The sequence below is a fragment of the Diaporthe batatas genome, assembly GCF_019321695.1.
Source record: "Diaporthe batatas strain CRI 302-4 chromosome Unknown Contig00006, whole genome shotgun sequence".
Lineage (NCBI taxonomy): Eukaryota > Fungi > Ascomycota > Sordariomycetes > Diaporthales > Diaporthaceae > Diaporthe > Diaporthe batatas.
In genome coordinates, this window is record NW_025408553.1 from 2,430,859 (window position 1) to 2,701,991 (window position 271,133).

The 271,133-nt window shown below is 48.5% G+C and overlaps 62 protein-coding genes across 62 annotated transcripts; 33 read left to right on the forward strand and 29 right to left on the reverse strand.

The window, feature by feature from the left end:
- The first annotated feature begins 10,995 nt into the window (after nt 1-10,995).
- Nucleotides 10,996-14,651, forward strand: KVR01_005895 (uncharacterized protein). Its single transcript, XM_044781728.1, has 2 exons — nt 10,996-11,742; nt 11,814-14,651. Exons 1-2 carry the CDS (start codon nt 11,237-11,239, stop codon nt 14,635-14,637), a joined length of 3,330 nt encoding a protein of 1,109 aa, XP_044644698.1. The 5' UTR covers nt 10,996-11,236; the 3' UTR covers nt 14,638-14,651.
- Nucleotides 14,652-16,603: 1,952 nt separating this feature from the next.
- Nucleotides 16,604-17,372, reverse strand: KVR01_006103 (uncharacterized protein; the record flags this gene model as incomplete). The annotated part of the gene is made up of 2 exons (XM_044786413.1): nt 16,604-16,682; nt 16,786-17,372. The coding sequence occupies 2 exons, from the start codon at nt 17,370-17,372 to the stop codon at nt 16,604-16,606; spliced, it is 666 nt and encodes a 221-aa protein (XP_044644906.1).
- An 898-nt stretch (nt 17,373-18,270) lies between these two features.
- Nucleotides 18,271-19,680, forward strand: KVR01_006057 (uncharacterized protein). Its single transcript, XM_044788926.1, has 3 exons — nt 18,271-18,740; nt 18,829-19,096; nt 19,183-19,680. Exons 1-3 carry the CDS (start codon nt 18,334-18,336, stop codon nt 19,456-19,458), a joined length of 951 nt encoding a protein of 316 aa, XP_044644860.1. The 5' UTR covers nt 18,271-18,333; the 3' UTR covers nt 19,459-19,680.
- A 738-nt stretch (nt 19,681-20,418) lies between these two features.
- On the reverse strand, nt 20,419-21,081 carry KVR01_005776 (uncharacterized protein). Its single transcript, XM_044781937.1, has 3 exons — nt 20,956-21,081; nt 20,550-20,896; nt 20,419-20,492 (listed from the first exon to the last, which is right to left on the reverse strand). The coding sequence occupies exons 1-3, from the start codon at nt 21,053-21,055 to the stop codon at nt 20,478-20,480; spliced, it is 462 nt and encodes a 153-aa protein (XP_044644579.1). The 5' UTR covers nt 21,056-21,081; the 3' UTR covers nt 20,419-20,477.
- A 4,810-nt stretch (nt 21,082-25,891) lies between these two features.
- KVR01_006127 (uncharacterized protein) lies at nt 25,892-27,119 on the forward strand (the record flags this gene model as incomplete). The annotated part of the gene is made up of 2 exons (XM_044785948.1): nt 25,892-26,563; nt 26,612-27,119. The coding sequence occupies exons 1-2, from the start codon at nt 26,058-26,060 to the stop codon at nt 27,117-27,119; spliced, it is 1,014 nt and encodes a 337-aa protein (XP_044644930.1). The 5' UTR covers nt 25,892-26,057.
- A 2,493-nt stretch (nt 27,120-29,612) lies between these two features.
- On the reverse strand, nt 29,613-30,465 carry KVR01_005773 (uncharacterized protein; the record flags this gene model as incomplete). The annotated part of the gene is made up of 1 exon (XM_044789808.1): nt 29,613-30,465. One exon carries the CDS (start codon nt 30,463-30,465, stop codon nt 29,674-29,676), a length of 792 nt encoding a protein of 263 aa, XP_044644576.1. The 3' UTR covers nt 29,613-29,673.
- A 1,243-nt stretch (nt 30,466-31,708) lies between these two features.
- On the forward strand, nt 31,709-32,590 carry KVR01_005937 (uncharacterized protein; the record flags this gene model as incomplete). Its single annotated transcript, XM_044786862.1, has 1 exon — nt 31,709-32,590. One exon carries the CDS (start codon nt 31,709-31,711, stop codon nt 32,588-32,590), a length of 882 nt encoding a protein of 293 aa, XP_044644740.1.
- A 1,890-nt stretch (nt 32,591-34,480) lies between these two features.
- Nucleotides 34,481-36,974, reverse strand: KVR01_006426 (uncharacterized protein). Its single transcript, XM_044790417.1, has one exon. The coding sequence runs from the start codon at nt 36,884-36,886 to the stop codon at nt 35,240-35,242; it is 1,647 nt and encodes a 548-aa protein (XP_044645229.1). The 5' UTR covers nt 36,887-36,974; the 3' UTR covers nt 34,481-35,239.
- Nucleotides 36,975-37,159: 185 nt separating this feature from the next.
- Nucleotides 37,160-39,337, reverse strand: KVR01_006300 (uncharacterized protein). Its single transcript, XM_044793002.1, has one exon. The coding sequence runs from the start codon at nt 39,174-39,176 to the stop codon at nt 38,106-38,108; it is 1,071 nt and encodes a 356-aa protein (XP_044645103.1). The 5' UTR covers nt 39,177-39,337; the 3' UTR covers nt 37,160-38,105.
- Nucleotides 39,338-41,921: 2,584 nt separating this feature from the next.
- Nucleotides 41,922-42,721, forward strand: KVR01_006439 (uncharacterized protein; the record flags this gene model as incomplete). Its single annotated transcript, XM_044785392.1, has 3 exons — nt 41,922-42,221; nt 42,279-42,447; nt 42,510-42,721. 3 exons carry the CDS (start codon nt 41,922-41,924, stop codon nt 42,719-42,721), a joined length of 681 nt encoding a protein of 226 aa, XP_044645242.1.
- A 2,709-nt stretch (nt 42,722-45,430) lies between these two features.
- Nucleotides 45,431-47,492, reverse strand: KVR01_006020 (uncharacterized protein). Its single transcript, XM_044785430.1, has 5 exons — nt 47,343-47,492; nt 47,011-47,257; nt 46,425-46,919; nt 46,114-46,267; nt 45,431-45,947 (listed from the first exon to the last, which is right to left on the reverse strand). The coding sequence occupies exons 2-5, from the start codon at nt 47,057-47,059 to the stop codon at nt 45,545-45,547; spliced, it is 1,101 nt and encodes a 366-aa protein (XP_044644823.1). The 5' UTR covers nt 47,060-47,257; nt 47,343-47,492; the 3' UTR covers nt 45,431-45,544.
- Nucleotides 47,493-47,746: 254 nt separating this feature from the next.
- On the reverse strand, nt 47,747-48,756 carry KVR01_006109 (uncharacterized protein; the record flags this gene model as incomplete). Its single annotated transcript, XM_044795054.1, has 5 exons — nt 48,666-48,756; nt 48,498-48,613; nt 48,310-48,430; nt 48,164-48,240; nt 47,747-48,112 (listed from the first exon to the last, which is right to left on the reverse strand). The coding sequence occupies exons 1-5, from the start codon at nt 48,706-48,708 to the stop codon at nt 47,747-47,749; spliced, it is 723 nt and encodes a 240-aa protein (XP_044644912.1). The 5' UTR covers nt 48,709-48,756.
- A 1,538-nt stretch (nt 48,757-50,294) lies between these two features.
- On the forward strand, nt 50,295-50,774 carry KVR01_006341 (uncharacterized protein; the record flags this gene model as incomplete). The annotated part of the gene is made up of 1 exon (XM_044781912.1): nt 50,295-50,774. The coding sequence occupies one exon, from the start codon at nt 50,295-50,297 to the stop codon at nt 50,772-50,774; it is 480 nt and encodes a 159-aa protein (XP_044645144.1).
- Nucleotides 50,775-51,022: 248 nt separating this feature from the next.
- Nucleotides 51,023-52,638, reverse strand: KVR01_006370 (uncharacterized protein). The gene has a single exon (XM_044794486.1). It carries the CDS (start codon nt 52,409-52,411, stop codon nt 51,146-51,148), a length of 1,266 nt encoding a protein of 421 aa, XP_044645173.1. The 5' UTR covers nt 52,412-52,638; the 3' UTR covers nt 51,023-51,145.
- Nucleotides 52,639-55,087: 2,449 nt separating this feature from the next.
- KVR01_006328 (uncharacterized protein) lies at nt 55,088-57,298 on the reverse strand (the record flags this gene model as incomplete). Its single annotated transcript, XM_044792956.1, has 1 exon — nt 55,088-57,298. The coding sequence occupies one exon, from the start codon at nt 57,296-57,298 to the stop codon at nt 55,088-55,090; it is 2,211 nt and encodes a 736-aa protein (XP_044645131.1).
- A 3,222-nt stretch (nt 57,299-60,520) lies between these two features.
- Nucleotides 60,521-61,281, reverse strand: KVR01_006471 (uncharacterized protein; the record flags this gene model as incomplete). Its single annotated transcript, XM_044794524.1, has 2 exons — nt 60,521-60,812; nt 60,899-61,281. The coding sequence occupies 2 exons, from the start codon at nt 61,279-61,281 to the stop codon at nt 60,521-60,523; spliced, it is 675 nt and encodes a 224-aa protein (XP_044645274.1).
- A 4,226-nt stretch (nt 61,282-65,507) lies between these two features.
- KVR01_006373 (uncharacterized protein) lies at nt 65,508-68,052 on the forward strand. The gene is made up of 2 exons (XM_044792258.1): nt 65,508-66,577; nt 66,645-68,052. The coding sequence occupies exons 1-2, from the start codon at nt 65,672-65,674 to the stop codon at nt 67,794-67,796; spliced, it is 2,058 nt and encodes a 685-aa protein (XP_044645176.1). The 5' UTR covers nt 65,508-65,671; the 3' UTR covers nt 67,797-68,052.
- Nucleotides 68,021-70,024, reverse strand: KVR01_006128 (uncharacterized protein; the record flags this gene model as incomplete). The annotated part of the gene is made up of 2 exons (XM_044793681.1): nt 69,576-70,024; nt 68,021-69,512 (listed from the first exon to the last, which is right to left on the reverse strand). The coding sequence occupies exons 1-2, from the start codon at nt 69,791-69,793 to the stop codon at nt 68,021-68,023; spliced, it is 1,710 nt and encodes a 569-aa protein (XP_044644931.1). The 5' UTR covers nt 69,794-70,024.
- Nucleotides 70,025-74,143: 4,119 nt separating this feature from the next.
- Nucleotides 74,144-77,149, forward strand: KVR01_006227 (uncharacterized protein; the record flags this gene model as incomplete). The annotated part of the gene is made up of 3 exons (XM_044789323.1): nt 74,144-74,224; nt 74,421-75,652; nt 75,739-77,149. 3 exons carry the CDS (start codon nt 74,144-74,146, stop codon nt 77,147-77,149), a joined length of 2,724 nt encoding a protein of 907 aa, XP_044645030.1.
- Nucleotides 77,150-77,818: 669 nt separating this feature from the next.
- Nucleotides 77,819-78,622, forward strand: KVR01_006342 (uncharacterized protein; the record flags this gene model as incomplete). Its single annotated transcript, XM_044786199.1, has 1 exon — nt 77,819-78,622. One exon carries the CDS (start codon nt 77,819-77,821, stop codon nt 78,620-78,622), a length of 804 nt encoding a protein of 267 aa, XP_044645145.1.
- Nucleotides 78,623-79,052: 430 nt separating this feature from the next.
- On the forward strand, nt 79,053-80,524 carry KVR01_005885 (uncharacterized protein; the record flags this gene model as incomplete). The annotated part of the gene is made up of 4 exons (XM_044791239.1): nt 79,053-79,342; nt 79,374-79,999; nt 80,087-80,157; nt 80,210-80,524. The coding sequence occupies 4 exons, from the start codon at nt 79,053-79,055 to the stop codon at nt 80,522-80,524; spliced, it is 1,302 nt and encodes a 433-aa protein (XP_044644688.1).
- A 2,926-nt stretch (nt 80,525-83,450) lies between these two features.
- Nucleotides 83,451-86,068, reverse strand: KVR01_006413 (uncharacterized protein). The gene is made up of 4 exons (XM_044785148.1): nt 85,247-86,068; nt 84,803-85,188; nt 84,089-84,744; nt 83,451-84,025 (listed from the first exon to the last, which is right to left on the reverse strand). The coding sequence occupies exons 1-4, from the start codon at nt 85,662-85,664 to the stop codon at nt 83,548-83,550; spliced, it is 1,938 nt and encodes a 645-aa protein (XP_044645216.1). The 5' UTR covers nt 85,665-86,068; the 3' UTR covers nt 83,451-83,547.
- A 731-nt stretch (nt 86,069-86,799) lies between these two features.
- KVR01_005754 (uncharacterized protein) lies at nt 86,800-89,112 on the forward strand. Its single transcript, XM_044794420.1, has 5 exons — nt 86,800-87,351; nt 87,419-87,538; nt 87,598-88,164; nt 88,231-88,566; nt 88,625-89,112. Exons 1-5 carry the CDS (start codon nt 87,225-87,227, stop codon nt 89,029-89,031), a joined length of 1,557 nt encoding a protein of 518 aa, XP_044644557.1. The 5' UTR covers nt 86,800-87,224; the 3' UTR covers nt 89,032-89,112.
- A 2,191-nt stretch (nt 89,113-91,303) lies between these two features.
- KVR01_006269 (uncharacterized protein) lies at nt 91,304-93,298 on the forward strand. The gene is made up of 3 exons (XM_044786921.1): nt 91,304-91,808; nt 91,916-92,291; nt 92,407-93,298. The coding sequence occupies exons 1-3, from the start codon at nt 91,592-91,594 to the stop codon at nt 93,158-93,160; spliced, it is 1,347 nt and encodes a 448-aa protein (XP_044645072.1). The 5' UTR covers nt 91,304-91,591; the 3' UTR covers nt 93,161-93,298.
- Nucleotides 93,299-97,102: 3,804 nt separating this feature from the next.
- On the forward strand, nt 97,103-99,744 carry KVR01_005874 (uncharacterized protein; the record flags this gene model as incomplete). The annotated part of the gene is made up of 4 exons (XM_044793926.1): nt 97,103-97,199; nt 97,503-97,733; nt 97,890-98,027; nt 98,116-99,552. Exons 2-4 carry the CDS (start codon nt 97,668-97,670, stop codon nt 99,550-99,552), a joined length of 1,641 nt encoding a protein of 546 aa, XP_044644677.1. The 5' UTR covers nt 97,103-97,199; nt 97,503-97,667.
- A 776-nt stretch (nt 99,745-100,520) lies between these two features.
- On the forward strand, nt 100,521-101,675 carry KVR01_005829 (uncharacterized protein; the record flags this gene model as incomplete). Its single annotated transcript, XM_044789146.1, has 2 exons — nt 100,521-100,690; nt 100,898-101,675. 2 exons carry the CDS (start codon nt 100,521-100,523, stop codon nt 101,673-101,675), a joined length of 948 nt encoding a protein of 315 aa, XP_044644632.1.
- Nucleotides 101,676-102,608: 933 nt separating this feature from the next.
- Nucleotides 102,609-104,053, forward strand: KVR01_006166 (uncharacterized protein; the record flags this gene model as incomplete). Its single annotated transcript, XM_044783561.1, has 2 exons — nt 102,609-103,821; nt 103,898-104,053. The coding sequence occupies exons 1-2, from the start codon at nt 102,715-102,717 to the stop codon at nt 104,051-104,053; spliced, it is 1,263 nt and encodes a 420-aa protein (XP_044644969.1). The 5' UTR covers nt 102,609-102,714.
- A 1,981-nt stretch (nt 104,054-106,034) lies between these two features.
- KVR01_006004 (uncharacterized protein) lies at nt 106,035-107,577 on the forward strand (the record flags this gene model as incomplete). The annotated part of the gene is made up of 6 exons (XM_044783180.1): nt 106,035-106,490; nt 106,615-106,986; nt 107,067-107,141; nt 107,223-107,249; nt 107,467-107,503; nt 107,558-107,577. The coding sequence occupies 6 exons, from the start codon at nt 106,035-106,037 to the stop codon at nt 107,575-107,577; spliced, it is 987 nt and encodes a 328-aa protein (XP_044644807.1).
- Nucleotides 106,534-109,503, reverse strand: KVR01_006375 (uncharacterized protein). The gene is made up of 3 exons (XM_044784170.1): nt 109,164-109,503; nt 108,691-109,067; nt 106,534-108,576 (listed from the first exon to the last, which is right to left on the reverse strand). The coding sequence occupies exons 1-3, from the start codon at nt 109,431-109,433 to the stop codon at nt 107,931-107,933; spliced, it is 1,293 nt and encodes a 430-aa protein (XP_044645178.1). The 5' UTR covers nt 109,434-109,503; the 3' UTR covers nt 106,534-107,930.
- Nucleotides 109,504-110,777: 1,274 nt separating this feature from the next.
- On the reverse strand, nt 110,778-111,566 carry KVR01_005887 (uncharacterized protein; the record flags this gene model as incomplete). The annotated part of the gene is made up of 2 exons (XM_044793351.1): nt 110,778-111,161; nt 111,294-111,566. The coding sequence occupies 2 exons, from the start codon at nt 111,564-111,566 to the stop codon at nt 110,778-110,780; spliced, it is 657 nt and encodes a 218-aa protein (XP_044644690.1).
- A 674-nt stretch (nt 111,567-112,240) lies between these two features.
- On the reverse strand, nt 112,241-113,914 carry KVR01_006071 (uncharacterized protein; the record flags this gene model as incomplete). The annotated part of the gene is made up of 2 exons (XM_044792805.1): nt 112,241-112,358; nt 112,440-113,914. The coding sequence occupies 2 exons, from the start codon at nt 113,912-113,914 to the stop codon at nt 112,241-112,243; spliced, it is 1,593 nt and encodes a 530-aa protein (XP_044644874.1).
- A 2,114-nt stretch (nt 113,915-116,028) lies between these two features.
- Nucleotides 116,029-116,736, forward strand: KVR01_006229 (uncharacterized protein; the record flags this gene model as incomplete). The annotated part of the gene is made up of 1 exon (XM_044783621.1): nt 116,029-116,736. The coding sequence occupies one exon, from the start codon at nt 116,029-116,031 to the stop codon at nt 116,734-116,736; it is 708 nt and encodes a 235-aa protein (XP_044645032.1).
- Nucleotides 116,737-117,351: 615 nt separating this feature from the next.
- On the forward strand, nt 117,352-117,909 carry KVR01_006481 (uncharacterized protein; the record flags this gene model as incomplete). Its single annotated transcript, XM_044794673.1, has 1 exon — nt 117,352-117,909. One exon carries the CDS (start codon nt 117,352-117,354, stop codon nt 117,907-117,909), a length of 558 nt encoding a protein of 185 aa, XP_044645284.1.
- A 495-nt stretch (nt 117,910-118,404) lies between these two features.
- Nucleotides 118,405-119,198, reverse strand: KVR01_006012 (uncharacterized protein; the record flags this gene model as incomplete). Its single annotated transcript, XM_044784265.1, has 2 exons — nt 118,405-118,819; nt 118,900-119,198. The coding sequence occupies 2 exons, from the start codon at nt 119,196-119,198 to the stop codon at nt 118,405-118,407; spliced, it is 714 nt and encodes a 237-aa protein (XP_044644815.1).
- Nucleotides 119,199-119,806: 608 nt separating this feature from the next.
- KVR01_006256 (uncharacterized protein) lies at nt 119,807-121,454 on the reverse strand (the record flags this gene model as incomplete). The annotated part of the gene is made up of 7 exons (XM_044794083.1): nt 119,807-120,266; nt 120,318-120,413; nt 120,471-120,847; nt 120,926-120,999; nt 121,058-121,091; nt 121,145-121,164; nt 121,259-121,454. The coding sequence occupies 7 exons, from the start codon at nt 121,452-121,454 to the stop codon at nt 119,807-119,809; spliced, it is 1,257 nt and encodes a 418-aa protein (XP_044645059.1).
- A 2,625-nt stretch (nt 121,455-124,079) lies between these two features.
- KVR01_006340 (uncharacterized protein) lies at nt 124,080-126,043 on the forward strand (the record flags this gene model as incomplete). Its single annotated transcript, XM_044792471.1, has 3 exons — nt 124,080-124,202; nt 124,405-124,672; nt 124,848-126,043. The coding sequence occupies 3 exons, from the start codon at nt 124,080-124,082 to the stop codon at nt 126,041-126,043; spliced, it is 1,587 nt and encodes a 528-aa protein (XP_044645143.1).
- Nucleotides 126,044-133,265: 7,222 nt separating this feature from the next.
- Nucleotides 133,266-135,385, reverse strand: KVR01_005902 (uncharacterized protein). The gene is made up of 2 exons (XM_044784009.1): nt 134,879-135,385; nt 133,266-134,815 (listed from the first exon to the last, which is right to left on the reverse strand). The coding sequence occupies exons 1-2, from the start codon at nt 135,237-135,239 to the stop codon at nt 133,647-133,649; spliced, it is 1,530 nt and encodes a 509-aa protein (XP_044644705.1). The 5' UTR covers nt 135,240-135,385; the 3' UTR covers nt 133,266-133,646.
- Nucleotides 135,386-142,730: 7,345 nt separating this feature from the next.
- Nucleotides 142,731-149,152, reverse strand: KVR01_006007 (uncharacterized protein). The gene is made up of 8 exons (XM_044791193.1): nt 148,636-149,152; nt 148,343-148,577; nt 148,224-148,286; nt 148,050-148,163; nt 147,564-147,975; nt 146,754-147,480; nt 143,088-146,649; nt 142,731-143,018 (listed from the first exon to the last, which is right to left on the reverse strand). The coding sequence occupies exons 1-8, from the start codon at nt 148,956-148,958 to the stop codon at nt 142,752-142,754; spliced, it is 5,703 nt and encodes a 1,900-aa protein (XP_044644810.1). The 5' UTR covers nt 148,959-149,152; the 3' UTR covers nt 142,731-142,751.
- Nucleotides 149,153-149,497: 345 nt separating this feature from the next.
- KVR01_006079 (uncharacterized protein) lies at nt 149,498-150,772 on the reverse strand. Its single transcript, XM_044784872.1, has one exon. The coding sequence runs from the start codon at nt 150,455-150,457 to the stop codon at nt 149,552-149,554; it is 906 nt and encodes a 301-aa protein (XP_044644882.1). The 5' UTR covers nt 150,458-150,772; the 3' UTR covers nt 149,498-149,551.
- A 190-nt stretch (nt 150,773-150,962) lies between these two features.
- Nucleotides 150,963-155,128, forward strand: KVR01_005865 (uncharacterized protein). The gene is made up of 6 exons (XM_044788558.1): nt 150,963-152,705; nt 152,759-153,106; nt 153,164-153,378; nt 153,505-154,123; nt 154,203-154,270; nt 154,373-155,128. Exons 1-6 carry the CDS (start codon nt 151,127-151,129, stop codon nt 155,051-155,053), a joined length of 3,510 nt encoding a protein of 1,169 aa, XP_044644668.1. The 5' UTR covers nt 150,963-151,126; the 3' UTR covers nt 155,054-155,128.
- Nucleotides 155,129-160,565: 5,437 nt separating this feature from the next.
- On the forward strand, nt 160,566-160,874 carry KVR01_006015 (uncharacterized protein; the record flags this gene model as incomplete). The annotated part of the gene is made up of 1 exon (XM_044787650.1): nt 160,566-160,874. One exon carries the CDS (start codon nt 160,566-160,568, stop codon nt 160,872-160,874), a length of 309 nt encoding a protein of 102 aa, XP_044644818.1.
- A 954-nt stretch (nt 160,875-161,828) lies between these two features.
- On the reverse strand, nt 161,829-164,099 carry KVR01_006258 (uncharacterized protein; the record flags this gene model as incomplete). Its single annotated transcript, XM_044784328.1, has 4 exons — nt 163,250-164,099; nt 162,722-163,123; nt 162,291-162,599; nt 161,829-162,200 (listed from the first exon to the last, which is right to left on the reverse strand). The coding sequence occupies exons 1-4, from the start codon at nt 163,784-163,786 to the stop codon at nt 161,829-161,831; spliced, it is 1,620 nt and encodes a 539-aa protein (XP_044645061.1). The 5' UTR covers nt 163,787-164,099.
- A 3,499-nt stretch (nt 164,100-167,598) lies between these two features.
- Nucleotides 167,599-168,579, forward strand: KVR01_006030 (uncharacterized protein). The gene is made up of 2 exons (XM_044793525.1): nt 167,599-168,294; nt 168,354-168,579. The coding sequence occupies exons 1-2, from the start codon at nt 167,625-167,627 to the stop codon at nt 168,572-168,574; spliced, it is 891 nt and encodes a 296-aa protein (XP_044644833.1). The 5' UTR covers nt 167,599-167,624; the 3' UTR covers nt 168,575-168,579.
- A 989-nt stretch (nt 168,580-169,568) lies between these two features.
- Nucleotides 169,569-170,540, forward strand: KVR01_006081 (uncharacterized protein; the record flags this gene model as incomplete). Its single annotated transcript, XM_044784956.1, has 2 exons — nt 169,569-169,965; nt 170,035-170,540. 2 exons carry the CDS (start codon nt 169,569-169,571, stop codon nt 170,538-170,540), a joined length of 903 nt encoding a protein of 300 aa, XP_044644884.1.
- A 199-nt stretch (nt 170,541-170,739) lies between these two features.
- KVR01_006270 (uncharacterized protein) lies at nt 170,740-172,388 on the reverse strand (the record flags this gene model as incomplete). Its single annotated transcript, XM_044793110.1, has 5 exons — nt 170,740-171,527; nt 171,584-171,650; nt 171,734-172,029; nt 172,100-172,140; nt 172,249-172,388. The coding sequence occupies 5 exons, from the start codon at nt 172,386-172,388 to the stop codon at nt 170,740-170,742; spliced, it is 1,332 nt and encodes a 443-aa protein (XP_044645073.1).
- Nucleotides 172,389-173,707: 1,319 nt separating this feature from the next.
- Nucleotides 173,708-175,248, reverse strand: KVR01_005767 (uncharacterized protein). Its single transcript, XM_044788550.1, has 3 exons — nt 174,967-175,248; nt 174,823-174,907; nt 173,708-174,755 (listed from the first exon to the last, which is right to left on the reverse strand). Exons 1-3 carry the CDS (start codon nt 175,170-175,172, stop codon nt 173,793-173,795), a joined length of 1,254 nt encoding a protein of 417 aa, XP_044644570.1. The 5' UTR covers nt 175,173-175,248; the 3' UTR covers nt 173,708-173,792.
- A 3,223-nt stretch (nt 175,249-178,471) lies between these two features.
- On the forward strand, nt 178,472-179,479 carry KVR01_006464 (uncharacterized protein; the record flags this gene model as incomplete). Its single annotated transcript, XM_044786762.1, has 3 exons — nt 178,472-178,636; nt 178,696-178,881; nt 178,952-179,479. 3 exons carry the CDS (start codon nt 178,472-178,474, stop codon nt 179,477-179,479), a joined length of 879 nt encoding a protein of 292 aa, XP_044645267.1.
- A 4,803-nt stretch (nt 179,480-184,282) lies between these two features.
- On the reverse strand, nt 184,283-184,791 carry KVR01_006173 (uncharacterized protein; the record flags this gene model as incomplete). The annotated part of the gene is given in 2 exon segments (XM_044781683.1): nt 184,283-184,307; nt 184,322-184,791. The coding sequence occupies 2 exon segments, from the start codon at nt 184,789-184,791 to the stop codon at nt 184,283-184,285; spliced, it is 495 nt and encodes a 164-aa protein (XP_044644976.1).
- Nucleotides 184,792-186,579: 1,788 nt separating this feature from the next.
- KVR01_005883 (uncharacterized protein) lies at nt 186,580-187,841 on the forward strand. The gene is made up of 4 exons (XM_044789490.1): nt 186,580-186,745; nt 186,890-187,153; nt 187,229-187,284; nt 187,353-187,841. Exons 1-4 carry the CDS (start codon nt 186,632-186,634, stop codon nt 187,465-187,467), a joined length of 549 nt encoding a protein of 182 aa, XP_044644686.1. The 5' UTR covers nt 186,580-186,631; the 3' UTR covers nt 187,468-187,841.
- Nucleotides 187,842-190,817: 2,976 nt separating this feature from the next.
- Nucleotides 190,818-191,887, reverse strand: KVR01_006259 (uncharacterized protein; the record flags this gene model as incomplete). The annotated part of the gene is made up of 2 exons (XM_044788123.1): nt 190,818-191,246; nt 191,381-191,887. The coding sequence occupies 2 exons, from the start codon at nt 191,885-191,887 to the stop codon at nt 190,818-190,820; spliced, it is 936 nt and encodes a 311-aa protein (XP_044645062.1).
- Nucleotides 191,888-203,410: 11,523 nt separating this feature from the next.
- On the forward strand, nt 203,411-205,108 carry KVR01_005841 (uncharacterized protein; the record flags this gene model as incomplete). The annotated part of the gene is made up of 1 exon (XM_044793305.1): nt 203,411-205,108. Exon 1 carries the CDS (start codon nt 204,035-204,037, stop codon nt 205,106-205,108), a length of 1,074 nt encoding a protein of 357 aa, XP_044644644.1. The 5' UTR covers nt 203,411-204,034.
- A 3,970-nt stretch (nt 205,109-209,078) lies between these two features.
- KVR01_006297 (uncharacterized protein) lies at nt 209,079-212,180 on the reverse strand. The gene is made up of 2 exons (XM_044782233.1): nt 211,956-212,180; nt 209,079-211,853 (listed from the first exon to the last, which is right to left on the reverse strand). The coding sequence occupies exon 2, from the start codon at nt 211,462-211,464 to the stop codon at nt 210,994-210,996; it is 471 nt and encodes a 156-aa protein (XP_044645100.1). The 5' UTR covers nt 211,465-211,853; nt 211,956-212,180; the 3' UTR covers nt 209,079-210,993.
- Nucleotides 212,181-218,800: 6,620 nt separating this feature from the next.
- KVR01_005780 (uncharacterized protein) lies at nt 218,801-226,618 on the reverse strand. The gene is made up of 3 exons (XM_044783759.1): nt 223,897-226,618; nt 222,131-223,807; nt 218,801-222,031 (listed from the first exon to the last, which is right to left on the reverse strand). The coding sequence occupies exon 3, from the start codon at nt 220,819-220,821 to the stop codon at nt 220,174-220,176; it is 648 nt and encodes a 215-aa protein (XP_044644583.1). The 5' UTR covers nt 220,822-222,031; nt 222,131-223,807; nt 223,897-226,618; the 3' UTR covers nt 218,801-220,173.
- A 1,909-nt stretch (nt 226,619-228,527) lies between these two features.
- Nucleotides 228,528-232,394, forward strand: KVR01_006135 (uncharacterized protein). Its single transcript, XM_044794502.1, has 4 exons — nt 228,528-229,502; nt 229,581-230,132; nt 230,211-231,293; nt 231,370-232,394. The coding sequence occupies exons 2-4, from the start codon at nt 229,705-229,707 to the stop codon at nt 231,824-231,826; spliced, it is 1,968 nt and encodes a 655-aa protein (XP_044644938.1). The 5' UTR covers nt 228,528-229,502; nt 229,581-229,704; the 3' UTR covers nt 231,827-232,394.
- Nucleotides 232,395-237,434: 5,040 nt separating this feature from the next.
- On the forward strand, nt 237,435-241,122 carry KVR01_006149 (uncharacterized protein). The gene has a single exon (XM_044793971.1). The coding sequence runs from the start codon at nt 237,798-237,800 to the stop codon at nt 239,679-239,681; it is 1,884 nt and encodes a 627-aa protein (XP_044644952.1). The 5' UTR covers nt 237,435-237,797; the 3' UTR covers nt 239,682-241,122.
- A 5,909-nt stretch (nt 241,123-247,031) lies between these two features.
- KVR01_006376 (uncharacterized protein) lies at nt 247,032-248,090 on the forward strand (the record flags this gene model as incomplete). The annotated part of the gene is made up of 3 exons (XM_044791030.1): nt 247,032-247,363; nt 247,407-247,602; nt 247,833-248,090. 3 exons carry the CDS (start codon nt 247,032-247,034, stop codon nt 248,088-248,090), a joined length of 786 nt encoding a protein of 261 aa, XP_044645179.1.
- A 434-nt stretch (nt 248,091-248,524) lies between these two features.
- On the forward strand, nt 248,525-250,758 carry KVR01_006280 (uncharacterized protein; the record flags this gene model as incomplete). Its single annotated transcript, XM_044792759.1, has 5 exons — nt 248,525-248,543; nt 248,566-248,651; nt 248,741-248,854; nt 248,912-249,262; nt 249,340-250,758. 5 exons carry the CDS (start codon nt 248,525-248,527, stop codon nt 250,756-250,758), a joined length of 1,989 nt encoding a protein of 662 aa, XP_044645083.1.
- A 3,564-nt stretch (nt 250,759-254,322) lies between these two features.
- Nucleotides 254,323-256,130, forward strand: KVR01_005781 (uncharacterized protein). The gene has a single exon (XM_044789939.1). The coding sequence runs from the start codon at nt 254,544-254,546 to the stop codon at nt 255,909-255,911; it is 1,368 nt and encodes a 455-aa protein (XP_044644584.1). The 5' UTR covers nt 254,323-254,543; the 3' UTR covers nt 255,912-256,130.
- A 1,352-nt stretch (nt 256,131-257,482) lies between these two features.
- On the reverse strand, nt 257,483-259,757 carry KVR01_006176 (uncharacterized protein). Its single transcript, XM_044787960.1, has 2 exons — nt 258,693-259,757; nt 257,483-258,586 (listed from the first exon to the last, which is right to left on the reverse strand). The coding sequence occupies exons 1-2, from the start codon at nt 258,741-258,743 to the stop codon at nt 257,891-257,893; spliced, it is 747 nt and encodes a 248-aa protein (XP_044644979.1). The 5' UTR covers nt 258,744-259,757; the 3' UTR covers nt 257,483-257,890.
- A 4,749-nt stretch (nt 259,758-264,506) lies between these two features.
- On the forward strand, nt 264,507-265,187 carry KVR01_006361 (uncharacterized protein; the record flags this gene model as incomplete). The annotated part of the gene is made up of 1 exon (XM_044789535.1): nt 264,507-265,187. The coding sequence occupies one exon, from the start codon at nt 264,507-264,509 to the stop codon at nt 265,185-265,187; it is 681 nt and encodes a 226-aa protein (XP_044645164.1).
- A 569-nt stretch (nt 265,188-265,756) lies between these two features.
- Nucleotides 265,757-268,429, reverse strand: KVR01_006304 (uncharacterized protein). The gene is made up of 3 exons (XM_044789151.1): nt 268,171-268,429; nt 267,680-268,096; nt 265,757-267,585 (listed from the first exon to the last, which is right to left on the reverse strand). The coding sequence occupies exons 1-3, from the start codon at nt 268,250-268,252 to the stop codon at nt 266,570-266,572; spliced, it is 1,515 nt and encodes a 504-aa protein (XP_044645107.1). The 5' UTR covers nt 268,253-268,429; the 3' UTR covers nt 265,757-266,569.
- A 158-nt stretch (nt 268,430-268,587) lies between these two features.
- Nucleotides 268,588-269,929, forward strand: KVR01_006355 (uncharacterized protein). Its single transcript, XM_044784069.1, has 3 exons — nt 268,588-268,968; nt 269,053-269,682; nt 269,733-269,929. Exons 1-3 carry the CDS (start codon nt 268,646-268,648, stop codon nt 269,845-269,847), a joined length of 1,068 nt encoding a protein of 355 aa, XP_044645158.1. The 5' UTR covers nt 268,588-268,645; the 3' UTR covers nt 269,848-269,929.
- The last annotated feature ends 1,204 nt before the right edge of the window (nt 269,930-271,133 follow it).

Here is a 271,133-nt window from a genome sequence, read left to right on the forward strand (position 1 = left end):
AATTAATAACCTAATAAATTCCTAATAAATTCACTAGGCATTCCTATATAGTAAATCCACTATAAATTTATAATAGATTAGTAAGCACTATAAATTCACTATAAATTCATAATAGAATAGTGAATTCACTATAAATTTATAGTGGGATGCATTAAATATATTATATAAAAATATTAAAGGGATTAATATTAATAATAATTATAATAAGTAATTAAGAAAATAAGTTAATATAAGTATTTAATTTAAATAATATAAATATATTATAATAATAAAAAAGATTTATTATTAAAGTTATTATTATTATTTTATTATTATTACTCTACTATTATTATTATAATATATTAATATAATTTTTATAAATTATTATATATAGAGGGTATTTATTACTTAATTAATTATATTAAAAGGGAAGAAAGAAAAAGAGAAAGAAAATAAAGGTATAAAGGTTTAAATATAAAATAAGAGGGTACTTTATTTATATTATAATAATAAAGTTATTTAAAATAATAAATACTTTAAATAATATAGTTTATTATTTAAAATAATAAAAAATAATAATTATAAAATAAAGAAGGATTCTTTAAAAATTATAACTATTTTATTTCTTTATAATACTATTATTATACTAATTTAACCTTATTAAAACCTTTATATTAATAATACCCTTTAATTATTATTATATTACTTTAAAATATAATATATTATAACTTAACTCTTTTATTTTTAATTAATTTTAACTATATTATAATAATATTATAATACTATATTATTATTACTTTTAAAAATAAAATATAAAAAAGGGTAGTTTATTAAAGATATTTATTATAATAAATTAATATTAATAAAGCTTTAATATAATATTAATAAAGAATATTAATATTAACATTCTAAAAATATAAATACTTTATTATATAAATATAATATTAATTATAAAAAGATAGAAAAAACTTAAAGTTTAAAAAAAGAAAAGTAATAATTAATAACCTACTACTACTTAATATACTACTTCTCCTTTATATTTACTCTATACCTACACTATATATACCTATTCACTCTATTTATAACTCTTCACCTTAATATTAAATAAGTATTTATTTAAGTAAAGTTAAAACTTATATATATCTTTTAAAGGAATAATAGCTTTATTTTCACGTATTTTAATTAACTTACTTAAGTTATATAGTAAATTTAATATTTATATATAGTACTTACTAAGATTAAACTAAGTAACCTATAGTTTATAATAACTTTAACCTTTAATAAACTAATAATATTAACTTAAACTAATTAAATATAGTTTAATATATTAATATAAAAGGTATCTTTTAATAATAAATAGTATTATAAATATAGTAAATTATAAAGTTATTATAAAAGTTTTATATAATAAATTTAATTAAATTAATCTTTAAAAGATATATTATATTTTATTCTTTTAAAACTTTAACTATTTATTTTTAACTTAATAATAAAATTAAAAATATATATAGTTTATATAATTTTTAAAACTTTATAATTATATATTTTATAGTTTTTAAAATATTAAATAAAAATTTATAATTATAAAATTTTAATTAATTTTTATTTTATTATTTTATTATATTATAATTTAATTTAATTTTTAACTTTAATTATAACTTTTTTAAATTTATTTAATATTTATTTTAAATAAATTAAATTTATATTTAAAATATTTATAAATTTTATTTTATTTTAAATTAAATTTATAATCTTTTAATTTTTTAAAACATATTAATTATTTTATATAATAATTAATCTTTTAAATAAAATATATTTTTATATAATTTAAAATTTAATTATTAATAATTATATTTTAAATTTATAAATAATTTAAATTATAATAAAAGCTAATATATTTATATAATAATATTTATTAATATTAATTTAACTTATAATTTATAATAATTTTAATTTTTATTAAATAAATAATATTTATTTAAATAAAATTAAAATCTTTAAAAAATAATAACTTTATTTATATTTATTTTAATTAATTTATATTTATATATAATTTAAATTATATAAATTATATATATTTTTAATTTTATTTTTAAGTTAAAATAAATAGTTAAAGTTTTAAAGAAATAAAATATAATATATCTTTTAAAGATTAATTTAATTAAATTTATTATATAAAACCTTTTATAATAACTTTATAATTTATATTTATAATATTATTTATTATTAAAAGATATTTATTTATATTAATATATTAAGTTATATTTAATTAGTTTAGGTTAATATTATTAATTTATTAAAGGTTAAAACTATTATAAACTATAGGTTATTTAATTTAATATTAATAAGTATTATATATAAGTATTAAATTTATTATATAATTTAAGTATAAGTTAGTTAAAATAAGTAAAGATAAAGCTACTATTTCTTAACTAAAGATATATATAGGTTTTAACTTTATTTAAATAAACACCTATTTAATAAACTAATTTAAATTATATAATAAAATTAATATTTTTATATAATAATATTTATTTATATTAAATTAATTTATAATTTATAATAGTTTTTTATTAAATAAATATTATTAATTTAAATTAATATAATTTAATATATTAATATAAAAATATTTTATAATAATAAATAATATTATAAATATAAATTATAAAGTTATTATAAAAATATTTTATAATAAATTTAATTATATTAACTTTTTAAAATATATTATAATTTATTATTTTAAAACTTTAATTATTTACTTTAAATTTAATAATAAAATTAAAAATAAAAATAATATATATATTATTTTTAAAAATAGTTTTAAATCCTATAACTTCTTAAAAATTAAAATAATAATAACTTAAAAATTTAACTAAAAAATATTAAATATTTAAATTATTAAAAAGATAATATTAAAATATAACTTAAACTTTTATAGATTTAATAGTTATATTTTTATATTTTTTAAACTTTAATTAATTAAGAAATTAAAGGTATAAATTAAGGTTTTTAAGAACTTTACCTCTCTAATAAATATATAGGAGGAATACTTTTAATTTAAGTTAAAACTTCCCTTTTTAAAACCTTTAATTAATTAAGACTACTTTCTCTAATTTCCCTATATAACTAATTAAGCCTTTTAACTAATATAAGCCCTAGTTAATCCTTAACTTTTAATTAGCTCGTCTAGATTTAGAGTAGTAGCACACCACTAAAACGAGCAAGTGGAGTAAGTAAGCAAGGGTAAACTATCACTATACTTCTAACTAATTATAGCCTAATATTTACTAAAAAAAGGTTACTAAGGGGCCTATAGCTAACTACTAGCTGTAAACTAACTATAACTATTAAAGGGTAGTAATAGTCTTATATAAAGTATAGTAGCAGTCTTATATAAGGTACGGTAATAATCCTACATAAAGTATAATAATAGTCTTACATTTTAGCTAATTATAAGTAAATATTTACTAATTAATTACTTAAAAGAATAACCTTTATAAGCTTTAAAGAAGCTATCTATATAATATATATTATATAATTTTATATTCAAAGAATTTAATATTAAATAAATAATTTAAAATAAAATAAATAATATTCTTTTAAAATATTATATTTTTATAATTTAAATTTAAAATATAATTATAAAATATTTAATAATTTAAAATTAATTTTATTAATTAAATTATATTTTATTATTAATTTAAAAGATTTTAAATTTTAAATTTTAAATTTAATTTAATATTTTAAAATAATTTAAAATAAAATAATATAAATAAAAGGTTTATAATTAAATTAATAATTATTTTTAATAATATTTATATAATATATTAATTATAATTATTAATTTTTATAGAATATATTAATTATAATTATTAATTTTTATTATTAAATATAATTATTAATTAATTAAATTAATATATAATAAATGGTTAAATAATATATATTAATATTCGTTAAAGTTTATTTAATTAAATAATAAAATATTTAATTAAGTTAATTAAACTTATTAATTAAATAAAATAGTTTATATATAAATATAAATTTATTAATTTTATTTAATTACTTATAATAATTAATCTATTAGAATTAACTATTGTTATAATAATATATATATATATATATATATAATATTTTTAATATAAAATGTAAGAATTTTAAATTATAATTATTTTTAAAAGGTTTTATTTAATTATTTAATTATATTATAATTTAATTTAATTTAATTTTAATCTTTTAAAACTTTTAATCTTTTAATTTTAAAGAAATTAAAACTTTATATTTTTAAATTTAAATATAAAGCTTTTATAAATTTTAATTTACTTTAAATTATATTTATTATTTCAAATAATAATATTTTTAATATAGAAATCTTTTATATAATTATAAATTTAATTATTAATAATTTAATTTTTATTTATTTATAATAAATATATTTAAATTATAAATTTGTAATAATAATAAAATATAATTAATTTATTTTAATATCATATTTTAATTTATTAATATTAATTAAATATATTTAGTTATAATTTATATTTCTTTTAAGTAACTTTATATTTTTATTTTAAACTTCTTTATAATACTAGTAGTTTAAAAGTCTCTCCCTAAGGGGATAATAAAATGAATTACCTAGGATCAGCCTGACCACCCACATGTGTTCCTGAACCAGCGGGCAGACTCTATAATCGACAAATATGAGTCAGGATTAATTCTCTTATATTGACCTAGGTTGGAAGATGTGGTCCTTGAAGCCGACTTACCTCTTTCAGAATCATCTCGAGGCCATGGACATTTTTTGTCCAGGCAAGGAAAGTAATGGTAGTCCACCCAGCTCCCGACACGGATCCAGTTGGGCATATCGCAGAAGTCATGAACGTTAAGTTCGAGGATCGGCAAATCCTTGACAACGTTGGCTTTCTCAATCATGCATTCTTTCTGTGGTAAGGGCAGGTGGAGAGTTAGCATCCGTAATGAATGATAAGAACAAGGGACATCTTAGGTATAAAGTTCTCCTACGTAGCACTCTGGCAATCCATCCATATTCTGGCCGATGATGTAATGGTCTGGAAGCCTTCTTTCGGTGAGGCGGCCTGGTGCTGCCATTGCCATAATTGAGGCCATCAGGCATAGAGCAGATGAAAGCTTCATTTTGATTTCGATTTTATGAACCTGATATTGTTTCCCCAGAGGACACGTAATTTCTGAAATCTCGAAACTCTAAGATATTGTTCAAATCCGAAGTGGGTTGGAAGACAGAAAGGTAAGTAAGAGACGTGGGGGAGGAAGGGTATGAATTTATGTGCATCTGCATCACTAAAGATTAAGTGCTTTGCTATTGAGTCATGTCTGTTGGGCTCTGGGCCAACCAAAATAGCTTGCGAAACGGAGCAACGTAGAGGTTCGAGCATCCTATAATCATCGTGAAAGTGCAGCACTAACAAAGCACTATCTCGAACGAACCACATACTAATTAGAAGTTCATCGCCATAGATCGCAGCTAGAAGCCAGTCCGCAGATAGGGTGGTGCTGATCATGTGGCCTTGCTAGGTCTTGCTGATCACACTAAGTTCAATTAGTCGTTACAATTCTTCAACTCTCATCACGCAGTGAAGTATCGTATTATAGCTATAGTTATCGACACTATGTGCTTTTGAAGCGCTGGGTCTTGAGCGCTTAACACCGTATGAAGGCGCCATGTATGTCCTCGGACATATACGGAATAGAAGCGAAACCACCTACGGTGCAGGAAGCTACGACGAACCTCGCCGGAATCATGGCTCTGAGATCCCTGATCGGAGGATTTGAAGCGGGTCGGGACTTCTGCCCGCAGTAGTACTTACCTTACTACTGTACCACCGGGGGTAGCTCTGACCTTGACGTGGGTGACGCACAACCACGGCTTGGCTTCTAAGCGGGGTGCCGGCCTCACTATATTCAGCATGGTCGGGCAGTGCGGGCCGATCCTGGGGGCGCGCTTGTTCGCTCAGACGGACCAGCTCCGGTACTCCAGAAGCATGTGGATTTGCGCAGAAATACTGTCCGCTTCGGCTGGCCTAGAGCCTACATCCTAGTACTCAGCCTGTCGTTGAGGTATCAAAACAGGAACCGTGATGAAGCGTGATAAAAGGTTTGGCAAGAGTGAGTTACTCGGCGTGAACTGGTACCTCCCGAGGTTTCGGAAAAGCGTCACGACCTTCCCTTTTACTGCGACGTGCTTTGACCGAGATGATGTGACGCGTGAGCACTGCATGAAGTCCCTGCGTGACCAGGGGCTTATCAGTCAACCGGCAATGCGGGTGGTATGGCCATGAAGCATCTGCGATTATTACCTGTAATGCGTCTTCATAAACTTCACGCTTTCATTGAAATATAACACTTGAATACAGTCCCAAATATTCTAAACCTCAGTTCATGTTCGAGACAGAGAGACTAGGGTGAGGTTGAGTAGAAAAGTGGCAGAGTGCCACAGCTGCTCATGAGGCTACGCCTTGGCATCCTTTGCGCGATCACATCGGCTGGGACCTAAATAAAAATGGATACATTAGCGTAGTATTTATCCGGGCCTGGGGTCAGGCCTAGTCTCTAGTGTGGTTTGCGAGTGCTGTTATTTGTCGGATTGGGGCTGTTGGCTGCAGTTGCATCCTTCGATGTCATCGTCGAAATGTCTCGCACGGCCACGAACCGAATGGGTGGCCGGGACGAAGGATTGGCACTGTGACTATTGCCCGGAACCCCCGACTGGTACGATGTATGAGTTCATACAGCGAGCATTACATTAGTATGGGATGTTTTTTCGTGGAATGTTGCCTCAGCAAACCGAGCATTACATATTGCAGCCGAACCCGCCTCCTCAAGCAGTCCTTCGCAATCAAGACTTATTTCTGTGTCCCAAAAGAACACCAACATTCTTCATACCAAAGACAATGTTGCCAGTTCCTCGAGAAATTGTGCATTGTCGTACCGAGCAACAAGTGGCTGGCGCACAAGAAGCAGCCCGAACCGGTGATGCTGAACAGCTGCGTGCTCATGTGGCCGGCATCACGTCGATCAATAGATGCGGAACTTTGCCCGCTCTCGACATGACCACCGACCGCCACGGGAACACTCTCCTCCATCTTGCCGCACTGCACGGCCATATCCAATGCATGCACGAGATCAACGGATACTTTGCCAACTCACACGGCCGACTTAGAGGAAGGAAGCAGCAATTTGCAGTCCAATCCAATAACGAGGGCAACACCTGTCTCCACCTGGCCGCTCGGCACGAAGACCTAAACATTCTCCGCGCCGTGTACCGACTTTTCTGCTTCGACTGGCTACCCGGGGAGGAAGGCGATGGCTTGGAGCCAGCGGAGGATGCCACGGACCGACTTGGCGAAGAGGAATTTGGGCCACCACTTGTATTTCTGAAAACCAAGAACGCAGTCGGGCGTGATGCAGCTGCTGAGGCTCGTGCACTTGGGAGGGAAGCCAATGCTAGGTGGTGCGAGGAGGTCGTCTCCCGCCTTGACCCGGAAGCAAAGCACCAATCTCCCGAGGAACTTAAGAGACTGTCTGCATACGTATTTAAGTAAAGGTGCCACTTAGAGCCATCAGGCCATAAGAATGCGACCATCATGAGAAGAAAATTCTACGTCTTCAAATTAAACACACGACACTCATGGGCTGATTGAATGGACTTGGTCGTCAACCTCAGGGACATATCTAGCATTCTTGCAATATCTGGCGTCATTGTACGGGCGGATCGAGACGTCGTCGTATGCGAAATATGGAGTGAGCCCCCAGTAGAGACCCCACAGAGCCTCCCGCAATCATGTTGGGATGTAGATGCCAGAGGACCGCCAGATTCCATTGCGCATTTCCATACGACGATTCCGCAGATATTAATGAAACCTTTACCACCACATGGCTTGATTTGTGCCTCATGTGAGGACCGTGCTTTATGGCGCTCACCTTTCTCGCCAATATGCTCCTACTCTTAAGCCGTCAAGTGCCAAAGTTTCGGAAAAAGCTCCGCCACCCTCCCCCCCCCGGGCATTTAAGGCGGATGAACACGTCAGCAATATAGTTTAGTAGTGACGGCGCCGCAGGTCCAGTTACGGGGATGAGCTCCACGTCGGTCACGGCAACACTCCCAGGTCATGTTCCAGACGTGATCTATGGGGTAGCCTCGAGATCGGAATCCTCGTCTCCCCAGAAGGCACGCCGAAATGGATTTGCCAACTTCAGATGCAAATTCAGCAAGGTAAGGTCCCCACGTAAGATGGGGATCGACTTGTTTCCATCGGATTCCGACGGTCCGGTGAAGGCTGCGAAAGTCCAACGCTCGCATTCCGCACCTGGAAGCTTCGATCCGGAAACCTGGCCGCCAACAAGAGCAAGTTGCTGCCGTGTCCATTACCTCGGTTGCACAGCCCGATCCGGAGCTGGTGGACACGCCATTCACAGAAACTACGTCCTCTCGAAGCCAAGGCCAGTTGAACGACCGAAGTCAGTCAGCTTTAAATGCTCATAATGCAGACTTAGACGGCTCCATCTGGATCTAGGTCATCCTGGGCGAGTACAGGACAATCAGAGAAAATGGCTCAACGAATGGCTCCCATACTGGCTGGCTCCAGGAGAATATCGTCACAGCAACTGGTCAGGGAGACGACCCGGGGATAACGCACTTGGAGATATTGCAGTCCCAGTACAACCCTGATGGTTGAGGGGACGAACTTTGCGTATGCTAAAGCTTGGATTTCTGACGGTATCCAGCCTGACAGGGAGGCTTCATGGGGTTGTTACTGGCGGTGTGTCTGTATTCGATTGTTCTAGGAAGCAGCTTGGGCTACGCAAGGTTGCGGATCCAGACGTCGCGGCGAACATGATTTGCGTTGGACACTGGCTACATATCTCAGGTATATAACATCTGTATCGGATGCAGTTTAACACCGGCGGTGCGCAGACATTTTAGTTGTCCACGGGTGATATCTGCCCTCAGGTGGATGCCTCTATGTATTCCAAGGAGAGAAATAATCTTCTAATCATTTAGACTTGAGCATGGCATGATGGTAAAGGGGGTGAGATCTCAAAAGAAATCAAAACCAACCAGGCGTTACTTAGTCTTGCGGGCACGGAAACCACAACAACGGTCAGGATGGGTTTCTCCCCGATGTTGCCCATTATTAGCGCAGGGCACTTCAATGCGAGATGCCGAAAGCGTGGCAACGTCAACTGCCCAGGTGGATACCCAGGGGTCAGACCTTCGGTTGCCCCCTACACCTACCGGCGTAGGGGGTGCCAAAACCCCCACACGGCCAAAACCCCCACACACTTAAAAAAAATAAAACACTATACTTAACTTAATCTAACTTACTTAAATAAAAATCGTATAAAGTAAAAAAAGTAGTTTTATAAACCTTATTTTTTTAAGGAATTTAAATAAAATAAATATAAAATTCTAGAGTTAGGGTTTAACTAGATTTTATTACTTTTTTATATTTATATTATTATAAATCTTAATTTTAAATACTTTTATATTAATATAAAAAATATATTATTATAATCCTTAAAATATATAAATTATTTATAAAATAAAATAGAAAACCTAAAGTTAAAGTCTTATATCTTATATAAAATATATAAAATATATAAAATATATAAAATATATAAAATATATAAAATATATAAAATATATAAAATATATAAAATATATAAAATATATAAAATATATAAAATATATAAAATATATAAAATATATAAAATATATAAAATATATAAAATATATAAAATAAATAAAATAATAATTTTATTTATTAATTTATTTAATAATTTTAATATTAATATTTTCTTTTATTATTTTAATTTTAAATAATAATATAATTTATAAAATAAAGTTTTATTATATTTATTTAATGAATACTTTTAATTTTATATATAATAAATATATAATTTATTTATTTATTTATTTATTTATTTATTTATTTATTTATTTATTTATTTATTTATTTATTTATTTATTTATTTATTTATTTATTTATTTATTTATTTATTTATTTATTTATTTATTTATTTATTTAATTATTTATTTATTTATTAAATAAATAAACTATATATTAATTATATATAAAATTAAAATATTTATTAAATAAATATAATAAAACTTTATTTTATAAATTATTTTATAATTTTAATTATAAATAAATATTTTAATTAATTAAATAAAGTTAATTATATATATATATCTATATATATTATACTTTTATAAATATAATATTACTTTTATATTTATATTAATTATTTAAAATTTATTTTATTAATTAAAATTATAAAATATAATAAATTAATATTTTAAAATTAAATAAATTAATAAATATATTTAAAATTAATATAATTATTTATTAAAATTATATTATAAGTTATATAATAAACTTTAATTTAAATAAAGTTTATTTTTAAATATTTATTTTAATTTAATATTAAATAATAAATAAGAAAAATATATAAAATAATATATTATTTTTAAAAAATTTACTATTAAACTTTAACTTTAAATTCTTTTATATTATTTTATAAATATTATTAATATTATAAAGATTATAATAATATATCTTTTATATTAATATAAAATTATTTAAAATTAATTTTTATAATAATATAAATATAAAAAAGTAATAAAATCTAGTTAAACCCTAACCCTAGAATTTTATACTTATTTTATTTAAATTCCTTAAAAAATAAGGTTTATAAAACTATTTTTTTTACTTTATACTATTCTTATTTAAGTAAGTTAGACTAAGTTAAGTATAGTGTTTTATTTTTCTTAAGTGTGTAGGGGTTTTGGCCGTGCGGGGGTTTTGGCACCCACTGCGCCAGCAGTGGGTTCCTCGGAGCGAGAGCGAACCCACGGGTATTCGGAAAAGTTACCTGCAGCCACCGGGATTATCTAGGTACCTAGGTGCTTATTCCCGCCGCCTTCCACGCACCAGGAACCGAAGTCGGCCCGCGCGATCAATTCAACCGCAGACGTGGGATGCAAAAACGATCACGATTCTACGACGGGCTGCTCTTTTGTCGACCAAAGTTAGAAGCAGCCAAAAGGGTAAGAGGGACTGCAGCATTAGAGAGAACGGAGCTGCGAACCCTTCCAGACGGTACACATCAGAAGCGATTCCGAGTTTGTCCGCACTCGAGCTCCTGACCTTGTCCATTGCATTGTACTGTACCATCGCATCGTTCCCGTATACCCCACCTACAATCAAATCTCGCATTGAGAATGGCGGCGAACACTCCAGACAAAGTAGAAGAGTTCACCATCCTAACGCCAAATGCTATGCTTGGCTATGGCTACGACTCAAATCACTTTTGGTATGGCATAACCAAATACAAGCCGGCTGCTATCATAGTCGACAGCGGATCAACGGATGGCGGTCCGTATAAGCTTGGGATGGGCAAGATGACCTGCGGTCGTGGCTCATACGTGCGAGACTTGGAACCGATCCTCGCGGCTTGCTTCCACCACAAAGTGCGGGTCCTCATTGGCTCCGCCGGTGGGGACGGGAGCAACAAGCATGTCGCCGAGATGCTTGAATTGGTGAGGGAAATTACTGAGCGCAACGGCTACTCCTTCAAGGTCGCCACGATCCAGGCCGGCATGGACCGTGAATGGATCAAGTCGAGAATATCACAGAACCGGGTTGGGCCATGCGGGCCCGTGGAGCCGTTGGAGGCGAGCGTGGTTGATGGAGCTGTGGATGTTGTTGCTCAAATGGGTGCAGAGCCGTGAGTGAAGATATGGTTTCTATTCTGTCTTTGCTTCAGATCGTTGATCACTGACTAGCGTTTCCCTGAAGATACTTTGAGGCCCTCAAAGATGACCCAGATATCATCATCGGCGGGAGGTCTTACGACCCGGCACCTTTTGCGGCTTTCTCTATCGCCCGTGGGGTTCTGCCCGACGTGGCCTGGCATATGGGCAAAATCATGGAATGTGGTGGTATTTGTGCTGTGCCGAAGGGCCGGTCAATGATCGCCACAATGCGGAAAGATTCCTTCGATCTCACGCCGCTGTCACCAGCAGAACGGTGCACTCCTTTGTCGGTAGCAGCACATACGCTATATGAGAAGACGAGACCGGACCGTCTCCCAGGCCCTGGCGGTGTTCTAAACCTTAAAGACGCCAAGTATGAGCAGGTAACTCCCAAGACCTGTCGCATTGCGGGTGCCAAATTCGAGAAGACTCCGTATCAGGTGAAACTGGAGGGCGTCACCCACCTCGGGTACCGTACCATATTTATCGGCGGCATCCGGGACCCGATCCTCATCCACCAAATCGATGACTTTCTCGAAAGAGTGCGCGAGTATTCACAGACACTGTTCCCGGAGCTTGATAAAACAGAGCAGTGCCGTTTGCTGTACCACGTCTATGGCAAGAATGGGGTGATGGGTCCACTGGAGCCGTCTCAGGCATCCCCCCACGAGATAGCTGTCCTTGGAGAGGTTATCGCCCCATCATCGGAGCTCTCCCATACTATTGCTAATAACGTGCGGGCTTCTATCCTGCATTTTGCCTACCCCGATCAAGTTGCAACGACGGGCAACTTTGCCAGCCCCCTTTCACCCCACGAACAGGACGCTGGAGCGGTATTCAAGTTCAGCATATATCACCTGGTCGACTTGGAAAAAGGCGAAGAGCTCTCCACCTTCCCAATCCATACATACAATATTGGTCACGGATCTTCGAAGGCAGCACAGGTTCCGTTGCCACCGGCTTTTGACGAAGCATACAAGGCAATCGAGAACGGAGAGCTGACACCGCTAAGCACGAAGACTGTGCCACCGGGAGAGGCTCCACTAAACCAAGTCGCTCGTATCATACGGTCAAAGAATTCAGGACCATTCGAGTTGACTTTTGATGTCATGTTCGATGACGAGGCTGTGTACAAGCGCGTCAAGGGAGCTGACATCTTCACAAATGAGACCATCAAGAGTCTCTACCGTGTGACCGACGACGACATATTAACTAATATGTACTTCGACCCAGCGCTAGCATGGAAATGCACCATCAAGAGGCCATGGGCCCAGGGAAGTGTCGGCGAGCGTGACACCCTCGGCACTCAGCAACATGCACCCCTATTGGGGATCCGTGTTCCGGCAGCGAAACCCGAGACGAATGTCATTCACAACGACCAGAATAAACTGTCGCATGTGTCCAATTGGGCTCCCAAGTCCATATCTCGCGAATCCTCTTCAGCCCAGGATATTGTGACTGAGATCTGGGACGGACTTGGCTTGCCAGCCGAGGCTTTGAATGCCATTTCGCTCGCAAGACACCACAAACCGATGCTGCCATCATCCTTCAAGATTGGCCATCTTGCCCAAAGCTCGATTGCATTGGTTGCTCTTGCAGCTGCCCAGATCCATGCCCTGCGCAATGGAGTTTCCACGTTGCCTAAGGTGGATGTCCCGTTGGAACATGCAACTATCGAATTCAAGTCAGAGAGGTTCTACACCTTTGATGGCAAGCCAGCCCCCTCTCCATGGGGTTCCATCGCAGGTCTACACGAGACATCGGACGGCCACGTTCGCGTGCACGATTCATTTCCTAATCACGCAAACGGAATCCGTGAGCTGGCCGGACTCCCCGTCGGATCGACAAGGGAGCAGCTGTCAAAGAGGCTCGCTGAGTGGTCAGCAGTTGACCTAGAGACCACAGCCACGGTCGAGGGCAAGCTTGCCGTATATGCCTTACGGTCATACAGCCAGTGGGACAAGCTTGCCCAGTCCAAGGCTATCAGCAGCTTCCCCATCGACGTCAACCAGATTTCCTCCGTTGGGCCCAAGGGTCTACCTCCGCGGCTAACAGGCGGCAACAGTAAGGCGCTCCAAGGCCTCCGTGTTGTGGAGATGAGCCGAGTCATTGCCGCCCCCCTGTGCGGTAAGACCCTCGCTGCCTACGGCGCGGAAGTAATATGGGTGACGTCCCCCAACCTACCAGATCTACCTACGATAGATCGCGAATTTGGTCGCGGAAAATACACCGTGCAACTAGACATCCACACTCCCAAAGATAAGGCGCGTCTACTCGAGCTACTCAGAACGGCCGACATCTTCGTCCAGGGATTCCGCCCAGGCAGCCTCGCCGCGTACGGCCTGGGGCCCGACGACCTGCTAAAGCTCAACCCGTCCCTGATCATCGCCAACATGTCGGCGTTCGGGCCCCGCGGCCCGTGGGCAGGCCGCCGCGGCTTCGACTCCCTCGTGCAGACGTGCTCCGGGATGAACGTCTCCGAGGCAGACCACGCGGGCAAGGGCGAGGTCGCGCGGTCGACGCCGTGCCAGGCGCTTGACCATGCTGGTGGCTACTGGTTGGCCACTGGGGTTTTGGCCGCTCTGTACAAGCGAGCGGCGGACGGTGGTGCGTGGAGGGTCGACGTCTCACTTGCTGGGGTGATGAAGTACCTGCGGAGTCTTGGGCAGTACCCCGGTGCGAGTGGCTTCGACGGGGTCAGGGACTACAACAAGCCGGGAGACGTCCCTGAGGAGTTCTTTGAGACGAGAGAGACTGGGTTCGGCGTTATGAAGGCAATCAAGCACAGTGCACGAATTGAGGGCGTCGAGGTCGGCTGGGATGTCATGCCCAAGCCGTTGGGGTCCGATACGCCGGAGTGGCGATGAGGGCTTAATCGTTTTTCATGGGTGATGCTGAAATTTCCTCAGTATCCTAGTTCACAGGTATTTCAGATGGTCCAAGTCGACAGAGGTTTAACGTACCGTTTCCAAGATTGTGAAGCTTCACATACTTTCTATAGTGTAATGGTACCGCGATGCTGGGTACCTTACGAGCTTTACACCAGAGCAAAATAGTACGAATATGTGGTCAGTAGCCTTAGATACCGGATCTTGATGTTCCTGGGGGGCATCTTGATCATGCCTGCAGTCATACTATTCGGCAACTGCACTTTCAACATGCAGGCGCTTGTGAGCGCTGCTTGCATTATTTTGAACATCATTTGCTGGTCCGTAGGTCTCATCCCGAATACTTAAGTACCATAATAATTTGCATCATGCAGAACTGCATATTTGGTGCGACCAGCAAGTAATTCAAACTCGCCCCCTAAGTCATGATAGGAGGTACTCTGGCGGAGGCGAGCTGCGACGGTATTCACAAAGAGTTTTATTGCAAGGTTTCTACCATATTACCTGCCAGTCTTTCCAATGTCCTACCTAATTACGACCCTCGCGGAGTTCCTTTCCCTTCTTACATTTCCACCCACATGCCATCACCCATTTAGTATTTATCCCAATTGTGTCATATCATCTTCCGCTACTCAAAAACAAAAACCCGCAAAATACGAACTGTGCGCCGAAACGAGGCTCCCAAACCAATCTTGAACACATCCAGCACCTTCAAAAAGCAATCATAGGAATACAGATACACCAAACACTCAGTGTTTTAGTTCAGAGATCTTCAATGTCTTTCAAAATTCTCCCAGGGTTGGTCCTGGGAAACATTCCGCGTCGGTAAACTGCGCGACTTCTTGACCCCACGAATTGGCTCCTGCTGTAAGAAGTCCGGGCGGGGATCCGAGAAAGTCTGTCTCAGTAGTTCCGTGTTTACGAGTTTCTCAGTTTCCGACATCAGTGGTCGTTGCTGTGCCTGCTGGGACAGCGTTGGTAGTCGAGAGGATGACGATGAAGGGCCCCCTGCCTGCTTGATTACCGACCCGCTGCTTGTGGAGGCCTTGTGTCCTGAGGCTTTCTTCGGGCTCGGTTTTGGAATCGAGGTCGGGCTCTGTGTCAGCTGAGGCTTCTTCGTATCATCTCGCCGAGTCGAACTGCGCGTTTTCACGTTGGCAGTGCGCACTGGCAGGCGCGTGGTTCCACTGGAGGACTGGCTAGTTTTTGGCCCACTTCCAGATGCAGCATTGTCTTTTGGCGCTGCACCCGGGTGATCTGAAATTAATGATCCCGCTTTCAGGTGCAGCATGAGGCCTATTAGCCGCCGTATGAATGCGTCCATGTGTTGAGCGTTCCCGGTGAGAAATGGTCCGAATCGGTGCATAAACAAGAACTCATCAGCGGCCGGAAGGTTTGGGTCAGGCGTCTTCGCGATGACTCGAGCAGATTTCGTAACCACGCGCGGGGGCCTCTCTACCGTAATCACACCTTTGTCTTTCAGTTGATTGTTATAGCCGGCTGAGCCAGCCCTCTCCTCATCAGTCGCCCCTTGTCTGCTCGCTGCGTTCTGTTGCTGAGCCCCTTTCCCCTTAGCAGATCGCCCATCCGACACTGGTCGAATGTAGTCCTCGTATTTTGAACCGTATTCTCCAATTATAATGAAGATCTCGTGTCGGTCTTGAGAGATGAGAAGACGCCTGCTCGTTATGACGATGGTCAGCCACTTGCCATTGGGAGACGGGAAGATGTGGATAGGGGGCCATGAACCTTTTCCTGCCACTGGCGGAGGATCGAAGTAATCCTGTATCATCTCTGCATTGGTTGATCCAGCATGCCATCTCCGCGCTCTCCTGCCGCTGAATTTGTGTGAGTGCACTGTTTCGTACAAATGGCTTCGCCTCACAGATTGCCAGGGGAAGCTGGTTCATCTGTCCGCTTGAATCCCTTTTGCACAGGTATCCATCTACTTGTGCTTGAAGCAATTGGATGGTCTCCTTGGAATCCCTGCCGAGCCCTGGAGGGTGTATGACAATATGATTGAGCTTTAGGGGGATCCGAGGCGCCAGCCAATCCATGTCTGAGAACAAACCACCCACACTGAAGGTCAATGCCTGCAATAACAGTAGTAGCGCTGTGTTTGGGTACTCTTCATCTGCTGATGGAGTGTTGGCTGTGTTGCCGGTGCCCATCGCGTAATTTGTCACCATTGGCGACCTTCCGAGGGCAGCTTGAGGGGTGCCGAGTGACTTGTTATGCGAACTCGGCTGAGTGCCCTGACACGTCCGCACCTTAGAAGCCCTTGTGATCTGATCGAGTGAGGGCTCTTTAACGTTCTTGGTGTGCTTCATGGTCAGAATCTGATAGTATCTGGCAGCCCTCCAGTCGCGGCAGTCTCGTGCAGGCCGAAGACTTTCTGTCCCGGATGCGATGTCATCCAAATAGGCCTTCCAGTAAGCCTTGCTTGAGTCATAGACCTTGTTTGCGAGGTTGAGATTTTGTGGTGAGACATATCCTCGATATGGGCTGTCCAGGTCGGGGCTGTCTTTTATCATGTGGCCCAGGTCGTTTGTATTTTGGTAATACTTCCATATGACACGGAGGTGAAGGAACTCGCTACCCGAGATTTCGGACCCAGATTTGTATGCAGTATCAGTGACGGAGAGGCCTCGTTCTTGCCCCTCGGATGTGAATTGCGGTGTCTCGTCTTCTATGCTGCGGTCTTCTCTGACCATGGTGGCCCATTGTTCAATCGAGTTTGGTATTGTAACAGCGCTCTGTGAGGAAGACATTGATCTAGTACCGACGAGTTTGAAAGCAGTTTGAGAGATATAATAAAAAGAAATCTATGTTGCAAGCCTCTGGGATTGTCGTGAGTGAACGTACAAGAGAGGACAATTTGAAAATAATAGAAAACACGGGGGTTTATATAATAAGTATTACACATCCTGCGGCTCTGGGGACGAACGAAGCTGTTGCGAAGTTTGAAAGAGTGATATAGAAGCCAACACAGCCAGACCAAAATTTCTCGACATCGATGCTGGTCAGTCCATTCTTCTAACACTACTGAAGCATTTTAATCCCTCGGATTATGCGACCTTGACGAAGACCGCCTACACCATTCGAGGCTGTGCCGCGCGATCTTTTGTCCCTAGATACATAGGTAACGAAACATGACCTGAGATTCGACAGCCTGAAGAGGATGGCGAACAGACTGATGCTTCTCTAGAGCTCAAGTTGATGACTTCGCGTGCGATCACACTGATCCATGTTTTTGTGACAACGACTTTGTAGATCTTTGAATCGTGTGATCAGGAATTCCTTAATCTTTCCGGCTGGCCACTTTGGACTTAGATGGTCGACACTGCTCGGTACTTACTAAAAGTACTTAAGTACTTAAGTAAGTACTTAGTAGGTTTGAGGTCTTGGCGACCCCTTGGAGAGGGGGTCTTTGGCTGTTGGTCAGAAAGGAAACACATCGACAAGGGTGTGGTCGTTGCACAAACGGTGCAGTTTGCTGCCTGGCGCATATTCTGGGCAACCAATCAAATGCCTAGCTCGGCCCGCCGACGTAATCAAAACACGACAGTCGGGCCCGGTCCACGTTGAATTGTCTTCCGCACGCCTTCTCCATCACTGTCCGCATCTCATCACCAACGCCGATTGCAGGACCTCTTGTACCCCACTTTCGACCTCATGGAGCATCCAGCCCCGGCACAAGATGAGCTCGATGAGGAAAGGCAGGAGCAAGACTCTGTGCGGCTCTCAAGACTGTGTCGCGCTCTCAAGGAGCTTCTTGCCGATGTCTCTGGGCCATTGACACCACAGTCCTTCTTGGATGACATATCATCATTCGTCACATACTTGCCTCTCAACATCGATGGAACAAACTCCGGCCCGCTGTATTTCCTTCCTCGGACTGAGCTTGACCAGGAGATCAAAGATGCCCTAGCCTCGACATGGCATAAACTCGACGACGGGAACGCCGACTGGGTTTATCCTGACTGGAGATCTGGGTGGTTCATCAGGGGCTGGGGCTATGTTATTGATGACGATCATGACTGGGCGTATGATGCAGCAAGTAAGGATTGGTATTTCTGCTCGTAAGTGCAAATCAGTCTCCGGCGTGGTGTTGCCGAACTTCAGCTTTTTCCCTTCCTGCTTATACCTAATGGCCTCGGCTATCTACAGTCGCAGAAATGAGGTGTTGGCAGACTATGGTCTTGACCTTCCCTGTTACAGTCACCCTCCCAACAGGGTCCCTAAGTGGGAGTACATGTCAGACTTTGCGTTTCTTCCAAGAAAGGACGACGTACCTCATTTGGCATGCGTTCTGTCAGATACAAATGGTATGCAGCCTTCACAGCCCAACGTCACTCTTGGCGAGATGCATGCCATTCTCGCACTTCTCGCCCATCCATTTGCATGTGGCAAATATAGTGAACATTCAATAAAGCCCGTAAGTTTCATTTGGAGGATGAGGATGCCACGGAGCTTATCAACGTGAACCCCAGTGACACCAATGCTTACCTTTCAACGTTTCAGGCAATGATCTTCGCATTTCAACATGATCGGTACGCCCGAATCACGCAAGCGCACTTTGACTGCGACAGGGAACGTGTGGTCATCCGACAGTCCAGGGCCATTGATCTCCGGGATGAGACTGCGCCAGAGGACGCCTTCATTCTCCTGCGCTGGATGCTGAGCACCCCTACCGGAGACACTAAATACAAGAAAGTGGAAGAGAACCATAAGAGTCCTGAGACAGAGCCTCCTCCTGATGCCGACCAGCCACTGTCAAATGCGATCGAGGTGCGATAGACTTTGTGGAGGTGGTTTCGCTTCTATTCTGTATACGTCCGAGGACATACATGGCGCCTTCATAACGTAGTAAGCGCTCAAGCCCCAGCGCTTGAAAAAGATACGGTATCAATAACTATAGTCAAGATACGATGGGTGCTTGTGGCCTTAGCCATGCGACGCACAGACAAGGCTAAGGGGCACAGTCTTAGGCTAGTCATTAATTTACCACAATTGATGCCATCCACGTAAAACACGTGATAATAAGCAAGATGTCCCACGTTCCCCATGCCGCAAATTGGATGCTCTTTCCGCGGAGGTAGAGGTCTCTTGGAGACTTCAATTCCGCTGCGAGACTTTCACAAGGTCTACATGATGCTATACGGCAAATGCGTTTCAACAACCCGGGGAAAGAAAAGACAGTACAAAGGGTTTCAGAAGAGAAGGAAAGCTGAGAGGTGACGACAGCGTGGTCTGGCATCTGGAATGCGTACAATGGTTAAAACGAAAGTTAGCTCGGCGTTAAAGACGGAAAGCGGATGTTAGTGGACATGTTAGACAGAGGTATGAACGCACACAATCAACACTATCAACATTTCGAGCGACGCCATAGCAGCTCAGCGCTACCATTTGTTCAATGCCATTATTGTATATAGGAAAGCAAATTTGAACATGTCCACATAAGTCGGGCGATTGGTTTAGGGGTATAATGTTCGCTTTGCATTCAGTCAGTCGCATGCGAAAGGTCGCCGGTTCGATTCCGGCATCGTCCATTTCACATTTTGTAAATTTTTGCATTGGTCTCAACTACTTCCACGTGTTTTACATCGATGTTAATTGAGCATTGAAATACAAATCTTAACATGAGCTCACTTAAAGGTATCAATTTCTTCAAGAATCCTTGTTAGCACTGAATTTGTTGGAAGGTTTACTTCCCAATCAATGAATGGCCTGCGCAGGACCTGCATGCCCAGGTGGTGCCCGAGACCCACTTCCAGTAAAAGCTGGACGGCAAAGTCCTCAACAGTGCCCCTCTTACATCAACACTCATCACTCTGGACAAATCAGCAAGATCTTCGAAATATTTGATACAACGGGCTGGCGATACTTACACAGGTGAATTTAGTGATTTGAATCGGGTCCTCACACGCCCCCTCAGCTAATTCCAGATACGGCGTGCCGGAACATGAGTCCTGGCTACTGAAGAACTGGCAACACCCACTGACCATCAGGGCAGCGCCTCTGCCGATCTCGCGCTCACAATTCTCGGTCGCGGTGATGACTCCACCATTGTAAATGTCGTCGTGACACGTCGTGGCGGTGGAAGAGTAGTTGGCCCCACCGGACGGATTGCAGGCGGCTGCGTTCCCGTCGCACTGTCCTTCCCAGACCCTGACCGTAAAGTTGGTGAAGCTGTCATAGACCTGGCAGTTGATGTTTATGCCGGCATCCCACTGCACTATTGTATCGAAGTCAGCTGAGAATGAAGCGAAGACAGGGCACGTGTGAGGAACTTGCGCTTCCAGCCGCTGACGGCCGTGACCAGAAATGCAAGAGCGGTAATCTGTATTGGCTTCATCTCAGCGGTATTTGGAGTGAATCTTGCTCCAGAAGTCATAAAGGGTTTCCAGAACTGGTCGAAAAGAGCTATACAAGACCTGGGGTAGGAGAGGACTTGGCTCGGTTGAGATACCCTCGGGGGGCGTTTGACTATGTATTTGCCCACCCAACGGCATGAAGTGGTTTCGTTTTTAATCCCCATACATGTAAAATGTACGTGGCGCCTTCATACAGTGGTAAACGCTCAATTTGTGGACCCGTGCTCAATGGTCCGAGACATTGCGGTTGTACAAAATGATACGGAGGAAGAAGGAACCACGACATGACGCAATGTGCTTATTGGGACAAGGATTAGCTGCGCCATTTCAACAGAGCTGAGACAGCAACACGCGGATGAAAGCATTTCTCGCAAATTCTGCCCGTTCCCAAAAGGGTTCAGTGTCTACGATACCCTTCGTACCACTTGAGCTAGTAGGCTCCCAAAGGATCACGCGACAATAGAAATCGGCACTATCTAGCGGGTCATACCACAACATGTGGTGTTTTCTTTTGATCTCAAGCTCACAAATGTACGACGTCGGTTTCCAGCGGAGGGAATTTTATACACTTCGACTCTCACTTCGGTATTCGGCGATGTCCTAATCAACCTAAGCACTACTATAGGCTGACACTTAGAGAGAGGTGGATTTATTTTTTAATACCTATATATATATAATATATATAGTGTCTTAATATAGTAGTAAAGACTTAAAACTTAATATTTAAAGAAATATAGTATTAATAATAGTAGAAAGAGAATATAGTATATTTATAGGTATATAATAGAGCCTTATATTATATATACTTAGAGAGAAAGAGTAGAAGTTAGATATAGGGGTACTAAGTTTCTATCACTAGGGACTGTAATACATAAAGTCTACACATGAGGGACTCTGTGCTGTGGTATTTCGTAACCCCAGCTGGTGTCAACTTGTCCCCCTGAGAGGTTTCAGTCCTATAGATATCCCCTCCCATTCAGCTGCTAAGGCTAGAGCCCGGAGTAGGTTCTAGTAGCAATAACGATCACGAGCTAGGATATCCTAATGCTCTATAAGAATGAAGACGGTGATTTCTAGCCTTATAATTAGCTTAGTAACGGTAAGTCTCTTTACACTCTTATTATTTATAAGTATTTTATATTAGTAGAAGAATTAGAAAAAATAGAGTGTAAAGTAATACTTTAACTTTATTTAAATAATTAATTATTAGGTTAATTATATTATATAACTACTTAAAAATAATTATTAAACTTAATTTAAAAAAACTTTTAAATAAATAAAAAGTTTATATTATTATTTATAAATTAAAATTTATAGATTTAATAATTATAAAAATAGTTATAAATATATTTTATAAATATAATAAGTAAGTTTTATTATTATATAAACTTTATTTTTAAGAAGTTAAATATTTATATAACTTTTTTAAATCTTTATATAATTAATTTAATTAATTATATTACTTTTATTTCCTATTATATCCTTATTAATAAAGTAGAATTATATATAAATAACTTATATAATAACTTAAGTTAATAATATTTTAAGTGTAATTTATATTTAACTATATAATTACCTTAATCTTTAGTTATATACTCTTATTATTATTAACACTATTAATGTTTATTAGATGTAGTGTGAAAGTAGAAAAATATTAACTTAGGTATTAAAAATAAGGTTAAATAAAGTTCTCTAATTAATTATAGCTTTAATTAATTAAATTAGTTATATAAGGATTTAAATAAAGTTATATGAATATCTAACTTTATTTTTAAAGTTAAAAATAATAAAAGGATACTTTCTTTATTTAAATAAATTAAATATTATATAAAGACGTTATATATACTTTTAAAAATATATAAAATAAAAATAAAAATACATTTATTTTATATTAATAAAAGTTTATTATATTAAAATAATAATCTATAATAATTATAAAAATAAAGATTATAATTATATTTATAATATATACTTTTATAAAACTTATAAGAATAAAATAATAAAGTTTTAATATAATTAAATATAATATAATTATATATAATTAAATTAAATATAATTAAATTAATATTTTTAAATAAAATTTTATATAACTTTATATATAAACTATTTAATTATAAGTTATTTAATTATAAAATAATAATAATATTTTACTTTATTAAATATTTAATTATATATAAACTTTTATAAATATAATTATATTTAAATATAAGAGTTATTTTAATAATATAATATAAAAATAAAAATAAAAATTAATATAAAAATAGTTAATATATAAGTATAAATACGTTTAATATATTAACTTTAAGTAATATTACTTATTTATTATATAAAATTAAAACTTATATTTATTAACTATATATATTCTTATAACTTTTAATTTCTAATCTTTTATTATTTATTTTAAATTTAATATTTTACTACTTTTTTATTATTATTTTAATTTTTATAATTAAATTTTAACTTATAATAATGAATTAATAATTTTATAAATTTATATATAAAGTTTTAATAAAGATATTTTATATAATAAATAAAAGAACATTAATAAATTTATATAAAAGTATAAAATATATTATATAAATAGTATATATATAATTAGAAATTATTAAATAAAGCTTTAATTAATTATAACTTTAAAGAAATATTATACTTAAATTAATAAACTAATTTATATATAATTTTATTAATATATATGATTTTTAAATATATATTATATTATTATTAATTATATATAAATTTTAAAAATTTTATGAAATATATAATATTTATTTATATAAATTATATATAATAAACTAAAAATTATTTTATAAATATTAATATCTCTTTTAAGTTTAAAGCTAAAGACTTATAATTATAATTTTTAATTAATTTTATTTAATTATTTTATTATATTATAACTTAATCTAATCTTTAACTTTATTTAAACTTCCTTTTAAACTCTATAAAAGCTTTTATCTTTATAAGTATAAACTTTAATTTAAAACCTTTAAGTTTAAATTTAAAATTTTTATAAATTTTAATATATTTTAAATTAAGTTTATAATCCTTTAACTTTTAGAAATATATTAATTATTTTAAATAATAATAACTTTTTTAAAAAAGAGGTTTATTTTATATAATTATAAATTTAATTATTAATCGCTATTTCTTTTTTTATTTATAATAGAGTTATCAAAACTATAAACTTAGATAATAAAGTATAATTACTTTATTTAATTATCTTTTAGTTTAATAGTATAGTAGGCTAAATAACTACTTTTAAATAGTTTTATTTAATAGGTGTTTGCTTATAGAGTAGAGTTAGAACCCTAGTTAAGGGAATAGTAGCTTTTATTTTTATTTATTTTAGTTAACTTAGAAGGCTTAAGTTATATAGCGACCTTATATATAGTGCTTAATAGCATTAAGACTAGCCTATAGTCTATAATAGCTTTAACCTTTAATATATTAACTTAAACTAACTAAATATAACTTAATATATTAGTGTAGGAAGATATCTTTTAATAATAGATAGTATTATAAATAATTATAAAGTTATTATAAAAAGTTCTATATAGTAAACTTAACTAAGTTAATCTTTAAAAGATATATTATATTTCATCCTTTTAAAACTCTAATTATTTACTTTTAACTTAATAGTAGAACTAAAAATATAAATAGTCTATAAATATTAATATTAATAATAATAAATTAAATTATATAAAATTTATAATTTAACTTATAAATAAATATATAAAAATACTTTATTTAAATCTTAATATTTTATTAAATATTATTTATATAAAAAAGTTAATATTTTAAAAAATTATTTAATATTAGAAATTCTTTTTAACGTTTTTTATTAAAAACAATATTTTTATAAACATTAATTATTATAAATAATTATTTATTAATAATATATATTATATAATATATATATAAAATTTATTAATAATATAAAATTAAGATTTAAAATATTTTTATTTATATAAAATTAATTAAATTAATTATAAAATATTTAAAAAAGTAAAGTAAATTCTTTTACTTTTTTACTCTAATTTTATAAATCTTTAATATTTAATTCTAATAGATTTCTAGAAATTAAAATAATTAAAATATTAATAAATATTATAATAATATATATTCTTAAATTAAAACTTATTAATTATTTTATTTAATTAAAATAAAAGTAAAATTTAATATTTTAATTAATTTCTTAATTAACTATTAATTATTTAATTAAAATAGAAAATATTAAGGTTTAATAATTTATTTCTAATTTATAATAATATTTATTAATTATTTAAATTTCTTTTATTATAAATATAATATAATATATTTAATAATAGTAAATATATTATAATAAAACTTTATAATATTAAATAAAGTAAATTAAAAATTAATCTTTTTAATATAAAATATATATATATTAATAGAAATATATATAAATTAATCTACTAACTTATCTACTATTTATTTATTCCTATATAAATATTCATTCTCTAGAAATAAATATTATTATAAAGAAGTTTATATATAGAGAAATATTAATTCTCTATTTATTACTGCTATAGTGCTGCCCTCTCCCAGAGCACTGCTCTCCTATATGAAGACCATTCTGACCAGGGTATTACAGCTTTTCATCTGTCCCCACTTCAGGTAACAACAACTTGTTGCTACGGGGTTGAATGCCAAATGGCACAGCAGAACTGTCTACAACCAACATCATTCTATTTTTGGCCCCTCCTCAGGTGACACGGACAGCATCTGAAGCAGATCCGCCTGTTGCCATAGCAACAGTCATGGTGCCTTAAGTTCTTTCCAGCTTGATGACAATACTAGCTTTACCAAAGCATCACAAGACTTGTCTAACTGCTGCACAATAGAGTTCATCCGATTCCACCCAAGTGCTTGGATTGATCAATTGGTTTGTTATCATCACTGTTTTCTTTGCCCCAGAACCACGTCGTCTCATCACATCGGCTCAGCCTCTATGAGACTGCTTTGCTGGCTCAGAGCCACTGCGTCAACTGTTTCTACCAAATGTATCAACAGTGGGAGCCACTGCCAGATCCAGACAAACCTAACTGCCCGTATATCCCGGGCTTTGAAGTGGATATCAGAAATCACGTCCCTCCACCACCCTTTGGCAACCGTCTCTACCCCTCGGAACCGCGACCGCCCATAAATGACGAGTGGTTACGATCCGCCACGCAGACCAAGCAAGTCTTGACGTATCCGCCGCTCGAGACACCTCCGCCATTACAATATGAAGTTGCGCGGCTGACTGTAACGAAAGCGCTGGCCAGTGGAGATTCTCGAGGCGCCCAGGTACTGGTCTGCTCAATTCAGAAACCAAATGCAGACCCTTTCACAGCTGTTGCCAAGATTTTCGACCCACTTTACTATTCATCTGTAACCGACATTGCCTGCTGCCCTATCGAAGTTGTTGATCTTGCCGATGGACATTACAGTCGAGAAGCAGCTGCATATGAGTTTCTCCAAAAACTTGGCCAAACTGGATCCTTTGCGCCCGAATATTTCGGCTCGTGGACTTTCATCCTTCCTATATCTTACGAGGGGCAAGAACGGCAAAGGCCTATCCGGCTTATTCTCATCGAGCATCTTGCGGGCGCGTGTCTGAGAGATTTGTTTGTTGAAAACAGACCTGCTCAAATTGATGCTTCACACCTTAGTGTGCAGTATCGCTTGCGGGCTCTAGCAATGCTGCTGGATGGCGTTGTTAGGCAGCATCACGCAGGTCTCAGCCAGCGAGACCTTGCACCACGAAACGTGATCATCCTGCCTCATCCTGATGAGTGTTTAGATGATACGAGCCCAAAGCGAGTGGTACTTATAGATTATAACATCTCGCTCATCTGGGAACTATCAACATATGGGAAACTACCTTTTCAGCTTGCCAAGCTGCCCCAGAACCCAATGCAGCAGAACTGGAAAAATCCACTAATTGACTTTGGAGGCTGGACTCCGCCAGAATGGTGCCATAACCTCCGGCTTCATCAAGAGTGGTTGGTTCAGGAATATGGAGGGGAGAAAGCCGTTTTGTACGAGCCTGTCGAGGAACAGCTTGAGTTTTCAGAGTAGCTAGATATTACCTAAAAAATTATCTTGTACTCCCTATGCCTCGCCAATATCGGTCTCGTTGGGCTCCATGGTGACATTGTCCTGCTAGCGACTTCAGAGCGACAGATGTACTAGTAGCCAGCAATGGTGACAGCCGCGGCATAAAGTGCGGTTCCCAGATATACCTCTTGCCAGGCATCTTAAAGTCCTGGGAGAACTATTGTCGGCCGGGAGGTCAAGCTGCTACGCTTCTTACAGTGGGTTCCTGGGGGTTCCGTGAGCTTGTCAGGCCATTGCCTCGGCCACACAAGTACGGAGTACCCCTGCGCAACGACCCCGCTAGTGCTTATTCTCCACAGATTGTTTGGAATTCACCGCTGCAATTGGGGCTTTTCTTCCCAGCCTCTTTGGGCCACGAACCCAACTCATTCCACCTCGCTATTGTCCTTTCCCTTCATACCCAGAGGCGCAGCACGTCTAGGCACTGCCGGCATGGCGACTGCAGCGGATCCACATGCATTCCAGCACAATCCTCTTGAGGATGCAAAAACTCACATCAGACTGCTCAAAGTTGTCAGTGTGGAAGAGACCACCCCTATTCCCGTTCGCTGCGAGCTGACCGCCTTTGCTATTGCGGAGGCGCCGCCGTACCGTGCAATATCGTACACCTGGGGGAATTCGGCCCCTCTCACCTCCATTCACGTCAATGGAAGAAAGATGGACGTGCGCTTGAACTGTGAACACGCGTTGAAGCAAGCGAGCCGGGACGAAGGTGGCGGGCTTGGGGACAGCTTCCTTTGGGTCGATTCAATATGTATCAATCAGACTGATCCCGGCGAGAAGAGTGCGCAAGTGGCTATGATGGGGGACATTTTTAAGAGGGCATCGCGGGTGCTCGCCTGCGTCGGGGCTCATGGCGGGGATAGTGAATTTCTCTACGACTTCATGCTCGGAGAAGGGGCCAGGATCAGATCCCTTCTCCAGGCAGATGCACCTCGATACTCAGGTGGGACATCGGATTTGAACTTCATGCATAATTCGATCTCTTTCCGCAGGGTAAAGGTCGCGTGGAGGATGAAGCATCCGCGATCTGACCTCATTCGACTGTGCGAAGCGGTTACGGACTTCCTTTCTCGCCCCTATTTCCACCGGGTCTGGATCTACCAAGAGCTTTTCCTCGGCAGAGACACGAGCATTTATTGTGGTAATAGCAAGGTACCAATATCCTGGCTCTGGGTGACAAGTTCCATCATTCGCTCCTGGATGTACCATCGCACCCACTATTTTCTGTTCATGGACCTCGGTCTGAGGATCAGGCTGCGCCCGAGTATCAGGGAGGCCATGCCATTGCTACAAGCTGGCTCAAACGAACTCTCTCTTACGCCGTTTATTAAAGCCATGACACAGGTCTTATCACTCTTGTGCGAGGATCCCCGAGACAGAGTTTACGGCATTCTGTCAATAACCACACCGATCGGGGCCGAACACTTCCAGCCAGATTATACGAAAGACAGGATGGATCTGGCGCTGGAGATTCTGGAAAAGGCAGCAACTGAACTCTTCGCCGACGATGGTGACTTCTCGGACTTAATAGACTTTGCACAGACTGTTGGTCTCAACCTCAACTTGAGAGACGATCCATCCGAGAAGCTTGTTTGTGCCATGGAGTCTCGTCGCTCATATACAAAGCTGCAAGAAGCCGAGGCTTCAGAGTTGGACAAAAGATATGAAATAAACGACACCCAATGTTGGCCCTTCCTTGGATGCCGGGTACTTTGTCAACAGGACAAGTGGGTTTTTCAAGATCAGCATCAATGGTTTCAGGGACACGGTTCAAAATCCCAAACCCCGAAGATGACAAGGTGCCGGCCAGGCGACAAGTTTTCCGACTCGTCCGGGGACATACACCTTCCTCCGGAAGCACAGCACGGCGATTGGCTACTGTCCTCTGGTTGGCTGATGAGCTCAACCTATTCCTTTGACAGCAGAGTTGCCTTTCTAGCGAGGCATGGTGAAGATGGAAGATTCGAAATTGTTGGCAAGGTCCTTATCTCAAAATGGTTGTCAACATGGGCCAAAGCCTTTGAGATAGGTGGCTCAAAGTTCCGATTCTACTTCGATCATGAGGACCTCCTGGCGTTGCTTGCTCTCTGCGACTGGCAGAGTCTCGACTGGATTACAAAGTGGCAAGATTCTGAACCATCTGATTCGTTCTTCCAAATGAAAGTCTGTGGGCAAAGGTTTTCTTCTTACGCGATCAGAACAGAGCCTTGACTTGACATCGCGTTGGGCACGGGCTGACGGGCCTGTCTAATCTACGAATATCAACGTTCTGGGGGGTATCAACTGCCGTCGACGCCCGTGCAGTGACAGTGGAGACCTACATTTGGCCTCCCGGAACACGCTTCTATAGCGGCTTACTTGCGAATCACCTGCTGTACTCGCATGAGCAGCACTGGTGCCAGAATAGATTTCGATGAAACCACATGAGACGTATCATGCAATCTCGTAGCATTCCGCAGCCTTAACATTGTCAAATATTATTCCAACTAGAAGGCGAATCATGAAGCGGGTCCTACAGTTTCTGTGAAACAATGACAAAATTCGGGGGCTGCTCCAGCAACTCATCCCACCAGCTCTCCACGTCATTCATCGTCTCTCCACGGCCAATCCCTTCTGGGACATGCTCCGTCGTAGGTGCGTAGTAAGTCATGTCACCCATTCCAGACTCCTTCGCCTGTGACTCCAGAATCTCTTTCTTGAATCTAAATCCATCGATCTCAATCTTCGGTTGCGTCTGAAACTCGATGTGCACGCTCCACCCCAGCCCGCTCTCAAGCTCCGTAACGTCGCTCTCCCTGGCGCCGTACTTGAAGCCCTGCACCCCAGCCGGGTGCACGATGTCGTGGTTCTCAATGATACCCACGAATCTGCCCCCAGGCCTGAGGTACGTCGCAATGTTGGTCCACATCCCGCCCAACTCCGCGGCCGAGGGGCACTGGTTGAGCAGCCAGATGCCGAGCACGACGTCGAAGCTCCCCGGCTCCAGGCCCAGCTGCCCCAGAGGCCTGCTGCAGTCCGCCGTGTGGAACTCGGCACCGGGGGTGGTCGCCTTGGCTATCTCAAGCATCTGCGGCGAGATGTCGACGCCTACGAGCCTCGAGGCACCGGCGGCGCGGACGAGGCGCAGACCGATCCCTGTGCCGGTTGCGAGGTCTAGGACAGACGCGCCGGTCAGAGGGCCGATGGAGCTGATTATGGATTCCAGGAGCGGGAGGAGGGGGGCTACGGCGGGGACCGTCCAGACGAGGTCGTAGGATGTCGCGAAGTCATCGTATTGGGGCTGTGCGTGTTGTATGCCTGCCATGGCGGAACTTGTTTGTGATGATTCTGACGATGTGGCAGTGATTGGCTGCGTTCGGACCTTCAGATTACTTTCATTTGCTGTGAAAATGGTGTTCTAGGCTCCCTTAGAAGAATGAGGGGCTATTTTGGTGGCTAGATTGCTGCAAATGCGACGATACATGGCTGAACCATATGTCTGGGCATGATGTGGCTAATAAGCGCTTGCGCCTTATCTTTCCCGATCGGTGTTAGCAGGCGCAAGACAGGACGTAGCACTATTGAAATATCATTCAATTCTGTAAACCAGGCGACATTGTGCACATATGGCACGGAGCTCGTGAACGTAAGGATTTTATTTACCCCTCAACCTTAGTCTCATTGCATCACACTGTTGAACTTCCTGTCAGATATGGTAATTGTCGTAGGAATAGACTATTTGTATTCTTCGATTTCCTTCGCTGTGCTAGAACAGCAACGGATATTTCATGAGGATGCTTAGAACGCAGAAAAGAATTCCTAAAGAGGTACCTAGATGCAATGAGTTTTGCTACACATATGGTTTCGTTTTTAATCCCCATACATATAAAATATATATAGCACCTTTATATAGTGGTAAACACTTAAGACCTAGCGTTTGAAGGAATATAGTGCTAATAATAGTGGAAAGAGAATACAGTATGTCTGTGGGCACGTGGCTGAGCCTCGTACCGCACAGACAAGGCTGGAAGGCATCGCTCCCGACGGCGCCGCACTGTTTTGCTACACAAAGCTTTTGACGGTGACATTCCAGCCCATTGCTGCGGGCCGGTGTTCTCGTAGAGGCTAACCATTTCGCACTATAAGTCTTAGTATTTGGCCGTATGTGCCTAGGTATTCGCGCCAGTGCTACTTTTTGAAGACATTGGAATAGTCGGTACTTTTTTGACCAAAATTGCTTTGCCATTCCACCCTTGCACTATTAGCTTTCAACTTAGGCCCCCTGCATTACTATTGTTCAAGAGACTAGAGGGCTTATTCAGTGGGCTAGCGGCTGACTTGTCCAGGCGCTTCGCATATTTTCCAATTTTGTTGTTAAGCAATATTGCCCAATTTTGCTCACATGCACACTCTAGAGGTATTTAACAGCATCGGCTCTGCTATTGGGTAAACCAGAATTGTTTCCCTTTACCAAGTACCAAATCTCTGGTTGACACGCACACCGCAGAACGAAGGCCAGAAAACCCCAAGAACAAGATCAGATAAATAAAACACAGCAATCTTCCACAATGTCTATCCAACAGCCAGACTACTATACCGCTCTAGGTATCAACCCCTACTCAACTTTTAGAGAAATCCAAAAGGCCTTCTTTAGGCTATCTCTTTCCTATCACCCCGACAAGCATACCAAATACAAACCCGAAGAAGCTCATAAACAATTCGTCATTATATCTGCTGCAAATAACGTACTCAAAGACCCCGTATCCAGGCGCAAGTACGAAGACGCCCAGAAGTGGGCGTACAACGAAGACGACGATGGTGAAGATACGTCGGAGCATCCGGCATCCCATCATCCTCTGTTTCACGGAACTCGGGCTGAGCGAGAAGCTCGCCGACGTGAACGCCAGCAGACCCGGTATGCCAACCGGGCATCATCGAAGAATTGGGGAACTGAAGAGGGTCCATCTGATTGGGGTCATGGCTTCTATCCCGAGTCGGATGACACAGACGAGGCCAAGCCGTCTCAGCCGCAGGAGGACCTGTCTGCCGAGGAGGGGGCGTGGCTGAGGTACCGTAACGCCAAGAATAATCTCCAAGGCCTCTCTTTCAGCCTCAAAGACGCTCTATACAGCGTCCTGGAGCTGATCCGATCTCTCCGGGCTGATGATAATATCAAAAAGCGGGCAGCCAAGGCCAGAGTCCAACTACGTTCAATCGAGGTCTTTTTCCATAGCGTTCAGGAGGAGATGGACGCTGTACTCTGGCCAACCTGCTTGACGGAAACGACTGTCCTTCGCATCAACAAGATGATGAATCTGGAAAGCAATATCCAAGAATTTCTCATCATGCTCAATTCTCGGCCTGGGGACACTTCCCCGGAGCAAGAAGCTACAGAGACTAGCAAGCTTTTGCTGAAGGCTATGGGCAAGTGGGCCCAGCTCTGTCGTTGAGCTGTTGTTAGCCAGCAATAGGGAAAACGAATGCGGGGAAGTGCGCTACTGTTCACGACTGGTGTTTTGTCTTGGTTTCCCTAGATTCGAAATTTGGATATATTGGAAAGTGGCAGGATCGTTGAGGTTGAAGCTTTAATTACCAATAAATTGACCTTGATTCTCATTATCGTGTGATCTTTTCGCTACTCAACATCCAAGATGGTCCATGAACGCATCCATTTGCCTAGTGAAACTCTGCTGCCTCTCAAGTGTAATAAAAAAATGCAACAACTTGAAATCTCTTTGGAGTCTCGCATAAGCAGTCCAGGTGCGGGCTTAATCTTCGACTTTCGAGAATAAGTAATCCTACCCAGTAATAACTACATCTGATGACATTTACATCGACATTGCTACATACTTAGTGGCTGGACATCCTCTGTGCCCAAGATATGCAATCCTTAGTCGTCGGCAACGCTCTACTTGTCCTTTATTCTACCATATTCTGCTCGAGCCCTTTAACATTGGTCCTTTAGAAGATACAAAATCTATGCCCACTTTCGTGAAGTAATTTGGGGTACGCGGCTTAGAAAGGCAAGTCACCCTATGATCCGCGGGGTGGGCATCTGAACCCAGCTGTAAGTCGAGAGGGGGCCGCGTCCGCATTAGCCCTCCACCAAACGCTTGTGCTCATTCTTATATGACTGCCCATTATCGCTCCATTGTATCTCTCTACCACCAGAGCTGCGAGAAAACTCTTGATGCCCCGCTTCGATAGCCATGGCGCTACGAAACACCCAGGTGCCACCCATATAGTTGCAACCATGCTGCAGGCAAGGGCAATCTGCCGTGCCACTTTATTTGGACGCTGCACTCGGAACCAGGTGTGAAGCATGGCTCCCCGCCAGACCCGATACCAGCTCAATATGGGTGCCAGCATTCCTGCCATCGCCTTTGGCACTTTCCAATACCCAGAAGGTCAGGAGGACGCGGTGGACAGGGCTCTGTAGACGGGCACGCGTCTGGTTGATACGGCACGCGTCTACGTCGAGAAGCGGATCGGCATCAAGAGGAGCGACATCTCCTGCGAGGAGATATTTCCTGGCACGAAGTTATGGTGCATCAGATACCATCCCGACGATGTTGAAAGTACCCTTGATGAGTCCCTCGCAGAAGTCGATACTCCATACGTCGATCTGTTCCTGATGCATCACCACTGCACTTTTGCCAGGGAGGAAGATCGGTTCCCTCGAGACAGCAATCGGAAGATGATTCTGAGGAAGACAAACTCTGTCGACACTTGGCGCGCCATGGAGAAGCTTGCCAAGACAGGAAAAGCAAAGGCCATTGGGGTATCCAACTTTAGTATGGTGGAAGGAAACCTTAATAGAGCTTACTGCAACTGTGAGCCCTCTTATCAAGAAATCAAAACTTGGTGTGGCGACTTGCAAAGGGTCACCAGCTCACCATGCCTGTCAACATGGAAGTGGACCCCTACTTACAGCAATCCACTATGAAGTTTGCAAGGGACAAGCTACGAACCCAGGCAATGAGAAGTGGGGGAACATGGTGACTTTTCTGTCTCTTTCCAGCATGGACCAACCGGGAAACATCCCCAGCCCCCGTTATTGGCTCCTCTGGCCAGGGGTGATGATCAGGATTTGCTACTCGTTTGCAGAGATGCTTGGTCATCGGAGGGTGATTTGGATTGGTGTACGATACATTTGGGTAAATGTGAAGGTATTTGGTGAGATAGTTCAGAGTTGTTGGGACACATATTCGAGTGTGCATCACCGGCCGGCGAAAGTATCCACAGTCCGGACTATTCGGAGAAAGAAAAATTACTCGGATCTCGGCGAGCAGACAAGCACATGGATTTGGGGCACAGGATGCCTCTTTATTCTACGTGAGCTGCGTAATTTTTGAACTTCAATTCGAAATCAGCTGGGGTGAGTGACGTGAGAAGGTCCCACCTCCAAGAAAGTGACTAATTCATCATAGGCCTCGCGATTTTGTCGTCCTTCTTAGGAATACTGTTCTCCTGTCTATGCAGTGCATCCATAGCAACGGCATGACTGATATCAAACCCACGACTGCTGCCGCCAAAGCTTCTCAACTGGTCTCTGGCGGCGTCACCTCAGCCCAGGGACTTCCAGCCAACAGCGCCTTGTCTGCTAATATCATCACCGGAGCTATGGCTGCAGGCGCTTTATACATTTCCAATACGATCATCAGTAACTATAGTATAGGGTTCCTGCTTAAAACTCCACTCAAGCCTCAGTTCTAGGCTTAGGCGGCTAGCGCTATCGTGTTTGTTTTCCTGGTCCCATGTATATTCATGCTCTTTATGTAAGCCTACCTAGGTAGGTAACTAGAAATGTACCCACCTAAATAAGCACTGGATGATAGTGCGGGTCTGGAAAACGCTTGTTGATGGATGAGTCTGGAACAATTCACTCTCAACTGGCACACACTTGAATCGGACATGCCTGTCGAACAGATTTGGACAGTAAGGCAAAACCGCAACGCAAACGGTGATTTTATCACGTGGATCCTGTACTTTGGATCAAGAACGCCAATAGTTCTCCCGCCGATATCATGACACGTACCCTGCGTTCAAAATTCCCAGGCTAAATCCCAACCGTCACTCCAAAAGCCCTTTTAAATACATCAGAAGCTATTCCTCCTTTTGGGCGGCTCCGAAACAAACACGTGCCGCCCGTCCCGAAGTGCGGCACGCAAATCAGCTTCCAACTGCCGCAGCGCCCCGCGTACATCAGATCCGGCGTACGAGAACTCCGCCTGGCCGTTATATGAGTTGTCCCCGACGATCTTGAGCACCTTGAAGTGCACCGAGTCCGGCGTCGCGTCGATCTCATCGGCAAACTTGTTCAGGTGCCAGGCGCCGAGGCCGCCGAAGCCGACGAAGGTGACCTCGCGCAGCTCGTCGATCGGCATGGCCGCGATCCTGCCCACGAGCTCGATCCACCGGTTCACCTCGGCCACGACCCGGTCGACCTCGTCTTCGCTGTCGTCCATCCTTACGGCCCGGTAGCGCAGGTTCAGGTCGCATAGGTTTAGCCTTACCAGGGTGGGGGACACCTTGTTGAGGAGGCGCGTCAGGTTTGCGGGGAGGATGTCTTGGCTGTCGAGGTACAGTTCCTGTAGGTGTGGGAGGGAGATTGGAGGCGGCGATAGCAGGGTGTTTGCGGCGTTTGTGGGTGTCCTTTCCCACTGCGGCTGCCGGTTCTCTTCATCATCGCTTTCGCTTTCGTCGTCGTTGGGGAGCGCGTTGCCCTTCCCTTTGGGGCTCCAACCCAGCCACTGCCAGAACTGACCCCTTTCCTCCGGGCTGTCAAACGACGTCATATGACCCGTGAGATGGGCGATCCGCAGTCTCTTTAGTTTCTTAGGCAGGCCAAGGAATCGGCGGAGGTGGCACGTCCTGCATGTTGCAGGGTCACTGGGGTTGGGATAGAGAATCCTGTTGTTCACCTCGAGAATAAGCTCCTCCAGTTCCTCGATGACCGGCACCAAGGTCTGTTCCAGGAATGTGGGGATAACAAAGGCGTCGTCATCCACGCCCCAGGTGTGACCCCCCATGTAAGACCCGTTCGCGCTCCCTGTTACGCTGAACCCCTTGGGGCGAGCACCCGACTTTGCCACGGCGCCCAGCAGCGTCTGCACGGCCGTGACACATTGTGATTCCGACGATGGCTGGCGTGGCGGCCTTCCGTCCTCGTATCCTAGGCTCCTAAGGACGGTTTTCAGGCCGTAGCCTCCATCTATGATCGACTGGTGCCCGTCTTCAGGATCCCAGATCTCGCTGTCGTCAAAAGACTCGACGCCGACGGACTTGAGGTTGGGAAGATTCCGAAATGCGTCGATGAGTGTGTCGCGGTCCCACCCGCAGGCTAGCATGCTCGACTGTTCGGCGTATGCCCTGTAGCACGCCTCCATGGAGACATTCGGGGCGTCCGTCGGCGGGCTGGACTCTAACAGCTCAGTGCTGAGGATGACGGTTTCCAGAAAGGGGCCCAGGCGGGACTCGGAAATGGAGAGTAATGTTCTGAGGCTCAGGTGGCCGCGGTAGAATTTCCGGCGGTCGAAGAACTTCTTCGCGAAGTATGGGAATGTGTAATCGTGCACCTGTCTGTTGGCCAGGCGGAGGTTGCCGTAGTCCTCGATGTCCAGGTCATCGGCGATGCACGCCAGGATCTCCGCCGGGACCTCGAGTAGCTTGGACGTCATGTTTGCCGACTTCGTATGGGCTTTTGGGGACTTCAACTTACGCCGGAGCTTCTTGCACCACTTCATTTGATGGAGGGCCTCTTGATATATCCAGCGAGGGGTCGCAGGATCCTGGTTAAGAGGCCCTGCGGGTCTGGCTGAGGTGACGTTGTCCGAAAAATCGGTCGGGGTCTGGCCGGGGGGTGGCTCGCTGATGGTTCTCATAGGACAAAGCCACATTCTGCCTGCATGAGGCAGCCCGCCAACCGACCGCAGCCCGCCTCGGTGCCTATAAGCCGCAGGGCGATGCGCCCACCTGCAGATCTGACCAACATCCAACGTCCAGTCAGCGAAAGAGGTGTGAGAACCCTGTGACTCGGCCACAATGAACGGATGTTCCGATGGCGCTGAGGCCAACAATTCATGCGATAAGCTTTCTATTTTCTTCGAGGCACACCACAGCGTCAACGTTATGTGTGATACACAAAACCCAGTTGGCCATCCGTAATCCGGCCAGAGCTTAGGCACGGGGGCCGTTGTAATGGCCGGCCCCGCTTTCGCCAAGGTGCTGGCGGTGGAATAACTGGCCACGGCCGTCAACATGTGCCAGGATAGCCTTCTGAGTTCTGACTAAGGACAGCTTCCCACTAGCTCACCTACAACAGTCACCGGTGGTACATCTTCTGATGACATCCTCTCCTGTGGCATACCAGTCTGTCCTGCGGGAAACAGTACCACGAGGCATCGTCTTTTCACCGACCAGATGGTTCCAACCCCACGATCATTCGCCCGAAGCATTCCGGGTCGTTCAACCTGTTGTAGTGGAGGTCGTCCACATGAGGGCTGTCCTGCTTGACTGGTTTGGCTTCTATTCCGCATACGTCCGTGGACATACACGACGCGTTCATACAGTGGTAAACGCTCAAGACCCAGCGTTTACAAATGATACAATGCAATGCCAATGACGCTCCGTCACTCGTGCAGAGCAGCCAATCGATCCGCAACATTGTTGTTCGGTAATGGACATCGTTGGCCTTTGCACGACAGGCACTTGCAGGCATACCTAGGTATGCTTGATATTTCGACCAACCTCGGGATGGGGCTAGCCTCAGCAAAAAGTTCCACCTTAATAGAGGAACCTAATGGGTGTGAATACTAATGGTCCATATTCTTCAAATTCAACTCGCTCAATAATTTATTTTACTTTCGAGGTATGCTCATCCATTTGTCGCTTGTTCTGCCACCCCGTAATTTTTCAGTGCTTTCCTTTGATTGCGTGCTTGGAGTATTTGGAGCATACGCAAGATTAAGCATCAAAAGGGCGGATGATGACCTTCTCCCCCGAGACTCCCTTCTTGTTCTTGGAGAGCGCCTCCTCGATGTTGGCCAAGCCACCGCTGATGACAAGAGGCCTATTTGGCACAAAACGGCCCTTAGCAATGTACCCATCCTCACCGCCGAGGTGCTTGCACATCGGCTCAGACAGATGGCGCAGGTGGGGCGCGCTCCCGAGGCCCATGACCTGCTTGACGGCGGCCTTTGGCTCCAGCGACTGGCCCAGCTCCGAAGCCTCGGCGTTGACGCCCTGCACGGTGACGACGTGGCTGCCCTCCGTCTTGGTGGCGGCGAGGATCTTGACGCCCAGGACCTGGGTGTCCTTCTCGGAGATGGCGTCGAACACGAACGCGAGGGGCACGCCGCCCAGCGCGGCCTTGAAGTCCTCCTCGCTGTTCTGGGCCGAGCGGTCGAGCACGACGTCGGCGCCCAGGGCCTTGACGTGGTCCAGGTGCCTGGCGCTGGCGTTGGTCACGACCCTGTCGAACCCGGAGATCTTGGCCAGCTGCACCGCGTACTGGCCGACCGAGGAGCTGCCGCCCAGGATCACGACGCCCTTGCCCTTGCCGGCCTGCTCGCCGCCCTCGGCCCAGGGGGCGGTCAGCCCGTGGCCGCTCTTGTCGTAGAAGCCGGTCACGACGGCGACGGTGGCGAGCGAGACGCCGCCGGCCTGGTCGTCCGAGATGCTCTTGGGCGTCTTGGCGACGAGCTCGGCGGGCATCTTGACGTACTGCTGGAAGGTGGCGGAGTCATATCTGCCGATAATACCCTGGAAGAAGACGCGGTCGCCCTCCTTGAAGTCGGTCACGCCCGAGCCCACGGCGGCGATCTCGCCTGCTGCGTCGCTGCCCAGGACGGCGGGGTAGTCCTTGATGAAGACCTTATAGTCGCGGATCTTCCAGTCAACGGGGTTGATCGCGGTGGCTGTGACCTTGATGGCGACCTCGCCGGCCTCCAGTGCGGGCAGGGAGCGGTCCGCGACGACGTGCTGGGCGCCGGGCTCCGGCACGACGGCAGCTTTGAAGGTTTCAGGGACACCCATTGTGTTGAGTAGTGAGTAAAGACTTGTCAGAGGAGGTAAATTATCTAGAATCTATGGTGTGGTGGTTTGGCTGTCATGTATAAGGGGGGCGCTATAGTAGGTGGCTGAACTAGCCGGTGAAGGTTTTATACTCGACTCATGCGACGATTTGTCATCTTGGAGACCTTACAAATTAGAGTTTCTGCCATTGCCCACTAAGAACATGACGTCAGAGAGGCCTGACGATGTGCAATCCCGAGGTCTGCGCTGCCAGCGTGTTGTCGCACAACTGCACGACTATCGTGAGGCTCAATGTTTTGCACGTGCGTAAGCCTTGGGTGAGTTTTGGGCTGCATTGAACCAGAAGCCAACCGCCAAAATAAGCGTATGACAGACACGGCCTTATCCGGCCACTAAAACAGCCGTTGACTGAGCGCTAAGCTTCTGACCAACGCCCACTCCTGCACAGCACGAAAAACACCGGAAACCTCCGGACTGAGACCGGCCATGAAGGTGTGAAAGCCCACAGCCATGATCCTTCTAGAACGCCCGCATAAGTTTGACTAGACCATGTTGGGTAAAGCAAATAGCAAGCATGGATCATATCCAGGTGGGTTCTCTGCTCCACTGTTGACGTTCCAAGGTTGTTGCCCTTCTCAGCATCAAAGTGTAGAGCAGCCTCTCACACCCAATTCAAATGGAATTCGCAGCGAGTGTGGCGATTATGCTTGGAATAACCCAGTTGGAGGCATTGCACGGAGTAAAAAAACACCGAAATAGAAACAAGCGTCTTGGCTGGCTGCCGGCCCGTTACTATTAGTAGCTGGCCACTGACACTTCAGGTTTAGACCACAGCGGGAGATCAGAATTTTCAGCTGACACCCGCAGAGTCCTTCATCATATCATGCTACAGAAGACAAGGGTCAGCGGAGATACCGAGCAGAACGCAAGATTGGGTCAACTGTAATAGGAGCACTCCTCATGGTAACAACTGTGTGCGAACAAAGTGACGATGTGCAGGCGACGGGCGAATACGCTTGAATCGGCCCGACCAATACAGTAACAGGCCCAGATATTCCATCTTAGGTATGCCATGCAGCAGGGCCCGGCAGTGTCAAGAAGTGCCCTCAAAGCCGAGCTTTTCTCTCTCCCTGCACTCACTAGTGATCGGAGAAGACGCCATACGTACTGTTGGTCTTTTCCGGTACACCCTCTTCAGCGACTTTGTTCTCTAGCTGACACAAATATACAGACGAGAAGATCATAACGCCAATGTGTTCAGCAACTCGAGCGCTCAAAGAAGTTACATCGGCCTTGTCCTGCAGAGACGGATCCGCTAATTAATGCCTCGTGTAGCTCAGTTATACCCATTGCAGCACATCATCGTCAGAAGCCAGGTGTCGCACTGGTCCACAAGACAGACGCCCTGAAAGATCTCCATGACATCGGGACTCTTTTGCAGCAATATTAAATAATAGCTCATCCCGGCTGCCGAGGCACAGCTAGCTGCCAACATGATGCTTTACATGTATGATATGAGTTAGAGATCTGTCATGGAAGCAGTGGACCTCATTGAAGAGCTTGCTAGGTTTTTGATGAACAAGGACCTGTTCACTTATGATCACACCTGACCGGTGCAAAGGCCATTTTGAGCAATATGAGCCGGGTTCAGTGAGAGTATCCGGTGTCCCAACTTCTGATTGCGTGGCTGCTGTTTATTACGTTCTTTCGCAAACCTTTCTTGAGCTACACACGATGAACCGGATGTAAGAGGGCGCTCAAACCCGTCGACGACTTTCGTGAGTGGGGCACAATCGCACATGAGAGCCCAAGTTGCTAACATATAGAAAACATCGTAAGCCTTCTTAGCTGCTCCGCAAATGTTTTGAGAAGACCTGTTCCATAAAGAAAATACGTACAAAGATTCCTGACGCAAATCCTGAGGAAAAAATACTCGATGAGAATTTCGAACAACGCAGCAATGACTTGCCTTGGAACAGAAGTTGCAAAATGCACAGCAGCAGCTGAGGCCTGATGAAGTCGCTATGTCTCCAGGCGAGCAAGTTAGAACCGTACAAGTGAATGAAGAACCGTATCGTTTGAAGAGCCTTTTGAATTTCCAGCGGGCTGTCCCGGATACCCGTGATGAGGTGCGCAGGGCTACCTGCGCTAGGCATTTGCGACGTTGCATGAGGTCCCACTTGAGTGGCTACGGGGCCATGGCCGGTCTTCATGGTCACTTGTGAGTCACTTGCGGATGAGGAGCGCCTTTATATCCTCGCAACTCTCGACCGGATGGAAAAGGTCCGAAATGCGGGCAATTTCCGCGTCATGCCCACCATTTTGGAGACAACTTGGGAGCAGCGGGATCTGCAGAAAACTTCCGACAGGATCGAGAAGTGGCAGTGGTGGGCTTGCACCGAGAGCGGCATTGTGGTCCCTTGGCTTGTGTGACGCGAAGACGCGTGAGTGAGTCACTGGAGAAGCACATGATAGTCGATCGCGCCCTCTTGTCGTTGACCGAGGCCGTGTGCGGCCAAGAAACCGGCACCGGCCGGTGTTGCGGGTGAATGGGAACACAGATGACAGATCCAACCTCTGCCAACGATGAATACCGGCATTGTCCTCCATAAAAAATGTGGAGGTACTGCAGTATAAGTAGTGCCCAAGGGCGCCGAGCATGATCATGGCCCCAGATTATCACTCTTCTCATTCAAACCAAAGTCAGCCGTCGCCTCAACAGTTTGGAATATCCAAGGCCGCACAATGTCTTCTCCCTCACCCATCAATGATGTCCCACAGCACATCCAGAAGCTTCTCTCAGAGCTTCACGCCAAGTCCATAGAGCAGGAGGCCGCCATCTCCAAGACCGGAAAGGTGTTCTCCTCCGATGTCCTCGACTACCTGGAGGACCAGCACCAATCCGTGGCCGACCCGGCGGGCGAGTTCGACAAGCTCATGCTGGATAAATTCATCGCCCTTGACGAGGACAAGTGTCACTTCGTGTACCAGCTCATCACCGCCATGGGCGCCACCAACGTCGTCGAGGCCGGCACGAGCTTCGGCGTCAGCACTATCTACCTTGCCCTCGCCGTTGGAAAGGCCAAGGCCGTCAGCGGTAAGTCTGGAGTCGTCATTGCGACCGAGAAGGAGGCCCAGAAGGCGGAGGTTGCGCGCGGGTACTGGAGGCAGTGTGGGGCGGCTGTCGAGGGCGAGATTGATTTGCGTGTTGGGGACCTGCTCGAGACGCTGAAGGAGGGACTGCCGCAGGTTGACCTGCTGCTGCTCGACAGTGAGTGTTGCATTTCCTATCGAGATTCTAGACTGGTGCCCATTCTCTAATATGTGAACAAGTCTGGGCTCCCCTGGCCTTGCCGACACTCAAAGTTGTTCTTCCTCGTCTGCGGAAGGGCGCGGTCATCCTGGCCGACAACACCATATCTGGTGCCGAGGGGTACAAGGACCTGCTCGCCTTCTTGAGGGAACCACAGAACGGATTTCAGAACATGACTCTCCCGTTCACGAATGGACTGGAGATGTGCGTTTACTTGCCAGGATCAGGATAAACACAAGTCACATCTTACTCTATAAGATAACATCCCTAGCCTACATTCTAACAGTCCCCTAAATCCAACTATCTCCTCCTTTAACTACCTCTTTATCTTAACTCTATCTATATTACTATTATAATTTTATCCTCTTTAATAATTAAAGTCTTTAATTAATTATTTTTATTACTTTTTTTAAATATTTATTTAATTTTAATTTAAATTTATTAAATTATTTTAATATTTATAAATAATTTATTTAAATTAAATAAAACCTTTTTTAAATTATTTCATTAATTTTTAATTAATATTTTAGTTTTTAAATTTCTTTTATAAATATTATTAACCTTTTTAAGTATAAGGTTAAAAACTTATAATTATAATTTTCTAATTAATTTTTATTTAACTATTTTATTATATTATAACTTAATTTAGTTTTTAACTTTATTTAAGCTTTTTTAAGCTTTATAAAAGTTTTTATTTTTATAAGTATAAATTTTAGTTTAGAATTTTTAAGTTTAAGTTTAAGATTCTTATAGATTTTAATATATTTTAAATTAAACTTATAATCTCTTAGTTTTTCTAAAAATATATTAATTATTTTAGATAATAATAACTTTTTTTTAAAGTAGAGGTTTACTTTTATATAGTTATAGACTTAATTATTAATAGTTATTTCTTTTTCTATTTATAGTAGAGTTATTAGAATTATAAACTTAAAGTAGTAATGGAGTATAGTTACCTTATCTAGTTGTCTTTTAGTTTAGTTAAGTGACTACTTTTAAGTAGTTTTACTTATAATATAGTAGAGCTAATAGATAGATATTTACTTAAATAGAGTTAGAACCTTAATTAAAAGAATGATAGTTTTTATCTTTATCTATTTTAACCAACTTATATTTATACCTAAATTATATAGTAACCTTATATATAGTGCTTAATAGTATTAAGACTAGCCTATAGTTTATAATAACTTTAACTTTTAATAGGCTAATAGCGCTAGTTTAAACTAATTAAATATAGTTTAATATATTAATATAAGAAGGTATCTTTTAATAATAAATAGTATTATAAATAATTATAAAATTATTATAAAAGTTCTATATAATAAATTTAATTAAGTTAATTTTTAAAAGATATATTATATCTTATCCGTTTAAAATCCTAATTATTTACTTTTAGTTTAGTAATAGAATTAAAAAAATATAAATAGTCTATAAATATTATTAAATTAATATTTTTTAATTTTAACTTTTAAAATTTTATAGAAAAAGTTATTATATAAGATTTAAATACTTATTATAAATATATTTAATTATTATATTATATAATTTTTATAATTATTTAAAGGTTTTAAAATAATTTTTAAGGTTAATAAAATATTATTTAATATAAAAATATATATTATTTTATTTAATAATAGTTTTTTATTTTTTTATTTTAATAATTTATTAATTTTTAATAAAGTATATATTAAAAACTTTATATTTAAAAGTAATTATAAATCAATTATTTATTATTTAAATTAAATATTTAATTTTATAAAAGTTTTAATATATATTTTATAATAATAATAAAAACCTTTTATAATTATTAATGAAGAATTATAATTATTTTAATATTATAAATATTTTTAAAAATAGTTTTAAATAAATTAAAAATTAATATATTAAATAATTAAAATATATATAAATTAATAATTAATAAAAAATAATATAAATATTATTTAAAAATATTTTTATATAAAGTTAATTATAATATATATATAATATTTATTAATTATAAAAGATATTATTTAAATAAATTTTTAATATAATTTAAAAAAGATTTTTTTAATTATTTAATTATAATAAATTCTTTTATTTAAGTTTTTATTATTATAAATTATTAATTTATATAATTTTTAAAGATTATAAAAACTATTATTATTATATATTTAATTTTTAAAAATAATAAAAGGGTTTAAAATTTATTTATAATAAATATATATTTTATAAAAAGGTTTATATATATAAATTAAAGTTTTTAAAATAATTTATTATTTTTAAATAATTAATTATAAATATTATTTTAAATTTTTCTTTTATTAATCTTTTTATTAATATTTTTATAATTATTTAATTTAATAACCTTTATAATAAATAATTATATTAAATTAAATTATATAAATATATTCTTTTATTATTATTTTTAATTGTTTTATTTTAATTTATTAATATTTATAACTTTTAAAAATAAAGTAATAAATTAGAAAGCTTTTAACTACTTTTTCTTAATAGAGGAATATTAAAAGGAGGCTATTTAGTTTATTAAAGTTTATATTTTTAATAAATTAAAATATAATTTGAATTATTTTAATTAATTAAAAATAATATTAATTAATCCTTTTAAATATTAAAAAGTTAATAGAATTTATAAATAATAAATTTACTTTATATATTAAAAAAATAATTTTATAATATAATATATAAAATATATTAAATTTTAAAGATTTTCTATATATTTTTTTTTAATTATTATAAATAAATTATAGATCTTTTTTTTTATACTTTTTTATAATAATTAAGATAATATTTAAAGAAAGTTTAATAATTAAAAAAAATTCCTTATAAAGTTATAAAGGGGTATAAATAGAATAGAGATAGATATATATATATATAAATATAAGTATAGGGTAGTTGGATTTAGGGGACTATTGGAATGTGGGCTGGGGATGTTATATAGAGGCTGTGGGAAAAGTACTAGATTATTTAGCTGTCCCCCTATAGAAAGATCGAGTGGGGGTTAAGATCTGGAACAAGCAAATCTTCACCCCCACACACATTCTCTCCTCACACCCTCTCATGCTTTGGCCAACGCCGCCTCCACCCTCGCCTTGCTGCGTTCCTCGGCGCTAACAAAGAACTCCAATGCGTCCTTCAGCCGCGTAACACTGATCGGGTCCCGCCTGATGGCCTCCTCCAGCTCCTTTCCCCCGTTCGCGAGGTAGTCGACGTCAGTGCTGGCCAGCTTCCCGTCCCAGTCAGCCGCCGCGAGCGGGTCGACGGTGGACAGCTTGCGCAGCCGCTCGGGGGTGGGGCCCGCCTGTGCGTAGTACGACACGGGCTTGGGTGTGGAGCCCTCGCCGGGCTGCTCGGCGCGGTCGTACCTGAGCTTTGCGAGCTGGTCCAGCACGGTGTGGGAGATGGTGGCCGAGTGGCAGCCCAGCTCGCCGGCTGCCATGGCCTCCTTGGCGGTGAGGAAGCTGCGTTGTTCTCTCGTTAGCCTTTCGTGGGGGACGACACGCTGCTTCACCGAGGGCGTGCTCTAAAGGGGCTCCCCTTTTGCATTGCCTCCTAGAAGACAAACCAGTGCGTATGGAAAGTCTGTTCGGTATTTCAAGCCCATACTAGGGCTTATGTTTTCCTTACCTTGCGTTCTTAAGGAGAGGTTGCTGCTTGCCCGTCTCCTTGTAGAGTCTCTTGTACGTCTCCAGAATCTGCACGATACGCGCGCTCATGGGATGTTGCGTCGCGGGATCTTCGACGTCGGGCACTAGGCTCAAATCACTGTGCGCTCGTATTTCTGCCATGAAGAATGAGTTCAGACCTCTTTACAAACATTCCAATAATTTGGGAAACCACTTATTCGGGAGTGAAAGAAGATCGAACTCTCATCACCCAGTAGAAACCAGTCGAAGCCCCCTCATGAGATTCATGTGATTTATAGGTCTTTTACTCACCATTAAAGTATGGGCTGATATAAAGCATCCCAGCCTGACTGCACGCAATAGCCTGCGCAAGACCAAACACAGCCGTCCCCAGCGTAGGGATGCCCTCGGCCGAGAGCACCTTTGCCGCGCTCAGCGCTGGGCCCGTCGCGGGGATCTTGATACAGTAGCGGTCCCGACCGATGCCGGCGCGTGCAAACTCGGCGTCGTACAGCCGCGCGTGGGCAATGGTGGCGGCCGTGTCGTAGGCATCAGACGGGAGCGTCTGGAGGAGCACGCGGCCACGGATGTGTGGGATATTCTCCTTGCACATCAGGACGGCCGCGCGCGTGTAGATGGCCAGCCAGCCCTCGTCCTTGAGCTCCCTGGCCGTCTGCTCCAGCAGCTCAGCGTTCGACTCGCGCCCGAGCTGTATGTCGACCAGGTGCTGGTTGCTGGTCTGGTCGTGTGGCTTGAAGGGCATGTTTTTCACGTACTCTGGGTCCATCCAGTCCACGTCGACATTGACTTGACTCCGAGAGGCGGGCCATTTGTTAGTTATAGGTGTCAGGTAAAGGGCTGCTGGGACTGGCTTTGCTGAGATCTTGATGCAACTCACGCTGTTCTTCCAGCTTCTCCAGCCATGTGATCTCAGAACGGCTGCCCATTGTGGAGCTTTTGTGTGTTTTGCCTGGTTATGCGCGGACTGTGCAACAACTGTACAGACTTTCGTTCCTCGCTCAATAAATTGTAGTGTGGTGATTTAGTATTTTTGAGTAGAGAATGGGCAAACTCCCCCATTTAAACCATATACAAATCATGTTGGTCTCAGTCACATGCATTGAAATAATGCAGAGTGGAGCCGGCTAGCCAATGAGTCAATGAAGCGCCAAACACCACCGCAAAGCGGCTGCTGCAACGCATGACACGTGCTTTTGTTGGGAGCCATACCGTCGTCTAACAGGCTGGCCCACTCAGGGCAGAACCAACAAGGAAACACCCCGACCCTTCCCCGCAAACATCGTGGGTCAGGAAAGAGGGGAACCCCTCACCGTCGACACTGGTTCCCATATCTGTGCAGTGGGGCGCGAGGCAAAGTTCTTGATGAAGATCGCATTGCATTTGTCGAAAACAGAGGACGGCGTCTCAGACAGCCGGGGGTAAGCTTGGGTGGTGTAAGAGATATGCCAGATGTCACGGCCCACACGATGGGATGCTTGGCGGCAAAATGCTGGGCTTCAAATTTGAAGTAAAAGAAAGCTGCTGATGACGCACTTCAACTTTTAGCTTGAGAATGAGCACATGAGTATTTCATCGTCTCCGGTTTCGGGCGATCCATCTACAGTGGCATGCCTTTACCACGGGATGGTCTCCCCGTTCCACTTGAGAAACGAACCCAACATGTCCGGCGTCATACGTTCGACAATGTCCACCATGCCATTGCAAGACTCCACAATGTCTTGGTGGCCTTTCCACCTCGTCAGCCGAGTCTTGATGAATCCTGGCTCGAAGGCCAGAGTGCTGATTGGGATTTCAGCCTTTTTGAAGTCGATAGACAGTGTTCTCATCTGCTGATTCTCAGCCGACTTTGTCATCCGGTAGCCAATCGCATCTCCATCGTTGGCGCCAACACTGGCGTCCGAAGAAGTCATGTATGCAATTTTGCCGGTTCCGTCTTTGTTTATGAGAGGCAGGAAGTGCTTGACAGTCAACAGTGGACCCTGGACAGGATTAGTCTTCTGGCAATTGTCTCCCGGTGGATCAGGACGCACCACCACCATGACCTCGAACCGTTCCATGAGATCTTCCTTCTCGTGCGCCTGCCATTCCAGTGGATAGACCCCGATTCCTGAAAATTTCAAGTATTAACATTGATGAATCTCGTACTTTGTTCAGGATTGGACAGGTTCAAGCCTACCGGCACTGAGGAACAACACGTCGATCGTCACGTTCTTTTCCACCAGTGATTGTGCAGTTTCCTTGATGGTCTGTTCAGACTTCAGATCAAGCTCAACGACATCAGAGCCTGTAGCTTTGAGCTTGTTTTCGGAATTTTCTTGATTTAGTTGAGTGTTTGCCAAATGAAGTCATCTTGGGTTTGCTTACGTCTTCAATGGACGGATCATTTGATGCCAAAGTATCGGGTCTCACGGATCCGATCGTGTGCCAGCCGCGCTCTTTGAAGGTCTTGATGAGCTGGAGACCGATGCCACGGTTTGCGCCTGCAAGGTGGATCAGAAATGTCGTACTTCGAGACAGGTGCGATTTGCTTACCGATCACCAAAGCCGTCTTGCCTGAAGCCATCAAACTCATCATGCAATCTTGTGTGCGTGAGACACAACCAACAAAGAGTATCAGAGCGACCAGTGGATTCGAAAACATGAACGGAGAAGACTTGGGGAGCCAACCTGAACAGTTCGCTTGAGTTGGCTTTGGGCCAACCGGGGAGGGGAGTTGAACGACGATTGCAAGTCCACGTGACTCACATGGCGTTCATTCCAGGCGTGTAACTTGGTAGGTACCTAGGTACGAAGTATTTTCGAGGTAAAGCCCTGTACGGAGGTACATGTAAAAAAGACATCACCAAAGAGCAGGGGCTACATACTGGTATGGCAACGGGGTGGGAGCATAACCCTTAGAATCCCCCATCTAGGAGGGTGACACAGGGGGGGTGCTCAAGGGCTAGACCCTGAACACCCCCTCTGCCACCCTACCTAAGGAGGGTACCATGGTAATAACCCTGCTCTTCACATTTGAGAAGCAGTTTCCCAACTTTCAAGATTGATAGATCTCCTGGTCACAAGGAAGCTCGTGTCTTGCGGGACATGGCCGACTTCTCCATCTCTAATCTCACTCATTCACGGGAGTTGCTCAACTCATGCCCAACATCCAGACGAAAAACTTCCATTCCTGCGGAAACTGGAGCACATGAAATGACCATGCGACCGTTCCAAATAGCACCAGATTAGGCGAAACTACAGGAGCCTCCTGTGACTCAGCAATAGAAGACTTTGCGGTGCTATTGTACTCATGCTGACCTTTTTTTACCAAATCTCTGGAAGCCGTCAGCCTCTTGACGTACGACGCCATGCTTTCCGAGGCCCAAAAACCAATGCAGCAGGGCGCCGGAGACGAAAACGTTGATCTTGTTAGCACTTTTGTAACAGCCACTATCTCTGACAACATCATCCTTCGGGATGAACTTCAAAGAGTTTGGTCAAGGGCCTTTAACTGTTTGGATGGACAGGAGGCTTGGCGAGTATACCCGAAAATGCTATAATATCAGAGATAATATGCTGGTTTTGCGCTGCTTTTTACTACACCGTCACCGTATGAAGGCGCCGTGTATGGCTTCGGACCTATGCCGAAAGGAAGCAAAACCATTTATTTACTCACTGTATTGGCCAAGGAAGGCAAAGACTTATGTCCCCTCGGTTTCCCATCCTCGGGGACCGCTGACTGGAATGCATCCATGGATGCCACCATCGCCCCCAGGACCAGAGCGTATGGCGGCCTTACCCCCAATATTCTGGGGCGATATAACTATAGCAGGGGAAGGCAACAGGGTCCCTTGACGGCCGGGATGACCCTGGCCAACCTTGCGGGCTCTGATTTGCAGAGGTCTCAAGGCCGGCAATAAGCTTGCCCAAGGGTGCCTCTCGCCAATGCTACAACGGGTATAGACCTAGGTAAGAAAATAGTTCAAAAAGCGACCTGATAATCCTAATCCTTCCCGGGGGCTTCATGGCAGGCAGCCTTTCCTGACTCTTTTAATCGGCTCGTCATCACGCTGGATCTCGTCCGGCCACGTTCAGGTTACGTCCAGACCTACGAGCAGCTAGCAATCCCCATTTCCAGCGATACCGTCGTCCCACAAACGGCCCACTACCTCTGTCACCAAGATGGTCAAGCCAAGCGACCTCTACACCGCAATGGCGGCCACCATCAACACCTTCTTCGCCGACTACAACCGGGCGCCAGACGACGGGCCCTCGATGCTCTCCAACACGCTCACGCCGGACTGCCGGCGCTACCTGCGCCCCTACACCTTCACCGACGCGCTCGGGTTCCCGCGGGATTTCTACTTCAACAACACGGCGTACGAGACCGGGATAGCCAGCGAGCTGACCGTCACGCAGACGGCCAACTGGACCGTGCTCTTCACGTCGATCGACGTGCATGCCCTCAAGGCGTCTGCGTTCTCGGAGTACCGGGTCAGCCTGTGCGGGACGGACGAGTACCTGATTGAGGCGTCGTGGTTCTGGGACTTAACGGAGGATGGGACCAAGATTCGGAATATTATTGAGGTGCTTGAGCCGATCACTACCCTCAACTATTCCGCTAAGGCTGTGGAGATAGCAGCGACGGGGGAGACTTGTTAGACCTGCCCGTGACATATGGAAGGATGACCAGTGATGCACTGATGTTGTGCGACACATCACAGCAGACTTAGAGAGGCTTTGAGGCCTTTAATTGTTAATATGTGTTAACTTTCATCTCCTGTAACCCTGCTGTGGCGAAATTCCCTGCGAATGCAACACATCAATTCCGAGCCGTTCATGGAATTTGTCTTAATACAGCCACACGGATGAATCAGGGTGATCAACTTTTGAAGGATAGGAGCCATGGATGTCTTAAGAGGTATCATATTAATGCAATAAACTACGCTTTTGTTAAATAGTAAGGAAAAATAGTGCTAGAAAAGCCGTCATCACTGTCCATCTCCCCCCTCAACCGCCGACCCCCTAAGCAATCATGCCCCAATCATTGGCGCAACAACCAGCACACTGTCCTTCTTCCCATCCTGAGCCGGACCACGGGTCACCGCAGCACTCTTCCGCGCCTCGTGGTGCTCCTTGGCCTTGTCGATGAGGTTGCTGACGCGCTGGCCCAGCGCCTTGCGGGCGTGGGTGAGCCCGCCGTGCGCAAAGTCCGACGAGGGGATCGCGACCGCCGCGCCGACCGCGGTGGCGGAAGTCGCCGCTGCGCCGGGGATGTATGTCATCTTCGAGTATGAAGAGGATGAGGAGTGGCCCTTGGGCGACTGGCTCCGCCTCGGCGGTGGGGGGAAGGCGCCCGGCATCATCTGGGCGGCTGTGTCTGGCTGGGGGCTTGTGGAGGCGGATGCTGCTGGGCGAGGGGGCAGGGGTGGCGGTGAGTCTGTGTCGGCTGGGCTGGCGGGCTGACTTTCTTGCTGGGGCTGCTGTGCTGGCGTGGCCTCCGATTCCTCGGTCTTTTCCTCGGTGTCTGGCTTCGCCTCCTCCACCGTGTCCTTGGCCGCGGCCTCGTCGGTGTCGACACCCGCAACCGAGCCACCGACCTTCGTGGCGGACATGGCAGCACTGCCAGCGAGGGTAGGACTTCTTGCGGCCTCCTCAGACTCGGACTCCTGAGACTCGGACTCCTGGGTCCCTGTGGCAGTTGGCTTCTCTGGTGGTGCCTGCACGCACTCGGACTCGTCGTATGCAGGAGGCTGGTCCGAGTCAGACTCATCGTCTTGCACGTTTGCCTCAGGCTCAGACAGTGAAGAGAGCTCGGCAGGAGGAGAGAGCTGCTGTGGCTCCTCGAGCTTGACCTTCGGTGGGAGCGGTGGGGAGGCGCATCGCTGGATATCTGGTGATGCTCTTCCGGAGCCGGTGGTGGATGGGCTGGAGATGGTGTCCTGCTTCTTGATCTGGAGGGGCTGGATGTCGAGCGCCGTGAAGAAGTCCTCAATTTCACCTGCTACTACCGAGGCACGAGGGTCCTGTGGTGTTGCTGGGGGCGAATATGCTTTGTATGTGGGCTGTGGCGTTGCGGAAGGACTCCTCTGGTGGTGCTGGGCTGGTGTATTTGGCGTCTCCGAGCTTGATTTGCGGGCATGGTTCTTGCCAGCGCCGGGCCTGAGTACGGTTGGGTGTCGTAAGGGCGATGCATGCCCACCGGGAATCAATGTCGAGGGGTGGCGTTCGGGCACTTTGTGAGTAGAGGATACGGTGCAGAAGAGTTCCGAGTCAGGGTTTGCGGTGGTGGAAACCATGATGGCGGAATTAAGGAACACGATGAGAGAATGCGGTGATGTTTTGGTATCCCTTGTAGTAACTTGTATAAGTCGATCTTGAAAGTATCAGGTGGTGATGTGTGAGAGTTACAAAGTCAAAGTCGGATATCATGCAGCAACTCGTGGGTGGCTAAATAATGCGGATGAGCAACACAGAAGATGTGTTCAATCCCAGCTGAAGGACCACTGAAGATCCACTATGATAGGACCGGCTCCAGGGATCGTCAAACGGATGCTGGTTGCCTCAATGTAACGCTGTTGAGAGGCCACAGAAGCCCCTGGGATTTGACGGTGAGCGGAAAAGAGAGGGGCGCCCAGGGGTAAAGTGGGTCGAGTCCGGGGTGACGAGAAGCAACACAGCCACGAGAGGCGCAGCCACCTCTCGAAAACGACTGCAGGAGACCTCCCAATTGCACGTGATAGCGCGTAATGACGATTGCTTCATTGCTTCGATCACACGGTCTATCAGATACATGAAAATTTGATATTGAGTCCATGATCTCGGCCGTTGTGAGTTCAACTACAAAGCCGCCAGTGGCATCTTCGGAAGAGCTGCGGGACATTCGGGGCTTGCAACCACACCGCCAAGTTGTTCGTCTCCAAAACGAGGTGCTCAAATCCGCAACACTGGCTGGCAGTGGTGGCCTCTCAATCCTGACCTCAATAGGTCCCCGTCAATACATACATCAAGACGAACGACCCACACTTCACGGGCTTCGCTGATAATAATAGCACATCATTGACGTGCTGGCATGTATCTGCCACACTATTGGAGGCCCAGATATGAGCTAATCACTCATGACTTGTTCGCCTGTAGGGACGCGGCAAATTTCTACTTTTGTTCTCGAAACAATATATTGACGCCCTAGCTTTCTTCTCTCCCTCTGCTGTTTCTGTTTCTGCGCCTATGACTTCTCCAGGTGATACAACGAACAAAAGAAATCCTTTTTCCTATTCAATCCAGCCAACATCTTCAGGGCCGTTGCATTCTAGCTGCAAATCTACTAGAAAAGCTTGGAGTCAGGCAGGGTGCCCACCAGACGTGCTGCAGCTGCGATAATTTTGGCTACAACACGAATTTCTTCCCCGCTTAGAGGCGTATAGACGATGGCCGATGCCCACGACACAGGCGTGCTTCTCCTAAGGATCTTGTGATAGACAAATCGCCCAACAGAGCTCTTATCTATCGCACTGAGAGGATGCCTCTGCCCCCACCCGCACCTGATAACCTCACGAACATCGGCTGGATGCAGGGTAACAACCGTAGCTCCACATAGGCGAACGTGTGCAATCTCGTCATCCCACTCCCGTATTGTGCCAATTTTCTCTGTGCGAGCCAGCTCTGGCAGCTTTCTCTTGAGGCAAGGGAGGGTAGTATTAGGAATAGTACCAACCTGGAAGTCGCCTGATAATTTGACGGCCATTTTAAAACCCACCAATATCTCTGCCGCGGCCCAGGGGTGATTCCCGCTGTCTTGGTTTATGGAATCGACTCCGATGATTTTCGGACGTGGGCGCTTGCGCTTAGGCAAGGGTTCTCGTAGGTGTCCGTTGTATGGCTGGTCCCAACGGTGACTGGACGGGTCCGACAGGACATCGAACCGCATGACGTGAAGGATGAAGAATTTCAGGAATGCGTGTCTAAGGAAGCCTAGAATGGTTGGATCTTGGCGACCCCTGTCGAGTATCAAGAACTTTTCAAAAGCCTTCAGGAAGCGGTGGGCGGCATAACACAGAAAGAGATAACAGGCCGCCCAGAAAAGTGGAGAGACAAAGGGATAGTCCTCTACAAACCACTCGAGAAGGATTTGGCAGTCTTCCATAAACCACAGCGGATGATACCAAGGGTTGGCGATCTCAAAGTTCTCCACAAGCCACTGCTTTGTGTGCGTTAGTACATCTGTAGCTATGGGGGGTAGAAATTTAAACACCTTTAACTCGACGACTTTATCGAGCATGTTGATGTTGGTCGCTGAAAGATCCGGCGAGAGAGTTTTTGAGTTTTGATGCTGTGCTTCCTGGAGAGTTTGCGTGCAATTCTTGCAATGCCTAGAAGTGTTTGCGATTGATGCAGAAGGATTCAATTTCGAAGTTTCACAATCCAAGGAGCACTTGAGTCTACTTTTATAACAAACCGCTTCCTTTCAGTCTCGCAAAGATACACGGCAGCCTGAGGCGTATCCTGTGCCTCTATCTGTCGATTCACACGCCTTACAGTACTGTACGGTGCTGATCCCCATGGTTGACTGGTACAGCCACATTCTGTTCTTTCCGACTGTGTCTCAGTCAGTGCAGCAGACTTGACGATAAGCTAAAAGTCTATCATTTACACCGCGCTCAATGTATAACGCTTCTTCTAACCACTGAAGCTCGATCTCAGTAGCGGCTTTGACACTGTCAATTTCTGTTTGCTCAGATTATCTTTGAGTATTACAGACCTGGACTCATACTCCTGAAATTCAAAATGTCATCAAATGCAAAGGATATCTTCGCCCGGCAGCCCCCATTCCTGCTACCATTATCTGGGGCTGTCTCATAAGACGATTCGTTGTCTCGCATTGCGTGCTTAACATCAAATTAAGTTGTAATTGTCGATCCTGCTAATGCACTATGCACAAAGCATCAAGGTCTATATACAATGGGTAATGAACGGGATTACAAAGTGATTTGCAATGTCTTGGCTACACTGGGAACACCGCTGGCAGACAAAGCAAACAGGTAGTAAAACCCAGGGAGCAGCACCCCATAGTCATCCGGCAAGACAGCCGTGTACTCGGTGCCGACTGGCCTTGCGTTAACCAGGCTTCCGTCCGCGGCGACCTCTCCGGCCATCTGTGTCCCCGTGACAGTCACGTCGACGAGCGGCACGCGGCGCTGGTCGGTGTTGACGGAGTGGGTCACGGACCCGAGGCGGACGAGGACCAGCGACGAGTTGCCCGCGGCCTCCTCGTTCTGCACGACGACCTTGATCGTGGCGCCAGCGGTGGCATTGGTCGCGGACAGCGTGTCGATGGTCGGCCGGGTGGCCGCGGACCCGTCCTCGTTGAACAGGTACGGCGGGCTGAAGATCTGGCCGTCCGGGTGGTCCACGGTGCGGTCACACGCGGAGTCGTCGGCGGTCATGGACTTGACATAGCAGAGACCGCCGCCGCCGCTGAAGACGGTGGCGTCGGGCAGCAGGATGGAGATGGAGTGGTAGTTGCGGGGCACGGCCTCCGGCGCCATCTGGGCCCAGGTCTGCGTCGCTGGGTCGAAGAGCTCGGGGTACACGATGCCGTCTGTGTCCGTGAAGACGACGGACCGCTTCTGGCCCCCTGTCACGAGGATGGTGCCGTCGGGCAGCACGGCGGCGTTGGCGAATCCGCGAGGGTAGGCCGGGTCCGGCATCCTCTCGACCGTGGATGGCTCCCACGGCTCGCCGATGGTGGTGATGTGTGCGCGGTTGTTGGCGTCGCTGTCGGTGTAGTCAGGCGCGCCGACCGCCGAGAATATCTTCCCGGCGACGGCGTCGTACATGGCCCACACACCACACATGGCATCGTCATCGTCACGGACACCAGCATCGAGTACGGAGCCATTGCCTTCTGTGCCGTACCAGTGCTGCGCCTTGGAGGGGCCAGCTTGGAAGACAGTCCCGTTCTTCCAGCCAAGCAGCCATCCGTGGTTGTCGGTCCTCCAGATACCGCCCACGTCGTTGGTCAGCATGTCCTCGACGGCCGCGTCGGGCAGGTAGGTCCACTCGTTGCTGTCTGCGTCGTAGACCTCGCCGTTCTTGCCGCCCCTGGCGCCCGAGTATGACCCGCCGATGGTGAAGATGCGGCCGTCGGAGAGCGTGCAGGATGATTGATAGCCACGTGCAACGGTCATGTTGGGCCCGCGGATGAACTCGTTGGTCTCTGGGTTGTAGATGCTGACGGCCTCGGCATCTGAACCGCCCTGAATCACTATTCGGCCGTCCTCGAGCGACGAGATGGCAGGGCAGAACATGTCATGGCGGGTGTTGGCGACCTCACGCTTGGACACCTCGCCTGTGCCGAGGTTGAGGTCCCCGAACTGCGTCTTGCCTGTTGCTCCCGTGAAGTCGAACTCCCTGAAAGACGAGAAGAAGAGCATGCGCTCGGGGGCTGGGAATGCGGGCACGATGTAGGCGGCGACTGGAATGAGGGGAAGGCGGATCAGGTCGGACCACTTGCCCTGAATAGCAGGGTTGTAGACTGTCTTGCGCTTGATGGTGGTGTATCTCTTGTTGGTATGCCATATTAATGTGTTCTGATTCTGGTCATCGGGCCCCTTGATGTGGCAGACATTGTCAACCGTATCAAAGACAGCTTTGGCACAAGTCTCGATGGCCGAGCATTGCCTGGCGCAGTCGGTTGCATTGTCAACGTCTTCGATTTCCCGCAGGCTGTTACCACGGAGGTCGGTCCCCGGGCAGATGAAGTAGTCGATCCCCGACTCTGGTGCGAAAGCTGTTTGGTTGTAGGGGCATGTGGCAATGTCCGTCAACTCAGGCAATTCGTTGTTGATGTAGATGACATCGAGATTCTTGTCGTCCGTCCAGGTCAGGTCGTCATTGTTCGATTTGATGTGACATACTTTCCCGGCGGAGTCGTAGACTGCCTTCAAGCATCGGCCATTTCCTGCACACAATGAAGCACACTCCTCTAGCGTGTTGATCTTTTTTATTTGTTGCGATGATCGCCCGACGTAGTCCGTGCCGCGGCAGATGTTATAGTTGATACCGCTGGTGGCGCTGAAGTTGGTTTCAGTAGTCGGACACGCCTCGAGGGCCGCTATTCCCGCGGCAAGGGACAGCCGTAGTTGGCATGCTATGGCGAGTGCCACGGCACCTGTGAGATATGTCATGGTTGTTCAAAGCCTGGTTGTCTTCAGTGTTTGTGCACAATGTTGATTTCGAGTGAGCGATGGAGCGAATAGTCGGCCAGTGGGAATTGGTTACGCTGGAGACTTTGAAAGGAAAGTATTATTGCATCGACATGCGGATTGGTATAGATCTAAGGAGGGAAGGTGTACTAGCGGAGCTAGGAAAAGAGTGGCAAGACCAAAGTCAAGATCAGCAGCGAGTGTTGGCCGGACAGAGAGAAAAGGCTGTGGGATGACGATAAAAGAAGAGCCAGCGGACAATACGTCAAGGAGCTTGTCACTCTTATCCCTTCCATGTCTAGAGCCAAGAAAGAACACGGGCGCCGGGAGCGGGACGGGGGAAATTGTGGACTTGGCTTGAATCGACCCCCGGGGACCTCAGGAGATGGAATGAACCGGATCACCTGGGCAGTGTTCGGGATACGGTGGCCCTGCTGTCAGCCGGGCTCACACCTGCCGACCCGGCCGAGTGCGACGCATGATACGCATTTACAATGATTTCCTATTCTCGTCACTATTATCCACGAAAAACACAGAGTTTAGCACTGGACGATAGAGATACGCGAAGGCGCATTGACTATGCTAGTGGAGTGTTGACGATCATCATCATCGACAGTCGATGCCGTATAGTTATGCACCTCCATAAAAGATGTTCTTGCGGTTACGCTACAAAGGTTTTTCAACTTGTTCGCCGAGAATAGGGTTCATAAGCCAAGGATTGACCTAGTGCATTTTGCAGCCAGTGACTTATTTTAAGTATCACAGATCGCTTCAGGGATTCAGGTTTGGGTCCTTCATACACACGTTGTGATAAGGCTGAGTCATTATGTACCGAGATTGCCAGGGATTAGAGCCTCTCTGGAGATTTGAGGCTCGGGGAATTGTGGGCACAGCCCACTCCAACCAACTCTTGACGACGAAGACCAGTGCCATAGCGCGAACAACATCCTTTTGAGCGACTCAAGCGGGAGCCTTGGCACACTGAAGCGAATGACATTCGAGCACCAACGCTAGACAGAACAAAGCATTGGTCTCATAGTGCACCTCACTTCGGCAGGACCCGGAGCGCGTGTTGTTGACCGCAGCGCCGCTTGTGCCCGCTAGCTACCAGTACTCGCACAAGAAGTCGCCCATTGAAAATAGACTATATTGGGGTCGGACATCAAGTCTGCTTGGCGCTACTCCCATATGTTCCTTGACGATTGCACCACCCCGAGCACGCGGAAGATGATATGGCCGAACATGCCCAACCGGTGAGAGACAAAATCGCCCGAAACAGGAATTATCTAAAGCGCCCAGCAGCTGAGGGTGTTTCCTTGCTACGGTCGATGGGGGAAGCAGATCGAGAGACGTGGGTGAACCAGCCATGGATATTCCATTTCCTTCCGAAAAGGTCTGAAAAAAGCATAGCAAATACTGAAATAATACAAAGCTGAAGATTTGCCAAGTTTTATTTCATGCAACAAGAGGTATCATCGAAATATAAGTGTATGAAATGTTGTTCCTCTCTGCTTGCTCTTCCTAACAACTAAGTTAGAAAGACATCAGGGCAGCTTTATTTCGACCATCATATCCATCCGTGAAGCAGGACTTGTGCAATAATATTTGGGTGTAATGAGAAGGAATGGTATGTATTCCGGCGTCAGATGTGGGAACAACAGTGATCCAGGTCCCACAGGAACTTGATCATCAACCACCAGGATGGTCTGGCATTATCGACAGCAACGACAGCGGCAACGAGTGGTGCACCCATACAAACTCTTTGTGTTCGAGATCTCTCTGAAGTCACTGGCTTTTCAACTGGGTCTAAGATCCTGACAGATAGCCTTGGAATGCGGCCACTGAGAGCAACCATGAGAAATCTTGTAGGTTGACTTTGCCTCGTCAGCTCAGCCACAATGTCTCCTTCAATATCGATGCCGGAAGACGTCTAAATAACGGAGACAAGATACAATGATGCAGTTTGATGTAATGGGAGTTTGAAAAAAAGAATAGTACATTTCACACACAAATCACACTTCCACAAGCGGAGAACAGATGCTCCTCTGTCACCGCTGTACACAGACGAGTCCCAGAGGCACACTGCCTGTTCATTAATGGTACACAGAGGGGCAAAAAACAAAAAGACCCCAGGAGTTGAACTCGGAACCTGCGCCAGTCCGTTCCAGCCGACCCCTCTGCACAACCTTACAGCGGGCCTCCGACTAGCGGTACGCGGTCTATGGAACCTTGAAATGTTCAACTACACCAGGCGGCGTTAGGAAAGTTACTGTGGCTCAGTCCTATGTGGAAAGTCATCGCATGTTGTGGCTCGTTTGCAAGTTTGCCGTTGTCCAAGTAGTTACTTTACAGCCGAAGCTCCCAGTCCAACCCCCCCCCTGCCACTCTCCCCAAGCCCACCTGGGCACCTGGGCAAGTAGCAGCAGGCAGTGGTCGAGGGCTGTCAGTGAGGCTATGCAACTCGTCTGATCCCCTCCAATTTGCCAGAAGATACAGGTTTCTGATGATGTCATGTTCCCTTGAAGAACCATCGTGACAACCCTTTACAACGCCCTGACCTCCAATGACTCCCGTCGACTTGCTGCTGCCCACGCACTCGTACCCGTGGACGCACTTTAATACGAGGTTTTTAGCTCAAACTGAGAGATTAGGATGCAATCCCCGTAGGCGCCTGAGACACATTTCAGGAATCTGAAGTTCATCAATCGACCCCATGATGATCGACTCGACAGTCCGAGTCGCCTAACCTTGATTCGTAATGCCACCTCGAGGCTCCTGCTGCATCCACTGCTGCAGATCTGCTCTACCTAGGTATTCTACCCTACCGAGTTTCAATGACTGCAATACGTCCCTAGGAAGTCAAGTTCTCATTCTGTGTCAGAAGCATCGACGAACCCAAACCCAACCCTCCCCCCCCAAAACCCCCTGCCCCGCGCTTTAGCCACCTCTAGCAACGTCCAAACATCGCCTTCAATTTAAATACCTAGGTAGGTTAGTTTCTCAGGTTTAGTCTGCCAAACGAAGCCATTTCTCATTTACGTGTGTATTTCACCTTTCGTCCACCCCTAATGATGCTGCCATCACATCCCTGCGCCCCCCGAACTTGCTGCCTCTTTGGCGGACGTTGGAAGGACCCAGGCAACAGTTAAATCGGGAACACAGGATCTAGTCCTTTACCTGCCCGGAGGTGACTCGAGAGGAATCTCATTCTTTCCACGCATCTGGTTTCGCCCTGGCGTCTCCGCCCGGCATGTCCCAGCCTGGCTGGAAGACCTTCATCTGGGGGTCCATTCCACCCAGACCTGGCATCGCGCAGGCGTGTTGTTGTGTTCCCTTCAGAGTGTCTAAGCCGGTCTCACCCGCGGTGTTGTTGATCGCCTCCTCTTTCATGTTCGATATCTTGGCCCTCTTCATCGGCCTCTTGGAATCTTCATCCTCTTCGACCTTGCCCTTCACGGCGTCAACGGTGGCAGGCCCACGAGACGAGACGAGGTGGCTGCTCTAGTGCTGTTCATCGCTGGTGTGTCGAGGTTGTTGCCTCGCTTCTTCGTAGGAGGGGGAGCCGCGGGCAAGGGCACACACTTGGGCGTGAGCGTTGGCACCTGGGAGCCGTCTGCGGAGGAGGCGGTCGCCACGCCCTCCGCAGCCAGCCGCCGGGCTTTCCGCCTCTCCCGTCTCATCGACTTCTTGCTCATCGGCGTGGATCCCGCTGGGGGTGCCCTAAATCTGTCGCTCGTCGTTGGGGGATCGTCAGCAGTAGAGTGTTCTGAAACCAGCATCTCAATCTCAAGCACCATGTCCGACTTGATCGTCTCGCTCCAGAGCTCCCCATCGGCGTTGGAGTAGCCGAGGCGGTTGCGCCTCGCTTGGTAGGCAATTTCGTCGGCGGCCTGCAGCCGTGGGACCTCGTTGCGAGGGCACCAGTGAAGCTCGACCGTGACCCTGATCCCATGGCCGTGAAGCATCTGTGTGGTTTCGCTTTTAATCCCCATACCTATAAAATGTACGTGGCGCCTCCATACAGTGGCAAACGCTCAGTGAAGCATCTGTATCTCATCTTTGATCCTGTCGATCAGTCTTGTTGGTACCACCGCCACGGCCGTGTGATTTCGGTCCGCGATTTGGCGCAGGATCTCGCGGCTGTCAGTTGTGCTCTTGACCGCTGTCATGCTCCTTCAGCACCAGAAGATCACGCGCAATCGTCCTGTTTGCTGCGTGAAGGCTCTCCAGCGTGCCGACGCCCTCCATCACGTTGTTGCCGATAGCGCTCGTTCATGACCAAGCTTGCTTGAGAAAGTCGCCGTTCGGATGAGTGCCCGTTTGGTCTGAAGTCCACCCATTGGGAAGCCACTGCCTTCTGTTCACCACAGCTACGCCGCCTCGCGCACTTCTGTGACAGTGGCTAGCGTCGCTGAAAGGGCAGAATTGGACATCGTTGGTGCTCGAGATGTCGAACGCAGCGTTTGTTGCTGCCTGGATTGCTGTGGCGGCTCCTGGGTGGAAGATCACCATCGCGACCTCGAGCCCGTCGACGAGGACCGGGACTTCCTCCGCATGCATCTTGTCTAACTCGAGCGGTCGCGTTGATGTTTGAGTTCGACTGAATTGCCGTGGACACGGGGCCGACGCATCGGTTGGTGAGGTGGTCGACGTTTGAGGGTGGTAGATGTTGGACTTGGTTTCGATGTTTGTGCGATGTTCCCAGGACGCGGGGTGGTGTGCAGACTGCTTGTTTTCAGATGCAGGACAGTACCACTTTTCCGGATTCACCTTGACGTGTTCACCTTTTCGTTTGTTCACCACCTGTGGCCTGATAAAATCTGAAGGTGTGGCGTTTGCATGCTGCGAGCCCGCGCGATGCTTTCGATGAGACCCCTGCCGTCCACCCCAACAACCTAGCCAGCAAGCATGTGGTTCCCTGAAGGAGGCCCTGAGTTTCCACTAGAATGTTTGAAGCTTGAGGTGGCCTTGTTCTCGAATCGACGGCATGCCCGATCATCGCGACCGCTCACATCATCACACAGCTGGCGGTCCCTTCGGTAGTTTTGTTTCGAGCTTCTTGACATGAAAGAGGCAGGTAGCTCTCTGCTTGCGGCCGTGTGATGCCTTCTGAGAATTCCTGTTCATGCTGTGCAAAGTTGGATGAAGAAAGCGTCAGCGATTAGGTTTGAATCAAAAGGAAACTCAGTGTTAGATGTTAGTTGACCCTATGTCGAAGTCCACGCTGCCGAATGCCATGGATATGTGTGTAAAAATAATAGTATTTCAAAGAAATGGCAAATTCAAGCGTGTGTTCTCTTCAAATCGCGGGGGCGTAGATGATTGGCGAGCGCCAGTCAGTCTTGAGCATGGTCAAGTTGGCGATGCTCTCGAGGCCAAACGGGGACCAGCGGGGGCACTGGGCCCGACGCAAGGCCCTGTACAGAGAAGGCCAGAAAGGAAGAGAAACAAAAAACGAAGCACCACGCCAGGGAGACGACACTATAGTGGCTCGAACCTGAAGCTCCTGCAACCTGTATCTAAGACGCTAGTACGGTGGAATTTGTCCGTGCTTCACGTTTCGTAGAAATGCAGCCGTGTTTACTTACACTACATGGGCTTTTGGCTTTTGGTTTGCTTGCCTTTGGTTTTTCGAAACCTACAAGGGGGGAACACGGTGTTCAGGGCCTTGGGTTCGAGCCCGCCCTTGGGTAAAGGTGCCGATGCAGTGAATGGTGCCCAACAGCAGGAAGTCCCCTCCCCTCCTCCTCCCCTGCCTCCCCTGCCTAGCCCACCCAGCACCGTCGACAAACCCAAAATGGGGACCAGCGGGTCTGTGGCCGACGCAATACACAGCAGAGAGAATGGCAAAAGAAAGGAAAAAGAAGACAAAAAAAAAGAAGAAGCACGCTGCCAGGGAGACGACACTACAGTGGCTCGAACCTGAAGTGTCCGCAACTCTGTTCCTTACGCTAGTTCGGTGGCATTTTGTCCGAGCTCGACGCCTCGCAGAGTGCGGCCGTGTTTACTTACACCACTTGTGCTTGAAATTCCCCTTTCTTTTCATTCCTATAAGGAGGCATGGGTTCGAGGCATGGTCTTCGAGGCCTTGGGTTCGATCCCAGTCTCTGGCAGCAAAGGTGCCGCTGTAGTGAAGGATGCCCAGCAGTAACTGGAAGCCCCCCAGGCGCCCCCCTGCCTCTTCCACCCACCTAGCTCTGCCGACCACCCCTCTGCCTGTATTTCTCCTTGCCATCGTACCCAGGTACTGTTTGGCTCTCTCGCTCCCCATCGTGTCGACCTGTTGCCTGCCAGCCCTCCGTTTGCATATCTCCCACCCTCTCTTTTCCTACCCTCTCTTTTCCTACCCTCTCTTTTCCTACCCTCTCTTTTCCTACCCTCCCACTTCCCACCCCCCCAACCTCCCACCCCCCAACCTCTCACCTTCCACCCTCTCACCTTCCACCCTCTCACCTTCCACCCTCTCACCTCCCCCACCAAACCCAATCCATCGTTCCAGCAGTACCAATGCGATAATGAGATGGCGGGTGAAAAGGTTGACGACTGCCAAATCATGGCGAATGGTTGCGCCGTGGCCAGGGCGATCACCAATCACAATCGCAGTGAAGCGGTGAAGGCTGCGTGGGCAGCGGCATCGCATGGTCCGTACAATCCTCTTTCCTCCTGCGGGAATTCCCTAACGCAGCAACAGTGTCTACCCCCAACAACATCCAAATCTGCACCTTCAGCGACGGAAGTCATAGTCGAGACAAACACCACGGTGGTGTTGGAATGACGTACAGACGGCGATGGCTGCCACCGGGGTGGACAACTGACACCGATGACCCCGCCAAAGGCTGCGGGGACATGGTCGAGCTGGCCTGGTCGTATGGGTTCACGAGTGGCTCCCAGGTGATGGAGGCTGTCGGCGTCCTGGAATCCCTCTGCGCCGTCGACAAAGAGATCAACCAGCATCTCGCCATACTAAAGAAACACGACAGTACCGTCCAAGTGAGGATCACAACCGATTGCCAAACAATTCTGGAACAGATTACAAGAAAAACGAAAATGTCAAAGAATAAGGCGATGTCCATGCCGCCAGAGCTCATCAAACGAATGAAAGAGATGATTGTAACACTACAAGGCCACGGGATCAAGGTGGTCGTAGAGGTGCACTGGTGCCCACGCAACGTAGTGCCGCAGATGGAGAAAGCCGACGAGCTGGCAGGCAGGGCAATGAGAAGCGGCCTGGGATACTGCGCAGAGAACTCGTGGTCCGAGCCCAAGGAGTCTGCGATCATGCAGGAGCTGACGCCGGCTCTCTTGGGGGCTGTTGTCTTCGCTCGAAGCGCCACAGTCCCCACCGACGAAGTCGCAAGGGCGCCGAGGGAGGGGAGGCGGAGGAAGAGGAACCGCGAGCGAAATGCAAATGCAGACGACGACGAGACGGAAGACCGCAGACCCACCAAGAAAGCGAAGACGTCGCATCAACCGCAGGCGATGCCGGTCTCGTGGGGCCTGGATCCGGAGACCAAGGTGTACGTCTGGGATCCCAACCGAGAGGAAATGGAGGAGAAACCGGTTGTAAGCTGTCCCTTTGTCCGGACGGTAGAGGTATCTACGATGGAGACAGGCGAGAAGAATGTCTTTGTCAACGATGGAGTGAGTGGCTTCTCCATGGCTTGGCCAACGGAACTGGTAAACACAAGACGGGCGTTGACTTTCTGATTCGCCGTGTCGAAAGAGGGTGTACATATGGGTCATGTGCGATGGGACATCATCTCACTGGTGATGATGGCACTGGGAGGGCCGCGTAGCTGTCACAGCGAGCTTGCGCACGCGATATAGGAGAGAGGAAGGATGTCCACTGTCTATTTGAAGAGAGAAGGTGCCAGAAAAGAAACCAGAGGGTTTCTGTGGCCGTATTTGTCCAACGATGTATAGAAAAATCAATGCTAATGCCGATGATGAACAAGAGGCATTCGATGAATTGGGATGTTGTGATGGCATGAAGTTGAAAAGCGGCACTGCGCCACATAACGCCCCGCTGTGGCGCTGCCCCACATGCTTATCGGAGATAAAGCTCCGCGTAGGGGGGCCAGGATCACAATGCCGTCACTGCGACGCTGAACCCTGCAAAGCAAGGCGGACCGAGGCTAGACGTCATCAGCCTGGCTGGCAGGCTGGTCAGGCAGGCACATGCAGTCAGTCAGTCAGTCACTTGCATGTTCGCGGGCCAACCAAGGCATAAAAGAAAACCTTAAATCTCACTCACATGAACCTCAACCCGAACGCACGCACAGACAAGACCCCCCACGCAAAGAAACAGCACCAGAAACAAGAAAGAGAAAACCATGGATCTTGGCCGATAGCACGATGCCCTCAACAACGTCTCTCCTTCTCATCCTCCTCGTCTGCCTGGTCCTCGCCAGCCCGGCCGCAGCGTTTGGCGCCGGCGAGGTGCCCCCGGGCAGCGAGTTCAAGGGCTATGTCTGGCGGCACGGCGACCTGGCCGAGGTGCTCAAGTTCCTGCCGACGAGCTTCGTCACGGGCTACAGGTTCACCAAGCTGCAGCGCAAGCAGATATACTTTGGCAACTGGCTGCGCGACTTCTCCCAGGTCATCGACACCACCTGCCTCGAGAACGTGCCCGAGCCCATCCTTCGCGCCATCGTCAGTGTGATGGCCTTTATGGAGTTTGGCTTCGCCACAGACGAGTTCGACGTCACCCGCGAGCGCCTCGGCTGCTACACCCATGTCGAGCACATCGACAACCCCTGTGGCTACGCCGAGGACGCCAAGAAGATCGACGCGCGCCTGCGCGGGCCCGTCGACCCCCGCGAGCTGGAGATCGACCCCGAGACGGGCATGAAGAACTACATCGCCAACTCGGGCAACGGGTACGCCACGTCGGCTGACTACCTCCGTGAGCAGCTTCTCGAGTGCATCGAGCTCGGGCGGAAGGGGCGCGCTCCGCATGAGACGGATGCGAGGAAGGACTCGTTCCGCCGGCTCGGCGCTGCGTTGCACACGCTGGAGGACTTCGCTGCGCATAGCAACTTTGTCGAGCTGTGCCTGCATGAGCTTGGCGAGAAGGACATCTTCGCCTTTGTCGGGGACGAGTGCCGGGTCACAGTGCCCGATGGCGCCAGGGCAGGAAAGGTGGTTGCGCCTCTCACCACGGGCACTTTCGGCATGCTGGACATTTTCCACTCATTGCTTGGAGAGGCCGATGACAAGGCAGTTCTGCAGTCCAAGGGCTCCCTAGGAGAGCTGGCAAGCGTGAGTAGACCCCAGCCAGTTTGCCCCACCAGACAATTTGTACACATTGCTTACGATGACGACGTAGAAACTCAACCGAGGAGGTCTGGCATTCGACCAGCTGTTCCAGCTTATTAAGACTGGCATTGGAAGACTGAGCAAGATCCGCCCAGAGATCGACCCACTATTACGGCAGCTGCAGACCGTGCAGGAGATCTTCAAGAGGTATGCACCAAATGACAAGTCGCCATCATTAGTGAGCGACCTGCCCGACGCCAACCTCCTATGGAAGACGATCGAGCCAGTCATCTATCTCCACGACGCCATCTCCAAGTACCTACAGGCCGGCCAGGAAGACGAGGAGGAGTCAACACAGGACTACTCTCACGGCCAGCTGGGCGAGTACACCAACCAGCTAGTCTTCCGCTACCTCTCGGTGATGATAGAATCCTCGGTCATGGAACTGCGCAATGCAGTGAGGGCTGCAAGGGACCGAGTAGACGAGGAGGCCGCCAAGTGCGAGTCCGCAAAGGTCTTCAACGACGGCAGCGCCGCCTCGGACCCGAGCCACTCGGACCTGTCCAAGGACCACTTCGGCAACATCCTGAACCAGCCGGCCGGCCTCGTGGCGACGGTCACGACGAACTGGGCCACGCAGCAGGTCGTGAAGTGCTGGGACGACCCGGACATCGACGCCGAGCTCGTCATCGACAAGATCCTGTCCATCCTGCACCACCCGTCCTTCCCCGACAGCAAGACCCCGATCCAGCAGTACATGTTCGACACGATCAAGGCCTGGTGGGAGACGACGCCGGCGGGGGAGCAGGCCCGCATCCGGGGGAAGCTCACAAAGGAGAGCGTGCGCGAGCGCCAGCACGAGGACCACACGCTGACCCTGGTCGACTTTGAGGGCAAGCACAAGGGCCCCGCCGACTTCCCCGGCGCATGGCCCGAGGTGAGGCAGCCGCCCCGCAAGGCGTCGCTCATCCAGGCGGGCGTCAACGACGCCATCGCCGACTTCAACTGGGCGCTGGCCGTCACCCAGAAGGCGCGCACTGACCCCCGGGGCGCGGGGCGGGACGTCTGGAACGCGTCGGGTTATTTCGTTCATAATGTCGTTCTTCTTTGGCTGGCTGTCATCTATCGGATCCTGGGTGTGTTTATGTGGGTGTTTGGCAAGCTCATGTGGCCCTTTGGGTGGGGCCGGGAATCGAACTCGGAATCAGGATCGGACTCGTAGAAAGACTACACAACTTCCATCGTTTATACAGAGGTAGAGACTCGGAGATGGGCGTACGGGTATGGTCTGCATTGGACAAGGCACGGCGCGGTGCTTGGATTCAGAAGGTCTGATTACACATTAGATCTATTTACAGGAACTGCTTTTGATAGCCACCACATAAATCATATACCCCCACCTAAACCCCCTCGTCACCACCACCTCCACCCTGCCACGCCCTCGCCTCAAAACAGAGAGACACCCCGCCGCTCCCCAGTCGTCATCAACAACGAAACGCTCCTCCGCTTCCGCGCGGCCGCATAGCAGTTGTCATAGATAGGGATGCACCGCGCCGCCCCGCCCGCGGCGCACGCCGTGCCCACGAGGCACGCCTCGCCCGCGGCGCACTGCGCGTCGGACGTGCACGTCGCGGTGCTGGTGCCGCACCGCCCGCAGGAGCTGCAGACCGCCGTGCCGTTGACGTCCTTGTGGCACGCGCTCCAGCGCGTCGCCGAGTCCGGGTTGCACCCGTTGAAGGCGTCGGCGGACTGCGGGACCGCGACGTCGTAGGGCTTTAGGTCGACGCCGCAGACGTGGCCTGGGGTGGTTGGGGTCTGGGTTGGGAGGGTGGTTGGGAGGGTGGAGAGGGTGCTGGACGAGAGGGAGGAGATTGTGCTGGAGGAGAGGGGGGAGATCGTGCTGGAGGATAGGGTGCTTGAGGGGGGGGCTGTGGAGGTGGAGAGGACGGCCGATGATAGGCTGGACTGGGTGGATGACAGGCTTGGGGCACTCGAGGCGGAGCTGGACACGACGGATGAAGACAGGGAGGATGAAAGGCCGGACTGTGTGGACGACAGGCTGGGAACACTCGAGGACAGGCTTGGAACACTCGAGGACAGGCTAGGAACGCTGGACGACAGGCTGGAAACGACGGAGGAGGCCAACGAGCTCACGCTGCTGGCTGACGACAGCGCCGACGAGGTGATGCTGGCGGCCGAGAGAGATGACGAGGACACGCCGCTGCTGGACACCTGAGACGAGCTGACCACAGCCGAGCTCGCAGCCCCGGATGACGAGATCAGAGCAGTGCCCGAGCTGGAAACGGCAACGGACGGGGCGGCAGAGGAGCTGATGGCCGAGGAGATGCTGGACATGATGGACGACATGACGGAGCTGATGCTGGACAGCTCCGCGCTGTTGGTGAGGGTGGTGACGGGCACGAACGACGAGCTCACGCTGTGGACCGACGTGATGACGGACGACGAGGCCGGGGCCGTGGGCTGTGTGGTGCCCGGCGTGGTGGCGGCGGCAGGCGGCGTGCTCGTCGAGGAGCTGGTCGGGGTGGTGGTAGTGGCGACCACGAGCCCCCTGCTGGTCGACGTCACGGTGGCCCCCCTCACGGTCACGATGGTGGGCAGCGTGGCCCTGGCCGAGGACACGGTCACCGTCGTCTTGCCCTGGACGGTGGCCGTCACCGTGGGCGCCGTCCACGACGACGAGAAGCACGAGCACGCGGCCGACACGGCCGGGACGGCGAGGCCGACCCGGGCCGCCTGGGCGAAGACCGCGAAGTCGACGAGGGCCCGGTCCTCGAGGGTGGCGCGCCCGTCCAGCAGCTCGCGCCTGACGTGTTCGCTGCGGTAGTGGAGGACCTCGCGCTTCCCCGGGACGAAGACGGTGGTTGTCTGGGCCTTGTCTGTGACGTAGACTGTGGAATATGCGGTTGCTGCGACGGTGCTGTGATAAAAGGTTGTCAGTTTGTGGTTCGGGTATCATCAGCCGAGCAAGCTGGGTACTTACACGGTAGGCGCGACTGTGATGGTGGCAGTTGGGGTCTTGGGCGAGATGTTGACCGCAGCCTTGCAGAATGGGGCGCCGTAGGCCGGCAGGGCCAGCATGAGCCGGTAGAGGAGATCATTTGCGCAGGTCACTGCCCGGGTGTCCACTCCGGCGGCGGCTGAGTTGCCCAGCCCTGCGAGGACGGAGGCAACGAGTGCCAGGGTCGCCTTGGTATGCATTGTTGCTGGAAGAAGGGTTTTTTTTTTCTTCCTTTTTTTTCTTTCTTTCTCTTTTTCTTCTTATGTTTAGAAGCTTGTCTGGTGGTAGCGAGGGACCGGGTGCTCAAAGCGAGTGGAGCACGAAACGAAAGACGCAGAGCAAACAACGAATGGAATTGCTGGCCGTGGCAGCGCGTGGTGCATGTGGTTGAGTGCCCAGAAAAGCACGACGATAGTAATGATCGACAGCGGCCATGTTCTTTATACCCACCCATCCTGTCGGGATGGTCCGCATCTTCTCCGCTCAAGCACGACCGTCAATGATCACATTACGGAAATGTGGGCGTAGCTGAAGCGCAGCTAGTTGGCAGAGAGCAGCCCTGGAGCGCATGAAGCTGAATTCAGGACCAGGCTATGATGACCCGAGTGTGTGGATGAGACTGGCCGACTATCGTGTTCCTGCATTAGCCCCAACAAGGTTAACAAGCCACCCCTATACAATCAAGGCCCGTGGGCACAGCTTCCTCGACAAAAATAGGATGCCCCTCTCGTATCTAATCTTTAGCCGCGTCCGAGCTGAAGGTCATTTTCCCCCATGGGGACGGGCTAGCTGGCGCCTCGGTCCTCGTGGGCCTGGATGCTCGGATGACATGGCAACGCGCTAGAACAGAGCTTGAAACGCCACTAGGTCGGTCATCGCTGAGTGGCTACGGAGTATTGCTGCTGTCCAGCCGCGGCTAGCCCTCTGCCAAGACCATTGTTATATGAATTGCTGAAAAGCTCTGCAGCGGAACTGGGCTGGTTTACTGGGCTGTGTCGGTATCCGATGCTTATTCGATGAGTTCCGACGACGGCCGTGCACAACTAGCTACCAGCCCAGTAGTTAAGACTCGGAATTTCCACAATGTGTAATCAACTAGATCCAGGGGCTGAATGGCCATTGGCAATTGCACATTCAAACACGGTCCTGTATTGACACCTCGCACCATTGTTACTGCGTCCAGGTGCTATACCGGTTGATCGTTGTTCCATTTTTGATCCATGTACATGCGCAGGCCTATGTGTTCCCTCCGTACAATAGGAAGTGCTCAAAGATCTGTAATCGAGGGTCGATGGATATAGAACTATCATTAGAAGGTACCCAGGTAAGAGGCTTTGGTTGCCTGTCTGCTGGAATTGCTAGGGGCGCCTTCCATTTGTACTGTTTTCCGGTACGTGGTTATAGCAGGGTGAGACACATCCCTGCGCAAATTTTGAGAATTTTTGTGGCGGCTGGGCCTCACACAGTTCCTCTGGTTGACAGGCCACCTTAACATCTTGTCTGACAACCGCATGGTTCGATGGATACAACACAAAGCAAGCAAGATTGCATGCCATGATTAAGTGGTTATGGTCCTCGCGTTCTTTGAATATAGTGCCATGATTATACACCCGGTCCTTCGATATTTCAGTCGAACACCTCTCCCATTCTCCAGTAAGCCGCGACTCGTCGCTCAGGACCGTCTCGTAATGGCATCATCCCCGGTATAGGATCCAAATCATCCGGGGTGGGTCGCCCCCTTTCCCGGCTTCATCATTGTCGTAAATCCATGCCAATACTTGCCCTTAGGATCCTCAAGCCGACTTAGACTCGGGACGGCCTCTCCGGTCTTCCTCACCATCGCCGTGTTCACAAAAACTGAGACGGTCTCGATCCTGAAGTTATGCCTCATCCCAAGGTCTCCGAAGTGGAATTTCCATTCAGTTCGGAGCAATAGATGGTAATGATAAAACGGAAAACGAATGTGCCAACAACTTGGCTGGCGCTATTATGACGGGATGGGACCTCAAAGTGCGAGGCGGTGGGGAACAGTGCATCCCACTGACAAATGAATCTAGAACGCTGCCAACAAAGTCTGTCACAAACAAGGCCGACCTAAACAACCACAAAGATAGCCCGATTAGTTCGAGTTATAGCCTCTAAGGTATGCGTTCTCCAGGCAGAACATAGAGTTAATGGAGGAGTCTCTTATACGTGGGGACTTTGTTCCCTGTCCACTGCTTATGTATGATGCTGGAGTTGAGGACCTGCACAAAGTCACCCTGCCGGAGGCCTTATCGAAACAGATGAACCGAAAAAGGACCCGCTATCTCAGGCGTAGTATTAGCCATCTCGCCAAGACAACCACCGCCCACGGGGTCTCAACTGTTCTGGCTGCATGTGGCCGTGCGCTAATGAAGCCTCCTTGCGCAGAAGATCAAGTTGAATTGGTGTTCATTGAGGGGGGCCGTCCCGTTTGCTTGATGTCTCCCCGCAACAGGTGGCAGTACCTAGGTACCTAGGTACTGTAGCAATCCATCGGGTCCGTGCACTGAACTTACACACCTTATCTTATCAGGACAACTGCCCACGACTTTAAACACGGTCAACGGAGCTGCTCCTTCCATTCTCTTCCTCAGGCAAGCCACCTTGTGCTTTCGTTTGCCAGTGCAGATCCAGACGCTGTGAGATCGTCCCAGCTGGTTGGTGGCGGCGGATTGAAACGACCTCCCGACACATCCGCATCAACTTTGGCTGACAAGCCTCGCTCAACAAACCCCTCCCTTCTTGTCTCATCTGAAACGCCAACAACAAACCCAAAAGCCAAAACTCCCAACACACCACAGTCGGCCACGATGCCTCGCGGCTACTATCTTGCCCAGGGACTGATCCCGCTCGGCTACCACAGCAGCGACGACGAGGAGGGCCCCTGCGAGCTGCCCAATGGCCGCCTCGTCTGTGGCCCGCACGGCCTGGTCGTCTGCGGCAGGTGCTGCACCGACTACAGCTTCATGGAGGACGTCCTGAGGGACGACGACGACGAAGACGACGACGAAGACGACTATGAGTCCGATTTCGAGTCCTCGGATGGGGAGGAACTGACGCCCGAGGACATTCTGCGCCATCTTCTCGAGGGGGCCCCCGAGATGGTGAGGGGCACCGGCAAGGTGTTCCCGACAAAGTTTGTCCCGTCCGACGGCAACAAGGCGCCGCTGGATGAGTTCCCCAACCACCGCATACACAGGATGATGCTTCGGTGAGCGGCGTCGCTCGCTAACCTCTCTCTGCCCTCGCGCCCTATACTAACCCCATCGCCGCAGACGTACCCACTCCAATGACAAGACCAAGCTCCTCATCATGACCGACGGGGCGTGCCTCAACAACGGCCAGCCCAACCCGAGGGCGGGATGGGCATTCTACGAGGGCGACAAGACCACCCGCGGCGGCGGGGGGCCGTCGGTGGTCACCGGCCGCCTCGAGAACCAAGGGCCCTGGGGCGACCAGGCCGGCCAGACGAGCAACCGCGCCGAGCTGCGCGCCGTGGCCGCGGCCCTGCGGTTCAGCTGCTGGGGCGGCGCGGGCTTCAGGACGCTCGTCGTCGCCACCGACTCGGCGTACGTCGTCGACGGCGCGACGCGGTGGGCCAGGACCTGGGTCCGGAACGGGTGGAGGACCAAGGGCGCGAGCGGCGGCGGGGACGTCAAGAACAGGGACCTGTGGGAGCTGCTGCTGGGCGAGTGCGAGAGGGTCCGCGAGGACGGCCTCGCCGTGCAGTTCTGGCTCATCCCGCGCGCGTGGAACACCCTGGCCGACGAGGGCGCCCGGAAGGGTGCTGCTGGGGGGGAGGCTGCTGATAAGTTCCAGGACCGGTTCTGAAAAGCCTGAGACTCGTGCTTTCGACCAGCCTGAGGTGGGACATATCCAGGATTGGGGCATTCCCAAGTGGCTAATGCCGGATTCTTTTTGGACGTCTTGAGACCGAATACGGTGCTTCTACGTGTCTCTCTTTTGGCGCTCCTCTCCGGGGCAACCTTGGAAGCTTGTACGAGCTGTTAGATAAGCGATCACTTTGTTTACGAATGGTTGACGGACAGAAAGCCAGACAGACAGATAGGTATGCAGAGTGGGGAAAATGCATCAGTAGGGCTGCTGGTGTTGCCGCAAGACCGAGTGGTTGACACCAGCGATGTGCGTGTAGCTCGGCTTGTTTATTATTAACAAGCTCGACATCAAATCATCAATTGCGTGGGTATCTGCACGGTGAGTTCTTTTAAGGTCAACGCTAATGAGTATATCAACATACGATAGGAACAGACAGAGCAAGGTCGAGTCAAGTGGTGCCGCGCCCCTGATATGCCCGTCGGGAACCCGGCTTTAAGAGGGTAGCATTCTTGGCGAAGCGAGGCTGAATACGGCAACTCGACAACTCAATCACACGGGGGAGCTCGTATTGACCCTGACAAGTGGGACTGCCGGAACGGTATCCACTCTGGCACTTTGCGCCCATGATATGACGATCGGTTCATATAAATAAATCCAACCGTCGCAGCCACAAGGGAAAGCCGTCGAAGATGATGCATGTCATTTTCTCAGGCTCTGCGAAGAAGAACCGGCCGACAGGATGCTCCCACGACTGGCTGGATGTGCCCTGGGTGCGCTGCTTCTCGGCGCATCCACCGCCAAGCCCACTCCTGTGAAGACCGAGGACGCGGTGGTCCCGGGCGCGTACATGATCGAGTTTACGGACGACCATGCAAGTCTACCAGCCCCGTCCGCAGACACTAGATGCTGAACCGTCTCATCGGGACACTGCAAAAGATATTCAAATGCTGACCGGCCCGCACACAGGATGCAGAAAGCTTCTACGCCGGCCTGGCCGAGCGGGAGCTGTCGGTCACGGGGAGGATGAACATGTCCTTCTCCCTGTTCCGGGGCGCCTCGTTCCATCTAAAGGACGTGCCCGACGAGCTGGCACAGGGCCGCCTCATGAAGATTCCCGGGGTCAAGAACCTCTGGCCGATCCAGTCGATCCCGCCACCCGACGACGAGGTGCTCTGGACAGGCGACAACAACAGCCACAGCACCGCGCCGCCCGTCCTGAAGCGACGCCAGGCATCATCACCCGCAGCAGCAGAAGCAGCCGACACGTACGTCCCCCACGTCATGACGCAGGTCGACCAGCTGCGCGCCGAGGGCTTCACGGGCAAGGGCGTGCGGATCGGCATCATCGACGACGGCGTCGACTACACGCACCCGGCGCTGGGCGGGTGCTTCGGGGAAGGGTGCCTGGTGGCGTACGGCTACGACCTGGTCGGCGACGCCTACGCCGGCGCGGGCGACACGCCGCGGCCGGACGGGGACCCGATGACCTCGTGCGGCGGGCACGGCACGCACGTCGCGGGCATCATCGCGGCGCGGGACGCGGGGATGGGCTTCACGGGCGCGGCGCCGGGCGCCTCCCTCGGCATGTACAGGGTGTTTGGGTGCGGCGGCGGCAGCGACACGGACGTGGCGGTGGCGGCGCTGAACCGCGCGTTCGAGGACGGCAGCCACGTCATCTCGATGAGCATCTCGCGGACGTCCGGGTGGAGCGAGGACCCCGTCGCCGTCGCGGCGCAGCGCATCGTCGAGGCCGGGGTCCCCTGCGTCCTCAGCGGCGGCAACAGCGGGTCCGGCGGGCTGTTCCTCGCCGGCACCGGGGCCACGGGCAAGGGCGTCACGTCGGTCGGGTCGGTCGACTCGGCCGAGCTGGGGCTCGTGCTGCTGCGCGCGTCCTTCTCCACTACTGCTGCTGCGCAGGAATCGAGCAGCAATGCGTCCGGGCCTGCTGCTGCGCCCGAGCCGTTTGGGTGGCAGCCTGGCACGCCGGCGTTTGGGAACGTGTCGCTGCCGCTGTACGCCGTCAGCAACAGCACGGGCGTCGAGGATGATGCCTGCAGCCCGCTCCCTGACGGTACCCCTGACCTTTCTGGCTATGTCGCGCTCGTCCGCCAGGGGTATTGCAGCGACTTTGTCAAGGCGCAGAACGTTGCTGCCAAGGGGGCGCGGTACATGTTGGAGTATTCGTATTACGAGGACGCGTGAGTAGAAGAATTCTCTGGTTGGGGTTGGAACTGCTGGTTCCGTAACACTGCATCTGTGGCAGTGGCTGATGTTGCATTTCTAGGGAGTCTCTGAGCGGACCGTGGGTGGACGATGAAGAGCCCCGGATCGTTGGGACTGGAACAGTCACCGCGGCCCAAGGGGCAGAGTGGGTTGACTCCCTCAACCAGGGCAGCGTCGTGACGGTTGATATCGTGGCCTCGGCCCAGGCGGGCAGCCTCGTCGAGTGGAGCCCCAACACCAGGAGCGGGGGCGCCATGAGCCTCTTCTCGTCGTGGGGCCCAACGTGGGAGATGGACCTGAAGCCGACCTTCTCCGCGCCCGGCGGCTTCATCGTGTCTACCTGGCCGCTCGCCCTCGGCGGCTACGCGATCCAGTCCGGCACGTCCATGTCCACGCCCCTGATCTCGGCCATCTTCGCCCTCATCGGCCAGGCCCGCCAGGACTTTGACCCCAGGACCCTCAACAGCCTGGTCTCGGCGACAGCAGCGCGGGTCGGCTGGTACGACGGCAACGCCATATCGAGCGACGTGCTGGCCCCGCCGACGCAGCAGGGTGGCGGCATGGCGCAGGCACACCGCGCCGCGCACGCGACGACGCTGCTCAGCGCCTCGGGCATCTCCTTCAACGACACGGCCAACTTCATCCCCGGCGTCAGCTTCACCATCACCAACCGGGGCGCCGGGCCCGCGACGTACAGCCTCGGGACACTCGAGGCAGAGACCATGTACACCTTCAACCCGGGGAACGACTACCCAGCCTACTTCCCCAACCCCACCGCGAACAGAACCGCCAGGCTGAGCTTCTCGGCGCCGCAGGTCACCGTCCCCGCCGGGGGGTCCGCCGAGGTCACCGTGTCGTGCGAGCCGCCCGCCGGCGCGGACGGGGCCCGGCTGGCCGTGTACAGCGGCTACGTCACGGTCACCACGGCGGCGGGAGACGGGGGCGAGGATGAGAATGAGGTATTCTCGATCCCCTACGTCGGCGCCGTCGGCAGCCTGCGCGCCGCCAAGGTCCTCGACGACGACTACGTGTACCTCACGCGCTGGGACGACGGGTCCCTGACGCCGTCCGCGGGCAACGAGACGTTCGTGGTGCCGCGGCCCAACGCCACGACGCCCGCCTCGGGCGGCGGCCCCGCGGTCGGATACCCCGCCACCGTCATCCAGCTCAACGTCGGCTCGGCGCTGCTGCGGTGCGATCTGGTGCCTGCCTCCGGCCCCGGTGGCGGCGGCAACGCGACGGCGGCAGGGGGAGTAGAGCCGCTGGGCACGTTTGGGATCTTCCCCATGGAGTATGTGCCGCGGGCGTATTTTATCAATGCCTTCACTGGGATGCTGACCGACGGGACCGTCGTCCCTGAGGGCACGTATGCTTTTGTTGTGCGGGCGCTTAAGATCTTTGGGGATCGGGAGGTCGCTGAGGATAGCGAGGTGGTTCGGACGGTGCCTTTCACTCTGAAATATGAGTCTTGATCTTTTTTATGAGGTGTGTATATGAGTGATTTTATTCTTGGTGTAGATAATGAATCAGATATTGGATATTCTTCTTCAATTTGTTCCGTTAAAGCATACCTAGGTAGGACACCTGCACTGTACATGATTCCGAGGCATGGTGCTCTGGAATTATGAATACTAGGGAACCATCAAGTTGAAGGACTGCTGGGCTGAGGTCACTGCCAACTCCAAGGCAATGCTCATTCGACGAGAGATCCCGTTCGGCCCCGCCATCGCCACGGAACGGGATGGATGTCAACGGCTGAACCGCCCTTAATTTCTGTGATCCGCCAGTAAAAGGCCTGCCGTGGAATCTCACCAAGTCAGAGGCGGGAGGTTCGATCCAGAACCCGTCTTCACACCCGGACCGGGTCTTGGCAGCCGGGTCACGGTCAAGGTGAAAGGAGGATGTGACGAGCCGCGTCGGGCGGGCGAGCGTCGAGCCTTTTGGCTTTCTTTGACAGCCCATCTGTCTTATTTCTTGAACTTGCCCATCCAAGGCAGCCCTCCGTCCACACAAACTTGGAAGCTGCCCTCCAAGCCCCTATAATATCATCACACTCGCTTCACCGACTTGGACCATCAGACCTTGTCTGTTCACACAGAGACACCAACGACGCCGCGGGAAAACAAAAACCATCAGCAACGATGCCGCACCCAACCCCCAAGCTCACCCGCACCTGCACCATCCTCGCCCTCCTCGCCCTCCTCTCGCCCCTCCCCGCCCTCGCGAGGACAGACCTCGCCGGCTGCGCCTCCTTCACCAGCATGGTGACGGTCGACCCCACGGCCCACGGCTACGGCAACGTCTACCCCTCCGTCGTGTACTACGTCCCCGACACCCTCGAGATCTGCGCCGCCCCGGACTGCGGCGGCGGCCGCGCGCCCCCCAAGACCGGCGTGCCGGGGTGCCCGCTGTACTCGGGCACCGCGGCGCCGGGGACCAGCTTCCTCGCGGCCGACCCGCTGGCCCCGGCGCCGACCCTGGGCGCTGCTGAGGCCCAGGCCCCTTCGCATGCAGACGGGGTCAGCCCTGGGACTGTGACTGCTGCTGCTGCTGCTGAGACGACGGGTGGCGTCCACGCTGCCGGCGCTACGGGGTCGGGGGAGGAGGAGGAGGCGCATGTGGCGGTGCCCGAGGTGTCCGAGTCTGAGTCCGAGGCCGAGGCTGGCTCGAGCACGGTCACGGTGCGTGTGGCGACGGTCACGTCTACCCTGGGGCCGGTGAGCGTCAGCCCTGTTGGGACCCCCGCCGGGCCAGGACTCGGAGGAGTCCCGCATACAAATGGGACGGGGTCGACGGGTGTGAAGGGGAACGGGACTGGGGGTGTGGCTGGGAATGGAACGGGGCCGCCTGGCAAGCCGCTTGATACTACTGCGTCTGGGAATGTGTTGGGGGTTACCATGGCTGGGCTGTCTTTGGCCCTCGCTGCGGCTGCTTTTGTTTTGTGAGATTGGGACGGGATCCATGGATGTTTGGTGTGTATTTGTGTTTGTGTGATGAGTTAGTGAGTGACTAAGTCGATATTCTGTTCTATCTACTTCAGTACATATGCATGACTTCCATGGTCTTGGCTGTCACATTTGAATAACTACTACCAGCCTATGGCCAGTTTAGTGTCACGTTTTGCACGTATAGTGCGGTGCTATTATTCGTGACACCAGCCAACTTATAGAAGCAATTAATGCTGTACCACGCCTATTGCGGAGTACTAGTGCTGACTCCGAGATGCTCGCAACGCGAATGTCTCCTAACATGTGAACAATATATTGGTCATATGTCGGTCAAAGCCGCCATCGAATTATCAAAACCCCAGCACCACGCCACCACGCAACATCACCTGGCAGATACTCATTCAGGAATTCTATCGACTGGGGAACAATGTATTCTCCATACCTTCTTGGGTATCTCCCAGATACTACATGGTCCAAGGCACTCTCCACCGCGGCACTCGTGCTAGCCACCTACCTCCTCGCCGTCCTGCTCCACGCCCAGCTGCTCCACCCGCTGCGCAAGTACCCAGGCCCCCTGTACGCGCGCTTCACGCGCATCCCCTTCTGGACCGCCAGCCTCCGCGGCCACGGCCACACCTTCCTCCACGCCCTCCACGAGAGACACGGGCTCGTGGTGCGCTACAGCCCCAGCGCCGTCTCCTACACCGAGCCACAGGCGTGGAGGGACATATGCGGCCACGCTGACAAGAGCGGCCGGCCGGCGCGAGAACCCCAAGGCATCCTGGTTCCAGCTGCCAGCGTACAATGGCGTCCCCAGCATCTTTGCGGTCCCCGACGGCGGCGGGCACGCCAGGGTGCGCCGGGCGTTCGCGCCTGCGTTCTCGGAGCGCAGCCTCAAGGCGCAGGAGGGCCTCTTCCGGCGGTATGCCGACCTCCTCGTCGCCAGGGTGCGGGAGCAGGCCGGCGAGGATGAGCGGGTCGAGATGGTCAGGATGCTGAACTACACGGCCTTCGACATCATGGCCGAGCTGTGCTTCGGCGAGCCCCTCGGGCTCCTGGGGATGATGGACTACAGCCCCTGGGTGGCGTCTGTCTTTGCCGCGGTCAGGATGCTGCCGTTCCTGCAGATCTGTGCGTATTACCCCGTGCTGGGGCGTCTGTTGCACTGGCTCGAGCCGGGCTGGGCGAGGGAGATGAGGGGCGCCCACTTCAGGCACTCGGCGGACCGCGTGGACCGCCGGCTTGCGGACGGGAGCGACAAACCTGACATTTGGAACCTGCTGTTGTCGGAGGACGGCAAGGGGCACCGGCTCACGCTGGACGAGATGCACTCGAACGCCGAGGGCTTCATGCTGGCGGGCACGGAAACGACGGGTAAGATATTGATATTCCTACCCTTCCAGTGGCATGATTTAGCCTCAGACATGTGTTAAAAACTAACTAACTGGCCTCAAACCGCAGCCACGCTGATGAGCGGCCTCCTGTACCACCTCCTCACGAACCCGGACAAGCTCGCCCTCCTCCGCGCCGAGGTCCGCACCTCCTTCACCTCGAGCGACGAGATCACCATGGAGCGTCCACCAGGTGGCGGCGTACCGCTCGCCGGCCAACTTCATGCGCCCGGGCCGCTTCGCGCCCGAGAAGTGGCTGGGCGATGCCGAGTACGCCGCGGACAGGAGGGACGCCCTCCAGCCCTTCTCGTTTGGGCCCCGCAACTGCGTCGGGGTGAGCTTTGCCTGGCACGAGGTGAGGCTTGTCGTCGGCAGGCTCGTCTTCAGCTTTGACTTTGAGCTTTGTGAGGAGAGTCGTGATTGGGCGAGGCAGAGGGTCTTTGTCCTCTGGGAGAAGAATCCTTTGTATCTACGTGTCAAACCTTTTGGTGAGGTGAGGGCCCAGTAGAGCGATGCTCCTTACCGACTTCCTAGGTAGCCTTTTGGGTCTGGCCTGCATTCTTCTTAAGGATCTGCTCGCTATATGTACCCTTGGCCATGGTTATCTATTTGAACAGGCCTGCCAGCAGTCTTGGAGTGTATGTGGCTGTGCTTTAATATTCACTATGATGGCCATTGAATGAGATTACAGACCGAATCTTGTGAAAGGTAAGGGAAAAAGCAAACTCAATACTGGGCCACCCATAATGGCTGCTGATATGAACACCGACAGTAAGCGTGGTTTTGTTTTTAATCCCCATACATATAAAATGTACCTGGCGCCTTCATACAGTGGTAAACGCTCAAGACCTAGCGTTTTTTTTTTTTTAAAAAAAAAGCACAGTGCCAGTAACAGTGGAAAGAGAATACAGTACGTGTTACGGAACCCAACCATGGGATTTGTGAGACGTCCAACACCGCATCGAACATCGTGACGGCATTTTCAGAAGTATCCGAGGCGACATTCGAGACGCCAGTCGAAGTGCCGATCAATACAACTCGCGTCGCAAATCCAGACATGGAAGATATCGGAAATCAGGGGACAAGTACAAGGAGAAGGACAATTCGAGGAACAACTACAAGTCAGCGAGCAAGCCGGATCGCAAGCGTTTGATCTCCTCGGACTTGGACATGCTGTCCCCGCCAAAGCGACAGCACCGGCAGGCCGAAGTATTTCCGGATGACCAAGCCGGAGTCCCATTCGAGTGGCAAAGTTCCATGTTTTGTGGAAAAAGAATAGGTCCCCAAGGGCTCGCAGGCGGACCGAAATACAATATCTGGTCAAAGGGTACTGGTTCCGCGGTGCCTGGATATTGCTTGTATTGCTTGTTGACAGGGAATGGTCAAGCCGCAATGATTGCCACAATGGAAATTCCAGTCCGGTCTTTGAATTGTGTTTGTCGCGGTTGAGTTGAAATCCGCAACATACTGGTAGTGCTGTTTGACGGCTTTCATGCCAGGTTAGGCATGTCCGTCAGACCTTCGGGCTATTTAAGCCGACTTCGGCTTCGATGACATCAAAGCATTCCAGCCAAAGCTCTCAGGCCTTGTATAGAACGAGCTGTGCCTGAAAATTCTGGCATTTACATATCGCAAACAGTTGGTATCACTCACAAGCATGCCCGGCCAGGCAAGGTACTTAGCTTAGTAGGCCCCCCTATACCGGCGTTAGGTCTGTTCCAAAGAATTAGACCATGCTTGCCCAAAGGATCGGTGGTGACATCCTCTGCATACGCCTCTGGCGTGGCAAACTTTACGGCGCCGTTTCATGAACGCGCGATCCAACACTTGAGCCCTGCACTGGCAGGGCGGGTACATGCTGCCGGGTGGCATCTTGTTGCCCCTCGATATGTTTGACGATACAGCCCCTATTCTAGTATGAACGATCGTATTATTAACGCCGAATGGAACAATAAGCTCGGTTCGAATCCTCTTAGAGGAAGACTCCAATGGCCGCCTTGCTAGTGTTTTAGGACACCTGGTGTCAAGCAGCACGAGGCTGAGGCCACGTGCCCACACACTGTATTCTCTCCATACTGTTATTACATATCTAGCATTGTACTTTTTTAAACGCTGGTCTAGCGCGTTTACCACCATATGAAGGCGTTATATGTTCTATATATATGGGGGTTAGAAATAAAACCATATTTTCATGGACACGTAATTCTCGACTTGAGCCCTGCATGGCGAGTGCTATTACATGTTTCCGGGTGGCATCTTGTCGCCTGGGTGCTCCGCCCTCGATATGTTTGACGATACAGCCCCTGTTCTAGTGTGAACGACCGTATCAGCATCAGCGAATGGGGTAACAAGCTCGGTTCGAACCTTCTCCGAGAAAGCCCCAACGGCCGCCTTGCTGGCATTGTAGGACGCCTGGAATGGAGGCAAAAAAGGCCTCATTCACAGATCCCGTGGCCGCGAGTGTTCCACTTGTCCTGGAAGAGGAGCGGCAAAGGCGCCTGGGTCACAAAATGCCGCCGACATTCCCGAGGTGGCCTCGAAGACACGGCGGAGGCCGTCAACGGCGCAGTCCGCGGGCTGACGACATTGGACGCAGGCGTTGTCGCCGAGTATCTCCAGACCGCAACCGTCGGTGGCCTCTCGGCGCTCGGATGGTTCGGCCGCCCATGGCCATAGCACTTGGCCAGGGCACTCCGAGTCAGTGGCGTCCAGGGTGAAGCCGCGGGTGGCGTCGATGTCGTGCATAGGGAGAGACGGGTCTTGACTCGGCGCCTCGCGCACCCCGTCCCCCCCCCCCCCCCACCCCGTTCGAGCCGTTGTGCGCTAGACCGGGCTTTTAAGAATAGCGAAACCTAATTCGACCCGGCCCCTTGTCTGCTGCGGCAAGGGGCAGGGGGAGGCTGGGCTGCCGGATTTAGAGTTCATCTGAATCGTCATCCGCCTCGCGCGGCGATAAAGTTTCGGGAACTTCCGGCCTGGCGCATGGGGGAGGGTAGTCGTGGGTGCGTGGCTCGGTAGTGAATCGATACGCGAGAGGTTCTTGTTTCGACGACATTCTGGGGAGGTGATGTGGGTCTTTGGGGGAGGGGGGGGGCGGGGGATGACCAAGTGAGGTCAAGCACCCGCGGGCGTGTGACGCGGCTCTTCTCTGGGCTTGACGAGGTGCGTATTGTGGATATCACGCGTGAACACCACGTTAAAGAGGAAAGTGGTTCTGGACACATGACGCCTGATCGTCTTGGCATGATAATGAGGAAAACTACATCGCCAAACAGAATGGTAGGTGTTGCCGGAATTCAACTCAGTGCCATTCGATCTTGTCACGTCAACAAGCGCAAATGGAGGGGTAACAGGGGAATAAATGCTCCCAACGAAATGAAGACAATCAATACTACTGCAAAGGCACATAGAAAACTTCAATAGAACTCGAAATATCTCAAAAAGTTAAAAATCCAATTCCGCTGAATGCACATGCTACCTAGGTATCTTTTATCTACAATCTGTTTTACACCCGACAGGAACACCAAGACCTCAGTCAAAGTGGATACGCCACAGCTCCCGATCACAGCCGGCAGTGAAGTCGCTCCGGGTGTGCATCATCAGGATGTTGTCCGAGATGACCAGGTCCCCCTTCTCCCACGAGTGCCAGTACGCCACGCGGCGGTCGTGCAGCAGGCTGTCGATGGCGGCGCACAGGGCGTCGTTGTTCTCGACGGGCCCGTTCTCGTCCTCGATGGTCACGTAGGTCGGGTCGAAGGCCGTCTTGGTCTGCGGCCACGGCTCGTGGTACCGCAGGCACGGCTTGCCCGTCGTCGGGTGGTCGATGACCAGCGGCAGGCCGCGCAGCTTGGTCGCGTCGAAGGACGAGGTGCTCACGCCCCAGGTCAGCTTGCGCAGGTAGTCGAGGTCGACGTCCTCCGGGAGGTACTTGAAGACCAGGGTGGAGCTGGAGAAGAGGGTGTAGCCGGTCGTCTTGGGGGAGCTTGTCACGCCCGTGAAGAATTGGAATCTGGTGGGGTCGTTGTTAGCATTTGCCAGATGTAATGAGACGTCGGGGCAGTAGTAGGCTTACTGAGGTGGGACAGAAACCAACTCCTCTGTTCCGTCCTCCTTGGTTCGCTTCTCAGTCTTGAACAGGCCGTCGTAGTGGAAGGGCATCCACTCGGCAGAGAGGACATTGTTGAGACCCCTCGTGTCTGCGCCGCGGTCCTTCACCTCCAGCACGAGACCGAACTTCCACGGCAGAGGCGTGCCAAGCTCTTGTGATTTCGCAACAAACAGGTCTCGGTCTGTGGTCTGGGAGAAGCCGCGCATGACTATGGGGGAGTTAATCTCTGAAAGCGCCCGGACCTTTGCTGAGTCGACGTCGTGGATGGACAGCTTCCCGTGGCCGAGAGCAGGCCGGATCATGAAACCAGATGGGTAGATTGGCTCGCAGGTGATGCCGCCCTTCTCCTCCGCCCAAGAGAGCAGCTCTGACTTCTCGCGGAAGTAGCTCGGTCGACCATTCTCGTAGACCAGCTCCATCTTCGGGTCGTTCTCAAAGTCGGCTCGGAGGCCGCTGGTAACGGTACCGTCGAGCCTGAAAGCTACCGTGCTGTGCCATGGTGTGGTGTAGAATGTATCGGTTGGCAGTGGGCTGACCGAGATCTTTGTTTCACCGGTGGAGGGGTGAATTGAAAGTCGGATGTGGTCGGAGAAGGTTTCTCTGACGGCACGTGCGAAAGCCTAATTTGTGGTCAGCCCCGGGGATCGAGCGCCAAGAAGTAATCCAGGGGTCACTTACATCTCCACGGAACAGCATTTGCTTGGCAATGTACCCAAGTCCCTTCTTGTACTTCTTCCTTGACCTCTCCTCGTTGATTGGGTAAACAGTCTGCAGATCGGTCTCCAGGAACTTCAGATATCCTCGATAAGTCAGGCAAGTGTCCTCGTGGTCGGCGATCTTCAGGTCGACGTCGTAGTCACGCTTGCTGAATGAGTTCAGCAGGGCCAGACGAAAGTTCGTAGCGTTTGTGACATATGTGATGTCGTCCATCTCATCTGGCACATCGACGTGCACCAGGTCCTTGAGGCGGTTGAACTTGATGTTGTTGAACTCCTTGGCTACGCTCATGGCACGGAGTGCCTCACCATACGCCCAGACATTTCGATCTGGGACGCCGAGAAGATCTGGATGCAACACTGTCAGTATGCGCAAGCTAAGCAGTAAAGACCACGGGTTTCTTACCATTATATACAAGGCCATCGGAGATGATGGTGAGCTCGGCGCCGGGAGGGTAGATGTTCTTGATGCCGTTGCACAAGCCGTTGAGGTGAGCGAGGGCAACCTCTTCTGCCTTGTCCGGAAGGTGACCAAGAACCTTTGTAGTTGAGTTGGGCGACTTGAAAGGGAATGCGGGCAGGCACATGTTAATCACCCGACCCGCCCTAACCTTGCTGTAAATCTGGGCCAGGAACTTCAAGTCTCCCTCGTTGGATTTTGGGGTCTGCTTGTGGCTCAGTCGATAGCGAGAGATAATGTCAAGTATCTTAGAGGCGGTCTCCAAAGCTTGCTCATCCAGCTTGGTGGGCTGGAGAAGGAGGGGCGGCGTCATCTTGCCTGTAGGGGCCGGTGAGGGCACCTCGACTGCGATTGCTGAAGGCATGGCTGAGTTATGATTAAGTTTGACGTTAACAAAAGTAAAAGATGGGCTAAGCCCGCTCTGATCTCAGAGACTAAGTAGTGGTGGTGTAGGTTGGTGTGAACCAGTCTGCAGACTAACAGAACCCACGTGACCGTAATGGCAATGCTGTTTGCCTATGTGCAGAAAGAAACTTCCGGGGAAGATGTCCGGGAAGAGAAATGGCAGGCTACCCAGAAGATAGAGATAGACCTGTTAGGTGACCCGAGTTGTAACGAGGGCGAGGTAGACTGGATCACTTGAAGTGTGTGAGAGAGGAAATGTAGGCTGACAACATCAAGTGCCGTGGAGGACAAGATTAACCGTATATTTAATCTCGACCGATCAATCAGACCCTGGCGTGGCTGCTCAGGCGACCTTGATTTTGGTAGCCCCCCGAGTCGGGTTCTTTACTAATGGAGCTGTTGCCAGATCTGATGAGCGACATTAGCCGATATCACCATACCTCCCGAACCCAGGCCCGGGTATCCCCATCAGGAAGCAGAAAAATGTTTCCAGTTTGTTGGTCTCGGACTCGAGCATGCTACGCCCCAGTGGCGCCCGCATGGTTTCTGACCATGTGGGACAATCATCAGCGAACATGTCTCAATCTCAACGGCCCAGACTTCCAATCGGCGATCGCGTCCCCACAATATCGCAGTGTTTGCCATATTGCAGTCCAAATTCAGGTGTCAGAGTGGAGATTGCTTGGCAGGTTGACGCAGCCTGCATAGTCCATGTGCTGCCATCTTTGGCCGCTGCGGCCGAGGTACTCAACTCAGCCTTGCAAAGGGGAAGCAGATCCTTGCCCTGGATATTGCATGTACAGACTACATTGTGCGGTACTGTGGTACATGGCACAAGGATCTGCAGAGCACGGGCGAGATGGACCCATCTTGTCATGAACCCGCATAGACGCGCGCGGATGTTGTCGGCGCCTTACTCGAAATTGATGCAGGGCCGTGGCTAGTCAACGTCGTATCAACCTTGACTGCCAAGACAGTCCCCCATCCAGTGCCAGGCCTATGCTGGCGGCATGTTTCCGAGGTGGTACCACAACTGGCAACATTTGAAATGTAACATACAAGACGGAGTACCCTAGGGTAGGAAAAACATTCTGGCACATAAACCAGGTTTTTTTAAGATCTTACGATATTCAGGTGAACCAGATGCCTAAGCTCCCTGTATCAGGGGCCCGCAAGCATCCAGCCACTTCCCTGCCCCCATAAGGCTCCTCCCCCTCGGGCGATCTTTGAAAATAACATTGTGGAGCCCCTGGACGATCGCCACATATCCACCGGATCACGGCTCACACAGCAACCGTTCGTTGTATTTTCATCACAGCAGCCGGCGACATCCGGATCTTAGCCAGAAACTGAGTCGCCGACACAGTCCCGTCCTCTGAATATTCACACTTAAGCCACTTGACACGGCGCCGATCAGGGTTCAAACGGGAAAGCAATCAGGTCTCGCCGTCTACTACGCCAAACAGCAAGCAACTTCACAGGCTTCATATCATTCCTTTCAGTTCTTATCACCTACACAATGGGAGAATATCTTGCAACATCCCAGATGGAAGAACACGTTGACCTCGTGGTCGTTGGTGGCGGGCCAACTGGCCTCTTATCAGCTCTCTTGGCCCGCCGTCTTGGTCTCACTGTCAGCATAGTCGGTGAGTGAACAGTTGTGATACCAATCATTTCGCGTGCATGGTTGGCGGCTGACGGTCTCATATCCAGACGCAAAATCTGGCCCGCTGGACTTGGGAAGGGCAGATGCCCTCAACGCTCGGACCCAACAATATTTCGAGGTTGTCGGCATCCTGGATGAGCTTATCCCCGATGGCCTGAAGTGCAACAGTGAGTCTGAAACCCCTGCCGCGGCAATGCAAGTTTTCAAATGCTCAACGAGATCACAGCCAGCTCAACGTACGGCCAGGGAGAGTGGAAGTCGCGCCAGAACAAGTGGTGGGTAGGCCTCGAGCACTGCCTGCACAAGAACTTCCTCATGATCGGCCAGCCCGTGATCGAGAGCATCTTGACGCAGCGGCTGAAGGAGGTCGGCACGAGCGTGCACTACAGCGAGAACGTGAGCGGCATCGAGGAGTCGGACGACAGCGTCTCAGTGTCAACCGACCTCGGCCGCAAGATCTACGCAAAGTACGCCGTCGCAGCCGATGGGGCCCGCTCCACCATCCGCAGCGCCCTCGGCATCAGCTTCACCGGCACCAAGCCCGAGATGCTGTGGGCGGTCCTCGACACCTTTATCGAGACCGACTTCCCGGTCTCTCCCGAGATCGTGACGTTCGAGCTGAACGGTGAGGCACGCGTCTCCTGGATCCCCAGGGAGCGCGGCATGGCCCGGTTCTATGTTCTCCTGAAGGGCGGCGAGGTCACCCAGGAGAGGGCGGAAGCCAGCATCCGGGAGCATCTCGCGCCGCACAAGGTGGAGTTCAAGAAGACGGAGTGGTTTAGCACATTTGACGGTAAGTTCCTATTAGTCAGTCACATTTCCTCATAAGGATGGTGGGTCTAACGGCGGCTCAAAACAGTCAAGGAGAGGATAGCGGGCACCTTCGTCACAAAAGAGGGCAGGGGCCGCATCCTTCTGGCGGGAGACGCCGCGCATGTGCATTCTGTCAACGGCGGACAGGGGTTGAATACCGGCGTCGCAGATGCATTCGCCCTCAGCTGGCGGGTCGCCACGGCGGTCAAAAATCAGAGGCTGACACCGGATGGCGCGCTTAAGCTCATCCGCAGCTACGACACGGAGAGGAGGACGGTTGCGCAGAACGTCATTGACGTGGCAGCCGCCCTGGTCAGGGACACCGTCAGGACTGCTACAAAGTATGTCTCGACGATTGAGAAGAACGCGGGTTACATTACGGGTATGTCTTACCTCGGGGTCCGAACCGTGCGGGGATCTCACTGATTAACTTTTGCTAGGGATGGGAGTCTCCTACGACGAGGTCGGGTCAGAGCTTATCCAGAACTCCAGCAGCGGGCTCTGGATAGCCGGCAAGCGGTGCCCTGACATTGAGCTCACGCCGGTGGCCTCCGAGTCGAAACAGGCCACTCGGCTTTACTCGATCGTTGAGTACGGAAAGTTTCTTGTTCTGTCAATCGGCGGATCCCCTGAAGAGGGAAGTACATCCAGCTTCGAGGACGTCGCCAGGGTCCTGACTTTGCTCCCCGAAGGCGCCGCTGCGTCACCGTCGACCGGGGAGGCCTTCAGCTCGGGCCTGATCGGGTCGGGCGAGTCATTCACTGTCGTCATCCGTCCCGACATGTATATCGGGTATGTGGGGACTGGAAGCGGCTGGAGGGACTACTTGGGCACGGTCTTTGCATAATTCTGGGAACAGGATGGAATAGAAATTGTATCATCATTAGACTACCATGTTTTGTAATTCGCAACTCACGATTTGTGTAAATAAATGTGTACCCGCGTGTGTATACGGATAAGCGCTTAGATACCCCTGCCTAGGTGCCAGATGACCATGCGGAATTCTGTACAAGATAGGCAGGTAGCTGTATGCTTGGGTGGAATATTGAATCCTTTCTGAGGTCTTCCAGGGGCACTACTACTAGGTGCTTGGGGTCGTGTTCATCCCATCTGGCCAGAAGGTCAACTGGTCTGGTTCTGACGTGGGTGCCCAGGCGATAAGATCTTGTTAACATACTTAGTGTTTCCCCACAAAAGCCGCTCTGGGATGCCCTGACCCTGTTTGCAGGTGTCAGAAGGTGTCATCTCTGAGGGCATTGCCCCTTTTGGCAGTGAAACAGAGAATGCCACCCTGCCATTCTATACTGTAGTACCTAGGTAGCCTGGTAGCTCGCCGGGCCCTACCACGGTACTGTGCCCCCCACATGGCTCATTCGGCCCCAGATCTGCACTGCCGGGGGCTAAGCCGTGGCAGCCAAACTGCCACAATACCAAGGTGTTCGAGAGCCGACGGTTTTAGCAAACATGCATAATAATTTAAACAGCGCACCGGGAATTCCGATGTCACGTATTTGCACAACGATTCAGGGACCTTGGACCAACTGACTGACGCCGTCATCCATGACAGACTCCTCTCTGTGGGTATTTCGAGTCTGCTCACGTTTGCCAACAAAAATATTATTAGCACATCACAAGAGGCCCAGCATGAGCTCAGCCGCCTTAACATCCTTCCTCTCTGGGCTGGCGATATCTATGGCAGGGGTTCGTGGCCCTGGGGGTGCGGCCCGGATCAGATTCCCATGTTTGTTCCGAGGAACCAGAAAATCGGAACCCGCCAATGCAGGATTTTTCACTTGTACCTGGTACACCTGGTACATGCCCAGGTGCCAACAAGCTACTATAGTATCCCAGAGGATTAAGTAAAATGGACCAGCAAGGAATAATCCCCATCAGCAGATGCCTGTAACCCGCCCAGATCGTGCCACGACTATAGTTAGGGTATTATCAAGCATTGGAAATCATGGCCAGACTCAGAAAACTAGGACTGTGGGTGGTGTAAGTGCCTGCTCAGCTAATAGCGAACGGGCCGTCGTGGATATCTGATCCGCAAGGGGGGCCTCGGGAGTCGGGTCTTCGATGCCGCGGTCGGGTGGACCCGCCGTACGAGAATTGAAAGATGACAAGTTGACCTGGGCAGGTTGTGATCTTGGGTGTTGTGGCACATGGGCGTGAGGTGGGACTGTGGAGGCGTGGCTTGCGTGGCAGCTGTGGGGATGGGCTGGAAGATGCCCCATCCACCCCATCTACAACTGAACTTGGCGCTCGCAACGCGGGCGGGCGCGAGCGAGATCCATGCGGTGAATCTTGGACCCGGTTTTACGACAAGCTGCGGTGCACGCTGGGGTCCCGCATGGGATAATCGACAGATCAAAACTTACCATACCACGGGGAATTCCATGTGATATCTGCAACGCCTGGGCCTGCTGGGCCTGCTAGGCAGGGGGCAGAATCCGAGTCTGGCATTGCCACCGATAGGAAAGACTCTTTTGGGTCTATGATACTATCACACGGCCACGGTGCTACACGATCAAACATTCTCCACTATACCCATCACTTGTCTCAAGTTCGCAGCGTGGCATTCTCACCAACTCAATTTTGGCAGCCGTATTAGCAACTTTTGCCTCGCATGGCGCACGTCATCTTCTAGTGCCGAGGAACATAGGCGCGGCGCCGACGCCCAGCCACCATGGATCGATAGGGTACTTACATAGGGCGAGTGGGGCGTCGAATGATGGGCGATGCTACCCGGCGCGGGTTTGCTACGTTGGTACGCCGCAGATCAAAGAGGAAGAAAAGAGCCTACGGATCATTGCCAGATTGCCTTCCTCGGCGTTTATCTGACACGTCGTATTTCTGGTACCTCCTTCCAGAAAAGGAGACTACCTTACTGGTGTGGTATGACAGGGAATTATTCCGCGTCCTGGGGGCTACCTGGGCCCGGTGAATATACCCAGATTGATCAATGTGTGGAGCCGGCGCTGCGGCGGGTCCGCATCTGCCCAGGTGCCGGACAAACTGCGGACAAAAGCGGCCCAGGAAATAGGGGACCAGAACATAACCTTGGAACATCATGATCTGATAGGTGAAATCTTTTCTTCCTAGTCTGGTACGATAATACTGTAGCATTTGCTCACTGTCTACCACGCACGCATGCATGCAGGATTCTGCATTCCACAGTACTCGTCATATTCGATAGTTCGGTTCGCCTGCACGCCCCTTGCCACATGATCAATAGACAGCTTAAGACAAGCGCGTTTACCAAGGTCCGATACCTTACCGTCGGTCCGGTGGATTACCCTCAAGTGGGTGCCGCAACGACTGCAGAAACCAGACAACAAAATTGGCGAGTTGCGAGATAGGCAAATCGTTGCGGGTCTAACCATTTGTTGTTATCACAAGCTGCTGTCATGTCTGCCTCAACAGAGCGAGATGCCGAGAGCCTGGCGTCGCCGGTCTCAACCACATACGATGCCATGGAGAAGCACTGGCAGACGCCAGACAAGATCATCGAGTCGTCGTCCCCAGCACCACCCGAGGTCAAGCCGCCGCGCACGATACCCAATGGCGGACTGCAAGCATGGCTTCAGGTCGTCGGGGCCTTCTTTCTGTACTTCAACACATGGGGTGAGTGAGCCCCAGGTGCATTAGCCGCAGCCAGACCCGACCGGTGGCCCACGCCGGCCGGGGAGGATCACGAACGCACGCTGACGAGCCCAACCAAACCCGACCAGGCCTCCTCTCCAGCTACGGCACCTTCCAGGCGTACTACGAGACGGACCTGCTGAGGGACTACACCGCCTTCGAGATCTCGACCATCGGCTCCGTGCAGAGCTTCCTGCTCGTCTTCCTCGGCTTCGTGACGGGGCCCATCTACGATGCGGGCTACTACCGCTACCTGCTGGCCGCGGGCTCGCTGCTCGTCGTCTTCGGCACCCTGATGCAGAGCATCTGCTCCGAGTTCTGGCAGCTCCTCCTCGCGCAGGGCTTCTGCATCGGCATCGGCTGCGGGTGCCTCTCCATCATGTCGGTCGCCATCACGGCGTACTGGTTTAGCACCAGGCTCCCCATCGCGAACGGCATTGCTGCCTGCGGGAGCGGCGTCGGAGGGTCAGTGAAACCACCTTGTGCAACGCACATGTCTCTCTCTCTCTCTCTCACCGCCGATCTACCTATCTGCGGATTCGTTCCAAAAAAATGCTCTAACTCGAATGTGTACTTACAGTGTCGTCTTCCCAATCGTCGTCAAGAACCTCCTACCGACCATCGGCTTCGGGTGGACCGTCCGCGCCGTCGCCCTGATCGTCCTGGTCACGCTGGTCATCTGCAACGCCGTCCTGCGCGGGCCGGGCGCGTCGGCCAAGCGCCGGGCCTTTGTGCACCGGGAGTCGCTCACCGACTGGCCCTACGTGGCGCTCATCTTTGCGTACCTAACCGTCTTCCTGGGCCTGTACACGCCCTTCTTCTACGTCGAGAGCTTCGCGGCGGGCACGGGCATCGCGTCCGAGACCACGGCGTTCTACCTGCTGGCGGTCGTGAACCTGGCCTCCATATTCGGCCGCATCATCCCCAACATCCACCTGGCCGGCATGATGGGGCCGATGAACATGATCATCCTGACCACCGCGATCCTCTGCGTGACGGCCCTGGGCTTCATCGGCGTCAAGGACGTGGCTGGCGTCTTTGTCGTGGCGATCGTGTACGGTTTCTTTACTGGGACGTTCTTTGCCCTGCAGCCCACGATCTTTGTGCGGCTGACGGAAGATATGAGCGTTATGGGGACGCGGTTCGGCATGGCCTTCTCGATCATGTCGTTTGGGCTGCTGATTGGCAGTCCGATCAGTGGGGTGCTGCAGCGATCGTTTGGGTCGTACAATGCCAGTTGGGTCTGGGCGGCAATTACTGTGGCTTGCGGGTCAGTCCTGCTCACCTTCTCGAGGACGCTCAAGGTTGGACCACGGTTGGCCATTAAGATATGATATGATGCCCAAGTGCCTTAGCATAGATTGTAAATTTGGAGTTTGGTTGCACAGAATTTATTTATGACTATACCTCTGCACTGCAGGCTTCAAAGTGATCAGTGCTATTAGATCTCAACATTCAAAGTCATTCTCTCGCCCTGACACTCGGCCCGGCTCTCACCCACACGTGCACCTCAATTAAGTACCCTTAATGTATAGTCACACTAACGTATGCTGTGATCACTGATGGGTGTCACAAGAGGCAGCAGTGCCCTGCAACTTATTACTTCTCGGTACATCTGCATTAGTGGAGCTTCCAATCAATTGATGTCTTGGCTCGGCTCAAGGAAGAACAATAGCCTGAAATCCTGAGTGCCTATGTGTGCGTCCACACTAGTAATCAAGCTGGATTGAACAACGCCTCGACTAGTAGGACGGACTATGCAGCTGAGACGGTCTCCGCCTGACGTCGTTCAACATACTTGGACTCTAAAAGTGAAGTTGCTATGGTTCCTTTGAAATATGTAGGTACGTTGTGATCGCACAAACTACGTGGCCTCAATATTGGCAACATCAAAGATCCAGTACGGTACCGTCTGATAATGGCAGAAGCAGCTGGGTCGGACCCGGGAATCTAGTCGTTCACCCGTGATGATTTGTTTTTCTACATAGATTCCGCGCGGAAATCCCGCCGTCCTTGTAAGATCGTAGAAACCAAGCTCGACGCTAAGAAACCCCTACAGGAGCAGGTTCGGATGGTCAGCCGGGATGGCGTCTGGGTCACGATCCGCAATTGGACGACCGTATGGCCTTCCAGACCATCCTTCGGGTTCTAAGAAATATGAACCAGCTTCGAGCACTCCAGCATCCTAAACTCCCGCTACGCACTTGAGACTGTTGAGATGCCAGCACGTTCCGACAACGTACGACATGTGCCGGGTGACTCGGAAGACGGCGGACCAGACCGTTTACAACACGTTCTCAATAATATCAAGGCATCTATCAGCGGTGCTAGCCGCCAAGGATCCATCATACGATGCGAAGCCTTTCTAAGGACGTCGCATCAACAAACTTGGACGATCTTGGCGAATCACTTCGACCTGGGCAGTGAATTTATTCAATTATGGGCTTGGGGGAAGGGGTGTGGTGTAAGGAAACACGTCTGAGCGCAGGACGAAACTAACGACCTTCTAAGACAATAGATAGGACACGTCATCCGTTCCACAAGGCAGACTTCTTTTGGGCTCTGGGATCGCAGTCACAGAAAAGCATGGAAGTCTTGTCAAGAGTCTTATTACACTCGATTATCGGATTGGATCCAGAGATGGTAGGGTGGTTTCGTTTCTAACCCCCCACAGGTGAAAAGTGTATACAGTACTTCCATGTAATAGTAAACACCTAAGACCTAATATTTCAAAAAAACTATCGAACTAATAATTGTAGAGAGATGACATAGCATGTAGGTATAAAGCCTTGGCCCAATATTGTATGGATAAGGTTAGCAGGTATTGCTCCGCATGGTACTGGTGACTCGAAAGCTAGCCAAGTAGTTGGGTTTCATTCGGGCTGGTCCCAATTAGGATGCCCGAGGTATTGCGCCGGACGGTACTGCTGACTCGAAAGCTGGTAAAGCAGTTGGATTTTGTTCGGGCTGGTCCCAATTAGGATGCCCGAGGTTTGCGGAACCGCTATAACTATAGTAAGACTATTATAGTCTTTTGGGATAGCCCCTATAAGAAGAAGAGTCCTATAAAGCGGACCTTAGCTAAGAAACTTGGCCCTTCCCTGTTGACATACTTACTAGCGACATCCTATGTTTCTCGTATGTTTTTCAAGCGGTGGGTCTTGAGCGTTTGCCACCGTATGAAGGCGCCATGTATGTCCTCGGACGTATACGGATTAGAAGCGAAACCAGATAGCTACCTAAATCTACCCTCGCTAGGTGAGCCAGGACTACCATGGTCATCTGGACCTCGAGTGTAATTACGTTCGAAACGTATGTCATACCTAGGCAGCTGGGGCTTGACGAGATTAGGATGTGACCAAACTACAGAGGCCGTACGTAATAGCAGTGATCATGCCGGTTGTCCTGTTACGCTATGAAGAGGTGTTGTGTGAGCCAGACGTCTCGTCCTCCTCGCACTCTGCAGCTTCACGTTCCTCTCTCCCCATCTCCTCCTCCAAGATCTGCATGCCCTTGTCGACAGGCACCGCGCCACCCGAGCAGCCCTCTGGACAGTCGAATAGCCCAGAGTCAGCAAACGCACGGGCTCTTGTGCACGTACAACCCCCCCCCCCCATGCGTTTACTCACCCAAGAAGGGGGGTGCTTCGCCAGATTTTCTACATGAGTCATGTTCTTTGCCCGTTTCGAATGCCTCCTTAAAGAGGGTTGCTGTGTCCTCCTCTGCACCGGGCGGGTTTCTGTGCTGTTGAAGGCTCCGCCACAGAAGGACTCTCGCGGGCGCCGTCGGAGGCCACTTTGGTCTTGACAGAATGCATATCGGTAGACAGAAAGGGCCAACCAGATGGCTTTCGGGTTTCAAGCGGTTGATGTGTGATGGGGACCTCTTTGACTTGGAGGGCGACGAGGGGAAGTAAATGGGACGCCTGGGGGAGATGTAGATTCTAGGAGGTGGACTTTTAGCGTATAGATTAATTGGTTAGCTGAGGCGCAGAACTACTAGGTTGCTGCCTGAGCCTGGCGGTCTGGTCCCATGGGATAATCTCCTATGTGGTAACATCTAACATCCTTTGGGGGGACTTCGGCTCGAACGGTCTCCCACAAGATAGCCTCAGACAGGACAGTCTCCCGTGGGGCAGTATTCTATATGATAAAAGGGTGAAGTGAGTCACCGTATATGGCGCACAAATTTATTCTGGCTTACCCTAACTGAATCACGACGCTGTTCCGCCAAAAGGCGATGTGTTACTGTCAGCCGGTACGAGGCTGAGCCACGTGCCCAGGTATTGTATTCTCTTTCCACTATTATTGGCACTGTATTTCTTTAAACGCTAGGTCTTGATCGTTTATTACTACTGCCCATAATATCTTCCCGTGCGGCATCAGACCAGCGCCAGATGTCGCCTTCTTCCTACTTGACACGAACGTCTTCTTGTTTCACCGTTCTACAGCCCCTCAAATGTTGGGAGTCGGTGGGAAATACTTGCTAACAAATTATCACTCGCTCAGAAGCTGGCCGAAGGGAACACAAGGTGACCCACTTGCGACGATAAAGCCGAGTTTTCGATTTTGCGGTGGGCCGGCCGGATTTTTCAGGCCAGTGAAATATCTTTGCGATGAACGTACGCGGCTTCTCTGACAGCATCTGTTTTTTCCCCGAATGACAGGGCCTGTTGGATCGTAGAAGCCTGGTAAATCGCAATGAGCACTGAATGAAGGCTTGCGAGCTGCGAGGAACGGCGCGTGATATGCACACCTGGGGGAGCATACATATATAGTGCAAGGCAACACCCCAATTATGTCTTCCAAAAGAACATCCAACGCTTGAATGTTGCCCAGGACAATTTTCCTGGAATTATCCTACCGGGGGGAGGGGGGGTCCCTAATATAGGCGTGTAATTATATCAAAATTTAACATTTAAACAAAATCTAGACATTACAACTAAATACTAATAAAAGGCTAACAAAATACTGTCACAAATAAAATCTATCAAGGGGTTAATTATATGTCAGATTTTGACATCATGTCAACGCATATTAAAAATCCCTAAAATCTATAAATCCGCCAGTATTAAATTTTATAAGTCAGCCTAGCAAATTAGAATTCGTATTTCCGTATTTCCATAGCTTCTAATAGATCATATATAGTTAAGCCGAATAATAGCCGATAAATAGTTGGGTTGGGGACGAGTTAAAAAAAGAAAAAAAAAACTTAATTCCAGCGAGAATCAAACCCCCTTTTTTGCCCGCATATCAGGCCCCTAACAGCATGTCAGGGCTTAACAGCATATCAAACTAAAAAGCGTCATACAATTTACACAGGACGAAATAATTTCAATACTATAAAATGCTTACAAAAGCCTTTTAATAGTATGTAGGTATTATGTTTTGCTTATGTCAGAAAACCCCCCTCCCCCTGGTAGGATTGTCTGCAGAGTGGCCCGAATGTTATGCTAGAGGAGGGAATCTCATGCGAGGTCATCACATCCATGGACTGGGGGTTATTACACTGGCATAGGACATGACCTCACATGAGGCTGGGCCTTGCTGAGTCGCCTGTTGCCTGGTTGCCCAGGTGTCCAACGCGTGGGTGGGTTGGTCGCGTCAACTGATACCACACCGTACCAGTTGTTTGTGAGCCAGATGCGGGAGGTGCTTACTTGTGATGTCGTCCCAGATCACACCTGCCCACATCTCAGCGAGCCTCGTCGACCGATGGAACACGCCTTGCTGCCACTGTTCATATGGATGTTGCAGCTGCAGACAAAGCTGATCCAACATTGAAGTGCACAATTGAACTGAGCACCGACATCCCCAACGCCCAGCGTGGCTGCAATCGACCATGGCGCAAACAAACCAACGAGGCGACAAACAGCTCAACGTGCTGGCCCAGCCCTGGTTCCCCAGCGTATGTCACCTCCCATCTCTGCACTTCCCACCACAATTTTTCCTCCATCGACACACACAAATCAATCAACATCGTCTTCTCACCCCCTTCAGGAAGACCACCCCCGAAGCTGTGCCCAAGATGATGTCCGATCGCGTTGCTTACGATGTCCTCCAGATGACCATGGCGCGCCAACGCGTCACGGTCTACGACCTCTACGGCCTGCTGGGCGTGTCGCCCAACGTCGACGAGGACGGGCTTCGTGCTGCATATGACGCCATCACCGAGAAGCACCAGCAAGTCCCCAGCGACGTGGTATGTTGCAGCACGTCTGAAACCCTCCAGATGTCTGCCCAAGACAGACACACAACACGTAGGACACACACTGACCGGCCATACCCAGATCAACGCCGCCTACTCGGTCCTCACCAACCCCTTCAAGCGCGCCCAGTACGACCGCGACCGCCTGGAGTACCTGTACAAGCAGTTCAGCAGCCACGAGGCCTTCCCCCCCACGACCAGCGTCCCAACCGCCAACATCAAGGGCCGCGACGACCAGATCCAGGTCTACGCGTCGACGCTGGCCGAGCGCGTCAGGGACCCCGCCGAGGACAAGAGGCGCGCCATCAGCCGCCGCATCGAGGCCGTCCGCGCCGAGCTCGACGAGTTCAACGAGCGGTCGGGCCGCCAGCGCCAGGACTGGGCCACCAGCGCCAACCGCGTGCTGCGCATGGCGGGCAACGCCCTGTGCGAGGTGGTCGTGTGCGCCGAGGAGGACCTGCGCATGCTCGAGGACGAGCTGGGCCGCGCCGACGGCAGGCTGCCGCCGCGCGACGGGCCCGACGGCCCCAGCGGGCGCGTCACCAGCGCCGGGTGCTACGGCAGCGACATCATGGCCATGCCCACGGGGACCATGGCCGCCGCCGCCCCCCACCCGCAGCCGCGCGTGCTCGCGGGCCAGGACCACGAGGCCACCCGCATCCCGCGCAGCCCCACCGTGCGCTTCCTGCCCCGGTCCGCCAGCAAGCTGGGCATCGGCGTCGACGGCGCCGCGGCCGCCGAGTACACGCCGTCCAGCGAGGGCAGCCAGGCGGCGCGCGAGGCGCAGGCCAACACCCGCGTCGCCGACTTCCTCCTGCTCGACAAGGGGCCGCCAGACCGCCGCCGCTGGCCCAGCGCCGCGAGCCTCACCGTCAAGGACGCCGCACAGCCCCTCGGCCCGACGCTGATCGAGACGCTGAGACACCCCGAGGGCCTCAACCTCGAGCGCGTCGGCGTGGACCACCCGGACAACGCCAGCAGGCAGCCGCGTGCCGGCGGGGCGATGGGCCTCGTCGCGTGGCAGCGCATCAACAACAACAACAACAACAACAACAAGCCGAGCACCCCAGAGCTGGAGCAGGCGCAGCAGAGCCCCGTCTCCCCGCCCGGGACCAACAGGCGCAGCAACAGCCACCCCGTCCCGACCGCGACGGCCACCGACCTCTCGGCCTACAACAGGCCCTACGACCCGGCCCGCAACCGCACGCGCTCCGCCGACGACCCGCCGACGAGCCAGCCCCGGGGGTACGAGGTTTCCACGAGGCGCCCCGACCACGAGGAGCGGATGGGCGACACGAGGGTGCCTCAGTACTGGCCCGCCTGGCGCCACAGCATGGGCGCCACTGCCGCGGCGGCGGGCGGCGGGCTGGTCGCCAGGGCGCGTGCTGCTGCTCTTGCGGGGGCGCCTGGGGGGCGGGCTGGGCGGTGGGTTGTTGGCGGTGAGGGGCTTACGAACCATGGTGGTGACCGTCGAGGTGATGGTGGGAAGGGGGGGCGTGCTGAGGATCCTTTTGCCTGAGTGGTGGGTGGATGGATGGATGGATGGATCAGCAGTTGTCTATCTGCTCGGCTTTTGGTGTTTTCTGTCGCCTGGATGGAAGATGTTGATGCTGGGTTTGACCGGACTGGACGGTCTCCTGGCGCCTGTCAGCGTCGTGCTCGGGCTGCCTGTGGCGGCTGGCTTGGTAATGGGCACATGGCTTGACTTGATGATGACGGCACTGGTACTGGAAATGAACCTGATGGGTTGGTTGATGGATTATGGACTCGGCAATATTGGACCTCTTCCAGCTCTAGAGTTGAGTCGATGCCTCCATGGGCGGACGAAGTCTCATGATACAGATGAATCAATGATTAGTATGACTAGACTTTGGAAGTTCTATGATTCTTCTAGTGTCAAAAGCCTCAGTGGCATCCTGTAGCCTGCGCCCAAGTGCTTGTTTGGTGCCCAGGCGAATGCTGGTGGGTTGTCAACCAGGTCACGCCGGCTTCGATCCGGCGCCCTCGAGTGCTCCTAGTACCCAGATCCCGCGCACAAGGTTGATTTCCAAAACCGTAAGCTGCCTCCAGAATCCTTACTCTGCGGACTAGAAAACTGCTAGCCACAATGTGTGCCAGCACATTCAGGTTTGCCCAGAAACACTGTCGACCCATCGCACACTAGCCACCGCCTAGGCAGCCTTGGGTGAATCGTTAAAGAAGCCGGGCCAGGATCAAGGAGAGTATCAGGGTAGACTATAATGGCGACAAAGATATTGACAGAAATTGTGCTCAAAAAATGGCCCGCCTCTTTGATGCGAACTTAGAATCGCATTATTCTTCCCTTTGGCCAACATACCCAAGTCGCCTTGAACGCATCTCATTGTCCCCTACACAGCGGCGTTGAGGACATTGTTCTATTGTTCAACACGCCGTCGACTCACCGACAAACTGCCCAGGTGTTTAATTAATTACCACCCAGCAGCCCGATATCCTATCCACCCCACGATGTCGACTTCCAATCCTCAGTCACCCGCCCCCAGCAAGACAGACCGGAAGTGGCAGTGGTCAAACGACCCGTTCTTCCCGCTGAAACTGATCCTGCTCCCCTTCATCCTGCCCCCGGTGCTGCTCGTCCTCATATGCCTGGAACTCGCACCGAGAGAAGGAAAACCCAAGTCCCACCGGGAGCCACGCCTCCCACCCGAGACTGAGACACCCCAAGAGTCGCGATCTGCACCACCACCAGCGGCGGCGGCCCACGACCCGACCACGCCTCCTGACCCAACAACCCGCTGCTGCCCCAGGCGCCACGGCCCAGCACCAGACGAGCCGACACCAAGGCCCCCGAGAGGAGCATCAGCGCCGCCGTCCCGCTCGTACAGGTCAAGAACAAACCCAGCAGGCGCCGGGCCCGCGCCACACCCGGCCGACACGTCTCCCTTGGGCGGCGCCGAGGGATCCCACCACGCGCCGGAAGAAGCCGAGGCCGGCCCAGCAAACACCAACAGCCCGAGCACCATGGGAGCAGCAGCAGCCACCACCACCCCCGCCGCCGGCTCGGACGTCGCCCCCCAGACGCGCCCTGCCACCCCCGGCCTGACGAGCGGGCAGACGCCCGACAGCAGCAGGGCCGAGGCCTGCACCCCCACCAGCAGCAGCGGCGAGGAAGAGAGGCGCGCCAGGCGCCGCGACGTCACGACGCGCGAGGACGGCCTCCGCATGCCCGTCGTGGGCGCCCCGGCGCGCATCCCCAGCACTCTCATCACCGATCCCATCGACGGCTCCTCGTCGCCCTCGGGCCCGCCCACGCCCTCCTCGTCGTCGTCGTCCGGCTCGCCCCTTCCCACCCCGACCCCGGGGCAGGAGGAGGTCCCCCCCGTCCTGCCGGCCAGCGGCGCCGGCGACGCCGCCGCGGGGCCGGCGCTCTCCCAGCTCCGCGAGAAGCTGCTCGCCGTCCCCGCCGACGCGGTCAGCCGGCGGTGTCTGGTCGACGGGCGGGCGATCCTGAGGAGGAGGGCGCGCACGCCGCGGAGTCATGCTTCTTCTTCGGGCGGTGGGGGGGTCAGCCGCCAGGGCCTGGGCCATGGCCAGGCTGGGTCTGCCGCCCGGAGTCGTGGTGGGGAGTCGAGCGATGGGTATCCTAGTGAGATGATGGAGTGATTGCTTTTCCTTACCTTTATCTCGGGGGTGTGATTGTGGGGAGGTTGCTTGGAGAGAATGGTTGGTTGATGTGGAACTTTTCTCTTTTGTTACTTGGAGAACGAGTGTGGCGTTCTGGCGTGGCTGGCCTTTGCATGGGGCATTGATCTTGTTGAAAGGGCTCTAGGGTTCGCTCAAGTTTACCTTCCTATGTTTCTGTGATCTGCTAGAGATTGGAGACTTGGGATATAAAAATAGGAAATGAAATATTGTCGATTTTCATCATGGTATAAATGTGTCTTCGTCTTCCCCGTGTCCCTTTTCCCGCTGGTATCTATGCCACATGAGAGTCAGTATCTGGCTTGGTCCAAGAGTACGTTTACCTACTTAGGTACTGATGGTTGTCGCTTCCTGAAGTCATTCATCTCATCCGGGGATATCTCCTATAACTGGCTGTGTGCGATCGGCCTGACTGCAAGGCATTCAAAGGTACGACCATCACCATGCACTTGAAAAATGTGGCGTGTCCCTTTGTCTCCAAGCAAGCAGTTCGTCGTCATGTAAGTGCCTAGGTGATGACAAAGAAAACCCCGACATCCTCCCGGGGCTGGCCGAGGCTTGCATCCGTCGTGCCGTCCCAGTTCCCGCTGAGCAAGTGCCCGGTGCAAGTGCCCACCCAGAATCATCCCATATGCCGCGGCTGGCGAGATGATCGCTGCAAGGTACCATGAACTCAACCCGTGGGGCCCATGCCAGGCGAGCAGGTGATTGGCGTCCCCGCATCATGAGCTCATCGTGCGGTGGTATCGCTTAGGAAACTAGCACAGATCGCCGGATCGTGGCTGCGGCTCGCCCTCGCTCCCCGCTGACGAGTGTGTCCAGGACTGCCGGTTACAACGTCACGACTTTTTGTGTTCCTTGCTGCATCCCACGGTGTATTAATAAGAATCTGTGATCGCTTGGGCCATGTTTATGTGATTTAAAGGCGGCTCTGCCCCCCGGGCTCGGCTCGGCTCCTTCAGTGAATCGTGGTATCCCACTTGGTTTAAGATTGATCAAGATGACTTACTTCAGGTTGGCAGCATTCACGGCCCTGGCCGGCCTCCAGCTGACCCGAGCCCAAGACCTCATCTCGGACCCGGGCCGGGCCGGTCCAGAACTAGAGGTGGTCCATCTCTACAACGACCAGTGGCCCACCGGAATAGCAGTCTCGTCCAAGGGCCGCAGGTTCTCCAACTACCCAGGCGGGCTCGACCCGAACAACACGAACGACGGCAGCAACGGAAAATACACGGTGGCCGAGCTCTTCGACGGGAGCACCGAGAGGCCGTACCCGAGCGCCGAGATGAACAGCCCCCCCGGCGGCGCCATCAACCGCACCACGGCGCCCCCGACGGGCGCCAACTACCACGACTACCTGATCGGCGTGCAGAGCGTGGTGGTCGACAGCGCGGACCGGCTGTGGATCCTCGACACGGGCCGCGCCCAGACGCGCGAGGGCGTGCTCGTGCCCGCCAGCCCCGGCGGCCCAAAGCTGGTCGGCGTGGACCTCGCGACCGACAGCGTCATAAAGACCATCACGTTCCCCGGCACGGTCGCCTACCCGGAGACGTACCTCAACGACGTGCGCCTCGACCTCGACCCGGCGCTGACGCCCAGCGGCGCGGGCGTCGCCTACATCACCGACTCGTCCAGCGAGGGCCGCACGGGGCTCATCGTCGTCGACCTCGGGTCCGGCGAGTCGTGGCGCCACCTGGACGGGAGCCCCTATGTGCAGGGGGACCGGCAGTTCCTCGCCTCCGTGTGGGGCCGCGCGCTCTACGCCGCGCAGCCGGGGGCGCGGCCCGCGTCGTTTCTTACCTTTGGCGCCGACGGTATTGCTCTTGGTGCCGACGGGAAGGACCTCTACTTTGGCGGTGTGGGAACCCGCTACCTGTACAGCATCCCCACGGAGCGCCTAAGGGACCGCGGCCCCACGTCCGAGATCATGGCGCAGGCGGCCGTCGTCACGCGCGGGCAAAAGGGGCTCGCCGATGGGTTCGAGACGGACAGCAATGGGCTGGTGTACCATGGGAACATGGAGGCCAACGCGGTCAACTTCTTCAGCCCCGAGAATGGGACGGACCAGGTCTTCCTGCGGGACCCGAGGATCAACTGGGCCGATACGGTGAGCTGCAGGCCGGATGAACCCCCTGGATTTCTCTCACTTGGTTGTTAAGATACTAACCCAATGGTGCGCGCAGTTCTCTGTGGCCACGGATGGCTACCTCTATTTCACCAACAACCAGCTGGCCTTTGGCCCTGCCATCTACCCCGGCCCGGACACAAGACAGCGGCCGTTCAGCCTTTTAAGGGCCAAGCTTCCAAATGGGGGCACCAAGGTTGGCGGGGGTTCATGATCTGGCCCTGAGTCTCGGAACACCCATAGTCGCTGGCATGTTTGAGCAGTTCATATATCTACTTCTCATGAGACACTTATTCCGTCGATAAAATTAATAGTCTGACCTATCATCCTTCAATATTCGATTCCAATGCGCTAATTCATTTTTATTGTGTATCTATTAACTGCCATTAGGTTCAAGGTTCGAGGTTAATCTTGAATTTTCTTTAAACTTATATACTAAAAGGGCGTGCTTCGCCGGCCCCCTTGGGCTACTTATATCCATGTGCATATTCAGTGGCGCCGTCAAGGGCAATGCCTCCTGGCCTTGTCTGTACGGTGCGAGGCCAAGGCCACTAATTACCTAGTCTTCTCCAGCATTATTGGCATTATGCTATTCCTTTTTCACATGCTGGGTCTGGAGCGTTTACGCCCGTATGAAGGCGCCATGTATGTCCTCAGATGTATACGGAACAGAAGCGAAACCAGGCAGTCACAAAGGTCTTTGCCTTATAGGCCGGATTGCCAGCCCCGACAATCACATGCGACCATATCTACAAGAAAATATGGGATCCCGTCCGCTCTCCCTTAATCAAGCTTGTAAGAGCTGGAGTAGTAGTTGGGTCGGTGACGACCAGCGAATGCCCGGTGTTGCATGTTTTCTTTTTGTCAATCTGATCTCCTCATCATTTTTCTACCGTGGAGCTCGGACTCGGTATACATCTTGCCATTCCGGTGGAATCGTACTGCTTGACGTCTCGAGAGTAACGTCGTCGGCCGACGGGCGCGGGAGTGCGTCTCAGCTCCCCGTGCGTCGCATGCATGCCGGCGCCAAGCTCTCGAGCTTCATGTGCAAACGCGATCTGGTCATTTGATAGCTGAAAGCGCAGAGTGCGAGAAGTGCGAGAGGCGGCAGTGAGGCTATTTCATAGTAGGCCGTTCTGCAGATGATTGCTCTCCAGGCATATGTGCTAATGTGTGTTGTTGACCATGAGAATCCCGAAAGATGGGAATTGAGCATTGCACATGTGGATCATTACTACTAGTTAAGTAGATTGGTGTGCCGGCCCAAAGTCTTCATAAAACCAAGAAAGCCTCCTTGAGGCTGTAATGTCATCGCATGCAGTTACCATGGTATGGCTCGCTCGTTTTCTTTCAATGAGGACTTGTCTGCAGGCACCGTTTTCATCAGTCGAGTCTGCATTGTCACTTCCTGTTCCTCGACAGGATTCAGTAAACGAAACTCGGTGTTGTGCGAGCTACCTACGCTGTGAAAAGCTTCAAAGGGCATGCTAGGATTGATGCATGTGAAGCGTTTCCCTTGAGCCTGCCAACATTGAAGAAATGCCTGTCAACATGCGCCGTCCCAGATTTGAGCACCTGGGTATTAGTACCTAGCTGGCGTGGACCGACGTGCAAGCCACCAGCAGCATTACCACCTTGTCAAAGTATTGACGAGAATTTGACATTGAATGGCATGTATAGCAACCTGTGATTGGAGGGAAGCATGCCACTGCCATGTGGACTAGGCGGTCGAGCCCCAGCCTAGGTCGCAATGCTTGCACCGCACGGTGGTGGCATCTCCGGCCAAGCGATGCGATATGGGCAATTCAACGCCACGGCACTACAAAGGGGGGGGACTAGTAAGACGCGAACTGGAAAGGCTGCAACTGCGATGAGAGGAGAAATGAGCCAGATAAATGTCGGGCTCGTGCGAATACAAACGGGAACCACATCCGACCAGGAGCACTTGAGGCTTGGCGATGCAACGAGGTTGGTTCGGGAACGGAGTATTACAATCCGTCTGGCCGTTCAGAGAAAATGGCGTTACAAACTCGGGGCAACGCCCCTTCGCAGTAGCAGGTTCTCGACGCGATCCATCAGCGGTAGTTCGACCCCACGAATAAATAAGGAGCAGCCATGGTCCCCTCCCAACATGGCCATTCCCCAGGTACGCACGCACACCCGCCCACCCAACCCACCATCCATAATAACCCACCATGACGAACCTGCTAACCCTCGCCAGCCTCTGGGCCCTGGCCCTCGTCTCCCTCGCCCGAGGCGCGGAGCCCGTGCCCCGCTCAACCTTCACCGAGGTGACAGACTACGGCTCCAACCCCACGGGGACGCGAATGTGGCTCTACGTGCCCAAGAGCCTCGCGCCCAGCCCGGCCGTCGTGGTCGGCGTCCACTGGTGCAGCGGGTCGGCGCAGGCGTTCTACCAGGGGAGCCAGTGGGCGCGGTACAGCGAGACCTACGGATACGTGGTCATCTACCCGCAGACGCCCTACACGCGGGACAACTGCTGGGATGTGGCGAGCAAGATGACGCTTACCCATGGGGGAGGGGGCGCGAGCAATTCCATTGCGAATATGGTGGACTTTGTGGCGAGGCAGTATGCGGCTGACCGGAAGAGAGTTTACGTTACTGGGGTCTCTTCTGGGGCCATGATGACGGTATGTTGCCCTCCGGGGCTGGTTTACTTTTCTTTCCCTTCCTATTGGCTATCTGTGCTATGAATGGTATTTTGTAGAATCTTCAATGCCATATGAGGCGCTTAGCAATATTGACAGTTTCCAGAACGTCTTAGCAGCGACATACCCAGACGTCTTCGCAGCAGGCATCGCCTACGCCGGCGTTCCGGCAGGCTGCTTCATGAGCGCTGATGATATCCCGGACTTTTGGAACTCGACCTGCTCCACGGGACAGTCTATCGCGACGCAGCAGCAGTGGACCAACGTCGTCAAGGACATGTACCCGGGTTATACTGGAGCTCGGCCCAAGATGCAGATTTATCACGGTAGTGTCGACGAGACGCTTAATGTTCAGAACTACTATGAGACGATCAAGCAGTGGACGGGCGTGTTTGGGTACTCGGAGAATGCTGTGTCGACCACGGCGAATTATCCGCGGAGCCCGTACACTAGGTATGTGTTTGGTGATAAGTTTCAGGTGAGTGTGGCTCGCTCCCAGTCTGTTTCCGTGACTTTCTTCGAGATGAGGGAATATCTTTGCTAACCATAGTGGCATAGGCTTTCCTGGGCTCTGGCGTCTCTCACTCCATTGACGTGTTCCCGGAGGAAGATCTCAAGTGGTTCGGCTTCACCGTAAGTTTCGCATTTCCTCCCACTATACATGCTGATGAAAATGTGTGAATGAATAGTACTGACCATGGGTACTCTCAACAGAGCGCGGTGAGCCCGACCTCGACTCCGGCTACATCCACGTCTACCATTCGGACGTCCACCACGACCTCCTCAGCCAGCGCGACGACGACTGCTGCCGGGGGCTCGGGGGCCGCTCCGCAGTGGGCTCAGTGTGGCGGTAATGGCTGGACGGGGGCGACAGCGGTATGCTATTTTTTGTCCCTTGAATATTTGGGCGGAACGTGATGACGATTTGTGCTGGGCGCTGACTTTGGGTTTGCTGCAGTGCGCGAGTCCGTATACCTGTGTTAAGGTGAACGACTGTAAGTCATTCCAGCCTTGAGCTGTCTACTTGTGATGCTGACTTCTGTTTCAAGGGTACTTCCAGTGCCAGTAGACGAAAGCATGGCTTGGGGTTGACAGGGCCGGGGCAGGGACGAAGAAGCGATGTCGTAGATAATAATTCTGGGTGTCATCTCAAGCCGTCAACTCGAGATCTCTCGATGTCACATGAACTAACTTTCACGGGGACTAAGAAATTGACAGCCCTTGTAATGAAGCCCTTTTTCTCTCATGCCGGCACAGCCCCGAGCGAGCCTGAACTCTCCTGAGGATCAGGCCTGTTGTTGGAAGGCCACGTATGCGATTCCCACCAACTCTTCAGCTCGACTCTAGTTTCCATTCCGGCTATGCTGCCTCCTACTGGCAACATTTTCACGCATCCCTCGGGAATCAGTCCGACGTCATCGGTCAAGAAGTTCTCCACGAGGGGCCAACCTGGACTACGTCCCATCTTCCATAAATATAGACCAGCTGCCCGCCCGGGCACTCCGAGTCGCTAGCTACGGCTGGAGCATGCCGCAAGCTGTGCGGGGCGGTTGGGTTGAGGGGCGGCCTCGGAGGCCGCTGGGGGTTCCCTACCGCGATATATGTCTGGGGTCTGTGAGGTTGTCGTGCCTCCTGACTTGCAATTGACCACCTCCTGCCTCTGTCCCTATCCGTTTGCGACATCGCGCCCTCGTCTGCTCCGTCTCCAGGTGGGCGGTCTGGACCCTGGTTATATCTGGCCGTGTCACTGGCATGTACTGGCCATCCCTCGGTTCGGTCCTCACCAGTTCGCGACGTGGATCCTTCGTCAATGTTTTGAAAAGTCCCCGTCGCCCTATTCCGCATCGTACTTGGCCCCATAATGTCCATGATACCACCACAACACCGCCGCCGTCGTCTGACAAACATCCTTTTCAGTGAACCCCACAATGAGGGTGATGCGCAACAAATGATCCCGGCCATGCAGCCCGAAGCGGAGAGCAGCGACAAATAGCTCTGAGAATAAGTAAAATCTGGGGACACAGCCTTCTGCAGAGAAGCCATACGGAGGCCGGTGACAACAAGCACGCTAATAAAGAAGCATCTTGTCAGTTTCCATTCTAGAGTGTCCTCTAATAGTCGCGAACCCCGAGCAAGCATTTCGACGCCTCTGTTCCAAGGCTCCCCTCGAAACACGACTTACACGGCACCAATGTTGAATACAAAAGCAAGCTGTATTCTCTTCTCCAGCGGCATTTGAAGACCACTTATCATGACAGTGGGGACCATGAGTATCCCGAGGTCAAGGACCAGTCCGGCAGCCTCCAGAGCCATGAACGATGCGACCTGGTCGCCGCAGGCGCCCAAGACGCGCGGATCCCACTGTGCGGCGAATGGCTTGCAGATCAGGAATATCTGTATGCTTGACGCGGCAGCGAGTCCGGCGCTCATTGCGATGATTGTGGAGGTAGTACGGCGTGCGAATTTTGAGACTGAGAAAATACGATAAGCCATCAGACAGGCGGCGATGCGGAGCAGCCCCGTCACCATTGTCCACAGGGCCTCGGCGACGAGCAGAGACTGTAATATCGCCCCCGGGAGTCAGCGTGGTCGAGCTGGCAGCGGAAACCAGTGTAGTATATGAAGGACATGGTTGATGCCGGACTTGGGGCTCACCTTGGCCGCACGTTCAAGGTGGGAATCAGAGACGTTCTGTTGATGTTCCGCCTGGCCTTCATCGAGTATTCCCCAGGTGGACAGCGAGACGAGCACTAGTCCGATGATGAAAGAAATAAGAAGAAGGATATCATCGGGCCGGACTGAGACGAACAGCCCTCCCGCAGGGAGCCGATGACAATACACGACAACGACGGCAATGGAGGCTATTAGGGTCAACGTCCAGTTGACGACCAACGTGCAAAGGGCAAGTGAGGTGTATATACGCATAGTCACTTATAGTGCCATGTGTAAAGGCGTAGTAGCAAGCACAGCAAGGGAACAGTGAACGGGATGCGATCCCTTTATCTTGGGGTGCACAAACCAATACATAAAATGCAAGGCCCCCTAAAACGAGGCGGTCTTCGTAAGCATACTCGCAGCGACTTGCCCGTGTAAGCGTGCGGGTGTCTGCTAAGCCCCGGGGCCAGGTGCATGCGGTTGTGGCTTTCGCATTGCATTAGCGAAGTGTCGCGGGTGAGGCTCTTTGGCGGTGCTTGGCAACATTGGTCAAGATCTGCCTGGGTGACAACGCATACTGCAGCGTCCGGTATTGGTATACAGATGTACATGTACTTGTACCGACAGCCGAGGTGGCAGCGCAGGGCCAATGATGTAGCGAGTATTTCATCATTCAAAGAACTCATACTTGCCGTATACATAATGCATCTCGGCATCTCAGCCTTGACGAGGAATGGTTGGGCGCCTAGCATGCGGCCACCGGGCACTGCCCGCTACCAGGGTGGTTTCGTTTCTAATCCCTATACATATAAAACGTCAACTGGTACACAGCGCCCTCAGAAAGTAGTGAACATCCAAGACCCAGAATTTAAAGGAAAATAGTGTCAATAACAGTCCAGACAGAATGCAGTACCGTCAATAGGCTCGTAACCTCAGCCTTATGCCGCACAAACTGCTCACTACCGATCGGTCAAGGCTGCTATAGCCGGTCGCCTTGGGGGGCTTATGGTAGGCCTTCTCCAGAACGCTATTCTACACATCCTCTTCCTCGCCACCTGCAAGTTGAGGTAGTACATCTTCATCATGAATAACGGCCGACGTGTCGTGCGCCGGCCGCCAACCATCCCCAACCACACCCATCTCTCCCCCCGATCCTTTCTCCACGTCCCGCTCGTCGTCCTCTGCCTCTCCCCTTTTTCGTCCTGGCTGGTGCTCCATACTAACAACAGTGCCTATGACAGCAGGTCTGGATATAACACGAGTCCCCGATTCCGCCCCTCGCGCGTTACGTTTCCGCCTGGTAGTGATAACCAGGCCGCCATCAGACACCCCCGTCGCGATCCTCGAGACAGCCGGCGACGCGCAGTAGATCACGCCGGCCATGCAGCCCGCCGACGACAGGAGGGCGAGGTAGCTCTGGGAGTAGGTGAAGTCGGGCGAGGCCGCGTCGCGCAGGGCCGCCATCCGGAGCCCGGTGACGACGAGGACACTACGTAGCAAAACACTCCGTTAGGACATACCGTTTCATGGATGCCTAGGGGTGTTGATTCCCCGCCAGTCAGGGCAGTTGCACCCAGGAACAAAAGCACCTAGGACTAAGTACCCCAGGCTCACTTACACGGCACCTATATTGGCAATCAAGGCCGATGCGACCCTCGTGCCGACCGGAAGCCGCAGCTTCACAATCACAACACACGGGACGGCCAACACCCCGATGTCGAGGAGCAGCCCCAGCGCCTCGAGCACAAGGAACGAGACCGCCTGGTCGCCGCACGCGCCCCGCACGCGCGGGTCCCACTGCGCCGCGAGCGGGCGGCAGATGGCGAAGACCTGCACGACGGAGGCGGCCGCCAGCGCGGCGCTGAGGACCATGACGGCCACGGTGAGGCGCCGGGCCAGGGGGGCGGCGGGGCGGAAGACGCGGCGTGTGAAGAGGCCTGCTGCGATGCGGAGGAGGGCTGTGGTGAGGGTCCACAGGGCCTCGGAGACGAGGACGGACTGTGTGGTGGGCATAACGAACATGATTAGTTGATGAGTTCCGGCGTATTCGGAGGTCTCTTGTCCGCGCCACCTGTGGAAAGTCCGTGAAGGGCACCACCTATGTACAGACACACACACACACACACGCACCTTCGCAGCAGCCTCAACCCGCGGCGCAGCCACATCCCGCTGGTGCCGGCCCAGGCCCTCGTCGACAAGCGCCCACGTCGACAGGGCCACGAGGACGAGGCCGACCAGGAACGCGGCGACGACAAGGATATCATCCAGCCCGGGCCTCCTGGGAGGGAGCTCGAACCCAACCCAGCAGATGGCGACCACGGCCAGGAGGGCCAGGAGGGCCAGGAGGGCCAGGGTCCAGTTGACCGCGAGGGTGCACACGGCGAGCGATGTGTACCCGTGCATCGTGTGTTGTTGGGGGGTCCCCGGTGGATCTCGACGAGTGAGTTCAGGCGCGATGCTAGGGGGGGACTTGCCACGGTAGCTAGCTAGCTGACCTTTTTTATCAATATAACTGGGAAGAGAACATCCTGCCCGAGTGGCCTACCCCGTTTGCAAGGGCGTACAGATAGCCACACCAGCAATCATCGTCCTCCGCGCGTAGAGATCGAGCATACCAAAGGATGGATCCGCTAACATGGAAGGCCACGGGGTAGGGACTAGGTGTTTGCGGCTGACATCAAGCCTCGATCTTGCATTGGCGGATCCTATAGTTCGGCGGGCTCGATGGACATTGGTAGTAATCTTGCAGCCAGCGAATCGAAACTTGCGCACGCTTACGGTTCCTTCGAAGCTGGACAGCCATATCGACTAGACTAGACTAGTACCTGTTCCTGGCCACAGCACACGACGTTACATTACCGTCTCCGAGAGGTGGTACGTCAAGAAAACCTCCCTCTAGCCAAACATGATTCTCGAGATTTAGGCATTACATGACAACGCGAAGTGCTCGCGCTCAAGCGGGAGCAGTATTAATCAGCATCTCTGTCACGACTCGTCGCCGTCTGTGTCGGCCGTCTCAAATCATTCGTCACAGGGTATCTCGATCCTTCCGTCATTTGGAGCAAGGCGGTCTCTACCTACAACGAAGGACCCTCCCAGTTCTCCCTCCTCAACCGCCCAAACCACGACTGCTTGTGGGGGAACGTGACCTCCTTCTCCTTGATGAAACCGCCGCCTTGGAGGAGCTGTATGAATCTGCAAACGATATATATGTGAGTGGGTTTCTTGGGCGTGGACGGACTCAATATAAATGAGATGGATGCATCCGAGACTCACCTCTCATTATCGACCCTCGGCTCAATACACACGCTCCGCGTCCTGTAGTCGGCGCAGAATATCCAGTGCACGAGGGAGCTAAGCCACGACTGGACGATGCCGCGCGCCCACTCCTCGCCGATAAAGACGTGGATGCCCCGGTCCCAGTCGTCGACGTCAACGTGCCGGCCCAGCGCGTCCTCCTTGACCCAGTAGATCTCAAAGTAGCCGAAGGGCACGCCGTCCCACATGCCGATGGCGGGGAAGCTGTGCCGGCTGGCGAGGGCGTTGGTCAGGAAGTTGGGGACGTACCCGCCCCAGAACTTTGACACGCGCGGGTTGTTGAGCCACATCTGGACCAGGACTATGTCGCACATGGTCTTGAGGTGGTGTTCCTCGCTGGGCGGGGAGGAGACGGGGCCGAGGTAGGGGACCGGCTTTGGCGAGGACGAGGCGACGCGCAGGGACAGGTACTTGCCCACGCTGGGGACAAAGCGGGTGTAAAAGACCTCGCCCATGCGTGGGGGCTTGGGGCGCACCGGGTGGCGGATGTTGTTGGTGAAGGTATAGTGGAGGGGCCCCGGTGGGTAGTAGGTGGGCAGGTGTGAGGACGAGAAGAAGGGGCCGATCGGGAAGCTGGGGACACTGACGATGGTCTGTGGCGGCGGCGCACCTGGGAGGTCGGCGTTGAGGTGGAAGCTGGGGGAGAGCGGCTGCTGTGGGCTCGTGGGCCTCTCGTTGCGGACGGGGCTGGTCGGCCTGGAGGGGATCGGCGACCCCGGGTGGGAGCTGGCGTGGCGATGCGTGGGCTGGAGGGTGAAGAGGAACAGGCGGCCGGGGATCTGCCAGAACATCCTCTGTGACACGAACATGTTGGCCCACTCCTGGCTGGTGTCGTCCATGGACGACCCCACCGCCGAGTCGAGGGTGGCGATCAGGCCCATCCTCTCGAGCTTGGGGATCAGGTTGCGGCCCCTCAGGACGCCATCCCTCTTGATGTTGATGCGCCAGTCCCCCCTGGGCCTCCCTTGTGCCGGAGTCTGTTTCGAATTCTCGTCTGGCGGGAGGGTCTTGCCCGGGGCGGGCTGGTGGAAGTACCAGTAGAGGGTGATCCACAGCATCATTGCGATCTGGCGGGTGGGCGAGGCGGCGGGCTTGAAGTCGGCCGAGGAGGGGTTCGATATGGACGAGATGTAGAGGCTGTCGTTCTGCAGGGTCGGGCTGGTAAAGGAGTGGATGTGGGATCGGCGGGCGACGCCGTTCTCGTGCTTGTCGCCGCGGTTAACCACCATGGCGTCGTCGTCGGCGTCGTTGTTGTCGTTGTTGTCATTGCTGGGCCTGCCATCGTCCTCGGTGTGGATGACAATGGTCCAGCCTATTGGGAAGGGAGACTGGTGGTTCTTGTTGAGCTCATGGCTCTTGAAGAAGAGCCCCGCAAAGACTGGCTGGACCGTGAATGTTTGGCCGTCGGGCAGTCGCACGGTCGAGGAGGGCATCCTGTCGATGGTCACCGTCGGACTGTTATTGCTGAAGCGACAGGAGCCCTGTTCTCCAACACGCCTGGTGTGGAGTGGGCGGTTTGGCGGGGTGGGCGGTTGCTCCCAGCTGTTGTGAGCAAAGGCGGGGTAGCTAAGTACCTAGGTGTGTACCCTGTCAACGACAGCTGACACAACCGGTTGTGGCCACTTGTGTGTGTGTGTGTGTGTATGACAAAAGTAGACAGGCCACAATGGGAATGAAGCGATCGTGAGCCTGAGCGTGGACGTGGGGCCTGGGGGAGCTCTGTCGTCAGGGACAGAGGGTTTGACCATGCGGCTCGGGAAGGTGGCTGACATGGGAAAGGGAGATGGGGTTTATACATACATGGGCAGTCACGCATCCTGCTTGCTGCACCTGCAGCCTGCAACCTGCGACCTGCGACCTGCGACCTGCAACCTGCAACCCGTGCAGGGAAGCAGCAGCTCTCCCCGCACGGCACCAGCATTCGGAGCCGCAGCAGGAGCAACCATCCAGCCATCCAGCCATCAAACAAGAGACCCAGCCCGCCAGCCCAGACGCGATGAGGGGCAGAATGCGCCGACCATGACGCAGAGGCCACCCCGCCTGCCCAATCTGAACCCAATCTGGGCTGCTCAGAGCTTGCATCCCTGCGGGCCACGGCCGAAGCTTGTAAGGCGGGTCCGCCCGCCTGCCCACCCCTGCGTGGATCTCCCAGCAGCCGGGACGAACCCAGTCACGGCCCCTCTAATGGTCAGCACATGCCACCGCCGCCGCCAACCTGCCCGTTGTGGTGTCTCATCACAATTGTGCCGCCTCGGATTGGTTCTCTGGGCCTTGGGAGGCTCCGTCAAAATCATACAGTGACATACTGCGGCAACAAGAAAAATAGTAGCTGGTGTTAATGGTCATATGCTTGATTTATTCGTGGGGGTCTTGATTTCCAAGTCACCCCCTCGGCAGTAATTACACACAAGAGGATGACTACAACCCATCAAGGCGAGGCATTCGGCTCCATTGCCCAAGAGATCTCGCATACGTTAATAAGACCAGTATCACGAGATAGAAAGAATAACTTGAACTGCATACTCTGGGACCACCCTTCGGAACCTGGCCGCCAAGGTACGTTGCCTTGTATGACACTATTGAGGCACCCCCCCCCCCCAATATGCTGCCGTCTTTTCTCCCTTTACTTCCATCCGTATTTGGTGTTTTCAAGACAGCCAACAATAAATCTCTGCCTAAGTCAGCCAGTGTTCTTTTTTGAATGGAATTCCCCTCCGGAATATGGCTACCCGGGAGCTCGCCTCCTTGTACCATGGCTCCAAGGTGGCGTCTCTCCCGTGCAATAGAATTGCGTAGTAACACCTGTGTGACATTTAGCCACTCAGGTCATAGTGGGGCAACTCGAACTTCCAGGGACAGACATCATCATATTGCCACGTTGTAGCCTTGTAGAGCTCCTCGGGAATAGGAAGAACGACAAATGTGCCTGCTGAGATCATCAGAGGCTTGTTGATGCTACGTTCACACGGTAATTCCACAGCAATGTCTCCCAAGTTCCAATCACAGTAGGACTTTCCAAGTGCCACTATGGCCGTTTTACAAGGCACCCACTCTTGACAACCTTGGAAGATAATGGGCCCCGATGGCAACACACAATCTCTATCTTTACATTCACACATCCCAGAACGATCATTCCTTAGCATGTGGTCAAATCAGATCGAAGATGATCTTGGGAGGTAGGGCGTGGCTTCCAGAAAAGCCTATTGTGACTTCGTCCCGAGGTCAGTGGCCCACATCCACCGTGAGTAGTACTGGCAGCTCAAACACCAGGTCACTCGAACCTCCCTGGAAGTGGTTCACCATTCGCTCCTCCCCTATGATCTCGTCCGATGTCCGCAGGACAGCCACCTGGGTGTCATTTCTGCCTTAATCTTCAACACCCAAAAAGCCAGACAAAGCACCCAAGCCCCAAGACAACATCGCATTAAAACCTCACAACACACCAGCCGTCACAACAGGCCCCCAAGAGCAGCAGGAGGACTCTCGCGGCCTCGGGGCTGCGTTTCACCATAACCACCACTTTAAATTCAAATATTGGCTTTCAATCATGTGTACCGAGAAATTTTTCGACGTCATGTGCTTCCAAGAAAACTGCAGCAACATCGTCGTGTACAACCTCAGATCGCTGGTACCCTGCGACGATGTCGAGGACTCAGAGGGGAAGCTAGCGTTCGGCGGCTGTGGGAAACGCGAGCACCTAAAGGCCCCCAAGATGAAAGCAGTCCAGGAAGGGATGAAATGCCCCGACTGCAGGCCCCAGCACGGGCAGGAGCTCGAGAGAGAGGCACGGAACCACGCACAGCAGCTCTACGAGCAAGTCGGGGAGCGGATCGCCGAGGAGAGGAGCCACCAGCAGATCCGCGACCATGTGCGGCGTCTCGGGAGGGAGGTGAATGAGATGCGGAGGTCGCTGGAGGAGACGAGACCCCTCGACTTCGGCCGCTCGACGCCTGCGCCCCCGGACCCCCCCTCGGGCTCGGGGGCTGGAAAGGGTAAATCTCCCGACCGTGGCGGTCGTGATAACCAGCGTCCAGTGCCTGGGGAGCAGGACCAGGTGGTGTCCGGCGCTGGGGACTGGTCTGATGGTCGCGGGGGTCATGATGGCCATGCTCGTGGGCCCTCTGCGGTGGACGAGCACTCATTTGAGAATTTCGATATGTTATTGGAGACGATCGATGTAGCCCAGGGACGGAAACGCCGGGAGGACAGCCCTGGTGAGGGATCCAGTCGTGGCTCTGGTCAGGGTTCCAGTTAAGGCTCTCGCGGAAGGGGGAGCCATCGTCAGGTGGCGATCGGAGGCAAAGATGGTGAGACGGTCACAATTTCGTCCTTTGTCTTGTATAAAATCAGCAGCAAGCATCATCAGGCCAGCAGCGTCGTCTTTAAAGGCCGATAGCGAGCGAGGTAGAATTCCATGCCAACGCAGAATCTCCGTCACTCCTTTACATCCTTTGTATATGGCTACTCTGGAGGGGAATGTTACACCGGATGATAGATGAGGAACGGCGACATGTCCACAACATGGTGTCACTTGGCTAGAGTCGATGGCCGACGACGTGTAGCATCCCCAATAGACCGTCACTCGAGCTGCTCTCCATGTGATTCACGGTTTGCTCCCGGCTTCCTCCCCTATAAAAATGGCCACCGAGACAACAGCTTAATTTATTGCTTGCCTTTCCGTTCCGCTATTCAAAGCAATCATACCGGCAGACCCGGAGAGACCATCGCGCGAGCATCGTACAAGATCATCAAGCATCTCCACGTGTTGCCAAGGGCAGTGTGAATTTTATCCAACCACGAGGAACCGCAGGGGACGCACATCTCCCTCCATGCGTACCAACAAAGTCTCCGCCAAGCCAGTGTATCCAACATGTGCCAGCAAGAGGTAGCAGACCTCCTCTGCTCCGAGCCGGAGTGCAACAACGTCCTCGCCTGCAAGAGGCTCGTCCCGGGGACCCAGGAGCGGTGCGAGGCGGTCAAGAACGCCGCCAGGGACGCGCCCCAGCCACCACAGCACGACCACCCGACGGACTACGACATACCGAGGTCCCAGCAGCCGGTGCCGGTGTACGCCCAGCCGCGCGACTGGTGCCGCGACATACGGAGCATCCCGGGCGCCGCCCGCAAGGCGAGGACGGAGATGTGCCGCGCCTGCCGGGTGAAGCCCGTGGAGGAGCAGAACGAGATGTACGCCGACTACGGCGAGGTCCTGGCCGAGAGCAGGGGGGAGCAGCTGGCGCGCGACGAGGAGCGGCGGGCCAGGTCGAGGGGGGAGGGCCCTGCGGCGGGCGGGTATTTCCAGGCGGGGGTCGGTGGGACTCCGCCGGGATCCGGTTCCGGTGCGCATCTGAAGACTGACCACGGCCGGGGCGGCCGTGGTGGGGGTTCTGGTCGTGGCCATCATAAGGGACAGGGCCGTGGCAGCTAGCCGGGACCGAGTAGGCAGCAGGCCTTTTTTGGCGGCTCACGATGTCAAGGAATGGCGAGGTTGGAGGGCGTTCTGGTCTAGTAGAAAAGAATCTTGTTTGATTTTGGGACTGGCATGCTCGGGGGAAGGTGGATGGCTTAATGTGTATGAGCGGAACTAGATGCCGAATTCCACAGATTCATCCAGCGCAGGTGAGCCATGCAAGGCAAGTTAGAGGAATGACAATGGTGCATCCGTGATTGCAACACTGGCAAGCCGTCGAACACTAGAACATCTCCCTGGAGGAGAGAAGGACAGTTCTGGCAAGGCAACGAACTCTTTTCTCTTTCGATCATACCAACAAAACCGAGGGACCTTTATCCAAACCAGTACGTCTCGGTGATTCATCTAATCTATATAGATGCGACGCTAGTCGTATAGTTGATTCGATCACCTTTGGACACATTTTCTACGGTTATCCCTCCCGTCCCGGATCCTAAAATTCGGGGTCTCGAACTACCATGCTACTCGCCAGCGGGACTCAACTGCCAAAGACGGCTCAAAAAGTTCCATATCTTCCCTCAGACTTTCCGGGGGGAGAACCCCATAACCCTCGGGATGGCGAAAATTTTCCGCCCTCACGGTGACGCCCGAGTCTCGTTCGCGGATGAGTGCTGTGATCTTTGTCGTGGTGCTGGGGCGTGGATACCACGGCGGCGGCCCAAAGAACTTTAGCGCCAGGCTCTTGTCGAACGACGCAGCTGGCGCACGTGGTGTGCGCCTGCAGAGGCAGACGCGCTCGCCTCTGAACACGCAGATCCAGGTCTTTTCCACCCCGCATGGGCACCAGGGCTCCGCTTTCTGCCTGAGTGTGACGTAGACATCGTGGAGGCTGTAACGACGTGCGCCGACTGCCAGCGCGCAGCGGATTCTGGGTATTGTTTAGGTTAGCTGAGGACTTTTGAAGTTTTTGATATGGTCGGTGTCATCCTGGGCCCCGAGGTCACTGACATATGCGGTGCCCGGCGAACCACCTCTTTGTACTCAAAGGTTGAGTCGACCGTGTGCATGGCCCGCTTTGACACACGACGGAATGTGGTCAGCGACGGGATGTCCAGGTGCTTGAGTATGATTTCCACCAGCTCGAATGGGAACTGCCCAAGCCAGCCTAGGTCTGGGCTGTCCGGCTGGATGCCGAAGTCATGCCTGCCGTTGTCAAGCCGGCAGTAGCCCTTTAGGATTTCCGGTGGGATATATCTCGCGTCCATGGAAGTTCGCAGCTGGAAGACGGGGTGAATATCTTCTGACATCTCCGGAATAGAGGCGAAACCAGTTACTTGCGGTCGATCAGTTGAAACTGTGAAGTTATGCGAGGTGTGGTGGGACGTGGGAAGTATTTTGGTGGATTTGTTCGAAAACTGATCATTCTTGGCCCACGGGGATGAAATTTGCACCCACTTCCTCGTCGGGAGACACTTGCTGGAGAAATAGTGCGGAATGAAAATTTGGTTTCAGTAGTCCGAGTCCTAGCCGGTCTTGAGACAAATCGTACCAACCAGTACTGGCAGCCTTAGGCAAATTGATACCAGACTTCAGTTCGTGACGTACCGGTACCTGGCCCAAAGACCCTAGAAGGCGGCCTGACAGGAACTTGAAGTACTTGAGATGTCGGGTAGTCAACATCACTATCAGCGCTGATTAAAAATATTTCAAGTTTCTGCTAACATTTCAACACAACGCTACCACTACCCTTGGGCAGTGTCCGGTGTTATTCGAGGCAGTAGTTCGTTGCAAAAGACCAACTAAGTATGTACAAGCTGCCGAGATTTTCCTGCCATAGAAATCAAGCGCCCCGAGCAACACCAGTGCGCGCTAAGAAATAAAGCAACACTAAGTAAACAAGACGACGCCACGCTTATTAGAAGGCCCTTCCGGTCTCATAAGACACCTCAATCTTAGTGGTAGTCCGGATCCCCTGGACCGTCCCGCCCATGACCGGCAGCTGACTCTCCATACTACCCGGCGTGCCCAGCGGCCTCCCGCCGTCGTCCCAGTCGTCGGCACGATCCCCAGCGACAACCGTCGCCCGCACCTCGCTCTTCTTCAGGCCGTCCTTCGCGGCCCCCCGCATGTTCTCCATGGCGTAGTCGTCGCTGCCGTAGCCGAATTTTGCGTAGCCGTCGCGGTGGCGGGACCGGCCTTTTGATGGGCTCGAGCCATACGTTACGAGACCCGACCGGCCCAGCGTCTTTGGGGTCATGCCGCTCTTGCTGCGGCCGTAGGTGCTTCCGTCGATGAGTCTTGGCGCGACCGAGAGGATGAATTTTCGGAGGGTCGGGAGCATGCCGCACACGATGATCAGGTTCGCCTCGATTACTCTGTCTTGGTGTCAGCTTGTGCGGGGCGGGTCCCGAGACCATTCGACGTACATGAGCAGACTCGCATACGCCACGTCCCACGTTGGGTCAGTTGACGTTAAAAGTGTTGGAAGTATAGCTGATCTTAGGACCGAAGTGACGATCGTTCTGTGACATCTTAGAATTCCCGCGTGTTCCTCGCCGTAGCTTGATATATCGACTTACATGGAACCAATACCAAAGATGAAGAAAAGACCGATCTTCTGCTTGAGGGGCACCTGGAGCTTCACAACCATCGGAATCGGCAGGATGAACAGTATCACATCAGAGATGATATTCGCGGACGCAGTTGCGATGTAGAGGGCTGCCGAGTTTATACACGACCCGGTCGTGATGGTGACATCGAAGCTTCTCTCAATCGGGTCGCACGCAAATATTAGACTGAAGAATATGCCGACGGTGTAGCCCACGATGAGAGCGAGCGTCGCAAAGACTGAATAGCGGAACCACCGCTGAGGTGAAAGTCGCAGGTAGAAGACGAGAAGTGCTATTTTAGCAAAGCTCCCGCTCAATATGTAGATCCATGACGCGATATATACGACCTGAATTCCGTCCGATTTAGTTGAATCCGTTGGCTGAGTGCCTTGCGCCCCGTCATGGCCTCGGATTGGTGAACTCACGAGCAGATACCGGTTGAACTTCACAAGTGATATTTCCCAAGCGTGTACTCCACCTATGCCCGAGGCGAACATGTCTGTGTAAGGGGGCTCATCAGGCCATGTTTCACACATGTGCATCGGGATAATGCTCACACAAGACTAAGAATTGTGTCACTATCGAGGTGACCTGTTCGTGTCAGACTCAATCGTTCAAAGCATAAGTTGGTTAAAAGAGCTTACCCAGGCAAAGAAGAGCAATACTAGTCAGGCAAGATGTCAGCAAAAAGGTCGATAGCAGTCAATTGACTCGTGAGCCGATCATCCTGTCAGGGTAACAATGTCACAAATACGTACAATCATCAAGTTGGAACTTCCTCATAACAACTGACTTCACGTAGACCCTTTGGGCTGTGAACAGCATTGCAAAGATGAGCCCGAAGGCAGCCAGCCAGTAGGTCGGAACATCAGCTCTCCGCTGAGGGTTATCAAAGTCGACCACATATCCAGGTGGAGGTGGTACGAGGACCAGGACCCCGTCGACGACAGACATGATGAAAGTCTCGAGGCCTGGGCTTTACTAGTCGACGGGACGGTAATTAAGTCCGCCTCATAGACTTGGTCGATGATAAAGAGATCTTTGAACAACAAGCAAAGACGATAGACAGGGCCACCTAAAGCAATGGGATGTATGGTGCGAAGGTCGGGTGTTCGGCTCCAGGGAAATGTTGTGGACCTGCGGGCTCAGCTCTCTCTTGTTTATCTGTGACGGAGACGTGGTAAGGCTGTGCCGAGAGCTGGGGAATCGTCAAACTGCAACAGAAGCTCGGCAACCTTTGCAAGGTAGCTGACACGCGCGCTTAAGATTTCGGTGCTTGTGAACCGTTGCACGTCTCAGAACAACTACGAGCAGCTAGAGGTTCATGAGCTGGGATCAAGTAATTGGGAGAAAATGGGTCTAGTAAAGGGTCCAAATGTCTCTTTATCCGGTAGGGCCTAAGGGTACGGCCAGCACCTGCATGACGAAATCGTCCCGCCTGCAAGGATCAGCCACGCCCTCGTGCATCTTTGCGTTCACGAGCGTGAGGGATAAGTGCACTATCTGTCGCCTGGTGGAGGAACAGGCCAAGGGACTGTCTCGGTGGACTCAGTAACGATCGCACGACTAAACCTTAACAAGTCTCGGTCAGCCCTAGTCTGTTCGCACGACATGATAGATGACGGCCAGGATGCCTACGGCAGACGTATTCGAACTGCTTGGTTCCTGGATTTCTGAAACCAAATCATGCTCTACAGACGATTGTTCATACTGCAGACAAATACTACAAGTATCCCGGGCCTTGACATGAGGGCATTTCTTCTGTAAGATAATTACCACGTGCGTTCACTCGGAGGGAGCCTTCCGTCGATACACATTGCTTGCCGTCTCATTGAGGCGGGATCGGCGCTGCGAAACCTTCTCATCATGATCGCGTCTGTCTTCTCGATCTTTCCTGCAATTTGGTTTTTGTGTCAAAAACGTGGGAATATCCCTGATGAACCGCCCAGCCCAGCCAAGCACTACTAGTACGTGCCATGTCCATTGATAATGAAAGAGCTGGCGATATCAAAATTGGTGGAGCGACAAGTCCGTGCCCAAAAGGCAGCGGGGATCACCATTCAAGCTCCATGTGCAGCCGTGGTACCCATCTGCTTCGACCGTGCGTTTAAGGTTTCGACCGTCGCCGTTCCCGACCAGCACGAGCAGCACTGCACGCCACGCGGGGGCTTCTAGGCTAGTTCCAGAAGACCTGGGCGCCACCGATAGGCTCAAAAGGTGAAGAGGAGAAACTCCGAACGCGTGATGTTCTGATACGCATGACGCTTCCAAGGTTTGGAGGGAATATCCCGCCTGTCGGATTCCTCCGTTCGTGGGCGGAGGAGGGGAGCGCGGGGCGGCAGTTCATCGTCCACCTTCTAATGTCGATCCCCATCTGGCAGCGGCTGTCCGCTGGTGGAGACGCGGGGCCGGAGATCAGAGGCCGGCACCTGGGATTTCACGGCCTCGTCCCGAGTGTGGTGGGGACTGGTGTGCGACCCATAAGGCTAATCGGACTTACTCCGTGCGTACACTTGGCTGGGCAGGCTTTCAAATGTTGTAGGTGGTGTTCTCGGCGATGTGTTGAGCAAGCACCTTCAAGGGGAGTCCCTTAAACTCGATACACGTTGTCATTGAGGGCCTAATAACGGCAGAGGCGTTCAGCACGTGCGAGCGCATCCGACCATCTCAACCCAAAGCCTCCCTGGAGCCGGCGTCCTTGGGATGGCGCGCGGAGCGGGTCGGGCAATGCGAGCTAAGGCGGATAGAGTTTGGATAAAACACGTCCCTTAGTCACTCAGTCTTTATCTCATTGGATATTGGGCTACAGCACAGGGGCTCCCGGCTAGAGTCCCCATATCCTGGACTGGTCTACTGAAGACCAAGAGACTAACGATCCTTCGGAGTGGGACTAGCTTTAACGGCATCGACAATCGTTCCAACTCTGTGCGTTCGTTCATAATGCGTGGGTTATCACTCGAACTATTGGGTCTTGCTCCGTCTCCGCCGAGTCCTTGAACAGTCTCATCTTTGGACGGCAACCCAACTTGCCAGTTCGCAAACCATTAGGCGCCATTGATATAGCTCCCCGAGTCTCGAAGGTGGTACCAGGCCGTGCCATAAGCCTGCCTCATTTCCAGGTCATTCGTCCCCCTGCACAGTCTAATCATGCAATGCGAGGGCGGGTGCAAAGGGTCTCAGTACTTCTGTCTACTACCTACCAGTTGACCTACCCCTAGGCAATGACTCGACCAGGGCCACGTTCTACTCACACAGCCAGCTCTCTTGTCCCTCGGCAAGTTACGCGCTCCCACCCCGGATAGACGTGCCGGCCTCTTCCAGATCGACAGAGACTCCTCTTCTTTACACCATCACTCTCCGGTGGGGCAGCCTACAGCAGCACCTCCAGTCAGACTAACGATTTCGAGGCATGCCCTCCGGATGGGTCCATCAACGTGGGTTTGAGGTTGACAAGACATAACTGAGCGCGCCGCCCATGGGCCAGCGTGTAGCTCAAGAGGCCGTTTCCAAAGGTACCCAGCCGTCTCCTTTGAGCGTCAACCACTCGTTCTTGGCAAAATCGTGCGTTCTTACGCGATCATGGCTTCTTTACAGCCAGATGCCGTGGGCCGCACCACGAAGAAGATGGCAGCCACGTGTGGTGCCTTGACTCTGGCATCGCTGGTGTCACCAGTCTGCGCCACTTCTCGTGCTGGGACTTGTGTAAGTGCACTCATTCGCTCTGTCATCCCATCTCACCCTGCTTATCACTCTCCATCGATCTTGAGCCTGCTACCGCACCACGATCTGCTGCTAAGACGCAGGATGCTTAGCATTTGACTTTGCTTTCTCACCACACCATTACCACCACCACCCAATATGTTTCGCACAGACTCCTCCACTAACAATGCCACCACGTGGATAGTGCTCGGCACTTTCCTCCCAGCCGGTCCTGCAGGCCAAGACCTACTATCCCAACACCACACTCTACTCGGACCGTATGTCGACATACTGGTCAGTAAGCGCGGCCTTGGACCCATGGTGTGTAGCCCAGCCGGAGACGGCTGAAGACGTCTCGTCTATCATCAAAACTCTTACTGCCAACGACTGCCCCTTTGGAATCCGCGGTGGTGGTCATGGCTTCTTCGCACTGTCCAACAGTGTGGCCGACGGCGTGACGATCGATCTAGGCTGTAAGTGAGCTTCACGAATATGAATCCAGATCGAGGACCCTGCCAGGATAGCATCGGCCTGGTATCTTGAATTCGAGAATCATGTAGTCACGATTCAGCATGCCAATGTTCCCACGATGTGTCGTTTTACGAATCGAACGTGTGTCCAGCTACTGACTCTCTCACCCCCGAACAGACCTCAACACAACCACATACGACGCCAGCACCAAGATAGCATCTGTACAGCCTGGCAGCCACTGGCAGCAGGTCTACGATGCCCTCTCGCCTCAGGGTGTCACCGTCGCCGGCGGCCGCGCCGGCACGGTCGGCGTGGGCGGGTTCCTCAGCGGCGGCGGCAACAGCTTCTACGCCGCCTCTCACGGCATGGGCTGCGACACGGTGGCCAACTTCGAAGTTGTGCTGGGAGACGGTTGCATCGTCAACGCCAACGCGGACGAGAATTCGGACCTCTTCCGCGCGCTCAAGGGCGGCTCAGGGAACCTGGGCGTGATCACCAGGTTCGACATGTACGCTATCGAGTTCCCCAACGCCACGGACCCGTCTATCTGGGGCGGCATCTTGATCTACGACCTGAGCGCGGGGGATGCGCTCATCGATGCCATGGTGAGCTTCACCGAGGCCGCGGCGGACGACCGCAACACCAGCTCCATCATGTACTGGGCGTATCTGCCGGCGCTGGGGGGCATGATCCTCAACGCGGCGCTGGAGAACACCCTGGGCATCGAGAACCCGCCCGCGGCGGAGGTGTACCTCAACGTCAGCGGCATCACGTCCAACACGATGCGGCGCGCCGACCTGGCGGTCATCACGGACGAGCTGGGCGCGGGCCAGCCGGCCGGGTTCCGCAACAACTGGCGCACGCTGGGGTTCCAGAACGACGCGCGCGTGATGCGCTTCGCGGTCGCGGCGCACGAGCACGCCGTGGCCCAGCTCAACGCGACCATGACGCCCGACAGCGGCTTCAACACGCTGTGCATGTTCCAGCCGCTCAACAACGTCATCGCGCGGCACGGCGCCGACAAGGGCGGCAACGTCATGGGCCTCGACTACTGGATGCGGGGCGGCGACGGCATCATGTTCCTCGCGACGCTGGCTGTCAACGGCGTCGAGAACGAGGCCAACGCCGCGCCTATCATGAAGAACTGGACCGACTCTGTCGCTGCGTATGCGGACGGGCTTGGCCTGGGCTGGGGGTGGCATTATCTCAACTATGCGTCGCCTGATCAGGACCCGCTTGCTGCTGTCGGGCCAGAGAATATCGCCAGTCTGCAGGCTGCCTCGGCCAAGTATGACCCTCATGGTGTCTTCCAGAGGCTGAGGACGTCGGGCTTTAAGATCCCGGAAGGGGTAGAGTGGCTGGGTTCGGAGTAATGGTTTTGGGCTAGGACCAGTGCCGTTGAAAGCTTAATAGTTCATGTACACGATTTATAGAAAACAGCTATTCATCCATTTACACTTGTGACAGCTGACGACTATTATCAATCTACATTGTGCCTTGATCATCACGTTCTGAACTTTGGAATGGCGAGTGTTACAATATTGGATTAGACCCATTAATGGAGTTGGCATCCGCAAGCGAAAAGTCACTGGTCAATTGTGACACAAATCCAATGTAGGTTCGGATGTGCTCTTACACTTGGGTATTCCCCGGCCCAGACAGTAACCACCCTCTGTGTATGTCGTGCCACAGACTTGGAACCAGTGCCCGGAATGCAGTCCGGAAGGTACCTCAGCAACGGGATTACATCGACGAGGCATGCCCCAGGGACGGTGAATGGAGCAAATATTCCTACCAGTCGGTGGTTGATTTAGATCAGAGAGTTTCAAGGCGGGTTGCCTGAGTAAGGTGGCCGTATATAATTTTGAGGAGCATCGAACCGGTCACAGTATTACCAGCATTAGTTATCTGCTATTACTGAATAATGGGCAGTCAAGTTCTTGCGTAACTGGTCCGAGTCTCGGAGAGAAATTTTCGCATCTTGTGCCATTTTCCACTCTTGGAAGATTGGCAACGTGCTTTACTCATCTTCGCCGTGTATGTCGGTGTACGAACAGCATAATCAACTCCAGAAGTCCCATAGTATCATAATATTTATTATAATACAAGCGACTTGAATTTGATTGCGAAGAAACCTGGCTGCGAGATCTGCTTCTTGGTTGTGGCAAGTCGTCACGGCTAGGTACCGACTTTTCAGCGACGGTCTTCGGATATGTTGAGTGAGCATAACCCCATTAAGACTTTTATACCCGGTTCTATGTAATCAATGCACTAAAATGTAAAGGAATTGAATAGAATAGTAAAATTCATATAGAAAGAAGGCAAACTAGCCTAGGTAGGCTTACACTAAATCTACCTGTCTTCTAGTCCAATTCCACCCCTGCCAGAAATGGTTCCTCATTACTACCACCCCTAATCTCTGAAAGCTCTGGGAATTGTTGTCTACTTGATGTAGAACAAGCACGCAAGGCTTAGAAGGCTCATACCTGAAGTCATCCACACGTGGGCGACCCAACAACAAAACATCGGGCTTCTCAAATATTGACTCGTCGAGGATACGATCTGCATTAATACTGACAAAAAATTCGGACATTATCGAAACTCCGTATCTTAAAGATTCTTGCTCCTCCTCATACTCACATGATATATCTGAGAGTTGATCAGCATCACACGCTCGGACAAGCTTTGCAGGAAGAATGTCTCCTTCGACAGTGAGGACAGCATTTTTGACATCTCCCAGGTAGGCGTTTTTCCCCTTGTCATTGTAGACAGCGTGGTAGCTTTTGAACTCAACTGACATTTCGCATGCACTGAATTCTATTAGAGTCGAAATGGAGGCCCAACTCCATGTAGGCAGGTTTTCCGAACGAGGCTCTGGGGAGGGACTCATTGCGGCCCACGCAATGTTCTGAGAGATATCCTCTTGCCACAGACCACACATGTAAGTCCATTGTCTCTCTTTGCCGAATACTTCAGCGATTCCAGCCAGTGCAGCTAGTCGGTCCTTCGGATATGTGAATTTCAGTTGGTTATAGTCTTCGAGGATATTGGGCCAACTTCGAGAGGAAATTTGTCGCTGTATTCTGCGAGAAACGTAGTATGTTTCGGTACTACCCTTCTCCTTCGAAATGTTCTTATCGATGTCATTACTATCGTCCTCGTCGTATCGTGCGCACTGACAGACTGCGTGATCCTGGCACCGCCACATGATTTCACGATTCAGAAAGAATAGGGTCCGAGGAGAGAGAAGAACTTCCTGATAGACCCAGCCCCGGCCAAGCAGGCCTTCGGTGTTGACGAATTCCTGACGGTAGGGTCCATCTAGAGTGGAGCTATAAAGGAAGGGGTGCTCTGGTGGCTCCTCGATGCGTGCAGTGTAGCCTCCAGGTAATGTTCCTAGAAGTGCACCCCGGGCAGTCTTGGTTGGATCGCTGAATAAGCTATCATAGCTGCCTTGACTTTTGGTCGCTGAGATCGTAAATGCGGCATTCTTATATATTGATGCCATAGATCCGGCTTCACGATCCCAGTCCGTATTATCACCTTGGATGATACATAAGCAATCAATCCACAGGTACTTGATGTGGAACCGACTGAGAACATATATCGTATCCTGCACTGTATCCTCTTTTAGAAGCTGTTATTGGCGGCAACGAGATCCATATCTCCACAAAAAGCTAAGTGCTAGGGGTTTGAAGGCGAACTTACTGAGGCGCGGCAACTTAGCGGCAAGAATCCCCCTTTCCGTCCTTTGATGCATGTTTGATGAGGAAAGTGAGATCTCTTCAGTTTCTTTACTCCATCGGTGGCTCAGTGTGACATATTGTACAGGCTCAGTCACCGTTACCAGCCACACAACTGTGCCATTGGACTTGTGCTCAAGGCGAAGGAGACGAGTTGGTTTATAAGAGCACCTTACTGGTTGGCAATTGTGGTTACGAACACACGTCTCCCACCAAAGTTTCGCCTGGTCAAGTACATGGTCATCCGCAGTTGACTTCATTTTGATGGTTCCAAGTCCTCTGCAGACGCGATTCCTCAAAGCTCTAGGAAAAATAGGGCCCTTGGTCAAGTCTTCGTATGAAAAGGTCAAGGGTACAACGAAAATGAAGCGTGAGGATGTTCCATCAGACTTGGTAACCTCGAGATCTCGGCTTTGGCCGCCCGCGAGTTGCCTTATGCGCCCATTGATCGCTCCATAGGAACGTGCAAATTTGAGTATGTTGCGGCAAAATATGCAATCGCGGTTGGAGGATGCTTCAATTGCCTTCAGTCCGGGTGCATCGAAGTAAGGCCAATTTTGTTGATCGGCATCGAAATTTGAGGGCCGGGCGCCACTCCCCAATGGGAAGAGACAAACGCCGCAATCGGGATTGCCAGCATGACGAGATGGTCCGTCGCGGCGTTCGTCAGAGTACGTTAAAGACCAGATATCCACAGGCTCCCGGTGCGTTGGTAGAATTGACAAGACTCGGCGCTTTAGTCGATAATAGAGTTCTCTCGGCATTGTGAATGGATTGATTGCCCAGGTGGAGTGTTGATGTTGTAGCTCGTACATAGCGTGTTGGTAAGGTGAAAAAGCAGCTCAACTTGAAACGTGCATGCAGGTAGATGTTGGTTTGCCACAGGGTGGAGATAACTCAAGGCAGCTTTATAGATTATATAAGGAAGTAGGTAAAGTTTTACTTATATAATATATATTTTTAAAAAGATATAATATAAATTTACTTCTATTTTATATCTATTTAAGAATATATATAATACTTTTATATAATATTAGATATTAAAAATTTAATATTTAAAAAGAATATAATATTAATAATAATAATTATAATATAATAAATATTTATAATCTTAACTCTATAATATATAAATAAAATTAAAAGTATTACTTTTATAATAATATTAATATTATAAAGAAATTATAGTAAAATTAATATTTTAAAATAATTATTATATAAATAAATTATATTAAAAGAATTTAATTAAAAGTTATTTTTATATATATATTTTATAATAAAACTTTTATTAAATAAACTTTATATTTTTATTTAAATATATAATTAACTTTAAAATAATTTAAAATAAAAATAATTTATAATATAATACTTTTAAAATTTTAATAATAAAATATTAAAACTTTTAAAAATAATTTTAAAAATAATTTATAAAAAATAAAAGAAAGTATAATAAAGTTATTTTTCTTTAAGTTTATATTTTTATTATTAATAATTATTAACTTTTTAAAAGCTAATATCTATCTATTTAGCTTTAATATCTACCTACCTAATAATTTCTATAGACCTACCTAATACTAACTTTTTATATATAGGGTCTATATAAAACTATATATTTAATTAAAATTCTCTAAATTTTTAATACTTTAAGTATAAACCCCTTTTAATATACCTTTTAATATACCTTTTAGTATACCTTTTAATATACCTTTTAGTATACCTTTTAAACTACCTTTTAAGCTATATATATTTAGGTATTAATTAAGTATTTAAATATTAACTAAATATTAAAAGGTTAGAAGTTTAGAAGGTAAAAGTAAAAACTATACTCTTTCTAGCCTTTTAACACCCCTTTTAATTCTCTAATATTTTAAACTTCTAACCTTTTAATATTTAATTAATATCTAAATACTTAATTAATACCTAAATATATATAGCTTAGAAGGTGAAGGTATAGATAAAGGTGTAGGTAAAGGTATAATAAAAGAGGCTTATATTTAAAGTATTGAAAATTAAAGAAGGAAATTATATTATAAAGTTTTTTAATGCTAACTTAAAAAGTATTTATAAATATAAGAAAGTTATTAAAAAAAATAAGTATTAGGTAGGTTTAAGTAAATTATTAAATAGATAATTATAGAAGTTAAGTAGGTAGATATTAACTTACTTTTAATAATATAAAAAGTATAATAAAAAAAGAAACTTTAAAATTCCTTTATAAAAGAATTATAAAAATATATATAAAATAATTAAAACTATATATATAAACTTTAAATTAAAAGATTAAATAATTAAATAAAAATAATTATATAATATAAAAGAAAAATATAATATAATTAAAGTTAAAAATATAATATTTTAATTTAAATTAAAATCTTTTATAAATCTTTTAATCTTTATAATATTATAAATTTAATTAATATTAATTAATTTTAAAGTATTAATAGTAAAATATAATAAATTAATTAATTAAATAATATATAAACTATTTATATGTTTTTAATTTTATTATTAAATTAAAAATAAATAGTTAAAGTTTTAAAAGATAAAATATAATATTTCTTTTAAAGCTTAATTTAATTAAGTTTATTATATAAAACTTTTATAATAACTTTATAATTATTTATAATATTATTTATTATTAAAAATACCTTTTATATTAATATATTAAATTATATTAATTTAAATTAATATTATTAATTTATTAAAAATTAAAGTTATTATAAATTATAAGCTATTTAATTTTAATATTATTAAATACTATATATACGGTTATTATATAATTTAAATCTTTTAAGTTAGTTAAAATAAATAAAAATAAAGCTATTATTCTCTTAAAAGTTTTAACTCTATTTAAATAAATATCTATTTAATAAACTTAAAAGACTATTAACTCTACTATATTATAAGTAAAACTACTTAAAAGTAGTTATTTAACTTACTATATTATTAAATTAAAAGATAATTAAATAAGGTAATTATACTCTATTATTTAAGTTTATAATTTTAATAACTCTATTATAAAAATACCTATTAATAATTAAATCTATAATTATATAAAAATAAACTCTACTTTAAAAGAAGTTATTAATATTTTAAATAATTAATATATTTTTAAAAAGTTAAAACTATAAGTTTAATTTAAAGGAAATTAAAATTTATAAAATCTTAAACTTAACTTTAAATTTAAAGGTTTTAATTTAAAGTTTATATTTATAAAAATAAAAACTTTTATTTAATTTAAAAAAGTTTAAATTAAATTAAAAATTAAATTAAATTATAATAAAAGAAATTAATTAAATAAAAATTAATTAGAAAATTATAATTATAAATCTTTTAACTTTATATTAAAAAGAGAAATAAAATTATATATATATATATAAAGCTAGTGTCTACCTATCTAGTTTTTATAGCTACCTACCTAGTAATTTATTTAGATCTATTTAATACCTATTTTTCTTAGTAACTCCCTTATATTTATAAGTACTTTCTAAGTTAGCGCTAAAAGACCCTATAATATAATTTCCTTCTCTAATTTTCAGTACTTTAGGTATAAGCCCCTTTAGCACCCCTTTGGTATACCTTTTAGCACGCCTTCTAGCACGCCTTTTAGCACGCCTTTTGGCACGCCTTTTAGTATACCTTTTAGGGTATATGTATTTAGGTATTAACTAAGTATTTAAATGCTAACTAAATATTAAAAGGCTAAAAGTTTAAAGTACTAAAGGGTTAAAAGGGGTGCTAAAAGGTTAAAAAGAATATAATCTTTACCTTTACCTTTTTAGCCTCTAGCCTTCTAGTATTTAGTTGGTATTTAAATACTTAATTAGTACTTAAATATATATAGCCTAAAAGGTATGCTAGAAGGTGTGCTAGAAGGTGTGCTAAAAGGTATGCTAGAAGGTATATTAAAAGGGGTTTAAAAGGGGCTTATACCTAAAATACTAAAAATTTGAAAAATCCTAGTTAGGTATATAGTTTTATATAGGCCCTTTATATAAAAAGTTGGTATTAGGTAGGTTTATAAAAATTACTAGATAGGTAGCTATAAAAGCTAGGTAGATAAATGCTAGCTTATATATATATATATATATATAAATTATTCTTTTTATTTTTAAATTTTATTTAATTAAAATTATTATATAAAGCTTTTATAATAATTATATAATTTATTATATTAATACTTTTAATTATATTTTTAATTAAATATTATAATATAAATTAATATTAAAGTTATTTTAAGTTATAAAACTTAATTTAATAATAATAAATATAATATAAAAATATTTAATTTATAATATACTTTAAATATATACTATTTAATTAAAATAAATAAATATAAAACTATTCTTACTTTAAAAGTTTTAATTTAATTTTAAAATAAATATTTAATAAAACTACTTATTAATAATAATTTAATTAATTTATTAAATTAAAATATAACTTTTAAATTAAGTAAAACTATTATATTATTATATATAATTCTAAATTTATAAATTTAATAACTTTATTAATATTTTAATAAAAGTTATAAACTTTTAAAATAAATATTTATTAATTCCTTTTAAAACTTTAATTATTTACTTTTAATTTAATAATAAAATTAAAGAAATATAAATAGTTTATATATTTATTAATATATTTTATTATTCTTTAATATTAAATAAAATTATTTTAAATTTTTAATAAAATAAATAAATTTTATTATAATTTTAAAAATATATAAATAATAAAATATTATATTTTATTTATTAAAAATATTATAATTTAAAAAATAATAATTAAAATTAATATTTATATAATTATATTATAATATTTACTAATATTTAAATAAATATATTTTTATATTATTATTAAATATATTATTTATAAAATTAATTATTTCTTTTAAATATTAAACTATAATTAGGGTAGGCACAAATGGGTGCAAGCAAGTAATTGGGCGCAGCTGGCGCCCCGGGCGCCCCACAGGTCGACCTACGGAGTACCTAAGGCTTCGCCTATACAACCACTTAGCAGTTAGCTTTCCTAGCAACCAACCACCATACAGACTTCGATACAACCTCGTTGCCCCATCAGCTCTTCCACAGTAATACTAATGGAGGACGAGTTGCGCGAAAATCATTGAACGTCTCCCTTCTATCATATGCTGAAACAAGGGTATCACTGACACCACCTCTCTATTGCACGTGGTGTCCCACGAAATTCCATCGCCGACCTGTAGACCCTCAACCTGTGATCACTCGCTCTTCTTACCATCGCGCCCACCACCACCGCCCCTGCCGCCCCTCACCATCTCGCTCTTGACCCTCTCCTCCTCGGCGTCCAAGTCCTCCTCGTCGCCCTCGTCATTGTCACGGGTGTTACCGCGCTTCTGCTTCTCCTTCTCGAGGGCCTTCTTGACGCGCTTCGAGTACGAGAGGTCCTTCATCTCGTCCCAGTCGACGTCGTACTCGGCGGCGATGGTCTTGATCTCCCTGCGCAGGCCGTTGGCCTCGCTGACAAGCTGCTCCCAGCGGTGCATGTCGAAGCCCTTTGTCTCGTACAGGGCGTTCTGCCGCTTGCTGACGGTGACGTTCATGGCGGCCTTGTAGGACAGGTCGCGGCTGATGTACATGAACCACAGGTAGCCGCCCATGATGGTGGACAGGCCGACGAGGTAGGTGACGGGCTCGACCAGGTCCCAGCCCCACTCGGTCTGGAAGGTGACGTAGTAGACGACGCCCCACCAGCCGGCGAGGGCGGCGAACCCCCCCTGGGCCAGGCGGTGGGCGGAGCGGTGGGCGACCTCGTCGCACTCGCGCTTGATGCCGGCCAGCTCCTCGATCTGGCGCGACATGCGCCGCAGCCGCATGCGCATGTAGTAGGTGCGGTCGTTGAAGCTGGGGACCGACACGTGCATCTCGAGGTTGTAGCCCTCGACCTCGATGGCGAACTCGCGGCCCCTCGCCGCGTCGCGGATGAAGTCGCCCATCTCGGTGCTGCTGCTCCACCGCACCCACGCCTTGTCCTTGTCGGCGGGCGTGTCCTCGGCCTCGTGGCCCAGCCCGGAGTAGGACGCCACGTGCGGGTTCTTGGGGCTGTCGTCCTGCCCGTCATCCTTGGCCCGGGCCTCCTTGCGGGTGGTCGGGCGGTTGTCAGATGCGGCTGAGTCTTCTGCGCGGAAGTAGATGTTGGGGATCTTCTCCTTGCCGTCCTCGACCACGGGAGGCAGCTCGGCCTGGATCAATCGCTCGACGTAGGAGAGGGGCTGCTGAGGGTGGATGAGGAGGGCGAGTGGTTGGATGCTGTCGTTAACAGATATGGCGCGGCCGTAGTCTTTGGTATTATTCTCCTTGTCCTTCTCGACACGTAGGGGTAGGGGGACGATGAGTTTGAGGAGTCGGGTCGGCGTGGTCAAGAGTTTGCCTGTAGATCGCGTGGCCTGTCAGTGCCATGTGAATGCGAGCTGTGCTCGATCACAGATCTCACCTTTTGTGTTAGAATTGAGGTCTGGGACCTGTTCAGCCGGGGGCTTGTCTGCGTCTTCTCGTAGCCATGGCCGTTTGACCTGCTTCTCCTTCACCCTGACCTCCTGCTCGTCTGGATCCAGACCTTTCGGGTCCGAGGAGTGTGGTGCTTCGGCGGATACATCTCTTTGTGCAAACGAGGAGTGAGTGAAGAGCCTGCTGCCGTTGAGGCTAGTGTGACATGACGATATCCTTGTCGATCTTCTCGTGGCGCGAATGGAGGCAGCAGAGATGTAGGGCGAGGACGAGAGCCAGGTTGTCGAGGTCGCGAATGGTTTCGACGATGCGAGCGTGCACGGCAGTCGGCGGAATGCAGAGGCCATGTCGGGCTCAAAGACCACGTTGTCGCAGTCACTTAAGCCTGGAGGATGCCTTCATCATGGGAGGTCGGCGCTCAATAACAATCAGAGGACCAAGGGCTCGGCTGGCGTTGTATAGGTCGCACGCTTTCCAAGCTTTGGGAGCTGCTGTTCCGGGGCAGCAATCGAGGTTACGGTGACGTCACCCTCGCGTACCCTGGTGGCACCAGGCCGCCTAACAAAGCCTCACCCAAACAGGATGTCAGCTGCTCCACTCCGTCATCTAATCTTAGCACCCCTTTCATGACTAAAAGCTGTATTCATGACCTTGAGGAGCAAGGCAGAAAAGCGACCTACTATAGGTTGGTTCAAGACCCTTTTCTTTGTCTGTTATTTCCTCTCGAATTATTATCTAGGCAAGCTTACATTAGAGTGGAGTACCCTAGTGTAGTCCCCTAAATTCCTTGTAGTGGCTCACCTAGGTATTCATGTAAATGTATAAGCTAGCTATTTTCTAACTTTTATGCTTTTATTACTTTCTCTATATTTAATTATTAAATAGTACTTAAAGAATAAACTAATATTTAAACTATAATTTATTAGATTCTTTTTATTATAGAAACTATTTATTTTATATAAATTATAATAGTATAAAAATTTAAATAAATAAGTTTAAATTTTTCTAAATATTAAAAATATTTAAAATAATAATTATATTTTTAAATTATTAAATTAATTATTTTATTATTATTAAACTTTTAAATAAAAGAATAAAAGAATAAAAGAATAAAAGAATAAAAGAATAAAAGAATAAAAGAATGAAAGAATAAAAGAATAAAAGAATAAAAGAATAAAAGAATAAAAGAATAAAAGAATAAAAGAATAAAAGAATAAAAGAATAAAAGAATAAAAGAATAAAAGAATAAAAGAATAAAAGAATAAAAGAATAAAAGAATAAAAGAATAAAAGAATAAAAGAATAAAAGAATAAAAGAATAAAAGAATATTATTTATTTATAAAAATAAATACTTTTATAATATATATAATAATTAAATTTAAAATTCTTAATAATTATAATATTAAAATTAAATATTAAAGATTTATAAAGTAAAAAAATATTATAAAGTAATTTTTCAATAAAATAAAGGTTTATACTTAATATAATTTATTTAATATATTATTAAAATTATTATTAAACTATTTTATAATAATTATTATTATTTATTATATATATATAATATTTCTTTATAATATTAATTTATTAATATAAACTTTATATATTAATAGATTTTAAAATAATAAAAGTATTATATTTAAATCTTTTTTTATTTTTATTATAATTTTAAAAGCTTTAATTAAAAGTTAATAAATATTTTATAATATAATATAAAAATATATTTTATTTTATATAATTATTTTAAAATAAATATTATAATATTTAATTAATTTTAAAATATTATAAAAGTAAATATATAAATTATTTATATTTTTAATTTTATTATTAAAATAAAAATAAATAATTAAAGTTTTAAAAGAATAAAATATAATATACCTTTTAAAAATTAATTTAATTAAATTTATTATATAAAACTTTTATAATAACTTTATAACTATTTATAATACTATTTATTATTAAAAGATATTCTTTTATATTAATATATTAAATTATATTTAATTTATTAAAAGTTAAAACTATTATAAATTATAAGCTATTTAAGTTTAATATTATTAAGTATTATATATAAAGTTATTATATAATTTAAGTCTTTTAAGTTAATTAAAATAAGTAAAAATAAAAGCTATTATTCCCTTAAAGGTTCTAGCTCTACTAAAGTAAATACCTATCTATTAGCTTTATAAGTAAAACTACTTAAAATTATACTTTATTATTTAAGTTTATAAATTTAATAACCCTATAAAAGAAGAAATAATTATTAATAATTAAGGTTATAATTATATAAAAATAGACTTTTATTTTAAAGAAAAGTTATTAATATTTAAAATAATTAATATATTTTTAAAAACTTTAGAGATTATAAACGTAATTTAAAGGAAATTAAAATTTATAAATATCTTTAACTTAAATTTAAAGGCTCTTTTAAATTTAACTTCTTTAAAAAATATTAAAAGGTTTTAAAAAAGTTTAAATAAAGTTAAATAAGATTATAATAATATAATATAATTAAATAAAAATTAATTATAAAATTATAATTATAAGTTTTTAATCTTATATTTAAAAGAGATTAAAGAATATATAAATAATTTTTAATAATTAAATTATTTAAATATATTATTTATTAAATAATAATAAATAATATAAAAGTTTTTAAAAGATATATTTATATATATTATTTGTAATATATATATATATTAAAAGTTTATTTATATTTCTTTTTTATTTTATAAACTTTTAATTTTTAAAATTATTTTTATTATTAATATTTTTAATATTTAATCTTTTAATTATAATATAAATTTTTATATTATAATTATTTTTAATTTAAAAGTAATTTTAAATTTTTTTTAAATGAATTAATATTTATAAAGAATAGAGATTTATAGAGTAAAAAATAGAGAGAATAGAGTAATATATACCCTTAGTATACTAACTATAATTTATACTATTAATTTACTATATAAAATAATAATATATTGTTATTAACTCTATATCTATTACCCTATATAAATACTACTTTTATTACTTCTACTTACCTCTATTACTTTTACTTACCCCTATCGCTTCTACTTACCCCTATTGCTTCTACTTGCCCCTATTACTTCTTTTACTTTAGTGGTTTGCTACTACTTTCCTTATTGTCGCTTAGGGTGCTTTAATGAGTCCTTAAATATTTAAATCTCCTCTTAAGTCTCCTTTTTATAGATGAGTAGGTCTATAGGCTAGGGTGTAAAAAGTACTTAGTTAGGGTGGTGTAGGTAGTGAGGTAAGGTTGAATAAAGCCTTCTAATTAACTAGCGGTACTTCTTACCCTATACCCTTTATTTTTTATTCTATGAATCTCTATTCTCTATTTATATATTTTATAAATTCATTTATATATTTAATATTTTCTTTTATATATTTAATATTTTTTTTATAATTCTTTTATATTTATAATTAATTTTTAAATTAATATTAAATAATTTTATAATATAAACTATTTTTTAAATTTTTAATATTTTAAGTAAAAACTTTTTTTAATACTTTTTTAATACTCTTTTTAATACTCTTTTAATACTTTTTAATTTATAAATATTTAAATAGAAATTAAATATCAATATATTTATTAAATATTAAAAGATAGAAAGTAAGAAAGTAAAGATAAAAATTAATATCTTTTAATTTTTAATATTATTTTTAATTTTTAATTTTTAAACCTTTCACTTTTTAATATTTAATTAATATTTAAATATTTAATTAATATTTAAATATATATAAATTAAAAGAGTCTTAGAAAGAGTGTATATTAAAAGGTATTAAAAAGTATTAGAAAGTAAAAGTAAAAAGTATTAAAAAGTAAAAGTAAAGAGTATTAAAAGTTTAAAAGAGGTTTATATTTTAAGTATTAAAAATTTCAAGAATTTTAATTAAATATATAATCTTTTATAAACTTTATATATAAAAGTAAGTATTAAATATATAAAAAGAAAATATTGAATATATAAATTAATTTATTAAATATATAAATATTAACTTTTTTAAATATAAAATTTTAAATATTTATTATTAAATTAAAATTTACCTATCTAACTTTTATATCCACCTAGTTAATAATTTTTATAAACTTATTTAATATTACTTTTTTATATATAAAGTTTATATAAAACTATATACCTAATTAAAATTCTTTAAACTTTTAAAACTTTAAATATAAACCTCTTTTAAACTCCTTTTAACACTCCTTTTAACACTCCTTTTAGCACCTCTTCTAATATTCCTTCTAGTACCCCTTTTAGCACCCCTTTTAACACACTTTCTAGTATACCTTTTAGGTTATATATATTTAAGTACTAACTAAGTATTTAAATATTAACTCACACTTTTTAACACCCTTTTTAACTTTTTAATACTTTAAATTTTTAGTTTTCTAATATTTAATTAGTGTTTAAATACTTAATTAATATTTAAATATATATAGTTTAGAAGTATATAATTTAGAAAGTATATTAAAAAGAGTGTTAAAAGGGTTTATATTAAAAGTATTAATAATTAAAGAATGAAATTATATTATAGAGTCTTTTAATATTAACTTAGAAAGTATTTATAAATATAAAGTTATTAAAAAATATTAAATAAGTTTAAGGAAATTATGAAATAGATAGTTATAAAAACTATATAAATAAATACTAGTTTTTATTATTATATAAAAGTATTATATATATTTTTAATTATATATAAAATAAAAGTTAAATTAAGTAGAATAAATTTTATTAAATTTATATAGTTTTAAAAGTATTAATAATTAAGTATAATAATTATAATATATAAAATTATAAATTTAATTTTAATCTTTTATAAATTAAAAATAAATATTTAAAATCTTTATAAAATAAAATATAATATATTTCTTAAAATTAATTTAATTAAATTTATTATATAAAATTCTTTTAATAACTTTATAATTATTTATAATATTATTTATTATTAAAAGTAGTTTTATATTAATATATTAAATTATATTTAGTTTATTTAAATAAATATTATTAATTTTAATATAAATTATTTTATTAAAATTTAAATTATTATTAATTTTAAATTATTTAATTTTAATATTATTAAATATTATATATAAAATTATTATAAAATTTAAACTTTTAATTAATTAAAATAAATAAAAATAAAATTATTATTTTTAAAAACTTTAATTTTTAAATAAATATTAATTATATAAAATTATTTAAAAATAATTATTTAATTTATTATATTTTATTAAATTAAGAATAGTTTTTAAATAAAATAATTATATTTTATTATTTAAATTTATTATTTTAATAATTTTATTAAATTAAACCTAATTATTAATAATTAAATTTATAATTATATAAAAATTATAAGTTTAATTTAAAATAAATAGTGTATAATATATAATAATTTTAAATTTAAGTTTAAAAACCTTTTAAAATTTAACTTTTTTAAAGAAAATATTAAATAAATTTAAGAAAATATTTAAATAAAATTTAATTAAATTATAAATTATAAAGTATTTATACTCTTTTAAATATAAGGTTGAAAAACTTATAATTATAAAATTTTAATTAAGTTTTATTTAATTATTTTATTATGTTATAATTTTATTTAATTTTTAATTTAGTTTAAACTTTTCTTTAAATTCCTTTAGTTTTTATTTTTAAAAGAGTTAAAGCTTTATATTCCTTAAGTTTAAGTTTAAGATTTTTATAAATTTTAATTTATTTAAAATTAATTTTAATAATTTTTACTTTTTAAAAATATATTAATTATTTTAAATAATAATATATTCTTTTAAAATAAAAATCTATCTTTATATAGTTATAAATTTAATTATTAATAACTTTTTATTTTTATAATAGAGTTATTAGAATTATAAATTTAAATAATAAAATATAGTGACTTTATTTAATTATCTCTTAGTTTAATTAAATAATTACTTTTAAGTAGTTTTACTTTTAATATAGTGGAGTTAATAGATAGGTATTTATTTAAATAAAGTTAAAACTGATTAATCTATAGTCTATAATAACTTTAACCTTTAATAGATTAATAATATTAATTTTAAATTAATATAACTTAATATATTAATATAAAAGATATATTTTAATAATAAATAATATTATAAATAATTATAAAGTTATTATAAAAGTTTTATATAATAAATTTAATTAAATTAATTTTTAAAAATATGTTATATTTAATTCTTTTAAGATTTTAATTATTTACTTTTAATTTAATAATAGAATTAAAAAATATAAATAGTTTATAATTTATAAATTATTTATGTTTTTAATTTTATTATTAAATTAAAAGTAAATAATTAAAATTTTAAAAAATAAAATATAATATACTTTTTAAAAATTAATTTAATTATATTTATTATATAAAACTTTAATAATAATTTTAATTATTTATAATATTATTTATTATTAAAAATATTTTTATATTAATATATTAAGTTATATTTAATTAATTTAAATTAATATTATTAATTTATTAAAAGTTAAAGTTATTATAAATTATAAATTATTTAGTTTAATATTAAAAATATTATATATAAATATTAAAAATATTATATAATTTAAATATAAATATAATTTAATTAAAATATATAGAAATAAAACTATTATTTCTTTAATTAAAAGTTTAACTTTACTTTATAAATAAATACCTATTAAATAAAATTATTTAAAAATAATTACTTAACTTATTATATAAACTAAAAGATAATTAAATAAAATAACTATATTTTATTATTTAAGTTTATAATTTTAATAACTTTATTATAAATAAAAGAAGAAATAGTTATTAATAATTAAATTTATAATTATATAAAGATAAATCTTTATTTTAAAAGAAGTTATTAATATTTAAGATAATTAATATATTTTAAAAGAATTAAAGAATTATAAATTTAATTTAAAATATATTAAGATTAATAAAAATTTTAAACTTAAAGTTAAAGGTTTTAATTAAATATTTATAAAGTTTAAAAGTTTAAATTAAATTTAATTAAATTATAATATAATAAAATAATTAAATTCAAATTAATTAAAAATTATAATTATATATTTTTAACTTTATATTTAAAAGAATTAAATTAAATTATAATAATATAAATAAATTAAATAAAAATAATTAAAAAATATCATTATAAACTTTTAATTATATATTATAAAAACATTTTAATTATATAAAATAAAATAAAAATTAAATTTATATTATTATATATTAATTTTAATAATAAATTCTTAAATATTTTAAATTAAATTCTTATATAAAAATATTCCATTTTATTTTTAAAATTTTAAATAATCTTTCTAATTTAATTAAAATAATTTAATTAAAATTAATAAATTATATTTTAATATTAATTAAAGTTTATAAATAAATTAATTCTAACTAATTTTAACTTTATTAATATACTTAACTTTATTTACTAGGTGTAATATATCTTATTAATTAAAGGTATTGTGTATATTAAACTCTTATATTGTTTAAAGCCTTAAATAGCTGTGTAATTCTTATCTCTAGAAGGCGAGAATCTGACCGAGACAGTTACGGGGCCTATGTTCTAGGCGCTCCGCTCTGGACAGGATAGTATGGATCATCTAGTTCCACCAGCCAGGGCTCGGGACGGAACCATCTAGGGTATCATTTTAAGGCAAAGTATAAAATTCACAGATTCATATTCTTTGTTTCGTACCTAGAGATGCCCTCGATCGTCTTTCAGCTGTTTCACAGGCTGACCCCACGCATCGCTGCATCGACTGATCAAGAGGCATTGAGGGCTACGATAACGTTTCTTATTCACAACTATAGTGGCTCTAGAAGTACATAAGCTTGATCTACTCACTATCCTCTTCCTCTTCCTCCTCATCTTCGGTTTCGCTTTCGGTCTCCTCTTCCTCAGTCTCGGTCTCTACCCCGGATTCACTTTCATGGACAAATGGTTCAGCATCCAGATCAGATCCTTCGTCGGCATAAAAGGGTTCGTAAGGATCAATCATTGTGTGCCTCTGGTCATGCATTTCTCCGGCGTGGGGACTACACTTGAAGCACAAATAGAGGTTGCATTGACGGCACATCAAAGTTGGGCCACAACGTGTACACTCCTATTCAACTTCGAAGTCAGTAATTTACCGAGTCCACAAGGCATGTAAGAAATGAGTGCTGTTTCATACCGTCCGGCAATAGTGACATGTAGGATAAACATGATTATCATCATCGTTAACCAAAGGAGATTCGGGCTCGCGATCGCGCTCGATGAGGCTTTGCTCAACACCCTGAGTCTCACAACACTTTGCCATATCATCGATATACTCTAACGCATGATCGACTCTGTAACAACTGAGCTCTCTGAGGTTTGATGAGAGCAGTTTGAGCGCCGACCACTGCCCATCTTTGCTCCGGATACGCGCGTCGGCTTTGTAATCGTTGATGAGACCCAGGCCAAAGCGATAGAAATAGCTGCGGTGTGTCTTGCATGCCCACATCAGTGGTGTCCAACCATCTACATCGACAATGTTGATGATGTCAACATCCTTGGGGACCCTTTCGACGATGTAAGCTATGATTTCGGTGTTCTCCTCAACAGCCGCAAAGTGTATTGGTGTGCGGCCGAACATGTCGGGCTTTGAAAAGTCGGCCCCAAATTTGCCGAGAATCTTCAATGCATCGAAGTCCGAGCACATGACCGCCCAGTGAGAGGCTGTGCGGCCGAAACTGTCGGATTGGTCCGGATCGGCCCCATGCCGGAGGAGGTATTTCATCAGAGCACTTCCCTTCTGCTTCCGGTCGACCAACGCTAGGTGTAGAGGACGACCCACGCTTCCCCCAAAGGCATTGACATCAACTCCAAGTTCCTCTACGAGATACCGAACGATCTTCCAACGTTCGGTCTCGTCTATATTTTCAATCGCGGAGTAGAGCACGGACGCGGATTTCTTGTACCCGGGGTCCACGACACTGGGTTCCGCGCCTGTTCTGACAAGCTGTTTTACCATCTCCAGAGTCGTAGTCTCGGCAGCGATGTGCAAGATGCTTCCACACGTGGGATGACAGATGTCACTTCGCACGCCCTTCACTGTTGTCAGGTATCGGGCAACTCTCCAATTCCCTCTTCGCAATGCAATTGCGAGGGGCGTCTCACCGCAGTCGTTGACTGTGTTGACCGGTGCACCTTCTTCTACCAGGCGCATTACTGCTGGTAGTTGCGTGGCACTGTCGATGCCGTGTAGAATCGTGCACTGTCTGTCTGTTACCTGATCAAGTTTTGCACCTCGCTTGAGCATCATCGCCACATCATCCTCGCGAAGTCCCTCATGAGAAGCAAAGAGAATCATGAGCGGGGACATGCCATCACTCCTTGTGTGGTTGATATCGGCACCGGCGTCAAGGAGAAGTTCCCGAATAGCTGCATCGTCTCCCTCGCAGGCAACGCAAAGTGCTGTTTTCCGAAACGAGTCCGTGCTAGCTAATTCGAGGTCTACCTTCGAGTCAGTCTGTTCCAAAAGCAATTGGACACTCTCTTTCGACTGTTCCTTCACGGCCATGTGCAATACGGAAAGCCCTTCCGTAGACATAGCAGCCCACCCTTCCCGGCGAGCTGATCTCCAATTGACGTTTGCGCCGTGGTCGATGAGTGTCTTCATGAAGCGGGTATCGCGGCGGTCATGAGCCGCAACAAACAGTGGCGAACATGTCTCCAATAACCAAACTGTACCTTGTCCTTCAGGCACTGGGTTCGGGTTCGCGTCTCGCTTCAGAAGTAATTCCATGATCTCGTACTGATCATTGTGAACGGCACAAGCAAGGGCGTTGCGCGGGAACCCCCCGTCCCCTACAATCATCTGGGCCCCATAATCAAGTAGCACCTCAACGAGTAACTTGTTCCCAATTTTGATGGCTCGTGTCAACATCGTATCCTCTGGTTCAAGATCCAAGTATTCAGGGCTTGTTTCCTTGTCCGGGAGATATTCGGGGCTTGCTCCCTTGTCCAGGAGACTGCGGCAAATCTCAATATGCGGCCCAGAAACTATTGCATGCCACAAAGCACTTCCACTTTCGGTGACAGCGTTAGGATCGACGCCATTGTCCAGAAGGATGCGAGTGCATTGGCTGAAACCGAGTTTGGCAGCCTGCGATAGAGCGGTAGATGAGATACCAGTGGAGGAGTCGTGAATACTGTGCGTAAGGAGATGAGATGAATAGACTTTGGCCGCAATGAGCATCTCCAGGGCCTTGTAGTTCCCATATGAAATGGTATTGTAGAGCAATGCCTGAATATCTCTGGGATCCTGAGTGGCGAGATCGGCTCCCGCATCTAGCAGTTGTCGTATCGATGCGGCAGTGCCCAATTTGGTCGCCAGTACCAGGGCCGACTGCCCACTACTGTCTTCGAGTCCGAGGTCCACGCGACCGGTTTCCAGTAAAATCTTCAGTAACCTGTCCTGGCCGAACTCTATTGCGAGGTGAACAGCGCGCCAGTCCCTTTTGCTGTGCTCTTCATCCAAAGGGTAGTCGTAACCGGCTTCATCCAGATCATGACCAGCCTGCGCCAGAGCTGACACAAGATTCTCAAGTCCGGCGGTCACGGCGTGGGCAAGGATTCCTCGCGGCCAGCTGAAACATTCTAGCTGCTGCGCTCTGGATATCAGGATATCCAGTGCCTCCCCTTCACCGTATCGGGCTGCACAAGTTAAGGCTTCTCCTAGGCCAGCTGCGTCGGTATCGGTGTGATCGAGGAGTAGAGCCACTGTCGACCCGTGCCCATTCAATGCCGCTTCTGCAATTGCCAGCCAATGGTCATAGTTCCGACTATTGCGGGCTTCCTCGTTCTCAATATGACTGCGAACAAGGTCGTCAAGCCCGAACATGGCCATGTATGGAAGCGAGGACACGTATTCTCTTTCCATCCTAGTAAATGGATTTGACGCAACGTAAAGTGCTTCTGCCCAAGCGGCTTTTTTGAGCCCGTTTTGAAGAAGTTCCGATGCCAGCTGAGTTGGCCGATAGTCACCGGCTGCTCGGTAGTGGAATGTCCAGAATCGCAGCGCGTATGAGACTAGGCTATGCCGAGGAAGTGTTACCAGTGACCAGCCCAGATCCCCCATGCCCTGTTTCTCCACTGAGAGAGAAGTGAGCATTCCCTGCCCTTCTGTACCCAAGAGGTAATGCAAACACGTTGCGGCCATGCTTGCATGGGAACGGTGTGCCTGATCCCGCTCAGCGTCGACTTCAGTGCTCGCTGACACGTTATAGAAGGCGTCATCTGAGAATTTGAAGTCATGACCATCTCGTAAGATGATTCCTCCCATGACTCTCTCCAAAAAGCTGCTGAAATCCCCGTAGTTCCACATTTGTTTTAGTTGTGCCATCTCCCTCGGCAACGTGTACTTGACGGACTCGACCAGAATTTCCAATGTGAGAGGTTCTGCGGCATATTTTATCCAGCCATAGATGTGCATCGCAATGCGTTGTTCCGTGGTCGGAAGCTGGTTCACGATGCCGCTCCAGAGCTCCTGGTGAGGACTGCATGCTCTCTTCCGGATCTTGTCGGTGATTTCGGCGAGGGAATCACATTGGTAGTTTGAAAACCCGTCTAGCATTGTTTCTTGTAGGGTGGGTACTGCCCCTAACTTGCTGAAAATTTGGTACAGCTCCAGACCAAATTGGGTGAGTTCCGGCCGTCTGGCCAGCAGACATTTGATTCTGTCCTCGGTGACGAGCGGACCTGGACAAGTACTGATCAATGTTAACTGCATGTCCTGTACCATTGTAAGGAGGCTCTGCTCCAGTGCGCAAATTGGTGATACAGGTGGCTATTTAGGAGACACGTTGGAACATACAGGTAATCCTCCACTGAGAGCGGACAGTCTTCCAGGTTGATGATGTTTGCTGGTGGCAAATGGTCACACAGAAAGTCGTCTGGTTCCCTCGTCGTTATGATGAGGTTAAATGGTATCTCGCTGCGGTCTTGGCGATCCAGCACGGCCTGAGTAAAAGCGAATCGCTCCTTCTCTTCACAATTGTCAAGTCCACCAAGTATTACTGTAATCGCTTGCATGGCGGGGGCTTTCTGCACATCCAGGAACACGTTGATCAGATGCCTCGTTGACCATGATCTGAAACGCCGCATGTAAGCAGCTGATGACACCAGGTAGCTATCAGCCGACTTGGACCAGAAACGTCCCGCAAAGATGATCAAGAAGGACACGATCATATCTTTGATGCTAGCCCGCCTGATATCATGCTTATCGAACTCGAAATAGAAACAGCCAATTTCTGGTCGATACACAGAATTGGGGTCTTTCTGAATATCATACGCAGTGTATAGCTGCTGAGACATCAGTTTCATATTGATGGCCTGACCAGCGATCCGTCCAGCATGAAGATACACAATTCTCGAATCATGCTGCCGGGCGAGCTGTCTGACGATAGGATCTTGCTCAAGTATCCACGACAGGGCGGGGCCATGGCTTGGATCTTCGTATTCGTATTTGTAGACTCGCGTCGGGGGCGAGAGGTACAACAGTGAACTCTGATATGCAAAATGAGCGTGGCGTCTCTTGATGTCTACATTTAGTGCTGGGTTAGCAAATACAAAATGTACTCTTGAAAAGATATGGAGCATCATTATGTCCGTTTATCAGACTTACTGAATCCAGGCGTTTGGTTAAATAGCTGGGACAAATTAAAGATCCAGCCGGACCATAACAAAGTAGAAGAACCCATCACAAGCGACAGGTGGTCTGTCCCTGTCAGCACTATGCTGCTTCGATACGCGAGATTGTTCTGCAGTTCGCTCACTAGTGGTGAGAAAATATGAGTTGACGTTTCAGGCACCGCAGTTATATCTTCTGCGTCCGCTGTGCCGATGTTCACGATCACAGCGTGATCCAAAACTTTTGTCTCCAAAAACTCAAGGTCAATGGCTTCGATTTGTCGAGATAGATTGGCAACCTTATTTTGTATCTGCGTTCTAATTGGAACGCCTGGCAAATTCAGCAAGGTGAACAGTTGATCTTTCAACTCTTCGGACTTGTTGCCTTGTGGGCACGCCAGGAAAATCTTCTTCAGTCAATAACAAGATCGAGTGTTTGAGAAGGAGAGACTTAAGTGATTCGTTAGAGATGAATGCTTACGATTGATGATGTGAGCAATGGTAGCCTCCTGTATATAGTTCGAATATGCAGAGAATGTACGGGACCATCTTGTGATCCAGGTTCTGGTTCGTTGTGTATTGCGTTGATGAGAGCCTTGGTCAAAAACACTGATCAGTGATCCGCAATTTCTAACAGACTCTTGAAGAGATGCACCTTTTTCACAATGCTGCCTCCCAAGTCGTGGCATATCCATATGATAGGACGGTGGGCTTCGGTCTGCCATTTGAATCTTAGTACGATACGAACACAAGATTGCATGATAGGAAGCGTACAAATCCGAGCTGAGCTCTGTCTTGTGCCAGGCTTTTCAGCAAATCATTCGCCTCAGTAGAAATGCCGTCTGCGCTTGGGTCATAGATGCGAGCAGAGTTGCCTGTACCGTAGACATAGTCCAACTGTCTAATCGAAAGGTCTCGGAACAATACGCGTTCAATCCAACTCGAGCCATCCTGCTTGTTTGTCCATACAGTTTGATGATCATCTCGAACACCATGTACAGTGATCACACTGCATGGTGGAAAGATTAGCAATGAGTGCAAATACAGTGTTGCCGGGAAATACCTACTCGTAGTCAACGAAGTCTGACCAACCATTCCTCCGAGAAAGTCCCAGTGTTTGCAATGGAGCTGGAGGGTATTGCCAAGGTTGCACATTGACTGATGATGCTTTGTCCGAACATCGAGTACCGTTGCTCTCATTGTCCCCCGCTTTCTCACTCGGTACTGGCAACGCATCATTTGCATCGTTTGTGCTCTCATCGTGCACTTCCACGGCCTCGTTGAAATTTGACTTCTGTTTGAGCTCGTATTCACGAAACAGTGCACGTTGGTACTCCCGATCGGAAAGATTCTCCCAGTCCACGGAATCTTGGTCTCCATCTGCAGACATTTCCAATTATGTCAGTTATCAAGAGGTCAGATTAAGCTTGGCTTTCCAAGTGAGGCTTGTTTCATTCCCATCAACGCGCTTTGAAACTTGCTATGCTTCTCCCTGTATGGAGGCGTCGTGGATATCTTCGGACGTATACGGGATAGAAGCAAAACCAGGTATGCTTCACAAAGGGAACTGGCATTCGTGTGTGGAAATCTGGAGGGCAACGGAATTGATCATGGACGGGCGGGTTTGTAGTATCCACAAATATGTACCTCTCGTATCATTTACGCGCGCTGGAAACCAGACCTCGACCCTGATTCAGCCGCGCACGGCTTGAAGTCCACCGAGGGGTGAGTCATTTTTTCCCCTCCACGACAGGGGTTCGATCATCAAGCGAGGTTGATGAGTACTTAGACGCACTGTGTAGCTAAGATGGGAGCACACGCTTGCAGCTCGCATCCAGAGTTCAGTTGACAGCCACTGAAGAGCTGCGTTGGCCACCTAGGGCGTTGCATCAAAAATGGCACATCATCTCCAATACATACTGCAGAAACTAAAGTCAAATAGCCACTATGATTGACCAAATTCACTACCGGTAGGCGCAGCTACTATACGGCCTCCTCTTGTTCTTGCTCGGAATCTCGTATCAAGGTTGTGGGAACGATATTTCCGAGAGCTTGCAGATCAATGGCTCCAATGTTGTCCGTGTCGTACACCATGAGCCTGTTGGTCGGCTTCTGCTCCGGGTTCAAAAGCACGGGGTCATCCTCTGGGACCTTGCCAAAAAAGCTCTCGATGGACGTCCACTTGTCTGCCTTGCACCGGATCGTGGGCGTGCACGTGAAAATCTCCTCATCCTGTCGCTGGATGCGCACCGCGACCTGCAACAAAGCGGGAATCCCGGTCTTGAGGGTCTTGTTCTCAAGGAGTGTCCACTTGGCAATGCGGTTCGGGGGAATGTTGTCGACCACAAATCTTCCTCCGCTCACAGTTGTCTTGTCCGAAGTCTCCCGAGTCACGGTCTTCTCCCACTTGGCCGTGCCGCTAGCAGTGAGTATCTGAGTAGCTCCCAGAGTTCCTGAGCCCCCGACGGTCGTGGACTCGCTTTGCTTGCTTGGCAAAAGACTGTAGTGGCCATCGAATGATATGGCTTCGACCTCGGGGAGTTCATTTTCCGGGTCTGCCAAGTCAAAGAGCAGCTCCAATGATGCCTCAGTGATACGACGCATCCTTTTCTGAGGGTCGAACCGAAACTGGAGGACCATGAGAGTTGCCCAGTAGTCGCTCTCTGGACTCATGACACCGTGGGCCACGTCCAATATGGAACAGCGGATGTCGATAGCACCTGTCCGTTGTATAACCTCCCGTCGTTGGTACGGATCCTTGGGATTGTTTTTGGTGTGGAATCCGCTACCCGCGCTTCCAGATTCGAACATTGCAACGTCGAAGACGTCCATTCCCTCATCAAGCTCCATTCCTTCAATGGTCAGATCCTTGTTGATCTCGTTGGACATGATCTGCGTTGGCGGTAGACTGGCGAGAACTCAGTGCTGCTGATGGCTAAGCTGTATCGATTGGGGCTTTTGTTGAAGCCACCTGGGCATGAGAACTTAGCTGTCTGGGGACAAGAGTATTTGGGAAATGTTCTCCCACCATCGGCATGCACAGTCGCCAAGCAGACGGGACACACTGTACTCCGTACGGGCGGGCCGACTCATTTGGCGAAAGCGGATAAAACAACCGGCTCGTCTGCAAGTCAACCAACAGCTCATGGTTCTCAAGGGCTGATTCGCAGAAATCGACTGCAAAGCTGCGCCACGGCATCCGCGGCATCACAATATTAGTGGAGTGCAGAAAAGCGATGTGACATTGTTGCCTGAGAGTTGCAAAATCTTTCCTGTATTGTTGGCTGTTGGTTGGGTTACGAGCGGGCCGACTGTTTTATCGGCGCCAACCTCGCATCGCGATTTGTACTGGTGGCATGACAAATCGCGAGAACAGAAACGCAGGCGGTGCAGAGCGAGGTCCCCTCTCATGCGAGTCGATCTGAGAAGTTGTTAGACTCAATGCATTTTTGACAATTTGCTTTCACAGAAGTACACTGCTCACAAAAGTACACTACATTGTGACGACAACACATACACCCCCCCCCCAGCACCCCTCCACACGCACAAGGCGGAAAAATGTCCGACTCCGAAGAACGAGACGACAGCGACATGACTGAAGATGAGGATGATGAACTCTTCGAAGTCAGTGATCGCAGGCAAAGGCTGACAGCTGCGCTAAAATGGATCACGACCGCCATCGAGAAACGGCCCGTGGAGAAAATTCGAGCCGCAGGATCGTCGAAGAAAGCCAAAGCCAAAATCACAGAAGAAGACGTGGATCAATTTTTCCAGATATACTCGGACCTCACGGACAACAACAACGAAGATACACCAACAATACTCAATGAAGTCGTCAACCTCGTGCTTTCCAACATGGAGGCAAGCATCGACCAAGGCTCGGTCAAAGCACTGGTGCAAAGGCTCGCCAAGCAGTGTACGCATTTCTTGTGCATTCGCAATGATGAGCAACAGAACCCACTCTATTTGGCCATCGTGAAAAAGAAGAAATATCTGGTGGATTACATGGTAATGAGCTGCCCAGAGGACGACAGAGGAACAAAGTGTCTGGTCGAAGCCCTTGAGGACACTCGGGCCAACGAAAAACGCAAAAATTGTCTGCATTTGGCCTTGGAGATGGACATGAAGCCTGCCACACTCCTGAAAATGGTTAACGTCGCCAGCACCAAGGCACTAGAAGCCGTGGACACGACGGGCAGACGCCCCATGCATTACGCAGTCCAGTACAAGAACTGCAACGTGGACGTCATTCGCAGATTCATCGATAGAGATCAACAGCTGGTCATGGATCAAGGGTCAACTTTTCCAAGTCCACCAACCAGTACCTTCCTGGACATGAATGAAAAGACCAAGGCCTCGGTCTATCAGCAGCATATTTCATCGGCGGCAGCGCACATCGACGAACGAAACTCCAATCAAGATATACCAGACCACCACCACACGAAACGAGGAGGTTTGTCGACGGTGGGGGACGGCAGAGGCAACCGAGCTCCAAGAGATGAGGCAGCTCGAGGAATTGAGCCCATCACGAAGAGAAAAGCTACACCCAAGGTGGAATCTAAGCCCAACAATCAGGCAGCCCACCCTGCACTGGCCAACCCTGTTGCTGCGTCTCGCGATTCCAAGGGTGTATCAACTCGGACGGGGAGGCCGAGGGACCGAGATTGGGATAGAAGAATGAGCGATGATGATGATACACAGGATCAGCTAGAGCTAGTCCGCGAATTGCTGAAACAACAGGAAGCGGAAGCCAGAAGAGAAGCGCTGGAACAGAACGCAGGTATTAGAGACGCAAGCAAAGATCGACGAATGCTAGACCACGGGGTTATCCGGGACGCTCTTCGCATCCAGACAGCTTTTCCCTCCGGGTTTGTGGAAAATCCGAGTAATGAAGTTGCAGCCAACACCCCAAAGCCGCTCAGACGAGTGCCAACGATGCGGGTGGGGATTACGGATAGCAGGTCAGGCTCGAAGACGAGACGAGCTCCTGCCGTCACCAAGAAGCCCCCGAAACCTGTGGACCATGAGGCTGCGGCTCGCAATTCAAAAACTGTGCTTCGAATGCTAAAGTTGCATTACATGAGGACGAGGAGCATCGAGGTAGCCACATCGTGGCTATACGGCACGAACCCACAAGGTAAGATACGACAGCTAGTCCATATAGAGACGACCGTTAACATGTCACTACAGATGTACAAACATGCTTCGAACAACCCAGGCTTCCCATTGAGCTTAAAGCCGCTATGTTCGAAAAAGCCTTTCAAAACACTAAATTTGACGACGTCCTCAAATTTGTACACTTTCCGAATGTCAAGGTCATTCCACAGAAGACTGCCAAGTCCAAATCCCAGCAGCCCTGTGATGGAATCGGCCGGTTGGACATGAAGTTCTTCTTCAACTTTTTGTACGGCAAGGGAGTTCGTTCCATCTTAAAGGTGTTTGTTGAAGAAGGTGGACAGGCTGTTCACTCTGATGCAGCCATCAAGCATGCCCTGAGCCGATTTTCAGTGGAACATCTGGACTGGCAGAAGATCGACTGTGGGCATCGCCACCCTCGAAAGCTTTTGTGTATTGTGCTAACATGGAAGAGTACAGTGGATCCTGAAATCATCCGTGGTATCGGCGGCGAGGCAGAATACAGTCTGGAAAAGACCAAAACCGGGGAATTCAGTTTCAGAAATCAACTGAGGACTTTGGACTTGCACTGGAGTGGAACTAGCGCAGTCTTGCGAGCATGGAGTGAGCCTGAAGGGCTACCATCCCTTCCTCACCTTAGTACTGTCAATATCATCATACCTGACTCCGTTGTTGTAAGTAATACACCTGTCCCCGGGCAAGGGCTCTCCATTTATCCCTCCCTTCAAGAGTGTGCGTTATTCGTCTCCATTGTTGCCATGGTCACTCTCATGCATAAAGACTGATACTGACTTTGGTAGCTGTACGACTCCACCGAATACATCCAGGCCAGGGTGGATGAATTTGAGGAGCGCCTGAATAAACACACCGTTTCCAGGAGAACTCGAGAGGAACTTCCTCCATTGGCCTCGACGACAAATCAAGGCAAGATCATTGTCAATTTGGACGGTCTGAAACTAGCTTCGGTGAACAAAGGATTCTCGAGGTTGCCTCAGTCCGGGACAACACAAGGTCGAACAGCCAAATCAGTGATAGAGAAAGTGATCAACACGCACGAGTGGCTGACCACTATCGACGCGTTCGCAACGAGTATCAACGAAATTTGGAAGTCGACGCGAGACGCCTACTTCATCAGCATCGGCGTGCCTCCCGACAAGATTGCTGATCACATTCACTCAACGACTGCTCATACTCACAGGCCAGGAAGGCTTTCCTGTCCTGAGGATGAAGTTGTTGTGGCACTCATAGATGACGGTGTTTCACTATTAGATCAGCAGTTTGTTGGTCGAGTCCTGGAAGGTAAGAGTTTTGACTACGACAACGGGGTCATTGGGCAACCATACAACTCAGCACGTGGCCACGGGACTGAAATGGCGAGGAATATCCTCAGGGTGTGTCCGATGGCCAGGATTTATCCGAGTAAGTGCTTTGTTTTGTTATCCTGGAGGAACAGGGGTGTTTCGGAAACTAAGTTTGGAGGGCTAACACACATCTATAGTTCGTTTGAAAGTACAGGATTCGGTCGACCGGACAAAGACCGAAATCAATCTGAGATCAGCTGCAATGGTGAGTCCACCCAGATGGCAACATTGCTGGTTTCCTTTTCTTGGGAATTTGCCTCTCAGCCCATGTACTAGATCCTGCTAACGAAACTCTCCTTCCCACAAGGCAATTTATGCTGCTTTGGAAAAGAATGCCACCATAATATCCATGTCTTGGACAATTCCAATTCCCAGGGACCCCGACCCAGCGCAAAAGCTGTTTGAGGATGCAGTTCGCGAGGCTTGCAGGCGAAATGTTCTCATGTTTTGCAGCTCGCCGGATGGGGGCCAGTTTGTAAACATCATGGATTACCCATCCGCGGTGCAGCGTGACAAGATGTTTCGCATCGGTGCAGCACATGACTACGGCTCGGCATCTGAGAGCACAGACAGGGGTGTGGATTACATCCTTCCGGGTGTAAATGTGAATACCAACACCACCACCCCCGCCACGGGATCGAGCGTCGCAACAGCGTTGGCTGCGGGGCTGGCTGCGACCATCATCTATTGCTTCAAAATCAGCGCGCTGGCGGCTAAGACGCAAACTCACACGATGACTTCAGAGGATATCGCGCGCCGGAACGACAGGGAACAACGGCTCCAGAAGATCTCCAATCATGCAGAGATGAAGAATGCTTTCAATTCCATTGGCACGGTTACTCCCTCAAAGTTCATTCAAGTATGGGAGGTATTGGACACAGTGGTGGAAAACATTGAGAGTTCTCAGAGTGAAGCGCACAAGGATGCGAAGGTCCAAGCTATTAATGACCTCTGTATAAAGATGATGTGGGCTCCTAGTCGTGTCTAGTATTCCTATTGTCTCAATGGCCGTTAGTACCAGCCCTAGATACAAATTATAATAATAAGTACCTCTCCCTTAAAACCCTTTTAATATAATTTATCCTTTCTTATTATTATTTAATTAATATTTTAAAATAATTATATTATTTATTTTTCCCTCCTAAGTATGAGGCTAAAAGACCTATAATTGTGAAATTCCAACTGATTTTTATTTGACTGTTTTATTATGCTGCAACTTAGTCTAGTTGAAGCGGAGGTCTGCCTTTATGCGGTTATAGACCTAGTCGTTAATAGCCATTTCTTCTTCTATTTATAGCAGAGCTATCAGAACCACAAACCTAGATAATAGAGTGTGGTTACCTTATTTAGAGGTTATCTCTTAGTTTAGTGGAAGTATAGTAGGCTAAGTGATTACTTTTAAGTGGTTTTATTTATAGAGTTAATAACCTTTTAGGTTTACTAGATATGTATTTATTTAAGTAGAGTTAGAACCTATATATATTCTTTAAGGGAATAATAATTTTTATTTTTATCTATTTTAATTAATTTATATTTATTTAAGTTATATAGTAAATTTAATATTTATATATAGTATTAATTAATATTAAATTAACTTATAATTTATAATAATTTTAATTTTTAATAGGTTAATAATATTAGTTTAAATTAACTAAATATAGTTTAATATATTAATATAAAAGGTATTTTTATAATAGATAGTATTATAAATAATTATAAAATAATAATAAAAATTCTATATAATAAATTTAATTAAATTAATTTTTAAAAATATATTATATTTTATTCTTTTAAAATTATAACTATTTATTTTTAGCTTAATAATAAAATTAAAAAATATAAATAATTTATAATTTATATTATTTATTTTATTTATTTATTTTAAATAAATTATTATTTATAAAATAAGTAAATAAAAGTTTTAATTTTAAATTTATTAATATTATTATATATAATATATATTCTTTTAATCTAAAATTAAAGAATTTATAATTATAAAATTTTAATTAATTTTTATTTAATTATTTTATTATATAATAATTTAATTTAATGTAATTTAATTTAATTTAAACTTTTAAAAACTTTTATTTTTCATTTTTAAAAAATTAAAATAGTATATTTTTAAATTTAAATTTAAAATTTTTATATTTTTAGTTTTTTAAAATATATTAATTATTTTAAATATTAATAAATCTTTTAAAATAAAATTTATTTTTATATAATTATAAATTTAATTATTAATAATTATTTTTTATTTATAAATTATTAAATTTATAAATTTAAATAATAATATATAATTATTTTATTTAATTATATTTTAATTAAATTTTAATTTAATAATATAATAAATTAAATAATTATTTTTAAATGGTTTTATTTATAAAATAATAATCTTTTAAATTTATTAAATAAATATTTACTTAAATAAAATTAAAACTTATATATATTTTTAAAAATAATAATTTTATTTTATTTTATTTTAATTAATTTATATTAATATATAATTTAAATTATATAATACTTTTATATATAATATTAAATAATATTAAAATTAAATAATTTATAATTTATAATAATTTTAATTTTTAATATATTAATTTAAATAAATATAATTTAATATATTAATATAAAAATATCTTTTAATAATAAATAATATTATAAATAATTATAAAATTATTATAAAAGTTTTATATAATAAATTTAATTAAATTTATTTTTAAAAAATATTATATTTTATTTTTAAAGTTCTAATTATTTTATTTTAATTTAATAATAAAATTAAAAAATACAAATAATTTATAATTTAAAAGAATTTAAAAGGTTATAACTTTATTTTAAAATAATTTAAAATTTATAAAATTTTAAATCTAAATTTAAAGGTTTTAATTTAAATTTAATTTATTAAATAAAAATATTAAATAAATTTAAATAAAATTAAAATAAAATTAAAAATTAAATTAAAATAAAATTAAAAATTAAATTAAAATATAATATAATAAAATAATTAAATAAAATTTAATTAAAATTTTATAATTATAAATTTTAATTTAATATTTAAAATAAATTAAATATATTATATAAAATATTTTATAATAATTTTATAATTTATTATATTAATAAAAGTATTTATTTTAAAAATAATTTTTATATAAATATATTAAATTATATTTAATTAATTAAAATAAATATTATTAATTTTAATATAAATTAATTTATTATATATTAAAATTATTATAAATTATAAATTATTTAATATAATATTAATAAATATTATATATAAATATTAATTAATTAAAATAAATAAAAATAAAGTTATTATTAAATTAAAAATAATTTTTAAATAGAATAATTATATTTTATTATTTAGATTTATAATTTTAATAATTTTATAAAAGTTCTATATAATAAACTTAATTAAATTAACTTTTAAAAGATATATTATATCTTATTTTTAAGGATTATAATTATTTACTTTTAGCTTTATAATAGAATTAAAAATATAAATAGTCTATATATATATATATATTAAACTTTTAAATATAAAATTAAAAATTTATAATTATAAAATTCTAATTAATATTTATTTAATTATTTTATTTTATTATAATTTAATTTAATTTTTAATTTAATTTAAATCTTTTAAGTTTTTTTAATTTTATTATTTTTAAAAATTTAAAATTTTATATTCTTTAATTTTAAATTTAAAGTTTTTATAAATTTTAATATACTTTAAATTAAATTTATAATCTTTTATTTTTTAAAATATATTAATTATTTTAAATATTAATAATTTTTTTAAAAATAAAATCTATCTTTAAATAATTATAAACTTAATTATTAATTATTATTCTTTTTATAAAGTTATTAAAATTATAAACTTAAATATTATATATAAAAATAAAGTATAATTACTTTATTTAAAGATTATATTTTAATTTAATAATAATATAATAAATTAAATAATTATTTTTAAATAGTTTTATTTAATAAATATTTATTTAAATAAAGTTAAAACTTTAATTAAAAATAATAATTTTATTTTATTTATTTTAATTAATTTATATTTATTTAAGTTATATAATAAATTTAATATTTATATATAATATTTATTAATATTAAATTAATTTATAATAAATTAATAATATTAATTTAAATTAATTAAATATAATTTAATATATTAATATAAAAATATCTTTTAATAATATATACTATTATAAATAATTATAAAGTTATTATAATAAATTTTATATAATATATTTAATTAAATTAATTTTTAAAAATATATTTTATTTTATTTTAATTTAATAATAAAATTAAAAAATATAAATAATTTATATATATATTAAATTTAATATAATTAATAAAGTTTAATTAATTTAATTAAATAAAGTTATTAATTAATATTAAAATATATTATTTTAATTATTATAATTTATATGTAAATTAATTGCTTAATATTTAATTTAATTTATTAAAATTATTTAAAATAAAATAAACTATAATTATATAATTAATAATATATTTTAAGTAATATTAAATCTTTTAAAAGTTTAAATATAATTATTAATATATTAAAATTTGAAATATTTTAAATTAAATTTAAAAGAATTATAAATTAAAATGATTTATAATAAATAAATAATTTTAAAACTTTAATTTTAATAACTTTATTAAGTAAAAGTTTGAATTTATAAAAATATAATTATTTTAAAATTAATTAAAATTAATTAAATTTTTAAATATTTTATTATTATTATTTATTTATTTTAAAAATTTAATTTTTAAAAATTAAAGTTATATAAACTAATAAAAGAAATATATTAAAGAAAATATATATAAATTATTTTTATTTTTTAGTTTTATTATTAAATTAAAAATAAATAATTAAAATTTTAAAAATAAAATATAATATATTTTTAAAATTAATTTAATTATATTTATTATATAAAGCTTTTATAATAATTTTATAGTTATTTATAATATTATTTATTATTAAAAATATTTTTATATTAATATATTAAATTATATTTAATTAATTTAAATTAATATTATTAATTTTAATATAAATTAATTTATTAAAATTAAAACTATTATAAATTATAAGTTATTTAATTTTAATATTATTAAATATTATATATAAAATTATTATATAACTTAAATATAAATTAATTAAAATAAGTAAAAATAAAGTTATTATTCTTTAATTAAAGTTTTAATTTTATTTTATAAATAAATATCTATTTATTAACTTTATAAATACAATTATTTAAAAATAGTTATTTAATTTATTATATTATTAAATTAAAAGATAATTAAATAAGATAATTATACTTTATTATTTAAATTTATAATTTTAATAACTTTATAAAAAATAATTATTAATAATTAAATTTATAATTATATAAAAATAAACCTTCATTTTAAAAAATTTAGTATTATTTAAAATAATTAATATATTTTAAAAAGTTAAAAATTATAAATTTAATTTAAAGTAAATTAAAATTTATAAAAATTTTAAATTTAAGTTTAAAATATTTAAACTTTTAATTTTATTAAAAGAAAATATTAAATAGATTTAAAAAAAGTTTTAAAAAAAGTTAAATAAAATTATAATAATATAATATAATTAAATAAAAATTAATTATAAAATTATAATTATAAGTTTTTTAATTTTATATTTAAAAAAGAAAGAAAATATATATAAAATATAGATTTAAGGTTTTATTATAAAAAAATATTTAATCTACTTTATTATAGAGTACTTATTAGTCCTATATGTAATTAGCTTAGGGTCCTTATAGTTAGTAGAGTTAGTTGTTTGGCTAGTGTTGAGAGCTTGAATTCTTTAGGCCACACCACGGCCCCCACACCCACCTGTAGGTGGAGACCGTGCGCGGCCTGCCATCGGGCCTGTAACAACAGTCGCTTGCTTTGCCCCTTCCTTACGTACTTAGTTGGGTAGATTCTGGTCAGCATTCTGGTCAGCATCCCGGCCACGACCGTCTAAATATAGACGTGAAGCAGAAGCGGCGTTCAAAATGGCCAAATGGGCACCGTGTTGGCCCAAATGGATCACCGATGGCAACATTGGGGCAACGAGGGCCAGCAGATATGAGAATTGAGCAGGTCTCAAGGTCAGGTCGGTGTGCAGCCCACCGCGAACAGGTTTCCATCATCTCCTGGGCGTGGCCTTTTCTGCAACCACCTTAATGCGGTCCACGCTTATAATCTCATTAACCTCCGGCCACTGTGGATTGCACTATATAAGAGCCGTTGGCTGTTTTCCTATTGTCTTCAGAAGACGACATGTGCGCTTCGCTATACCATGTGACCAAGTCCCAGTTCGTTTCAAATCATCCATTCAATCCGGACAGCTTACTTCTTTTGAGCTGAACGATACCTTTCAAAATACACTTTTCTTTTAACTCAACCTCTCACCACCACACAGTCTCCAGAAACTCTACTGTCAAATGGCTGTAGCAGCGAAAAATGTCCCGCCGATGAGTGTAGAACTCGCCGTGACCAGGGCGCTCCAAAACTACTTCAACCGGACAAAAGACCAAAAGAGCGATGAGGAGGATGACAAAGCTTCCTACCAAAATTTCAAACACATAGTAGCAACACTCACCTTGGAGCAAGTTTCGCCCCTACTTGCCAAATGCAACCAGATTGCAAACACGGACGAGCGCGTCAGAAGGCACTTCTTGAACCAGTGGGAAAAAAAGTATCCGGAAAAGGCCAGGAAGGCCAGTTCCACGCTCGAAAAACGACACAAAACTTTGGCAAAGGCTTTACAATTGCCGTTATAGTCGGTCTAAAGTGCAAAGGGAGGCCAGGAATGTACTGAGACATTTGGGTGGGGTCTTTGAATGGTGTACCATTTGATGAGGCTTCCATCATCGAACATAGTTAATATCAATTAGACATCAATGATGGCAAGGTGCTTAATATCGTAGGGCAATGATTGCGTGAAGGGTTACTGTGTCAAGTCCTGTTCCTGTGTCACCACGTAGGAACCGGGCAAACAGCAAGGACTGCAAAAGCAAGTTGCGGACCTGCTCACGAGTCCTTTGAATGTATATCGATGCCACTACCCATAGGTTTTGATCAGACGGTTATCAGAATCCAATCTAATGATGATTCTTTGAAGTCCACAAATATGGCATTCACATCAGATGCAACTCGAACGTAACCGCGGTGGCAACACTTCTTCACACTGATACTGATGTATACGGCCCCTCGATCTCATTTCGCGGTGGAAATACTAGTAGTGTCACATGAGTCCTCTCGGCTCTCCAGCGTTGCGAGTATGCCAGTGATCAGCTCGCAGTCTAATTAGGATACGACATGCGGATTCTCTTATCCGCTCCTGAGACACGGAAGCTGAGACCATAGCACGTCGTCTTTTGAGGAGCTTCAGATGATGGTTTCGTTTCTCATCCACGTACATACAAAACGTACCTAAAGCCTTCATATAGTGGTAAACGGTCAAAACCCAGCGTATGAAAAGGGAATCGAACATTGAAGCACGGCCGGTCGTGGGGCCCTCGACGGGTAGCACATGAAGCTACCTAAGTATTTTAAATCGAGCCTTCCTTAACATGTTGATTTGTGTATCACTGGGGATCAAATCCACCGAGGCTTTATGCGATAGGTCTATGCACAAATGATTAAGGTGCTGTATTCTAGAAATGTTTGCGTGCCTCTATGCCTCTATATTCTATGTCTACACAAAAGCCTCCTTATTGAAAATGCCTTGTCACTCATGGGCTGCTATCCTCCGACTCGGACCCTCCACTGCCGTTCTCCTTGTGGATGACCCGCCCCTTAACGTCCGTGCGAAACCGCTCCTCCTCCCGCGCCAGCTCCTCCTTGAGCGTCTCGTTCGCCTTCCAGATCGGCTTGATCTCGAACAGGCGCTCCATCTTCTCGAGCGGGATGCCGGTGGTCTCGGGGATGAGGAAGAAGGCGTAGAAGAAGGCGAAGAAGGACAGCGTCGCGAAGAAGAAGTAGACGCCGTAGCCCATGGCGGCGAACATCTGCTCGGTGAAGCGCGACACGAGGAAGTTGAACAGCCAGTTGCTGGCGGTGGTGGAGGCCTGGGCGATGGAGCGGAAGTTGGGGTCGAAGAATTCCTGGGGGGGCGTGCCGTGTTAGCGTGACTGGCTGGACGGGGCGCTGGTCATGTGTCATGAGCAGGGAGGGGTTGGTGGTGTTGCACTTACCGAGTTGATGACCCATGGGGTGCCGTTCCAGGTCGGGGTGTAGACGGCGGTCCAGAGGTAGAAGAAGACGACGGCGGCGATGCCGCCGCCGGTGAGGTGGTCGCTGGGGTTCTCGGTGGGCTTCGCGACGCAGATGTAGGCGCCTATGACCCACATGCAGATGGAGCCGCAGATGGCGCCGAGGAGCAGGAGCTTCCTCCGCCCGAGCTGGTCGATCAGGAAGAGCAGCCAGAAAAATGTCATGATGGCCTTGATGACACCGAAAATTCCGGTCATCAGGTTCACCGTGGTGGACTCGATGCCAAGGCTCTGCAGGAGGCGTTAGTCTGCAGTCCAACAAACATAAGGGGCTCGGGGGGGGGCCGCTGGGATCCATGGGGTGGGTGGAGGGAGAGAATTGGTGCAGATAAAGATGGCTTCGTGAGACTGACCCTGAAAATAGTGGGTGAGTAGTAGTTGATGGCATTGATACCGCTGCCATTCTGCCAGAAGAACAGCATGCATCCCAAAAACAGCCGCCACTGCATGCTACGATCCTTGCTGATGGCCTTGAACGGCTGCCACAGGCCGACGCCGACGACGGTTCTCTGCGACTCGACGGCGGCGTCGATGCCGGCGACCTCCTCTATGATGTACATCTCGCCGGCGTCGAGCTGGCGGATCCAGCAGAGGTTCTCCATGGCCTGCTTGGGGCGGTTGTGGAAGAACAGCCACCGAGGCGACTCGCGGATCCACAGGGAGCCGATGAAGAGGAGGCCCGAGGGGATCAACTGGACTGCGAATGGGATCATCCATTGCGTGCGGCTCGGCTTCATGTGTTGCTCAATGCCATACTGATATCCGACGATTAATCAGCACAAGAGTCAGCCAGCCTGCAAACCCTGAGGGTCAGGGGCAGGACGAGGAGGGAGGAGGAAGGAGGAGGGTGGTAAACAAAAATCTGAGGGCACATGACTCACGTTTATCCAGAAGCCGATCAAGCCACCGATCTGCCAGCCAAGCTCGTACAGGCCAACGAGCCGGCCTCGGATAGCGGGCGGCGCCAGTTCCGATAGGTAGATCGGGATAATGTTTGAGGCGACGCCAGTGCCCAGCCCTGACAAGACCCGGCCCGCATACAAGATGCCCAGCCCGCGGGACGAGTTCGCGCCGCACTGCAGGCCCGATCCTAGCGCGAACGTGGCGGACGCGATGGCCAGGCAGTACTTGCGCCCGACCCAGTGGCTGAGGACGTAGGTCAGGAGGGCGCCGAAGAAGGCGCCGGCGATGAAGAGCGAGACGATGTTCTCGCTGATGAGGCTCCTCTCCTTGGCCGTCATGACGTCCAGCCCGAACTCGGCCTTGAAGGACGCGAGCGTCACCGTCGTGCCGATGAAGGCGCTCGTGTAGCCGATCATGTTGGAGCCGCACGATGCGATGACGGCGAGGACGTACACCCGCCAGTTGTAGACCGAGGGTGGCGTGGGCCGGTCCTCGACCAGCGTGAGTAGACCCATGGCTGCTGCTGTTTTTCTCTGGTTGGGGGGTTGAAGGTCAGGAGAGGACAGGAACAGCAGAGGGACGGGGTGCTCGAAGAGACTGCGTTTGTCGAGGGAGTCGGCCTTTTTGGACGATGCAAGATATCAGCGGGCGAGCGAGGTCGGGAGCGGCATTTGCGAGCGAAAAAAAAAATCCTGTGGATTTTTGATTTGATTTGCCCCTTACACGACTCTTTCTGCAGCCTGCTAGAAGGGTGAATGAGTGGGCCTGGCCAAACGCGTGGATCTCGTTGTCACTCCAGCGTGCGCCATTCCCCATGGTCTACGTCGCCCTCCCCGTATCCTATCATCTCCTATCCGGGGAAGTATGGGGGTTCTAGAGTGAGGCTGAGGGCATTTCCAGGGTGATAATCTAGTCCCCGAGGTCTCTCCGCGCCTTTTTCTGCGTGCGTGGGGGCCAACGGGGTGGAATCCCCATCCGAAGCCATCCGGGGTAGTGTTTTCCCCCAGTGTGGAGGGAACGTTCAGCCGGGGAAGACGAATGGGCGCCAGCATATATGTAACAATGCAATTCCACTTTTTCGCCTGGTTGGATTCGTGTCCATTGATGTGTCTTTGCGGCCAGTACGTAGAACGGCATCTGGCTCTGGTCGGCGGTGGGTGTCACCCTGCATAAAACCTTGAGGCGATGATGTCACATCCATGGATTGATTCGTGGCTCCCCGGCAAAGCTTGCTTCCATTCGAGAATGCCGTGTCGGAGCAGCACTCTGTTACTTGCCACACACATAAAATTTACAGGTAATATGAGAAAGGCGCAATGATTAAGGGAAACAGCGCTGCACATCATCTTCGGATCTACAGAAACGGCCAGGTCAGGTATGAAACTACCTGACGGGGAGTGTCACTCGGAGTGACTCACACTTGTTGACACTTGAAATCAGCTCGTGAATGCCAATGGCTCAATTGGATGGGAATAATGATCTATATCATGTGAATGGATCGGGTATGATGGATGTCCAGACTCCAGAACATATATCCCTCGGCTTCGCCGGAGATGTCAGCGGAGAGCAAACCGAGCTTGCAGGTTAGTTCAAAAGCCGCGCGTGCGGGATGGCGACACGACTCCCGATGTGCATTTTTTGGTTCACCAACACGGGCGTCCGGGGTGCTCGTAATGCAAGGGAAATGGGTCACAGGCCCACGGGTGAACCCTTAGCCTGGCGCCTCGCGGCGGAGCACGGAAGTTGGCCGAGGTCGGTCCGGAGCCAAGTATAAGAACCATCAACTTGATATCTGGCACCTCGAGGGCGGTGAAATCACTTTCGGAGCTGTGATTGCCTCGATCAACGGGCAGTGTTGGAAGTAAACATCGTGGGAACCAAGTGTTTGCAGCGCTGCCTGTCTTGTCGTTCCATTGGAAGTTATCCTGCCGACTTCAGATATTGCCGCGGTCTCCCTCAGGAGGCTACGCCCAAAAAGAAATTTGCTACATTGCTGCTACCAGGCGTGACTTATCTAGGAGACTGGGGTGTACTGTGTAGATGCCGTGCCCGTGTGGCGAACACTCGAGCGAAGCTCAACACAACACGGTGTGTTGCAGTGCCTACGGCAGAATGTGCTGCAGTGAAGGTATCAACTTCGCTGTATCCTCCATTCTTTCGAGGTGCATGAGGCCGTAGATATGAATGCAAAAACTCGTTGGCTTGGCTAACAATCTTTGCGCGGCGCGTAAACAATCTTGCGACCTTGTTTGGACGTCGCCACTGGATTGAAGTGCTGCTCTTAACGTGAGGACACGAGCTTTGGTTTCCCTCCATCCTTTATGCCCATGGACTCTCAATTTCGATGATGTTGACTTTGATTCTTGAATCAGAACGTCAAAATGCTGGGCAATAACAGCCATGGGGGAGGCATCTCGGCCCATGCCAGACCACAGGAAGGCAACAACTGGCCAAGATTTGCATCATAAGAGCCTCAACATACTGCATAATGAGAAAGATCCCCGTGCCTCCCAGGGAAAGGGCGTAGGTCATGTCCGCTTCCTGTTCAGGCCCATCCACTGCGCCGGGCTGATCTGCAGAGGCTCCAGATGAAGTGTCTCACCAGTGTACATTGAATTTGGTGCCATATCCACCAGTGTTTTTGCTGGGTTTCGCCAGTCACGATAGGAGAGGTCCCTATCAGGGGCCATTCAGGCCACGTGTGACCCAGACGGCCGGGTTCATTCACACTCTCTCCATGACCAACATCTGGGGCCTAGAATTTGGACCCCAACACATCTCATCACCTCAATTTTCCAATAAGCCAAGCAGATCTGGAGAGCTAGTAACAGCTGATTGATTTTACGACAGCCTTATGGCAGCGGGCAGTGCCGAGCAGTGGTCGATACTGATCAGTGACAGCATGCCCCTTGCCTGAACCTTCCAAGGTTGGCTCTGACTCTCAGCAGCCTCACGACACACCGGTAGACACCGACCACCACATTCGACTTTAGCAACAAAGCGCAACACATCTGGCTGGCCAAGATATGCTGAATCCTCGACGGGATCAGCACATCCTCAGAGCGTGGACGATATTTCATGCCACAGCAGTGACCGTCGTCGCTACAAGCCACTGGCAGTGTACCGACGGAAATTGACGACCGTCTCTTTGTTTTTGTAGTTCTCAAGCCTTGCCTCGTTGCCTATTACTTTGTTCTCTGTCATTGCAGAGAAACCAAAACGTTTTGCCAGATACTCCTCGGGAGATTTCACTTATTAGAGTACCCTACTAGTAGGGTAGGATTGATTCCATCTCGGCCAGGCATCCACATAAGTTTGTCCTTGTCTCCGTTCTTCACCACTGGACGCTGCGTCGTCGTTCCGCCTCTCCCCTCTTACTGCGGCTTTTTTCACCAACCATCTACCTGGTAAAATATCCGTCCCGCACTTCTGAAATGACACCGTCGTCAGCCTAGCGGGAGCTCCTGTGGGTGAGGAGAACACAGCACCTGTGCAGCGCCTGGTCAGGATCGACTCAGCCATCCATCTTTGAGGGCTTATGGGGTTATTCGATGCGGACAATCCGGATGACCGCCACAATGAAGACTGACTCTTGAGCTGCCCCAGTGTGCCCTCGGCGGGCGCGTCATTGAGTCGGTTGCCGTCACCGCGCCATGGATGGCATCACGGGAGGGTCAACTGCCTTCTAGCAACATCATCAAGGGCATCCTGACAAGTTTCACGAATCAACCCCTCCATGCGTCGTTTCAAATGTTCAGCTTGCGCTTTGTTTCCATCTCAATCCGTAGGAAAATCATTTCAGTGCCATCGACACCAGAACTGGGCTCGACAAATTAGAAGGGTCGGAATCTCCAACAGACTCCTATGAATCGCTTCTCGGATGTCTTCTAGAGCAGGGTGCTGTACACGCACGGAGGCATCCTGAATACTCTGACCTGCCGTTCCTAGTGCTTGTTACCAGTGAGCCAAGGCTCCGGTATGATTTTACAGTGCACGACAGGGGTGACTTTTTAGAAATCTAGCTTTACTACTTTTTATTTACCATCAAGTTAACCTTAGAAGAGATAAAAGAGTCTTATTTTATTGTTTTTAAAGAAGGGTTCTTACTTATTTTGGTTCAGTTTTAGAACCTTAAGAAATTGAAAGTCCTCTACGTACCTCATTCTAAGAAGTGGTTTAAGGTCAGAAGGGGTTTTTGGAAAGTTGCCCCTGTCGCGCACCATAGATTAGGTAAACAGGATCCCGGCCGAGAACAGTTGCAACGCGCCACCTGGGCTCCCGCTGGACACTCATCTCCCGTGACCGCGCCAAGGCCTCAGGGTGGGCTCTCGTTTCACCACATCACCAACAACCATGAGCTCCTCACGAGCGCAGCCACCGCCCGGCGTCGACCCCACCAAGTTCGCCCAGCGCGCCATTGGCCGTACCCCAGAGGAACATGCGGCACTGGAGAGGGTCCTGGCCGCGCGCCGACGGCGCCGCGGGGACGGAAACGGTGCCAGGGCGAGAAGCCGCTCGCCCGAGCCGGGTCCGAGCCGGGAACGTGCAGACCTGGCACAGCAGCGCCGGGACCTAGAAAGACGGGAGAGGTTGCTGGCACAGCAGCGGGAGGATCTGAGGATTCGGCGCCTTGAGCAGGAGCATGAGCTGAGGCAGCGCAGAGTCAGACAGGAACAGCAGCTTGCCGAGCAGGAGCGCCGGATTGCGGCCCAGGCCCATGCACAGGCACAGGCACAGGCTCAACAGGTTGCTGACGACGGTCTGTCTGAAGACGATGCTGAGAGACAGCATCTTCTATCCTTGTCCGTCGCACAGCGTCGCACCGCGCTGCTGACCCCCTTCGGGTTCACTGGCACCAGGCGCCGGGCCAAGGGGAAGAGCAAGGGCTCGGGCTGGCATAAGCGTGGATATCGGGACTCGGGCGGATACATGTGGATCAACGTCAAAATTGGCGAGGAGAACACCCAAGGGCAGGATGTTTGGGAAGGCGAGACTCTTGCCGGGTTTGTGAGCCACGTGTCAAGTAAGTACAGACGTTGCTGGCTTGTGTCCACACGTTGCTGACTCGACGGCACATTGAAGGTATGCGAGAAGATTCCGACTACGGTTTCCAGGCGCGAAATGGTACTATGGACTGGGACCTGCTCTTCCGGAAGAAATCTCTTCGTAAGCTCCTCGTGAGCCTCGAAGAAGCTGGGCTGGAAGACAGTGATGTCCTCGTTCGTGATTTATTCGACGGTGGAGAAACAGTTTATTATCGACTCTATAATGGTGACGGAGACTATGTGAAGCATGTATGGTAAGCGGGTCCTTGCAGAGGAGTGTCCAAGACCAGTTGCTGGCGGGGAGGTTTGTCTGACTGTGTGGGTGCGTTCTCATCAACTCGACTTCAACTTTATGCCATATCACTGCCTCGTGGATCTTAGTAGGGTTCTGCCTAAGAATTATATCTTGCCAGCCAGTAAACGACGTAACGATCTAGCTGTTTGGCCCTCTCTGAGACCGTGTAGCCACACACCGATGGGCGGACAACGTATCTCTTCTTGCTGTTCGAGATTTATCTGTACGGATTAAGTCCTCTCAATGGCAATATACCTAGGCATAGTAATTCCAATAATGTACATAATCGAACATTACTGTCTGGCTGCAAAGAAGTGGTCGGAAAGTTCTTTGTATTCAGTTGCATGTACAGGCCGTGATGAGGCATGTTGTATGAATCCTGGGATTTGCATAACAACCAGAAGCCTGCAGCCTGGGCAGGAGGATCTGTTTCTGGAAGACATACACAAGGTCGATCGATCTGCAGAAGGTGAGGAGAATTCAGCAGCAGGCAGCGAACGTACCTAGGTAGGATTATCCGCGGGCGTGAGTTCTTCAGGCTACCCTAGCTATGATCATGCAAGCCTCCAGATGCATATCGAAGCCATTGCAGTGATAATGCGTGTGATTGGACGTCGTTCTCTCAGCCCCACAGTTGACGCATCATAATACTCGAATAAGACGTGAAGTCCATAAGCAATTAGTTAAGCCATTTGTGTGCTGTACAACCCCAAACGTATGTAGTGTGACAGCCATTACTCACCGCTGTGGAGATACAAGAAGCCAATACCAGTACGAGAACGGAAATCATAGGTACTCAACGACTGAACCATTGGCAACTCTGGGAAATTCCCTCCAGACTCGGAGCATTTATCGAAGGGTAAAAGAGGTTGAGCGTTCTCCTCATTTTCTCCCAATTTTGTTTCCGGATAGAATAATAGCAAATCGGAAGTGAAGACCAATACCAATACAATATCGATGGCTCATAGAAACAACTTCCAACCTGCAGGGGCTGATGAGGAGCGGGAGCCATCCCGCGTGGTCGTAGAGGCTCAACGAAACCCACCTCCTCGCCTGAACGCAACTCCACAGTTGGACCCAAATCGCTTCAAGTTCGGAAAGAAAGCTCTAGGCGACGAAGCCTTTGGCGAGAGACTCAGAATCCTGAGCGACACCCATCTCTTCCCGAAAAAGTTTCAAAGACCCGGTGTCAATGTTGCGCCAGAATCGTATGATATCGAGCTAGCCATCCTGCAGAGGATGGTTATTCATGATCTTCAGGACCAGCTCGTCAATTTGACGAATGACATACACAACTCACGGAATGTGAGTAGGGGGATGATGGTCGTTGCGGGCAGGTTGCTAAGAGAGTACAGTTAGTGAACAGACTTGCGCACTAGGCGAAGACATTTGAAATACAGAGCAAACTGATATGATCTTTTAGCGGAGGCCATCCGGAACTACGACTTCATGAGAGAGCAAAATAGCCTGGCAAAGTCGATGGATACTATCGACCCGTTCCTAATCACGACTAAGACCAGGCCTGGTTTCATGATGCTGAGAGAGCACAACATGATACCTGTCCCCACGGATCCACCTGCCTGGTTAAGGCGCGTCGAGAAAAACATAGACGAAGATCAGGAATGGGACAGAAACCAGTGCATCCTCCCGGGGGGGTCGCGTTCGCAGAGGCAGGAGTTTATTGAAAGAAAGGGGTTGTTGGAAAGACTGACGATGGGCGTTGCGGGGGGCACTGCGCTGATCATCCCGATGCTCATCATGGTGCTGCATAAAGATCTGTTGACGACATTGCTCGTTACGAGCGTCTCGACTCTCATCTTTGCTGGGCTTCTGGCAATAGGAGGCAAGGGACTCAAGGGGGATACGGTGCTTGCTGCGATTGCAGCATACGCTGCTGTCCTCGTGGTGTTTGTTGGAGCCAGCTCGTGATAGCGTTCTGAGTCATAATGTGACTTGAAAACTGGGAGTAACAGACTGTTCAGTCGCATCATGGACTGTTGGTGTAAAGGAGCACTTGAGGTGGTGCGTATATACATATGTACCAAGAGTTTATTCTCTAATGGAGAGGCGGATCATCCCTTTATCAACATAACACAGTCTAATGCTCATTCCTGCCCAAAACGACTTTTCACGCAGCAGAAGCACAAGGCGTTCCAGTGCCTATTCTTGTCGGTTGATCTCCGGCGCGAATAATCTGCTCCCCATTCAGGTCCCGGACCATGAGCTTGTCCTTGTCCTCGGCATGCACCCTCTTCCACATCTCCACCTCCCCTCCGCCCCTGATGACGCCGACGCGCATCGTACTCAGGAGGTTGTGAGCCGCGTTGGAGTGGAGGTAGACCCCGCCGTTGAAGATCGCCGTGGCGTCCTTGCCGATGGCTGACGAGATGAGCGCCTTGCCGCCGGGGTGCTCCTGAACAAAGTCGGTGACGTCGTGGACCACGCCGGCGATCGTGACGAGCGCCCTCTTCTCGGCGCCGCCCTCCCCCTTCGACTGGGCAACGAAGTCGTCCCACTCGATTATGGGCAGCTGGTCGAGGGGCACGCCCCAGTCCAGCTTGGCGCGCTTCTGGTCGAGCTTCTTCTGCAGCTGCTGGACCCTCCCCTTCTCGATCTCGTTGGCCCGGAACTGCTTGAGGTCGTAGGCCAGGCCGACCTTCTTCCACAGCCAGATCATCCACTTTGTGGGGTCGTACTGGTACCACTCGATGGCGTTCCTGTAGTCCGAGGGGAACTCGTGGTGGAAGTTGTGGTAGCCCTCGCCCAGCGTCACCAGCGCCGTGATCCAGTTGTCGCGGGGGGAGTTGCGGTCGTCGAAGGGCTGGTCGCCGAGCCAGTGGGCGAGGGAGTTGATGCAGAATGTCGCCTGTTGTACGAACGTGGCACGGAGGACACCAGCGTAGATGAAACCGCCGACTGGGTGAGGATGTTAGTAATTCTGAGATTATGCTGCTCTCCGGGGAGAAACTCACACCAATCGCCCCAACCGAAGCCGCAGACAAGAGTGGGGAAGATCAAGGCCATGAAGATGACGCATTTCTAAACATCGTGGTCAGTAACAGGCGCGACATAACATTGGCCTGCCTCGGCCAGTCTCATCTGCATGCAGGAACAAAACGAACCAGGTAGTTGACATGCTGCCAAACAACAATGGGATCCTCGTTCAGGTCGGTGATATCCGAGCGTCCGATACGCTTCGGGTTCTGCTTCATGACGATCCAGCCGATGTGCGCGTACAGGAAGCCTTTCCGGACAGAGTACGGATCCTTGACGGTATCTGTATACCGGTGATGCGCGCGGTGGCCCTTGGACCACCACCTGATCGAGCCTTCAGCTGCTCCGACGCCGACTGCAGCCAGGTAAAGCTTCAGGGGTAATGTGGCCTTGTACGAGGTGTGGGCCCAGAGTCGGTGATATCCTGCGATGGCCCTCAAATCAGTCCATGCCCGCGTCAAGACAAAACGACAACCAAATTAGGGTTTGCATACCAGCCGTGATACCCAGCCCGGTGTTGAAGTAGTAGATAATGCTGAACAGCAGTGTCCAGCGGTTCAGTGGGTGAAAATAAGCTGCCGCGAAGCCAATTATCGGCACGCCGAAAATGAAGAAGGTGTTCAGCCAGTTGACATGGCGATACCAATTTGACCAGGTGATAGGGGTCTCTGTGATATGAGGTTTCTTGAGGTCATACTGTCTCGACCTCAATGGTTGGTAGTCCTTTGTCCCGTCGTTCACCATTTCACCTTGCACCGTGCCTTTTGTGTTAGACTCGTGCATCTGGGATGCCGCAGTCCGGCGGGCTGTCGACGAATCCATCATTGAGACCGCCTTGGGAACTTCCAGTGCAATGCGGAATGGCACTCGGAAGAATCGATTTAAATACAGGGGAAATTTTGAATTCAAAGGCTGGCCGTCCTGAGCCTCCTCTTGCACGAACTAGATGACAAGCGTGGGTGTTATCTATTATCTCCATCGATGCGGCTGACAGTCTGCCGAGGTCAACAATACCAAGTCTATCTCCTGACAGCCATAGGTTGGGACTGGAATCACGTGGTACTTCGGTTCTGTTAGTACGGAGTGTAGTGTACGCTGTTGGGGCGTCATAAATTGTTTTTGTTGGGATATCTAGGTGAACCCGATATTTGCGGGTGGGTCGTACGATTTAGCGTCCAAATCTGCTAAAAATCAGCTGTTTCAGCAGATCCAGGCTGCAGCGGCCACCTGCAAACTGCCACTGTAATCGAACGATTCCTCCCACTCCATCTTCACCTCTAAATTGATCAAACCATTCCCCGGGCAAGCGGATGGTGGAAAGATCGCCTTGAACATCCCTTAAGGTGGACCAATATCCACTACAGCCAGCCAGATTCAACCGGAACTAAGCAATGCACTACTATTGTGAAGTACGCTGCACAAACATTCAGTCCTTTGCCACGGTCCACGAATCTGCATTGGCCATATCATTGATTGCTTTCAAAAAGACAGTGCGAAGACTCATCTTGATGACTTTCATTCATAAACTCTCCGGGTCCCAACAGAGTAGACCTGCACCTGATATCGCATTTCGCGCATCAGCTGGGAGTTGATGACTTCCTCCGACATGACAAAAGGGCTGTTGGCGATTCGCTTTCTTGAACTCAGTTTTGACTGTGATCCACTCACCGTCATGGACAAGGTTCATGAGTAGGCCAGCGAGCGACGGTATTGGCCGGGTGAGGCCTCGTAGTACTATTAGTATCAAAGGCAAACCCAAACAACCAGCTACTGGAGGCTTCAAGGAGATGTTGGTTAATAAAGGAATAAGTTGGGCTTCAAACTGACCACAATACTGGCGGTTGTTGACGTCCGTGGCTACACGGCGGATGTACAAGCATCAACTTGAACTTCGTTCCCTATTTTGGAACTCTCCCCTCTTTGCAGTCGAGAGCAAGCATTCCTGGGTACGTTGACCTTGGTACTTCTCCCGCCCCCTGCAATCTCTATATCACAACATGGCCCTTCTCAAAGGATAATGTCTCGCGCAACACACGCCCAGTTTGGGCTTGGTACAAGCAATGCACACACTGCGCCATGAACCAAGGCAAGGTTATACCGTTGAACGGATTGAATTAAAATTTACACTGAAAAGTGGTAAGTTCTACTTATGCATTTCCCCCAAAGCCGAGAGCCTGGAACTCCCATCTAGGCCAAGCCAGTCGACTTGCGAGCAGCATCGATGATGATGTTGTTGTAGTCTCCACCAGCCTCCCACATAACAAAGCCCTTGAAGCCCATGTCCACAATGTACTGGCCCTTAGCCGCAATAGACTGGGCATCATCGTAAGACACATAGATCTGGCTGGTGGCGTTGTAGAGGAACGGCGTCTGGCTGCAGGTATCGTAGGTGTACTCGATGCCAGGCATGGGCTTGGCATTCTCGTCCAGGACGCCAGCCTCGGTGATCAGGCTCCAGAGCGGGTAGGTCCCGGACGGGGGCTGGGCGTTGCCGCAGTCGTCGATGGGCGGGTCGTCGTCCCAGCTGCTGCCCTGGAAGCGGTCGCTCGAGTTCTGGGGCGGGTACAGGTTCAGGGTGCCGTCGGCGGCGATGGCGGAGGTCTGGTTGACGCGGAAGCCGTGGCCGTAGGCGGGGAGGCCCAGGGTCAGCTTGTTTGCGGGGACGCCGGCGTCGATCCACGCCTGCACGCCCATCTTGCCCGAGCCCATGACGTTGCGGGTGTCGCAGGCCGAGTCGAGCGGGGCGTTGGGGCCTGCTGTCGAGGCCCAGGCGCCGTAGAGGTCGTAGTTCATGACCATCAGGTAGTCGAGCGCGTCGGCGAAGCCGCTCAGGTCCTTTGAGCGGTTGCCGGCGGCGTCGTTCCAGGGGAACAGAGAGGTGGCGGCCGTCAGGACCAGGTCGGGCGCCTGCTGGCGCAGCTCCTGAAGGAATGTGAGGAAGTTGGCCGTGTCATTCTCGTTGATGGCATTGCAACCGAGACCCTGCTTGAAGGGGTACTCCCAATCGAAGTCGAGGCCGTCAAGATGGTACTGGCTGACGAGGTCCAAGGCGTTCTTGATGAAGACTGTCCTGTTCTCCGCAGAGCCGACGTTGGATGAAAAGAACCTGCTCCCTGTCCAGCCACCAATGGAAACAAGGGCCTTCACATTCTGTTCGGAACTATGTCAGTGGGTGCCAAGTGAGATGCAGCCTGGTGGGACCTCGGGATTTACAAACATTCTTCTTGGCGTCTGCAACGAAAGTAGGAAGTTGCTCCGGGGCAGCCTTAGTCAGGTTCAAGCTGTGGTCCTCGCTGGTCTCACTGTGCAACTGTCAGTGGATGCCACAGAATACTGTGTGAACACACTCGTTCAAACTTACGCAAAGGCATATTTGATCTCAGTGTACTTGTCCCACTGGATCGATGACACTGGGTAGCCTCGGTTGGCGTGGTAGCCGGCGAAGTAAGTCGAGGCAACCAGACCACTCGAGTTGGTGGCCCGCTTGGAGCAGCCCTTTGGTGCAGCACTGACGAAGGGGACTGACGCTCCCAGAATGAGCGCAGTCAGAGATGTTGACAAAACCATGTTGAAAGAAAACAAAAGTGGAGTGTAAAAGAGCGAAAGAAGCTAGTAGTCTTACTGAATAGGCTGTCAATCCCGCAGAAGGATGGGGGGGAAAGATAGGATATAATAAACGATTTTCGGGCTTGAGCCAAAGTCCGTAGCATAGCCGTGATGCGGTCCCAAATAAAGCATTGCATCCATAATTAATCTCGGGAGGTGCCAAGACTAGGGGGTTTACGAACCTTATTCCCATGGTTGATGAATCACGCACGCACCAATCGCGGCAAGATCGGACGCCCAAGATCAGGCACAGGCGCCCGAGTGGCCAGTGGGGCTCTGCTTGTTGCAGGGAAGTAAATAAAGTAAAGAGAAAATAACTCTGGGCTATTTTACTTCTGGGCGCAGCTTGCTCAATGCGACAACCACATCATGGCCATTTCCGGCCGTCATCTGCCACCAGACGAACCTAAACTCTGCCCGATCCGATCACGCGAACCAACCACTTCGACGGCCCGGTGGCCAACTATACTTCCACAAGGGGAAACGTTGTTTCGCCCAGGTTCGAGGAGGATCAAATCCCGGGATACGATTCGTAGGTCATACGAGCTGGACCAGAACCTTCTTGCCGGTTAAAAAGGGTTCTCAAATCTTATCCATCTCGCACGTCCTGCGGACAGGCGGACTGCGGACGCCTTGGCAGTCCCGGTGCAGCATTGACGGTGTTTTCGGCGTGCCCTGAATTGCCCTGGTGGATCGCCACATGGGCCTCCTTGGCCTCGCGCTCCGCCCTGTGGGCCCCCTTTTCCTTCCCGCGTGCCAGGCTGGGTTGATCCATGCCCTCGGCATGTTTGGCACAGAAACACGCCGTTTGTTGGTTCCCTCCTGAGCTGCCTGGCTGCATCAATGGCAAAACCCCGGGCCGGCCACAAGGTGGCGGGAAGACTATAGCGGTAGAGGCTAATAAGTGCCGCTCGTGCCGAATGATTGGACGAGCGGCCGAATCACAAGAACCTTCCAAGCTCTTCACCCCTTCACCCCTAGAGGAGGTAGACCAATCAGTTTCATATCCAGCACAAACTATTCGGCAGCGATGCGCTAGTTATTGGGAGATCGACGCTGCGAAGTGGCATTTACAGAGAGCGTGAGTCTCCTGCCAAAACACTGCCGTCAGGTGCATCGTCACTGGTTTCTTCAAATTGTGCCTTGTGTACGATTTTGTCTTGCCGGATCGGACCGCTGTGTGGCATCCCACGATTTGGACATCTCGGCTTTCTGGTTTCATCTAATTAGCATGTTTCAAGCCGTCGATACGGCCTAGGCCCTGAGAGTGAACACATGGATGAGCAAAACCAGTCTCTTCAAGCACGGCGGTAATTAGAAAGCCTCTCATAAGAAATTCCGGACATACGAACTCGGATCTCCAAGTCTTCAGGTCTCAATTAAGCACCGGGTCTACAGAGTCTTTGGCCTGATTGCTTTGCATTTGCTTAGTCAACATAGAGTGCCTTGGTAGGCGTTGCAATATGCCTGTGTGGTTCATTCAACAAGAGCAGACGATCTATCGTCTACAAACCTGCTTGCGTTCGCAAAATCCAATGACTGCACTTCTAGAAAAGAGAAAGAGTAATTCTGACTTCAATAAAAAAGGAAAGATGATAAACGTGAGGCACATGGGCATGTATATCAAGTGCCAAACGGCGGAGCAGTTATGGTCCCGGAGTTACAAATGTACGAACTGCACTCAAGCATATTTACTCGTTCGATATGTGAAAACAGACATTGATCTCAACAGATACAGGAGATGCAAACAAACATGTCAAATCACAGCTTCAACTGCGTGCATCGAAAGGAGACGAATTCTACGAATTCTTCGCATCGAGTAACAATTGCCTGCACAGCTTCAGGGCTGCCCGAAATCGACCCCGTGATTACAAGAATAAGTCTATCCATATGATGGGAAGCCCATTTATCTAAAATACTCATACCTACGTTCGTTCGACCAAGAACATCAATCATAGTCTTAGCACTTGTAGCTCGGTACTGCACTTCAAGTTTTGTCCATCAGCAGAAGCGGCCACAGCAAAATATTCTGCCATCCAGATAGCTCGACTACTCTCTTCAGATGTTCAGATTACAGATATGTCATTCTTGAGATGAGACCTAATTTTGCGCTGAAAAAAAGTAGCTGTTCGTCAGGGAGCTTGGCTACGCGTGGCTGTTGTAGTGCCAGTGATCCATGGATGTCTTGCGACTGGACTCGCACATCATCAGTGCCCCGATGCGTGGGAACCGACCTCGCTCTTTCTACCCTAGGGTAGCTGGTCACAAAAGCACATTATCACGGAAAACAGGTATGATGTTGACTAGAGAGTGGGTCCAAAAGCGGTATAAATATTAAAGTACCTAGGTATCAACCAACCAGACTCGTTAGGTAGATCCCCGGCATGTTCGAATCCAGCCTTGTCACCTGGCATGGTACATGCCAGGCAACCATAGTGGAGACTGGAGCATTAAAAAGTGGAAACGCTAATAAATATGACGCCTGCATGACAAGAAAATAATGCGAGGAATTTTTGAGATCGTATTACAGTTTGCGCAATCTCAGATAACAATACAGATCTAGCTGCAAGGCTGATGACGGCATATCTCAAAAAGCAAACACATCCCTGTGGCACGCGAAAACAATGGGAATGATCAATTAACGAAACAAACCTTTGTGAATAGGATGGTTTGCACAGCGCATCGACATAAAATCGTTATCACTAAACTATCCGAAACATATCAACGTGGACGTTCTTGGGTCTTTGGCCCGATATGCCGCCTGCACCTTTGACGTACCTCGGCTGTTCAACCCGTTACCGATGTCCAACATGCCTAATCGGGACCCTGCAAGCTACACAGAGGGCGGCGATTCTCCTTGTTGTGGTTGGTGTCGCTTTCCCATGCTGAACATGCACCACTGGCTAAATGAATATCCGCCTTGGCGCATTACAGTCGCATTGCTATTTCACGATTGCCACGCGTTCGTTTACTTGTGTGTGTTTTCACAAGAGGATGAGTATTTTACCCCTTTACCTTCCCAATTAGTGCTTCTCCTAGCAATCTGATTACGCGTAACCTCGAGACCCACTTCCCCAGGTTTCATTGAAATTGGCCCGTTCGTCTTCACGTGCACAATATCTTGAATATTGTTGATATAGTATTGAAACGTCAGAATGTCTATATAAACAGAGGTGTGTAGCTTAGCCAATGTTGATGAAAGTGTGAGCATCGTGTCACTTCCTCTCTTTTAGCCAAAGCACAGTACAAGATCAGCCACCATGATTGCCGCCTCAATTGCCAGCGTTGTCTTTGGACTCAGCTTTTTAGCTGGTGTCCAAGGAGATCTCGTCCAGGTCACGAACTTCGGTAGCAACCCATCCGGAATCGAGATGTACATTGACTTGCCTGACAATGTCACTGCAAACGCCCCAGTCATCCTTGCGGTAAGCAGTCCTTTTGCTTCGTTCTTGGACGTCTTTGTTCTGACTTGATATCTTTCCAGCTCCATGGATGTGGTGGCTCGGCCCAGAGGTACTATGGACAGAACAATCTTGCCGCAGTGGGCAAGGGCAGGGGCGCCATCATGATTTATCCGTCCGCCGGCGACAGCACGCACTGCTGGGACTCCGGCACACCGGAGAGCTTGACCCGCGACGGCGGAGGTGACACTCAGAGCCTTGTACAGACGGTACGTATATTTTTTACGCAAATCCCAAAACTACGCCTCCATCGCCATACTAATGCGTTCCCCTCCACAGGTCCAGTACGTTCTGAGCGAGTACAAGGCAAGCCCAGCCAAGGTCTTTTGCGTGGGCAGGTCATCGGGTGCCATGATGTGCAACGCTCTCGCCGCCGTCTACCCGGACGTCTTCGCCGCGACATCGGTCTACTCGGGCGTCGCTGCTGGCTGCATGGCAGTGCCCGAGGGCACCCCTGCCAACCCCATGGAGACGTGCGCCAAAGGAAACGTCACCAAGACCCCCTCGGAGTGGGCCGCCACCGTCCGCTCGTACAACCCCAGCTACAGGGGGCCCTACCCGCGCATGCAGCTCTGGCACGGAACTTCCGACGTCGTGGTTGTGTATCACAACTTTGTGGAAGAGCTCAAGGAGTGGTCTGCCGTTTTCAACGTGCCTTTTACTCGGAATATCACCAGCTCCCCTGAGGCCAACTACACGCAGATGATCTATGGAGATGGGTCTAAGATGGTCGGATACAGCGCACTGGGCGTCGGCCATGTCGTCCCCGAGCACGAGACTTCTGCAATGGCGTGGTTTGGTATCTAATTGCAGGGCCATAGCACGGTGGTTTCACATGGAGGTCGATGTGTAAAAGTCTCACTTATTTGTACATTTTCAGAGAGCTGATTAACAGTCGGAATCGGGACTTTCATTGTTCAAGCCCAGTTAGTGTCTCCGGTTTGAAAATATTCACTCGGACACATCCCTATCAGATGATTGGAACAATTGATAGTGATGCCCAAGTTCCGCATTCATGCCGCCTCACATGCAACCTTGGAAGGCTGCCCAGGTGTCCATGTGCAAGCTGTAGTATTGACATTACTGTTCTCGGCATTGTATGTTTTTCAGGGTTGATACTTTGAGCATCTAACACAGTATGGAGACGACACGACGCGGTTGGCCTCAGACAAAGGAGGAATAGAAACGAAACCTGTTACGAGGGATAGACATGAAATCACCTCGCGCGCAATGCCATGTTTCCACAGTAAAGAATGTTCGGGGTCACTCCAGGAGTTTTCATAAAAATTGTGAGCCGCTCCTACGGCATATAAGCCCATTTATGATTATGTTACAATTGGTTCCGCTTCTATACCTCAAATGGCCGAGGGCATAGATGGCGCGTTCATAGGTTAGTAAAAGGTTAAGAATCAGTGTTTTAAAAAAAAATATGATGTTAATAACAGTGGTTACAATATGATAGGTGCATGTAGCTTTAGGCTTGCGACGCATAGATCAATAAGACTAAGGGGTACCATCTTGACGGAATCATTACATAAATATAGATAACTAGACAGTCGCAGCAGCCTTTGCTCTGAAAAATGTCCACGGGTAACAGAATTGACTCACTACGACGAAGCTCAACACGTGGTCTGCAGTCTGTTCGAAGCTGGCCAGACAGGCTCTATTATTGTATGCACAGCTCAGGATGACCTGGCGAGATATCGACTATGAACTACTTGCACGACGAAGCACCAACTCGATGTGAGACCATTCAGTGCAAGACATGAGATACTCAGCAATACACTTCATTAAACCAAATAGGCATGTCGTAAAACACGTAAAGCGGATTAAATTATATCCGATCTATTATTACCGCAGGATCACCACACGTCCCACAACTTGGATTATGCCATGTTAGAAGCCCTGGCGCCTATCTGATTCTGATTCATTTCTCAGAGCTTTGACGTAAGCTTAGGGTATGATAATAGGAACTCAAACACGTAATCCCATAAAAGTGTAGTTGATCTAGGGGGCGGTCTCTTGGGAAGCTGCGGAAGAATACCCTAGAGGATGTGGAAGTTCTACTCTACGAGTTTATTCTATGGGAATTTGGAGTCTTCCGTATAGGGGATGGGAGGGTGTGCTACGGGGGCAATCCTATAGGAGGATGTCTCATGGGGGACTGTCTTACGGGAGATGTCCTATAAGAGGCTGTCCTAGGGCAGGATGTCCCATAGGGGGTTATCCTATAGGAGGTTATCCTATAGGAGGTTGTCCCATAGGAGGTTATCTTATAGGAGGTTAGCCTGTAGAGGAGGTTGCCCCGTAGGAGGTTTCCCTAAAGGAGGTTGTCTTGTAGAAGGCTATCCCACAGGAGGCTACCCCACAGGAGGTTATCTTATAAGAGGTTATCTTATAGGAGGTTGTCTTATAGGAGGTTATCTTGTAGGAGGTTATCTTATAGGAGGTTATCTTATAGGAGGTTGTCTTGTAGGAGGTTGTCTCATAGGAGGCTGTCTTGTAGGAGGTTGTCTCATAGGAGGCTATCCTTTAGGTAGACACCCCTAGGAGGTCGTGTCATAGGAGATTATCCCATAGGAGGCTGTCTCATAGGAATCTGTTTCACAGGAGGTCATCTCACAGAAGGTTATCTCATTGTGAGCTCATCGTGTGCAATGTCCGCGGAAGTCATCGCACCCTGCAACGCACAACCCCACCAACGCACACGCATTTCCTACTAAAAAGGTCGATTTTACCCTAGTCTATTTAATTCTATAAAAGTACTATAATAATAAAGATTAAATTAATATTTAAAAGTATTTTTATATTATATTTATATAGAAATAAATTATTAGATATTAACTTTATTTTTTTTATTAATTTATTATTTTATTTATTAAATTTATAATTATAATAAGAAAGTTTATTATTAAATAAATTTAATAAATTGTAATATTAAGTTTAATTATTAAGAAAATTAATATTATATTTACTTATATTTTAAACGTTTTATTTAAACGATAATCTTTTATTATTATTTATATAACTTTAATAAAATTTATAATATATAAAATTCTTATTTATTAATTTTATTTTATTTAATTATATTTTAAAAGTAAGAAATATAATATTAAAATTTATTTTATAACTTTTTTACTTTTAATATTATAAATAAATTAAAGATGTTATAAAATAATAAAATTAAATAATACTTAATTTTATTATATATTATTTAAAATAAGTTTACTTTATTATTATAATATTTATATAAAATTAAATAAATTAAAGTAAAATCGAACTTTTAATAATATATATATATATATTAATAAAGTTATATATTATAAAGTATATTAACTTATATAATTCTATTTTATTATATATATATATTAATAAAGTTATATATTATAAAGTATATTAACTTATATAATTCTACTTTTATTATATATATATTTAAGAATATTTATAATACTTTTATATAATAATAAATATTTAAAACTTAATATTTAATAAGAATATAATATTAATAATAATAATAATAATATAATAAATACTTATAGTTTTAATTTTACAATATATAAATAAAGTTAAAAGTATTATTTTAATATAATATTAATTAGAATATTATAAAAGCTATATAGTAAAATAAAATCTTTAAAATAATTATTATATAAATATTATTATAATATTAAAAACAACTTAATTAAAAATTATTCTTTTAAATATATATATATATATTAATAAAACTTTTATTAAATAAGTTTATAAAGTTAATATTATAACTTTTATTTAAATATATAATTAACTTTTAAAAGTTTAAAATAAAGAAATAATTTATAATATATTATTTTTAAAACTTTTATTATTAATAATTATTAACTCTTTAATAATATAAAAAGTATAATAAAAATAAAGGAAAAAAGAGATTTAAAATTTCTTTATAAAAGGATTATAAGGATATATATAAAGTTATTAAAGACTTTATATATATTTAGATTAAAGAACAAACGAGTAGTTATATAGTATAAAGGAAAAATATAGTGTGGCCGAAGCCTATGTTGACTTATAGGAAGTCATCTCATTAGAAGTTAGAGGTTTTTTTTTTTCTAAGAAAAAAAGGTATACAGGTTGGGAGATATGTTGACATCAATTCAATCATTCTATTGCCCCTGCCATCGCATTACTTGTGGCCCAGAAAACGAGCCGTGCGGGAAGGGTGGTCCGGCCGTGGTGCAAACAATTCCAAGGTTCCCAGACCACCATGTTCCTTGCAGGCAATACTATGCCGAACCCGGCTCAGACTAGTTTTTGCTGGCCGCCAATGGCATTGCGATTCGAAATGAGTATAAAAACTTTTCAATTAGTCCGTCGTCGTTGCACTCAAAGCTATCTTGAACAAATATCTGCTGTGAGGATCCCTTCGAGGGGCTGGGTGAGACACTCACAGCTCCAAACGCGCGCCGGTAACGTTAGTGCCCCAATCAAGCAATGGTGCACATGTGCCTGGACCGGCAATCGGTCGGGGCACGGAGCCGTCCATCTACGGGCAAGTGTCGCTCATTTCCGATCAGCCACGCCACCTACCGCCCAGCCTATTCAACAACCCGAGTTGTCCAGAAGCTCAAAGAAGTCTCAATAAATGATTTCCAGGTCTTTTGAATCCCGCACGGACCATTTCAACAGGGGTGCGCCTTGGCTGTGTTGCCAAGGTTCGGATGTGCCGGCTGCGCCACCTTTACATACTCCACCACAACACCTTTTTCCCACAACCGGCCTGGTGGTCTAGCGGTATGATTCGCGCTTCGGGTGTTCAATCCGATACGTTATAACGTATTTACTGTGCGAGGTCCCGGGTTCAATCCCCGGCCAGGCCCTGAGTCCTTGAGGATTATCTTTTTCCTCATCTCATTTTGATATTTTTAATTTTGGCTCCTATGACTGGGCCTGCCCGGTTTGCAGCATGTTTCACACAGTGTTCAACCGTCCTACTTCACTCTCACACTGTGGGCTTGCTCTATACCTAGGTATGCTTCTGGTGAGAGATGGGCTGGCCATCTCTTCCGTATGAGCTGTCTTGGTACCTACACAGTATATGTCCCTTGATATCCCACCAACACTCGCGTTCCCACGTGTCAGTATTATTCAAGGCGGGTCACCTTGATGTAAACCAGATATTCTCTGATGGTCTCCTTGTAGTGTCGGCAAAGAATGACTGGTGTGACTCCCGAACGCTCTATAATCTCATCATACATGACCTGCACACCTTACCCCCACAGATGCCCATAGACCAACTATGTTTGTAATCTGTTGTTCTTCAATGGGCTAGGTATGTTACAAATATCATTTCCCCAATATTGTGAGCAAGCGAGGAGGTGGGCTCTGTTCTGAACGGACCCTTCTCACACCTCGTGTGGGAAACGATGCGCGTTATTACAACTTGAATGGCACAGTCATATTGCAAGTCATTTATTATGTCCAGATTACCTAACCCATGCCTAATTCATCTCTAGGAAATCGAATTTCATCATAGAAGCACTTGAGATTGTTCTATGTCAGATCGACGCTGCCCAATTCTCCGGTGAACCACGTTATAGCATATATAAAGACGCAGTGTAGTCCCAGAGCAACCTACTACATAAGCTTGTCTCTCAAACATCTGGAACGACTCACGGCTTTTGAAAGGCAAACGAAAGCTTCGGGGCCGCCCTCACCCACCATGGCAATTCCAGCACTGTGACAGAAGCCAGATGGTCTCCGTTGCCGCTATTATCGGCATTCAAATAATCATCAAAAAGTCTTCTGAATCTTTCGAAGAGAGTCTTGTAGCTCCGAAAGGCCGAAAGACATCTGTCCGGGCCCTCTTTGGCGCCGATTTCACACAGAGCGGGATCTTCGGCATCCACAACCCGAAGTTTGCTCCAGGAAACATGGCCCCGCGGGGCGCCGACCATGACAATCAGGTTCGGAAAGCCCCCGAACTCGCAGAAAAGTTCCTTGATGCAGTTCTTCTGTCTCCGGAAGGTCTCGATGTCGACGTCCCCGCACCACTCGTAGCTCGGGCTTGCCCAGAGAAGGGCCTCTTCAAATGCAACGAGGTTGATCATGGCATACTTGACGTTGTATAAAGGATGAAATGCCATGATGTCGCGGGGCGTTTCAATGCCGTCGCTATTGAAAAATGTGACATAAGGCTCATACGGAGCACGCCGGAAGGACGAACCATAAATCGTTTTCGCGTATCGGAGCAAGTCGTCGGGTAGCCAAAAGATATCCCGTCCCAGATATAATGGCACCCTGGGAGGCCGGGGCGCATCAAGAAACCGGGCTGCAACATGCCTACTAGACCAGCACAAGGCCAACAAGCTCTGGGCCACATCTGAGCGCGGGTCCGCGCGTAGCGGCTCGAAGTTGTCCAACTGTAGGCACCATGGCCAATCTATCGCAACAAGATCAGCATAATCTCCTAGATCAGCAGCAGTAGATCGTCTGGCGCCCAGGAGTACAACGCGTGGTTTATCTCTGTCTGCGGCGCGGAGGAATTCTTCCCACACCATGAGCTGAAGCTCGCTCGGTAGTGACTGAAAGTAGGAGAAAACGCCAGGAGTTGTGGCTGCTTGGTGACTCTGCGAAGGGCAGGATAGCGACATGTTGCTAGAGGTCAGTGTATAATGTCCGATATCACTCGTGGTTCTTCAGTACTAGCTACTCGCGCTTACCTGTTGGGAGACCTTTTCGCTGATAGCACCAGTGCGTGTTGCGGCAGATTGTGGGTATGCGAGACCTGTGCAAACCAGGGTGGGTATATAGGTTGCATTCCCTTTCTTCACTCGGACAATGCTATTCCACTGGTCAATGCCTGACAATGACACCCCGTCTGCTCCCTCATCAATTGGACAGTCGATTACATTGTGTACCTGGTGCACAATGACATGCTACAACCCGCTTACCGCAGTGCATTTCTTTCTCTTAACTTCCGAGGGTTTATTTTCCCCGGGAAACAAAGTCGCATTTTACTAGTTTCAATTCTATTCCATACATAGCACCTTTGCACAGTAGTAAAAAGCGGCATCTAAGTCAATGTTGAGTCTTGATTATTTACTACTGTGTCACATATGTTTTACATGTATGAGGACTAGAAACGAAACCACCTAAGGACTAGAGTACCTAGGTAAGAAGGGTAAAATGGCCTTAGGAGAACTATAATCTAGAAGGACTGAGAGCTAGGTTAGGGATTAAACCTCTTATCTTATTACAAAGGGAAGTATAACTTTTAAGATCTTAATATAGAAACTTATTTAATTTTAAATATTATTAATTTAATTAAATATAAAATAGTTAAAAATAGCTAGCTATTAATAATAAGATATCTCAAGACGGTTATGATGGATTTTATGCTATAAAATATCTATGTGGTGAAACTTTCTGTTGTCATCTCTTTGCATTGGTCAGGTCGCAAGAGAGCCTTCTCGTGACCCGTGTCCTACATATCGGTCCTTCTTGTGCATACAACCCACCTTTGATGGCGTCTGCCCACATTTACTCCCGTTTCTGCCAGTCGGCTATCGATTTCCTTGAAACGTCTCTCTACGTACTCATAACCATAGTGAATGCTGCAGATTTTTACTCCCAGCCTCGCATAGAATGGATGCCCGAGGCGTGCGATGATATTGTTTTATTTTCTCTCGGCGCTGTCGTGTTCACCCCATCCACCCATACCATTGAAAATATTTCCAGTGTTTAGAACCATCAAAAGACGTCCTTCTTCCTTTTTAGCACTAGACCAGTCGCGGAATATTGCTTGCGAAAAACAGCAAGTCCATCTCGTTCTCTCGGAAGGAGCCACGTGACCTCATGACTAAAGCATACAGTACGAAGGTCGCACCACACGGTCCCGACACTGTAGGCCCCACCAGAGCTTCTCACTACAACTTCGACTGACGGCGCCAATGCAGCCCAGCTGATCAACGACGCAACGCGGCAATGGCCTCCTTCCCCAATGTCTACACACACCGAAAGGTGGCTGAAGCAGCATCAAAACGATGTGAGATCTGCTTCAAGCCCAGCACGAGCGTGCTGGTGACGCCCGACAAGCAGGTTCGTCTCATAATCAGCTCACTACCACCTCACAAGTGGCATGGCCGCATCTCACTCATCGCCCTGATGAGTGTCCAGATGGCCTCCTATTATGACAAGACTTGAAAAGTGCAGGAACTCATCTCTAACTCAGCCCCACGATAGGACTTCTTCTTTGTTTGCCCAGGCCACCTCAAGGACCGTGGGTTCTGCACGCCCATAGTTGACCAGGCCGCTATCGATGCCAAGAAGAAGAAGGACATGGAGGCGGAGGTCGAGAAAGTGAAGAAGGAGTACGAGGAGCGACAGCGCAAGAAGAAGGAGGAGAGCGAGAAGTCCAAAGACAAGGATAAGGACAAGGATAAGGCAGGAGACGACAAGAAGGCCGATGAGAAGAAGAGCGATGAGTCTAAGGCTGACACCGACAAGGTAGGTTGATCCGGCCTGCCTTGGGACTCATCAGAAGTCTGCACACGACATGCAAAGCTAACACTGTCCTTACAGAAGGCTGAGGAGGAGCCAACGGCGGAGGAAGAGCCTCGTGTCTTTGCCTTGCACAGGTCTGCTCAGTCTACCTCCAATAGTGGCCGTCCACGCCTAGAGTACCACATGTCTGACACACTCGCAGGACCTTCCACCAGAACCGAGTATACCAGAAACGGCAGGCCGAGATGGCCAAACGGAACCGGGAACGGATCCAGAACCCCAATTTCTTCCCATCTGTGCCCAAGGGGAATCCTTGACAGTGCCTGGGGGGAACGGTATGCCCTGATCCTCCGGTTGGAGGCGATCAGAGTCATCTGTAAGCCAGATGAGGATAGCACTGAGTTGGCCATGTGCACATGCACTGCATCGTGGATCGTCCCCTGGGCAGACTTCCTGGGGCCATGTCAGCATCGCAAAATATGCCTCGGAAGGGCAACGGTCAGAGTCATGAGTGGCGCTGAGGCGCCGGGTTGTGGGGACAGAGCTGCATCACGCCGATGATAGAGGGAACCTCTCGGTAATGAGAAGTAGTATTGACAACAACGGCCGCGGAGTTCACGTCACGGTACTCTAGCTTCGCGTCGTCATTTGTGCTGCCCCAAGTCACGCAATACTTAGTTTTATCTGCCGGGTCTCAGCTGCGGTCATATCAAAGTACCAGCCCTGACCCAGTCCGCCCTACGCCCCGTTGTCCCAAAATCTGACATGAACCCACGCAAACAACACAACCCCTCCCCTGCTCGTGACCCGGTCCTGGGATCTCTTGGAGATTGAGGCCCTGGCTAGCCGGATTCGAGAGCCGTGCATGTAATGTTTGACGTTGTGCGGCGTGGTCACATCACCGAAATGTCACTAATACCTCTACTCCTAGGAAGGAGGCTGGCACTTGAGCACATACTCATTTTCCTTCTCTGTTCCCCTCTCACTGCAGCAGCCAGCGTCCCGATGACGACGACGCGAGTTGTGCTATGCGCGCTGCATCACGTCGGATGGCGGATGCACCTCTCTGCCAGTGACTCGCTCGCTCTCTTGATTCCTCAAAAGGGGAAGCATTGTCGAGATCGCGCCCAACTTTTCCCCCCCCCCCTAAGGCGCCCGCCGCCATCGGCCGCTATCTGTCGATCAAGATCTTGCCGTTGGCTGGGAGCTGATTCCAGATACGCATTGCCCCTTCGGGGCCAAGTGCTTACCCTTTGCTGTGCCACCCATGGTTCCCCGGGGCCGGCTTCGTCACACCCAAGAGCCCGCCAGGCCCGCGTACCAGTTGGAAGGGAATGATATTGTTTCGGCGATCGTTTGACCCCGCTTTTCCCTGGAGGCGCAGCAGCTGGAACTTAGCTCTTGTTTCGTGATAGGGAGATGCGTCAAGCTCTTGGGAGCTCTCCCGCCCTGATTTGTTGTAGAATACATCCCGTGATTGATAATAACTAGCTCCAGTTTCCCTTACTTGCCCTGTGTCTAGCCACTTAGACGAGCCGACACCTGTCTAAGTTCGCCAGGTGACATAGCTTGTGTAATTTATGAAGGTTCGAGTAAGTCTACCCTAGCGTGCCTTAGCAGAAGCCCAACAACCAACTTGCGGATAACTAGTAGTCAAGATGAAGTGATGAAATGCATAGGGGAGTCCAGCCCACTAGCGCATTGCACTAGAGCCGAATATCTACACCTTCACGTCGCTAATAAAAGTCCGGTCGCAAAAACTGCTAGTCTATCACAGTGCATCGGCTGAGCCATACAACAGACCATAGTCTTATTCTACATGCGGATGATATGCCACAGAAGCAAGTCCCTACGAGTTAGGACACCGACCAACAGCGGGCTTGGGAACTGGTACGCGACCGGTGTGCCGCGGAACAGACTCGGATAGTTGGGCATGATATTTCGCCCCCATATGCAGCACGCTTTAGCAGGGGATGCCACCTCGACAGGAGACGATCGGGGTATCCAGCCATGCGTACTTTAGCCGTATGCATTCCTGGGCCGGGTCTCATGATGGCTCGCAACACCTCGCCAATAAGCCACGTGTTCTGCATTAAGCGATCGCGCCACCACTCCCGTGCCGCCCTCAGACCCGCGGCTCGCCCAAACATACCTAGTAGTCGTAGCGATGTAAGCGCCTGCCGGTGTTCATAATAGCGCCACCAGCGTATGAGAATGCCCTCGGGGGTAGAGAGAGGGGTGTAGGCCTGAACGGGGCCAATGGGGCCGGAGGAACTCTGGGTGAGCCGGCGTCATCACGCCATGGAGATCAATGCATGCAAGAGGGCACTATACTCCTCGTGACACGGGAACAAAAAAATGACAGGTCGACCTGCGTAGGGCTGTGGTGTCACGGTTCCCGCGATCCCCAAGAGGCTGCGCAGGGGGGGCACCTGGGAGGTTGGGGGGGACGGGGGGTGTCACGCCCGACTTTAAGCGATGGGCTGACGAGATATTACTCGCCCGGGCGGGGACACAACAGGAAGGTATTATGTGACCAAGGCCAAAGGGCGAGCATCAAAACCAGCTGGCCGGCCCTCTCTCTCCTGCTCGATCCCGCCAAGATTGCCCGTGTGTGTTATGTGCATGTCTTACGTGCATCAAGCCCTTCTGGGCGGAGGGCCGTAAGCCGCCGTATTCCCACACCTCCTCCAGCCCGTGGGAAACTGGGATGACCCGCCCCCATCGCGGGTCTCATACTACACCTACTACTAGTACTGCCGCTACTATCTCCGTGTCCCGTCTGACTCGCTGTGAGTAAGCAGTCGCTGTCGCTTGACGATGCTACCCAAAGGCCCAAGAGGGCAGACCGGCAGGGCGAGGGGCGGGCCCGCGTCGTCTGTCCCGGGAGGATTGATAGGCTATGTCTGAGTGCCACTTGGGGGCCGATGCAGACCTGTCTTGGATTCGGCCCCCATGTCCCACTCCCGGCCCCCCGACCGGTGGATAATCTCGGTCTCCTTCTTAAATCCGTAACGGAGTGCCTGTCCCGTTCGGCGCTGTGTTACGGAAATCGGCCGTGTCTTGATTTGGCCAAACAATGATGCATACCCGCTCGAACAAGCACGCCGGTCTCGTAACATCACAGTCGTTGGCTGACAAACCAACCGGAAGTTGTACCCATACTACTACTGATTGTCAGTAATTACCGCATGTGAACAATTTGATTCGAAGATGAGAGCGAAAATGGCGTGGGGGACAAAAAAGCTCCGAGTACTTCGTGAAACCAGCGCAGCTTTTGAACAGGTTAGGGAAAACGTTCGGACGGAACTTTCTTGCCTCACTGGCAGGCGAAAGACATCGTTTTCTTCTTCTGTTTCGTTTCCCAACTTCTTAGGTGGTAGGATGAACAGTCACAGAAGTTTGGTTGCTAAGTACTGTGATTTGCATTACTCCGTCCGGTTGTTAATCCATTGTCGATTGTGGTATCGTGGAATTTCTAGCTTATCCGTGGCACTTGAGCATTTACCACTGTATGAAGGCGCCGCATACGTTTCATATGTATAGGTATGTATTAGAAACGAAACAACCTAGCTTACCCATCCCCGTACCCATAGAACCCCCATAACATCGACGCAGAACAGATACCAGACGCCTCAGCACCCTTCCTCCTGAGAGGTGGCGTGCTTCACTCCAGTTTGTGGCCCTCCAAGGGTATTCCCCGTTCGTCGAACAGCTTGCGTTGTTCTTTCTGAAAATGAGACAGACTGGACGTGTGAGGATTCATCTTCCCAGGGGCGGCGGCGATGACCTCCGAGCAGTTCCTAGCGTTGACCCAGACCCAGAAGTCGTCACCAACCTGCTTTTGGAGATCAAACTTGAGTCGCCAGGTCAGGTAGAGACTCCCATCCTGCACGGTATATACGAGTTCATATTCTGGAGCATCCAGAGCACTCCAGAATGGCTGTTTCATTGCCAGTTGAGATGCAGTGTCTCTTGCGTGGAACTGACTGCAGCGCAAGTCCATCGGATTAATAGGGTCAAACTCGCCGTAGTAAATCTGATGTTGATCCACCTTGAACGGGGCCCAATAGGAACCATTTTGAATCCATTGGTTCTTCGTTGCTTTGTGTCAGCACAGTATCATTGCCTGCGTTCGGCAGAGGAAGGACGTGAAATGATTGTAAAACAACACGGCTTGGGTGGCTGCAGCGAGTGCGCTGGCCGTGGTGATTCAGGTAATCGACTTACCACCTCAAGTACGAGCTCCGTGTTATCAACAGGCAGATTTTCATGCATGCTCTGCCGAAAGTAATAAACGTTGTGATGGTGCGGGCTGCCAGTGTGGTCATACCAAAAATACCTCATGTGGTCAAATATAAAATTGAGGCCTTCCAACCCTGGCTTACCATCCCCCAAGGAGGGAGGCTTGATATTTTCTTGGAGAGCGGAGATAGCGTCTTTGACTCCTTGACCCATCTCTGCACCCTTGCAAGAATCTCCTGACTTGGACGAACACTGAATCGGCAAGACCTTTTGGTCCTTTCCAAAACGGGGCTTTTTGGGATCATCGTAAAGAGTCACAGCAGTAACCTTCGGTCCACCCTTTCGGGAGACGTGAGGCGGCGTGCCAAAGAATCGAGGGAAATTGCTTGTAGCAATCATGAGGTCTACCCATTCAACAGGTTTGACAGCGTCATCGGCCATGGAGAGGGAAATAACCAGGGCCCATATCGCCCAGCTCAGAAGGGTACCCATTGTTAAGCGGTTGAGGTCGGGTTTAATATCAGAGAAGAAGGTGCTGAAGAGCCTGTGGAAAAGAAATAGGTACTTGTGAGCACATGATTTATATAGGTGCAATGATTCACATTTAGTCTAAAGTCTCTAGTGAGCGGCGCCGTCGGGAGCGATGCCTTCCAGCCTTGTCTATGCGGTACGAGGCTAAGCTACGTACCCACAGACGTACTATATTCTCTTTCTACTATTATTGGCACTATATTTCTTTAAACGCTATATCTTAAGCGTTTACTACTATATAAAAGTGCCATGTATATTTTATATGTATGTGGATTAAAAATGAAACCATTTTGTCTAAAGTTGGAGCTGCACGTTAATGAGCAAAAATGCAGTACATCATCTCGTGTGAAAAGAAGTCCCGCTGATACTATCTCACGAAGCCTTCGCTAGTCTACAAACGGGTGCCGGCTCTGGTGCGAGCTCGAAGATTCGTGTCATGTTCAACATTCTTTAGCGGTTGTTCTAGCAGTAGTTTGGTATATTACTGCCCAGGTGCTCGGTGGCTGCGATGGCATCAATTGGACCAGCAGAAATTTTCGAGTTCGTAAGTCGCTCAGTACCTAGGTAGCTAGCTGTCAGTCAAATGACAAGGTTTCAGGCATATGAATATATTATCTTCTGGATATCCAACCCTGCCCTTCGTGATATCCTTAGAATGCTCGTGCAGTCTGCGTTCCGGGAATCGCCATGCTTACGGTGCTTGTGTTTCCCGGGACCACCTCAAGGACAGTCCGTCCTGCGCTTGTGCGACAAATATTGCCCATCTGGCTTAAATGATCCAACCGATACAACACAAGTCTCCGTTCCTTGAAGGTCGAGCAAGCACCTGGGTGTGCCCTGATTTCATTAGCTTTCTTCCGTTACGAAACCGCCAGTGCCAACGCATCTTGACTGGGAGCCAGCTGTCCTTTCCATCAAGGTACTATTTGTGCCACAGTATCAAGCCCCTTTTCTTTGCTGCCTCATGCAGGCCGCGGCGTGCATGCGGCTTCTAGTTGCCCGCTTTGGCCATGAGTGGCTGGTTCGGGTCACCAAAACATTCGACAATTGGATTTGCGAGGCAAGCACTGGACCCCTCAGCATTGTACGAGAACTCGCGGCGTTCTAGTCAACGCCGTCGTCAAGACGGTGCCCCTTAGCCTTGTCTGTGCGTCGCAAGGCTGAAGCCATAAGCACCTATGGTATTATAACTATTGTTATTAATATTGTATTCTTTCTAAGCGCTGGGTCTTGAGTGCTTACCACTGTATAAAGGCGCTATATATGTCCTCAGATGTATACGGAATAGAAGCGAAACCACACATTGTACGAGAAAGAGCAGTAAAGCGAGACAGTAGATATTAGGGAGTATAAAGTAAGTAAAGGGGGTATATTTGTTTCTTATTCTATTTAAGTTCCTATTTAGTAAGTTAAAGGTTAAGAATTCCTTAAAAATACTCTATAAAGGCCTATATATCATTTTAGTATTATTCCTTCCTAATAACCTACCCCTCTTTAAAAAGTATTAATACCTTTATTAACTAAAAATATTTATTTAAATTTTATTCCTACTTTTCTTTATTAATTATAATATAAAATAAAATATTTATATATTAAAAATTAAAAGTACTTATAATAGAGATATAATATTATTAAAATTTTATTAACTAAATATTAAAACCCTAAAGTTATAAATATTAAAAGCCTTAAAGTTATAAATATAGTAAAATTCTATTAACTAAACACTAAAACCTTAAAACTATAAATATAATAATATAAAGTATTTAAATATTCTATATTATAAATACTTATTATTTAAAGTTTAAAATACCTTATAATAAATATTCTTTAAGATTAAAGCTATCTAGCTTAGCCTTTAATTTTTCCACTTAATTATTATTAATAATATTTACTTTATTATAATTAATAACTTTATTTTTATTTTTATTCTATATAATAGTTTTTAATTTATTATTAAAACTTTATAATAAATTTATATAAATTTTAAACTTTAATTTATATTTATATTATAAATATTTAAAAGTATAGTTTATAAAATATATTATATTATTAAAAGTTTTAATTAGTTTAATAACTTTATAATTAAAAATAACTTTTTTAATATAATTATTTTCCTAAAATTCTTAATATTTTTTTATTTATTAAAAGTCTATTTTATAATAAAAATCTATTTTAATAGTATAAATAAGTAGGTTAAAAACTTAAGCTTTTTTCCTATTTTTAGCTTTATTTATTATTTATTTAACTTTATTTAAAAGTCTTTATTTATCTTTTATAAATCTTATATTTTTCCTTATATATCTTTTTTAATAATATATTAATATAGCTTATATTAATAATAAAGCTTTCTTATTAATAAAATCTATAATTAATATAAGTAGCTTTACCCTTATATTTAAAAGGAATATACTTTAATTAAGTATTAAAATTAATATAAATAAATTAACTTATAAAAGGAATTAATAGAGAGTTAAAGTATAAAATATAAATAACTACTTTAAAAAAGCCCTTTATAATTAGGTTATTTTTATTATTAAATAGTACTATTTTTAGAGTTTTTAAGGCTTTATTATTAAAGTTAGAATTAATATTAGTAGGTATTTTTACTTTATAATCTTTTTAAAGGGACTCTATTTTTCTTCCTTAATTTTATTCTCCTTTAAATTTAATTTTATATCTTTTTAAATTTTTAAATTATTTAAATTTATATTTAAATTTTAAATAGTTATATTATAAAATAATATATTAAAAAGCTATAAATTAAAATAAATAAAGCTTTTACTTTTAAGGTAGGGTTATTTATTTTAAAATTATAAAATATAAAGAAATATACTTTTTTAAAAACTATATTAATAAATTTATTATAAATATATAAATATTAATTAATTTACTTTTTTAATAATAAATAATTAACTTTAAAAATAGTTATTTAAATCCTTTTATATAGATTAAATAAGAATAAAAATACTTATTATTAGGCTAAGTTACTTTTAATAATTTTTCTATTTTTTAATATTATTAATAACTTTATAAAGGTTTTTATAATAGTTATAAAGCTAATTTAATTATTTTATTAAATAATAATTTTAATATTTTTAAAGTAATTATTAAATTAATAAAAGTTATTTATATTTATTAAATAGTTTATTTTTTAAAATAGTTAAATAATTTTTAGTTAACTTTTATCCTTTTTAATATTAATATTTTTAATATTATAAAGTTATTATTTAATAATAAAGGGATCTTTTTCTTTTAATATTTTCTAATATTTTACTTAACCTTATATTAAATAACCTTAATACCACTCCTTTATTAACAATATTTAAAAGAAAAAAATTATTTAAGGAAGAAATTTTAAAATCTTAAATAATATAAAGAATTATAAAAGTAGTAAATAAAGGCCTACTTTTTTATTTTATTTTTAAAGTTTAAATAGTTATTATTATAAAAGGTTATTAATTTTAATATAATTATATAAAAATATATTAAATAGTTCCTAAACTTTATTACCTAGTTATATTAAGGTTTTATTTTTAAAACTTAAATTTAAAATTAATATATTTAATAAGGTATTTTATTTTACTTATTAATAAACTTTATTTATTAAATATTTATTTTTATAGTTTTTATATAAATTAAATTAATATTAGAAATATTTTATTTAAATAAATTTATAAAATATAGTTTTAAATAATTAATTAAAACTATATTATATTAAAGCTTTTATATTTATAAAAGTTTAGTTAGTATATTAAATAATTAATTTATTTAATAACTTTAAAAGATTTATATATTAAGAATTATATTTTTATTTAATATTTTATAGAATATTATAATTTTTATATAAATAGAAAGTACTCTATCTTTAATATTAAAGAATTATATAAGATATTACTAATTATAATACTATTTAATAGTTATATTTATTAATATTAAAGTATTATATATTTAAATATAGTTTTTAAAAGGTTTAAAAGTTAATATAAAATTTAATTTATAATAATATTAAGTATATTATTTAGTATAAAGCCTTTAATAACTTTATTTAAAATAGCTAATAATTTAAGATTTATTATTATAAAATTTAAATTATATTTATAGTAAGGCTTCTAACTACCTATTAGGATTATTTAAGTTATAAATAAAGTATTATAATATTAATTTAACTATTTATATTATTTATTTAAACTATTTATTTATTTATAAGTAGTATATTATTATATATAAAAACTTTATTTTAAAGAGTTTTATATTATTAATTAAACTTTTAATAAGAATTTTAAATTTTAATTTATTAAAATAATTTTTAAATAACTTTAATTACTATAAAATAGATATTATAAAAGTTTAATTATTTATTTTATTATCTTTTATATTATTTTTTAGGAATAAGTAATAATTTTTAAAAGTTTATAAATAATTAATAGAATTATATTAAATTTATTTAGCTTTATAATAAGTAGTTTAAGAATGAAATTTATTATAATTTAGTAGTATAAATAAAGTAAGTTAAGTATAGGTTATAAATTATTATATATTTTATAATAATAAATATTAAAAATAAGGTATTATAGGTAGTATTAAATAAATTTTTATAATTTTAATTATAATTATTTAATATAATATAAGTAAAGAAATTTATTAAATTAAGTATAATTATAATAACTTTTAAATATATAAGCTTTAAAATATTAATAATATAAAAGTAGGGATATAAAGATATAGTATTTTATTTTTATAAAAGTCTTTTAGATAAAATTTAAATAAACTTTAAAAAGTAAAATAATTTTATTTTTATTTAAAATATTATTTTAATTAATTATATTAAGAATTTTAAACTATTATAAATTTTTATAATATCTATTTTATAGATATTTTTGAAATTTTAGAAATACTTTAATATATATTTATTTATTTTATAGGTTTTAATTAAATAGGAATAATTATATAATTATATTAATAATAAGAGTTTAATATTTTTTTATTATTAAATAGATTTTTAATTTATTTAAAATATTAAAATAGTTTTATTTAAAGATAATAAGTATAATAATAAATTTAAGATAATATTTTTATTTAAATTTATATAAAAGTTTATTTTAAAATTATTTATATATTTTAAAATATAAATTAATTTTATTATTAATAAAAATAGTTATTAAATTTATAATATTTAATTATTTAAAAGATTAAAATTATAAAATAATTTATATATAATATTAAATAATATTTAAAAGTTTAATTTAATATTTATATTTTTAAAACTTAAATATAATTAAAATTTTATTTTAATTATTTAATATTAATATTTTATATTAAAAAATCTAATTAAAATATATAATTATTTTAATTAAAGTTTATAGAGAGTATATAATAATATAATTATCTTTTATTAATTTTAAAATATTATTATTTTTAATATAATAAATTTAAACTTTAATTTTTAATATAAATATATTAAAATTAATAAATAGTTATTATTTTATATAAAATATATAATAAATATAAATTTTAAAAGTTTAATTTAACTATTTTAAAGGAAGTTTTTTTAATTTATTAAGTAATATAAAAAGAATTTAATTTATTTATTATTATTAAACTATTTTTCTTTATAGTTTTTAATAAAATTTAAATAAAGAAAAGTTATTTTTAAACTTTTAATAATTTAATTTTTATATTAAAAATAAAATATTATAATATATATATTTAATAAAGCTAATAAAGTATTTAAAATCCTTTAGAGATTTTAAAACTTAAAAGCTATAATAATATATAAACACTCTTTAATAGTTAATAAATTAAAAAGTCTATATATTTATTAAATATAATACTTATAAATATAATAAAAAAGACTTTTTAAATTTATAGTAATATTTTATTCTTTTAATTTTTATAAACTTAATTAATATTATATAAATAATTCTTAAATATATTATTAATTAAAATAATAATATTATTTAAATAAACTTTATTTTTATATTATTAAAAATAATTTATTTATTATTAAATATAGATTAAACTATTATAATATTTTATAATTATATATTTAAAAGTAAACTACTTTTAGATAATTATTATAGTAAATATTTATTTTAATTTTAAATATAATTATTATTAATAAAAAAGTTATAATATTAAATATTATAATATATTTTATATTTATAATTTTAATAAAATATTATTTTAATTTTTATAAAATAAGTGTTTATAAGGGCTATTTTATTAAAACTTTAAATATTAATAATTATTTATTTTTTAAATATTATTTAATATTAATTATTAAATAATAAAATAAGGAATAAAAGGGAATAAATTATTTTATTTTTTAATTTTTAATAGTTTAGAGTTTTATAAAATATTATTTATTATTTTATATTTTTAATATTATAAAGTAGATATAGTATTTTTTAAAATTAAGTTTTACTAATTATTTTATAAATAAATTTTAAGTTATTTTTTAAAATATTTATAAAACTATTATTAATGAATATATTTATATTTTTATTAAAGAATTAAAAGCTTATATTTATTTTTAAATTAAAATTAAAAGATATTTATATTAATAATTAAGTAAATTAAAATTACTTATATAAATAAATATTTTTAAATTAATTTTAAGTAGTTATAAAAGTAATAAAAATAGTATTAATATTATTTTATATAAAGTAAATATAATATTATAAGTTTATAAAGTAAAGGTATTTTATAAATATATTATTAAAATTATAATTAAATTATTTTATTTATTTTAAATAATAATAAAAGTAAGATAAATATTTATAAAAATATAAAAGTATTAATATATTAAAAGTAAGTATAAAATTAAATTTTATATTTTATTTAAATATAGTTTATATTAAATAGGTAATTAAATTATAAAATAAAGTAGAATAATAACTTTTATAAAGGTAAAGACTTTAATTTTTATAGAGTAGGTTTACTTTTTAATTTTATTAAAATATAAATATAATATAAATTAATATTAATATATAATTTTAAAATAAATATTAAAGTTTTTAAGTTTTATAATATTTATTTTAAAGAATATATTTATATAAAGGTTATTAATAATAGAAACTTTATAAATAAAAAAGTAATTATTATAATTTTATAATTAATATATATATTTAAAATTATAAAGGTATAATTATATAATTAAAAGTTTTATAAATATTTATTTTAATTTTATATAAATATAATAAGAATATTTATTTATAAAGTTTAATTTTTAAATAATTTTATAATAATTATTCTTTATTAATTATAGTATAATTATATTTAATATTTCTATAAATATCTAATATATTATTATTTAAAAGGTAAATAAAAATAAAAATAAATTTAAAAGAAAACTAAATTTTATATTTAGTTTTAAATCTACCTTTATTAAAGATTTAATAACTTTTATATCCCTAATAGTATTTATAATAATATTAAAATTAATTAGTTTTTATTTATAACTTCCTTATTAACTATTTAATATATTTAAAAATATATTATTAAAGTATAAGTTATTTTATAAACTTTATAAAAATAATAATAACTTTATTATCCCTTTTATATTATAAATAATTTATTTTTTTATTTTTAATTAAGGTTATTAAAGATAAAGAATATAAATATAATCTATTAATATATTATAATTATTAAAGTATTATTAATAATAATAGTATATTAATAGTAATAAAGTTATAGTTTTAAAAATTTAATATTTTAATATTTATATTATTTATTATTTAAAAGTTTTTTAAAAGTAGTTAAAAGTTATAAAAGTAGTTTTTATAAAGAATTCTTATTAAAAATTTTTAAAAAAGGTTATTAATAAATAAATATATTAAATAACTTTATATAGTTAATAAACTTATTATAGTATATTTATTAATATTAATTTTATTAATTTTATAAATTTCTTTTATTATATTAAGCTTATAAAGTAAAAGATATTAGCTTTTAATATAAAGGGTAGTTATAAAATATTTAATTATTATTAAAATATTTATTATTATTATTTATTTTACTATTAATATTAAATTATATATTAATTTAATAATATTTATAATTAACTATACTTAATATTTTATATTTAATTTTATTTAATTAAATAATTTAAAGGTTAAAATTAATTTAAAAGTTAAAATTAATTTAAAAATTAAAATTAAAATAAATATTAAAATTAATTTAAATATTAAATTAAGTTAATAATATATAAATAGTTAAATTATAAAAAATTAAAATAATTATATTTAAAAATACTATTATAACTATTAATATTAAGGTTATATAAGTAGATATTATAAAATATAGAAAATAAATAATCCATTTTTATAAATAAAAGTAAATTATTAAATATAAATAGTAAATTAAGGAAATAAAAGTATTATTTAATTAAATTAATAATTATATTTTTATAGTTATAAATAAAATTAAAAATTTATAAGCTTTATATTCTTATTAGATTTAGGAATTTTAGATTTAATTTTTAAAGTAAATAATTTAAAAATAGTAATAAATTAAGTAAAGAGTTTTATATTATAGTATTTTATATTTAAAATAACTATTTAAAGAAAGGAAATAATATCCTTTTATTAATAATATCTTATAGTAAAAATATTCTATTTTAAAAAGCTATTATATTTAAATAGAACTTTATAAAATAAGTTTTAAACTTATTATAAATATTTTTAATATTTACTACTTTAAGTATAATATAATTATTCTTTATTAAAATATAAAAATATTATTTTAAAATATTCTTAAAGAGGTATTATAATTATATTTAATAAATATTATTTATAAAATAGATTTATTTTAAGTATTTAAAATACTTAATAAAGTAAAATATATTAAAGTATTTTATAACTTTTATTAAATTAAATATTAAAATTAAAACCTTTTATAAATAGAAATATTTAATATTAACTAAATAAAAATAAATAATTATTACCTTTATTAATCTATAGTAAAGGTTAAAAGTAAATCTATAAAATAAAAGATTTACTATAATTTAAGCTATTATTATTATAAAATTTTAGTTTTAAGTTTATTAATTATTTATTATAGTTTATATAAATAAAATTATAATATCTTTAATAGTAAAAGAGTTATATTAAAATTTTTATTAATAATAAGGTATATTAAGGTTAAATTTATTATTTATAAAATAAAAAGTTATTCTTCTTTAAATAGTACTTTAATAATAAGTAATTAAAAATAAATTTAAGAAGAGTATTATTAATAAAACTTTAAGATATAATAAATTTAATATTTATTAATATATTAATAGTTTATAAATAGTTAATAATAATAAAATATTAAAGGAAAGTAGCAAATTAATAATAAAGGAAGTTATATTTTATTTAAATATAATTTAAGATTTAATTAGTAAAGCCTTTATTAAATTACTAAAAACTAAAAGATTCTTTTATTTTATTAACTAATTTAATAGTTATTAAACCTCTCTTTAGGAATTAAATTTTATTTATTAAAGAAAGGTTAAAGTAAATAGGTATACTTAAAATTAATATTATAAATTTTTATAATATAGATAAATTTTAATAATAGGTAAAAATAAAATAATTATTAAATTTAAAATTAATAGATTTTATATTAATTAATTTTAAAGCTATTTAATAATAAGTATAAATATATTAATATTATTAATAATAATTTAAAAGATAAAATTTTATTAAAAGAATAATAGTTTAAAATTTAAAATTTAAAATAAAACTATTAATATAATAATACTTAATATTTAATTATTATATTTAAGTTAAGTTATTAGAGAGTATAAAGTAAGTAAAGAAAGTATATTTATTTTTTATTTTATTTAAATTTCTATTTAATAAGTTAAAGGTTAAAGATTCCTTAAGAATACTCTATAGGGGCCTATATACCGTTCCGGTACCATTCCTTCCTAATAATAGACCTATTAATAAAGCGGAGTCAGCACATACGTGCACAGGGCGCCATTCTGCACTTTTAAACTAAGGCCGGTGATACCACCATGGTGATACTTATAGAGCCATGAATTTTCCATGATCCTTTGAAAACTATATGAATGATCCTGTCTTATTGTCAAGCTGTTACGAGCTGTGCGCAATCTCAGCTGGCGTTCAGCCTGCGACGGACGCAACCCGTGCCCTAATGACGGATAGGGTAGGTAACACGCAATCATAGGAACAGTCCCTTAAAAGTCATTTGTGATGTATTATACTGTGAAGCCTCGGGTCTACCTTAGATATATATGGTATGCAGATGTAAGCCGGGTTGATTTTCTAGGGATTACGCCACCCTCGGTGCTACTGCTCATACCTATTGCGATACAACAGTCTCTTACATTCTCAACAAAATAATTCTATCTCATTTTAATGCGTGGAATGTTTATGTTCTTCGGGTGAGATCAGCCCTGCACCCCATTCCTGAGCCCTGGCGGATTGCTTCGACCTGGGAAGCTGTGCTTTGACGTGGATCACAACTAACGTGGGTGGCCCAGATTCCGACCACCCCCTGATTCCGACCACTTTTCATATATAAAATCACACTTTTTAGACAGATTTAATAAATTTAAATAAAATCCTATAACCCTAACCCTATATTTATTAAATAGTATTTTAAATCTATTAATATAATAAAATATTAAAGAAATACTTTTTATATTTTAATATTTTTAAAAATAATTTTAAAAGTTAGAAATTTTAAAATATTAAGAAATATTAGAAGTTTATATATTAGTACTAATATTTTTAGTTTTAACTTTAATTTAATTATATCTTTTAAATAAATTAGTTATAATTCTACTTTTTTAAAAACTTTAATAATTATTATTATTATTTAAATTAATAAGAGTTTTATTAAATAAGTATTAGTAATATTTTTAAAATTTAACTTTTACTTTCTTTATATAAATTCTTTTAGAGAAACTATAAATATATTTATTTTATAAGAAATAAAATTATACTACTTAAAAACCTAATATAATATTATAAAGTATTTTTATATAAAAATAAATTTTTAATAATTTTTATTATTAATATTTATTAAATAAAAACTAATATTAATTTAGTTATAAATCCCTAATATTTTATTAGGAATTTTTAATATTTTAAGACTTTTAAGTTTAAAAATCTTTTTAAAAATATTAAAATATTTATAAGCTTAAAATAGTATTTTTATATAATAATATAATTAAATCCCTACTTTTTAAGCCTAGGGTTAGGGTTATAGGATTTTATTTAGATTTAATAGGTAGGGTTGAAAAGTGGGTGTCTTTATAGTGTGTTTGTATTAAAAAGTGAGTGGTCGGAATCTGGGGGTGGTCGGAATCTGGGCCGCCCACGTTAGTTACACGCGGGCCGTGAGACCGCAGCAGCCACTGGAACAAGCCGTCCGAGTAGGTTGAGACTATAGACAAAAATTCGTCTCCATCCGGCGAAAGCCAGCCAAGCCTACACGTACGTACCATTTGTCGCAGTGGATTCCCAAAGCGTGGGCGATGATGACCTGGGTTACACAGCACCAAAAAGATTCCCCGCCTTGACTAACTTGACTTGCCTAGCTACTTAGACAGCGGAGAGGCCAAGTAAGATACGCGGGTCTGACAAAAGGCCCTCGCACTACACGTCCTTAGTGCCCAAGTCGCGCCGACTAGATCCTGACGATATGGATACCCGCCAGTGCCAGGCAGCCGCAAACGAGAATCCTTAGCCCCGAGTCAGCCTTATGTCCATGGGGGGACCCAGGCGTGGCGTCTGGCTGCTGGAGGGGAAGGAAGGCTCGCTTGCAGTGCCGAGGCACGTGAATCCACACATGGGCTCAGGGGCCCGCACGACAGCAGCAGCAGTGACACCAACCAACCAACACACAGCACGCGAGCAAAGTCAGCCCAGCCAGTCAGCCCAGTCCAAGGAGACAGGACCAAACGAAACACACAAGTCCTTCTGTCTACTACATCTGTTGTCTGTCTGCCTGTCTGCCTCTTGTTTTCTTGTCTCTTTCCGCCCCAGCTCGGAGAGAAATCCGCAGTGGAGCAAAGGGCCTTTCACACCTGTCCCCACCCGCACGAGTTGAAGCCGGCGAATCGCATGGCAGGCGTTATTCCGCAGAACCCCCATGCCCCGTCCTGGACGATACTACCGCTCAGCCCCCCCTGTCAGGTACCGGTACGTTCGACTAGAATACCCACCCCGCCCCCTTGTCAGGACGCATGTGGCATTTTTTCTGCCTTTCTTCTTTTTCAGCCTTGCAAAAGGGTACCGTTGGGGCCACGGGAAGGGGGAGGGCCAGGGAGTGGGACGCGCCGGCAAGTTTGGTGGTGCTGGGCCCCACACCGTGGACTGGGAAATTCACAAGGCCATGGCGGGGACTGGGGGGGCCCAGGAGGGGGGCGAGGGGCATGTGAGGGACCGGTTGGTTCGTTGTTGGGTGGGGCATTACGGAGTCCTGTGGTGCAAGTGGGCTAACGTGCTTTTGGATTCATCGTGCCAGTGCGTCTTGGGCGTGCTGGGGGAGGCAAGGCAGGGCAGGGCAGGGCAGGGCAGGGCAGGGAAGGGAAGGGGAGCGTGGCAGATCAGGGGGACTTGCGTTTGCTGTCAAAGTGGGAGAGCTAGAGGCGCCCCCACAAGGACGAGAGGGACTGACTCGGTGAACGCCCGGGTAATGGTCCCGTCCGTGGCACCCGTGGGTTTGCATATTGAAAGGCAGGATCCAGTCCGAGATGAGGAAATGCACTTGCAGCCAGCCAGCAGCGAAGAAGAGGCACTGGTCCCCACCGCGAAGACAACAAGTGAGTGGCCAGACAGCTGGGCTGGAGGGGCTGCTGGTGACCTCGGGAGGTCTCATCATCGTGATCCCCCTTTACACCTCTCTCTCCCCTTGCCCCCTTTGCAACTGCCCGCTGTTCGGCGTCTTGGCCGTCTGGGACGGGCCTCCGGAAGGCGTCCCTTGGATATCTCTCTTGGATACCATGCCGGGTACATACTATGTACAATCTTGCCAGCTCGGCATCAAAAGTGGACACCCGGTCAGCCTCCAGGTGCTGCACCTTTTACATCATCGCTCCGCCTGGCAGATACCTGCGGACCCAAGAAGCATATCATATTGAAACAGCTTCGAGTGTCGTACCCACTCCACGTAGCACGTAATACGTGTATCCAGTGTCTTTGCTCTGCCAGGCGAGCCGGATGACGGTGGGTGAAGGTTACGGTCCCAGTATCAGACGAGGTGCCCATCACCTGCCTCGTCATGCCGGCCGCGCGGAGGATTCAGGGCTGCGTGCTAGATCCCCGTCTCCTCGCGTACACGGGGCAAGCATTGGTATGTGTTTGAGTGAGGGTCTTGCCTATCTACTCCGTAGTGTACCTAGTTATCCGTAAGACATGCAAGTCCCGGGCCAGAAACACAACCCCGGCACCCCAGGCCTGCCGCCCCGGTCCGTCTCGGTGTAATTTATCGGGAAGGGGTATTGATTGGGGACTTTTAACACCAGATAGAGTTGAGACGACCCGTCACAGCTGTAACGTGTCGTCCCAGAGGTTGCCTGGGCTGGGCTGGCAGAGGCGGAGGGAGGGGTGTGTGTGTCTGCAGGGCCGGCCGCCAGGGCAACACGCGGTGATCGACGTGATTTGCCCTGCCAGTTAGTCCCCTGCCCGCGTGGGCTCAAGCTCGAGCTGTCATTCAGAAACCTGGGCGGAGATGCGCACGGCCTCGGGCTGAAGATCTGCCCTTCTTCATCACTTTCCTGGCTGCCTGGGACGGCCATGGGCAGGCACATGGGCACATGGGCACATGGCTGGGTTGTCGCGTGGTCGGCTCCGTAACTTTGGGCGGGACTACACCGGAAGCAGTAAGATTAATCGAAATATGGCAAAGATTTCAAGATTTCCCAATTAGCGTTTATTGAACCCTAGGGCAGGTGTGATCCCCGTCTCCTCTCTGTGTCCCATCTCTGCTCCCATGGCAGTGTCAGGATTGTGATATCAAATGGGAGCGAATACCGGAGGTTTGGGCCCGGAGATGAGGTTGGCTGTAGTTTCGGGCGCACCCCCCAGTGTCCAGGACCGGCTCCCTCGGGTAAATTGGCTGAGGTTTCGGCCTCTTGGTCAGCGGGCGAGTGAGGTGCCGCGGCCATGGATCAAGACCGATCCCTTGCATGGCGCTAGAAACCTTCTAGAAACCTTCTGGAAAGAGACTCATGTTGCACGAGATTAGTTAGGCTACAGAGACCGTAAGCTTTCTGGCGCTGCTGAAAATGGTCGCGCTTGGCACTCGAACAAGTGGGCAGTTTTCACGCCAAAACACTTGCAAACCACACCGCCCACTCGGGCGAGGGGCGAAACTCGACTTCCTGCTTACATGTATCGATCTGTGCCACGTTCGCCACGGCTTCAGCCGCGCATAGAACTTCTGTTCCTGTCGCTGGCGCGGCGGTTGGAGGCGTCGACTAGTACAGCTGAGGGACGTGATCCGTGGATGGGATATGCAGGCACGCGCACCATCAGGTTTTTTCCTCTCACTACGCTACTACATTGTCGTGGCTGATGATGAGTGATGCCGTCCATGTGTTTTAGCGGCTGCCGGCTGTGCTTCAGGGGGATCGGCACGACAGAACCCTCCAAACGTGCCTCCCGACGTGCCTCCCGACGGCGACCCTCGCAGCCGACGACAAGCCCGCCCAGGTCTGCTCTACCGCTCGGGTATCCACCCGGTCGGGCTGGCGGAAGCAATTTGAAGTCGGGAAAGGGGTATCCGGTAGGGCGTGCCCCAATGACACCTAAGATGCAGGCTCTGTCGATCTTGACTGGCCATCCAGCCATCGCCGGCCACGGATGCCACATCCACATCGCGAGTACGATCATCACCGGCCGCCCATCTGTGATTATGTCGTCTTCCGTTACATCCGCCTGCTTGTTTTCATGGCCAGCGTACCTGGTGTGCGTGCAGCACCCGCTATACACTACTACTATTGCTCCGTAGCCTGGTGATTTTGTCTGGTAGTGGTGGAGTCTGTGAGTCGCCCGGGCTGGCGTTGGGTACCATCGCGCCGCCTTCATGACTCCGAGATAGATCCCCGATGCCCTTCGGCCACCATCAGACGAAAGTGGTCATCCGGGTGGAGGGGGCCATTCGACGGCCAAGTGACATGGCCAATGCAGGTGGTGATCGCCTCTGCTATGCCCGCCGCGATAGATCACTTCTTCTCCGGTACCGACCTGGACCTTCATCAGCACGCAATGGGGTTACCTTGACTCGGAATGGCTGAATGGCTGGCTGGGGTGCAATCAAACCCTCGGCCCTAATGGGGACAACATCTCATCACCACTGGCATTCGAGACCGTCCATGGATGATCTGTAATAATACGACGAGAACCACTGGCGATTGACGTCGTTGTACACGGCAGACCCAAGCTGGGCTATATTGATATCCAAATATTACAAAGCACCGGGGGCCTGACTAAGTTCACAAACCGCCCCCGGAAGTAGTAGTACCCCGACCCAGGCGCCCAGCGACGTGGAGCAAACCATCTCACGGACCGGCCCTTTCGGCCCCCGAATTCGAGTCACGAGACCGTCAAAAATACCACCACGTTTTTTCTTTTCGAGCCGTGAGGGCGGGACCAACTGCCAACGGGCTTGTGCATGTGTGTGTGTGTGTGTGTGTGTGTGTGTAGCCACACCCGCTCCGAGAGAGGGAACTCGCTCATCAAGCAGAGGAGAACGAAGGAGCACAGCCGATGCTCTGCATAATCCCTCCCCACTAGGCTTGATTGGATGTGTTACGGTTGCGCTGCCACTGCAGCCGCTTCAATCAGGAGTCGTCTGGGGGCCCCGCGGGGGCGTCAGCAGAGCACACTCATCCCAAGGTGTCATCCTCCGCCTGCTACTATTACTACTACTACTACTACCACTACCACGCAACCGACGTTTACCGCTCTCCTAGGGCCAGGCAGGCGCCGGCCGGGCGGCCGGCCGGGCGACTATTGTAGCGAGATGGCGGGAGGCTGGGTTGGATCTGAGGGTGGTGCTTGTCGCGCGCCTGTGTGACCAGTGATTATGTGAGGGATTGGGATCTGATGACTCGACGTGAGAACTACGCAGATGAACACGGGCGGCTAGTCCAGATAGATAGATGGCTGGACAGACCCGGGTGAACGGCTCGTCACCAGTGAAAATTGTGACCGAGTGAGCGCCGCACGCCCTGGACCATGTGTGTGTGCATCATCATCGTCATCATCCTCGTCCTGATCAATTTCCTACGTTTCCCGGGGCGCCAAAAAAGAAATCGCTGCGGCACGCCTGCCCCCGGAGCCTACCAGACAGACACCCCCCCCCCCGATCGAGTGCCCATCAGGTGATTCATCCCGTGGTCAGCCCTTGTTGCTTGCAGCCTTATCTACCAAGAAGGAGCGCATGCAGCAGAAGCAGCAGCAGCAGCAAACGTAGAAGCAGAAGCAGGCCCGACATGTCACACGGCGCCTGCTTTTCTCAGCAGCGCACCGTACCGCCCCGTACCGCCCGTCTGTCTGTCAGCCAGCCAGCCAGCCCAGCCCAGCCCAGCCCAGCCCAGCCCAGCCGAGCCGTGTTGGGCCTGCCCAGGGCATTGGCCGGGGTGCACCACCTCCGTACGACCACACCAACAACACTGCCTGGCTGACTGCCTGGCTACTTACACGCTCGTCTCCTGCAGGGAGGGAAAATCCGGGGCCCTGTGTCAGCCCTGTGGGGAGCAACGTTTCTGGGACGTTTTGTTTTCCCGCAGGGCAGATCCGGATCGGCAGTCCGATGACGGCGGCTCCAGGGCTGGTCTCTCCTTGTCAGGTCTGTCATGATGCTGCCCCGTCGTGTTCTATCCACACAGTACGGTACCACTACCACCTTTGGGTGCTTGTCTATACTGCTTCTTCATGTTTATTTATTTCTTGCATGCATGCACACGAGGGTTTAATGACAGGCAAGTGTAAGTTTGTCATGGGAAAAGCTTCTCGCATTGCATTATGCCGGGAAATAATTTGTCTCTCTGCGCACTTCGAGACGGACGACAGCAGGCCGATGCGGATGCAATGCAATGCAGCCTCGTCGTCGTCGTCACGGACACAGAGTTTGCTTCATATTCCCCTGTCTGGGACAGTGGTGGGGAGCAGCAGCACACGGGAGGCTCGGAAAAACAGCTCGCACTCTACACTAGACATCAGGCCCTGTGCAACACATGCAGGGGCAGCTGCAGAAGAGAGGCACAGCCTGGCGAGATGGGGGGTGTGTGTGTGTGTGTGGGTGCGGGTACTGTATAATGTGTGTCATCACTGAGGAGGGTTAGATACCTACCTACCTTGCCTACATGGCTTGTGTCGGCCTGGTCGAACCGAAATGACAAGCTTACGTCTGCCGTCCCCATAGACTTCGGTACCGTCGGGGGACAGGTTCGTCGCGATATGCAAAGACGGCCAGCCCTTCACCCTGCCCCCGCGTCGAGATATCCCGAAGGATGTAAAAAAAGAGAGCAGTGACCAAAAAAGAAGCACAAAGCAACGCCAGTCTCGGAGACCGGTCCACCGGCCCCCCGTGCCAGATGAAGCTCCCTTCCCCGGCTTGCTGCGGCCCAGCCCAGAAGAGGAGGGGGGGGGGATTCACTGCAGCAGAAACACGTTGTCTGTAGGGTCTGTAGACTATGTGTGCACCTCCAACGCCCCGGACTCGCCTGCCAGGGCCGCAGGTACAGATGCTGCCCGCCGGTCCTGGGGGGGGGGGGGCAGGGAACGGCGGGTATCACGCGCATGGCTTCAGCTGCGCCATGTGCATGAAGGGATCGCCAACGTGATCGGTGATCGCATATTCCTCCCGTCTCGATGGCAGCCATCAGTGATGCCATGGTGGTGCACGCGGCGCGACCTCTGACCGGCGGCAGCCACCGCAAGCCACGACAGAGCCAGCAGTGTATGGCAATGTCTCTGGTGGTTTTATCCGTCTGCTTGCCTGCCGACCGCCCCGTATGCCCGCCCGCCCCGTCCGTACAGCAGCTAGCCGGCTCCTCGCTTCGTTCAGCTCTTGTACCATGGTCCTGGGACGTCGGCTGGCAGCGTGGTCGATACTAGCAGTTGAGGCTCAACACCGTTGAGCTATTTCTGACCCGCCTGGCTGACTGACTGACTGACTGACCAACAGCTTACTCAGCCCGTGATCGGCGTGGAGGTTGTCTGCCGCTTCTCTCGGGTACCCGCGATGGCGTACATGGACATTGTCCGGACAAGGCGGATGATGGGGAGGGGCAGTGGGCTGGAGGGGGTGAGCGGCAGAGTGGGAGGCCGGGCGAGATGACCCACCCTGCCGCCCTCTCAGCCCTCTCGCTCGGCGGCGATCTCTTATTCCCGGAGATGAAGCTTCTGCCAAAAATGGTAAATCTTCAGCCTGAGCGAACCAGACGACACACCTTTGGCCGCCCCTCAGTGGGGCCGCACGTCAAGAGGCACTCGACGTCACGACGTCGATCTTGGAGTGTTTTCTGTTGGCTGGTGCTCGAGACGAGGCTCGGTTGTGTTTCGTGCTGGCACCGATATTGTGGATGTCTCCGTTGGAGCAGGGCAGTTGATCATCCAGCGACTCGAACGTCGCAGTGCCACCCGCCCCGGGTCGGTGAATCAACCGGGTAAACAGACCTGAGAGGTTTTCCTTCCTATGGAGCAACCTGCATCACGTTCGACCAATCTGGACCAATCCTCTTAGGTCAGCGGCCGTCGAGTCAGTAGAGTCGCAACAAGGCTCGAGAACGGGCCGTATCGAGGTCATCACATCCGTGCAAGCAGGATGCCATTGGGCACAAAAGCTGGCGCCGAGATTACACGCCTGCGTCCAGAAAGCTCTGAGCATCAGTTCTCCGGGCCAGGCGGGCCCGTCCTCTCCAAGATCCAGGGGCCGACCGTTCCTGCCTGGCCCCCGGAACCACCAGGCCGGCTTGGGGGCCCCGTCAGCAAGTGCCGCGGGCAGGACGGGAAGCGTCACACGAGGACGTTCCCACTCAAAAACCTGCATACGGCAGCACACGGCCTATGAGGTCGGCAGGAAGAGTGTCTGAGTCGGCCCTACGAGACAGCCCAGGTCGAATGGAGGCGCCTGGGCTGGGGACTTCTCGGCCGTAATCCCTTGCCTCGTGCTTCCAATTGGGCAGGGCCGGCGAGATGGCCACCCCCGGGGCCCCCCCTTGGCCTCGTCCTCGAGGGCCGTGGAAGGGGAGAAGCACCGGCGATTAGGCCGGCTGGCTCAGACACATAAACAAACACGATGACACACACGTATACACACGTACACATACACACACAGACGCACCACAAGAGCCTGGTCCAAGTCGAGTGCGGTGCGGCGTGACACGAGCCCCAACCTGTTCTCCATCGTGTGCCCCAGGGCGAAGGCAGGCATGATACTGCCTCTTCTATCCCCGTTCCCTGGCCTTGTGGTGGGCGGTGGTGGGTCTCTGATGCCCTGGGACCCACTGCCTGCTGACCTGGAGGGCTCGGATGGAACATGCTACGGGGCATGGGGACACACGACTCCATGGAGAAATTTCACGTGTGTGCCAGCGGACGCGGCTGGCCGCTGGTGGCCATGGATGGCTAGACACCGCTCGTCGATTCGTCGATGACCCCGAGCCCGAATCTCGAGCTGGTGTCACAGGTTCTGGCCTCGTAGGGAGCGAGGTGTCCTCAGCCCTGGACGGACGAGCCGGGGCGTAACAGCCGGAGGCGATACCAGATGGACTTTGATGCACACTCCCGGTGGCACAGCCCTCTGAGGCTGTCTTTGTATGACCTTCTTCCTTGGGACACGATCTGAGAGACACCGTGTGGGCTCCCGTTGGTTGTGTCCCTGAGTCGGTGGTCCCAAGATGTTTGCCTCCCGCCGAGATAGGGCCATGCCGGTGCTCGCATGCCCAGGGCTTGTACGTCTATTCATAACAGGCCCGAGTGACATGTCAGCCAGTGTCGTGTAAGTGATTGGTTCGAGATGGAGCTTGGACTTGGAGGCTGGGGCACGATAAATCACTCACTCAGGCTGTGGCACTCGTAACTTGTACACACTCTCGTGTTCATGCTCGACGTGAGGGCAGGTGTGAAGTTGAGAGTGGGCCCAGCGAGACACAAGCACGCACACGCAGAGTCAATGCCGTGTGTTGGTGAGTGAGTGAGTGAATGTGTGTGTGTGGGTGTGTGTGTGTGGAGCCGAGCCACTGAGCCGCCGGCGAAGAGCTGAAAATCTCGGCACCCAGCCCCTGAGCCACGGCCTTGGAGGGCCAGACATGCCATCAGTGGCGGTTCGCTCCTCGCCTAGGCTGGCTAGGGCAGCCAGGTAGGGCTGGTTAGGGCTGGCTGAGCCCGCCGCAAGCGTCTAGCCTACTGTATCAGATGCACGGAGTAACGGAGTAAGCTTGTAGGCGCGTACGCGTTTCCAAGGTTCCCAGCCGGACCGCCACGGCCAATGGGTGGTGCTATGCCACCTGCTACACAGTAATAAGTACCACATAGTAGTCTAGACCACGCCCTCGACTACTCCGTATTGTACACACACGCACCGCAGATTTGGAGAACGTGCGGCGAACAGACGAACATGATCTTCGCTGACGTCTTTGCGCAGGACCAGCTCGCATTGACCTGACTTGGTGATGATCCTCATGCATCTGTCGAGGACAACTGCACATGTCCACAAGGTTCCTGATTCAGTCAGCTGCCCGAAACACAGACACTGACTGCCGGGCCAGCATTGCACGTCATCAGGCCTCCCCAGTAAATACCGTGAGCTGTTGTTGGTGGTGCCATTTCTGCATTGTTCCTGATGTGACCGTCGAGGCTTTCTGGGATCACCCGTCAACCGCGGACCGACATCTGGCGGCCGACCAACAACAACAAATCTCAGGGCGGTATTGTGTTTCTGCAACGGCCATCTGACACCAAGTGAGTCATGAGTATGCAGCTGGATGCACCCGCCATGCATCGGGCTCGAGAGTCGTGCCATCACGGAGATGCCACGACGGGAGATGGGAGATGGGGGACAATATCATCCCAGATTGACACCGGGAAACACCGATCTATCTCCCGTGTCTTCCATCAGGTATCACCATCCTCGCTCACACAGAAACCCAATAAAGCAAATCCCGCGTACAAAGGACCGAGACCACTCTGCCCCCAGCACCGGGGAGCCGTACTCGCCCGCCTGCACTCATCCGTGTGGCAGTGTGAAGGTTTTGTCTCACGGCTCTTCCTGTCTGGAACTCATGTCCCCCCCTTCGCTCACACGCTGCAACATCGTATGGAGGGCATGGCCTGCTCTGCCGCTGCCACCCCAACCGGCCGGCGGATCAAGCCGCCTGCCTGCCCGTCTGCCCGTCTGCTTTGCCTGTCTACCTATCTATGTACTGTACCTCACCTGCCTGCTAGCTTGCGTTGCGGTATGTATCTGGCCCATCCAAGCGGAGCCTGTGCCCATGATACACCACCCGCCAACCAGAGGCTGGTCCTCCCCGGACGTGGGTGTGATATTGAAACATGGCATATCAAAGAGAGGTTACAAGAGAAAACCTGCTCATTGCCATCAAAGCCGTCTGGGCTGCGTCCGGGCAGGCAATTTGCTCGACCTGTCCTGTTCTGTCCTGTCCTGCACAGCCCCCGGCCAAACTCTAATGCCAACACAGCATATTGAATATTTAACTTATGCAAGCTATGTACCACGGGCCAGTCTAGCTAGTACACAGCACCACCCCCAGGGCCGACCAACCAGCCAACCAACCCCCTTCTGCCAAACCCCTCCCTCCCGGCTTAGATCTCGCATGCATGCATACCCCCACCTGGGCCCAGGGGGCGATGATGCGTGGCGGGACGACGCCCCCCAGGGCGAGCAAGCAGCCGAGCAAAACCTTCTCGGCGCGGCAGCACGGAACACCCAAGAAGCTTCCTCTGCCCTACGGGCTTCCTGCCGGCCCACGCATCAAACCCCCCTTGCGCAGGCACTTGGCCCTCTCTCACACCCGCGGCACCCTGCATCATCAATACTGTACACTACCAAGGTACCACCCCACCCCTATATGTGCCGCACGTTCTTTAATAGCAGGTCGTCGTCGTCTGCGCGGCGGCCCTTGGTCCTTGCCCGGCGCAACAAAAACCTACGCCGTAGCATCAAGGAGGGCCTTGTTCGACCAGGAGTACCTGCGTATTGGCCCGCGGCGGGCGGGCTAGCTGGCTGGCGGGCGGGCGGACGGGGCATGGTGCGGGCGTGTATCACGACCCCCGGGAGGGAGGCAGGCAGTTAGGCAGGCAGACCAGCTCTCTACTGGCCACTGCGACGAACGGACCGGACGGACGGACGGACTCACGGACGGGCAGACAGGCAGACCAGCCCCCTGCTGGCTTGCCACCGCGAATGAACGAGCGAACGAACGAACGGCCAACGATCACACAAAACAAAACGAACACGGGCCTTCCCCATGGGTTTCCCCCGTGCGGCGCACGGGGGGGGAGAGGATGAGTTCCTGCAGCGCGGGCGGGCAGACAGGCAGATAGAACCTGAACGAACGGGCACGGGCGCGGGAGCCAGGGCAGGGTCATCCGAGGAGGAAGGGAGGGAGGTTGGTTGTATGTAAACATACTGTACTCGCATGCATGGATGTATAGACTATGCATGCACACACATGCCACACCCAAAACCGAACATGGGACGGGATGGACATGCACATGTGCGCGCCCTCGCGCCGCGACGGAGCTACTAGTACCAAGGCAAGTCTATCTGAGTGAGTGAAGTGTGCCGTGATCGCCGGTCCGGACAGCACAGCGCAAAGACGCACGGGCTGGGGCCTGGGCTGGCTGCGACGCACACGCAGAGAGGCGCATACAAGAGGGGAAAAGGGGGGGGGGGGGGAAACCAACGAATATGCCTTTGCGCCCTGCGCGTACAGCAGCCGAAATAGTCTATCGTTCCCGCCGGCGCGACTGCAGGAGAACCTTAGTAAAACACCTTCTTGTTGTTCGTCGTCGTCCGCAGGTCGGGCGGCCAACAAGACATATTCTGTCGAGCGCCAAGGCCGGGGGGATATACCCCGTACTAGTAGATGGGAGCCAGCCTGGGGGACGCGGGTGCTGACTCGGACGGAACCAAATATCCATCTGTGAAAGGTCCTCGTCGCCTTCCTGTCAACCTTGCAGGCGCTCTCTACTACCATGTAGTAAATAAAGAAATGTCGCAGAAAATTCCAGGCATATTTTGTACAAGCAAGTTACAATCCGCCACGGACGAGCAGGGAGAAGGGGGGCGGGAGACACACCAGAGGACCAGAAAAAGAGTCCGCTCCGCATAGATCGCCCAGCGGTTTAGCACTACCCGCCCCGGGGCGCAGCCGTCCATCGCCGCCTCTCCTCCGTAGCTCGCAATAAACCTCCCGATCTATATAACATCCCCGACGCGCCGCCACGCCTGCGACGCCCCTGTGGCGGACGGGATCTGGTGCGGGCTTAGGCTCGCGTGTGGTTGCTTGCCCAGGTAGGCAAGCCGGGCTGGCGGGTGACTAAACGTTCAAAAAAAGAAAAGAAAAAAAAAATGGCGATGCATCTGCACATCGCATTCGCGCCCGTCGCATCGCATCGCATCGCATCGCATCACATGCCAGCCAGCCAGCCAAGGGCCGTGCTACAGCAGTGCAGTACAGCAGTTTTGTCCCAGGGCTGCCAGGGTGGGCAGCCCACGCCCCATGCACCCCGTCCTCCCCCCCACGGGATGTATGCACATAGAGTACATGCATACATACATGCGCACGAACGGGGTGAGAGGCCCAGAACGGCCGCGGACGGAGAGGAGTCCGGGGGTCAGGCACCCGGGGCCAACGAGCAGAAGAAGAACTTGAAGAAGCTCTCTGACAGCCAGCAGCAAATTCGCCCCCAAACCTCTGGGCAGGGGGGGGGGGTTCACAGGGGGAGACGGAGGAGAGGACCACAGAGGCAGGGGACGTGCGGAGCCGGCGGAACTGTAAATTCGGCGTTGCTCGCCTCTGCGGTGCGGTGGCAGGTGGGCAGTGTGGGTGAGGTCGAGTTGAGTTGGGTTGAGCTCCCCCGGCATATCAAAAATCAAGGTTGGCACTATTGCACTGTCATTCTGCCCTGGCAGTCTCGTCCCTGAGCCTGATAGGGCAGAGCAGACGAAAGGGGTGTGGTGTAGGGGGGGGGGAGTGTGGGTCAGGGCAGGGCAGAGAAAAGGCCCAAGTTTAAACCTCCGATGCCTACCTGGGCAGGTATATGTCCTCATGTCATATACGCCAATGTACTACTACTATATCGGGAAGAAGGGAAGAAGAACGACACCGGCAGACGGACGGAGGGAGATCGTGACAGTCCCGAGATCATGGCTGTCTGTCATTTGATCGCTCGGGGGGGCACGGCACCTGGGCGCTGGGATCTATCATCTGGGTACTGGCCAACCGACTGGGTACTGGTCAACCGGAGGCGAGGGGGCCGCAAGAGATGCAGGTTGGCAGGGCAGGGCAGGGCAGGGCACCGCCACGCGTTGGGTAACTCCGTGTAACCTCAAACTACGACGTCGACGGACGGACGAGACGAGACGAGACAAAAAAGAATACTCACCCACACACCAGAGAAAAAAAGAGGGCTGATGAGGGGGGGGGGGCAAACGGGCATCAATTGGCTGCTGTTGCTCGTCGGCAAAGATGGGCTAGGGGTGTAGTCTATCTGTCTGCTGCCTGTCTGTCATGTCTATCCGACTACTGTACACACACACTGCAACCGTGCGAAACGGTGACATCAGTCAACTCAATCAGCGGGAAGGGATAGGGACCCTATTGCTCCAGGCACACATCCGAGCTAAGTTTCTCGACGGCATGGCTGCTCCTTGCCGCCGTGGGCTGCTTGGCGCACGGAAAGTCACGATGTTTGCTCGAGGGGTGCGGGAGCATATCGTGCACGATGCTGCGAGCCTAATAATGTGCCACAGGGCAACACCACACCACTACCACAGCGCGCAGGTCGCAAGTATCCCCCCGAAGATGTCCCGGGATGCAAGTGGCATAAAAGTTAGTTAGTCAGCAGCATGTACCTTTCCTCCTTTCTTTCTTTCTTTCTTTCCCCCCTGGTTTGGCTGTTGTCTACAGATAGATCTGCTCTCCGCCTCCCAGACAAACAAAACGCTCTTGCGCAGGAACACACACACACATCTCCAAGGCACCGACCGAGTGCAGTCAGTGCCGTGAGGGTGTGTGGCATCTCGGCAGGGGTTTCCTCCTATCAAAGGGACGTGTGGGTCGATGGCTCTGGCTCTGTCTGGCTGTCTGGTTGTCTGGTACGCTACTCCTTACCGAGGGCGATATAATATCAACAACCCCCAATTGTTAATTTCCCACGGGCGCCCGGGTGCGGGAGAAGACTTCTGGAAGCGGGCAGTAGTTCGTTGGTTGGGGACTTCCCGCCCTGCCTTGCCCTGCCCTGCCAGCCTGCCAGGTGCCTGTCCGCCGCGCTCTCACGAACCCCGAGTCCCTCGCTCACACATCTTTCATCCGACCAAAAACCCAATCACCACATCATCAATTTTTAGCGTTCCGGTTCGTTTCTGGTGAGACCGGGCAGAAACAAGATTGCAATCTACATGGCACCGGCTGCCCAGCCTTCCCCAGGGCAGGGTGCGATGCCATGCTCATCATGCCCTCCCATACTCCGTACATTACCCGGGGGGTTCGAACAATGCGTGTCAGGTTCGCCCTGTGACGGGGCTGTACACACACACACACACACACAGGGCAGGCAAGGTAAGGCACACTTACACCCACCCAAACACCCACGCACCCACGCACTCACACGTGCGTGTAAGGGTGCATGTTTCAATATCTCCCATCACGGTTGACACACCACCACACACACAGACACACACCAAGTCTGGTCACCCCCCGTGTGACACATGCAATCCACCACACAAGGCAAGGAAGAAGAACAGGGCGAAGGGGACGGAAGGGGAAATGTTAAAAATAACATCCAAACACCCCCGACGTTCGAACACATGGGGTAAGGCGGACAGCGACAGCCCATCAGTGGTTCGAAACGTTTGTCGCGGGGATTGGGCTGTGCCTGACGGTGGTGGTGGTGGTGGTGTGTGTGGTGTTGTCCAGAAGCTTCCGGACTTCAACCCTATCTCTGTCCCTCCCAAAACCTAGCCAAGCTCACACCGTTCGCCTTGGAGCGCATGTACATAGTCAGGTAGTGTAGCAGTGTAAATGTGTGAATCGACGTCAGAGTGTGGTTGTGTCCGCAACGCCACCGACCGAGGCCGGCCACACCAGGGGCGAAACTTCCCTAGCTGCAGCCTTGTCACGTTTTCCGCCCCGAGTGCCGTCGCAGTGGGGGAACCAAAGGGCGACCTGAACTCTCCCTGACGACTGCCCAGACCAGAGAGGGGCAGAGGGGTTGGGGGGTTTTGTTGCAGACGCAGAGGCACAGGGAGACCGGGGTGAAGGGGGTTGGAAGAGACTCGCGGCCGGCACTTGCGGGACCCTTTGCGGTCGAGGGGCAACACAGGCTGACAGGGCACGCAGGCTGGCAGGGCAGCAGCAGGTGACGGGGTTTCGGAAGTTGTGCCGGAATGGAGGCAGCAAGCCTGGGGGACAGTGATTAAGTTAACACCGGCAGGTCGTGGGTGAGAGCGAGCGAGGCACAGGGTGTGGCCCATGATCAACCCTCCCCCTAAGCGACTGCAACCACGGAGATGAAGGGGCCAAGGGTCCAGCGTTACGCCCTCTATCGTACCGATCGTCTTCAATCTCCCTGCCCGGCAGGCCTCCACGTGCACGCCAGCCAGCCCAGCCCGGCACACACTCACTCAACTCAACCTCCGTCGCGCTCTCGCTCCCTCTGACTCTCTTCGCGCCGGGCACCCGGGGCGCATTCAGGCCTGTCCTACCTGTCTCTCGTCTTGCCTCAGAAACCCCTGTGGGTTGACGACCCATCCGTCTGGTCCCCTAACGCCCATCCCCATCTCTCCCTTTCTCTTGGCCCTCGCCCGTTTAGCTCGCATTGCTTGTTTCATTCGGCAGGTAGATTAGGCCGCCGAACTGGATTGATGATCTGGGCGGGGACCCGCTCTCGACGCCCAAAGGGCTGAAGCAGCGGGCGGCCGGGCTGGCGGCGTCGAAGAAAAACCCACACCCAGCTCCTTGGTCCTGGGAGCGTCGCTAGCAAGGCCCTTGCCGACGAGGAACCCAAATAATTCCTGCCCGGGAAGAGCGTGTGATTCTCCTACCGAGGACCATGGCACATTGCGATCAGAGAGAGGGCTGAGCGCAATGTACCGTGTACATGCCAAGTGTGATGCGATGACCTACCTGCCATGCTCGATTGTCGCGCGCCGTCGCCCTGTAGGGCGGTCCGATCGTTATCGGATCCAGGACTTGGAGACTCTGGCACGTTTTCGGATCTCATTGTGCGTAGATGGACCGTCCCCTACCCCCCCGGCTATCCGATGGAGGGGAGGGGAGGGGAGGGGAGGGGAGGGGAGGGGTCCTTTCAACAAAAAAAATAACGTACCATGCTTGATCGAGATAGTCATTCGAGATCTGTTCATTTTCGGTTGGGACCTCCGAGTATTTTCACCGAGGCGGCTCCGGGTCTCCGTTTTCTTCCAAGCTAGAAGCTAGGGCTGTCCAGGCAAAATGGAGCACTGGGTTCTCCGTACTCCGTACAACTCCGGGTGTTGGCACCACACAGTACTGTAAATGACCTGTACCGCTGCCAGGTCTTTAGGTCTCTCACTTGCCTCTTAGGGGCCCTCGCACTGCAGTCACGATCCCATCATACCTACGCCATACTGTTCCATAGGTTTTATAAAACCCCCATTCCCCAATTTTAAAATCCTAGACCGCTAGGTCCAAGCGCCCAAAGGAGGCGTGCTGCATCGATGGCTCGCCAGCTAAGCTGTTCCCGGCCCGCCACGGTCTCCTCGTGGGTGGGTACCGAGGCCATGTCGAGGACAGAAACACATAGGTCTGCTTAGATAGTTTCCCTTGGCCCATCCGGGTGGTGTCGCGTTGCTTCCCAAATGGCGCTGGGGCGGTGGTATCGAGCAGGAGACATCACAGTGCATGCTGTGATGGACCTAGGGCGTGTGGCCTCGGACGCTGGAGTCTGGAGTCTGGACCCCATCGCATCCCGAGCCAGGTTGCGCTCATAATGAGCTGGAGGGTCGGGGCTTCTCGCCGGCGGCACAGAGTGACAGTCTGATGTGTCATGGCCTCAGGTTTGCGACGACGGGACGTCCAACGTCCGCGATGCAGCAGTCTTTCCACTGGGCAGACTGGGGAGTCGCCTGTGGCTGGCGTGCGTGATCAGCGCCTCCACCCGTGACCAAAGCGGTCGACGACGGGCAAGACGGGCTAGCAGGGACCGCGGTGCGTATCGCGCCAATCTGTAGACCGCAACAGCCGGAGCCCCAGTTACAGCCCTGTGGGCGCTCGCTGGCCTATCCCCGCCAAATCGACAATACCGGTACGCGCCGCGAGCTCGCTCCTGAGTCCTGACTTTGAGTCTGGATATCGAGCACGGCGACATGACCGGGAAGCCAAGCCACAGTCTATTGGCAAGCTGCCCCTGACCAACCCTCCGCGAGGCTGCCAGGTGGCTCAAGCGTGCAGACGTGCAGGCGTGCCCAAGTCGTGCGTGTGTGCGTGCGTGCCCAGGGGCACGACTGCTGCGACGATTTGCTTGGTGGTGGACGGTGCGCCCGGGGAGGTGCGTCTCTTGCCCACCTGCGGCCGAAAGCAGGGCCGGGCCACTGGATGAGAGCTGTCCTTCGGGATCTGACAAGGCCTGCAGAGCCTCTGTGGCGCCGAGGGTTTGTTTGAGATCAGATCTGCGTGCCCACGTTTGCTCGTGCCGCCCCATGGCTCGACGGACGGGTGGGTGGTGCGACACGGGAATCCAAACCTTTGCCGCCTGCGGGTTGAAAATCCGGCCCTCCCAAGATTTGTCTGTCAGCCAGTCCAGACAACATGCCGAGCCGCCAGGCCGCCAGCACCAGAAGCGCTGAGCACTCGTCCCGCTTCTCGTTCTTCGGCTTCTTCCAGAAGAATGGAGACCGAGCCTGGCTGGCCAACCAGCCAGCCCAGCCAGTCAGCGAACCAAACCCCCTCACTGGCCTACTGCAGACAAAGACGGATCCGTCCAAGCTGCTCTGGATTTAAGTTTTGCATGCCTAGGCCCGCGACGATCGTCTAATCTAGTTCCTATTCTTGGAGCTCGGATCGACGTTCGACGTTCGACGTTCGAACTAGCGCTGCAAATCGACAGATCAGTACCTCCGGGGGGCACCACCGTGCCAGCGCGCTGCGCAGACCCCATTCCCTCGGGCCATCTACCTCTGCCTTCGGAATGTTTCGTTGCCGAAACCTCGCATGTTTATGTGAGCGAGGGCATCCCCCACAGTAGTCGGTTTGATGTTGACTACTCTTTGACCCTCTCACGATGAGTTGATGTCTTATCGTCCGTAGGTACAGACAGACAGACAGACATGTACAGTACGCAGGCCCGCCGGGTGCGTCGGTACTACACGCTGGCATGAGTCCGTGCTGGCCGGCCGGCAGTGCCGCCGGACGTCGATGTCTCACAACGTGGGGTATGGGGCTGTACGTACGGGATCTGAGAGTCCATCTCATGATCACTAGGGCCTGCCGTTGCCGCCCTTGAGCGTCTCATTTTTGGCGCCTTGAGAGCAGGCCGACGGCAAGGAATGCGTTGCCATGGGTGCACATGACTTGAGGGGGGGGGGGCGCTTATGCGAGGGACTGCTTGAGAACTTGTGCATGCAACGAGCAGTTCACTACATCCGAGGAGTATAGCCAACGGACGAATTTGCGCCTGGCAGATCGCGAAATGCCAAAGAAAGTCGAGGACGCAAAATGCTGTGAGTTCTTCAGTGGCAGGAGTGACGATGAGCCGGAGCCTGTACTCCGTACCTGTACTCCGTACTTGTGCAAAGTTGACTGCTTCGCCTGCGGATTTTGGCTCTGAAGGCCGACGAGTCTGTATACCTGTATTTCTCATGACTGCCAACGACCCAACGACTGACAGGCCCATCATCGATATTGCTTCTTTCCTGCTCGGAGCAGGTCAGCAGAGGAGCCTCGCTGATGCCATACACACCCAGCCAACAAGTCATCGGTGCTAGCATTGACTGTGTGTACGGAGTACATACCTTTTGCCGAGTCAGTGGTGGCCTGCCGTCCCACAACGAACCAGTCAGTCAGAGGGCAGAGACCCCGCACCCTGCAAGGCAGACGAGTTGTCTCGCTCAGCAGGGATATTCCTTCCTGATAGGCTCATTCCTAGCGTTGCCCCATCGTCCCCTCAGTCACAGCCTTGGCGGGTAGTCGTAGGGCTGAGAAGGATGTGGTGGTGTCGGCCATCCAGCCCATCCTGACAGCCTGAGTGCGGCGTCTTGCGCTCCGTTTCGAAAAAAAACGCCTGCTTTTTGCTGACCGGGACAACAAGAATCAATGATGAGACATGGCGCTCAGATGGCGTGGACCTTGAGCCGGAGTACACTACATCAGCCCGGCTACCCTAGGGTAGCTGAGTCTGCTGGTCTCATGTGCAGGCTTTCCGGTGCGATGGCCCAGAGATATTTTCACAAAGAGAGTCGTCACAAAACGCTTTTTCTTGTGTTCGTCTTCGGGAGCCATGAAAACGTGGCTATAAGATGGCAGTTCTGTTGGTACTGCTGAGCCTTAGTGCAGCGGGCGGTGTCCTTTGCCCGACGGGTGAAACGTTCCAGCTTAGCTCGCCCCGGAGCAGTTCACCTTGTAGGGCTAGGTGGGAGCTCCCTGGGCTGCCTGGCAGGGATTTCAGGGCAATGCTCGCCAACGGGGGCCGGCCCAGAGACTCGGTAGCTCTGCGCAGTGACTGAAGCTAAACGGCGACCAGCGGCCAGCTTCCCCTGCAAGGGATTTATGAGCCCTGGCAGCCTGGCCACGAGGCCACTGACTTCATTAAAGTGGTCGAGCCGGTCGTGACGATCGCTCGGATGCTAGTGCCCTTCCCCACGCCGTGATATCCGATGCTGGCGCGATGACACGCACAGGTCAGGTCTGCGTTGGGCAGTGACTAACAGGCTGAATGGGCCCTGAAGCAACCCGACGGAGTGGCACACCAATGAAGCAAAACCGGTGTTGTGATGAGCGACAGCCAGGGCAAGCCAGCTAAGTCTCTTGGCTCCACGGAACGGTGACGGCTCAAACCATGCTCGGTGCCGCACGCGAGCCGTTAGGCTCGACCAGCCCCGACACCCAAAGTTGAATGAGCAATGCACACACAAAGCCGCTGCGGGCGGGTCAACAACACCCCAATGGGCCTATCAAGCAATGGGCCCCGGTCTGTACCAATCACTGTCATTGTGCCAATGAGAAACATAGCTTTGTAGGGGCTCCTCGGCCCAAATCTTGGGGAACTCGTCGCATGACTGGATGGTGGGATGGCGAGAGTGCTGCAACTATCATGTGCAAGGTGGCCGGTTCACTTTCCACTGCTCGCTGAGCAGATGTACACCATTGGTTATGCCTGGCCCAGGTATCGTGCGTTAATGTGTCAGCGATAGCCAGAAGTGCTCATGCAGTGATACTGAGGATTTTGATTTGATCCTGTGTCTGAGGGCAGGACGGTGACAGATAATCCGTAGGAATGATTTGGCTCTCAGGCCCAGCGTGTTGCGTAAGACCGGAACAACTCGGGGTCTGAGGCTCTCGTCATCTCGTGTCGTCGCCACGGTGCACGACAGGCTCATCTCGCGTGGACAGCCTGGGCGGAGATGGCCAACAGCTTCAGCAAAATGGCGGTCAAGTTTGGGGGTTGGCGAGGGATATTTTATCGATCGATACTTGAGGTGGGAAGGGGATAAGTCAGCGGGGGCGAAGGCTTGACCTGTATCAGATGTACGGAAGGCGTGTGTCGAGCTGAAAGACCCACTGGAATAGGTTGTCATCCTGTTGGTCTCTGCAACTGGCGCGCCACAGCAACTCGTCAGCTTTGCCGCACTGACCTCGCGCATACGAAGCGTTGGCGGGCGCTTGCACTGGACTCGGGCGAAAATCCTGACCGGACGAAGGGGAACGGCGAGGCAGCATCCATTAGTACTGATCTGACGAGAGGAAGAAGAGAGCATTTTGAAACATCAAAAGTACCGTCGGGTATGACGAATACGATTTCAGCAGGCTGGCCATGGACACCTGACCGGACCGGCTGAGTGGTATATTGGCCGCCTTCTCCAGTCTGTCGGGACCGTTAGTCTGGCTGAAGAGCCGGCTGCATTATTATCGCCCCCGAATGGTCTGCTCTACTGTGCTTTCTAGACGGGAGGGGCTGTGATAATGATATCGACAGAGCCAAGTGTACTGGAGATTGCCGGGTTGTGCGACGCCGTCAAACACTGCTACGACGCCGGCTTGCCCACAGCGTGAGCGGTGTGCTGGTGGTCACACCCTTTAGGTCCTTTGGCGCTGGGCACTCAGCGATGTGCGAAGGGGGCCCAGTCGGTATGAGTAGATGAGGCTGGCACTCGGATCGCTCACTGCCTAGCCGTCGTGGTGGCTTTGATAAGCCTGACGTGCTGTAGTCGACCTGGACGTCGATGGCGTAGGCGGTCTCAGAATCAGGGATGAGGCCAGTCCGGCGATCTCTGCAAAACGGAACGCTGTACCTTTTTTGGGGGGTCATGCATTTGTTCAGTCGACGGCGCAGCGTACACCGTACTGCGTAGCCGCGTGAGTCGCCCCGCAGTCAGACGAAACTGCCCGCGGCCTGATTAGAGCAGCACGGTTCGGAATGGAAGGCCGCGGATTCCAGGCGGCGGCCTCCCTTCTCTCTTGGGCCCTGACAGCGGGGCCATCAATTAATGGAGAAATAACCATCTCACGAGCAAGCATGCGCGGCCATCCGGTGGTTGCACACAGTGGTGAGTGAGTGAGCGAGTGAGTGAGTGTCATGACGTCCCGGCCCCTCTTCCCAAGCAACATTGGTGGTGGGCGATGGATGAGATGGGCTCGTGCTCGGGGTCTGTCCTCACAGCTTGGCCGTGAGCAGCAGCGTCTTTGCCAAGCAATCCGCTCCGTTTAATCAAAAGGATTGAGCATGGGTCTGAAGATTAGACTGAAGTGGAGCGGAGTGGCAGTGGACGGACGGACGGACTCCACAGTGAGGCAACAGACACATGCGGACAGGGGGGTGGACGGTGTCTGGGAGTCTGTTGGGTGTTTGCTTTTTCTGCCATGTAGGGCTGGGGAATCACCCACTCTCAGATTAGCGACCATCCAGGCATTCAGCCCAGCTGGGAACCCTGCACACAACCGTCAGCACGGGGCCCTCTGACGGGCGAGGAGAGGAGGACACCGCCACGAGGGCGGCGATTTGGCTCTCGTTAGTGTGTGTGTGGGTGTGTGTGTGCTGCAGATGTCTGAATGTTGGACACACGGGGCTGCAGGGGAGGAACTTGATGATCCCGCCCGGGTGTCATGGACATGGATGAGACGGGGCCCGTTGTCTGCCTCTGCCAGGAGCCCTGCACGTACTCCGTGCTCCGTACTACTACGGCTCGGTAGTGTCAAGGTGGTTTCGGTGCAGGCAGGCCATCCTCAGGTCGGACAGGCTGACAGGGCGGGGGGGTTAAATTGAACCGCGGGCGTGTTTTGAATGGGATGGCATGGCACGACATGGGCTGCGCAGGACAGCATAGCGCGTGGGCGTGGGCGTGCGTGGGCGTGGGCGTGGGCGTGGGCGGGTGCATGGGTTTGGGCCTATCCATCCCATGTGCAATGGCGTGGTGGTGCCCTGGGGCCTGCGGGTGTGTTTATTGGGCTGGTACTTTTATCGACGAGAGCATATTGTGGTGGAATGCTCTGCTAGACGAAATGGCAGACGAGGACAGCCGGGGTTTTGGCGGGCAGGCATCCAGGGCATCGTGCCCTGGTCCCCAGGTGAGAGAGTGCTGTGTAGCCAGGCTTGCCAGGTAGCTCGGAGCCGAGCATGGGAGACCCCCACCAGCACCGTCGAAGACGCCTCCAGTTGACCGTCTGCCGTCTCGGGCCCTCAGTCCCTCAGTCTCTCAGTCCCTGTCCTGGTAGCCTGTCCTGTTCCGTCCCGCCGGGCTGGGGAGATTGCCGCTGATTGTCATTGATTGTCCAGATTGTCGCGACTGTCGTGGCTGTCGTGGCTGTCGGACCAGGCCAGGCCAAGCCAAGCCAGCGACCAAGTTGTCGGTCATTTGCCGCCTGGCCGTGTTGCGTTGTAGTGTGCTGAGTGCTGAGGACCGAGTAGAACTGGTAGATAGAGAGAGACATGCAGGACCTGGGCCGTGGGCCGCGGAAGTGGAGGTGGATTGTGACATTTGTGGGCGGGTGGACTGGATGAATGTGTGTGGATGCCCAAACAGAGGCGAGAGGCGAGGGGACAAAAGAAACGGAGCAGTTGTCGGGGAGCTAGCTGTCAACGTTGCGGTTACTGCACACTCTGCCCTACGAGGAAGAAACGGTAAAGCGAAGGGCAGGCTGGCAGGCGGGCAGGGTGTAGGGCAGGACGGCAGGAGGGGGGAGACGGGGAGCGATCCAGCCCTGGGAGGCAGGGACGGATGCAGCTCCCCCCCCCAAGGCAGAAGGCAGCAGGCAAGCAGCCGGGCCCTTGTGTACCATGTAGCGAGACATGACGATACCTCACACATGCATGCCATCACGCCTTGTTGCGGTGTGCCAGAACGTACCGACGCAGTCAGTCTACCTGCGGTGTTAAGTGTTTAAAACCAACACCGTGCAGCAGGTAGACGACGTACCCGCAGGTGTCCCCATTGCCGATCTGACCTACCTCCATCTTTTTTGTATCCTTTCTGAATGCACGTCGGATGACTTGACTGATGACTGGACCGACAGGATGGAGAAGTGCCCACCGGTTTGCTGCGGTGTTGGTTGATGGCTTTGCTGGATGATATTCGGGACTTTGAATGGCACATTGATTGACTGGCACTGCCCACGCCACGCCATGCGATGCGATGCCCTGCCCTGCCCTGGCCTGGCCTGGCCTGCCCTTTTTTCCCTTGCCTCGCCATGCCCATGCCATGCCATGCCCATGCCATGCCGTGCCGTGCCATGCCATGCCACACACCACACACACACACACCACATCATAGAGCAGCAGCCTACATGTACATTACATTACATACATTACATGCTGCTTGCTCTCTCTTATTTTTAGAAACTGGCCTGCATTGATTGCGTGCGCCTCGCCTCTATCAGTGACTAAGTGGCTGTTCCGTCTCGGACGGTTGACACGCCCGATAAAATACAGGACGAAGATGAGGACGGGCTTGACATTGCCGGTTGACGATTGGCATGCTGAAAAGGGAAGGCATATTTATGGCTGCCGCTGCTGCTCTCGCTGATGGCCTAGCACGGACACACACACACACAAAAGTCTGGAAGGCAGACAGGCCAGGCGGACGGGCGGACGGACAGACAGACAGCCAAATAAACAGCCGAACTGGATGCACAATTACAGTTTGCGGAAACTCCAGTGTCCTCGGTGCAAATGCAAAAAGGAAAGAGCGAAACACTTGCCGCATGCGGCAACACCGTCCCCCTCGACACGCCGGCGCGCCGGTACAATGATACAGTGGCTCACCTGGGCGCACGGGCCCAAGGGTGCACCGGCACGGACACAGCAGGCACAGAGGAATCTAATAACTGCCAAGGTGAGTGAGTCTGTACACCACCGTGAGGGAGGAGCACAAGGCGATGGATGCACAAATGTCGAGTACGGAACTTGCAGTACCCGCCGCCCCCCCTCGCACTTTGCAGGGTTGGGGTCAAGGCAGAGTGGGAAGGTGGGAAAGAGGAAAAGACGGACGGAAAGAGCTTGAACTAACAGAGTACTACAGAGTACCGGACCTTCCTTCCTAGAGACGAGACCCGGGCAGCGGAACACACGAGGCACGACGTCCTAACATGTATAGGTGCATTACTGCATATGTATGTGTGTGTGTGTGTGTACATGTGTGTGTGTGTCCCTTTTGCTCCTTGCTTACGGAGTACTGTGTAGGGTAGTCCAGCAGTTCCAGTCCGGTCCAGTCCAGTCGTCCAGGCGCCCCAGTTTGTCTGGCCAGCCTGCCCTGCCCTGCCCTGCCCTGCTCTGCCAATGCCAATGCCAGCCTGGGTCACTTGGACTTGAACTTGTACTTCGACCCTGTCGGGCCTGCCAGCCTGCCCGACCTGTGGACCCCTGCTTCCCGCCCCAAGCTTGGGCTACCATTCCGCCCTAAACCTTTTAGGGCCCCACCCTGAATGTCAGGTACCCAGGTACCCCGTACCATGCCTTAGTACCGGTACCGGTACTCAGGCAGGGACCAGGGATCGAGGGAGCAGGGCAGGGAGCAGCAGTGCAGGAGGGACAAGCAACCAAGCACCAGCACTAGAGACATGGCTCTGGCTCTGGCTCTCTCTCTCTCCAGGCGCACACACACACAGAGAGAGAGAGGACCAGGCACAGAGAGAGAAGAGAGATCAGAAGAGTAATAAAATGAGTGAGACCTACCTCTCCACCTTACCTTGCCTTGCCTGGCAGTATGTGACAACCTTGCAAGATACATAGTCTACATGCCTCGATACTTAGCTGCGTGCATCCGTCCATACGTGCTTTTCTTCCTTGGACTGCCTCGCCTCCTTCCTCCTTTTGAACCTGCCCTGCCCTACCAACCTTACCCTGCTCCAAACTGGGCCCAAGACTACTCGTGCACCACTTAAGGAAGGCACATATCCGCACCCACCTCTCGTCTCCTCTACACCCCCCTTCCTGAAATATTGTTTGCTTGCCTGCACCTTGCATTGTGCTTCTACATACTCGTCCCCGACCTGCCCTCACTCGACCTGGACTTGTACTTGGACTTGGAACCATCCTCGACTCCTCGACTGCTCGACTCGATCGTTTTGTCTGCCCTGGACTGGAGTCATCCTGCGCAACACTCCGCCACCGACCTTTCTCGTCCTGTTCTTCTCTGCTGCTGCTGCTGCTGTTGTGATACACAAGCGTCGTTTTTCTTTGGGACATTGCCAGCTTCGCCCTGTTGTTTACTTGCACCTTTTACACGGTCCCTTTTTTCCCATACCGACAATTTGGAGCGCCTTCTTGCTGTTGTTTGCCTGGCGACTGTTGCTGCCGTGATACCTACCAAAATACCTTCGCAAATAAATATCAGCCGACATCAGCATCCCCAGCCAGAACCGAAGCCTGGCCCAGCATCTGCATCTGCATCTGCATCAGCACCAGCAACTTGCGCCAGCGCAACACACCAACATCCACTATTCTCTCGACCGCCCACCGGTTCCTCTGTGGTGCCGACCGCTGTCCGTGGCGCCCAGATATCTACCTGGCCCGGTCCCGTTGTACACGACTCAATCCACCCCATGGCGCATTGAGTCCTGGCCAACTTGCCCCCTCAAACTACCACACTCCTCGAGATAAATGCAACAGGCCCGGCAACCGCTGCACAAATACTGTTGACTCGCTCCCTCAACGTCATTTCTTGACTCTCCCACGTGGGTCCAGATCCCTTGCGGGGCCATAGGCGGCCGCTTCTTGTTGCTCCTGACTCTCCCTGACCGTTTCTGTACCAGGTGAACCCACACGACCCTGCGGCGCAACCTCGCATCCTTGCGGGTTTAAACCTCGGAATCCCCTCGCCTAACCCACAACCACTCGTCCGATCACATCAGCTCCGAGACCCGAGCCCTGCCCATCATGGACATCCGCGGCGCGCGACCACCTGGTCCCCCCTCTATATCAATCTATGACGATGACCGGTATGGCTCAAGCCAGAGGCCCTTTGGCTCGCATGGCCCTTTCAACCCCAGTTTTGACCGAATGCTCTCTCCCGGCGGGGTGGGAATACCTAATGCGCCCTCCCACGAGAACCCACCGCCTGCCCTGCCTCCACCGCGTTTTGTGCCCGTCGACGGGCCACAACCACATCATAACGACTTTTTCGAACGGCAGCGCAAGGAATCCTACAATGAGAGCTTCTTCGGAGGAAGGAGCGAGAGCGGTTATGGCAGCTGGAAGAGGTCTGGCGCAGACGAGTTTGCCGACTACCGCAGGAGGGAAAGCAACACTACCCTGACCGGCAAGGACGAGGGCTACTCGAGCTTGTCAAGTTATGCCTCCTCGGCGTATGTCCTTCTGCCAACCCTTCGCCCGCGCGCGGCGCTCCCCGGCCAGAAAGTCCGCAGCTAACGTGCTTGTTCCAGATCGCGAGACAAAGGCCCCAGTTTCCGTGTGCACGACCACTACAAATTCCCCTCGGGCGACTCGTATGATAACCAGCAGCTCAAGAAACTAGATGCGAAGAAGGGCCTGGACAACAGTGTACCGTCCCGCGGATCAGCGTTGAGCGCATCCATGCGCTCGCTGCAGGACGGCCCGTCTCCCACGTGGCACTCCTCCGACCGGCCCCATATCCAACTGCCTCAACTATCGCTTCCTACCCGCTCCAAGCCAATCCTCGAATCCACGCCTTACGAGACACCTCTGAACTCGGCCGTGTCTCCTCGTAGTACGCCTTTTGCGCAATTGGCTCGGTCGCAAGACTACCGGTCGCCAACAGAACCACAGTCAGCAACCGATTTTGATCGAAGCCCCTTTTCGAGGGCCCGGAGACAGAACTCGGGCGCGTTCCCGGGCGACCTCACGCCGGCGGACACCTACGATCATGAGATGGAGTTCCCTATGGACGAGACCAACCGTTTGCGCCACATCCACCTGGACGAAGGCCAGCACTCCCGCGTCAACAGCTTTGATACCCAGTGCCAGAGCCTAAAGCGTCGGGCTTCCAGCCCGCCTGTTGAAGAGCCTGCTCTCAGGAACGCATCTAGCCATAGTGACCTCCTTCGCCGCCGCGAGGGCATCTCAAGGGGTAGCCCAGCACCGCGGCTGTCCGTCAACCCGCCCCACGGTAGCATATCTTCTGTTTCGTCGGGTGACCGAAGTGGAAGCCTCGGAGGATTGAGCACAGCCACCAGCATGACCTCTTCGCTGTCTTTTGGCCGGAGATCGCCCATAGGATTATCACCAAGTGGCTTGTCGCCAACAGACGTGGCAAGCTCACCCTTTGCCACTCCAAACTCATTGACGCTCAGCCCGAGGACAACAATCGTACCTCGGACCGGGTTGCACCAGAGGGGACCAAGCGACCAGAGGAACATGGTCAGCCCTAGGAAGCTGACCGAGCCGACGTTGCGAACGAACAACGGCGTTGGGAAAATCCAAGGATTCTACATGTGTGACTGCTGTCCCAAGAAGCCGAAGAAGTTCGACACTCGTGAAGAGCTAGGGTGAGTACTTCTTTTATTTTAGCTTGCAACGGAGACGCCAGGGGAGTGCCCGACTGACAGGACTGCCGCCAAACAGCGCCCACGAGGCTGAGAAACAGTATGAGTGTGCCTATTGTGGCAACAGGTTCAAGAACAAGAATGAGGCTGAGCGACACCAAAATTCACTTCACGTACGACGACATTCATGGTCTTGCTCTGCGCTTGCGACTTATGACAGGGCCTTCCACGAATCAACTACGCGGCCTGGTGAGGCCGACACCTGCGGTTATTGTGGTGAGGAGTTTTCCCGATCGGGTCTGAGCCCGGCGGGCCATGTGCGGCATGTCACCGAACAGGACTGGGATGAGCGAGTGCGTCACTTGCAAGATCACCACAAGTTCCGCGAGTGCAACAGCTCCAAGAAGTTCTACCGGGCCGATCATTTCAGACAACACCTTAAGCACAGCCACGCGGGAACGAGCGGCAAGTGGACCAACATGCTGGAAAACGCATGCATGATGGAAGAGGAGCCACCGCAACCACCCGGGAGGTGAGGCGAGCCCTCAGTAATGGAGCTATGAGGTATTCCAGCCGGAGCAGGCCGGCGGTGATAACGCGCATCCGGGAAACAGCATGGCGCAGACGCGCGGGACTTTGTGTGTGAGGCCTCGCGAGGGTGAGAGGCTGCAAACACCAACAGGCTGGGCTGTAGACCCCGAATGCGACCAATCACCCTGTTGTGACAGTCCTGTGGCCGCGAGCCGGCCTTGGTCGCCGGGGGGGGAGACCGCGACATCGCGACATCTGGTGTGTACGACGTGTCCGGGAAATTCAGGCGAGCTGCATGGGTCAAGGCGACGCTTGGGGCGCTCGGATTTGCGGGCAACGCACGCGCACGCGGTCTGCGGATGGGGCTGGCTAGAGCGTCCGTCAGCAGTAGGGCTGGGAACTCCGACGTCTCGAAGCAGTCCGCTGCTGTGGGGGACGCCTGACACCACACAAGGTATGCCGTATGGGTGTACTGGTATAATTATTCTATACGTTTAAAGCCGCATGCAGTCAGACAGACAGACGTTGGTCGCTGGCATCGCGACAACAAATGCAGAAAAACGATTCCCCCCGCCTGCAGTCTCCCCAGCACGTCTAGAGCAGGATCAAACTTTGTGCCTGCTATGCATCCGTGATGGGAAAAAACAGCCGAAACCAAATGCTCGAGGCAACTCACTCACCTCTCTTGAGATCCACCGTGGCCGTTCCCCACTCCGCTCCCCCCACAAGGTGCTTCGTCTGGAGTTGGCAAGAGTGCGCGAAGGATTCGCGTGGGCCATGCATGCATGCCATCATCCACTGGGCAGACAAGCAAGCCCACCTGCAGGAGCGCTGGCGAGCTTGTCGAACCGACCCGAGGCTTTTTTTTTTTTTTTGCTGCTTTTCTTTTCGGGTTCGCGTCACGAGCCTCTGTGGCACGGACATGAGTACGGTGTGGGTATGGGATCGTTCGTTTGGGACAGGCTCGAAGGATCTCAACCCCCTCCCCCCCCCCCGCGTTGTGGTGTTATCCATACCTTAGGAGGTACTATGTAGTAGTTGCATACCCACTTGGTCGGTTGGCCCTGACCACGCACGGCAGATGCAGCGAGCGCATGGGTGGGTCGGCCAGCCGTGGTATCGCGAGTTGATTGATCAATTGATTGAGAGGCCTTTGCTGTTCGCGCTGCGGTGTCGCTCGCGCTTGAGGGCTTGTTTGTTGGTGCCTGGGAGAGGCCGGGGGGGGGGGGATTGACCGCTTTCTTCTTCCGGGGAGTAGTGAAAGCCCACGATGCCGATGTGTGTGTGGATCGGATCAATCGATCAATCAATCTGTGGACTGAGTTGTGCCTTGTCTACTTACTTGTCTATGATGGCTGGATGGGGTGGCTTGGATCGTTGGAAACTTGGCGATAGACTACAACATCAATTCGATACCAAGTCTCGTAATTTCTGGGCCTCGAAGCGTCGACACAAACTTGCGGACCGCTCGAGTTCCATATTCTTTGCTGTCTGTCTGTCTGTCTGTCCGTCCGTCCGTCCGACTGTCCGTCTGTCTGCGTGTGTAACCCGACTCCCTGACTGACAGACTCCTCCACTCCTCCTCAACGCGCCTCGCAAGTTTCGGTATACTGTGTAATTAGTCTGGTCGACCCATCCCTGCCCTGCCCGCCACAGACGACGCCCCCGGGACTGCGCCGCAGGGCTGCATCCTGCAGGCCCCCAGCCCAACCCAGCCCTAGTGGTTTCCGCCCATACCTACTTAGCCAACTAGCCTAGATATCAATCAATTTGCTGCTGCCTTGCTGGTCGCGGTTTCCGGTTCCGGTTCCGAGACATTGATTCGACGCCTCGCGCGGCACGCGGCATCGTGCGGGCCGAGGGTATGGCAATGTAGGGCGGACACGATGTCTGCTGTGCCGCCGCACACACAGGTCTAGCACCCTTATTATTAGTACGGTACTCGCGGCGGGCGATGTGGACCTCATGCCGCCGCCGCCGCCGCTGTGGTGGGCGGAGGGGCTGCTCTAGCTGTAGTAGTAGTAGTAGACGTGCGGGTCGATGGATGAGACTGCCTGCCTGCCTGACTGCCCTGGCTGTCCTGCCCGCCTCTTTTTTTTTCTTGTCTTCTTTTCAGTAACTAGCTGGGCCTGGCCTGGCCTGGTCTGGCCTGGGGCGGCGCGAATACTATCTATCTATCTATCTGTCTATCGACTTTAGGACCTGGTGGACGGACATTCGGTGGTGGTGTGGCAGGCAGGCAGGCAGGCAGGCACTGCCAGGCAGGCAGGCAGGCACTGCCGCCGATACTGAGTTCTCATCCCCCCTGAAAAAGCAGCTGGCCGGGCGATTGAGGCGAATGACAAGGAAGGAAAGACAAGGGCCGTAGGTTACGTATGTATCGGGGCCACCAGACCCTTGGCCACAACTTGAATGTTCGAATTGGCGAGACGATGGGGTGTGGCTGGCCGTGCTGCCGTGGCCCACGGGGAGGGGGGTTTTGAAGGATTGTTGTGGGTGGTGGTGCCTGCATACAGTACACCGCTGTCTGCTGCACGATGGGGATCCGCAGGGCTTGCTTGCCTGCTTGCTTGGGTTTGGCCCTGCTGTTTGCCGTGCGGCAGCTCGATGGATTCGACCAGCCCGGGCTTTGGCTTGTTGGACGGTCCTGGTGCTCTAGGTAGATGTCACTTGTCACAAATGCCCTCCCTCTCCACCCTGGCAGGCAGGCAGACACATCACCGTACCGATTCGCGAAGCTGGGCGGAGCCAGCCAGCCAGCCCAGCCCGTTTCGGTTCGGCATTTTCTTTTTCTTGGGTTTGGCTGGGTGGGTTCGTCCTCTTGTCTTGTTTTGCCCCTCGCTCGCCATGTTTCGCTACCTACTACGTACGTCCGTAAATGGGTCTCGGATGGCCTTGGGATAGAGAGACAGACAATGGTAGTTTGATACACTTGGCCCTCGGTTAGGAAAGGCAGCACGCACACTTACAGAGACACGAACGATTGAGCGTGTGCTTTTTCGTTTTGTCTTGTTTTTCCGTTGCCCCTTTCGGTTTCAATAGCAATACACTCAGGGTGGGCATCACTCGAGCATTGGTGGCCTTTTTTTTTTTGTATCATTATTCACTCATCTGCCCGTTTCTAGAAAGGGGGGAAGTATATGCGTTTTTCTTTGTGGCAGGAAGGATTGTTTGGGAGTCAGCCCACAAGCCAGTCGCGCAGTCGGACTTGTCCGGCTTGGGCCTCGGGGAGGATTGGATATCCCGGTGTGGCCCGGGGTGTCTGGTCCTCCTTTGGTGACCTGGGGTTGCGCCTGGCCTCTGATCCTGACCTGGCCTGGCCGCCTGCCTGCCCTATCTATGTACGCACATGCATGTCACTATTTCTTGACTGTCTTCTAGTCTAGGGTTTTAGTGGTTCGAGGTGGGCGGCGGATGGGTGCGATGTGACATGAATGATTTTGGGCTGTGGAGGATGGGGAAGTTCGGTATCGAGATGGATGAAATCAGACGGGGTTGCCTTTGAGTAGCGGGCGATATGAGTGACGGATCATATATTTCACGGCTCGGAGGAGGATGGGCTTTCCTAGCAGCAGGTACACACACACATACATTGTATTTTGTCCTCGTGCTCCTTCTTGCTCAAGTAGCGTTCCATTGGCACCAGGCGGTTGTTAATTAGGTCGGCGGGGTGGTCTGGAGCAAGCCCCAGGTGCAGAAGACTTGGGCATTTAGATTGCTGGATGAGGCTTTTGCAATTTCAGCCAGGATGGCCGGGGGTGGATGGATGGATGGCACTATACGTTTTGAAGTGGGCTTTTCCCTCCCCTCCCACCCGGCATCTTCTGCAGTATTCAGGAAGGAAATCTTTACATGAAGAGGCTTAGTATCTGCACAAATCGTTAAGGTAGGTATCATTGTGTCTCGATATGAATAACTACTGCCAGTGTTCCCAGATAGGATAATTTGTTTCATCATAGAAAGTACCTGAAGGATTTCATTGTGTATTATTAGTAATGCTTAAATCACTAGCACATCGTTGATGAAGGAGCGCGGGAGGATCGAAGGAGGAGGAGCCGGTGTCTGTCGCCCCCCTCCGGGCAATACGGCGTGCCCGTTGATCTTTTGTGGGGGGGGGGGGTTATTCCTTGGTGGATTGTACTCTGTATTTTACACATGTAAGTGCTCACCCTGGCCGGCTGGCTGGCCAAGTCCTGAGCAGCCGCCTGCATGTGGTCATGATGGTTTCTTGCATGTCTCTCTGCCGGGGTGGCTAACTAATGGGCGGCTATTACCACCTAGGTCGCTACCTGACGAACGGAATAGCCGTAGGATTTCTTGCTTTTCTCTTTTCACCTTTCTAGTGGGATCCATTCATGATCAGGCGGCCACGGGCTGGCGGGCTGACTGGATGTACAGTACCTGGGAGGGGGAGCAGGGAGGAAGCAAGTCGGGGATGTACTGTTACAGACTGGACTGTACTGTACTGCGACGACGTTTCTGCCTGCGTGGGTGCCTGCCTGCCTGCCTTGCGATCCTCGCCATGTGATGCGACGTGTCTCAGACATGTGCTGTGGTCACGACGGGGCTGGACCGGACCCCATGAACTATGCAGGGCTGTCGAATACGTAGGTACTTACCTTAGTACCTAGGTAGGTAGGTAGGTGACTTGTTAATAAGTGCCGGGCTGAACTGAGCCATGGTACTTATTCCTCTTGCCGGGGGTCGATGATATGGGATGCTGGGTGCTACTGCGGTCTAGGTAGTATGTATACACGGTTCAAGGATTGGAAGTGTTGTGTTGCAGCCGTTTCTTGTAGGTTAAGATTTGATAATCAGTCATCAACGTGTAGTGTTGAAGGTGATGTTTGTTTTTCGTGTATGTGTGACGGTTTCTAAATTTATCTAGAGCCCTGGAGACAGAGCAGGAACTATTTCCGCGCTCAGCCCTATCTAAGTTACCAGGTACCAGTGACCACAGCTTGGTACTTTTACCTGGTTACTTGGACTACTTGGGTGCTGCTTCTTCCAAGTCAAGCAGGCTGGTGACTACTGACAAGATGGGGCTGTATTATTGGACTGGACTGGGCTGGGCTGGGCTGGGCTAGACTGTAGGGCTGGCTGGCGGCTGGGCTGTGTTCACTTGACCAGCAGCCATTGCATTGCCAGCCATCCAGGCAATTCCGCAGCACTAGGAGATATTCCGCCCCCCTTGCAGCCCCGAGCAGGCAAGGCTGAGTGTCAGATTTCAGAGTGAGGCGTGAGAGGTGTGAGAGGTATGGGGTTTCGAGATTGGAGTGTGGAGAGACGGGTTGGAGTAAGCAAGGTGAGCAAGGTGAGTAGACCAGACCACACGTGCGTCTGTCTGTAACGGCTGGACTAGAGCAAATCAACCACTACTGTTAGTGTAGGCTCTACCTATCTGTGTGAGCTGGTCATGGCAACAACCTGCCCCGCGCTAGAGAGTGTGGAGACAGCTCGGCGTGGGGGCCAGAAAGGCGGGGCAGCGGCAGGTGCTCTCGTCCTGCTCTGCCTGGGAGGTGGCAGGTGGGGAGGCTCGAGTGGGGCAGAAGTGGCACATCAGCCCGCCCGTCTCCAAACATTGACGTCGATGTCGACTGTTTGGCAGCTGGCAGTCTGCAAGCCTGCCAGCCTGCCAGCCAGTCTGCTGCAATCCGGTTCTTTCTTTGATTTGCTCTGCTTGCATCTGATTGATCGACAGACTGATCGACTGACCGACTGACCGTTTGACCGGCCGATCGAACCGCCTCTGGTGTTCCGACCTGTCTGCCTGCCCGGCCCAGCCAACAAAACAGCAAACAAACAACTCAGAGCAATGTCAATCAATGCCACCCCGATCCATCAAGACTGGACACGCCCTGAGCTGAACACGCAGAAGAGACAAGGGGACCAGAAATGATCACCGACTAGAGTTAAGCCAGACAGCCATCCAACCAGCCAACCAACCGCACCAGCGGGCCAGGCCGAATCGAGACTATGCCATCGCTTGATGAGTCAGACCGCGCAGCAGAGATCACCACCGCCGTCTCCACCGGCAGCAAAAGCACATCAGCCTCCACCACCACCACCACCAATACCAAACCCGTTACAACCACCCCCGTCGTGCCTGGCAGCAGCATAGACATCGACGACTTTGCCTGTGTCGACGGCAGCGAGAGCGACGCCGACCCCGACGACTACGACAGCGACGGCACCGCCCACGACGTCACCTCGCTGTCCCCGGGCTGCTGCTCGCGCTTCGCCGCCCTCACAGGCCTCGACATCAACGAGATCAAGCGGGAGCTGGCCGCCCACAACAACAGGCACGGCAGCTCCTCTGACGGCTGCCCTGACCCGCCAAAACACCGCTGCCACGGCCCCCGCTCCGCCTTCGAGGGCGCCGACCACGCCCACCTGCAGTACATCGAGAAGAAGGCCATGGCCCTGAACCGCGTCGATGGGCCCGACGACCTCTACGTCGGCGGCGTCTTTGCCCTGCGCCGCCCCGGCGCCATGGAGGGCAAGGCCATCACCCACATCCTCAGCATGATCAAGTACAGCTTTGTCGACTGGCAAGGCTTCGACGACCACTACGTCCACCTGAGCATAGACGTCGACGACGTCGAGGACGAGGACCTGCTGGTGCACCTGCCCCGCGCCGTGAGGTTTATCGACAGGGGCTTACGCGGTGGGGACGGGCCCTGGCCGCAGGGCACTACCCTGCCGGGGACGAGGCGGAGGAAGGGGGGAGGAGACGGGGGTGAGCAGGACGGCGCTGCCGTGGACAAGGGCGGCGACCAGCAGCAGCAGCAGCAGCAGCAGGAAAAGCCCAGGACAGAATCATTACCAGAGGCGCAGATGCGCAACCTCTCGCTACAGGAGCACGCGCCCGCCCCCGCCGACCCATCAAAACCAGGCGCCGTCTTCGTCCACTGCGCAATGGGCAAGTCGCGATCCGTCACCGCCGTCCTGGCATATCTGCTCTGGAAGTACCCGCACCGCTACGGGCTCACGCCCTCCATGCTGGCCCTGCACAGCCGCGGGGGGCCCGACGCCGAGACGGCCCGCGGGGCCGTGCAGGCGTCGCTGGACTGGGTGCGCCGGACGCGCGAGATCGCCGAGCCGAACCCGGGGTTCATGCAGCAGCTCGAGATGTGGGTCATGATGAAGATGCCCACGTCCGGGGGGGACGCCGCCGTCGAGAAGCACCCGGCCTACCAGCGGTGGGTCTGGGAGCGCGAGGTCGAGGAGAGCGCGAGGATCGGCAAGGCGCCCGAGTGGATCCGCTTCGAGGACGACCACGCCGACGAGGAGAAGCTGCCGAAGGCTGCTGACGGGGAGGCTGGTGTTGATGACGGAGGCGGCGACGACGACGACAGCAGGTCCAGGACGACGATCAGCGAGCTCCGCTGCAAGAAGTGCACGCGCGTCCTCGCCAACTCGCGCTTCATCATCCCGCACCAGCAGCGGCAGCAAGCTGGTAAGCCCACCAACAAGAACAACACGCCCTGCCCGCACCACTTCATCGAGCCGCTGTCGTGGATGCGCGACGTCCTGGAGGAGGGCCTACTGGACGGCCGGCTGATGTGTCCCGGGAACGGGGGCGGCGGGGGCGGGGCCGGTGGCGGCGCATCCCGGTGCGGGGCCAACGTCGGCCGGTACGCCTGGCAGGGGTTCAAGTGCAGCTGCGGCGAGTGGGTGTGCCCCGCGTTCTCGCTCCAGGCGAGCAAGGTCGACGAGGTCAGGGTGCCGAAGGGGCAGGGGCAGGGGCAGCAGCAACAAGCAGGAGGTGGTGAGGGCGGTGTTGGGGATCCTGCTGCCGCCCGGGCTGCGGCGCTGGGGATCCGGATGCCGCCTGGGCGGAGGCTGAATAACCTCTAGAGCGGCCGGGACCTGGCCAGCCGAGATAACAGCCGGACTACGTGTCGTGGTGAAGGGGGGCGGGGGGCGGGCAGAACGTGAATATTACGTTACGTTAAAGGGAGACGGACAGGCGTACATACGCCCCTGCCTGCCTGACCAGCTTGATTGCTTGGTCGACCCTCCCCAGGTCCAAGCAGCCGAGCCGAACCAGAGCCCAGGCGAAGAGAAGCAAAACTGCCTACTGTGCTCGCTCGGCCTTGTTGCCAGCCCAGCCCAGCCAGCCAGCCACTCCCAGCCCTGCGAGGCAGAGGCACAGCTCCTCCTCAACCCGTCGGGTCGGGTCGGGGTTGCTTGACGCCCGGGTCCGACCCACACCAGCTGACACCGGCTCACCGATGAATCAGCACCTACGTACGTCTCGGCCTTGTCCCTAAACGATACCGTTGCCATGGCAGGCAGGTTCCGTCGTGGTGGGTCGGGGGAGCCAACTCACCTCTACTGTACATACACCATGCAAGCAAGCAAGCAAGCAAGCAAGCAAGCAAGCAAGCAAGCAAGCAAGCAATCAGGTCCTAGTTTGTTCAAAGCCTGCCTGTCTGTGCCTGTGCCGCACGCATGCACGCACGAACGAGCAACCAACAGGGACAGAAGTGCCTTGCCTTGCCTGTTGGTCTCGACGAATTTTACCTTGGATGGCAAAATGGGACACCGAGGACGTGTGTGTGTGTGTATGTGCTGCTGCCAAGGAACATGGAGCCTCTTTGTCCCTTCTTTTTTTTTTTTTTTGCTGCCCGCCCCGTCCGGTCGGCGGCCGCCTTGCATCTTGCATCATGTATGCATGCAGGCGGGCGTGCATGCATGTAGGCGGACGGCATGCCAGGCTGGTGTGCTTTGGCTGGCTGCGGGGCTGTTTGCATCATATATGCACGTGCGGTGGGCAGGCAGGGCAGGGAGCATGGAGACGAGATGCACGCATGCGAGCCGAGCACAGAGAGAGAGAGAGAGTCATGATGTGATGCCTGGGGTTGATACTGTGTCGTACCGGACCCACGATGCTGCTGCTGCTGGTGGACATACTGGGCCGCGGGGCAGGGCAGGGCAGGGCGGGCAGGCAGGTCGGTGGGGGTATGGTGGTATGGGAGATGGGGATCTGGGCTGGCTGCGTGGGCTGGTTAGATGCACATACACGGTACTGCGCTGGCTGCTGCGACGTTGGTCGAGCGTGCGCATGGGTGTACATATCGTGTGTGGATTTATTACCACACAACCTCCTCCTGGTACGGTAGGTAGTCCGGTAGTAGGTATTCGTGTATGTCCACAGACTACCACTACTACTCCGTACCGCGCCCGCGCCGCATACTCGCATGGCCAGGTGGCCAGCAAGGTCGGCAGGTCGGCCGGTCGGGCTTTTGTGGTCTCCCTTTCCTGTGCCTGTTGGTCTTACAAGGTTCAAATGTCTTTTTTTTTTTTTTTTTTTGGCTGCACCTCCCCCCTCCCCCCCCCGGCCGGGTGGGTGTGTTTCTTACAGTCCGAGCCAGATGGCACGATGCCGAGCGAGTTCGAGGTGCATGTAGCATTGGGCACGGGGTGTGTGATGGATGGATGGATGGATGGATGGCCTGGATCTTGTCTGGGCCTACCTGGTTGGCCTGGCTAAACGACAAGTACATACATACACACATACATACAAGGACCGTAGTACCACCGTAATCATGATAACAGGCAGACAGGCAGACAAGATGTTGGGTGAATGTTCACCCTTCAGACGTGGAACTTCCCGTCAACTACACTAGCCAAAACACATGTGGCTGTTGGTCGTCGTGGTGGTGGTTTCATTCAAACCTACCTTGCGGCGGCGTGGCGAGCGGGCCAATCACCGGCACCGCCGCGCTCGGCTTATGCCACCGCAGTGGCAGTGAGTGGCTGCCCCATCTTGTCGGACCCCGATTGATGTGCTGCAGTGCTGTTCTGACCTGTCGTATGCGTGCGACTCAATGACGGTGGTTGATGACTATATTCTTACCTGCCTGGGTACCTACTTATATACCAACCAAACCAGCCAACCGACCAATCCGCTGGGGGCCCTTTGCCAAGCCCGCACGGGACCTCGAATATACTTGCCCAGAAGCAAACAATCATCAGACAGTCACTGTTTTCTTCCTACACCCCGAAGAGGCAGCAGAAACGAAAAAAGCGGGGGGTCCAGCCCGGGCGGGCCCCCCTGTCCTGCCCTGCCGGTGTTGGTGGTGGTGATCTGATCATCGCGCGGATGGGGAATTCGATGGGGAACGGCCTCGCCGCACACCTGCAGTAGTGTCATGGGGTTTTCTTGGGTGAACAGACCAGCCTGCCAGCCAGCACGCATGCCAACGGCTTTTTTTTTTTTTTTTTTTGTGTGTGTAAGTAGTCTACATGCGGGGCTAGTACCGATACAAAGCACCTGGCAAGAGGAGGGAGGAGGTGGGGCCTGGGCCAACGGACAGGTCAGCCCCCCCCGACCTGCTCGGTCACTCTAGGTAGCTAGCCAGAAAAGCAAGTAATAAAGTAGGCCCAGGTTGCCATCGCGGGTGGACCGCCCGCCAGCCAGCCAGCCCTGCGAGGCACTTCTGACGTTTTCATACTTTGACTACCACAACATACCCGAGGGGAGCTTGGAGCTTATCGGGGTGGCTGGCCGGCCAGCTAGCCGGCCAGCTAGCGAGCATTTGATCCCTGGAGGAAAGCAAGCAAGCAAGTACCCAGGTAGGGTTAGCTCCGTCTTTTTTGAGACTGCCGTCCGTCGATGTGCTTCAAGCTCCTCATCCTCTCTCTCTCTCCCTCTCCCTCTCTCTAGGCTTTGCTGCTGTGCCGCGCTCTCGCGTCCGCGCTACGGCATGCCATGTCACGCAATGTACCGCCGTGACTCGGGCGAAGGAGCGACGACTTGGATGGACGAACCCCTCCGATGGCTGGGGGGGAGCCCGTAAGCTTGATCGAGCGGACAGGCAGGCAGGGCTGATCCTCCTGGAGGGAGAATGTCACTGTTCTGTTGTGGGTGGATCCCCGTGCGCGGATCGCTGGCTGGGTCTCTGGGTAAAACGGTCGCGAGGTAAACGGTCGCGATGCGGGTCTGATCCTTTGGACCCTCTTCCTGTTCCGTTTTGCTTTTTCTTTTTCTATTTTGATGTGTTGGACGTGGTGTTTTGGACGAGGCTGAGGCCATTCTTTGGACGTCTGGTCTGAAACATGATGTTGGGGACTCAGTAACATCAGTGTGTGTACCTGGGTATACATAGCTGATGCCGGGCCTATTACGGCATGAAATTCGGTATAATGTTGGTGCTTGCTAGAGTGCAGATATGTGATATCTGAGTTGTGTTCTCGGATATAAGGGACACGGAGAAGTAATGGCTGATGGCGATATGCCCGTTGGCAAGGCTCTAGAATTGTACTTTTGTGCTTCTTCTGCACCAACTCCCTTCGACGTACAAATTGTCATCATACAAAATCGAGAGTATGGGTCATATCAACTGACAATATTTTAATCTTGTTTTCACTGTCAATAAATCATGGCTACGTAGAATGACCTGCACATGTGCTCTGTGACAGCCTTCAGATCCGAGTCATCCACATAGATACCAGGGGGTACCTAGGAAGGCAGCGTTGGACCTTTCAAAGTTGTAACTTTCTTTCAGCGTTTCTCGGAATTGATCGTCGCATAGTCTCATTTATTCCGACGGCTAAATGGATACGTATCATCTGCCACAAAATAAGCAAGACTGTTGAGGCTCAAATATGACGAAGATGTCTTCTGACTCACAACCAATTCAATTGACAAGTAAAAGTTGCCCCTGTATACAGTGCAGACGTCAACGATAGACGATCTGGTCACCGCCTTCAATAAAAAGTTTGCTGCTATTTTTCAGCACACTTGTGTTCGGAACTTGAGACCCCTTCGGGCAAATGAGGCTGCTTACCTGGCCTCCTGGCACCCCTCACTTCCAGCCTTGAGGAGGAGATGACACAATTCAATCCACACGGTCTCACTGGTCCAGCACCCACAATCGGATCCTTCGCGCCACAAGGGATTGTTATCTTGTTGATGTTGCTTCTCTCACCTAACCCTGCTGACATGTCAACCAGGGCGTGAATCCTTCTCAGGGTTTTTTTGTTTGATGTGGAGTACCAGTTGCCCAAAACCCACTCCACGGCCGGCTGCTGTGGAATCATATAGGGCAGCGGGGGCTGATCCTCTGGACGGTAGTTCTATCATTTCGTCTCCGAGAACCTGTTGTGCTATAGCTCGCTCGTAGAAAAGAAAACCCACATGGATGTTTTGTGGGGTTCTTCAGCGGCGGGCAGGAATGATGACACCGGAAGGATTGTCCCACCACACCGATATGCGGCAGCATATACTGAAAGTATTTGAGCCAACGGGTGGTACTATGACCAGGATGTCAGAAGCAGAGACTTCACCGCTTCAAGCGTTCAGGTTGGGGCACGAAATCCCGCAATCATCTGACACGGCCCAGACGCAGGGCCGTCCCCAGGAATCCAACGGCCACAGGCGATGAGGCTCGCACCCGACCCGCACCCCAAACCGCCCGAAGGATTCAAAACCCGCTGGAGCCTAGTTTGACATTGTTGATCGATTGATGGGCATGAATGGCACACCCCAGCCCCCATGTGCCGAGGGGGCAGACACTTGTGCATGTTGGTCAGCACTTGACTGATGACCCACGGGTTCCATTGCGTCAGATCCATCGCCCCCATTCCTTCTGTTACTACTATACAGTACTACAGAGAGAGAAGCTGAGAGGAGCTGCGGCTTTCCGCACAGCATGATCGACTCCAGATGTCAGATGCTTCCCACGTTTGCTGTCCCGTGCGACTCAGGCTATATCCATCTTGCATGCACCGATCTGCCCGCTCATCCTTCGCCCCCAAGTTTAATCAATCAGTCCACCCAGCTGCCCAGCCCCTCCCTCGTAGTAAGCGCAGACGTACATTTGGGTAGCAAATACTCGAAGAGGTAAGGTTAAAAAGGGCAGGCTAGCGAGATATTTCCCGTCTGACTAACGATGACAATCCTCGGCCCGCCGTGGGCTAGGCTGCAACAGATCGGTACGTCCAAGTCCCCATGTACCGATACATCACACCCAGAACCACCAAGGCGGAGGCAGGGGAGGGCACACGCGTAGGAGGAGCATGCGAACTACCGTCTGCCTGACAGGCCGACCCATGAGATCTCCTTCTCTTGGCCTTATACGTGTGCGCCCCGGGGTGAGCACCAACCTGGTGTAGAAACAGGTCCGAGGCGGACCCCGGCCGCATCGAATCACTCCCGTTTGCTCCTGTACGACGCCGCCGCGCCGCAGGAACGTCTCCGACTGGCCCCCATACGACTCCCAGGCATGTGTGATAGATCCAACCCTCGGGGCTGGAAGGGGAGGCGGGTGGAGCAGCAGCCCACGGCCGCCTGCCCGCCCTGTGCGTGCCCCGATGCGTGCATCGATCACTTGCACCTGCGTCACGTAGTAGTGTACACCAACACCTACTCGCCCTGGCTGTGATGGCCGGCGTGGCTCCGTGACGGGGCACCGGACGCCCTGCGATAGGCAAGGCCGCAGGGGCCGATGGCAACCTGTGCGCGACCTCTTTCGCACGTGCTTTGCAGGATCATGGTCACATATACCCACCCTTCACATGCCATACCCTACCCTCCGGGATGCCAGGAGGCCGCATGCATATCCTGCTCTCCTCCGCTTGCGCCATCAGATAAGCCCCCTGGGCAAGGCGGCCGCTGACTGGCTGGGGTGAGTGCTGTGTCCGAGAGAGGGCATGTTTGAGAGTGCCGTCATTTCCGGCCGCCGGTCGAGGCTTGCCTATTCTCTTGACCTTGACCGCGTGGCTGTGCTGAGGATCGTCCCGATAAGTTGGACGAAATGCTCGTGTAGCAGGTGGCGAGTTACTAAGCCTGCCCGGTGTCACATATCACCTGGGCAGATAGATACGCGTGGTGTCTAAAGATAGTCATTATTCATCGCCACTGGCAGAGATCCACCGTGTTTGGTTTTTGCATCACATGTGAATCCTCCTTTAGGGCGAGGTGAAAATATGGCCGGATTGAACAGGGCTGTGGCCAAGATCAGTCTTAGGGTCCACAACTAGGAGACAGCACTGAATGCTTTCGAGGGGTGGCTGTTGGCTCTGAGTACTCGTCCGGATGGCCCGAATGGTTGCATTCCCTATGGCATAGTGCAGAGCCATACATAGTTTCATTTGATTGTGGTGTTGACGTGTGCGTGGCTTGCAGTGTTTGATCGTTGAATTGAGGACTTAACAGTCATCAACCAAAGTTAAAAAAAAAAAACGTCTCGATATCATGGTCCAAAAAAAGAGTCACGTAATTTTAATTTCGAACTCCGTGACCGAAACCGTCTACAGGAACTTGTGGAGTAAACGAATACTACGGTTGCTTGAGACTATCAAAGTAGCAGAGAATGTCAGAGCCTCTGCGCCTCCACAGCCGTTGTTGCTTGTTGGTGGAAAGTCGGGCAAGGTTTATCACACTTGAATGAATGCTGGAGGTCAGGCTCCTCAGCCGATTTGTTAGAAAGGAAGAACCTCATCAGTCTGCCGAGCCGGGATATGCGAAATGTTATTTCGACATTATTATTCTAACTAAGGCTTTCTATAAGTAGAGAAACCCGTCTACTTCTAGTTGAGCGTTAGTCCTCCTCACCAGATCCAAGTTTGCAATCCCAACTGAGGCCCCAGAATTTATGACACTCGTGCAGTTTTAAAAGTGCAAGCAATCCCCATCCGCTCTCCCAAAATAATTCGCTGATTCCGGGCCGAAAGCTGAAGTCATCTATTACCACAACCTTGGAAGACAAAGGGCGGGTTCTGGTCAGTGCCGTTTGCGGAACCCTCATCACAATTGCGTTCTTCCATTGTGTCGGCAGCATTTCAAAGCCATCTCTGAAGTGCTGAAGCTCGTCGCACATGATTTCATAGGTGATCAGTAGCGTTCAATCACTTGAGGGTATGCAGAAGCGTGATTCAATGTTGTGTTTTGAAAGAAGCACCTCATGATAATTCTCCCGAACTATTGTTCGATCAATGTGACACTCGACCCTGACCACGAAGCTTCTATACCTAGGTAGTGCGCACCAGGGCAGAAAAAAGTGAATAGGATTGCCTAAAACATCAACTCAATCGAAGATGCAAACGCCCCCTCGATCGGTCCCCCCGGGGGGCGTCACATTTCCACCGACTACAATCACTCAGTGGAGAGTAGACACCACACTGGAAACAATGACGCGACAACAAGCACCCGCCCCGGTGGGGGCATCCCCGGCGGTGGTGCGCCAACAGCAAGCAGAGATGCGGAACCAAGAGCAATTCGCGGCTATGATGCGGAGTAGGGGGTTCCGGGACTTGAGGTTTCGGATGAACAACTACTTCGAGTACAACCGCCAAGGGCGGGTTCGGGAACATGAGCTGTCAGGCGAGACGCCGTGGGATGATGCGTTCTGGGATCCATCAAAGGCCCTGGCTCCTTATGACCCGCCGCAGCGCCCACGGGTTTGGACTGATCTCTACAACCCCTTCCAAAACGACGATGAGGCCGTACGTGCCCAGCAGGCTGCGAACATGCAGCCGTTCACGCGTCCCAGCCCGGATTTTATTCGGCCACCGAGTGGTGACGGAGGTAGGTAGGCATGACTTTTTCTTTTCAACTCCACGCTGTATTGTTAGGTCGGATCTGGCGCGATGTACACGGATCAAGCCCATTGCCCCGGGGCGAGATGCACAGTATACCGAAGGTGATGCTGACGGTTCGGAAGACGCTGCTGTGATAGCCTTCCGCGACAGGATCCGAGCCCGTGGTCTCGATATCAGGTCGCTGCGGCATGTGGGCAGCGGCGCCTCGTCCTTGGCTACTCTTTTTGAGGTACGCTCGACGAGGATGGGCGTGCGCAAGAAGTTCGTTATCAAATCAACCAGGAGAGGGGAGGCTGATACTTTAACATGGGAGAGAGGTTTTCTGTGGGTACGTCTTCTCGTCGGACCCTAGCCCGTGAGAATTTCATGGTATCGCCTCCTTCTCGATGGGCATCTACCTCTTGCATACATATGTACTCCTTTGTGTCACGGTGCTGACTTCGGTCGTCCTGCGCGTAGTCCCTCAAACGCGCGGTGCATGTTCTAAAAATTCTTGAATGGGAGACGGACATCTTCGCCGGTGCCCCGCTCTCCGGGAATGCGAGGTCGTTTGCTCGAGAAATGGACAGCCGACAGGACTTGACTTACCTCGAGTTTATGAAGGCCGGCAATTTGACAGATTTGATAGGGAAATCGGTGGCTGCAGGGGCCGCATTTCCTAACGGTGTGCTGTGGAAGGTCTTCTTTTGCCGTAAGCGTATCTGTGACTCAGTATGAGCATAAAATGTCGCTAACCCTCTGATGTTGATTCGCCAACCAGTTATACGCGCTTGCATTGCGATGGAGTACCCGCCTGGGATGTCCAGAACAGAAGATAATCAGATGATTTGGACTGATGGAGAGGAGGTAATAGAGAGGGTTCCTGAAAATGATCAAGATCGATATAATGGATATGGTGTAGTCCATTTCGACTTGAATCCAGACAATGGTACGGGGCCCCACTCACTTTCTGATCGTTTGTTTGGTAACACGACAGTAATTCACCCTGATCTTGTCTCCTAGTGTTGATTGGCGAGAACGATGCAAACCATCCAGCGGTGCCGGTTTTCAAGGTAAAAGAGAAAACCTGCTCTCGCTCTGCAGACTTCGGAGAGCAGCAAGACTGATAATGTCGTAGCTTTGCGATTTCACCCTTTCAGCGTTCCCCCGAAATGCAGCTGTGCCCAATCGGTACGTGTCACACAGGCCCCAGCTGGCAAAGAAGCAAGCGAGGTTGATATCCATCTAAAAACAAACCGTTATTACATAGTGAGGATATTTGGCGGTACCGAAGAGCGGGTAAAAGGCCATTCCTCTTACCGGTAAGGAATATATTGTTGAGCTCTCAACTGCCCATCCACGAGCAACGTTTGGTGACTGGTCTACAGGAACAATTCCACAAAGAGTGGGACTACGTGCGGGTTCTCCCCCAGGATGAGTTCCCTCTACCCAGTGTCGCAGGGAGGTTCGGTCCAATTAGCAACATCTGGGCCATCGCCATGGTAAGCGACGTCCAGTAACCAAGGTTGAGACTGCAAGCTGACAGGCCACTTGTAAAGGTCCTACATTGCATGATCACACAAAATTATCCGCCAGAACCTCCAGCCGCCTTCGGCCCAATGAATGGTCCGGATGCCACCCTGATGCCGCATGGAATTCGAGCCTTCCGTGATGTCAATGGCAACGTGGTAGACCAGTTTTACACTCACGGAAGCTGGCTTCGAGACGCTGATATCAACGACAACCAACTTAAGGGGCTGCTCATCCGATGCTTGGCAGACAGGCCGATTGATCGGCCTGACCCGATAGAGTTGCAAGCATACTTGGACAAGGCTGACAAGATTCTCGCTTGGGACGATGACCCGGACGACCGAGAGTGGTTCGAAGAGTTGGTGAATGAGGCTCCTGAGGTACGTGCCATGTCATGCCTATTACCCTGCAAACGTGACAACCTGCTAATCAATGTTCGTTGACTATTTCCATACAGACTGCCGACATGATCGATCCCGTCCTCGATCTACCAAGAAGACCTAATACGGGCCTGCCGGCCCAGGATCCGGGTCTTCCCCTGAGGGCTTCCCGGCTGGGTTTTCTAGCGAGCCTTTTCCGCACGCGACCATGGCCGCGTAGGCGCGGAGCATTCGAAGGCCCCGCGGCACCTCAAGCAGCTCGAAATGGCCCGCCGGGTGACGAGTCGACGGTCACACAGCTCATGAACGCTGCCGGGGCCGGCATCCAGGCCATCTCCGGTGTCTGGTCAACCGCGCAAGCACCGCAGCCAGTGAGGCGCAGCCAGGAGCCGCCTGACACTTCAGCGTGGCTGTTCAACTCGAATGGGGACGTGTTATATCTGAACGCACGAGGACTCGCAGTATTGGGCCCATCACCTGATCAGGGCCCGGATCCAGCACAGGTAGCCGGCGAGAGAGGAGCGGACCGGTTGCCTATGTCGCCTCCTGCAACGCCTGCACGACGGTCGGGAGGCCGCAATGGAGCTGCCGTTCCAAATGGCCCTGCGAATGCCACTGTGAATGCCCCGGCGGATCGACCTTCCTTTGGTACTCTGTTGCGCCAGTTGAATAGAGACGGGAGTGCCAGTAGTGCCAGTAGTGCGTCGCCTGGCTCGCAATCGAATGGGTTTCTTAGCGACAGGGGCAGGGGCAGAGGGTGGTCCACCATCTCTCCGGAAGACGAAGTCATTCCGGACATCTACATGGTCACTCGGGACCCGGCGGCACTTAATGCCTTTGGCCAGCCGTTGGGAGTCCAAGAAGGGCTCGTTGCTCCTGTCACACAAGATGGGTACATACGGCATGTGATCCCCATCCCGGCGTTCTCTCCCGGAAGGGCACCACCCCTGCCCAGAGGAGGATACCAGTACGGCCGAGCAATGCCCAGTTCCCCCGCGATCGGCCAGGTCATACCAGTGGGGCTGTTCACGATCAGGATAGACCCGGCCGACCCGTACCTTGGCCCTCCGCCAAACGTTTTTTACCGGGACGTCAACCCATTAGGCGGGCCACCGGGTGCCAATTTACGCGCAGACGGCAACTACCCACAGCTCGCAGACCGAGAAGGCCGGGGCCCATGGCTGCCGAGGGTCAGGGCCTACCGCATACCGCCATACGGCATTTTCGAGAGGCCACCAGAGAGACCACAGGGATACCGGTACGGCCGGAGGCTGTACATTTCTCAGGCTGAGCTCCAACGGCTGGCAGACCAGGGTATTGTGGCCTCGCCGGGTCGTAGGATCATCCGGCTGGTCCATGTTCCCGCGCCCAGAGGGGACAGCTGGGAAAGACCAACCATCTTCTATCAGATGCAGCCCCGGGCCCGGGCCCCGAGGGCACCCAGCGACGATGACCCGGACCCAACTATCCTGTATTGCACTCTGCAATCTTCATGACGAAGTCGACGTGAATACGTCAGTATCACTTGTGCGATTTCATCATTGCATTTCAAACGGCCTCTCATCTTCAGACTTGTAACAGTACTCTTGTTTTTCTCTCCCTCTTCCCTGTATACCTAGAGTATCTTTCTGTTGGAGAGACTGTGATGAAAAGGCGGTCGGGGTTTGACGGGAATTGCGCTTTCGTGTCTGATCAAGGGACCCTCAAAAGCTTGTGCGGGCATTGAAGCGAGTCCTCTATTCACTGAATTGAAGCGCCAGTGTCGCATTGGCTACTTACCAACCTCGAGATTTGCGACACTCTCTACCTCCTTGGATGCCGCCTGAATATGTAACTGCCTTCGCGGCACATCATCAACTAGTAGTCACATTTCGTGACTCCAGTAGTAGACCTTGAAAGCATGAGGATGGACACGATCAGTCCGTACAACCCCAACACTTCAGAGAAGATCAAGATGAGCACCATGGCCGTGTACAATCGCGGTTGCTGAACGTTTGCTCTCACTGTGATGATGTCAGTGGAAAACCGGCCTACTGTAACTTGGAGAATACGGATGTTTGACTGAGGATGTCTCACCGCCAGCATCACCAACGATGCCAATCGCAAACCCAGCAGCCATCCCACACAGCCCGACAGCCAGGCCTGAGCCCAGCTGGATGAAACCCGTGTAGAGGGCCATCTTCTCGCCCAGGTCGTTGCTGATGATGACGCTCGTGACCAGTCCGTAGATCGAAAGGATCTGGGCCAAGACTGCACACAGCCTGCCATGTTCGACCCACATCAGGACTCGTTCATGGAGAACTGCCGAGGAAAACATGAAACACAGTCGCACAGGGCACGACAGGGACTTACATGTTGCGCGTCCAGCTTTCGGGCCTGATTATGGCCGCGCCGAATACAGCGCCGGATGACTTGGCCGTGCCGTACGATGCTCCGAGACAGCAGAGTATGGTGGCCATGGCACAACCTATTGCGCCGAAGAAGGACTACGCACAGTCTATCGTCAGCGTCTCAGACCAGGGTGGACATGGGCTCATGAGGCCGATCAAAGACGTCTCAGGACGACGGACCGCGTAGACTGGGCTAGAACCGGGTCAGCACTGGTTTGAGAATGATGATGTGTGAAGAAGTCAACAGACCGCAAGGAAACTTACCACCGATCGGGATTGTAGGTATCCATCTTCGAACTATGCTGGGCAATTGGAAGTTGTGAGCTGCTGCGTTCAAACTCTACGGGGTATCGCCGGGGGGCAAGCGATCTGACACTTGAAATGACAACACGGGTAGGCAGCAAGATTGTTCTCGTTAGTAAGAAAGTTTAAGGAACCAAATTTGCCATTATTTGTAGCTTTCGAGACGACAATGGGTCAGAGTCAGATTAGGATAAGACGGATGATCTGAATCCCGACGGGTTTCATGCAGCTCCCATCGTGCTGAAAGCCCGAACCGCAAGTCAGCTCTGGCGTCGAGCGCCACACAAACACGGAAAAGAACAAGCCAAGCAGGCAGATAAGCAAACTCAACCACAATTCGCCGAGGGCGACTGACTGACATAGGTGTTGATCTTTGGCCCCAGCAACTTTCGCAGCCACAATATGTGAGATGGTCTTGGCACATGCCGCGTGGGAGTTCCCGCGTGCGCGTTCAGTGTCACGGCAGTCTTTCCCCTAATGAGAGCTGGTTTCGACGAGCGTCCGCTATGCGGCTGAGACCAGGCGATTCAGCCTTTCATATTGAACTTGTGGTCATTATTCACAAGCATCCTCATCACATCGTCGACAGCAATGTGTCTTGCAGCGTGAACTCGAAGGTAGTGCCGACGGCTCGGTAGAAACATGTAACTACGTGAAGTTAGGACGAAGCCACCAAGATCTCTAACTCTTCGTGACTGATTTGGGTTGTCCCATCGTTGTTTCCTCAGGGGTGTTATGTCCTCAAGAGATGGGAATATGACAGATGATTTTAATCAGAATGGATCGACCAGGCGACGTGTTCACTCCATGCCCTTAAAGACTCAGGGTCATTTTACCCGCACTGAAGGTTCCTTGCAGGAACTTATTACCCTGGGGTATGTTGTTGATGTGAAACCCTGCTGACCAACCTTCTCAGTCTTCCCAACCTTCTCAGTCTTCCCAACCGTCGATAGCGTGCCGGCGGTTGTGTGTACCAGACATCTAAATATTGAAGGTCCTCGGTCTTCTTTCATTTTTGAAAAGGTGCACATGCTGTCATCCGAGCCCGGCCTTTCGACTCGTCCAGAGGGGCGGGGGTGTTCAATGTCCATTGGCTTATGAAACATGCCGTATGACGAGCTCTGGCCGTAGTAGCACCAGTCTGGCTGACGGCAAATCAATCTCGACTTTGAGCTTCTGTCTAAGGATTGTAATATGAGTCCAATTTCTACCATGTGATGATGGCGATCTCAGGGAGGCTTATTATTGAGTCTGCGTTACCACTACAGGCAGTGCGACACACCTCATCTGGCAAATTCTACTGGTGGCCGTGTTTCCCTACCTAGGTAAGTAGGGAAGGATGATGAATCGACACCACTGGCCCCAGCGACTCAGCTTCATCACAGAGCAGGCTTATCGCGAAGCTAAGCCCATGAAGATATACAGCAAGGAGACTGTGCATTCAGAGACTTGGATGATGCACGGAACTGCAGCACCAGGGAGAACGGTCGGTTGGGGTTACTCAGATGTCCTGGGGTGCGCAGTCAACGTCACTTCCACTAACACGGGACGTGCCTCCCAAATCATCAAAATGCCGCTGTATCTGTGCATGCCTCAACATACCAGCTTAAAGCCACGACCGGAATGCAAGTGGAGATGTGCACGGTCGTTGACAGGTAGAATCATGCTATTTTGAGCTTGTCAAGCTGTCTTCTTGAAACAGGGTCCAGAGCATGATCTCCACGTGCGCAGGCGGACCCCAAAACTCGGGAGTTCACGGCGGCATATCCCTTGGAACATGTTCACGAACCCATATCCATGACGGAGCGGGAATAGACTAACAGAGCCAGCGAGGATGGGGTACTGGAGTAATAGAAGTGCATTTTAAGACTTGTCGCCGTCAACGTGCGTCACTACACACCACCACAGCAGTGACAAGAGCCAGTGGGAGTCGGTGAGACTTGTCGCAAGCCCTCCTTTCCCATCGGCCGTAAGTCTAGCATCTTGTCGTCCCGTCATTGGCAACCGAGACACCTGCCCGTTTGCCCAATCTGTCGGGTGCACGAGCGATGTATCGGCAGCGTGGCAATGGCCAGGATGATGGCTCTGTGAATGAAACATTGACAAGTCAACGAACCACACGAGCCAGTACAGCGAGGTGTTGTTTGGGGAAAGGGGGCAAGGGGGGAAGGAGGAGCAGGAGGAGGAGCAGGCCATTCAGGCTGCCTGCAACTGTGCAACCTTATTCCCGGGTGTGTGGGCAGATGACGCGGGGAGGCTGGCAGGGGACCTGGGGGACGTCATCGACGGTCTGGCGGATGGGACCGAGGTGGTGTGGCGAAAACCTTGGAACAAGCTGCCCCCTTGCCCGTTGGGGTTAATACCACCGTCTCATCCATCTGGGCATCCTCTGGCGCCCGACCCTAGAATTTCATCTCACCTTACTTTTCGTTGTCTTCGCCGTCTCACACCGACAAACCGACCTAGTAGACTGCCCAGTTGTAGTTATGTACTGAGAGAGCACTGCGAAAATGAGCGCATAGGCGAGACCACTTTCCGAAATATACCACCACGCCAGCCATCTTTCTTCTGTTCCACCTTCAACAGCTATGGCACCTGAACGACACACCCAGGACAGTACTAGTAGTCGGTCCCGGCACTCAAACCGCAGCCGGCGGGATCGAGACGACGCCTCCTCGGTCGACAGCGGCTATGGGGGATCTGCAGCAAATTCGCCCAAGGACACACACGACGTGCAGAAAGATGCGTTAAGGGACTATCACACCGAATCAGCCAAGCATCACGCGGAATCAGGCAGGCGATCAAGCCGGTCCGATGAGTCCAAAGCGGCAGATTCGAAGGCAGGAGGAAGAGAGGAGAGGGACTCGGACAGCGACTCGGACTACGACCCCAGGGACAAGTACTACCTCAAGGTCGACGACGACGAGTACAACAACATGACTTCGGCCGCAGTCGACCCCGCCAAGGACGAGCGAGAGCGCCATGTCTCGGACCGGGACAGGAGAGACGACTCGGACCGACGGAAACCAGACACTTCCGAAGGACACGGAAGTGAGCGACGGCGGGCCCGGAGTAACGCATCGGAGCGAGACAGGAGGGAACGACGCGACAGGCGCGAGAGCGATGCATCCAGCTCGTCGAGGCGGAGTGAGCGCGACAGGGACCGGGATCGCGACCGCGACCGCGAGCGCGACCGCCACAACTCGGTGATCGCGCGGCGGCAGTCGCTAACATCCGACGGCAGCGACTCGGGCGAGCGGCGCAACAGGCGCCACTCCTCCTCCAGGCACTCGGACACGTCGAGCACGCGGTCAGACAGCCGGGACCGCAAGCAGCTGCGGCGCCGCTCCGACGCCTCGACGGCGTCTCACTCGCGCCACGACTCCAACCACCGCTCCCTGTCTCCCATCCCCTCCGACTCGTGGGACGAGTCTGACGAGCCCCCCCGCCGGCTGCCCGACAGCCGGTCGTCGCGGGCGCGCTCCGAGGCAGGCTCCGGGAAGAGGACGAGCCCCGACGACAACTCGAAGAGGGCCAGCAGGAGCAGGGGCCGCGACGCGTCGGCGCGCTACATCGACCCGGACGGCGAGGCGGCCAAGTCGTTCCTGGACAAGATCACCAAGGGCGTCGACATGAAGTCTGTCGGCAAGGTGGGGCTCGACGCTGCCGCGGTGGCGGCCATCAAGATCGCGGTGGGCACGCAGGTGCCCTGGAAGCAGCGGATCCCGCGGACCATCACCGTCGGCGCCGCGGCGGCCATCATGGACTTTGTCGTCAAGAAGACCAACTTCAAGCCCAAGGGCATGATCGGGACCATCTACGCGCGGCAGTTTGTCGAGATCGTGCTGGCCAACCTGATCGTCAACCCGGTCAGCAGCAGGGTCACCGGTGCGGCGCAGAATGCCAAGGGGAAGGCGGCTGCTGGGAAGCCTGGTGCCGGCGGCGGGAGGAGATGAGAGGTTTGAGGGGAGCAACGGACTGCGTTTCGTTCCTTACCAGCGTTGGGAAAATTGCAAGGTAGAATGTACCATACTAATGTACTGTATCACGACACGAAAGGATACCCAGGGGCGCAGAGTTTCATTGATGAAGCGATTCTTTTGTTTACATTGTATCATATTTCAATATCGAGACAGATTATGACACAGAATGGTAAAGGAAAACCTTTCTCAACAGCCAAAATATGGGGGGTGATAATAGTGTAATCCCTTCACTTCTATTGATTCTGCGAGCCTAATTCTACCAGGCAGCGTCAACTTCAAGTACCATGCCCGAACAACATGGCTCCTACATCAGCCAGTCTTCACCTTTTTGAGCCCCTCGGATTCACACCTGAGATGAAAAGGGTGATTCACTTGATCATGGCGTCCGGGTGTTGTAAGAATCGCGAGCTCAGCGGAACACCTTTCCCGTCCACCATGGTTGCGTCACAGCAGGAGAACAAAGCCCGTAATTCAGTGTCACCATACTCTTTCGAGTGAATAGGGGCAGGAAGGATCGAGAAGATAACGGTCTGCGTTGAGGGAATTCGTGTGGCTGCACCTAGCATTAGTGCTGACGGAGGAAGCACCGTGCCACCTGGGCGCCCGATTGCTTCAATATTGCAAAGAGCGGTGTTGTTTCCGTACATTTACCCCAGAAAGATCGATGTGGGATGCTAATTAGTATGGAGAATGGTCATGGTAGCATCTTTTTTGTCACTGCAGCCTGAGACTGAAGTTTACCCTATGGTAGTCTCAAAAACGCGGGAAAAGTCTTACGAATTCGCACGTCTTTCTACAAGCAGAACAAGGTCACCATTTTGAGAACAAGTTATGTACCGGCTTATGACAGTCTCAGTCTTAACTCTTACCTCCTTAATCTAAGGATATTTGGGCAAGGCACGCCTGGGTCACGTAAAATTGGACAATCCGGCTGCTAGTTTGTCTCTTGTATTTGATTGAACTGTCAATTTGCGTCGGAACCCTGATGTCCAAGCTCCAGGGCTTGTTGTGTGTCAGTCGGGCCCCCTACACGGATGAGATATTCGGTCACCGATTCTTGTTCACCGATTGACATCTCATCAAATGCGAGGAATAATCATGGGATGCAAGTCTGCCTCTGGAGCGGGACACTGCCTCCCGCCCGATTTGTAATTTTTCCGACGGCAGGAATGACGGAGCCCGCTGCAATATCGTAGGTACTTAACCTAGGTAAAGATTATCTTCAGTCGTGTCAGAGATCTCAAACAATTCAGTCCTCTTTACCACGCGTGGAAGGACCAACCAGAATTGCGGACCGCGCCGAGGCTGCGAGTTTCAAGACAAGCGGGTTCGTGGATGTTTCGTGGAATGATCGGCCTGTGCTAAACTATACTCAACACTTCGGATGATTATGCACACTCAGAGTAGCTTTGCTGAGCCCCCGGGCTTACTTGCACTGAAACTACCGCGGAAGAGTCACAGTGAGAAAAAACGCGACTGAGATGTTCATGTCCTTGGACCGCTTGTCATGCCGTGGGTATTGAATATATCAAGGGAGCCACGAGTCTCTTCAACATATTTATTAAACAACTGTAGGAAATACGTAGTCATTTATCATAGGCCACCAGTCTTTAGAGCGGCTCGCATGCGTGAAGATCCCATAGCCACCCACCACTGTGTCTCCTCTCAAGTGGTGGCTGTTGAGACCTGCCTCGCTATCAATCTGAAAATCCCCATCATGATCACACTGGCACTCAATAATAGTAGACGGCAAACTGTATCTACATACCAAAGTCCGCCTTGTAGCTGAAACTTAAAGGCCCCGTAGAACATCCTTTATGTACTCCATGTCCCAAAGCCTGTGAGAGGCTCAGCACCAGCATCGTTCGCAGCCAGACCACCTACGCTGCGGGCCTCAGCCGTGCAACCAGTTGACGGCAGCGCTCGTAGCCCGCCGGCCCTTCGTGCGAACCCTACATGGCAGCAAGATCCGCAACAGCATGGGCCGCCTTTCCATCGCGCGTCTTGACGCCGAACTTGAAGAGGTTCTTGGACCGCTTGTCATTGCCCTCGGCCGCGGGAGCAGCAGGGGCCTCGCCTGCGGGCATCATCCCAGCCGCGGGGGCCGCGGCTGCGGGAGCCTCGTCGTCATCATCATCCTCTTCGGCTCCGGCCGCCGGGGCAGCGGGGGCTTCGCCGGCGGGCATCATCCCAGCCGCGGGGGCCTCGCCCGCCGGCATCATTCCAGCTGCTGGGGCCGCGGCCGCCGGGGCCTCGTCGTCATCGTCTTCCTCGGCCCCGGCCCCGGCTGCGGGAGCCGCGGGTGCCTCGCCGGCGGGCATCATCCCCGCCGCGGGTGCCTCGCCTGCGGAAGCACCAGCACCAGCAGCTGGAGCCGCCGCCGCCGGGGCCTCGTCGTCATCATCTTCTTCGGCTCCGGCCGCGGGCGCAGCGGCGGCCCCACCGGCGGTGGTAGCGCCCGCCGCGGCGGGGGCTGCTGTTTCTTCGTCATCATCGTCTTCTTCTTCGCCGCCTGCGGGCGCCGCGGCTGTGCCGTTGGCCTGGCGGGGCGCGGCCCGGAACAAGCTGTCGCGCGCGTCGAGGGCGGCCGGGTCGGCTGCCACGGCGCGGGCGACGCTGGGGGCGCTCACGAGGTTCGGTACCGTGGGCTTTGGGGGGTTTGGGTTAGCGGGGATGATGATATTTATTTATTTGGCCGAGTTTGGAAACAGGGCGTGGGTGGGTGGGTGGGTGTCTGAGGGTGGATTATCTTACCATGGCGTGGGCTGCGCCGATGAGGGCGACGATGGCATGTGAGAAACGCATGTTGGCGGGTGGAGTGGGAGACTGCTTGCAGTGATTGTGGTGTGTAAGTGAAGGAGAGAAGAATGAGTAGATGAGTCGGTAGCCAGACCGTGGTTGGAGGATAGGATAGTGGAAGGTGAAATTGTAAGATTCACGGGAAACTGGATGCCAACTACGAGAACGGTTTAGCACAGCTCGATGGCGAAGAAGGGAAGGTATTTATGATGGTAGACCTCGAACGCACGCTCGCTCGAGGGTGCACGCAAGTGATGGACGCTGCATCGTGGGCCATCACCGTCCCGTCTCGTCTCGGCCGTACCCCTCCGGATGAATGTCTGTGCTGTCTTCTCAAGTGCTGTCCATCCCCCCAGCCAGGCGTGACGGCAGTTGTCTGAGGATCTCATCGATCGCCAAACCTCAACCCGGTGTCCAGGCATGGCATCCCGGGCAGGGCAGGGCAATAATAGCACGATCAGCATAGCTTATCTTGTTTTCGTCCCTTCTCTCAATGTCTCGAGCATGGGAGTGTGCCATCCTGACTGCCCAGGCCGTATATCCAGTCGGGCCAGTCACCAGCCTGCGTCAGGAAATGTGGGTTTGGGGTTGGGGGACCTGTTCAGCCTCATCACCAGACCATCCTATGCGTGCACGCAGACTGGACAGAACCGGACTAGCACTGCAGGGGCACCCCCCGGGCGGCCAAGACTGATCGTCGGCAGCCGAAGCTCGCCCCGGACAGGAGGTTCGTCGCAGGAGGTTTGCTAAGACCGACGGATAGGCCCCTGGCACACGGCCAGCCGCTCACCATCCAGCTGTATGAACCAAACAAGTTGACGTCTTTCCGGGAATTTTTGTGGCACTCCTGACTATCAGCGTCTTCCTGCTGTGGCTGCGTGTCTGACCCATCCGCGGATCCTCAAAATAAGTTATGTTGATTGATGTCACAGATCGTCTCTCTCTCGGATGCCTCCTGCACCCTCCGTCAAACACGGCGCAATCAAGTCGAGGGTGCGTCAGATGTATCGACCGGGCGTGACAAAAGTGGGTGAAAAGGGGAACGACGGGACGGAGTGTCGAAGGTCGGACGATACATTTATAGCATCCAGACTGCCAGGGCACAAGACCCTCCTAATACAACCCGGAAGCCAGCCCAGTTTGGGGGCCCTTCCCCGTGCAGATCGGCCTCGGTTCGCCGGACCGGAGAGGGGCCCACAGGCCACTGCGGATCATCAATTGACGTCGTTAAGACCCGGCCACAAGTCAGGGACTGCTGTTCGTAACGACATAGCACGTGCAATCTACATACAAGGCGACGAACTATGCGTTCACCATGAGTGAATGAATTTTGTGTGAGCACGACTGATTTGTAACACGATGCAACTGTCCGTCCGAGACCGCTCGCAACTTCAGTCTCAAACATCAGACGGCAAAGATGAGGCCGTCCTTTACCGTTGACCGACACAACCACGGGACGAAATCAGCTTGATAAAAAAAGACCGTCATCTGTTCTTTTCTCAGTTTGTGAGACATGTAACTGGGGTTAAAAATAGACGACCAACAAGACGATAACAGTGAGGAGTTTCCCCGCGTGGGAGAAGGTAACTATGCAGATGGCAGCCACATACCTAGGTACACTGGAAGCCGGCTGAGACCCCATCCGCGTCTCCAGACTGATCAAGTGGGTGTGCCCCTCGGTGGGGAGAAATTGGGTCGCGATAGCGAGATTCTGGCCGGCTGCATGGCCGGAGAAATGGGGCACGCCCGGAGTCAAGCACCTCCGGGGCTCCGAGTCCAGGCCTACTCCATCTAGTTTCCCAAAGCCCATGTGCAGCCTGATATTCTAGCTTGTCACGAGTGAGGCCAATAACAAGGATTGTTGTAAGTTGGCTTTCACGTGCGCGTTAAAACAATACGAATAGAGAATCATAGTGCCAACCGCCAGGAACCTACAAGCTACAGTGGTGCTTGCTGGTTCTGGACAGCGGTTTTGTGTTTGGTACTGTCACCTCTTTTTGCCGCATGCTAATTGTCACAGTTCCCGTAATTCCTTCCGGAGAGATCCAAGGCTTGTCCAAAAATGCCGAAGCCGAGGCAGACATACCAGACCGGCTCTGGAGCATCAAGATCGAATGTCGATGAGAAGTGGGCCCAAGACCATCCTGGCGTGATTTTCCCAATTACGAACACTCTTGCTGAGGTATAGATCTCGTCAAACCCGTTGATCACCGCGTTGGCTACGCTAACCGCAGGGTCGGACATAGGCTTTCAAACCTGCTAATTTGGGATTATACCGACGATTGACATGGAGTATAGGGGAGCTCTGCCCGAGGAAGAGCTGCGCTTTGTTCTCATACGAACGGCAGTGAGCCTGCTTTCTGGTGGTAGTATGCAGCTCGAAGTCACCATCTGCAACGAGGACACGGAGCTCGTGGCCTCAGTGCGGCAGTCCATCCTCGTCTTAGAGGCTTCTCGGAAATTCTTCGCCAAGAGGAAGAAGCCGGCCAAGATTTGACTCTGATAGTGGGAGAGCTTCCTTGGGATTCTAGACAGACCGGTCTCCCGCAAAGTCATCTTGTTATCATCCGGCCCGGACCTGCCATGAATCAACATCGAACGGATCAGCATGGGCGGTGGTATCCCAAATGAACCTGGACTGGCCTCCCTTGATGAATGGCGCGTCTCCCTGTCAGCTCACAAACCGTGTGTGTGTGGTGCGAGGTGGCCAGCCGCCCAGCCAGCCAGGCCAGTAACGGACGGATGCTATCCATGCATATAGATTTCAGGCCGTCGTCGGCCCAAGGCTCTGTCACGGGTACCCACCCACCCAACCACACACCACCACTTTCCACCGCTCCCAACCAGAGTCCGGTGAGTTCGAGAGGTCCCGGGTTGCGACGCCCGGAAAAGAAGAAGAGAGAGAGGGGGAAAGACTCATTGGGGTGACAACTCGCGTATGACTTTGGGTGCGCAAAGTGTAAGGGGCTTTGGCCGGGGCGGGTGCGTCCCAGTCTATATGCCATGTGTGTGCGTGTGTTGTTGAAATTGACGTCTTGGCCGGATTGACTAGACGAAGGTAGGACCCTAAGGTAGCGTGGTGGGATGGGGACCGCGAGCTTTCGTCCGACCAGGGCCAGCTTGGAACGGGCTCGTAAAGTCAAATCAGTCCGAGTCTCTGGTGCACAAAGGCAGTTAAGCTAGACTGTTGGCTAAGGGAACTACCACGTGGAATACTTACTCACTCATCAACCGCGAACATGAGAACCAGATATCCACTTTGCCTCACCCGCAGGCCCCACAGCTCAACCACTAGGGGAATTACTGTCCCGTGGCATCGAGAATATCCTACAAACACCGGCCTGGACAACAGCTCAGGACACGCACGGAGCGGAACATACTGGTACGCAGAATCTCGCCGACGAGCTTGTTGTATTGGTGCCTCTGGGCCGAAAGAGCCTGCCGGAGGGGCATGTGGTGGTGTCGGCGCCATCGATGTAGGCTGGGATGCCGGTATCGGGACATTCAGCTTTGCCCGAACACGTAGAACAGACATGTCTTGTCGTCTTGCCTCGTCAGGGCTGTTGGCTTACTCTTTATGGGGCGTTATATGCTGTGTGATGTTGTCGTTGATGATCTGTTGTGCTACCAAATAGAACGGGGGCAAGTTCAAAGAGCTCTTTGGGTACACGGGTACTTGGCTTCGCCCAAGGAGGGCACTTGAGATTCATGAGATGCTTCACAGCTAGGTAGCCTTATCTGTGCGGCACGGGGCTGAGGCCACTTGCCCGAAGCGTCCTGAGGTATTGTTACACGGTTGTTGACATTATTTTTTTTATAGAAAAAAAAAGGAAAAGAAGCCGAGGTTTTAAGCGTACAACAATATGTGATGGGACGCTACGGATTCGGGATATATGGTTTGGCTTCTATTCCGCATACGTCCGAGGACATACATGGCGCCTTCATACTGTAGCAAACGCTCAAGACCCGAATCCGCATATATATAGGATATATGCAGTGCCTTCTTACAGTAGTCAACGGCTGAGACCCAGCGTTTAAAAAAAGAAAATACCAATAACGGCACATTGACAATATAATATAGCACGTGGCCTCGGCCTCGTACCGTGCAGACAAGGCTAGGAAGCATCGCTCCCAGCGGTGCCGCTGACTAGAAAGCCGGCAAAGCAGTGGGTCCCTGCTTGTATCTATGGGCTGGCGAGGTGCTCTCACTGCTGAGGCCGTGAGAGATTGCAATCTCAGTTTATGGAAATATGGGGTAGGCTGAGTACCTAGATAGGTACATAGTTTTCACCAGCATGTGCAGGCCATCTCTTGTTAGGTGGAAACCGGCTGATACTAGTATTCTGTGCGTGAGTCACAAGACACACTGACGCCGGCACTGGCACGCATCCCAGACACCTTTCACACGAGCATCTGACAACAGTAGACAAGCAGAACGGAGGATTGCTAATCAAGTTAGTTCGGCGGAGTGGATATGTTCACGTCGCAGTAAGTCTGCTAAGTAATAAGCTATTGCAAAGCAGAGTAAACCCGTGCTTGAGCGCAAAGCGCGGAGGGGCACGACCATCGCTAGCATGCTACTAGTAGTCCTAGTAGGAGGACCATGCCACCAGTTCTAATTGAAATTGAGCATAGAATGACTTTGAAAAGACACAGCTCCTCGGCATCAGAACTTTCCTCCGACCAGTACAGCCATCATTCTCCTCCCACCATTCCAAACCATGGAATCATCAAGTTCGAATATATTCTGGGGCAGCCTTCCCGCAGAGATCCGGCTCATTATCCTGGAATTCTCAATACACGGTGCGGATGCCGGCCACAAGTTGTCTCGCCTGGCCGTGGTGTCACGGGAGTGGCAGACAGTTGTCGAGCGGCACAATTTTGCCAGGCTCAGGATAACTTCATCATGCCTTGCCGAGTTCCCTTCGAATATCCACCGCAGTCGGCATCTCGTGCGTTACATATGGTTCTGTTTGGAACTTGGCAGGTACGATTGCGGCGACCGAATGAGAAGCACACATAGGGTATCGCACACTGTCGACAGCCTTATTGCTTCCGGGCTCCGGGCTATGTTCTCGACTCTTAGTACGTGGAAGTCAGACAGCGGAATAATGCTTGACATCAGTGTATACTCACCCAGTGAATTTGAGCACTGGAGTCCATACTCACACTTGAGGCCCGACTTACCTTCGGATGAGTGCCTTCGCGGTCCAGGGATCGGTCAGGTGCAGCTACCAAATGCTAACCACTGGGGGGACGATTGGCTTATTGGCAACAAGGAATGCATCTGCCATCTCTCTTCTTCTTCGGGGCTTTTTAGTTCGACCGGCAACCAAATTTCAATATTCGATGACGATGAAGACGAGGCTCCGTGGTGGCAGAGTTTGCCATCAGTTCCAGCAGTCACGAGTATTCTCCTGCGCCAACAGACTCGGCGGCAATGGAATTTAATTACGCTCGCTCACATTTTCGACCGTCTACCCAGCCTGAAAGAACTCTATTACGAGCCATGGATGGATCCCGACCCTGACACTGCGCCGTTCTTTGGTGGAGGTAAGCATCTGCGTTGCTATACCATTCACTACATTGTCATTCCACTGGTGAGTAGGGCTGACGTTCAGTTTTCGATTAGAATTTCAAGAATTTTTCAAATCCCTTGTCTCGAAGGACGTTCAGAAGCTGGTCATGTTTGGAAGTTTCCGTCAAATGGACCGTGATGCGATGCCTGAATCCGACCCCGATCGAACATTGACTCGTACCATCAGTCAGATGGCAGCGGAAGCTAGCCTTAAGCTGAAGCACTTTTCAGGCGCGCTCCTCGTTGAAGCCGACCAATTCTTTTCTTGTCGCAAGTCTTCCTGGGAGTGGAGCAACCTGCAGTCTCTCGTACTGACTTCGGAACTGCTGGCCCCTGAATCGGAACCGAGTGATATTGAGCAAATGCTCAAGGACGCCGCGGCAGCAGCGATGAGAATGCCACAACTAGATACTATGGAGATTTGGAACGGAAGAGAGGCATTGGCCACTCTCTTTAAGTACCAGTCAAGCGGAGGCCAGACGAATGCAACACTTACCTGGAGAAGCACATGGGAGCTTCGCTTACCAACCTCCGTGATCCAGGCTTGGAAATATGTCGCACAAAAGCAAGGCGCGCGCGGATTCACTTTTATCACGGAGCTCCTTGATATCTGTGAGAAACTGGAGTCTCGCGGGGACGCAATTCACCACCTGCGCCTTTGCACTCCTGTGCTTCGTCCAGTTTCATTACAGCAGATACGCACGGATCACGGCATTCACAAGACTTGGGAAGAACGGCAAGAAGACTGGAAACACGCTCACTTGCGTAAGCTGATAGGTATGGCCGATCCTAACAACCGCGTACATCAAGAAGTATTAGCAGGCTTGCGGGCAAGCCTGAGGTACCGGTACGGTCGGCGGGAAGTGGACTGACTTGGAGTTACCGAATGATCCGACCTCATAAAGCCAGGATTCCATCAACATCAATTAATATAAGAATGGAAATTCGCGTACCTAGAATCGAAAGACACACACCTATCTACTAACTAAGAAGTACTCTATATAAAGACTTCTTCGATAAAAGGGTCGACTAGGGTAAAAAGGGTGAACCCTAAAGCTTAAGGTATAGCAAAGGGTTATAAATAGAGTTAATAAACATAATTTAAGTTCCTAGAGGACTAACCCACTTTATTTATAGCCTTTAAAATTATAAAGAATACTTATTAATTAAAGTTATAAGGACTTTAAGGTTCTATACTCTAATTAGCTGAATAGTAGAGAGGGTGTGCGCCTTCTAATTTTAGGTGCGCGAATTTCCGTTCTTATTAATCTGGGTTGAAGCTTAAGGTTTGAATAGGTGGAAGCCTCCTGGTCCTGTTCTCCTGGTCTTTTTTGCGCCAGGAATATGCTGTTGGCGAGTTACTTAGTACGAAGAACTTTACTTTAACTTCGAGCCAATTAATTTGAATAGTTATTATCTGATACCCGACCCGACAAATACAGTATATATGGCGTCATCGACCGTCCTGTCCCTCTTAAAAACGATTCAAATATCATATTTTCGTCATCTAGATGGATCTCTATTTTTTGTTGGTAGTCGATGAGGTCCAATTAGGAAGCATGTGTGCCCTACGTGAAATCGTTTGAGCCTCTAAGCAAGGCTCTATCGATTGCAAGGCGACCCTGGATCTTCCGCCCGAGCTGCAGCAGGACCGTCACAAATGTCGAAAAGCCTAAAATGCGAATTACAGAAATAGTACGGGGGCGATATAACTAGAGACCGAAATTGACTGTAAGGATGTCCACGATGGCTCCCAGTCTGTTGAATGGATGGCAAGTCGTTACATATCTAGGGAGGGGGGGCTGCAGACCTCGACCAGCCAGCCAGCCAGCCAGCTAGCTAGCCACTCACTCACTCACGGCGCCGGGCTCAGCCCCAACAGCGTGCAATAGCGACCGACCAAGATCATCACCGTGGATCTCGAGGATGGCCAGCAAGCCAGCAGTGGGTGTGACGAATACTGTAGTCATGTAACCCCCCCCCCCCCAATGGTCGTTGTCGTGCTCATACCGTGAAATCCCGGCTGATCTATGAAGAATGCCCCACTATCATGTGTGCGTGCGTGTGTGTGTTGCCCACAACTAGAAATACCCAAAGCTTGCCCGGGTGTTGCCCTACCCTCGGCCCATAATTCCCCCTGAATTCAACCCAAACGCCTGACTTTTTGTTGACAGAATCATGCAGGCCATCACCATCAAGGGCCGCGTACCGAGTGAGTCTCGTTTGTTCCCATACAGCAGGCAGCAAGGCATCACTACTCGTGATCCTCCGCGTACCCCTCCTCCTCGCCGCCATCCTCGTCATACCCGTCAGCCTCCTCATCGTCATCCTCATCATCATCGTCGTCGTCCTCTTCCTCGCTCGAGCTGCCCTCGCCCTCGCTCTCCCCCTCGGAGCCAGGGTCGTAGTCCTCCTCGTCCTCCTCGTCGTCCTCGTCCTCGCCGAGGAGCGCGAGCTGCGTGAGGTTCTCCCCGAGCTGCTGCTCTCCCCCGTTCGCGGCGGCGGCGGCGGCCGCGGCACCACTCGCCTCCTCGTCGCCGCCCCTGGCGTTCTCCCGCAGCTGGCGCTTCGCCTTCCGGCCCTCGGCCATGGAGCGGTTGTTCAGGCCGTGCCGCCGGACGTAGGTCTCGTCGATGGTGCCGTAGTCCTCCTGGTCGATCATGGCGAACTCGATCTCCTCGGTCAGCGGCCTCTCCTCGTCGTCCGCCCCGCCGTTCTTAGCCTGCTGCTGCTGCTCCACCTGGGGCGCGTGCGACACGTCGACCTCGACGACCATGTTGAAGGTGCGCTGCAGGACGTTGACGTACGAGACGGCGTTGACGCGGTCGAGCGGGATGAAGAGCAGGGGCTTCTTGAAGCCCCACAGGATGCCGTTGGGCAGGAAGAAGAGGTAGCCGTCCTTGGAGCCGCGGTGGGCGCGCACGTGGACTGCTTTTTCTTTAGGGCGGTGGGGCTGGCGCAGGGCGCTGGCGAAGACGCGCGGGTCGGTGGAGACGATGGACGCCGTCGCGTTGGCGACGCTCTGCAGCTGGCTGCTGATGGCCCAGTGCATGAGGGAGCTGTAGCTGTCCGAGACCTGGGCGGCGGTCTGGGCCGCGTAGCCGCCGACGACGCCCGGCTTCGGGGAGGTGGCCGGCACGCTGAAGACGAGGGGCTCGAAGTCTGCCGGGGGGAAGGACTTTGTGGAGGCGAGGGCGGTGTTGCGCGGGAAGAGGATGTAGTTGAAGTGGAGCTGCTGCTTCTCGGGGACGGGCGTGTAGAGGACGAATTCTGGGAGGACGGTTTGTGTTAGCTGAGAGGAAGAAGGAGAAGAAGCTTGCAGAGCAGACGACAAAGAAACAAACAAACAGACAGACAAACGCACCTAGTTGGCTCCAGTCGTACACCATGCCCTGCACTGGCGCAGTTGTGCCAACCTGCTTCGTGTACAGGTAATTCTTGGTGAAGCAGAGGTCGTACTTCTTCCTCTGGGGGATGGCCACGCTGACCTCCTTGACCTCGAGCAGGATGACCTCCTTGGCGGCGGCGTTGGCCATGTCGATCAGCAGCGAGTCGGCCCCGGCGCCGACGACAGAGGGCTGCTGCGTGCCGGTGGCGGCGGCCGCCTGTGTGGGTATCGGCAGCATGCCCTGCTGGCCTGCGCTGCTGCCGTTCTCACCGACTGCGCCATCGTTGCCGTCGACCCGTTTTCGTTTTGCGCTGGGCTCGCCGGGGGCGTTCTGGGTCTGCTCGGCGACGAAGCTGGCGATGGAGTTGAAGAGGGCGATCCGCTCGGGGGAGTCTGCGAGGAGGCAAGCAATCAGTTAGCCAGGCTAGCAAGGCAGGGGGCCAGTTGATGTCGTGAGTGAAGCGCACCTGCAGCTTGTTTAATGCCGTCGAGGATGTCGGGGCGGGTCGCAAACACAAGGCCGAGCCTCTCGTGGTCGAGAGCTGCCATTGTGTGGGTGGTTTGTGCTGCAGTCTGTGCAGTTTGCGCAGAGTTCGTACAGCCGGTGTGTCGCAATCGCTGGGGCAGAAATGCAGTATTAATAGTTCGTGGATTGCGTTGTGGCCTGCATGCGAGAGGCAGGCAGCCGGCGTCGCGATCTCGAAAGTGGCAGCTGCAAAAAGTCGGGCTGCGAAGTCTATTTAGTGCTGAGATGCCATGCACAGACGCGTGCGCGTAGTGTAAATGGCGACCAGCCGGGCATTACGTAAGGCGAGGCAGCAGTTGGCCAGCCCACCTTCTTGTTTGGTATCAACACATGCCTCCCGCTCCCCTCTGCCAACATCATTTCCCAAGGCGCCAACCCCACATCGCTGTCTCATCCGATGCCCTCTCAGAACCAGCATGTCTTTGCCATCCATCCACGAAGATGGCGGCGCAACTATTGTCGTGGCCCATGCAGATCTACCGGATCCACCCATGACGCTCGACGAAAAAGACGAGAAGCTTGCGGCCGCACATAAACTCATCAGCACCAAGTACGACGCTGGGGTACCGTTTTTCACCAAGGACAGTTTTCGAGATATTGTGCAGCAACTCGAAAGCGGTGGAAATCCCGATCACGAAGTTTCCGTAGTTGGCCTGGACGGTGCTTCTGTCTGTTTCCAAATCAACACTGGAAAGGAACATCCAGACCATCCATTTGGGAATGATTATGTTTGTATCATGTAAGATGCCACTACCTGGACTACCGGCAACTGCACTTCCTCCCACTGGATCCACTCTGCTATTCTTTGTTGCTGACTCTACAGGACAAAACCAATACTCGAATATCATGATGTAAATGAGCTCCTAGCCGACGAGGATCTGCACTACTACTCGCTGAGGCGTGCCTATCTTCCAGTCGAGGTAGCCCACTGGACCGAAATACGGCGTGCACACACCGGCGAGCTTGTAAGCCCATGGCCAGCTGCAGACTATGCCACTGTGCGGCAGAGGTTCGAGCAGGCGAGGCGTTCCTTGGAACGGAGCGAACTTTTTGCGCAGATCCGGTCCATGCTCACGTCGACTACGATCCCACGTGGGATTCAAAAGATTGTGGCCCTGGCATGTTCCACCTTGACATGGGCCGGCGAGTCCAGGCGCAGTATGGCCCAGCACGCCCTTGCCCTGGCGATTGGCGATGTCTTAGGCGGCGGCGGTGACGGTGGACTCAAATGCTACGCACAGGACCCAGTCTATACGCCCGTCGACGAGCAGGTCCTACGCGAAGCTGGTTTTAACGTTCTTGATGACCCGAGGGCCTTCCTCGAGGTCGACGAGGAGAGTGTCGTTATTGCTATTGCCGCTGACATTCCAATTAGGCAGATCATAGCAGATATCGCGCGGCCAGCGATAATGATCCTACATGAGGTCGTTCCTTCAAATCGAAGCGTGGTGTGGCAAGTTGAGTTGCCCCTTTTGGTTACGAGTGAAATCTAATTGTTTATAGGGCCGACCCCGTGTCGCCGCGTGTGGAAGAGATGTTGAAAGAATATACCGAGTTGGTGTTCCCGGCTGACAATGAAACCTTTGGCAATTTGTCAGTCTATATTCGAAAGGCGTAATCAACAAGAGACCAGGTAAAGTTAGGAATACTTAGCTTTATACAAACTCTACAAAGTTATATTATATAAAAGCTAGTTAAATCACTTTATTTTATATTTCATTTATTTAAAGGCTAGAAGCTTAAAAAATTAATAATAATATAGATGTAATATAATATATATATATAAAAATATTATATTATTCTATTTATTATATACTGGAATAAGGAATTTAAAAGCTATAAACTCCTTAAACTCTACTTCCTAATTACTAAGTGTACTTTAGGTACTGTTTACTTACTTAAGTTAGCATTATAATATACTTGTTTCCTGTGATAATAATGTGCGTCATGAAGTCGCCCAACTATATTCAACAAAGTAAAGCTAAATATGATGGAAACATCTAGGCATACCCTAGTTCAATGAGCTCATTATGTATAAAGAATTTGCAAGGCCAAAATGGTTTCTAACAATCTCACACCAGGTATGTGGTTTCATTATTAGTTTGTACACGTGCTCTTTTAAAATAGTAGGTGTGTCTACGTGTGTGGGTGAATAAGCCCAGTGATTGCTAGCAATCACTGGGGCCCTAGGGGCGCCACACCCCTCAGGTTTAAAACCCTTCCACGACAATTTGCACAAGACCTCTCCGTTAGATAGAAGGTAGCGTCGTCTTACTTTGAATTAACCTATTGGAGAGAGCTGCCTCTTATCCCCTCTCATAACATGTGATAATAGACTAGACTTAACAGTTGGCCAGGTAATCAAAAAGCAAACACCTGTGGCCGAAGCCTCTCACTAGATGTTATAGATTTGAATGGGGTTTGAAAGAAGCTCCAGGCTGTCTTTTGTATTCACTAAGAAGGACTAAAGAATGGACGCCGGCCAAAGCAAGCTACAACAAATCCCAGGATAAGCTCCAGGCTATCCATATCATCCTGAACGCACAATTCTGAACCTTTCTTTGAAGCAATGGATCTCAAGACAATGTCCAATGGCCATCCAACTTAAGGCGGGGGTGTGGTGCATCGGGGGTTGCCGCAGGGCGCGTTGACGTTCCTGGCGCCCTTGCTGCGGTAGACATGATCTGGGGCCCTCTTTTGTTCCGGGGTGCATTGCTTGCCCGTGTAGACCCTCCTCTGGCAGGAGCAGGTATAGTGAGCAGTGTAATAAGTACACATTGTGGAACTGTTACAAGTTTTAGCTTAGAGAGATTGCGGGGCTCATAAGATAGACACACGAGTTTATGGGTGGCTTTGTTGTTTTGATTCCTGAGTGATTGCAGGTTGCTTGCTTGTGTGGTTAAG

Bases quoted from the DNA above. Each gene is read 5' to 3' on its own strand.
- KVR01_006300 (XM_044793002.1), bottom strand. From the start codon at position 39,176: ATGGGTGTCCCTGAAACCTTCAAAGCTGCCGTCGTGCCGGAGCCCGGC.
- KVR01_005895 (XM_044781728.1), top strand. From the start codon at position 11,237: ATGGCGGCGAACACTCCAGACAAAGTAGAAGAGTTCACCATCCTAACG. The intron at 11,743-11,813 runs GTGAGTGAAGAT...GTTTCCCTGAAG, and splicing joins GCTCAAATGGGTGCAGAGCC to ATACTTTGAGGCCCTCAAAG.
- KVR01_005902 (XM_044784009.1), bottom strand. From the start codon at position 135,239: ATGGCCTCTGCATTCCGCCGACTGCCGTGCACGCTCGCATCGTCGAAA. The intron at 134,816-134,878 runs GTGAGATCTGTG...CGCGATCTACAG, and splicing joins CCTCAATTCTAACACAAAAG to GCAAACTCTTGACCACGCCG.
- KVR01_006030 (XM_044793525.1), top strand. From the start codon at position 167,625: ATGAGCTCCTCACGAGCGCAGCCACCGCCCGGCGTCGACCCCACCAAG. The intron at 168,295-168,353 runs GTAAGTACAGAC...GGCACATTGAAG, and splicing joins GTTTGTGAGCCACGTGTCAA to GTATGCGAGAAGATTCCGAC.
- KVR01_005767 (XM_044788550.1), bottom strand. From the start codon at position 175,172: ATGGTTTTGTCAACATCTCTGACTGCGCTCATTCTGGGAGCGTCAGTC. The intron at 174,908-174,966 runs GTAAGTTTGAAC...ACAGTTGCACAG, and splicing joins GAGATCAAATATGCCTTTGC to TGAGACCAGCGAGGACCACA. The intron at 174,756-174,822 runs GTTTGTAAATCC...AGTTCCGAACAG, and splicing joins TTGCAGACGCCAAGAAGAAT to AATGTGAAGGCCCTTGTTTC.
- KVR01_006297 (XM_044782233.1), bottom strand. From the start codon at position 211,464: ATGGAGTCGTGTGTCCCCATGCCCCGTAGCATGTTCCATCCGAGCCCT.
- KVR01_006375 (XM_044784170.1), bottom strand. From the start codon at position 109,433: ATGCGTATATACACCTCACTTGCCCTTTGCACGTTGGTCGTCAACTGG. The intron at 109,068-109,163 runs GTGAGCCCCAAG...GCGATATTACAG, and splicing joins ACCTTGAACGTGCGGCCAAG to TCTCTGCTCGTCGCCGAGGC. The intron at 108,577-108,690 runs GTAAGTCGTGTT...CTTCTTTATTAG, and splicing joins GTATTCAACATTGGTGCCGT to CGTGCTTGTTGTCACCGGCC.
- KVR01_006007 (XM_044791193.1), bottom strand. From the start codon at position 148,958: ATGTCTGCAGATGGAGACCAAGATTCCGTGGACTGGGAGAATCTTTCC. The intron at 148,578-148,635 runs GTAGGTATTTCC...TCCACCATGCAG, and splicing joins TCAGACTTCGTTGACTACGA to TGTGATCACTGTACATGGTG. The intron at 148,287-148,342 runs GTACGCTTCCTA...TTCAAATGGCAG, and splicing joins ACAGAGCTCAGCTCGGATTT to ACCGAAGCCCACCGTCCTAT.
- KVR01_005776 (XM_044781937.1), bottom strand. From the start codon at position 21,055: ATGACTTCTGGAGCAAGATTCACTCCAAATACCGCTGAGATGAAGCCA. The intron at 20,897-20,955 runs GCAAGTTCCTCA...TCGATACAATAG, and splicing joins GGCCGTCAGCGGCTGGAAGC to TGCAGTGGGATGCCGGCATA.
- KVR01_006176 (XM_044787960.1), bottom strand. From the start codon at position 258,743: ATGCGTTTCTCACATGCCATCGTCGCCCTCATCGGCGCAGCCCACGCC. The intron at 258,587-258,692 runs GTAAGATAATCC...AACCCCCCAAAG, and splicing joins TCGGCGCAGCCCACGCCATG to CCCACGGTACCGAACCTCGT.
- KVR01_006426 (XM_044790417.1), bottom strand. From the start codon at position 36,886: ATGAAGTGGTGCAAGAAGCTCCGGCGTAAGTTGAAGTCCCCAAAAGCC.
- KVR01_006020 (XM_044785430.1), bottom strand. From the start codon at position 47,059: ATGGGCAGCCGTTCTGAGATCACATGGCTGGAGAAGCTGGAAGAACAG. The intron at 46,268-46,424 runs GTGAGTAAAAGA...TCTTCATGGCAG, and splicing joins TATCAGCCCATACTTTAATG to AAATACGAGCGCACAGTGAT. The intron at 45,948-46,113 runs GTAAGGAAAACA...AGAACAACGCAG, and splicing joins CCTCTCCTTAAGAACGCAAG to CTTCCTCACCGCCAAGGAGG.
- KVR01_006355 (XM_044784069.1), top strand. From the start codon at position 268,646: ATGTCTTTGCCATCCATCCACGAAGATGGCGGCGCAACTATTGTCGTG. The intron at 268,969-269,052 runs GTAAGATGCCAC...CTGACTCTACAG, and splicing joins AATGATTATGTTTGTATCAT to GACAAAACCAATACTCGAAT. The intron at 269,683-269,732 runs GCAAGTTGAGTT...AATTGTTTATAG, and splicing joins TCAAATCGAAGCGTGGTGTG to GGCCGACCCCGTGTCGCCGC.
- KVR01_005754 (XM_044794420.1), top strand. From the start codon at position 87,225: ATGGGAGAATATCTTGCAACATCCCAGATGGAAGAACACGTTGACCTC. The intron at 87,352-87,418 runs GTGAGTGAACAG...TCTCATATCCAG, and splicing joins TCTCACTGTCAGCATAGTCG to ACGCAAAATCTGGCCCGCTG. The intron at 88,567-88,624 runs GTATGTCTTACC...AACTTTTGCTAG, and splicing joins GAACGCGGGTTACATTACGG to GGATGGGAGTCTCCTACGAC.
- KVR01_006135 (XM_044794502.1), top strand. From the start codon at position 229,705: ATGGACATCCGCGGCGCGCGACCACCTGGTCCCCCCTCTATATCAATC. The intron at 230,133-230,210 runs GTATGTCCTTCT...TGCTTGTTCCAG, and splicing joins TCAAGTTATGCCTCCTCGGC to ATCGCGAGACAAAGGCCCCA. The intron at 231,294-231,369 runs GTGAGTACTTCT...GCCGCCAAACAG, and splicing joins GACACTCGTGAAGAGCTAGG to CGCCCACGAGGCTGAGAAAC.
- KVR01_005883 (XM_044789490.1), top strand. From the start codon at position 186,632: ATGGCCTCCTTCCCCAATGTCTACACACACCGAAAGGTGGCTGAAGCA. The intron at 186,746-186,889 runs GTTCGTCTCATA...GCCCCACGATAG, and splicing joins TGGTGACGCCCGACAAGCAG to GACTTCTTCTTTGTTTGCCC. The intron at 187,285-187,352 runs GTCTGCTCAGTC...ACACACTCGCAG, and splicing joins CGTGTCTTTGCCTTGCACAG to GACCTTCCACCAGAACCGAG.
- KVR01_006370 (XM_044794486.1), bottom strand. From the start codon at position 52,411: ATGGTTTCCACCACCGCAAACCCTGACTCGGAACTCTTCTGCACCGTA.
- KVR01_006304 (XM_044789151.1), bottom strand. From the start codon at position 268,252: ATGGCAGCTCTCGACCACGAGAGGCTCGGCCTTGTGTTTGCGACCCGC. The intron at 268,097-268,170 runs GTGCGCTTCACT...GCCTCCTCGCAG, and splicing joins CGGCATTAAACAAGCTGCAG to ACTCCCCCGAGCGGATCGCC. The intron at 267,586-267,679 runs GTGCGTTTGTCT...CCGTCCTCCCAG, and splicing joins GTACGACTGGAGCCAACTAG to AATTCGTCCTCTACACGCCC.
- KVR01_005780 (XM_044783759.1), bottom strand. From the start codon at position 220,821: ATGGGGCGGCACGAGCAAACGTGGGCACGCAGATCTGATCTCAAACAA.
- KVR01_006149 (XM_044793971.1), top strand. From the start codon at position 237,798: ATGCCATCGCTTGATGAGTCAGACCGCGCAGCAGAGATCACCACCGCC.
- KVR01_006269 (XM_044786921.1), top strand. From the start codon at position 91,592: ATGTCTGCCTCAACAGAGCGAGATGCCGAGAGCCTGGCGTCGCCGGTC. The intron at 91,809-91,915 runs GTGAGTGAGCCC...AAACCCGACCAG, and splicing joins TCTGTACTTCAACACATGGG to GCCTCCTCTCCAGCTACGGC. The intron at 92,292-92,406 runs GTCAGTGAAACC...GTGTACTTACAG, and splicing joins TGCGGGAGCGGCGTCGGAGG to TGTCGTCTTCCCAATCGTCG.
- KVR01_006413 (XM_044785148.1), bottom strand. From the start codon at position 85,664: ATGCCTTCAGCAATCGCAGTCGAGGTGCCCTCACCGGCCCCTACAGGC. The intron at 85,189-85,246 runs GTAAGAAACCCG...TGTTGCATCCAG, and splicing joins CGATGGCCTTGTATATAATG to ATCTTCTCGGCGTCCCAGAT. The intron at 84,026-84,088 runs GTAAGCCTACTA...CGACCCCACCAG, and splicing joins TTGGTTTCTGTCCCACCTCA to ATTCCAATTCTTCACGGGCG.
- KVR01_005865 (XM_044788558.1), top strand. From the start codon at position 151,127: ATGTCCGACTCCGAAGAACGAGACGACAGCGACATGACTGAAGATGAG. The intron at 153,379-153,504 runs GTAAGTAATACA...TGACTTTGGTAG, and splicing joins TCATACCTGACTCCGTTGTT to CTGTACGACTCCACCGAATA. The intron at 154,124-154,202 runs GTAAGTGCTTTG...ACACATCTATAG, and splicing joins GATGGCCAGGATTTATCCGA to TTCGTTTGAAAGTACAGGAT.
- KVR01_006373 (XM_044792258.1), top strand. From the start codon at position 65,672: ATGCCCTCAACAACGTCTCTCCTTCTCATCCTCCTCGTCTGCCTGGTC. The intron at 66,578-66,644 runs GTGAGTAGACCC...ATGACGACGTAG, and splicing joins CCCTAGGAGAGCTGGCAAGC to AAACTCAACCGAGGAGGTCT.
- KVR01_005781 (XM_044789939.1), top strand. From the start codon at position 254,544: ATGGCACCTGAACGACACACCCAGGACAGTACTAGTAGTCGGTCCCGG.
- KVR01_006057 (XM_044788926.1), top strand. From the start codon at position 18,334: ATGGAGCATCCAGCCCCGGCACAAGATGAGCTCGATGAGGAAAGGCAG. The intron at 18,741-18,828 runs GTAAGTGCAAAT...GGCTATCTACAG, and splicing joins AAGGATTGGTATTTCTGCTC to TCGCAGAAATGAGGTGTTGG. The intron at 19,097-19,182 runs GTAAGTTTCATT...TCAACGTTTCAG, and splicing joins GTGAACATTCAATAAAGCCC to GCAATGATCTTCGCATTTCA.
- KVR01_006079 (XM_044784872.1), bottom strand. From the start codon at position 150,457: ATGTCCAACGAGATCAACAAGGATCTGACCATTGAAGGAATGGAGCTT.